This window comes from Xenopus laevis, chromosome 4L (genome assembly GCF_017654675.1).
Source record: "Xenopus laevis strain J_2021 chromosome 4L, Xenopus_laevis_v10.1, whole genome shotgun sequence".
NCBI lineage: Eukaryota > Metazoa > Chordata > Amphibia > Anura > Pipidae > Xenopus > Xenopus laevis.
Window position 1 is genome coordinate 89,479,990 of NC_054377.1, and position 288,358 is coordinate 89,768,347.

The 288,358-nt window shown below is 36.8% G+C and overlaps 1 protein-coding gene across 1 annotated transcript; it reads right to left on the bottom strand.

The window, feature by feature from the left end:
• Positions 1-15,991: 15,991 nt before the first annotated feature.
• Positions 15,992-186,838, bottom strand: trabd2b.L (Trab domain containing 2B L homeolog). Its single transcript, XM_018258396.2, has 7 exons — positions 186,156-186,838; positions 184,448-185,008; positions 102,492-102,638; positions 89,018-89,192; positions 52,522-52,612; positions 38,292-38,549; positions 15,992-18,047 (listed from the first exon to the last, which is right to left on the bottom strand). Exons 1-7 carry the CDS (start codon positions 186,282-186,284, stop codon positions 17,831-17,833), a joined length of 1,578 nt encoding a protein of 525 aa, XP_018113885.1. The 5' UTR covers positions 186,285-186,838; the 3' UTR covers positions 15,992-17,830.
• Positions 186,839-288,358: the final 101,520 nt, after the last annotated feature.

A 288,358-nucleotide genomic window follows, 5' to 3' on the forward strand; every position in this document is an offset into this window, starting at 1 on the left:
CCATTTTCTAGATGATGAAGCACTCTTTGGTAACTATGACCGGTCTTGAAAAGTCGCAACTTCCAATAGAGTTTGTGTTACATGGGACTTTCTCTATTAAGTGGTCCCTCACTGTAGGATGGAGGAAGGGATAACCACACATACGATCTTCATACAAACAGAACAGATCTCTTTTTAACCTTACGAGTAAATAGGTACAGTATATGGTGATAACTTCCTGTTTCCTGTTCTCTCAGCCAAAGAGAGAAAAACATAGCCTCAACCTGAATTTCCTATGAAACGCAAAGTAAAATAAATGGGTGTGCAGTATGGACACAGCTGAGAACTGTAACTTTCTAATCCTCCTGAATTAAAAGGGGGTGATCTGGATCCCTTTACTGCCACTCTTCTAAGAACTGTTCTCTATCATGATAATTTACTGGCAAAAAATGTTAAAAAGGGTTAAAACAAAGCTCAGGGTTTTGTGGCTTACTCTGGACATCTTTTACACACCGGATGTTTCCTGACGCCCATAAACTAAACATTTTAAGTAACCCAACTTCTCAAACCAGCTTCACACCTGCACAGACTTGTAAATGAGTTCACCATAAACCTGCTCGTAAAGAGGAAAACCAACACAAAGCTTACACAAATTTTTATTGAGGCATTTTTAAGAGGCATTTCGACATTGAACTATGAAACTAAACCTCTGCACTATTCAAATGATGTGGTGTTTCCAACACTATTCTACCTTATCAACTTTCCTGCATTATTTGTAGATTTATGAGACCTAGAGGGGTGAACGAAAATGCCCTTAATAATGCCCATATTAAATTTTGTAACATGAGGCAGACAACATATACCAACAAGAACTGTTTAAAAGAAGTATAGTAAAACTCAATGCACTCTGACTTCCACGGGCTGTAGAGGTTGTCGAAGTTCCTCAATAAAAGTATATTTTAACTAGTTTGATGACCTTGACTTAATGTCAAGTTTATCAACAGATTGTTTTAAATATAACATGTTGGTTATAGCTGATCATAAACTATTCATATGCAGTTTATCTTTCAATCTTTTATAGGTACAGTGATTATATTGTTTGGATAAAACTAAGTTTGAAGGGTCAGGAAGAGGAGATGGATAAACATTTTCATGATGTAGGCCAAAGAATCAGTAAAACCATTTTATAGCCCAGTAATTTTATTTTTAATCCTGGATATTTAACTGCCAAGGTTCACTGACCTGGTGTAGTCAGATATCTGAGGTTTAGGGCATCCACTGGCACCAGAAAACAACATTAACATAACATTTATTTACCATTTTTCTAACGAAGGTATTTGTTACCAAAGGTTAGATGTACTATGTATATAAAATACATATATTTATTCTCAAATACATTTAGAATGATAAAGACAGTGGCAAATGTGAGTATGTTATATCTGCCCCTCAGTCTTTCCAGTGGGTTTGGCATCAGTGTACTCACTACATGCTGCCTCCAGGAACTCCCTAAATAAACCTTAACCTTAACCAATTCTTATAACCTAGAGAAGGACCATTTGGTTTATGTGTCCATTTCTGATTGGACAGCAAATAGTAAATTAATCTGAGTAAGGTAGGCTTGTGAAGATTCTCATTCATCCAGGTCATGGTATATCTGTAGAAATAAGTCAAATCAACTGGACTTGCTGTGTTTTTCTTGAAGACGTTTGTAAGCTGCATTGGTGATTATTTGGAGCGATTCGATTTTATTAGCATTATGCATGATTATACATGACGTGACATGATAACAGAAGATAACTCTGATAATATCTAATGTACATGGCTCACTAATGGCATACAAAATATCTTGGTAATGTGCTAAAGAGATGTTTCTGTTTGTAAATAATTTACATAATTCAGAAAAAGAAATTCAAAAGTAGAAAATGTCCTAGTTACAGCAATGTGGACAAAGTACCACAGCCAGATGGAATACACTCTTGTGTACTTGCTTTGCTCTGGTATGGTCCTTTTGGTTTGGAGAAAAACTGATGTAATTCCAGTATTTAAAAGGGGATTGCAATCTCACCCTAGCATTTATAGGGCCTTTGATTTCTGGGGTGGGCAATTTATTTAAAGTTTGGGGAGTGATGACATTCAAGATTGTGTTATGGAGAATGGCATTATTAGCAGTAATTAGCATGACTTTATGAAGCATAGGTTCTGGAATTGCAGTAGACGTGATCTATATGGATTTTGACAAAGTGCTTCATACAGTGCATAAATGACTGCTTTCTAAACTAAGGTCTGTTGGTTATATTAACATTGTTTGTACATGGATAGGAAACTGGCTACTGGTACATTCACTACTTGGAGTAAGGTTCTTAATGGAGACCCACGAGGCTCTGTTTTGGGTCTACATGTATTTAATTTGATTATTAATGGCTTAGGGAAGGGTATTGCATATAATTTATCTGTTTCTGCAAACAGATTAAGCCCAATTAATCCATACAGAATGAAGAATTGTTGCAGCATTGTTGGATGTAGAAATATGCAAGCCACTTATACCCTTAACAGGACCACACTAGGCAAAGCCAAGATGTCCTCTGCACTCACCCATTACCATTATATATAAGACATTAAGATACAGTATTTTGTGCATTATGCTACTAAACAAATGGCCTCCCCTTGAAACAAAACAGGGATTGTTTGTCCATACAGTATATTTCAATATATTCAAGCTGGCCAACAACATCTACCAATAAAATGGCATACACTGTTACAAGTAGCTTTCAACTTACTTCTGCCTCATATCACCATGACAATATCCTCTTTAATGATGGTGATGACTGGAAATCTAGCACTGATGTACCCTTCGAAACTTTCAGAATTTACAGGTGGGATCATGGTCATTATTATTTATGGTACCATGGGTAGCAGCTGCTATACCTTCAAAGAATGACCCTGAAATCGTGTAAACAGACCTTGAGCACTTTTCAAACAATCCAAGAGGGTTTTGTGTTTGCAAGTGGAAAGAGCATGGGATGCAACATTTCCATATAACTGTGATTTATTTTTCCTGTTAAATGCATGGTTACTAGAATAACTACAATCTTTTAATGTGTATAACTCTGATTTATACATGAGTTACTTTGGAAACTGTTGGGGGGGGGTCTATATTTTCTTTTCTCCTACTTATTTGATTATTTGTAGGCTGCTGTCAACTGAACCTAGCTATTTTGGATCTGGATTCCAGGTCTAAATAGAAGAGATATATATAGACATATGATAGTAGAATGTATAACCTTGTTTTAATACACACACAATAGTGTTGAGAAGGAATTGGTAAATAATTTATTCTTAGATTAGACACTCATTTTCCTTATTTATGATCAGCACAACTTAATATCTGCAAGGGATTCTAGAAGATCTAGCTAAAAAAAACTAGGGGGCTCCAGGTTGTTAATGCCGGCCAAACAAGCAACTAAGCATTGATCACACTGGCAAATGTGACTTGTTTGCCCACATTATGACTGCCACTGTATAATCTTCTGTGATGCCTATAGTAACTGCTGTCTCAGAATAATGTGTGTCCTCTTTCTTACTGAATAATGTACTGGGTTTTAAATCCAGAAGGACATATTTTAGGGTTGCCACCCATCCTGTTTTTAACTGGCCAGCCAGGTTTTTTCAGTGGCTATGTAGTTCGTAACTTTCTGCATGGTTTTCTACTTTGAGAAAAACAGACAGAAATTCACCCAGTGATGCAATAATCCCACCCCTATGTCATAACTCCACCCCAACATCATCATATCTGTCCCAACATCATTGCCCCATCCCAATACATCAGGCCCACCCCCATGTTTATTCTCCAAGAAAGGTGGCAACCCATAGACATAAAAATATCAGTCTTTCCTGCGACAGACATTTAGAAACAGGTAGAAACAATAGAATTCTACCTGGCCGATGTGGCACCCAATCACAATTTTCCAACCTGCCCGATCGACCAAAATATCTTTTACACCATACACGTGCCGAATATGGCCGACTATGGCCATCTTTACATATCTGATTGTACAAACTGCAAGAAAGCCATGTGCTGTAGGGACCAGTTCCCTACCGCCTCAGGCTTGCAGAGTAATCAACCGTCCTATCTTGCTCCATTGTGAAGTGATGGATTCTGGAGCCTCTGCTTTCCAAAGAATCTGTTCACCACCCAGTACGAAAAGCAGAGGGATGCATTCAAATAACAGAATCCATCTTTTCACAGTAGAATAAGGTGAGGGAGGGGATTGTATTACACTGTGAACCTAAGGGGGATAGGCAATTGGTCTCTGGGTTTGATAGACTGTGATGATTTCCTTTCAGTGGAATAAGGTTTGTACGCGTAAAAAATAATAATACTATATATGTATATCTTTGCTTATCTAGAGTGTGAGCTTCTTGAAAAATTAATCGAAACTAATTTGCAAAAAATCATGTGGAAAATATGGTATATGAGAGAATATTCATTAAGAGAGTTATAAAGCATAGATGCAACAAGGTGCACTGACATTTGCAGAAACAATGATCAGTGAATGGATTTGCTTTGGCAAAGCACACAAATTTTGGAAGAAGAGCACAAGGGCACTGATGATCCCATAAAGGCCACCATTATTATATACACAGTGTTCTTTATATTCTGTATTAGGTATAAAATAACATACTTCAATAGTATGTAGTGTTTGCCTGTAATTTGCTGTCAGTAGTGTTTATCACTGGGTAGATCTGCCATTGTACTTTTATTGTTTGAAAGCAGAAATGTTAGTTCTTCCCAAATATAGTTCTTGTTTTACCTATGACTAGCTACCAGTGCAACCTTGTTGTTGTGTACGTTTGAAATTTGTCATCAATTCCTTAGCAATTCCTTAGCTCTCCCCACCTATCAAATCTTTTGGTTTGGTCATCGACAGAGGAGTGATTTGATTGACTGGTAGGATGATACAAGGGAACTTCTGGCCCTAATATGGAAGAAGCCTGAAGGGAATCCTTGATTTGGCTCCCAAGTTGGAGAGAGGGGAGGGCCATCAGAGGCTACAGAGTGAATGTATAGTAAAGCAGAAAGGCTGTGTCTGCTGAGCTTGATCAGCTCCAACTGCAGATCTGTTACTTGCGATGGTGCAAGACGTTTAAGAGGTGTGCCAGTTCCTTTGATCATTCATGTATCCCTGAGATCATTCAAGTAAGTAAACCACAAATGGGAGGATATTGGCAGAATAAGTGTGTGTAACGGTCAGCACTATATATTGGCGCTATATAAATACATGTTAATAATAATAATGTGAGGTGGGTCTTGTGTGTGTGCCTGCTATGTTGGAGAAACTGTCTTGACCAAGGAAAGGTACTTTGGAGGGATTTATGGGAGTAAATCTTGAAGGAAAGGTAACATTAAATGACTGATTAGTCAATCTGTATTTCAGGTTGTGTTGTTTTAGATGCCCATTACATTTTTCTTTCTCTGTTGTACCCCTCCCTCCAATGTGTGCCCACTAAGTGGAGGCATTACACAATTTTCCCAGTATCTACAGCCCATTTAGCAAGTTAAAGGAAAACTATACCCCCCAAACAATGTAGGTCTCTATAAAAATATATTGTATAAAACAGCTCATATGTAAAAATCCTGCTTTGTGTAAATAAACCATTTTCATTATAATATATGTTTTAGTAGTATGTACCATTGGGTAATCCAAAATAGAGAAAATGCCATTTTAAAAACTAAGGGCTGCCCCCTGAGATGCTACGATTTACAGTGAACACACAGAAAGCAAACAAACTATACATGTTAGATCACATGAGCCAATTAATGGACAAAGTTCTGTCTTTTACTCCCACACTTCTTCCTGTTACAGTTAGAGCTGCATTATTTCTGGTCAAGGGATCTCTGAGGCAGCACACAGACCATCACAGAATGGTGGCTCAAGGTAAGAGGTGTAAAATGGGCCACTTAATATATCTCCCTTTTATTGCACTACTTGCATGATAGCCTTTGAATTCTATAAGTACTGCAGATCTAGGATATAGTAAATAAGAATGTGGAGTTTAGCATTTTCTTGAAGAGATTTGGGGCAAGGGAATCCCTTATTTATTTTTTTACAGCCCAGAATTTAAGTGAAGGCTTTTATAAACAGTGAGTAGCAACAGTTACTTATAGCTGGTCAGTTATAGATTTCGTTGTTTCTACTGTATAGGACCAATTAAAGAAATGTATTAAAAGTTGCCAAGTTTTCTACAGGTGCAGTTACCTACAGCAACCATGTTATTGGTTGCTATGGGTTATTGCCCTGGACAAAAGATCTACTAGGCTTTGCAGTCCTCAATTGCAGGGGAAAATTAAACCTGCCTGATCAATATCTGGCAGATTTTTCCCAGATATGGGTCAGTAAAGCCCATAGGAAGGCCCCATACATGGTCAGATGAGCTGCTGAATTGGTCTAAAGGACCAAAATTGGCAGCTTCAATCTGCCTGTGTATGACCACCTTAACTGTTGAAATATAATTGCAGGTAGGTTGCTCTGGGCAACATCAACCATAATTCTTCACTCACATTTTTTACACAGCATGATGAATAGGCCCTGTTATGTAGGCAAAAACTACGTAGGTAGAATTGCATTTGGAGAATCAGTATAACATCATGTTTGTTTTGCTACATGCGACACTTTCGGTCCAGTTCAGAAGTTTTTCCAGAATATAATATTACTTATTACAGTCCCCATTAGATATTTCAAGGTGGATTTATTATTATTTCTTAGGCACAAAAGGAGTTCTTCTATAATGCTACAGATTTTTGTTCTCCAAACAATGTCCTTTTAAGGGTCAGGCCACACTGGGCGTTTTGGGGAGATTTGGTCGCCTGGCGCCTCGTTTTTGCCACGACCAAATCTTGAAATATCCACCTTGAAATATCTAATGGGGACTGTAATAAGTAAGTTTCTTCACAAATGAACCAAAAACAGAGTCAGGGAAGGCGTTTGGAGAGATTGGTCGCCGCAAAAACGAGGCGATTAGTCACCAGGCGACCAAATCTCCCCAAAACGCCCAGTGTGGACTTACCCTTAAAGTGTTTCATTCTTTTTGCATTTTTTAGAAGTGGCAATTAAAAAGGCCGGTGCGCAAACAAAGAGGTGAGAGGAGATTGATGTTTCCTAAGAGCTTCTATATCAAGCAAAAAGGGTGGCATTTTTAGGATATTGCTTTGAGTGTTTTTGGTTCATTTGTGAAGAGACCGGTCACAATGCAATTTTTATCCTCTGGAGGGAGAAGCCTCTTTTTTTTTTTACATTTTTTTCTAAAAGCAAATCGTTTGTGTGACATGTCCATGATAACATTACAATAACGTAATTTCTCTTATTGTCTTTACATGCAATTAACCACATATCTGGTAAATACTTGCTGTGAAATCGAATAGAATGTTGATTATGTTTTTCTTTAGAACCTCATGCAATACTGTTCTTTATGCAATGACTTCAGAAATAATTATGAACCCTTGGATCATTATAGTGCCATTAATATGTATTTCTACTGAGATCTCATACAAACCTTGAGCATGAGATCCAATATCGAAAACACCAATGGGAGCAGGCACTCAATGAAGGCAAACTTCCACCAGGCAAATAGTTCACAGAATCACAGCATGTGGACACAATAAACTCTCTTCACTTTGAACTATTTGCCTGGTGAAAGTTTGTCTTCATTGAGTGCCTGCTCCCATTGGTGTTTTCGGTTTGTCCGCTCCCCATGCTGAGGGCTCAGGGCGGTGCACCTGGGCCACTACCCTTTCGTGGTGAGTAATCGCTTTACTTTTGGAGACCCTATAATCACAGATGTATCATGAGATCCAATATGTTTATTTAAAGACATGTCAAGCAGTGGCATAACTATAGAGGAAACAGACCCTGCAAAAACAGGGGGACCCAGTCTGCTTCCTCCCCTTCCCCAGCAGCTTTCTTACTTGCGGAAGGGGTAAGCAAGTCGGCACAGAGCTGATAAGTGGGCGGAAAGTGGGTGGAGCAAGGGCAGGGAGTGGGAGGAGTCAGGATGGGGAGTGGACGGAGGCAGGACATGGGGGGAGGATGGGGATCAGTGTGCGCTGGGGCCCTCTGAAGATTGTTTTGCAGGGGGGCCCTGCACACTCTAGTTACACCACTGATGTCAAGGTTTATTGCCTTAGTACCTTATTACTTAGAATTAGCTTTTGTGGTGTTGCACAGTTAACACAGTACAACTCAGAGTTAGCTGTACCAATCCGATGTTATTTTAAGATAATACTACAGAAAAGCAAAACCAGTAGATGAATCTTAAAATAGTAGGTGATAGGACATATGAATAGTTGCTGTGCAAATACAGTAGAGTTTACAGTACAGCATAATTTGTTTTTTGCACAATGGTTTTATAGTCATTTCTTGTACATCGCTATGTATGTGTGACACTGTAGTTTGGTATGTATTCATACGTATCACAAGGATGGGGAATAAGGGTGTTGTTCAACTTTAACCACAGTGAAAGGGAAAGGTGGTCCTGTATACTTGCACATGCTCTGTATGGAAACATTAACTGATTATTAAATCAAGAATTATGAATTCATTGATACTTTTTAAAGTGACTATTGCTCAGTGACAGTGCTAAGTATTATTTCATGCAAATCTTTTAAACCATGAAATTCCTGGATTAAAAATAGAATAATAAGAATGGCAAAGGGTGAATTCATAGCAGTGAGGAGATATCCCAGAGATTATCTGCACTGATTCCTATTAATTGCTATGGGTACAGGTATGGGATCTGTTATCCAGAATGCTTGGCACGTAGGGTTTTCCTGATAATGGATCTTTCTGTAATTTGGATCTTTATACTTTGTCTTCTAGAAAATCACGTAAACATTGAATAAACTTCTTAGCCTGGTTTTGCTTCCAATAAGGATTAATTATATCTTAGTTGGGATCAAGTACAAGGTACTGTTTTATTATTACAGAGAAAAAGGGAATCGTTTTTAAAAATGTTGATTATTTGGATAAATTGGAGTCTATGGGAGACAGCCTTTCTGTAATTCAGTTCTGGATAATGAGTTTCTGGATAATGGATCCCATACCTGTACTACTGAGGCAGCAACCCTTTGGTCTTAAAAAAACTTTTATTATGTTATAATATATATTGGTTTTCATTATTTTTTTTTTTATATAGTTTTTTAGTTATTTGCCTTTTCCTTTTGACTCTTTGCAGCTTTCAAATGGGCGTCGCTGACTCCCTTCTAAGAAAAAACAAATGCTCTGTAAGGCTACTCCTATTCATTTTCCAGTCTCTTATTCAAATCAATGCATGGTTGCTAGGGTAATTTGGACCCAGGTTACCAGGTTGGTTAAGATGCAAATTGAAGAGCTGCTGAATAAAAAAGCTAAATAACTCAAACCTTCAATAATAAAAAATTAAAACAAATTTGCAGATTGGAGTCAGGAAGGAATTTTTTCCCCCTCTGAGACAAATTGAAGAGGCTTTTTTTGCCTCCCTCTGGATCAACTGGCAGTTAGGCAGGTTTTTTTTATAGACATAACCAAACTTACTATGTTACTATTTCAGAAAACTTAGCTGATTAAGCCAGTGTGTGCCTTTACCAACAGCCTCTTCTGGCTTTTCTAGTGACCAAATACACCTACAGCTGCATGTGGTTCAGTTCTATCAGGGCTCATATTAAAGGTTGCTATAGGAATCTAGCAACAGTAAAGTTATATGACTGTATATCACTTTTATACTGGAGGAAGGTTACAACTTACATGGGGTGATATTCTTGCTTCAAATGTATAGTTCAAGTTGATCTGGATAAATACATAAAGATATTTTGCAAAAGGCGAAAGAGATACATGATGAATTATACCTGTAATTTTTATGTATTCTATTTTCCTTTTATAGACACATAGTTATTTACCAACGAAATAACCAACAAAATAATTTAAAATGCGTCTCCAAACATGTTCATGTATTTATAGCATATGGAGAGAATGAACTGTATTTCTGTTTAAAGGAAAGTCCACCAGAGGGCAGACAAAGTACTCAGAATAAATGATGCATGCTTACTGGCTAATGAGAAACTACTCTGCAAATTGCTTTATTGCACATTAATGTGAATAAGTGAGATTAATCTTTGCGATTTAGAATATTGTTTGAGAGAGCTTTGTACAAAATGGTGTTTCTGACTAAAAAGAGTCAGTCCCTCAGCAGACCTTCACTGTGCCCATATCCCTCAGTCTTAGGGAAGATGGTCTATTTACTAACAGAATATAAACAAGTCTGAAAACCAGTGAAGAGCAGTACACAATCTTAAACTGTTCTGGTGACAAATGGACCACCATCATTCACACATGTGTGGGGCCCACACTAAGTTATTTTGTCTGCATAATTTATCATCTTTTTAGAAAATGAATCCACAGACATTATATGGTATCATTAGCCAGCCAAATATGTATGTATGTATGTATGTATGTATATTTTTAATTTGTATAGCGCTCCTGAGGGCAAAGCACTGTACAGCAAAACAATAAATTAGAAGTAACAAACAAGGGGTCATTGAAATAAAAAGTAACTAAGTGCATTATTAAAAATACAATTCACGTAAATATAAAATATAATTACAATACAGATTACGTGCTCAGGTAATCTTTGAGTTTCATTTTAAAAACATTAAAGGAGGATTCTCTCCTGAGAGATTCAGGAATGGCATTCCAAATATAGGGAGTCGCAAGAGAGAAGGGTTTGATACGGGAAACAGCAGTAGAAGTGGGGGGTACAACCAAGCGGTTGCTCTGAGAGGAGCGGAGGTTTCGGGCAGGAACATATAGAGAGACAAGAGATGAGATGTAGTTAGGCGCAGAGGAATGAAGGGCTTTGAAGGTTATGAAAAGGAGTTTATAAGTTATTCTTTGTTTTATAGGAAGCCATGATAAGGACTTCAGCAGGGGAGGGGCCTGTACCCTTTTGGATGAGAGGAGGATGATTCTGGCAGCAGGGTTTAATACAGACTGTAGAGGGGAGAGATATGTTCCTGGCTGAAACCTCCGCTCCTCTCAGAGCAACCGCTTGGTTGTACCCCCCACTACTACTTTCCCGTATAAAACCCTTCTCTCTTGTGGCTCCTTATATTTGGAATACCATTCCTGAATCTCTTAGGAGAGAATCTTCCTTCAATGTTTTCAAAACTAAACTCAAAGACTACCTTTGGGAGCACCTGGATAACACCTGAACTGGGAACTGGCACTTATATGGCAGTGTCACCCACTGTAACCTACAGCACTTTAATACCCCTCTGAATTGTGTCTGTAAGTTGACCTCCCATTTAGACTGTAAGCCCTACGGGCAGGGACCTCCATCCTTTTGTCTCCTTGACATTGAGCACTTTATTGTAACTATACTTTATATTTATGTGAATTGTATTTTAATAATGTACTTATTGGTATTTATTATTGTAACAACCTCTTGTTTGTTCTGCTGTACAGTGCTTTGCCCACAAGGAGTGCTAAACAAATAAAAATATATATACTTTACATACATACATGACACTATCATTTGTGCTTACAATCTTATTGCAGGTTGCAGATAAACCATAGCCCCCCCCCACCCCCCAAAAAAACATACTGATATAAAGGAAGGGAGATACAAATGCAACTTCCCGCCCCAACGTTTTTAATGAATGTACCGATTGTACAATCCTTAGACAAAAATTTGCCCATTCATAACTATACCTTTGCATTCGGCTTTTCCTTCCACGTCCCGTCCAGACGTTAACAGTGCAACTACACCATTCTTAAGGAAGGACCAAGCCCAAGCAGCAATTTACTGCAAAGTGCTTTTATTCAAATGACATGTTTCGGGTGTAGACCCTTTGTCAACACTTGAAAAAGGGTCTACCCCAGAAACATGTTGTGTGAATAAAAGCACTTTGCAGTAAATTGCTGCTTGGGCTTGGTCCTTCCTTAAGGACGTTGTAGTTTTAAATTAATGTGCATTGGAATGATACTAAACATACTTCCTTTCATTGGGTAAAATGTTATTTTAAGGGTAATATGCCCTTTATATATATTTATTGAAATATCTGGACCAACAATCACTCTTTGGTTTACAGGGGAGAACATCTTTCATATCTTTTTTGGACTGGTCTATTTGTTAGAATGAATTATACCCAGTTTGTTTAACCTCACACGACTCATTAAGACAAAGTGGCTAATTTACCAATGCAAGTGTCAAGCACTAAAATGGACACAAAACTGTGCACACTTGAATATTATTCACAAAGGTACTTCACTCCTATAGAAGCTCCTTACAATCGGATAATGTGCCCATTCAGCCTGATATAATGAAATGAGAGCTAATGAAAATTAAAGGGAAAACCCCAGAATTATCACTTGCCATAAGGAGTTATTACTTGCAAGGTTCCCTTAGTGGGTTGCACCTACACTTTTTAAAACGTTTTTTTTTTTCTTTTCATACATTTGTTTATGTTGGCCTTGAAAAATGCCTTATCCCCCCCCTTGTATGATGCAGTGTATAATGTCCTAGTATATAAGGCAATGTTATGGAACTTGACATAGGTATCACTAGATTTTATTTAAAATCATTATTATGTGACAAACAGCTACCCCTGATTATTGTATTTCAGGGAGTTGATAATCCCGCATTTACTGACTTTTGTAAATATTTTTCAGGTGGAATATAAATTCCGACAACAACATAGTTATTACACATGGTGGAAAATGAGTGGCTCGAAAGCTAGAGAAGGCATTAAGCTAAAATAAGCAAGCAGCCATCCAAGCATAATAGCTAAATGTTTCTTAATAAGTGCAACACATACCAATAGTAATGAAGCTGACGTAGCGAGAGCTAATGTTTCCCTAGACTTGTGTTTCACACTGAATATTATTGTAACCACATAAAGTACAAGACTCTGGTAGCTTATGAAAGGGCAGCACAGCTGCAAACTGCAAGTTATCCCCTCTAAATATCCAAAGCAGCACCGTGAGTCTTTAAACCCTAAAGTTCGTTCCAAGAAAAGCAGACCTGGAGTCATTTTGTTAGGTCCTCAGATTTTACACAATGGCTTTCAATTTGCCTCCTCTCGGTGACCGGCAGAATTGGAACAGTCCCTCAATAGTGCTACTTTTGCAAAATATTTTCATGCATCCTTTCATTTGCCTAATAGGACTAATAATGGGCTCAGTCACGATTATACTTGTCTTCTTTGGTGACTTCAAGATTTTCTGTCAATCTTATCCTGCCCACATCTGACCTGAAACAATTTTCTGATCTGATTTTTTTTTAACGCAAAGCAAATTTTCGAGAAAATGTAATAATAAATAAGCGTAAAAAACATGAGCGGATTTGTAGCAGAAAATATTGAGATAAATTATGGAAAGACCCACTATCCAGAAATCCACAGGTCCAAGAATTCTAAGTAACAAGTTCTATACATGTATTTGATATAATTTAGATACAGTATATATATATGTTAGATAATGAAACACTCCTCTTTCTAAAGAAATGTTTACCTATCCTGAAAATATGTGTTTATCATAAATAGCATTCCCTTCAACTTTGAAAGCATTTCGTGCTTTCAAGTTATTTTCCATGCTTGCCTCTCCTTCACCTCTATGTCATATCTATGCATTTGGTACATTCAGCCTCACTAGACAACAAAAATACTTTTATATACAACTCGTTTCACCTTGACTTTTTCAGTACCCTTCTAATTAAGTGTCCTTTTATCTAAACAGCTGATATACTTAGGGGCCGATGCATCAAGGGTTGAATATCGAGGGTTAATTAACCCTCAATATTCGACTGGGGAAAGAAATTTTGCGCAAAAAGTTCGATCGAATAATCCATCGATCGAACGTTTCGAAGGATTTTAATCCAACAATCGAAGGATTATCATTCGACCAAAAAAACTTAGCCAAGCCTATGGGGACCTTCCCCATAGGCTAACATTGGGTTCGGTAGCTTTTAGGTGGCGAAGTAGGTGGTCGAAGTTTTTTCTTAAAGAGACAGTACTTCGACTATCGAATGGTCGAATAGTCGAACGATTTTTAGTTTGAATCCTTCGATTCGAAGTCGAAGGTCGAAGTAGCCCATTCGATGGTCGAAGTAGCCCATTCGATGGTCGAAGTAGCCCATTCGATGGTCGAAGTAGCCCAAAAAACACTTCGAAATTCAAAGTTTTTTTAATTCGAATCCTTCACTTGAGCTTGATGAATTGGCCCATTAATGTTTCTTTGTTGACCATTTCCTTTAGAACACAATTTAAATTACTTGTTCATATAAAAAGCTGTAAACTGATTCTATGCTATCCTACAAACAGGAGCAATAACATAAATACACGGCTCCAGTGACTCGTGTAATGTTCCATACAGACTCTGTCTGTATACAGGGGGTTATTTACTAAACTCCGGTCGGGCTTTTTGGGGCAAAACTTACATTTTTCAGGGTTTTTTTTTAAAACTTGAATTTTTCAAAATGTTTTAAAGCCTGATGCAGCAGAAGCCTAAATCCAAAAATCTGCCATCTCAGACCTGCCAAGATTGTGTATAAGTCAATGGCAGAGGTCCCTATCCTATTTTGAAGTTTCTGCATGGCAATTAGCTCGAAAATCGGACTATTTCTGACTTTTCTGCCAAAATTAGAAAAATTCTAGATTTTCGGGTAAAAGCCTGATACTGAAAAAAACTGAGAAAAAACTTACTATTTGGGTTTTTGTTTGATTTAATCGAGTTTTTACCCGAACCGATTAAATCGAGCTTTTTTTAATAACAAATAATGTAAAATTGGTTATGGGAGTTTGGTTGTCGTTTTATTATTTAAATAATGAGATACATTTGGATTTAAGTAAATAACCCTCACAATGTCTCCTATTTTATAAACTGCCAATTTATTAACAAAATCAGATATGTTTCTATTTTTCACAGTTTGTGTATGTATTACCATATATACAGCACATCTCACACAGCCCATATAGTACTAATGAGCAGAATAAAAATGTCTACATTCAGGCATCATAGAAATGTAGCAAAGATTTTGTGATGGGTCCAAAGCACATATGGAAGTGCGTAATTCATTTAGGAGGATGAATGGTGCATATAAGTATACTGACATCAACTGGCAGCTACAGGATCTATCAGTTTCGGAATGAAAGCAAGATTCTGTAAGTAACTTTTTGAGCCTCAAACTACTTTTGCTTCGGAATTAAAAAACACAGAACAGCTTGATCAAATAGATTTTGTTTATTATTTACCTTGGTCATTTGTCTTGGTTGTGTTTTTATAAACTTGTGCAACAAAGTCATAAAATATTAATTTATCTAATTTAAGGCACTACCATTTTAATAAAATGTTATTGTACAATTCAAAAATAAGAATAAATACACTTTTTTTTTTGTATGAACATATAATATTTTACACAGCCCCATAGCACTATGGGAAATAAAGATTCCTTCTACAAAAAGAAGATGTTAAGACAATATCTGTGATTGCATTATGACATTTTATCCTTCCAGTACTGATGGAGGCTTAAATAATTATATAACACTATAGGTTGAAGCCAGTCCAGCAATATTGTAGAGAAAGACCTAAAACAGCTTGAAAAGTAAATGCACCTTTGAACTTCTGAATTTAAGGCAAGTACTGACTTTCCTTTCTCTTCTGTAAAACAGTAGGAAGTCCTGTTTATCATGATCATAATGAGGATTTTAAAGATCTTTTTGAAAAGTAAACATGATTTCAAACAACTTTGCAATATACATCAATTAAAAAATATGCATACTTTTAATGATTTTTAATGGTTTCTGACAGTTCCCTAAGCCTAGCCCCCTGCTCTTCTGCTGATCTCTCTGACTACTTTGCTGAGCTGGCTGACTACTGTTACTTTGTATCAACAGCCATCTGCCCTTAGCCTGCATCCTCCAAACGCCACAATCCCCTATACATGTGATTTCAATAAGGAAAGGAACATCGCAATGCAATGCATTGTGGGTTACGTAGTTCCTGCATGCTGTCTGTAAACTGTGGAGAAGTTGTTACAATTTGTAACATGTGTTTAGTCCCTCCTTCCCTGCCAGGGTTTCAAATGATGCAGAAAGTGAACTGTTAGTTAGATTTCAGAATAGAAAATGGCATTTATTCATACTTTTTGAAGAAACAGGTAACTGTGATGGGTATATTAGGGGTTTCTGTGTTATGTGGGCCTCATTATAAAATTTTGGTTTGAAAGCCGGAGTTCCCCTTTAATGATGTAAGCAGCATCTGTAATGAGCTCAAAGCAGGGACTGATCACTTGTCATTACAGGTGTTGCAGAAATCCAACTCTCAGCTCTTGAACTACATGTATGCTACTATTAGCATTGCATGGAGGGAGTTGTAGCTCTGTACTGGCTGAAGTACTATCCCAAATAAAACATCAGGTTTCTGTGCAATTAACTGAATATTTATGATTTTTCAGGATTGAACATTCGATTAGGAACCAAGAGAAAGTATGATGCAAAACAACAATAATCAGAGCATCTTTCTATGTCTTAATTGCGATGTATATAATTGGTTGTTATATCTGCACTAGGCACTTTGGTACTATATGAGGTCAGACTACATACTGTTAAATGAATCAGTTCAAGCACTTTCTGTGACTAAATAGAGGTGTGGAATGTGTTATAAGGCAATTTTCAATTTAACCAGTTTGAAGACAAGGCATCTGTATCCAGTTATCATCAATACAAAATATTTTACTGTAGTAATCCTGATGTACATTTCTGTATATGAGTATTCTATTCTAAACAGAGAGAACAAATCTCAAAAGATATCATTCTGCAGTGTTTAAAATATAAAAAATCAATTTGTATGGTTTACTCTCCTTCTACATTTGGCCCCTAATATTATACTCTCAGAGACCAGTGATCATAGGTAAATCCTAAAAACCAATTCCTTATGTTCACAGTCAGCTTCCAGCAGTCAGTGGCCACCAGTCCCCAGTGACAGGCCAATCCCCACCAGGCTTCTCCAAACCAGCTCCCTACACATTTCTGCACTCATGATATCAATGATTTTATATTTAAGAAGTAACACTGTGCAATGATATTCTCTTCTTACATCGAGGTTGCAATCTGTAGAAACATGAATGAACTAAACTAAGTCAAAGGCTGAAACACATGTAAATAACCTTCAGATGACACTGACTGATGAGTAACTATTTAAAAGGATGGAGGTTGATATATAAAAACTAATATCAGAGTCACTTCACTATGATATTTTGTATGTTTTGTTTGAGGCACGTCAAATAAAGTACTTATATTTGTAATTGAAGCATGAAAGTTTTGTGTTTTAAAAATGGTTTCTTGTAAACACCAATGTTTTGCATAATATTGCAAATGATATTAGGAAATACAGAAAAACATGGCACTTTGATAATCCTCTGAATCTGGTAACCATCTATGGAGAAGAAAACACAAACACCACAAATAGTTTTATTGTAAATTAAACATCTGAATACCTTCTTTGAAAGCAGCACTAGTTACTCCATGTTTCCTGCTTACATCTATCAGGTATATCACTGAAGCCCTCAGGTAGAGGCTAATGATACAAGGGATGAACAATAAACTGAAATAAACAAATCAACAGCATTGTTGTTATATAGAGTTGGAAGGTAGAACTAAATGGGTCTAAAATAAGTAATGCTTTTCTTCAATGGTGAATCCTCTTCTTCTGCTGGTGTTTGAATTGATGGCTAATACAGCACAAATATGTTTCCATCTATACCTCTTTGTTAAAGAAATATACTTGATAGCTTATAAGCTTTGTTGCCGCTCTTGCTAAGAACATTGTCACGATCTTGTTCTCATTGTTGTTATAATGCACAAAGTTACCAAAGTATAGAGGAAGGCAGGGGATGCTGACAGGCACTTGGGAGATGAATTGCTTTGGGAATGGGACAGTTTAACATCTAGGTAATTTTGATGATCCTGCTTAGGCAGCCAAACCAATGACTCCGCAGACTGTTCTCCGTTGGTGTTCCTAGTGTTTGAAGGCAATGTTGTTGTACTGAAAAACAAAAAGCAAGATGTTCTATTTAGCTGAAAATACAAGGTGCAACAACAACAGATAATTATCTGATGTAGGACTTTTCAATAATTACATACAGGGACAACATAAACTTTAATGTATACTTAACACCACAGGCAAATACAGGTTGGGTGTCCCATACAGAGATCCACAGGCCTTGCCTTTATAAGCAAGGTCCCATCAATTTCCTTCTCTAGTATGAAGTATCTGACAGCATGGTATAAACACTTGGCTGCTTTGCAATCCACACACACAGTCACTACTGTCGCTATGTTAGTGAAAAAGATTTTTTAAAATCTTTAATCTGTCTTCGTTAAATTTAGGCATGGTGCTCCAAACTCGTGGTCTTTATCTGCAATTCCCTTACTATCCATGCACTCCACCTCAAATTCCCCGTTTTTAGACTGTTTCTCTTCCAGACACCTTTTGAAATGTCATTGCCTGCTCCTGTATCACTGAGTCTCAGTGACGGCTAGTGACAATGTGCAATACAGCTTAAACAGATCCACAGTTGTCATGCCAATTTGCTAACAGCCAGATAACTTCTAATCAGGGATGATACTGCATTTTAAAAGCAAAACCATAGCTTCTCAGCAAAGTGTGGGAAGGATTTGTTATCTATTAAATAGTAGTGACTATCATGAGAGAATGATAACTTACTCCCCTCATCTTCTAACAAAAACACACATAAAAACACAACTGCCATATTTTTTTTATGTGGTTCCTTCCTAGGTGTTACTGTTATAAATACTTTATAGTGCTAAATATTATATATATATTATTATTTATGTTATATAATAAAGAACTGTCAGTCTGTCTGTTTCATTTAGATTTATCCTCACTGAAGTTCTAGTTTGACTGTGACCAGAGATAAATTTGTTGTCAAATAAAAAGAGTCACAAACCCCCCCCCCCCCACTGTAAAAAAGGAGATTTTGTGTTACTCGCCATTAAATCTCTTTCTCTTCAGTCGCTTGGGGGACACAGGAGACAGTGGGGTATAGCTGGTATAACTAGGAGGCAGGACACACCAAGAAGAATAACTCACTCCTCCTCCACCACCTATACAGCTCTAGTGGGCGGAGCCTAACCAGTTTGTACCAAAGGAGGTTAATATGAACTAATCAACAAGTTTAAACCAAAACTCTTGACAATTGCCAACATATCTGAAGAAGAAGCGAGGGCCTCCTTCTAGGGAGGGAAGTCCTGTGTCCCCCAAGCGACTGAAGAGAAAGATTTAATGGCGAGTAACACAAAATCTCCTTTTCTCCATTAAGTAGAAAGGTTGGCCCAGTGCGAAGTACAGCTCTATCATGGTGAAAGGTGTGGAAAGGTGACCTGCACGATAAGGCACTAAGTTCTGATACTCGTCTAGCTGAAATAATCACAAATAGAAAAACTGTTTTCCAAGTAACCCACTGTAAGGATACTGTCGCCATGGGCTCGAATGGTGGATGTTGAAGAGCCTTTAAGACTAATGTTAAGTCCCAGGTTGGGGCTCGGAAGGGAGGAGCCACGTGAGCCACCCCTTGTATAAATGTTTTAACGTCTGGTAAGATGGCTAAACGTTTTTGGTAAGCTGGCTAAATGTTTTTGGAAAAGAACTGACAAAGCAGATAGCTGTGATTTACGTGATCCAAGAGAGAGACCTTTGGAAAAACCATCCTGTAGAAAGTCTAGTATGTTAGGTATTGAGAGAACTTCAAAATTTCTTTCTCGATTCCTGCACCACTGATTGTAAGTAGCCCACACTGTGTGATATGTTTTTGCAGAAACTGATTTTCTTGCTGCCTTCATTGTGCTCACCACTGAGTCAGAAAAACCCTTCTTTTTTAGGATTTGGGTCTCAAGAGCCACGCAGTCAAGTTGAGTCTGGTTGGATTGGGATGTCAAATTGGCCCCTGGTGCAGAAGATCCGGACGTGCCGGGAGTGTCCATGGATCTGCTATTGACAGGTTGAGGAGATCTGAAATCCAAGTTCGTCTGGGCCACTTTGGAGCTATCAGAATAAGGGTGGTTTGTTCCCTCTGAAGCTTTTTGATTGTTCTGAGCACATGGGGTAGCGGAGGAAAGGCGTACGTTAGATGGAACTTACAGGGAGATGTCAGTGCTTCCGCGGCCTCTGCCAGAGGATCTCAGTAACGAGCGAAGAAAGACTGTACTTTTCGGTGGTGTCTCATTGCCATGAGGTCAACCTCTGGCATTCCCCACATTTGTGTTATCTGGTCGAAGACTTCCTCTACCAGTGACCATTCTCCTGTATCCAATGTTTGACGACTGAGAAAATCTGCTTCCCAGTATTGTAAGCCCGGAACGTAGATGGCAGATAGCTAGAGTGTGATTTGCTTCCGCCCATTTGAATATAAATTTTACCTCGTTCAGGGCCGCTCTGCTTCTTGTGCCGCCCTGATGATTGATTTACGCCACTGCTGTGGAATTGTCCAACTGAACCTTTACTGCTTGACCCGCAAGGTCTCTCTGCCAATGTTGAAGGCCCAATCGGATTGCTCGTATTTCGAGAAGATTGATCTGTAAAAGACGTTCCTCTTGATTCCACTGCCTTATGCTGTGTGACCTTCTAGTACTGCTCCCCAACCGAATAGACTCGCATCTGTCAACATGAGACGCCAGTGAGGTTCTTGGAGAGATGTTGGGTCTGTAACCACCACAGAAGGGAAGACCGGGTTTTTTGTGATAACCAAATCTTCTGGCAAAGTTATTTCCGTTTCCAGGTTGCTAGAATGTTCCATTGAAGCCCTCTGAGGCGGTGTTGTACAAATGGCACTGCTTCTATTGCTGACACCATGACCCCCAGAACCTTCATGCAAAACCTGGCTGAATGACTTGTTTTTGCTAGCAAGGCCTTGACTAATGATTGTATGTTGCGGATTTTTTCTTGAGGAAGAGATATTTTCTGAGTCAGAGTATTGAACTGCAGCCCTAGAAAGACCATGGATTGGCTGGGACATAGGTATGACTTCTCCAAATTGAGGCACCAAACTAGATCCTTTAGCTGGGACATGGTGATGTTGAGCGAATGTTGAGCTTCCACTAGAGATGGTGCCTTTACGAGCAGATCGTCAAGGTATGGGGTTATTGAAACCCCTGTATTCCTGATTAGTGCTGTTGCAACTGCCATTATCTTGGTAAAAACTCTTGGTGCTGACGTCAGACCGAAGGGAAGTGACGTGAATTGATAATGACGGTTTTAAAAAGGCAAAACGCAAGAACTTCTGATGGGGAGGGAAAATTGGAATGTGCAGGTAAGCGTCCTTGATGTGGAGGGAACTCAAGAATTGACCTTGACTCATTGCCGCTATGATAGATTTTAGTGACTCCATTTTGAATTTTCTTGGTCGAATGAATTTGTTGAGTTCCTTCAAATCCAGTATTGGACGGACTGACCCATCTTTTTTGGGCACCACAAAAAGATTTGAATAATATCCCTTGAAAATTTCAGTGGAAGGGACTGGAGTGATCAATTGCTGTTGAAGAAGAGATGCAACGACTTCTTGAAAAGTTTTGCGTTTTACTAGTTACTGAGGAATTCTTGACATGAAAAAACGTCTGGGAGGGATGGAGGAAAAGCTCCAGATGATAGCTGTATGTGATCACCTCGTGAACCCATGAATCTTGTGTGGTTGAAAGCCAGACCTCTGCAAAGTGTCACAGTCGTCCTCCCAGAGGCACCAGGCCTGGCAGCCCGCATGTCCCGTCATGCTGAAGCGGACTTATCAGTTAAAGGCTTACGGTTCTGCTAGGAAGCCTTGGGCTTGCTACCAAAACGTCCTCTGCTTGAGGAAGATTGTTTGGGTGGAGACCTGTTACCTTTGTTCTGTGAGGGATGAAAAAATTTTTCCCTGCAAAATGTTGTGTGAGCCTTTGGTTGTGGAAGCAAAGTACTCTTGCCCCCAGTAGCCTGACTAATGATTTTGTCTAAGTCTGGTCCAAAAAGTAACTTGACCTTAAATGGTAGTGATATCAGTGATTTCTTGGAAGAAAAGTCAGCCGACCACAGTTTCATCCAAAGAGACCTCCGGGCTGCTACAGCTAATGCCGATGATCTACTAATCACTTGAGTAGCGTCTAGAGAACCTTCACAGATATAGTCATTAGCCTCTTTAATTTGGGTTGCCAATTGTGACAGTTCATGGCGTGGAGCTCCTGACAGAATAGCCTGAAGGAGAGAATCAGACCACGATTGTACTGCTCGGCTTACCCAGGCAGTAGCTAAAATCCGGTGAAGAGCCGTCCCTGATGCCGAAAATGTGGAGCGGAGAAGTACCTCCATCTTTTTATCCATGTGATCCTTAAAAAAAGAGGCACCTGGAACTGGTAAAGCCATGTTCTTGGAAAGTCGAGAGACTGGGGCATCCACTGACGGTGGTGTTGACCATTTTTCAGTGAGATCAGCTGAGAAAGGATACAGCTTCAAAAATCTATGGTTAGCTTGAAAATGCCTCTCCGGCTTGTCCCATTCCTGTTGTATTATGAGAAGGAAACATTGGTGAAGACTTGTTGTTGCGCTTAAAAAGAACTTTTGACGCATCAGAGCTTCCTCCTGGCTCTTGTAAATTGAGTGTCTCTAATACAGATACAATTAGAGAATCCACTTTTTCTGAAGAGAATTTAGGAGTCTCCTCATTCTGCAAATCTGAACACAAAATCTCTCCCTCTGACAGATCAAGGTCTCCTTCCCAATTTGGAGGGAGAGGAGACTGGTTTCTAGAATTGGAATCACTCTCATCATCCGAGGGTGAAGGTGCCCTGCACTTGGAAGTCTTTCCCCTTGGATTATCCAAAAGATTAATCAGTTTATCCAGGGATACAGTTAGCAAGGGAATACCCGTGGCTAGTTTGGTTGCCCATTCAGGAATGACTTGAGGCCCCGAAATAGTTGGGTTTCCTTGTGCTACAGGCGTCTCCCCTTGTGAAGGCTTATCCACCTGGGGTTGAACAGGCCCTGGGAGTTCTGTATTTTGAACCAAAAGTTTGCATTGTAAACACATTGGCTCTTTATGGCCAGATTGTATTCTTTTCCGACACTTGGCACAAGCCAAAAATTTTACAGGTGCTGGCCCCCTAGGGAAAAGACTCTCACTGGTACCCTCAGACATGTTGCAAACATTTTGTTTGTTTTTTTTTAGTTTATTTATTTATTTATTGATCTGAAAATGTCTGACCTAAAATGTGTGGTGGAGAAGAAGTGGAGCTATGTTTCCTGCTGTATCTCACTACCCAATGTAGCCTGCCTGTAACCTCTTGACAGCTGTATCGATGAGGTAAACCATGCAGTTAAAATGGCCTCCGGAGAATTTGTGATGAAGTCTCGCGGGATTTTGAGCGTGTCGCAAGATGGCACCCACGAAAACATGCATTTGAGCCTTGACTAAGGAACCTCTGTGTGCAGTCAAGAAACTAATACTCCCGGTGCTCCTTCTCACCGACATCGTGAACAGTTATGTACGTACAATAAACGGCATTCCTCCCCAGACTGACATACAAGATTCTCCTGGTTACTTAGCAACTCGCCTTGTGCTCTCCAGTTAAGTTACTAGCTCTGTGGCAGAAAAAATTCACCTTGTGAGGGTTTTTTTTAAGGTGACAAATCCTTTAATGGAGATTCAGCTCATACTCACCAGTCGGAAGAGCTGTCTCCTTAGTGTCTCCTGGCCATGCCCCTCTCCTCCTGTCTGAGGGAGAAGAGGCTTAAGGCTGGATGGTCTATGCTATAAGCACTGAAGACCCCAGGGACAATCCCACTTTGGGAGATGCCAATAGATTACCTACTCAGTGTAGGAATCCTGACTTTCTCCTAAAACAAAAAAGGAAAAAATGTTTCAGATAGAAGAAAAATATACGTCCTACCTCCTGAGGACACTAGACGGGTATAGCCAGTGGAGGAGGAGCAAGTTATTCTTCTTGCTGTGTCCTGTATCCTAGTTATACCAGCTATACCCCACTGTCTCCTGTGTCCCCCAAGCTGACAATGGAGAAATGAATATCTTCTAAAGTTTTCTGTATATTGCAATTTAATCAGGTAAGATAATGGTAACCTAGGTTCCACACTAGCCTTCTGCAGGAACTGAAGCTGCATCTAAGGTTTATTGAAGCAAATAAACCTTTGATATATCTGATAACCAAAGCATGTTACACACATACTGTATAATATTGTGTGCAACTGGAACCTTCTTAATTTTAAAGCTATATAGTTTATACAGAATATACTTAATACAACCTTGGCTAATTTATCGAATAATATACATGTTTTCAGTTGTACATCACAGTTAATTTGGGTAAAAAAAAGACTAAAGTCTTCAATTTGGTATTGACGAATGGATTCCGAGCAACTTCAATAACAGAAAATAAATCTGTTCCAAGAATATAGGAAGTTACATAGATGAAATATGTGGGCATTTAATGTCCCAGATTGCCATGCACATTTTAGGTTGTTCTATTTATTTTGAGTAGCTGCCTATTTTAGGTTTACTTTACTGCACAGTCTGGCTTTAACATACAATTCCTGGCATGCAATGTTACCCTCATTTTTCCATAGAAAGGATTTAAGGCCACATTCCTACTAATAAAGACAAACTAAGAATCTCTTCTCATACTTTATAACAGCTTAATCATTTGTATGTCTGCATTTAAATCTTTATTCTCTTGGATACTGAGTTCTTTAAACCGCTGGCAGAAATCCTTTGGTTAAGGAAAAGGCCATTTTTAGATCATTTAACAATGGCAAAATAATGTTAACACCGCTAACATGGATTTATTGATGAACCTGTATTAAAAATATTTTCCCTATTTATCAACAATTTCCTGTCAATTTGTTTTCTCTGTCAATTTATCTGTCTTTGTTATCATTCTGCTCTAAGGGTTGTTAGAGCTCTTTGGCAGCGCCATGATCTAACAATCCTCTTAATGGATTCTAACAACTTGCTCCAATACAGAAAAACTGAATCTGCTGGAAGTTGCCAAGATTTTAAGGAGCCTCTAGATTGGTCTCTTTGTTTATCTTCTTCAATTATAGTTATGTGTTTCAGGCGAAGGGGTGCTATTGTTTTACTCACAAGAAAAACCATAAAAGTAATAGTGCCCCACTATTTAAGTAGTATACTGCTTTACTGTAGAATATCATAGACGAAATATAATCTGAATTTCTTTATTGAAGCACTACATGTTTCGGACCGCAAAGGTGCACCCGAGGAAGGACCTTTGCGGTCAGAAACATGTTGTGCTTCCATAAAGAAATTCAGATTACATTGAAAGGCTCTCCGGTCCCTAAATTTACAGTTTAGGGAGTTCAGACCCCTTTTGGTAGATATCATTTTTTTCCTCCAAAATATTTAACCAGAATCATCTTTTGCTGCACAGAAAGAGCAGGCCCACATTGTGTGCATACACATTATCCAGAAACCTGTTATCCAGAAAGCTCCAAATTATGGAAAGTCTATCTCCCATAGTCTCCATTTTTCTCCAAATAATCTAAATTTAAAAAAAGATTTCTGTGTAATAATAAAATTTATACTTGATCTAAATTAAGATATAATTAATCCTTAACAGAAGCAAAACCAGCCTATTGGTATTGTTTAATGTGTATATGATTTTCTAGTAGACTTAAGGTATGAAGATCCAAATTATGGAAAGATCTGTTATCTGGAATACCCCAGGTTCTGAGCCTTCTGGATAACAGGTCCCATAGCTTTAATAGGGGCACAAAAAACTCTATTTTCACAGAATCATTAAAAATATTGTCCAAGAATTATTTGTTACACTCTATCATAAATATGGTGAATGTAACATGTTTGCAACTATCCAGATTCAGTAAGGCACAACTATGTCTCTATTATTCTGCTTTACTGTAGTATATTGTACTTGTCAGTTCTGTATTTTGTATAGTTATCTAAATGCTATAATTGAAATATCAGTTTGGGTTCAGTAGAACAAATCATCAAACGAAATATCAAAAAAGTCATGAGATGGAGTAGTAAGTTAAGTTTAGACATAGCACCCAAGCCTAAAATAATTATCATATACAGTAAGCACCTTATGTACTTGAAGTCAGTGTATCAATCACTGGTAAGTCTCATCATCTCAAGCCAGTCTTTTGTGGGTCTATTAGTTTTGTCCTCTGTTGCCTTGGATAACATCTGATATTTTAGTGCTGTTTTTTTACTCTTGGCTGACTTTGCAGCCATTTGTGGATCTGCTTTCCTTTTTCATTTTACTCCAGTGCAAAAAGAAATATTCTACATTCTGCAATGTTCAAATGAACTTTGCATTACATCAGTTACTTATCAAAACAGACAGATGCTAGCTTAATGGTTTCCAGTTGTTTAACTCCTTTTAGCAGAATGTACATTTTAGATTTTATAGCAGGGGGAGAGTATTTGGTGAATTAGCTTCCTGGATTGTGAAGAAACACTGCAAAATATTTTCTGTTGTGTTTTTCCCCTGGACACCATTGTATTCCTCGTTAGGTTTCTCCTTAGGTCAAATCAATTCAAGTAACTGTAAGGAAAACCGTAAGTCCTTCCCAAGATGGCGTCCAAGATGGCAGCCCCCTGGATCCTGCTGGTCGCAGCACGATGACGTCAGCGTCTTCCCGTCCCCGGATTGGTCGCCGGCGTCGGAACGGACGCCGGCGTCAGAACGTGCGTCAACGTCAGGACGCTGGTGTCAGTGCGTCAGCGTCGGCGTCATGACGTCAGCGCGTCCAAAATTGGCGCCGAAACCTGGCCTATTTAAAGCAACTCCGGGATTCCCTCAATGCCCGATTATAGGTTTAGTTTACTACTCCTGGGTGTGATTCATTGCGAAACTTCTTGATATTTGTGTACCGACCTTTGCCTGAAAACTTCGACCTTGAACCTCTTCTGCCTGGACTGATCTTGTTGCCTGTTTGACCATTCTTCTGTTTCATCCTTATCTGTACTGCGAACTTGGACATTGTTATTTCCTCCCTTGGTCCTCACTACTCCTGAGGCCTTTGGCCTTACATTATAATCGGGCCATGGACCCTTCGGAGGAGAATCCAGCGCCGCCTGATGTCGGCGGAGCGCTTTGTGGTCTGGCTCCCCGGATGCAGTCCTATGAGGTACAGCAGTCTCACTTTGGCCAGGCTCTGGAGACCATTCTTGCTAAGCTGTCGGCTTTAACAACCGCCGATCCTATTCCTGCACCTGTACCTGCGGCCCCGCTTCACGTCTCCGAGCCCCGCATTCCGGCCCCTCCACTCTACAGTGGTGATCCTGCAGCCTGCCGTGGGTTTATCAACCAGTGCGAGGTCCACTTTGCACTCGCACCCAGCCAGTTCGTGTCTGAACGTGCCAAGGTGGGCTTCATATTCTCCCGTCTGCAAGGGAAGGCACTGGAATGGGCTTCGCCTCTATGGGAGAAGGAGGATCCCATTATCGATGATGCTAGAGCCTTCGTTCGAGAACTCCGAGTGGTCTTTGATGCTCCGGGTCGTGCCACTGCTTCCTCCGCACGCCTGTTCCATCTTCAACAGGGAATTCGCTCAGTCTCGGAGTACGCCATTGAATTCCGCACCCTGGTTGCAGAGACTTCGTGGAACAATGACGGGTATCACGCTGCCTTTTACAACGGCCTGGCGATACGTATAAAGACTGATCTGGTGTCCAGGGAAATTCCATCCCGTTGGGAAGATCTAGTCGCCCTGGCCATAAAGGTAGATACTCGGCAGAGGGAGTTTCAAGCTGAACTCGACAGAGAGCGCTCCCCAACCAAAAGATTCCACAGGTTCCAACCTACTCTGGCTCCTCGTTTTCAAAGACCCTTTCTTCTCAACCCGGCTTCCACCTTGTCTTCTCCAAATCCTGCGGCTCCTGCTTCTTCTTCCCTGCCTTCGGAAGAACCAATGCAGATCGGACGGGCTCGTCTGACCGAACAGGAAAAGCTTCGGAGAAGGGCTGCTGGACTTTGCCTCTATTGTGGTGGAAAATCCCACTTCGCCTATGAGTGCCCAGTGAAACCGGGAAACGCCAACACCTAGGTAAGACTGGGGAGACGTACCTGGGTGGAATTGGTCCCTCTCCCCATTCTTCTGCTCAACGCTTCCTCCTTCCTGTGCAGATTCGTTTTGGAACCCGGACGATTTCTTCCGAAGCTTTCCTTGACTCCGGCGCAGCTGGGAATTTCATGGATAAAGTCTTCACTGAAAGCCACTCTATTCCCCTGCGACCTCTGGCTGTTCCTCTTCGTGCATTGGCAATTGACGATCGTCCACTTTCCTCTGCTACAATTTCCCACTCCACCGATGAACTTTCCGTTATTGTGGGATCCATGCACCTTGAAAGATTGTCCTTCCTTTTAATTGATTGTCCTTCCACCCCCATTGTACTTGGTTTGCCCTGGTTGAATATTCATAACCCAGTAATCGATTGGGCTTCGTCTCAGATCTCCCGATGGAGTTCCTTCTGCCAACAAAATTGTTTACCCACCAAATCCATCATTAAAGCTTCATCTGTGTCTTCCAATTCTTCTTTGTCCTTTGTTTATCAAGCCTTCTCTGATGTCTTCAATAAAAAGTCTGCCGAAGTCCTGCCTCCCCATCGTCCCTATGATTGCCCCATCGAACTTCTTCCTGGAACCATGCCTCCCAGGGGTCGCACCTATCCGCTTTCTCCTTCCGAAACCTGTGCCATGAAGGAGTACATTCAAGAGAACCTGCAAAGAGGTTTTATTCGTCCTTCCTCTTCCCCGGCTGGAGCCGGCTTCTTCTTTGTTGAGAAGAAAGATGGAGGTTTGCGGCCCTGCATTGATTATAGAGGTTTAAATAAAATCACAATTAAAAACCGTTATCCCCTTCCTCTCATCTCCGAACTGTTCGACCAACTCAAAGGGGCTTGTCTTTTCACCAAGTTGGATCTTCGTGGGGCTTATAATTTAATCCGGGTCAGAGAGGGAGATGAATGGAAGACCGCTTTCAACACACGGGACGGGCATTATGAATACCTTGTCATGCCTTTCGGTCTCTGTAACGCCCCCGCGGTCTTCCAAGAATTTGTGAATGACATTTTCAGGGATTTACTGGGCCAGTATGTGGTGGTGTACTTGGACGATATCCTTATTTTTTCCAAGAATCTTGCTGAGCATCGTCTTCAAGTTCAAGAAGTACTTTCTCGTCTTCGAAAGAACAACCTGTTTGCCAAGTTGGAGAAATGTTCCTTTGAAGTATCATCCATCTCCTTCCTAGGATACATCATTTCCCAACAAGGCTTCAAGATGGACCCAGCCAAGGTTTCGGCAATTCAAGATTGGCCTCTCCCCACCAGTGTCAAGGCTGTTCAAAGATTCATCGGCTTTGCTAACTATTATAGACAGTTTATTAAAGGTTTTTCGTCAAAAATTGCTCCAATTCTTGCTCTTATACAAAAAGGGGGTAAACCACAGCATTGGCCTCCTCTAGCCTTGGAAGCCTTCAAGACTCTTAAAGAATCCTTTTCATCTGCCCCAATCCTCAGGCACCCTGAACCTCTCCAACCTTTCTTCATCGAAGTAGATGCCTCGGACATCGGAGCAGGAGCAATATTATCCCAAAGATCCTCTTCTGATGGTAAACTGCATCCGTGTGCCTTCTTTTCCAAAAAGTTTTCCTCCTCCGAAAGGAATTATGACGTTGGGAACCGTGAGTTACTGGCCGTCAAGCTTGCTCTAGACGAGTGGAGACACTTTCTTGAAGGGTCATTGGTCCCTGTGACCATCTTCACCGACCACAAAAACCTAGAATATATCCAGACCCTTAAGCGCCTCAATCCCCGACAAGCCAGATGGGCATTGTTCTTCTCACGTTTTAACTTCATCTTAACTTTTCGTCCTGGTTCAAGAAACAAGAAAGCGGATGCTCTTTCCAGAAGTTTTATCCCTGAAGATCCCATCTCCGAAGACCCAGAATCCATTTTGCCTCCTACAAAGATCATTGCTGCCCTGTTTCCTTCCCTTGCTTCGCATCTCTTGTCCATTCAATCTTCTGCTCCTGTGGAAACTCCTGTGGGCGTAGCCTTTGTTCCTCCTAAGCTTCGTCAGTCCATTTTGATCCAGTCTCACAGTTCTAAGCAGGCCGGTCATCCGGGAATTAAAAAGACGACTGAACTTTTATCTCGTCTTGTCTGGTGGCCTTCCTTAAGAAAGGATGTTAAAGATTTTGTTTCTTCCTGCTCCACTTGTGCTGTATCCAAATCAGGACATTCTCCTCCTAAAGGCCTACTTTTACCTTTGCCTGTTCCATCCCGCCCTTGGACCCATTTGGCAATGGATTTCATCGTGGATCTTCCTGCTTCCTCTGGCTACACCGTTATCTGGGTGGTGATTGACAGGTTTAGTAAGATGGCACACTTTATCCCTCTCCGGAAACTCCCTTCAGCTCCAGAACTTTCTTCGTTATTTATTAAACACATTTTCCGTCTCCATGGTTTTCCTGCTGAGATTGTCTCTGACCGGGGGTCCCAATTTGTTTCAAAGTTTTGGAGGTCCCTTTGTAAAGCCCTGGACATTTCTCTCCAATTTTCTTCTTCTTATCATCCCCAGTCTAATGGAGCGGCAGAAAGAGTTAACCAGGCTCTTGAACAGTTCCTTCGGTGTCATGTGTCCCTGTGTCAGGATGATTGGGCTGACCTCCTCCCTTGGGCCGAATTTGCACATAATAATGCCATACACTCTTCCTCTGAAAAGTCTCCTTTTTTTTTGTGTTTATGGTCTTAACCCCCTGGCCTTTCCTCAAGATCTACTGCTCACAAATGTCCCTGCCGCCAACGATCAGGCTGCCCACATGCTGGCCATCTGGCAGGCTACTACTGTCAACCTGGAGAAGAGCTCGCTTGCACAGAAGAAGTTCGCTGACAAGAGAAGGGTTTCTTCCCCTCTGTATGTTCCTGGTGACAAGGTCTGGCTGTCTACCCGCAATATCCGCCTCAAAGTTCCCTCACCTAAACTTGGTCCCAAGTTTATTGGTCCCTTCCCTATCACCGAGATCATCAACCCTGTGGCTGTGCGCCTGCAACTTCCTCCTGAGATGCGGATCCCCAATGCCTTCCATGTTTCTTTACTTAAACCTGCAGTTTCGTCTTCTTCTTCTGCTTCTTCCCCAGCTCCTGTCGTTGTGGATGGGCATCAAGAGTTCGAGGTAAAGAAGATTTTGGATTCTCGAATTTCTAGAGGCACCCTGCAGTATCTTATTGAATGGAAAGGATTCGGTCCTGAGGAGTGCTCCTGGGTAAAAAGCTCCGATGTCCATGCTCCTCTCTTGGTCCAAAAATTTCATCGGAGATTCCCGTCCAGCCCAGGTGGTCCTGAGGCCCCCCCTGAGGAGGGGGGTACTGTAAGGAAAACCGTAAGTCCTTCCCAAGATGGCGTCCAAGATGGCAGCCCCCTGGATCCTGCTGGTCGCAGCACGATGACGTCAGCGTCTTCCCGTCCCCGGATTGGTCGCCGGCGTCGGAACGGACGCCGGCGTCAGAACGTGCGTCAACGTCAGGACGCTGGCGTCAGTGCGTCAGCGTCGGCGTCATGACGTCAGCGCGTCCAAAATTGGCGCCGAAACCTGGCCTATTTAAAGCAACTCCGGGATTCCCTCAATGCCCGATTATAGGTTTAGTTTACTACTCCTGGGTGTGATTCATTGCGAAACTTCTTGATATTTGTGTACCGACCTTTGCCTGAAAACTTCGACCTTGAACCTCTTCTGCCTGGACTGATCTTGTTGCCTGTTTGACCATTCTTCTGTTTCATCCTTATCTGTACTGCGAACTTGGACATTGTTATTTCCTCCCTTGGTCCTCACTACTCCTGAGGCCTTTGGCCTTACAGTAACATAGAAAACACTACTATAAAGTAACAAAGTTTTCTGAGCCAAATTGAAAATTATTTCCAGGGTCACTAAACATATACAGTTTATTTGTATAATAGTTAATTGCTTTGAGTTTTATATTTATTTTCTGAATACATTTAATTCTTTTTTGACACTATAAAATATTTTATTTGAAGAACCAGCATTACCATTACCCTTGAAAGCCACAATTAAAGCATTCTGAAGGTCATATGGAATGGGAGACCATAATAAGTGGTGAAAGCACACTCAAGGCTACGCTGTAACTGGTAGCAATATTAAAAAAAAAAGCCTTAAACATGCATGCCTTATCAATATGACCGAGCTCAATCAGCAATTTGAAGCCTTCCATTTAAGATAAGGGTAATGTCCTGTGCATAAATTTGTCCACAAACTGTCTACATGCGATTTTGGAGAAAATACTACAATTTATGGAGGCCCATTTAACAACATTCTAATTTTAGTTAATTTAGACGTGCTTGAACCCCTATTTTTCTCTAAAACCATGAATTCCATGTAATTTATTAAAAGATCTGAATATAAAAAGTTGGAATGAAAAAAAACCCTCTAAACTATATGCTAAAAAAACAAAAACCTTGCTAGCCAAAAAAATATCAGAAAATTGTGATACTAAACTCTATAGTTAGTATAGATATAGGTATATATAATTTATGTGAAAGTACAGAGGGGTGTGTGTATGGATGCTGGGTTTTCATTTGCAGGGCTTGAACTTGATGGACTTTTTCCAACCTATGTAACTTCGGGCGACTTTGAAAATCCGAAACGATCCTGCCGGCGATTCGTATTCTTGCCAGTGGGAAGGCAGTGCGGGAGATTAGACGCCCATCGACTAATCTCCCCGTCTGCTACCACCTCAAAAGTCCAAATGGCTAAAGAAAAGTCCAATAGTATTAGAGCAGCTCTTATTGACTTCTATTGGACCTCAACTGCTTCTACTCAGCAAAGTTTTGTATTAGAGTTTTTTTCATAGAGTTTTCACACTTTATAAATCTTGAATTTTTTTTGGAGTTTTAGAGAAATTTAAAAACACATTTTTAGGGAAAAATTTGATTTGTTGGTAAATAAGCCACTTACTAGTGAAAAATAAAATATGAAAACCTCTATAAGCCTGAACGGCTTAAAAAAGGTCCGATTGGATCAGGACAGCTCCCATCGAATTCTATAGAACCTTGACTGCTTTTACTCGGAGAAGTTTTGTATTAGAGTTTTTCATGGTTTTTAGATTTTATAAATCTTGAGTTTTTATCATCTTAGAGAAATCTAAACAAAAAAATTTTTAAAGAGAAATTTGATTTGTTGGTAAATAGGACCCTTACTAGCAAAGATTGGAAAACCTTTAAACGTCTGAATGGCTAAAAAAAAAAAGGGTCAATTGGATCGACTCAGCTCCCATTGACTGCTGTAGAATTTTAACTGCTTTTACTTGCCAAAGTCTTGTATTCAAGTTTTTTGATAAATCTCAAATGTAGAGAAATTAGAAAAACGAAAAATTTTCTGAGAAATAAATGTGATTTGTGAAAAAAATAGAAATTCGAACATTAATAAATAGGCTCCTTTGTATCCCATTACAGCTGTAGATTGTTGAAAAGAAAGTACCAAACAAGCACTCTACAGCTGGAAGAAACAGACTGCAGCCCCTTGGTGTACATGACGAAATCTGGTTTATAAACTGGGAATACACATGCAGCCTCAATATTTAATCTATGCATTATATGAAGTAAATTATGCTTGGGCTTCATTTTCATAAGGCACTTTCTATGTGGAGTTTGTATGTTCTTCCTGTGTTTGTGTGGACTGATGGTTTGCGTGAAAACAATGGTGCTATATAAATAAAGGATGATAATAACCATTATAGTTTACTGATGGCTCCTAAGTGTGTTTGGAATGGTAGAAGGAAAAAAAAGGGGACAACACTAACATTAAATCTATCTTTGATAAATGAGACTGAATTGAATCATATACAGACAGGGGAGATGTTTTATTGTAATATTCATGTTTATACATTCATTACCAGTTTCTGGGTATGTAGCAATCCAGCTTATCCAAACACATATTAACATCAGCCACATAGGATACAGACTCCAAGAAAACATGCGATCCCAGGGGCCTCAACGCAAGAAGATCTTCCTCTTGGAACAGAGGGCAAACTACATGTGTAATTCATTTTGCTTTTCTATTTTGTGTCATAGCAGCTGTGTGATGACAAGTCTCATTAGGCTTCTCTGGGCCTGTCTGGTGCAATAAAAATAACGTCTGCCTGGGATTCCTCTTTATCATTCTGTGACTTTCCGATAATGTGCCTTACAACCTTTTAGCACTTTGCAACTGTCCTTAATTAACCTTTTGCTTCCGTACAGTTAGTTTATAGTTTACAGTTTATAGAAGAGTGTCTCCATAAAGGTATGCAATACAATGAATAATGTACTTTTTAAAGGATAAATAAAACTGCCTTTAAAAGTGGGGTTATCTCCCATTCAATTAACTTTAAGAATACATAAAAGTTAAATATAAGGACAGATTTTTCAAGCCATTACCTAGGATAACATCCAGTTAGCCAGAGGTGCTTCTGCTGTGATACAAGGTGAGAACTTGCCCCCTCATCAACAAACCTTACACTTTTTGCTGAATTCCCCTTTCTACTCTCTGTTTTTGGTGTCCACAGGGTCAGACTGGGGTGTCTAGATCCCACTGGGGTTGCCAACTCAGGGCCCCCAACCCCAATCACAAGCTCCTCTCTACTGCAAACCCAGTGCCACCCCCTGCACATTTTGCTTCCTATTTTTTGCTGAATTTGATATGGGGGGTGGAAGAAAACCAGAAGAGAGTAGCCCTGGGTCAGCAGCAGTGTCGGACTGGTCCACCGGGATACCAGCAAAACTTCAGGTGGGCCCAGGTGTCAGTGGACCCTCTTGCTTCTAACCTATTGACCTTTTTTATGGCCATTCCCTATTTCTATGAAAACTAAGAGGCTAAATAGATGGAATAACAGATTATAGTATATAAAGAAAAGAGACTAGTAGAATAGAGGTTGATTGAGGAGAGAAAGAATAACAGTACTGAGAGTGGGCCCCTGGTCTAAGGTTTGGTGGGCCCCTGGTGTCCCAGTCCGACACTGGTCAGCAGGTTTTTTCCCAGTGTCCCACGGTGTACTCCAACTCTGGGTGTCCATGAATTGGCAGTTCTGACTAGACAGATAAAAGAGACATGGGGATATATTTATAAAAGAGTGAATTTAGAGGTCGACACAGGCCTCTAGAGTGAAATTCTGACACTCTTCATTCATTTCTATAGAAGAATTTATCAAAGGGTGAACTTTCACTTTCACCCATTGATAAATACTCTTTTAAAAATCCCATAGATAAGAATGGAGAGTGGCAGAATTTTATTCTAGAGGCCTGTGGTGACCTCTAACTTCACTCTTTGATAAATATACCCCATGGTGTCGAGAACACCCTGTTGTGGCAGCATTAAAGCTGGTTCTACAGAGCAGAGGGTGACTGCACATTAACTGAATACTTGTTAAAACATGTCCACTTCTAGATACTGAAGTTTTAAAAACTGATTCAAACTTTTTTAGACTTAATATTATAACTGCCCAACCACTTTTTTTGACTGCCAAAATGCTAAACGGATTAGTCTAATGCTGACAAAAATGAAGGTGCTTAAAACCTTCCACTTGTGTTTTTTGCCTTAATTCCAATTTCGACAAAATAATTATTGCACAAATATACTTTTAACTGGATGACAGGCTCTTCGAAAGGCTGAGGTTAAATTAAAAAGGTCAGATCTGCCATATGGCAAAAAATGAGCTCACCGCAAGCTCCCTGTTCGAACTGAGCAGTCTGGCTTTAAAAGCAAATGATTTTCCTATGTTAATGAAAAGATATCACATTCCCCCTCACTGTTATGGAAAGGAAACAATTCTAATTCATGCAGAAAAAAAAAATCACCTTTCAGATGCAGTTGAGGAAATTAAAAAATTTGGTTGAAATGGCACCAAGCTATAAGGAATATATATATATATATATATATATATATATATATATATATATATATATATATATATATATATATATATATGAAAAGAAGTCCCATACTCGGGTCTTAAAGAACAAAAAATGTATTAAAGTTTATTACTGGGAGACTAAGGTTTGACTTACTCACTTTGAGAAAGGCTAGATTGCTGGCCGAAACGTTAGTCTCTGTGCCCAGGCAAGTAACTACATTATTTTGAGATGCAGTGCAAAAAGCAAAACTAAGTCTGTCAAATTCCCAGTCACTACTTGCTTCAACACACACAGACTAAAATGCTGTTTACATCCACTTTGCGGCATAAAGTACAAGATGCAACTGTACAATGTTCAAGGACAAGTTCTCTAAAAAATGAAGTTGATGACAGATGATTGTGCTTGTTATTGGTTGTGGCTGATTTGCTTTCCAGTTTTGTTTTTCTCTCTCTCTTTATTTTATGGGTCACTGGTTCTATCTTGCAGAACAGACCATTAGATTATCTGGACTGAAGTGTTATGTCATGTTATGTTATTCAAGCTCCTGACTGCCTGTGACCCCAGCAACTGGAGATTTATGCAAATGCAACTTTAATGCCAAAACATTAAGATAATTCACAAAGAACAAAACAATTACTCTGATAAAGTTTAAGACATTCCCTAGTAATACTCTGATGAAGAGATTAAAAGAGATGTTCACTTTAGTATGTTAGAAACAACTTTTTCATTATTTATTTTAATATTTTAATACATTTTCTTTGAACCAATACATTTCTTTTAATCATAAATAATGTTTTATTTTTATTTAGTCTTTACTTTAGTCTTACTTTCCCTTTTGTGTTATAGTTATACAGGAGCAGTGACCAGCTCCATGTTGTAGCCCCACCCTTCCCAGCTATATTCAGGTGATCCCACTGGTGGCTAATAAAAGGGCAACCATGTTTGGAAATTTTAACCTTGAAAGAAGCAAGTAAATTGCAGGTAAAACTTAGTCCCTGTGTAAAATGTATAATGAAGTAATAGAAATATTTTTCTTTTCCAATTATATTTATTGGAATTTTGAATAGACAATAGGCGCAAAAAGCAGTAAAGCAATAACTCACCTTAACATTTGTCAATTTCCATAATAACAGAAAATGATTATTACCTAGTAATTCAATAATAGTAAAACATCAAATATTGAATAATAGAATTCTTAATAATTCAGATGAAAGTGAGTGTAGGACTGGCCATACCAGGGATGCATGATTGCCCAGGAGCAGTAAACCATAGCAACTAGGGATGTAGCGAACTGTTCGCCGGCGAACTTGTTCGCGCGAACTTCGACCGTTCGCGTCCGCCTAATGTTCGCGAACTTTTGGGAACGTTCGCATTTTGAGTTCGACCATTCGACCGCTAAAATCGAACGATTTCCATTCGTTCGAACGATTTCCATTCGTTCGAACGATTTCCATTCGTTCGAACGATTTCCATTCGTTCGAACGATTTCCATTCGTTCGAACGATTTCCATTCGTTCGAACGATTTCCATTCGTTCGAACGATTTCCATTCGTTCGAACGATTTCCATTCGTTCGAACGATTTCCATTCGTTCGAACGATTAAAATCCTTCGAACATTCGATTCGAATGAAAATCCTTCGATCGAACGATTAAAATCCTTCGAACGTTCGATTCGAATGAAAAATCCTTCGAACGTTCGAATCGAACGATTTTAGCGGGTGTTCGAAGTTCGCGAACTGTTCGCGAACGTTCGCATTTTTTGCCGGTGTTCGCGAACGGCGTTCGCGAACACCAAATCGGCAGTTCGCTACATCCCTAATAGCAACCAATAAGATGTTTGCTTTTAAACAGGTGACTATTAAATTCTACCTGCTGATTGGTTTTTATGGGTTACTGCTCTTGGGCAAACTTAGCACCTTTTATCACATTACCCCCAAAATGTCTCAATGTTAGAGATGGGCGAATTTGTCCCGAATTCACGAAAATCAGATTTTCCGGTTTAAAATTGTCTCTGGCATCGATTCTGTCGCCAACAAATCTTTGACGCAGGAGTAGATTACGTCGTCAAAGCAAATCTGCTAATTTATTCGCCGGCATGGAAATGCGGAAAATCGTGGTGAAAAAATTCACCAATCACTACTCAATGTCCTTAATATATTGATAATGGATTGAGAGCAGAAGACCTCTTGTCTTTGTGAATAATTATTTCAGCAGGACTGTAAGCAATGATAACTACTGAGTACCATGGAAGTCAATATGAGACAATGAAGGCCTGTGCACCTTGATTTTTAAGAAACAGGCAGTTAAAGCATACTGTACATATGAATTTGTAGCAATTATTACATACCTATCTTCCAAACGAACCCAAAGGTCATTAAACTGTCTTGGTCTCTGATTCCTGTGATGCTTCCGATGCCAACTATTCTGCTTCCCAAACTCCTCAAGCTGACTAATACTGTCTGGCAACAGGAGGTGGGGGGGCAGCATCTCCTCATCTGACTCGCCAAGAAAGGAAGGCGTCACAGGGATGTGATCAAAATATTTCATTGCGGGGGAATCTGTTGCCATGGACTCATCTGAGGTTGGATTTGTTTTGGGTTTTGTTCTGGAAAACAAGGTCAGAAAATTATATCCATAATGTATTAAAGATTCATTTTTACTCAAGCAGTAAGTGATATTAAAGACATTTTTTTTTTGTGATAAGCAATTTTTACATCATAGAAGAGAATAAATGTTTGGTCTTTTTAAGAAGGAAAGAGACATCTATAAGCATAGTGAATAGTGCTAGGGAATGCTGTTACATATTCCTCAACAATATGGTGTGTTACAAGTGGTCTAACATCTGATTGTTGGAGCACAGCATGCACTTAGACAAAAACTGTTTTAAGAGGCTAAACACCTTCTGATTAACTGACATAATGGCAGTAGATGTGTTGATTAGAAAATGTTTCCTGATGGTCAGGAGAGTTTAATAACTGTAAAAATACAGTCTTCAAAATACAAACTTGATTCCCCAGTTCACTATTTAGTTAATCTAATAGGAAATTTACTTTGGTGCTCACTTTGCATTGATTTAAAAATCAAGCACAACCTACATTGCCCTTTTAAATAATGCACAAATTAGGGGAAGGGTGAGGGGGATACCTATGTGTCTCCCCCCCACTCCCCATCCATACAGTGCTGACAAATTGGGGCATTCATGGAAGTACATTCTGGAGAGCAAATGCCAGTGGATAGAGGTAATGATCATGGGTCATATCTCAGTGTCAGTAAATACCTCCCCCAGTCTCTTCTTTTAGCCAAAGTTATTCTTGTTATGAATATATATATTCATGAAAGGGAGTGAATAAAGCACGGTAATGCAAAGCATAAAAAATGATGATTGCCACTTCCTACTCATTACTGGGGAAAGAAATATGGCACTAGTGCTGAGTAAAAACATAAATATTAGAAAAGGCAACAGCATCATATAAAAGGATTCTCCATGCAACCCTGCTGAGTGGCCTGATTCCTGCAACACAGAGTAACAGCTGGACAGTTTTGACAGGTGCTATCATCCTAAGCAAAATGTGTCCTAAAAGCCAAGGCAAACTTGACCCCACGAAAATTTAGCTAACAGGGCACCCCCTCCTGTTGTCACCAACAGCTCCCTGACAAGCCGGTGAAAGAAAAGCCAAACATAGCCAAATTGAGACTCTGCCCTTGTAAACAAACACTTGTTTGATGAGGGAGGGAATTGTTCACCCAGTGATAGTTCATACACCATATATAAAAAAAATGAATAGTGCCTAAACTCAACAGCTACAAAATGACAAATTCTATAACAATCAGAGCTTTTCCAAGAATCAGTTGTTTTAAAGGACAAGGCAAGTGTAAATCAATGGGTGGTGCCAATAGGTTAAAATCCGCCAGTGATTAATCACTTACCTTAAAGCATACCTCCCAACATTTTGGAAATAAAAAAAAGAGACATAAAATTTGGCGTGCATTTTTTGACCACGCCCATTTTGCACAGTTTTGCTAATGAAGGTGAATTGTGTGAGACCAACTTTCCCCAAGGGACTTCCTTATCTAAATTGTTACAATTTTTTATTGGCTTATCTCAAAATTGTTACAAAGTATCTTATTTGCACCTGGTGGATGTTCTGGGCTCTCTGCCAAAAGCCAATTAAGTTAGAAACTTTGTTTCTTTTTCTGGCTCTTCAGTGCAGAGGAAGTGAGGCAACTTCGGGCGACTTTGGAAATCGAAGCACTGTGAGTGCATTGAATTTATAGCAGGTGGAAGGCAGGGGGAAGGCAGTTCGTGAAGATTAGTTGCCAGGCGACTAAATCTCCCTGAATCTGCCCGTGTGCTAGCTCCTTAAGGATTTACTGGTGTATTTATATATACACTTTCTGATAGCACTTACTTAATTTAAGCCTTTAAGGATAGAGATTGTAATCATTAAGCAAGGGGCTAACACATATACATTCTCATCCCCACCTCCAGAAAGTTTTGCTGCACTGCAAAGCATTGTTGTGGGCTGAGCAGAATCTCTAGCTCTCTACCACTAATAAAGCCCTAGGGTAATTAAATGTAAAACTGCAATCTTGTTGGTGCCAGTGAGGAGTGCAGAGCACTGCAGCATCTACATTAGATAGCCTTATAAGAGCACAGTGCTGGAAATCATCTAAAATTGCACGTTAGAATAGCTTCAACTGCATTCCTTCCTCCCATGTAACAGCTTTGCTATAGCCAAGAACATTCCTGTATGCAGTACATTAGTCTTCTTCCCCTTTATAATGTTACTGGAATCAGATGATGCCTCTGAGCTATTTACTTTATCAGACACTCATGCAGCAAAAGGATTTGTCACCTTTCACCACGATCATAATTGCACAAATTATCTTTCGGAAAATCCCCTCCCTATTCTGTTCCCCACCGCTGCTTGACCTGATGTCAGCACTAAGGAGAAAAAACAAAAATGTATACTATGGAGCAACATAATCATAATTGCACTAAATGGGTCAAAAAAACTTAACATTAACAGATACTCTGAAAACTAAAATAAACATTCGATCCTGTAAAAAAAAAAGTCCAAGGAGATTTTTCTTTAATTAAGAAAATTTCCTCTGGCTTAAAATTCTAATGATTGTGCCAGCTTTAATTCCGAGGTTTCATCTGAGCCAAGTTACACACCAATGAAAATGGGAAGTTGTAATTAAACTGTATACAATTTGTGGTTGTTCAGCAATGATTAGTGTTTTTATTTCACTGCTCTAGAAGTACAGACATTGGATAATGTTGGCCAAAATATACTGTTTCGCTCTTCCAATAAACACATTGTGACAATGGTGCCATTGTGAAAAATTCTGTAAAAATGACTGATGTACTTTTCACAAAGCTAGCTAGCAATTTCCCAATAACATATGAGGAGCACTGATGTGTGGCTAAATAGGAAAAGTTTTAATGTGCCGCTCTGTAGGAGATCTTGGTGTTCTTTTAGAACAAAATGGCATCTATTGGGAATCATTGTGGTTCAGTGGCATGTGACCACAACTACAGAACAAAAAAACAATCGAATACTCTAGTATGTTTAGTACCATTCAGTTTTTCTGCACTGAATTTTCCCTGGTGTAAAAAGTCAAGATATTAGCATTTTATACTGCTAAATGGTTTGTCTTAGAGCTGTTGTGCCTACAGCCCAATGGTTAACGGAATATGAAATTCACAATACTAAGGTTGATTAGTCATTCGTTCATTCAGATTCACATAACATGGAAGCATAAAATCAAGTCCTATTAGAATTACTTACAATAATCAGACTTGGAGCATCAGCTTCTATTAGAGATGTATGCAGTGAGATGTAACCTCACTAATGTTTGGATTATGTCTGACATTCCCCTAAGCTTAGCCTCTCAACAGCTGCAGTATTAATGACACTCAAAAGATGACCTAAGAAAATGAGAAATATGGAGCTGCTGTGGACAACTTGAAGGAATGGTTAATTACTGTTACATCTCTGCTGAACCTTTGGGTTGGTACAGTTAGTAAAAAAACTTCTTTGCATAAAATCAGGGCAAAAACTTGAATACCTCAAAATGAGTTCAAAAGATATTTTTAAAAAAACTTCAATTAAAAAAAATTACAGTTTGCCTAGGACAACTCCCAATGACTTACTTCTACATGGCCTGGGCAGCTTTTAGATTCAGAATTTGTGATTTCACGTTTGTCGTGCTTAATACATTCATTTTAGATGTCTAGAATCCAAGTTTTTGAATGAGTTTTAGCTCAGAACCTCGAATTGCTGCAAAAATGTATAAATCACCACCTTAGCTCTATTTAGTATTTAATGTAACTATAATTTGTATGTATTTGTTTTAATTACTGTAAAGGAAAGCCCTGGAGCCATAAGTGCAGGGGCTGCATGACAAGGGATCCGAATGACCAGCAGCCAAATTATACTGGTCTTGGTTGGAGATGGGCTGAAGAGAAGGAATAAATTAAAGGAGATGGCTGGGCCCAGAGGCGGAGACAGAAGAAGAAGAAGATCACTTCCTTATCATCTGAGCAGGTAGAAAGAGACCACCCAACCTCCCCTATTTTGCATATTTTGCGAAATGTCAGGCGTTTTCTTCTTTATGTTTTCCTGTTTGTTAACAACTAAATATGGACCTATTTCCTGAATGTGCTGCTACTTTGTGGTTTCTATATACGGTATAATTGTTAGAGTCTGCATTGTCTTAATTTATTTTAAATGAATGTCAAATGCTTGATCCAGGGAATGTTTCTGATTGGGGTCAGGAAGGAAGTTTTTCCCTCTTGAGGCATAATTGGTACTGGCTTCAGGCAGGGTTTTTTGCCTTCCTCTGGATCAAAACAGTGCACTTAGGATATTATATTTTAAGTTTTATTTGTCACAGTAGTGGTAGGACCTTGCACAGGTAAGTTTAGAAGAGGAAGAAGAAAGGACATTCTCTCCTGTGACTGAACAGTGGATTGATTGATACAGACGCTACTACTGCTTGTGCTAGGTGACAGCCTGCTTGGATTTCCTATTATCGACACACTGCAGATGCAGGTCCAGCATCAGGGCTGCTTTATTTGATAAAATGTGAATAGATGCTGTGGCCATTTTACACCCATCTCTGGGGCAAATTCACCAACCTCCGTAAATTAAGCCAGTGACGGCTTCGCTCACATCGCAACACTTCCCCAGGACACTGGTAATTGACTAAAATCTGAAGTTGCGTCCAGGGCACCAAACTCTGGCCAAGTTGCGCTAACATTACTGCACCAAGTGCAGCGAAGTTGCGCTAACGTTGGATAATTTGCATACGGCAGGAAGTTAAAGTTGAATGGACGTATATGTTGCAGCAAATACATTACACTACACAAGCCCGGGGAAACCTTCATCAAATGAAAAAGAGTTGTTATAATTCCCTACACATGTACCCAGTGTATAGTTAATGTGCCATATGGTAGGAAATGTATGGGGGAGCCCGGGTAACCAAAAAAAAATTACGGACTTTTGCAGCCTATCACCCTGAAAAAACTAAAAGATGGCATGAGTTTTTTGGGACTTAGAAAAATTTTCAACGAAAAATTGAAGAAGCCCTATACATTCCATTGCACTTCGCCTGGTCTGAGTTGGTGAAGCAAGTCTGGCGAAACAGGTAACGTTCAGTAAAATGCGCATCTTAGTGAATTTTTGAAGTAACGCTCTTTCACCAGAGTGAGAAGTAGCGCTAGAGTCTATCTCCATCGCTAGTGAAGTTACGCCAACACCCGTAAATCAGCGAAGTACCGAAATGACGTCACACTGGCGAATTTTCACTAACGTTAGTCACTTCACCCTTTAGTAAATTTGCCTCTCTGTTTCCTGGTTTCATTAAGGTATATAATTATGGGGTTCAATGGGATAGCTCAAGGGTCAAATTGAGGAGTCCCTTTGTCATGATCCCTGTTCCCTATGAATTTGCTATTCTGCTGTACAGTGTTGTGTGCACATAGAAATACACACATATATATATCTATATAATGTTTAAGATTTTAATTTGCCTTTAAAATGTTTTTACTAAAAAAATTAAAATGAGAGAAAACTATACCTCCTCAGCAAAAAGTCAATTCCCAGTATAATAGAAAGTCTCAGGGAATTCCTGAAGGCTAGAATGGTAAAAAAAAAATGCAGTCCTTTTTCCTGCTGTACTGCCTGGGGCTTAAATGAAACTTCTCCTTTTCAGCCATTCCAGTCACTTTAGACATCTTTGAATAACTAATCGCAAATAAATGGGTCTTTGTTCTAGTTTTTTTTCCTACCCCGTATTTTATTTGACACCACTGAACGATCGCTGTACAGAGAGAAAAGAAAAGCCTTGTATACAGTAGCAAAGGTTACATGTTAGATTGGCAGCTAAAACTCACTGTCTACCAGAATCACAGGCAAAAACATTTGCAGTACTTTGCATGCTGTGAAAATTGCTAAATACAGGGCAGTTTATTTCCAAAACAAAAACTAATACAGTTTTTATTTCCTTTTAACGCCTCACACTCAATATGCAGTAGAAGCTCTGTGTCTTGGGTATCTGGCCACGCAAATATTCCTAAAAGGGAAAGGTCTTTTTTTTTTATAAGGAATACCTTATTCCCAATTTAAGGCTGCCTTTTTATCCAGTGCTTGTTTTTCAGGTTTCTTCTCACTTCCTCTGTACAGACAAAAATTGAAGGGGATATATGGGAGCACTTTAGGGATAACTAACATCTAAGTAGCGTATGATAAAGGCTACTGATCTAGCCAAAGAGCTATTAGTACACAAAAAAGGCTTAATTACTACACATTCCCTTGCTCCATGTATACTGTTATTGTACAAAGAAGCAGAAGGGTCACTAGCCTTTAGGGCCCTCAATAGTGGCAATCAACTGTCTCAGTTATTTTAAATAGAATCTGGCACACTAAGGGAAAGTGGTACTCAAGCTCACAGCCCACCTGGTTTTACATCTGTATTTGGGACATGTATCGTTTTTCCAGATGCTTTGCACATGACAGCTGTTTATTACCTGCCCCAGGTAACAGCGGTGTAGGATTTTCACTAAGGTGGTGTCACCACTTTATATTTATTTTCTATTGAAGTCAAAGCTTCTACTAATACTATGCTTTCTCTTTCTAACTCACACAGCATTAATTCTATTATTTAGTAATATGATCAGATGCTGTTGGCTCAGCGGAAGCGTTAAAATGCAGTGCAAATTTTTAACCAGGGTCCATGTGACACAAGATACACTAGTGAATATTATTAATACTCTACAAATGAGCAAAGACGAGATGGGGCATGAGTCCCTCTTCCCTGCCTTCCCTTAGCCACCAACACACCATCCTTGAAATAACAATATCATGTTTCTTGGAATAAGGATATCTGTAAATGCACACATATACAGTATATTATATATAAATGAATTTGAGATTTTTTTTTCATTTGTTTATTTTATTATTACTGTTACTGCCCAGCTGGATACAACCATTGCTTACTGATTTAATTTCTGCCATGCGACTCACTTAAACTTGCGTACTATAAAAAATAAAGTACCCGCTATAATAATTATGAGGATATTACAAGTCACCTTGGAGTTCCAGGACCTCTATAAAAGAACCTTCGACCTTGCCTTTATATAGTCGTGGAACTCCTTGGTGACTTATAATATTATTATATATATAAAACAAGAGCCATGAATATACTGTAAATTATATCCTTATAAACAATGCTTAGCGACATGAATATCCTGTCAATTATATAGTGAATAAAGTATCCCCTCTTGTAAATTATAATGATATTATAAATTACCGAGGAGTTTCGGCCGAGTGTTTTTATACAGGTCATGGAACGCCGAGGTTACTTCTAATATCCTCATATTTTGCAACTGGGGGTACTTTATTTATTATAATACACAAGTTTCAGTGAGTCATGTGACAGAAATGACATCAGAACTCACCGTTTTGTAACTGATGACATCAGAACTCACTGTTTATAAGGATATAATTTACAAGATATATATAAAGTACCCCTATTGTAAAAAATAAGGATATTATAAGGAAGGAGTTCCATGACCATATAAAAGCACAAGGTCGAAGGGCGAGTGCTCCAACACAGGTCATGGAGCTCCAAGGTGACTTTAATATCCTCATATTTAGAAACAATAAAGTACCACTTGTTGGGGCTTTGGCCTCGTGTTTTTATATGGCCATCGAACTCCTCAGTAACTTATAATATCCTTATATTTTACAAGAGGGGGTACTTTATTCACCATATATTTTACAAAAGGGGTATGTTTTTTATTATATATAACACCTCCCCATCTATTAACACATTTATCTACATGCATACAAAAGTCCCTAAAAACAGATTTGTTAGTTAAGTGAATAGAAAACGATTTTTTAAGCACACACTTCCATGTGTTCCTGCTTATGCCAACCCTATGACGCTAATGATCTGTTAGATGTGAATTTTGTGTGCTGGAACCATCTTTTTCGGCATGTTCTTTCACTTATTTCAGACCCGGTAAAGTAAACTAATAAACAGAAATCTTACTACTGCAATAAAACCAAAAGGTTTTGGCTTTTGTTCGCCTTATTTGGCAACAGAGAGCATTCCTAAGCAAATCTCTTACTCTCTCTATCTGCTCCTTTCAAAGACTTTCAATCGCAGATACCAAAAGCTAGACTACATTACATAGAGCCCAGCTGCTGTTAATTTAATTTAGGGCAGTGATATGCATAAAAATATCGGAAGCACCTGCAAACAGTGTGTTCATGTTGTCCAAAAATTTGTTCTTTGCGAAACGTAACAAATAATGAGTAAACCAACAAGTCACAATATTTATTTCAATGTAAAACAATGAATACTTTGAAATCTTAAAATGGATTATAATTGTTTTAAGGTCAAACACATTAACTTCTGCACAATTTTAATTCAGACCCATGAAGGATCTTGTCACCTGCTGGTATGCAAGGAATGGGCATTAATTATCATCTAATAGCAAGTTTATAACAACAGGGAATTTATAAAACAGGTTTATATTTAATTATTTGGTGTTGCATCCATAACAACCAATGAGAAAGTTGCTTTTATTTACCTTCCCCAGCTATTTGGTCAACAATTCAGGGTTGTTCAAAATCTGCTATTGGTTACTACTCTGAAATAAATTGACAACAATTTTAAATGAAAAAAATATCCCCTCCTTTTTAACATGAGCTAATTTAGCTGGGATTATGTATTATTGACTTGATGTCCCTCTACTTTCCAGAGAATCTGTGTTCCACCCACTATTGATAGCAGGGGTACTTTAAGTCCCAGAATCCATTTCCTCACACTGGAACACTGGAAGTGAGGGATGGGGTTGAATTGAGCCTAAGGGGGAGGGGTAGTTAACTGGCTCCAGCAAGCACAAACAGACTATCATGACAAGCCCAGTTCATGTAAAAAAAAAATGGAGATTACTCCATATTTCAAATATCTGATCATAAAATGAAGGTCATATTCTCCAAAATCCAAAGAAATCCAAAATCCAAAGTTTTGTTCAGAAAAATGCACTTTCACGTATTACTTCAAATACTACCAAAGTCACATAATCCTTTATAAATGTTCAGAAAATGGTGTGGGGACCATTTTCAACTAGGAGTCACACTGACTCTCTTCTTTATTAACCCACCTGAGATTCATATGTGTATAAAATCTGGTATCTTACAGATCCAGTGGCTATTAGTTATCACCCTTTAGTTAATTATGAAAATAGAACTACAATACAGATGTGGTATTCAGCTAACTATGGGAACCTCTGGTTCAGCTTCTCCAAAATCAACTATTCTTGTTTTTTGTTCTTTTTAATTCCCAGAATTGTTTCCACTGTTTCTCTGTCATCTTTTTAGCAGTGGAAAACAACCAAGAATTTTATGTTTCAGATGAGCTTCACCTCTTTGTGACAGATTTACATAAGGACAAAATGTGCAGTTGCCTAGGGTACAAAGATAAAATGGGACCAGTTTCAGGTGAAAAGATGGGGCTTGGGTGGGCATGGGCGGGAACATGTTGGAACATTAAAGTGGTCTATAATATGTTAATTCACCCCTTAACAAAAGTAACATATATATATATATATATATATATATATATATATATATATATATGTATATATATATGATCCTCATTTCAAAAATACCAATAGATAAAGGTAATAAAACAAACTTCATTCAACTTTTAAATTCTGTAGTCCAATGTGTAATTTAAAAACATAAATGCTTGTAAAAAAAAGTAAGTATAACCCTACATTCATCACTAGTTTACATACCATCCCAGCAAGTTCAGTCTGACTACAGAATGTGAGATGTAACTATGTAAAATCATATAATACACAATGAATTCTCATTGTACCAGAGGATGCTTGAGGATAATGTGAGACCATCTGTCAGAAGATTGAAGCTCAACTGAAAGTGGACCTCCCTAAACATTCCAGAAAAATACACTGAAATAATAAAAATGAAGGGCTCTGAAATAACCAGATTTAAATCCCACCTAGAGGCTGTAAGGGGATTTGAAATGGGCTGTTCATACAAGAAACCCCTAAAAAATTGCACAGCTGAAGTAGTTCTGCATGGAGGAGTGGGAAACAATTCCTCCCATGCAATACCATTCCCTACCAACTTATGTTCTAAGGTAAAGGATTGCTTGTATCACTCAACCAATAATAATATTTCCTGGACTGAATGCATCTAAATTGCCAATTTTATTTATTTCTTAGTAAAACAGATGGAGGTCCCTATTTAGACTCATAAAACTGTTTTTATTGGGGTGAGATAAAGTGTATCATAATGTTAAGAAGCCTCAACAGTCCTATAAAATATTAGCACAAAGTTCAATCTATTGCATAAAGTCCCTATTCTTCATATCACAACATATGCAGCCGTAAATTCTGTTACATGAGTTGTTCTTTAGAGCAGGGTAAGTGCCTTATTAATCTGAATAATGTTTGAGTCAATCTAATATGCTTATGGTCACAGTGCATGTATAAATATATATGTACAGTGACAGGGAAGAATATTATTTAAAGTTAATATACATTATTCCCACAATTCAGAGGACAATTTGCAGTACTGTTACCTTTCATCCATAACAAATGCAAGGGAAAAGAGACCTCTAAAAAAGGGACATAATGCTGTAAGCTATCGGTCTTTAAAACCCTAACTCTTAACCTACCCAAATTTGAAAATCTTAACAGTGATTTTATAGTTGGTTTAAGGCAACCATATATTACCAACGCCATATGTATCAGCACTGCAAAGTCCAATTTACAAGCTGTGAAGGTTCATTCTCAGGCTGTCCAAGGGAAATTATGATGTTACAAAATGGCTCATATGTTTGGATAAATTTCTAATGAAGGATCTGTCCAACAACCCAAAGTAATCAAAAAAAAAAAAAGACAGCATTTGATGGCCAGCTGTGATTCGGTGATCAGAGCACATTTCAGTAATTTCAATACATTATACTATCATTATACAACACCATGTACATCTGCATATTTCTGGCCCACTGTCCATATATTGTTGGGTGTTGGCTGGATACATATGAGGTAACACTTGAGCAGATAGACAAGTCTGAACAGAATGCCCTTTTCTGGCACACAGTTCTTATAATGATTAATAGAGAACATGACAAAGACCGATTCCCACTCATGGCAACACACACAAACTACACATAAACAACCAATTATTTTGCTGGCCTGGAAATACTCCATAAACAAAACCAAGTGTTTATCAATAAAGATAAATAGCCTATTAAATATTACAGGTCCAGCAGATCCAAGAAAAAAAGAAAAAAATTGTATTGATATAATCAATGTTGCATGCCTCTAAAGGGATATCCTGGAAATACACTAAGGTTCCAGTTGCATAAGGACAATCTTTGAAAGCACAACTGAAACAATACTGCTTTAAGTTTAGATACATTATGATGCAATTACCCATCCTACTTTTTGAGACTAATAGCATACAGTACCAGAGGATGAATCAGATGTATGCTACAACTACTGGGCATTTTGCACTTAAGAAAAAAATGGGAAAAAAACCCTAAAAAAAATTTAAATTCATTTTTCGAATGTGGGTAACTATATTATATGGTGACTATGGGGTAAGCTAATTATCATTCATGGTTATTGAACATTTTAGAGAAAAAAAGAGCCAAATCCAAAAATCATGACTGGTTACAGCTTATCTGGAATAAGACAAACTGCCAGCTAATGGAATGGATGTGGTGATTTAGCGCAGCCAATATCTGAGCTATCAGTCTCAGAAACAATTTAAAAGGGAAGTAAATCTATACTGTATTTTGTATACTAAACATAAACATGAACTTACTGCACCACAAGTCTAATCAAACAAATGATTTATGTTTTCAAAGTTGGCCACAGGGGGTCACCATATTGTAACTTTGTTAAACATCTTTGCAAGACCAAGACTGTGCACATGCTCAGTGTGGTCTGGGCTGCTTAGGGATTGTTATGCATTTAAAAACAACACAAGTCAAATAATATCTGCCAGAAGCAGATACAGCAAGACTGGTTAATAATCATAAGCCTATGGATGACCTATCAGAAGTTTGAAGACAGCCTATGCCTTTGGATGCCATTAAATTAGCAGGTATATTCTAAAGGATTATCTGATGGCCCATCCACTAACCATTCCCAGTAACCCAACACATTTTGAAGTGTAGCTTACTCCTCACTGACATTGTACCATCAAACAGCATCACATCAGATGACTTAGTCATGTGTGTAACCCAATGGAAAAATACTTATGGAACCAATATGTTGGTATCCCATAGAAGACATTAATGTGTGGCTGCATTAAAACTAGGGATGTAGCGAACTGCCGATTTGGTGTTCGCGAACACCGGCAAAAAATGCGAACGTTCGCGGACAGTTCGCGAACTTCGAACACCCGCTAAAATCGTTCGATTCGAACAATCGAAGGATTTTCATTCGAATCGAACGATCGAAGCCATTCGATCGAATGCTTTTCATTCGATCGAATGCTTACAATCGTTCGAACGAATGGAAATCGTTCGATTTTTAGCGGTCGAAGGAATTCGAATGGTCGAACGACTTGTATTCGAATCAAACGCGAACTCAAAATGCAAACGTTCCCAAACGTTCGCGAACATACGGCGGACGCGAACGGTCGAAGTTCGCGCGAACTAGTTCGCAGCAGAACAGTTCGCTACATCCCTAATTAAAACACTGGTGGATTGGGGTGGTCCATGCAACTTTTCACATTTGAAGAGGATTAATCAAAAATGGTTTTCAAAGCACAGGAATCTCGCTGCGACCCTACAATTCACTGTAAATGACATTGGTTTTAACTGTATCCCTACATGTCAGAATAGTCCACTAACTTAACATGCATGTGGTTTGTGTGTAAGCTCTAAAACCATGATATTTTTAATAAAGGCAATTGTGGTCACACTACATATAATTATGGTCAAACCATTTCACGCTTAGCCTTTTATGTATTTGCTTATTACTTTCAGGAACCGACTGTATCTGATCCAGATAAAACTTGGCACATTCTTATGAATGTGGCTGTGGGATTTGTTCAGGCCTTGAAAAGATTCTAATCCAATAGATATTCTTTTGTGGAGAAATACTACATTTATAATTTTGTTGTTTTACATTTTTGGCATGATTGTTAATTAATATCAGAGGAAAACATGAAATGAAAAACAAAAACAAGAAAAAGAAAACATTCTTTTCATATGTCAGGGTTTTTTTTGTACAATTTCATTTGCAGAATACATGGTTATAATAAAATCTATTGTATTGGACTGCCCCATCTCTAGTGGAAATAAAAGTGGTTAGCAGCTGTGGTGTCTTCTCTATGTAGAGAAAAAATGAATACACAAGGTGACAAAAGACACTGGGTCAGAGCTGGGACTGGGGCAGCCCGGGCATCAAAGGCTAACAATGAATAGGTGAAAAAAATTTGTTGGATCTTTTAAAGGGAACCTAAAGTAAGATTTGCTAAAGGACCCATAAGCTTAGAGAGTTGATTTAGATCACCCTCTTAATGAGACACAGTTTATATAAATGGCTTTCTTTGCCTTTTAATCCTTTAAATGTATAAGCAGTGTGCAAGTGATGTATTTTGGCTGCAATAGGGTTCCATTTTAAAAATAAGTTATGCATTTATGTTCACAAATATGTTAATTTATATGCATTCTGAAAAAATATAATAATGGGACAGTGAAGGAACACCTGATAAAATTTCACAAAGGTTAGATGACAAAAGAAGATGTGCTGATCCTAAACTTGCAGCCTCATTCCTCTATGTGGACATGGGATTCTGTTGGGACTAATAAATCCTATAAAATGGGCAAAAGTACACATAAGGTACAAATATAATTTTATACCTAATTGGTTCTACCCATTGCACAAAGCATTTGTACAAAACAGATTTTTAACATGTGGCATGCTTTTTCACACTTTAAAGCTCAATCTCCTCCAATGTTAAGATAAAACACATGATCAAGATTATGAATTTGTCACATCAACTTACCCAGTAATTGTCTGTCCTGCAGGAGTGTGCTCAACCTCATATCCATTTTGTCTTAGAACATCAATGACTGTGTTATTTCCAAGGAAGTGACCTACAGAACAAAAAAACAATTACAAAATATCACTAGTAGTCTAAGGGGGTATTTACTAAAACTCAAATTTATCCAATTTTTTTATTTAAACAAGTCGACCTAACTTGCATCCACAAATCTAACCCATTTATTAAAAAATCATCTTAAAAAAGTTGGTGTGAGAAGAGTCTCTACAACATTGTGTGACAATTTGAATTGTACTACTATTGTTGAATATGACGCCCAATCTTTGTGGCCTGAAAAACCTGTACAGATCCAATGTCAAGAAACATCTTCAAATTGTAAAAGGGATTGTAAAAGGGACATCTGCCATTGACTTCTGCATGACCTCGACAGGTTTTAATGAAGTATTTTCAGATTCAAATTTTCAGCAGCTTTGGTTTATAATGAATTCCTAAAAAAAATGAGTTTTTTTCCCTCTAAAAATTTGAGTTTCCCCCTAAAAGCTCAGCTAGAAAAAATTGAGGCTTCATAAATAAGCCCCTAAGAGATGTATGACACAATCACAGTTGCCTTTTACTAAATGTACCTTTCTACTCTTCCTAATTTCTTATGTGAAGCATCTGGTTAAACACTACTATGCTACTATGCTTGAATACTATAATACAAGAAAACAGTGTATAACATTATTCAAATTATGTCATTACAAATTTATAGGACTTATTTGCATTCAGATGGTGCAGTTGCTGGTGCACAATTTTGCCCTTAGGACACTATTCACATAACATTTGCACCTGTCCAAAGTGCAGTGCCAAGTGTGTTCTGTACCATGCACCAGTCAGATCTGCCACAGAATAATAATAATAATTCGGCCAAATAATGAACCAAATCCAAATTTGAATATGCAAATTAGGGGTGGGAAGGGGGAAAACATTTTTTACTTCCTTGTTTAGTGACAAAAAGTCACACAATTTCCCTCCCTGCCCCTAATTTGCATATGCAAATTAGGATTCGGATTTACTTTGGCCAGGCAGAAGGATTCTTCCGAATCCGAATCCTGCTGAAAGAGGCCAAATCCTGGTCAAATCACAAACCGAATTCTGGATTCGGTGCATCCCTACTATTAACCCAATTAACCTAAATCACAAATGTATTCTTTAAAATATTTACACATGAAATAAGGCACATTTTTTTTCGTAAACTGAGGCTGCCCCCCTTCAATCAGACCCTTGCTGAATGTTAACTACTTCATTTGTCCCTCCATGAAATTTGAGTATGGCATGCCCACTATCATTTAACTCAGTTTTCTGCATCAATTATTATTCACAATTCACTTACTCAAAAAAAAATGGTGGGGGTGGAATTATACATATCGAATTATACTTGCTTTAATTCGAAGAAAAAAAAATTTCATCCCTGTTTTTTGTTTATAAACTGGAGCTCTAAATTTCTGTTCATATACACGGTAAGTTAAAAAATTAGGATGGGTTATAGGGCAGCCATTTAATTTTTTTTGCCTTAGCAGCAAAGGAGGCTGTGCTAAGATTACGATGAGAGTGGACAGACAAGAATTTATTGCCCAGAGCCATATTTACTTTCTACTTATGTATTTTCTGGCCACACTGGGTAACCTTTTCTATGAAGCTCCACACTGCCCCCATTGTAAGTTGTAACACCAATTTAAGAGCAGAGAGTCTGATATCCTTGCTCAACCAGACCTTGACCTGCTTACTGTATGTTGACAACTCACTTGTAATTGCCAGTCAAACGCTTGGCTACACATACCAGACAGTCCACCAGTTATCTTTACATCAGAAGAATGATCAAAAAAAATTGAATGCACATAAGCCACAATAGGTCCCTCTGGTCATATTATCACATAGCACAGATTTAACGTACAGCTTCCTCACCAAATGACTTGACTGCTGAGGTCTGTACAATGCCCAGACCTGTTATTCTAGATTCATTGTGCTTTCTCTTCCTTGTCCTTCATTGAATACAACTTAAAAGCCACAAAACTATTAGCCTAATTTATTGTGACAGATGGTGAAAACTCAGGCAAAGACAAGGTCACTAAGTCTTCTGTCATGGGAATGCACTGCAAACAGGGAAATATCTGCTCCTCAGACACATGCTTTGTGGTATCAGTCAGTGGGGAAGATCTTTGCTCATATGTACTAAATTCAGTATAGAAAAATACATTGAGGTGAACTGTTAATATGTCACTGAAAAAATTCTCTCCAGAATAAAACTGCATCAAGTGAGTTCCTGCTAAAATTTACTTAACATACTTTTACCAGTAACAATTTATATCTCTGTAGAGCACTGTATAACTGTGTGTTAAGCATGACAAAAGAAATGTTGTCAGGGAACTTTTTCTTTGTTGTGTCAAAGCCTGAAGCTTAATTATTGTTTTCATAATTTTGTTATAGTTAAAATGTATCATTTATAATTTTATAATTGTATGTTTGCTTTTTCCTCTTTTCACAGTAACATTCACTACCACTTCAGATAAGCTTTGCCTTAATTTGTCCCTTGTGAAACATCTATTAGATGGGTATCATTTGGGTTAAACATAGTGATAAGGATAAATCCTTTAGCTTTATACAATCAGTTGTGACTAAAAAAAATGACAAAAAAGTAATAACAACAACAAACAATAAATGCAGCTTTAAATGGTGATGTCACTGAGGAAGTCTGGACAGCTTGGTGGAATAGTTTGCACTGATACAGTTATGGTAACCATATTTGTTATTGCTTTGTATTTATTTTTTTACTTTTTAAGAAATTCACACAAAAAAAATAAATAAACTCAAACTCTACCCAGGACAGGGTAAAAAAATAATAGATAATAAACAGTGAATGGAATCTATACTCAGGGTTGATCAGCTCTATCATAAGGATGTAAGTTGTACAACACTTATTTCATACATTTAGGGGCAGATTTACTAAGGGTCGAAGTGAATTAGAGGGAATTTTCGAAGTTAAAAAATTCGAAATTCAAACTAATTTTTTGGATACTTCGACCATCGAATAGGATACTACGACTTCAAATTTACTTCGATTGGAACAAAAAATTGCTTCGAATATTCGACCATTCCATAATCTAAGTACTATCTCTTTAAAAAAACTTCGACTTCAATACTTCGCCAACTTAAACCTGCCGAAGTGCTATGTTAGCCTATGGGGACCTGCCAGAGCATATTTGATACCCAAGTTTTTGGGTATCAAAGAAAAATCGTACGATACGATCAGTCGAATCGTACGATAAGAAGTACGATCGGAGTACGATCGTACTATGATCTGAATACGATCGTACGATTAATAAAATCCTCCGACTTCGAATTCGAATGTCAGAGGATTCTATTCGATGGTCGAATTTCAAAGTATTTTACACTTCGGAATTCGACCCTTGATAAATCTGTCCCCTAGGCAAAACATATTTAAATGCTGTCTGCATAAATATATATATATATATATATATATTTTTTTTTTTTTTTTTTTCTATTGTTACCACCAGCTACATCAAACTTGATTATTTTCCTCTGGGACAAAAGGTGACATTTTGTACTGGATTTATAAAAAAAAATACATTTCTTAATATGGTGTAGAATATCTCTAATCTTACTACTTACTTGCCTAGCTTTAAACTTCACTGACCCTGCAGCCCTAATACCTAACAATGCTTGCATTCTCTAGCACCAAATCCCACATTCTTTTTTCACACGATAAACAGTTTCACTGGGGATACAATGTCAGTTCTATCAATGGTAAGGGATTCTTGCTGAACAGCAACAGTTCTGTAAATGTAGTATACATATTATCCACTGTGGATTTGAATAATTCCTTAATTGTTTTCTTTGTACACCATCTTATTTAAATTCATTCAGGCAGAAATACAATTTTATGAAAGTACAGAAGCATATTATACTATATACTGTTAGTCCTGCAGACAGAGGTACATTCAGTAGTGGCATAACCCTACATTTAATAGGGAGCTGGTAGGCAGGTTGAAACAAAATGTTGTGCAGTAATATGAAAATACCACCTAACATACCATCACCCAAGTACTTGTAGAGAGGAATGAAGCATGCAACATTAAGGGGGTTATTTACTATACCTGGATTTTTTCTGGTCGGGCTTTTTGGGGGAAAAACTTGATATTTTAGTGGAAAAAAACTCTAGTATTTATTTTCCCCCCTGATGCTGCAAAAAGCCTGAATCCAAAAGTCAATGGCAGATGTCCCCATCCCAATTTGAAGATATTGTGGTATGAGCTGGGTTTAGCCTGATAATTTTTGGATAACATTTGGGTATTTTCAGAACAAAGTTAATAAAATTCGTATGATTAGGGCAAATGCTAGCCAAAACAAATTTGAAAAGCTCTAAAAGTCTGAATGATTAAAAAAAAAGGATCAGCGCAGCTCTGATGAACTTCTATAGGACCTTGACTACTTTTACTTGCTGATGTTTTGAATTACAGTTTTTCATGGTTTGTACACTAAAGGGGTTATTTACTAAACTCTGAATGCAAAAATCACGAAAAATTTGTGATTTTTTTTAAAAAAGCATCTCAGACCTGTCGAGGTTGCATATAAGTCAATGGGATAAGTCCCGATGATTTTTTGATGTGCGCTGGGTTTCGTGAAAAATCCCGATGTTTTTTGGGTGAAAATTCTGAAAAAATCTTGAAAATCGTATGAAAAAATCCAAAATAATCGTGAAAATTGGATTTTTGGGAACATGTAATAATAAATAAGCATAAAAAACTCAAGCGGATTTGATCGGATTTTGTAGCAGAAAATATTGAGATAAATTCAACTTTGATAAATAATCCCCTAAATAAATCTCAAGTTTTTTTAAGTTTTAGAGAAATAAAAAACATATTGTGAATAAAATCGAAATACGATTGTGGGCAGAGTACATAGGAAAAAGAGAAGAAGGCAAGCTGTGACAGTTCTTACATATGCATAAGATTATATTGTTGAACAATGTAAATGTTTGTATGAACTATTATAGAACTGATTTAATAAAGAATATATTAAATTGAAACAAGAAAGAACTTAAGTGGGAACAATTTAGAAAACCTTATTTTAACTGAGCTGCAGCTTGTAGGCATATAGTCCCTACAGAAAGCTCCCTCTTGAACTAGACTCCCCAAAATAGCCCTTCTTTCCTGTATCTGACCAGATGAGCTGGCTTCATTACTTCTTGTTTCTGACCTGATGGTGGTTATTGCCAGAAGTACCCTCCAACCCTGCTACAAAGCTCTGCCTTTTCTGGTCAGATATGGTGGGGCAGGGCCATTGATGACCATCCTCTTGCAAGACATAATTCATGTCGTGCTAGCAAAAGTGCTAAGTAAGGCAAGACTCTCAAACCCTGTACATAACACCTACTCACTCACCACAATTATACTGTAGTTCCTAAGGCAAAAGGAAACAGCATCAGAGTCCAGGTTTAAATCAAAATGCATTTATTGTCTTTTGTAGGGAATTACAGCAATGTGTAAGGACAAATGTGGTCTTTTATCAAGATGTAAGGCCACGTTTGGCCTGAAACATTGCTGTGATGCACTATAAAATAAAAGAATTAACTTTTTCCAGCACTTACCAAACTTAGAGACTAATACAAAGCAGAACTGCCTACACTTGAAACTGAAAAGACACAAATTTGGTACATTGTACAAGTTGTCTCAGCTTGTATATTGTATAAATCTGATCTTCAGCCCAGTATACCATTTAATATTGTATATAAGCACAGCAAAAGATGTCATCTAAAATACAAACACAAAATTAAAATGTTTCGACATTCTGTGATAGCTTTTTAAAAAAGCTACAACTAAAATCATACAAGGAATAAAATCTGAATTAAAAAGTGAATATGTGATAACTTGTTTTTAGCTCTTTGTGTCTATTCCAAACCCAATATGCTAGACTAATCCACCATATTCTTATATAAATATTTGTGGAATGGAAAGTAAAGGAATTTAATCGTTGGCTTGCAGGGTACACATTATTTTTCTAAAACTGGTATTCTACATTTGAGTATCCTCAGCTATTAAAACATGCTTTTAAAAAAAAATAATAAAAAGTGGTTTATTTAAGGATTTGGTTTCTATACTTATAGAATTGCAGCTTTTACTAAATGTGAACTATTCATTTCACCTTGAAAAAACTCCATGTGGATTAGAAATTTACAGTAATTTCGTATGAAAAGTAAATTTAGCAGACACATAAATTGTTTCTGTGAGTCGAATACGACAGGATAGGTATAAATGAATATTGTGATTTCAAGATGATTATTTTATAAAGTGTTTAAAAAGTCGTCAGAAATCATAAAAGTTGAGCCGGCATTACAAGCAAACAAGGGGAACATGTTTTATCACCTCCTGTCCTGATTTGTGGAGACCATCATTTTGTTTGGAAATATGCAGTTTTTAAGGCAAAAACACAGATTTAAAATGTATGAAAAATTCTGGGGCCATCAGCAGTTTAGAAAATCCCTGTGTCGTGGTGAACAAAATATATTTTCCTATCAATGTTTACTTTAATACAACAATCCAGTTTGACCGGTCATTTTTAATCAACCTTGGCAGATATGCAATTAAACAAGCTTATGGTAACTACTTACCTTTCCAGTGCACCACCGTGATCTAAATTTCCTTTATATTTAGGATAAAATTCAATATAGCTCAAAATATTACGTTGTGATTGAGGGAAGGATGAATAATTGATTACCAGCATGTACAGTTAGGTCAATAAATCTTTGGACACAGGCAACTTTTTTCTAATTTTGGTTCTGTACATTACCACAATGACGTTTAAATGAAACAACTCAGATGCAGTTGAACTGCAGACTTTCAGCTTTAATTCAGTAGGTTGAACAAAAAGATTGCATAAAAATGTGAGGAACTAAAACCTTTTTTAACACAATCACTTCATTTCAGGGGCTCAAAAGCAATTGGACAATTGACTCAAATGCTATTTCATGGGCAGGTGTGGGCAATGCCTTCGTTATGTCATTATAAATGAAGCAGATAAAAGCCCTGGAGTTGATTTGAGGAAGGGGGCTTGTATGTGTTGTGCTTGTTTTGCTGTGAACAGACAACATGCGGTCAAAGGAGCTCTCCATGCAGGTGAAACAAGCCATCCTGAAGCTGCAAAAACAGAAAAAACCCATCCGAGAAATTGCTACAATATTAGGAGTGGCAAAATCTACAGTTTTTTACATCCTGAGAAAGAAAGAAAGCTGGATGAACCCAGCAACGCAAAATGACCTGGATATCCACGGAAGTCAACAGTGATGGATGATCTCAGAATCATTTCCATGGTGAAGAGAAACCCCTTCACAGCCAAACAAGTGAACAACACTCTCCAGGAGGTAGGCGTATCGATATCCATGTCTACCATAAAGAGAAGACTGCATGAAAGTAAATACAGAGGGTGCACTGCAAGGTACAAGCCAACCATAAGCATCAAGAATAGAAAGGCTAGATTGGACTTTGTTAAAACACATCTAAAAAAGCCAGCACAGTTCTGGAAGAACATTCTTTAAACAGATGAAACCAAGATTAATCTCTACCAGAATGATGGCAAGAAAAAAGTATGGAGAAGGCGTGGAATAGCTCATGATCCAAAACATACCACATCTCTATAAAACATGGCGGAGGCAGTGTGATGACTTGGGCGTGCATGGCTGCCAGTGGCACTGGGACACTAGTGTTTATCCATGATGTGACACAGGACAGAAGCAGCCGAATGAATTCTGAGGTGTTCAGAGACACTGTCTGCTCAAATCCAGCTAAATGCAGTCAAATTGATTGGGAGGCATTTCATAATACAGATGGACAATGACTCAAAACATACAGCCAAAGCAACCCAGGAGTTTATTAAAGCAAAGAAGTGGAGTATTCTTGAATGGCCAAGTCAGTCACCTGATCTGAACCCAATAGAGCATGCATTTCACTTGTTGAAGACTAAACTTTGGACAGAAAGGCCCACAAACAAACAGCAACTGAAAGCTGCTGCAGTAAAGGCCTGGCAGAGCATTAAAAGGAGGAAACCAAGAATCTGGGGATGTCCATGAGTTCAAGACTTCAGGCTGTCATTGCCAGAAAAGGGTTTTCAACCAAGTATTAGAAATGAACATTTTATTTTCAGTTTTTTCATTTGTCCAATTACTTTTGAGCCCCTGAAATGAAATGATTGTGTTAAAAAAAGCTTTAGTTCCTCACATTTTTATGCAATCTTTTTGTTCAACCCACTGAATTAAAGCTACAAGTCTGCAGTTCAACTGCATCTGAGTTGTTCCATTTAAGATTCATTGTGGTAATGTAAAGAACCAAAATTATAAAATAAAAGTTGTCCCTGATTTATGGGCCTAACTGTAACTAGTGTGCTAGTTAAGGTATCTTTCCTCAAATCTTATGACTATCACTCTATATACCCTAAAAGCAGAATATAGTCAAGCTAATTCATTCCAAGGCCTCTAAACTCTCAGTCAAACAAAAGGGACACGGAGGCTAAATTAGAAGATAATTCTTTAACATCACTTATCATAACATGCCATGCTAAATCCTCTCATGAATGTAAGCAAAGTTCCTATCCAAATCTAAATGTCTTGCCTACACATACATACGTTATAATGTTCACACTATGTAATATAATACCAGCCTTGCCTGAAACCTGTATAACCTTTGCTGAACACCCCCTTCCTTTTTCCAACCTAAATATTAGCATTGCCCAACATCTCAATGCAATAAAAAAGGGTTTCCTTTTTATAGAACAGTGATATTCACTTTTCCAAATAGTGGTCTGATTATCCAACTTACCACAAGTTAGCAGACTGAATTATATTAAAATGATGATGTCATAACATAGAAGTCTTTGGTCAGAGAATATAAAGCTCCTTTAGAAAGGTGGCTCCAATGTGAAAAAGAATGTTTTTAAAATTCAAATACCAAATGCAACCTCCATATAATAAGGCTGTTAAAACAACACGAGAATTAGTTGTACAGAAACTGCTGTAAAGATTTAGGCTGCACATCTCCACCATAAAATAACATACATTTAAGATGATTGTACTACTGTACAGTGAGGGCTAGATTTCTACTGAGGACACCTGGAGGGCAGTGTCCTTGCGCTCTCTTCCTCCCACTGGTTAGCGCACATATTGTTACTACATCCGGAGCACAGAGGACAGAGAGTGCATAGATTTAAATCCCAGGCAAAATATCCCATGTGCCTAGTCCCTAGTGCTCTGGAAATAGGCAAACTTCACCTGTACCTTTCAAGCAGCCATCTGCTAAAAGGGAGGGCTTAGAAACTGAACTCTGAACTGGATTAAAGGATGTAATCAAGTGACTGAAATCTTCAACCTATCTAGTCTTTCCCGATCATTCCCAATCATTCCCAATGATTCATGGAAGTAATTCAATGACTGTAAGTTAAGAAATAGTGTGCTAATTCATGACTGCTTACATCATTACAAGAAGTGCACAGGGATATTGGGGGTAACATATTGCAAAAAGGTTTTCCTAAAAAGTAAAGTTGTTTTTATTTTAAGAATCAATGGGTTCTCTGTATTCAGAAAGCAATAGGTGTAAGAATCGTGTGGTCAATGGCCACACAAGGCATGCCCATGGGCTGGATGCAGTCAGTGGGCCACCAGAGGGACAGTTCATATGAATGAATAGTTATTATTTTACTGTACAGTATATATTTCTTATCAGCCCTTTTTCCTTTTATCAATTTTATTTAGTAGTGTATACTCTAAAGAATTTAAGCCCAAGGTCATATGAGCAATTAAATAGGGAATTGATGTTATTTGAACTTGTCACTTCAACAGGCAGTGCTACCTATCCTGTCCATAGTTCTCATAGGCTAAAAAAGTACAGTTCCTGTATATATATCTATATATATTCATTTATGAACACATACATACATTCTTGTGCATTTGCTATATAACCAGATACATTATTTGGGCTTTTGTTTACTATTGGTTACTTCTACTTAGCAATGAAGGTAGCCCTAAAATACATAAAAGCATATTAATTCACCTTTCTGGCTTAAAAAAGCCTTTAGTTGCTACAATCTTTTAATGTTACATGCTCTGTTGTGTAGCAATTGTTTATACTTATTTTTTGTAAATGGCAGAAGAGTATACTGCTGTACCTATTTGTGATTGTGTTTTTATCTGTTGGAATATTTCACCATGACATGTAGCATTTGTTTTGAAAGCAGTAATTTAGATTGAGTCATTGTAATTTCTCTCTAATTTGTTGGGCTTGACTTGAAAAAAGACCCAAGGATTTTCAGTAGTAGCAGAAAAAAATAGCCCATGCATCATGTATTTTGGCTCTAATTTCTTCTCTGTTATATAAACCCTTTGGCATTCAAGCTGGAGATTGCTTCCAGCCTGTGAAACGTTTCTCACAGCCAAGTCTGGGCAGGAAACAAAACACTTTTCATTGAGGCCAATTAGCTCAAAAAACATCAAAAAGAGGGGAAAAATCATTAAAGTCCGGGACAGTCAAAAATTTAAAGACTTTGCCTTGGTGATGTGTTTCCTTAAAGATTTCCATTGAAGAAAAAGGTCCAAGCTTGGACAACTACAGCCAACAGACAGAACAGACAAAGAGTTTGGACAGCAATAAGCATTCCAGAAAATTACTGGGTGGGTTGAAAGGTGGGTTGAGGATGTCAGCAAGGATGTCTTATGGCTCACCAACTCTAAGTTCAGAGGTGAAAGCTACTTTACGAAAATCATGAAATGCATGAGTGCAGTTGTTTAAAGATCGGGCCTCATTTACTAGGCAAAATGTACACATAAGCATCTAAAATGATGCCCTTGCTACAGATCCTGTGAAGTTACTGCTGTTGATCACATACTCTCAAATGCCTTCTACCAATCTTATACCTTCTTGCTCACTCCTTAATTTATACTCTTCTTTCAGTATTAATGCAATGAAATTATGTTATGTGCATTTTGTTCTCCAGTGACATTGACCTAACATGGTATGGTATGGGTAAAACCCCTGATACACCAACAGTCTGATGAAACACCAAACCCAATAACATAAGCAAAACCTGCAACATTTACATCATCAATCAAACATGACTGTGTATCGATAACCGACTTTAACCTTTAAAAAATTGAGCGTCTCTAAAGTATGAAATCTATAGCATACAGAGATAATAACTAAGGTTCTGCACACATATTCTACATAAAATACAATATTAACAGGATTTGAATTTTATTGGAGGGAATTCATCATTTCTGCAGTGCATCTATGTATTTGCTTCACACACTCAGAGTGTACTCTGCATCTGTAAATGAATTATATATATTCCCTCTTTGTGCAGAGAAATCCCCTACACTCGAAGAGCGACAAAAAAAGCACAGAAAGGCTCAGCCTTGCCATGCAAAGGCCCACATAAGGGCATGTGACTGCTGTTGTTTTTGCAAAATGGCAGTGACCTAAAGGACCTTTGTGTCATCAGCCTAAAGCTGGGCATAGATGCAAAGATCTGATTGTACGAATCTCCGTTTCGTACGATTTTCGGGTCGTGTGTGGGGTGTCACGATATTTTTCGTGCCATGACAATTGGTCGTTCAGACGATCGGACAGGTTAGAACATTTCTGTCGGCTGCCGATAATATCTCTGCATGTATTGCCGATCTGACGATATTAGTGGGAGACTGTCACTAGCTTTTGCCGGACATAACTTTCATACGATTGCTGTCAGGGGCAGAACATTGTCTGATCTGTTCTTTTACTACTTGATCTGAATGGTTAATGGCAGGTCGGGAGATGGCATGATTATTCGTCCGCTATGAAGGTAAATCTGCACATCTATGGCCAGCATTAGAATGTCAATCCTTTGGAGCTTGTGAATACATTTTGTAAAGATGGAGCAGAAAATGTTTTCCCAAGTACTGGGTGAAACTGAGAAGAGATGCAATGTCACCTAAAGGTGAAGAAGACTTTCACTCTTAAATTACATAGCAAAGCCATGATAGTTTGTTTAAAAAATAAAAAACAGGTTTGTTCTTTCTGGCTGACAATGGCAAAACCAAAGCTTTCCAGTTGGTGAAATAAATGCAAGGAAAAAATTAAGATGAATGGATTATATTCATGTCTGCTTTTGCAATGGAAAATAATGCATCAATATAAGTTATCTCATAAGATAGGAAAATAAATGTACATACTTGTCCATTCAGGTAGTGTCTTTATAAAAAACAGTATCCTCACAGCTTTCAATTAAGAATTTAGAATGACCTGATCTTTACAACATATTCTGAGTTTTCAAAGGCTGGGGTTGTGTCAGGGAGTAAACTCCGGAAAAGATTAGGATGAAGGAGTACAATTCAACCAGTGTTGGCACATATTTAGTATGCACACTGTATACAATGAGCGCAATGCTAGAATACATAAACCTGAGGCATAAACCTGCCCCAGAGGAAAAAGGCATCATATAAGGCACTCTCAGCCCCAAAATAAATTCCCTTCACAACAAGAGCCAAAATGGATATATGTTAAAATATAATTTCAGGCTATATCAGATGCAGGTGGTAGATACCCCCGAAACGTGTTAATTTTGTTTAATATCCCTGTTATGGAGTTGATGTGGTTTCAGATCACATTTACCAGAGCACTAAGAGTGTATTCAGTGGGTGCATTAACCAAATGTATATCTTTCCAGATGGCAGAATGGAACTCTAAGGCTAAGGCCACACTAGGCGATAGCGCCGCGATTTGACTCGCCGCGACTTTTCGCCGCGACTTTTAAGCCGCAATCGCTGGGGAAACTTTTGCGCTGGCGTCTATGGGGAATCGCGAAAAATCGCCAGCGTAAAAACACACGCGGCGATCTTTTTTCTATTGTCGCTCGAAATCGCCTAGCGAGGCAATTTCGCGCGACAGTAGAGAAAAGATCGCCGCGTGTGTTTTTACGCTGGCGATTTTTCGCGATTCCCCATAGACGCCAGCGCAAAAGTTTCCCCAGCGATTGCGGCTTAAAAGTCGCGGCGAAAAGTCGCCGCGAGTCAAATCGCGGCGCTATCGCCTAGTGTGGCCTTGGCCTAAAGAGATTGATCGCTGACATCTTCACAAGAAATACAATTGAAAAAAAAGTCCTGCTGAAGAGACAGTTTAATTTAGCTGCTGTTGATCCATCAGTACATGGAAGTTATTTTCATCTGCCAATTTTTACTTTTGGAACATATGGCTGATTATGCATACACAAGAACATGGATATTTCCAATTGTTATATTATAAAGAGGGCATTTATTACATGCTCAATAACTCACGGAGTGTGTTTAATACATAGTACCCCATTTAAACTTTGTAACTTGAAGGCTATATCCAAAAAGGGCACTGCAGGCATCTTCATAGTTACTGATTCTACTTGTGACTACAAGAATCAAGATGCTTTGATGATTATCACAGCTAAAGGTCACAGTCGTAAATACGTTTTAACACTTATTAAGGCTAGTAGTGATGATGGCAGTTACTGGAAACATCAGACTAAACTGGGTAAAGTTTTCTACATGAATCCCAGTGAATTATAAAGTTTGCTTCAGCAAAGGGATTAAGGTTTCAAGCAAAAGGGTGCTTAATATTGACTTTTAAAGTGATCAGTATAATATACTGGCAGGTAAGTGCATACAAAGCATTAGTAACAATAAGTTTATTGCTGAATTGGAATTTGTAAATTTAAAACAAACTGCACAATTGCTTTTAATTGCTATCATTTATTGGTTTGATGTTTGAAAAAAACCCCAAAAAACATTTGATTGATTGTTTATGGGTTACTAAATGTGCAGAAAAGATTGCACTTTTTATTATATCAGCCCATTTATTCTCAATGCTATTTATTTTATTGCTGGGTGGTGAGTTTGTCTTTAATGAAAACTGTAATAAAGGTCACAAATTAAATCAATGACCCTAGTGTGATAGAGAATATAGATTTATAAACCCCACTAGGGCAGCGACTAATGTAATTGATCCATTAAACACTGCATATAACATGTTAGTGCTAAATAATAATAATAAATAATGATATGTAAGCAAGGTGCAATTTTATGAATTATTTTTCGGTCCTGCAGATGCAGTATATATTGCTGCTGTAAATTTGTACATGTGTGGGCAGCAAGTTTATCCAACATCCACTGGCTCTCTACTGACAAAACCAAAATGTTTTCCTTCTGGTTTCATTTCAGTTGCCATGGTCATGAATGAGGCAATACGAACAATTCCAACATTCCCTTTATACGTCCTCATTCAGACTCTTCTGATTCACTTCAAAGTAACTAAATTCCTGAGCACTTTCAGCTGCCAAGCACTTGTAGGAAAGGACATGAATCAGCCAGGACGTACGGCCCTCAGTTCCCACATCAAAGCCTTTCTAACTAGACACTCTCTCCTTGGAGTGTAATTAGCATGTTGTAATCTAAACAGACCATTTCTATTCAATTCATTTTAATTTCTCCCAAAGTGACAAAGGATATCATTATGGAAGTCTGGAGGAGGGTGATGAGTTTCAAAAAGCATGGCAGGCTGATTACCTAAAATCCATGACTGGAGCTTGGCTGCCAAAAAATATCTAAGATCTGGTTTCATAACACAGATAACAAGCTTTATCTGGGTTGTGTGAAGTCAGAGGGCACCGCACAGCAGATAATGCTGCACTAATGACTCCCACTAATACAAGGATTTGAAACTGTAGTTTAAAGTAACAGACACTCGTGCAAGTTTCCTCTACAGACATCCATTTCAAGTCTTCACCTGTTTAAGGCTTGGAAGTAAATGGTATGCTCTCATTTAAGATAAAATAACTGTGGCATTTAGATAAAACAGAGATGGTGTTTCTGTGAACAGATAAAGAAAGAAGAATGAAATTTGAGATGGTATAATTCTTTCCAGTGCAAAAACCATCCAAAAATATCCCTGCTTTAATGCCCAGTCTTGGAGTGGTAAGCTAATTCATAAGTAAAGCTCTCATTGCATAACTAGGAAAACATGAGTGTAGATACCTGGATTTGATTTGTATCAATGAGGGGGATGACCGAACAGCTGTTGCCGGAGGTTATTGCTAAAAACTGTAGTTATCTTGATGGGCCTGAATATTTTATCAATTATGTCATGGAACAGTATGACCTTTTGATATTTAGAAGATGAAACTAGCCAAGCAATAGTCCATAATAATGCAGGTATGGGTCCTGTTTTCCAGAATGCTTGGGACCTGGGGTTTTCTGGATAATGGATCTTTCTTGTTTGGATCTTCATACCTTAAGTCTACTAGAAAATCATTTAAACAATAAATTAACCCGGTAGACTGGTTTTGCTTCCAATAAGGTTGAATTATATCAAGTACAAGGTACTGTTTTACTATTACAGAGAAAAAGGAAATCATTTTAAAAAATTTGGATTATTTGGATAATGCGGAGTCTATGGGAGACGGCCATTTACTACTGCTCTCTGCACTTCATACTGTGTTTTTTTTTGTGACTGACGAGAGGTTCCCAAACAATCCTAACCCCAGATACGAGTGCTTTAAGGGGGTGTTCAGAGATTTCTTCTATTTGCACTTTTAATATTCAGCTCTTTTAATAAGTTTAATCTAATTCATGGTTTTAGAGAAAATTTTGTCTAAATAAGTTTAATCATTTCTGCCTCATTGTGTATGTATGTAGGTGATGAGGATGAATGATGAAGCAATACAATCTAGTGCACTATAAGAACTTCAGTAGAGACCATTTATATAAAGATACTCACAAGAGACCTTTAGCCTATGGCTGCTACAGTGCTGTCTCTCAGCACTGTTCAACCTATAAAATATGTATGCTTATTCCCAATTGCAAAGTAAAAAGTTCTTCTCATTGGTTCATGGTTGGTTTGTATCAGTTTAACTAATATTAACCTGAACTGCACTAGGTTAATAGAACTACATATCTTATAAATATAATTCATATTACTAATAACTATTTTTCATATTGTAAGCTCTTATATCAGTCTTCATTTTTTTTTACGGATAAGGGAGTCTTTCTGTAATTTGGATCTTCATACCTTAAGCCTACTAAAAAATATTTTCAACTTTAAATAAAGCCAATAGAATAGTTTTGCTTCCAATAAGGATTAATTATATACTAGTTGGGATGAAGTACAAGATACTATTTTATTATTACAAAAAAGGAATTTTTCTTTAATTTTAAATTGTTTAATTAAAATTGAGTCTATGGGAGATGGCCCTTCAGTAATTCAGAGCTTTCTGGATAACGGGTTTTCGTATAATGGATCCTATATCTATACACATCGATTTATTATACGGTGCTGTGAAATATGTTGGTATAAATATGTGATAATAGTAATCATAATAATAATTAATAACTGAAATATTTTCCAGTTTTCTAACTTCTATTTAAAGGAAATGTTTAAAGAGTTGCTAAGGGCATTAGTCACTAATGTCATGCTGATGCTAAAAAAGCGCCAAATCACAGCCTAGAATATGAGGGAACTGGTTCTGGCCAGAAACTACATTCCCCTGCTAGATAGTTGGGCTCTAAGGATAAATGCTTTTTAAATATCATCATATTTTTCAGAATGATCTGTGGTAAACTGGGCAGTAAAACAGCTAATGCTGTTGCATTCCCATTATTAACAAGTAAATGGAATGTAGCTGTTTAACCAAGATAATAAACAGATTCCATATTAAGAAATCATGTCACAAACTCACCCAGAGGTAGTGTTTTTATATTCCAAAGTATGCAGAGATGGCTCATTCCAAGTGTAGGGACTGTATTTACACTGAGTCTGAAATTAATGCAAAGAGGTCTTTTAAATGCTAATATTACAGTGAGGAAGCAACATGCGGTAGAAGGAAAAACCTTTTGTGTTTGTTTTGTTTCAGTGATTTGGTGCTGGGGAGGTTATTCTGACATAATGTGTTATCAATACCCTTTCTTTCCATTGAGACCATATAAAGCTCTCTGCAATATCAGAAAAAGCTTTGTGTCGCACAAACCAAATGCCCATAGCAAAATAGAGAGGGTTACAATTTATTAGGTAGCAATTTAACTGTAAGAATGTTATGAAAGAAGGAGCAGAGTGAACAATCACTGTAGGAATAGAACTCAGGGGATTGAGTCAATTACATCCATAAAAATAAGGACCCTCCATACTGTCTATGGAGCAGGCCCGGACTGGCAATCTGTGGGTTCTGGCAAATGCCAGAGGGGTTGCCATAAGGTCCCATAGTATTTAGTGGGCTGGTGGGGGACTGTTTGGGCCTCTATGTGGGCTGATTGGGCCTCTGTGTACCTGAAATGGCAGGGCCTATTTTAATTCTCAGCCCAGACCTGCTATGGAGTCCTGGTTTTAGCAACAAGACTCCAAGTTATGTATGTACACAATTTGGGCTCTCATGGTCAAACCCCAGGAGCTTTGAACTGCCTATAATATGGCAGATACCAGTTCAGAAACAAAGTCCAAGCATTTAGCCATACAACTGTATTGACATGTAAGTGGTACTCTATTTATTATCCTGTTGCTCACAGAGAAAATACAGTATATAACTCCAATAAACCATAATTCAAATGGCACTCATGTGAACAGCAACATACGGTCCTTTTGCTGCTTTTTATCGAGATCCCAGCAAACGTTTCTGGGGCAATAAAGAAGGAGGCAGCCCCCAAAACATTTGCTGAGATCTCAATAAAAAGCATCCAACGTTCTGCAAGTTGCTGTTCATGTAAGTACATTTTGGAATATGGTTTAATGGCAGATACCAAGCAGGTTTACATCAGATAAGCATATCCTTTTTGTAAATTATGGAAATATCAAGATTTAAGTTTTATTATTCACTAAACACAAAATGCCAATAGAGACACAGCTCTCCTTTACAAATATATGCAATGCGACATATGACATTGTTTAATTTTCATGGTTAACCTTTTCAACCTGCTTCAGAGGTCACAATATACCATCACTGTTAGGCAATAAGGGTGCACTTTTAGATGTAGCTCAATAATAAAATAAAAAAATAAAGTAATAAAAAAGTAATAAAAGGGCCAAAGACTTGAAATTCAGTTTGTGTGTTTAAAATACTAATATACACTTAGGGGCAGATTTATCAAGGGTCGAATTGAAAATTCTAATTAAAATTTTCACATTTTTTTATGGTCAAAACTGTCAAATTCGACTAGGGAGTTATCCAAATTAGATTTGAGGAGATTTATCATACTCTGGGCCTTTAAGAATTAGAATTCGACTATCCGCCACCTTAAACCTGCCGAATTAACATTTAAGTCAATGGGAAAGGTGCAGGGATCAATTTGGCAATGTTTGCAGCCTTCCTGGCCTTTTTTTGGGGAAAAAAACTTGAATTGAGTTTGACCGAATTCCATTCAAATTTTCGGGTCATTTAAACTCATCCGAGTACAAAAAAGTTTGATTCTATTAATACAATTCGACCAGTTGAATTTCGAATTAATGGGAGTTTTAAAAAACTCACATGAATTTGAAATTTTACTCTTGATAAATGTGCCTCCCCATCTGAAAAATTGTGATTGTGCATACTTGGTATAAAAGTAATAAATTGTGGTTTGAGGCCAGGAAGTGACAGTTCACAGTAAATACATATCCAATAGCAGGTGCATTAGTGCTCATAGATGTGCCATTAATCAGCACTGTTAGACGTGCACAGAGGCCAACCTTCACAGACACTTCGTAAGCTGGCAAGCAAATAGCAACTTCTAACATGGATTTCTTTTCTTCTGCTTCCAACTCATGTAAATGCATTTTATTAGAATACATTTTTCCCACCAGGGAACCTGTCTGTCTGTTTCACCAGGTCTTCTAGTCACCTAATACTTTTACCGTAAAGGAATGTAATTCTTTCCTATGTTATCAGTCAGTTTTTTCTTTGAAAAGAAAATGTAAATTGTTCATATATTATATAATTACATATATAATACTGTTTGGATAAATGAAAAGCAGCTAAGATATTAGATGAAACATCTGGGTTTTGCAATAATGACTTTCTTGAACTTGGTAAAATTTTTAAAGGAATAGTGAGTACACTTCTGGAGGAATCTGATCCTCTGTTTTCTGTTAGATGCAATAATGTCACTGCCTAACTTAAGTTCACATCTTTTAATCACCTTCTTATATTTGGGGTCTTCAACTTAAATTATGTGTACATGTAACTGACATTACTTTGTGTTAATACTCTGAAACAAGGGCACATGCACTAAGGTGCATAAACAAGTGCAAATTAGCGCTAATCATTGCACCCGATTTATAGCTTCAAAGCACATTGATAATGGTTGGATATCACTGCCTGTCATAAGAAGTGCTGTAAGAACAGGGCTCCATTCCAGCCTGCAGCTCATAAATACAGTACTGCTGAATTGCAGTATAGGGAACCAAGTGCAGAACGTTTAGGGGCAGATTTATCAAGGCTGGAAGTGGATTTGAGTGAATTTTCTAAGTTCAAAAAGTTTGAATTTCAAAGTAAATTTTTGGGTACTTCGACCATCAAATAGGCTACTACAACTTTGATTCTAAGTAAAATCGTTTGAATATTCGACCATTCGATAATCGAAGTACTGTCTCTTTAAAAAAAACTTCAACTTCAATAGTTCGCCAAATTAAACCTGCCGAAGTGCTATGTTAGCCTATGGGGACCTTCTAATGCATTTTTCTACATTTTTTGTAGTCGAAGTAAAATCGTTCGATCGATCGCTGAAATCCTTCGAATTGTTTGATTCGAACGATTTAATCGTAATTTTACTTTGAACGCAAAATGGTCAAATTTGGTAAAAAAATGTTGACTTCGATATTCGAAGTCGAAGTATAGCCATTCGATGGTCGAATTTCGAAGTATATTTCGTTTCGAATTTCGACCATTGATAAATCTGCCCCTTAGTGTATTGTTTGCACTTTGCATTCTAAGTAAACAAATAAGTAATAATTTAGTGAATATCTGCTCTTAAGGAAAAAGTATTTATATTAAGTTACAGAACATGTAAATATCCCCATATGGTTTCATAATCAAACCCCAGTTCCAGGCTTACCAAAACTGGATAAATTAAAAAACAATTCAAAGAGACCCATGGATAGTAAATACAGTAAAAATAATTATAAAAATGAAAGATATTTATTAGGACATGTTTAACGCATTTTGTGCCAACTGGGCACTTACTTATTTACTAAAGCATTAGGCTAAACATGCCCTAGTAATTATTTTTATAATTATTTTTGCTACTGTATTTACTATCCATGGGTCTCTGTCAATTATCTTTGAATTTACCCTATGTAAATGACCCCCGTTATGTTTTGGTTGTTTGTAAACAAATTTTACAAAGTAAATAAATATGGGGAAAACATCTATAGTTACATGATATTTATATGCCAAGAAAAACATACCTTGTTTAATCATTACAGCCCTCTCTGCTTTCCAATATGTTCCCATGTGTTTCCTAAGCCTCCATTGTTGAACTGCATATATGGACTAGTATGAATTATTGATTGCATAGGCTTGGTGTTCATTTTGATAATTAATCTAGTTATCTGCTACTTAATTACTAAGGCTAATGCCACACGGGAACTGATCTTGGCCTACGCAAAAAAAGCACAATAACATTTTTGCTTGGGTACCATCCTTTGGATCCAGTTACATGAACCACAAACAATTCCTTGCTTTAAAGTGACTACTACATGTAAATATATAGTGAATAATGTACCCCCTTTGGTAGAATATAAGAAATTTACAAGTCACCAAGGAATCCCATGACCATATAAAGGCACAAAACGCCCTGCCATTATTAGTTACTTTAATTCAGGCCATACCTCAAACCATTATCTTTTCTCAGTCGTATACACAATAAAACAGCTTAAAGAAGAGTTTTGGAAAGAGATAGTGTAAGCAAAAAAATTGAAGAGGTAAATGAAAGCCCTACGACTGAAGTTTTCTTAATATGTTAAAGCATAAGGAAGCAATGATTACACACGGCTAGTGTATTTATAAGTATAGCAATCTTTTATTTTAAAGCCGGCTAGCATGTACACTGCAAATCTACAAAAAATACAACAAAAAAAAATATACGAGCCCAACTGAGGCACCACTTACATCATTCATGCTAGGTGGCAAAATATCTTGCTTTAGGACACATCTCAGTATAACAAGATAATTCACCTTCAAAATGTCCCTTTGCTAACTAAACAGCAGAATATTGCTGGACATGTAAAGACAAAGCTATCCATCTGTACTACATCAGTTGCTCTGCAGGAGCAATGGAGGTGTTAAGGCTCTGACATTTACTTGAAAAAATGCACCTGAATTTATCTTCCAGTGATTCTGAAGTGTAAACAGTGTTCCTCTGGTACCATTTTGATTATATCTAACCCACTGTTAAAGCAAACCTCCCACATAGCTGTAAAGAGAAAAGCCCTAGTCTATCCTTATACAGAAGGTAAATGGAATAAGACCCATTAGCGTAAAATAAAGACAACTGTTCCCAAAATCTATAAATGTCAATAACGAAAAACCTTTTACCATGTGTTCCTTTTTTACTAGATTTGATGATATATCATTGTTCAATAGTGAGTAGTAGAACTACTGTCTCTTTCTTTAGCAGTTTTAATGGTTTCTCACATATTTAGCAAGGGAACACCATTGGTTTACCCATCAAATCACGTCAATAATACGTTAGTGATGTTACTGAGATCAGACTGGGGAGTGGGGTCAGGGTCATTGTGTACCTTCTTAACTTGTGGCTGCGATCGGGGCCAGGGGGAGGTCAATAGGCAGGAAGGTCTGGTTCACTAAGACCCACTGGGTTTTTTCCCGGTGTCGTGCAGGCCCAGTTTGATTATGAGCACCGGGGTTTGCCACTGGCAGTGTGCTTTCTATTCAAACAGCTACAAGCCAGCAAGGGTATATTGATCATTGTGGTTCTCCCTGAGAATACCATAGCAGTCAAAAATGTTTGCAGTGTATGTAATAACATTGGACAATCGCAAACCGTTTTTTGTGACAAAATATTTAACAAGACTCCAGAGCAGGTGTTAAAGGTTCGCAAAACATAGTAAAGATTCGCAATGCAATAACAGCCTAACGAAGAATATTATATTGCGACAAGCAAATTTTTATTTGCAAAGTTTTGCTCTTTGCAAATTTTATTACATGTCCCCCTTATTGTCATAGTATTGTCAAATATTTATTTAAATTAGAGTTTTAAGTAGTGTCCCACAAGGTTTTGCATGAGATTTACTTTTTATTCAATCTGACATCTAAGTGGCAGATGAAATGCAACAAAGATAAATGTAAGGTTAAGCACTTGGAATTTACAAATATATAGGCTTATACCTTTAGTAGTACTACGAAGGCCAATCTTAGATGAAGACGGACATAGGAGTGCTTGGAGTGGGTGTAATACATTTAACTGTAGTAAGCAATGCCAGTAAACAACAGTAAGGGCCAATGGGATACTGTCTGTGTTAAAAGAGGTATAAATTAAAGTGATGTGAGTGTAATTCTTCCCTTTTACAAATCACCATTAAAGTCCCATTTAGGATATTCAGTGCAGATTGGGTCCCTAGGATATTACTAAAAAAGTAATATCCTAGTTATCTAAGAGTTCAGAAAAGGGTGACTAAATTGACAGAGGCCATTGAAGATAAAGCTATTTAATTTAAGGGTAAGGACATACTGGACGATTTGTCGCCAACATTTAAAAAAGTAAATCGCGGCAACAAGACGATCGTCTTTTTTGAACAGACGATTCACAGCGACTATTGGCACAGAGCGATTTGTATCCCATTACTCTGTGCGGTACGTGCTCCACCCAAACCGGAAACGGTTTGTGCTTCCCGCTGTAACCTGGCGTCTTTACGTTTTTGCGTTCTTGCGTCATTGCGTTCGCATTGTAATTTGAATACAATTGCTGCTACTTATCTGTATGTGTGTGCGTGTCTTGGAGATTTCAGTGCTTTTCTAAGTACATGCTATTTTTGATAAATCGCTCGGAAAAGTGTCTCAGTGCGTTTTGGAGCTACAGGCGATTCACAAACGTGCTGTGGGCACAGGAGCTGGCATCTTTCATTTGGTTTTGTTCAGAGACAAAACGAGCGATATGTGGCCGCGATTTGCTTTTTAAAAACGTTGGCGACAAATCGTCCAGTGTGTCCTTACCCTTAAATACCTTTCTAACTCACTTATACAATAGAAAATAAACAACAAATACAAATCAACCTATATTTAAATATCACACCAGAAGTTTGCAAATTGTCATAATCTGAACATTACACAGCCAGCTGGAAACTTTCTCTTCATATCTATTCAGACAGGCTTTCTCACTAAATTTTCTTGCAGCAGTGACTATCCCTCATCCTGTGCCCTGATCTTTGCAGATTACTGACTGGATTTTGTGTGCTGCTAAATTTGGATGTTCAGATAATTATTTGGATTACGAGGCCGTACAGACAGACAGGCAGTCTGCTGAAATTCATTATGGATAGGCTTTGGGGGAGCCACAAAGTACCAAAGAAGAGATATAAGGAGCTGGGAAACAGAAAGGGAACTGGACATACTTCTACTAGAGTGAAAGAACAAAGTATTCCCATCATAGAAAAATAAAAGTAAAAAAAGAAAAGTATGTAAGGACCCAAAGCAGCGGTCCTTCTGGCTAGAATGAAGTTCCACAAGAGAATCAGGGAAATTAAAGCTGGCAAGTATACTTGATGGAAGAAGCAGGCTAAGGAATTCACCTTTCCTAAGTATAAGTCTTTGTGGTTTTAGAATATAAGATCTTCTTGAAATTAGTGCCACTGTGAAGAAGGGAATAAGTTATCAAATTAATGAAAATTGGCCAGAAAAAAAACAGAAAATGAAAAGACCTAATTTTAAGAAAGGACCAGAGACATTGAGGTGTCTCCACTAAGATTAGGCTACTAGCTATACAAGGCAATGCTCTGACAAACCTGAAAAGGCGGTGCCTAGATCTGGCAGTCAGTGCCTCACAATTTTGCATCTCAGGGCACACAAGATATATTCAAATATATCCTAAGTTAAAATAATTGTATAGAGAGTGATTTGAACTATTTTGCCTCATGGCACAAGGGCTTTGGGTCAAGACTCCAGTGCAAAATGGGTTTAGCTGGTATTTGCAGCAAGATATTCTGCATTTTCCTGATGCTACTTTTTGCACTTTGCACAAATGTTAAGTTTTGCACTTAACAGTCTTTCTTTATTTCACCCCAAAAGACAGACTTTTTTTTAAACCTTTTCTATGTGCAAAATAAAAACCAGATTTGTATTTGCTAAGGTGAACGTGTATTCCAGGTATACATTTCTTTCTCCTGGCCCATGTACTCCAGAATAAAGAAAACGGGCCTTCAGAAATAAAATAAATATTTGAAAGAAACATGGAGGTTTGATTTCTGCCAGAAATTCTGACTGATGTAAGGCCGAAAACTGTTGCTCTTGGCTGGGCTGGATACAGATTTAAACTAGCTTCTTTTTCCTCCCTTTACAGTAATCGTTAAAAATACTAATAAACTCTAAAATGTTATTCTGGAATGTAGAGGTTCATATCTTGCAAAGAGGAATTCTGAAAATGATCAGAAAGGTAGGCTTATAAAATGGCAGACATAACAAACTATATAAAAAAACTTAACTATTCAGCTTTAAAGGAAAACATAATTTAAAAGCACTACTACCACCTAGGTTAAGGTTACTGACAATGACCTTAGGGGGTTTTATTTACTAAAACGCTAATTTATCTCAGTTTTTCATGAAAACAAAATCGACCAAACTCCCTTCCACAAATAGAACTCATTTCATCAATAAAATGTCACAACGAAATCGAGCATCGATTCATATTGTGCGTTTGACACTCTGAAAACTCAACTTTTTTTGAATTATAGAACAAAATGCAGCTTTGGGGTATAATAAATCTCTAAAAATATGTATTCAAGTTTTTGCCTTAAAAACCTCAGCCAGATAAATTTGAGGTTTAAATGAGACATTTTGTGTAAAAAATAAGAATGTGCCAGTGCATTATACTCATTTATATATAGAAGAATTGTGCTTAAAAAAACAGCGTTTCAGGCTGATTTATTGAATATTTCTGCAAAAACCTTAAAAATCCCTCCCTTCTATTCCACTTCCTGCTCCCTGAATTCCCAGGTTGTACAGAGGAGCCGGCGGCTCTCAGCTCACTGCACTGTAGGACAGGAACCAATCAGCAGCTAGCAGGACCTGATAGGGAACTGAAGCCTCTCTTTGCTTGAGTGACTGAAGGGCTGTCCCCCTCCTACTGTGCTTCTTCTGTCCCTCTGTTAGGACACGCCCACCCCTCATTTGAAACACAGAAAGGGACTAGAGAACATCTATAGGGAGCTCCAATAAAGGGGCTATTTTTAAAGATAATATTAAGTTTAAGCACCATGTAAAAGCAACACCATATTTTATTCATAATTGTCTACAAAATTACATTTATAATTGTCTACAAAATTAGGGGTTTTTCATTTATTATTATTTATTATTTTTCATTTTATTTACTTATCTCCAAATGCAAGATTTTTTTTTTCATATAAAAACGGACTTTTAAAAAAATCATGAATTTTTCAGAATTCATTAAACCCCAAAGTCCGAATCTGAAAAATCCGGCATCTCAGACCTGTCGAGGTTGCATATGTCAGGAAAATCGAGAAAATCGGATGGAAAAATCTGAAAAACTCGTGAAAATCCGTTTTTTCGGGAAAATGTAATAATAAATAAGCATAAAAAACCCCAGTGGATTTGATCGGAGTTTGTAGCAGAAAATATTGAGATAAATTCGGACTTTGATAAATAACCCCCTAAATGTTGAAGTAGTTACAAAATGCTGTGTCCATTTTTACTTTCAGAAATATGCTGCCAACTCTTAGGCTTACTTTATGTCTCCCTGTTGGCAATTTTAAATAGGTTTTTTTAAAATTTCCCCCAAAAAATCCAATCCACATTATTGCACAAGAGTGTTTTGACTACAGTGCTTTTGGAAACTTTGGGAGCCAAAAATGCTCTTTTTCACCTTCTCATAGAAAAGCATGTAAAAAAAAAACTCTCACAGGAGGTGGCAGGATGGACACTTTTTAAGAACGTATATCTGGGAAGAGTCACAGGCAGAGCTCTTATCATGTTTTTCTATGGTGACATAGAAAACATGTTGTACTGTTTTATCCTATCTAGCTTGTACCAATCTACAATATTATAATTGCCCTTAATCGCTAAACTTCTAGGACATGCTTCTTTTGGACGTGGGCAGCAGTAATCATCACATTCAAAAACTACCAAAACAAGGAGTATGGAGAACAGCCAATAACCTTTCAGCTGGGCCAGGACCTGCTGAATGTAGTCCTCTGTTCTTTATAATGCAGATTAGACTGCTGAAAACAGATACTATATCAACTATTGATTATGCTTCACTTTGTCTACAAATGGGCACAAATAAATATGTTTTGAGTTAAAAAAGCTTTACCTTGTGCCCTGCTGTTCCTTCCAAGAGCCAAAAGAGGTAAATATATTCTGAGTAGTAAATTAAAATCAGCTACCACAACTTCATGGGACAAAAACTATAATTTTCGGTTTTCTGTTTTTTTTTATGTGTCAATATGATAGGGACCTTAGATTTGAAAGTCCACTAGGGCAGGAATTGATGTAAATGATGTATATTCACTGTAAAGAACTACAGAATATATTGCTGTATAAAGAATAGTAATATATATGTAAGTATAATTCATAAATGAATCACACTCAAGGAACTTTATGAATAATAAATAAGGGGCCATTTACTAAGGGTCAAAGTGAATTTTCGAATTCAAAAACTTCAAATTTCTAAGTAATTTTTGGGTACTTCGACCATGGAATAGGCCAAAATTCGATTTGAATTGAAAAAACTTCAACTTCGAAAATCTAAGTACTGTCTCTTTAAAAGACTTCAACTTCGACACTTCGCCACCTTAAACCTGTCGAGTTGCTGTTTAGCCTATGGGGGACCTCCTATAAACTTTGGCTAAGTTTTGAGTAGTCGAAGTATTTTTTTTGTAAAATTGTTCGAATTGTTCGATTTGAACAATTTAATCGATCAATCGAACAATTTTTACGGCCGTTTTCAAAAAAATACTTCAACTATCGAAATGTCAAATTCGATGGTCGAATTTCAGAGTTTTTTAACTTCGAAATTTGACCCGTAGTAAATGTGCACCTTAGTGTTTAATGCAATTCAAACATTTATTCTGTGTATATAAATATTTATTTACACTTACACTAATTTTTTACACTTACACTAATGTATCATACCTCCCAACTGTCCCCTTTTTCTCTGGACAGTCCCAGTTTTGACAGCTCTACCTGCAGTCCAGGATTGTTACTGAAATGTCCCAACTTTCTCTTTGATCTCCTGCACTGAACAGCCAAAAAAAGATACACAGTTTCTAAAATGGAATTGGCTTTTGGCAGAGAGCCCAGAATATGTGGCTGGTGCACTTAGATACTTTTGTAACAATTTAAGATAAGCAAAGTAGCAATTGTAACAATTTAAGATAAGCAGGTCTCTTGGGGAAACTGAGACTTTCAGCTTAAAGGGCAATTCACCTTCATTAGCAAAACTGTAATAACACATAAAAACCACAGAAATGTGTTCAAACTGTCATAACATGGAGGGGTGTGTGTATGGATGCTGGGTTTTTATTTGGAGGGATTGAACTTGATGGACTTTGTTTTTTTTTAACCCGATTTAACTATGTTACTATGTAATTTTAAGCTACCAATTTTTGTAAAATGAACAAATTTGCTCCACAATTTTTTTTATTTCCAAAATGTTGGGAGGCATGATATATTTGTAATTATAATTCATAAATGAGTCACAATTAAGGGACTTTATGAATAATAAGTGATTATTGCAATTCAAACACTTATACTGCATAAATATTAAGAGCAAGAGAGTTTGTGTGTGTGTATATACTGTATATATATATATATATATATATATATATATATATATATATATATATATATATATATATATATATATATATATATATATATATATATATATCATATATAGAGTTTTCTTTTGCTTGGTGTGTGATCTTACACTAATTGCTCAGTAATGCACTCAGTTCACACTTACATTAATAGCAATTTCAAAAGATTATGGTTGTTTTAATAACACCATGGCAGATATCCATGTTCACATACTTGAAAATTATGAAAAAAAATGCTTTAAAAATATCCAGCGATAAGGAATGCCAAATTATTTGATAATATCACAAATTCCTTTGTGCATTGCAACTCTAGTGTGTGTGTGTGTGTGGAGCAAGGGAGCAAGGAGCATTAGACAGCTGCAAGAATTTACACCAACACTAGAGAAAAGAAAATGTTTTAAAGATTAATAGACTGGATTGGAAAAAGGATTGACCCAAGAACACTTAACACTGTCCTCCTCCATCTCTCTGCACTAAACATGAAATAAACTCTTCACGTGTCCTTTGTATCAAGTCCCTCAGTTTACAATAAGTCATGGAACATGTCAGTAAAGACTGTACATTACTAGCACCACTTTTTATCATTAACTATTGTATAAAGTCTCTTGCTTGATGGCAGGGAAAAGGCTGGATCAGCAGAAAACTATTCCTCTTAAGTGCACAACTCCAAAGAAAGTACATGGCAAGTTGGGGAAAAGCCAAGTTGGCGAACAGCAAGGCAGGAAACTAAGAGCAAAGTATATGGAAAGGAGAAACGTGGGCATTTACAGTGCAACAAAAAAAGCATGCAAGGAAGCCTGGGAGCATTAAATGCCAGCACGCCTTCATACACCTAATTTTCAATGTATTTTGTTTGTTTTAAATGTTATTACAGCTGGGAAAATGAAACTGAAGCTTTTAGAATCTGTCCTTTACAATAAAAGTTCTACAGTTACGCTAGAAAAGTTAATTTTGTGAAAGGAAAGACATTTCAAGATAGTATTATAGTGGTTAACAGAAAATGAAACCTCATTAAAACACATACTGTAAGAATATCAGTGTCTAGTTGCTAAACAATTTTATATAGCCACTAATTATTTATTATTATTATAGGTTGGTTAAAGGCACAAACAGTTAAATGTATCTATCTACTCTTGGGTACAGAGCTTTATATAATGTGTCTGATTTTGTGACTTAAACTATATGTGATACACTGTTGCATTCAGCCTAGGTGCTTGTGGAAGGATTTGATGTTCTGCCATTATAGGCAGAATTATTTCTGACAGTATAGAATGTTTCCGATTTTGGCAATCCAAACTGCATATGATACACTGTAACGTTTAACAGGATGCCTGTGGAAAGAACTGATGATCTGTCATTACAGGCAGAACTGTCTCTGACAGTATCGGACAAACCCTCTGCCTATGACGCAAAATTCCCCTGCGACGCCTTGCAGGCTCACTCGCTGTTGAGACGTGACGCAAATTACGTCAATACGCTCTCTGATTGGCCCATTTGAATCTGTACCGGCTGTCTTGCGGTTACAAATAGAGGTGCAATGTCGGCTCTCCATATATGCCTTTGACAAAGCCCGTGACTGAACGGGCGAAACGCGCGTCAGGCGCAATTTTAGTTTTTGGTTAGGCAGGCGTCGGATAGGGACAACGCTTATAGCTTGGGAATAACGGATCGGGAGGGCACGTCTTGAGGGTGAAGGGGTTGGTCATCGGATGATCCGTGGGGCGAACAAACTTGCTAACTACAATTTATAACCGCTTGCCACTAAGGCTGCTTTTTAGGCCTCAATATATCAATCACCCTGCTGGGTGATTGTAGACCTGAAGGGAGGGATCCTAAGGTGGGAGAAGGGGTGGCATGTGGGGAATTGATACCTTTCCAATAGCATTAATCGTCAAGTAATCGCAAAGATTGAGTGATTTGCTCCAACCAACAGCCACTCTCAGGTGACCTTATCCCTCCTACCCCTGGCTTATCAGTCAATCAGCCCCCTGCCTAACCAACATTTTAATGTTGCTATCTAGACATAATTTTATTTGTTATATTAAAAGTTAAGTTTTAATTATTACTTCATTTGTTTGTTCACAACACATGGATGGGAAGGTGCAATGCAAAGGGTCATTTCTTTTTCTTTCTTTTTCATTAAAGGCACACTATCCTTAATTTTTTATTATTTTTTTGATGTAACTAGTACAGGTATATGCCAGACCTAAGAAGTATGGGGTTGTGCTAAGAGGTGCAAGAGTGCTCATATACTCAGCACTTGCTGCCCTTTGGGTTGCTGATCATTGCACGAAGCGCCGACCAAAAACGCAAAGAGGAGGGCCAGGGCATGCAGCTTAGCCCTATCCTTACAAGGACAGTACCCCGATGTGGGCTGCATATCCTGCCACTCCCACCTTATGTGTGATTCTTGAGGGCAGATAAGGGGACAGGGGGGCTGAAGAATGCACCTTTTGAATTTAGCTAGTCTGCACTAGATTCAAAGAGCAGTCTGCAGGTCTTTGCACTCTGAAACGGGTCACAGAGGCCTGCAGTTATTTGCACAATGCCCAATGCAGCAGGCAAAGTGCAACGAAATCTCTGATTACAGCATTTTCTTTTTTTTAACTTTGAACACTGTGTGAGACATAATTTATTCATACAGCATCAAGTAGCATTTTATAATAATTTAACAAATAAGGGGTTTGTAATAAAAACAGAATGGGGGGCTGCTCACAATCTCTGACCCATTTTACTGATTAGAGATCTAAAAAGGCAGAATCCCTTGAATTTATTTTAAACAAGACATGATCCACAGGTTTTAGTTTGATTTCAGTCCATTTTTAAGTTTCATGTTTAGTCTAATAATTGCTTTTATTTCTTCATTCTTCAATTTTTTTGCAAGTGGTGAACAGGTAGGATTTAGACATTTTGCCCACCATATTTCTACAGGCTAAAAATGCAGCATTCTAAAGTCCTCCCAGTTGCTGTCTACTGGAGCCATATGAAATCACCTGCCTGTATAATTTTCACAATTGGGTGAAATCCTCTGTACTGAATGGCCACCGACTGAAAGATGCCCAGATTTCCTTCTTCTAATGCTTAATAGCAACGTTTTTACTTCAAACACTCCTTCTCTGTATATTGCAGTTTGACAGAGGATTAACTTGTATAACCTTGCTACAGAATACACTGGCATAGCACATAGCGCAAACATGGAGTCTGTACTGCTAAAGGCTACTTAAAACACTGAAAAAATACCAATACCAGGTTTGTTTTGTCATTTAGATTGATGTATGCTGTTTAGTGACCATCACGTTCAAGATGCTGTCTGTTTGTTTGTTTCAATATGACTTAAGGGCAGAGACACACATGAAGATTAGGGGAGATTTAGTCGCCCGGCGACAAATCGCCTCTCCTTTTCATTTATATTCTAGCCAGTGGGAAGGCAGTTTGGGGAGATTAGTCACATGAAGAAGAGGCGATTTGTCGACGGGCGACTAATCTTCCTGAATCTTCGCATGTGTCTCTGCCCAAAGGGATATGGCCGTGGGTATTTTAGAGGATTTTGTATAATGTGTTTTCAGACATCATGTATGTTTTTGAGTGTTATAAAATGTTCCTTCCTATAAGACACACTTGCCTTTTATGTTAGTGTTCTGTTAGCTCTGTGTGGAAAAAGGGAGAGGGATTTTCAGCATTTACTCAAGAAAAGCTAAACTAAATAGTGGAACGGCATATTGCTTCTATCCTCACCTTTTTTCTACCCTGATGCCTTTTTTTTTTAACATTTTGATGTTCCTTTTAAATCCAAACAGAGTTGGTCCCTGTAGCCATAAGTATTCCTTTAACATTATTTGCACATAAAATTGACATGTACCAGGGGCAAGCTGTGTGTAGCATAGGTTTAAAGATCTAAGCACGCTGTACTGTGCCAGAAAATTAATTTCCTTTCTAATATTTAAGTGTTCTTGGCTACGATTCCAATTTACGAACATTAAAGATTGTTTTCTTTTAAAAGCTGAGTATATTGTAGTCAGCATTGTGAATAAAATATTACACATGACTCACGGCTGTGTGATAAAATAAAACAAGAACGATTCTCCCTTTCCAAAGCACAGCAACAGAAACTTTATTTAGGAATCACCCAGAGAAAGGTTACATTGATCGATGTGAGCCACCTTGTATTAAGTAGACACTTATGTCTGAACAAATTTTTGTCCATTTAGGATTCGAGGATCCACAACCTTGTAATATGACTTGCACTTCAAACTAGACTGCTGTTTAATACATAGGTACGGTTGGATCTCTTTATACAGGTATGAGAAATGTTCTTCTCCCTCACAAAAATCCAGACTTACATTTTGCTTATATACTGAACATTGTCAAATTTGTCATGACCCTTCTTTGCATCATGTTTCTACCTCATTATTACTGGTATAAAGAATATTTACAAAAAACATCTTATTTTCTTTCTTGAAACCCTTACTTCATTGCACAGCTTGTTTGGGTGGAATATGTTGGCCCAGACTCATAATACAGACTCATTCCATGTCTTTGCTCTAATTTAAAGTTAAATACACTTTTCTATGACAAGTCTTTTCTGGAAGAAAAATCTGATTCCTAAGTCATTACGAAGTGTCTTAAAATGTCCATGACTTGGGGGAGAAAAAAAACAAAAAAATGTTTATTCTCGCTGGAGCAACATCTCGCAGCTTAGTAGCTATCCTTTATGGAGTGTTAAAACTTTGCTTCCTTTTTAAACCTGTTCCTCTGGGGAATTGTAAAGCATACTATATTAATTGTCAGAATGAGAGGTGGAAAATTTACAGGCATAAAACAGTGCTCCGTGGAATTCCTACCACAAGTGGTTCCACTCTGTACTCGACATTAGCATGATGATATATTCTCTTTTAAGATTTTTTTACTTAAATGTGTAAAAAATAGAGACATAAATAATGTTTATCCCTTTCTTCAAGAGTTTATGTACCCAAAAGTTAAACTTACATCACAAAAGTGAAGCTAAACTCAGTCAAGCAAATTCTTCCCTGCACGCGTATGGTATCCATTTTTCAGAAACCTGTTATCCAGAAAGCTCCGAATTATGGAAGGGCCATCTCCCATTTTATACAAATAATCCCATATTTTTAAAAATGATTTCCTTTATCTCTGTAATAAAACAGTACCTTTTACTTAATACAAACTAAGATATAATTCATCCTTATTGGAAGCAAAACCAGCCTATTGGGGTTATTTAATGTTTACATGATTTTCTAGTAGATTTAAGGTATGAAGATCCAAATTACAGAAAGATCCATTATGCGGAAGTTGTTATAAAGTTGTGGGTGCACTTCCTAAGTGACTATGCTATATAGCAGGGATCCCCAACCTTTTGAACCCATGAGCAACATTCATAAGTAAAAGGAGTTGGGGAGCAACACTAACATGAAAAATGTTCTTGGGGTGCCAAATAAGTGCTGTGATTGGCCATTTGGCAGCCCCTATGTGGATTGCCAGCCTACATTGAGACTCTATTTGGCAGTACACTGGTTTTTATACAACCAAAACTTGCCTCCAAGCCAGGAATTTAAAAATAAGCACCTGCTTTGAGGCCACTCGGAGCAACATCAAAGGGGTTGGAGAGCAACATGTTGCTCACGAGCTACTGGTTGGGGATCACTGCTATATAGTATGTTTGGAGCTTTGATACATTTACCGTATATACTCGAGTATAAGCCGTCCCGAGTATAAGCCGAGGTACCTAATTTTACCTCCAAAAACTGGGAAAGCTTATTGACTCGAGTATAAGCCGAGGGTGAGAAATGCAGCAGCTTCTGGTAAGTTTCAATCAAAAAATTGAGGGTTTCTGCTCCCAATGGAGGTGCTGGCGTCTCGTTTTTGGATGCCGGCGACCATTCCTGGACGCCGGCGAATATTCTTGGAAACTATTCTTGGACGCCGGCGACTATTCTTAGATGACCGGCGACAGTTTTTGCACTTGACCCGAGTATAAGCCGAGGTAGAGTTTTTCAGCATATTTTGGGGGCTGGAAAACTCAGCTTACTAGAGTATATACGGTATATCGCTGCTGACATTACTATTTGCATTAGTACAAATAATAATAATGAGGCTTACCTAATTTTTAAACATCTGAGAGAAGCCTGACAGGTGGCTTAGGCATAATGCTTATTTAACACAGACATTGCCCATATTTAACACTAGGAACATTGGCTTGGGGCATGCTTGTAGAAGTACAATGCAGTATCTTCCCCCGAACAGACAGACAGGTGAAGCTAAGTATTGCAAGCAGCACACCCTCCCCTCCCAATTATAAAACCAGGGTGAGTGTAACTTTTAAGATGTTTAAATACATTGACAGACACTTATCATCCCAAAAGTATTAGCATGCCCATAGAGGGCAAAACTGCTGCAGCAAAAAACCCTTCTAGTCCATAGCTTTATGAATGCCAAACATGTGCCATCAGGAGGCCTTTGTTGTGATCCTGTTAGCAGCAGATTTAGTGCTGAAGACCTGAAATGAACCTATTTGCATCTGCCTGCCATGCTTTTCTCCCACAAAACCACCTTTAAGACAAAGTATCAGTGACAAAGAGGTGAAGATGGGTAGACACTAAAATAGTGGAAAACCTGATGTTGGCCTGGAGATCAATTGAAGATTAGTGACAGTGGCACATCTTACGTGAAAGGCCCAGTAAAATTACAGCTGATAAAAATATAAAGTATAAAATATACCTCAACATGCATTAGATTTCAGATTTAAATTAACTCCCTATAATGCCTGAGAACAAATACAAGATGTTTAAAGTAATGCATAAATGGGATTGGATCGCATTAAATGGAACTCTATCCTTACTTTGCACAACAAGGCTAGTTCTCTATTGGGTAGGAAGTGTCAGTCTGGCTTTTTTTTTCTTTATAAGCCAGCTCTCACTTCTGTTTGAATGAAAGCTCTTCTAAAAGTTCAATCGACACTGCAGGGATCACACATGGCCAGTCCGCTCTCCAAACTCTAAAAGGAAGCATTATGTGTGAACGTATCCTGAATGAATTATGTAATTAATATTAATGGATTTGCCTGTACGGCTTCCTTCTTTCTAACGGGGAACAGAAAAATCTTTGTCTGGGGGGATGGAGATGAAAGGGAAAGCGTTTTGTCAGGTCCTGTAATCCGGCAAATGTATAACATGAGCCACACCGTGCACTCCTATTTGCATATGACACCTCCAGCTGGGACAGTGGCCCAGTGATTAACGGCTGTTACCATCTCAAAGAGCTGGAGAATAATCTCCCTACAGTTAGCTCTGATTGTCTGATTAGTATTCAGAAGTTTTCAAGAACATTACTGCCTTTGAAGTGGGTAAGGGTTTAATCCCACTTTAAGTGGCTCATTGTTTAGCTGAGCAGGTCATCTCTATGAGCAGGTCCATAACAAACTTGTTTCGATGGGGCCCAAAAAGGTGCCGTCGTCGATCTACCTAATCCATATCAAGATGAAACAAAAAATGTTTATGAATATTGTTTATGAAAATATAGTCTTTTCATTATAAATCAAAGAAAACTGCATATTATACAATTTAAAGGCAAACTTTGGTCTTATTATTTTCCTATTTTCTTGCATAATATATAAATAGCTTTGGGTCATATGTAATGATTGTTCACATTACACATAGTAATACAGCACTGATGAAGAATGTATTGCATTTCTGATTTAGTGTCCATCACTGTTAATATAAGTTTGTGGTTTGCTATGTTCTATATTGAAGGCTTTCTTTCTTTCTTTCTACTGTAGTCTCAAGGAAGGCTAGGAGGGACAATAACCAAGAAAGGAGCTACATGAAACCAAAGTAAATTTACTCACCAAGTTGAAAAGGTGGTCCAGGTGTACCAACCCCCGACCATTAGTTCAGGGGGCAGATAACCAAATAGCAGCACATATTTGTAGGGCAAATGTGGCCCTTCTGGAATCATTGAGTGGCTGAATGACCCCTTTTTTGCTATTGTAGGAGGGATTATACCAACATTACTTCATTTACTTCTGCCGAAATCTTGCTTGCTATAAGAGCAAAAAGACTTTAGATAAGTCTCTTAGAAACCAGTGTTACCTGTAGACAAGACTAGGACCAAACAAGGGTCACCGATGCTTTGAATTTCACAGTATACAGACACATATCTCATATTTTTGTGGGCAATACCTGGTAGATCAAGTCATGGTGTAGACCAGAGTGGCCATAGCTAAGTGTTCACCCAATGGTTGCTATAACTTGTAATAACTATAAATAGTAATCAATAGTTAAATATTGATTTGAAGTAAAAAACATTTTTTTTTTGCTTTGGGGATATCAAGAAAAAAGCATTACCAATTTGAACACCATTGCAATTTTTCCATATTTATGTAACATGCCCTAGTATGCACACAAATCCAGTGATATTACCTGCCCCAAAAGCAAAGAAAAAACTTCTGTCATTGTTCTCCTTGAGAAGCGAAATCACTCTCCTTGCCATCCTCTCATTTCTCTTGTAGATCAGTTCTTGCCTGAAGTAGATATCAATCTCTTGTGCTGTTACTTGTTCATGTGGGGGAAGAGTGACGTTGATAAAATTTGGGAGCTGGAAGACAGAAAAAGGATACCTTTATGAAAAAACACATGTGCTTATCAAGCAAATCAAATCAAATCATCAAAACTGCCATTAAATTTTGTTAAATCTTATAAATCCCACACACACACACATGCACTGCTATTAGAAGATCTATAGCAATCACATCTAGGAATACAATTACTAAGGGGAACTGCACTTGTTTTCCGTATGATTTTCGTTTCTATCGTACAAAATAGTAAAATAATCATATATAAATAGCTCTGGAAAGATAGCCGTGTGGTGTCTATTTTGCATATAATTTTGAAAGTTATTTTTGATAGCGAAGCACGTGACCTAAATTTCTATTTACACAGTGGTACTTCACTTTTGCCCCTGTCAGTCCACTTTTTTTAACCACAAATGGCAGCAGGTGCTGAAATTTGCATATTTAAAAATATCCATACTGTTTAATTTAAAGGAGAACTAAAGCTTAAAAAAGACGTAGGGTTGAAATGCTGTACATTAGGGCACATTTACTATTGGTCGAATATCGAGGGTTAATTAACCCTCGATATTCGACCGTGGAAGTAAAATCCTTTGACTTCGAATATCGAAGACGAAGGATTTACCGAATTTCCTTCGATCGAACAATCGAAGGAAAAAACGTTCGATCGAACAATTAAATCTTTCGAATCAAGTGATTCAAAGGATTTTAATCCATCGATCGAACGATTTTCCTTCGATCAAAAAAAGCTAGGAAAGCCTATGGGGACCTTCCCCATAGGCTAACATTGGTGCTCGGTAGGTAGTCAAAGTTTTTTTTAAAGAGACAGTACTTCGACTATCGAATGGTCGAATAGTCGAACGATTTTTAGTTCGAATCGTTGGATTCAAAGTCGTAGTTGAAGGTCGAAGTAGCCAATTCGATGGTCGAAGTAGCCAAAAAAATACTTCTAAATTCGAAGTATTTTTTATTCTAATCCTTCACTCGAGCTAAGTAAATGTGCCCCTATGTTTTGGGCTTCTATACCAGTCCAAGGCAACCACAGCCCTTTAGCAGTGAAATCCTGTGCCTCCAAATGTTCTCCAAGTTGCTCCCCATTTTCTTTTCAACTGATTCAGTTACCTAAGCGTAGAGACCAAATATATATATATACTATAAAATTCACAATACAAGGCTGATAAGTAATTAATTCAGATTATCATTATATGGCAGTTCTAAAACCAGTACAATTAGCATCACAATGTAATAATTAGCCATGTAGCATCAGCTTCTTTGACAGATGCGCCTAATTTTCTGCTTCATAATTTGCATTGATCCCTCAGTTTAGCTTCTTAGCTTTCAACTAAAGCTAAATGTCACTGACACTCCTAACAAATCCAAAGATGGGAAGCTTCTGTGGCACCTTTGAGGGCCTGGATCATTACTATTACAGAGATGCTGAAATTTTAGGCTGGTGCAGTAGGTTCATGATATAAAATATAGCATTTCTAGCTGTATTCATTATTTGGGTTTAGTTCTCTTTTCATTCTATAAAAATTATAGCAGCAATAGTCTGGACATTTGTAACATTCTATAAATAGTGCAGCCTGTAGCTACAGCATCTGTCAATGTATGCCACATGTCTGTTCCTATTCCTGTTGGGAATTACAAGGACAATCAGTCCAACAAGTTTACAGAAAAGGTAGTGAGTCAAATTTGCTAACAATAAGGGGGTTATTTATCAATGGTCCAGTTGCGTCTTTGCGTTTTTCTAGGGTAGTTTTCAGTCAAAAAACTTGAATTTTCAGGTTAAAAAAAAACTAAAATTTACTAACATTTTTCACGTTTTTGTAAAATAAACTCAAAATTTTCAAGATTTATTATACCCTGAAGCTGGAAATATCTGGAATCTGAAAAATACTCCAGCGAAAACCTGTCATGGTCATGTAGAAGTCAATGACAGAGGTCCCTTAAACCATTTGAAGATGTGAATAGCTTTTATGATGTTTGTTTTTTTTTCGGTGGGTTTAGCTCGAATACTCTAATAATTCGATCAATTCCAGTTTTTTCTATGGAAAACTTAATTAACTCCTGCTAAAACCTGTCGAGGTAATGTAGAAGTCAATGGCAGAGGTCCCTCCAACCATTTGAAGATATTTGTAGCCTTCATGATGTTCAGGGTTTTTTTTTGTTAGGTTTTGCTTGAAAACCTAACAAAACTATTAATTCGAGCAATTTGAGTTTTGTTTTGCGGGGAAAAAAACTCAAACTACTTGAATTAATCAAGTTTGCAAATTAAACCCACCAAAACTCTAAACTGATTTGATGTATTGATGTATTATTATAAAGAGTGGTAACTGTACATTTTAGCTGCCCTGATCACTGTGTGCTACAGCCCTAATGGAAACTCTCTAACATGCTAGTACAGGTGCTTAATAAAATGCATTAACGGGGCTCAAACTTATTAGAAGGAAGGGCCCTGACTATGTGAGAAAGGGTAGGCAGGAAATAGGAAGGTGGCGTCAACAATGGATTAATTGCAAGTCAGCTTGAAAGGAAGGCATAAATAAGGAGGAGGGGATAGTAAGATAGAGGGAGAACAGGAAAGGACTACCTGCCTTTTCCAGTTACAGCACGACAACGAGCAACATCCCGCCTGCTCACCCTAGTTTTTGGGTTAAGTTATAGGGAGGATGGAGTTCAGCATAGATTGAGTCACAGCTGCAAAGGAATGCTTGCCAGGGCGGGGGGCTTATGCCCCTGGTTTTAGGCACAAGTGTGTCATGGTGGATTATGGTCTCCTCGGACAAGGGTACCAGTATGGTGGTTTATTGGTGGCCTGCTCCACTTACCCACCTATTGCTCTTGAGACAGGTGGCTGGCATGGCAGGTAGCCCCATTGGTAGTCTGTTTTTGGTGGGCAAACATGTTCATGTTATTCTAATAGCTATATAATAAAATATAATATTGAATAACAATTTTGTTAATAAAACTGTGGCCTGTTTATCACAACCTGGTTGCCCTCATTGTCTGTGGATGTTGTGGGGGTTGTGGGAGCACTCTAAAGGCTTTAAAGTATATATAAGTATAATAAATGCTTTTGCATATGTACCCAAAACAGGGGTTATTTTGTTACAAAGTTATGATCATAAAATTGATAAGCCACCATACCACGTCAAGGTAAACCCCGAATGGCGGTCCCTAACTTGTTTTATATTTTATGTGCATTTTAGCATTACCTGTAATCAATGTCCGTTGAACGCTGTTTTTTCACTAAGGGCTAAATAATAGGGCTAACAAGTTAGGGACCGCCATTCGGGGTTTACCTTGACGTGGTATGGTGGCTTATCAATTTTATGATCATAACTTTGTAACAAAATAACCCCTGTTTTGGGTACATATGCAATAGCATTTATTATACTTATATATATACTTTAAAGCCTTTAGAGTGCTCCCACAACCCCCCTGTTTTGATATTGTATATATATATATATATATATATATATATATATATATATATATATATATATATATATATATATATATATTAACAACAGTGACTCCCAAGAACAAAATCTCCCCATCCTAAATACATTGTACAGTGAGAGGCAGAGAACTCTGCATCATTAGAAAAGATACATCTTTTGCAACTGCAGTGCATTCACAGGCACAAAAAGTTGACACTCTCCCATTTCCTAACATGAGAGCACTTGCAGGAGATTGCCTTTCTAATGAATAGGGAGAGATTTTGTGCATTATTATTTGTGCATTATTCTTCCAGCCCGCTGAGCTAATAAATACCATGGCAACAAAATCTCCCAAATTACTACCTGTGCCAAGCAAGAGAATGGATCATAAAACTATATACACTATACAGGGGGATAACTCTTTTTTTCAACAGATGAAAACAAATAAAATGTAAGTCATAGGCCATTCATCATTAAAAGCTTACTAGTTGGAGAAGTTAAAGGTTCAATAATTCAACCTAAAGGTAATGGGTACAGTTCAAATTCCTATGCTTAAAAAAAACAACACAGTGCACTTGCATTTTTCCTAGTTGGTGCAAAAACCAGGCACAAGTCACATGACTGGGGGCAGCTGGGAAATTGACAAAATGTCTAGCCCCATGTTAGATTTCAAAATTGAATATAAAAAAATCTGTTTGCTCTTTTGAGAAATGGATTTCAGTGCAGAATTCTGCTGGAGTAGCACTATTAACTGATGCATTTTGAAAAAAACATGTTTTCCAATGACAGGATACCTTTAAATTCTTCTTCTTCCCACAGTTGTTAATCAATGATTGGTTTCTATGCGTTACTCCCCAATGTACATATTTTTATAACTTGTGGTTTAGTTTGTGAAAAAGCAAGTTTTGGGGGCACTTTAACATTATTGATTTACATACTTTCTGATTAATTAGCCATGCTTTTTATTGTTAATAATTATGGCACAACACATTTGTATTCTGTAGTCTGTACTAAAGACCTGAGAGCTATTTCACCACAACAGGATTACAATATGCCTACTGTACATTGTACACAACATTAAAGGGGGTATTTACTAAAACTCAAATTCATCTATTTTTTTTTTAATAAAACAAAGTTGACCTATCTCACATCCACTAATTTAACTCATTTATCATATAAGCAGCTCAAAAAAAGTCAGTGTAGGAAAAGTTTTGACAAAATAATGGGACAATTCTAATCATACAAATTTTTCGAGTTTGACGCCAGAATTTTACGATTTTTTTGATTATTGTACAAAAAACAGTGCCAATCACGTCATCTTCAAATTGTTAAAGGGACATCTGCCATTAACTTCTACATGACCTCCACAGGTCTTAGCTGGAGTATTTTCAGATTCTGATTCTTAGCAGCTTTGGGGTATAATAAATCTCTAAAAATTCTAGTTTTTTTCCCCTATAAAAAGTTGAGTTTTCCCCTTTAAAAACTTGACCAGAAAAAATCGAGGTTTAATAAATAGGCCCCTAAAAGTCTACACTCATCCATTAAAAAAGATGCATTATTCTGTCATGCGCTTCATTTTATCTGGCTCTCCAGTATAACATAGTACAATTATGATGCCAGCCCCTTAACGCCTGTTACATTAATCATCTTTACTTCTCCTTGACTCTTGGTCTCATACTTTTAATGTGATATTCGCCATGACTCACTTTAGTGCAGCAGCTGCTGTAACTGATTTATCTGTCCATTTTCCTTGTTAATGACCAGACACAGATCAGATGCTTCCAACTCAGTCCATGGGAATTTGGCTGCAATAACTTATGGGTGAATTCATTCTTAAGGTTTGCATGGGTGAAAAGCCAATTTACCTCATCTTATTCTATATGTACAAAGTCAGGCTTCTAATTTGGGAAAATAAATAAAGAAACAAAAAACGGGTGCTGGTTGGCATCTTTTTGACAGGTTTATAGAAACAGAATATTTCCTTTTTTGTCTGGCTAACAGCAGCCTTTATTTTAACTGTATATATACAAACCCATGTGCACTCTGCGAGAGAATGCCAGCAAGTTCTGCATTAGATATTGATTTAGATAATACAAGAAAATGACATTTGTTTTGTTTGCTACAATAAAAATATTCACTTTTATATTCACAATATACACAAGCTGAAGTAAGCCATGTTGCAAGGTGAAACTATAAGCCGTAAAGGCTTAAACCCCTCCAAGTTAACATAGTTTTAAAATGATTTCACCAATTATTTTGAAAGGCTTTACTCAGAAACTCAGAATTTTTTGGCTTATACTCAGAAAGGGTTATAAAAACACTCAATGGCCTTTTAGAGATATGATGGCTCCAATTAATTATTCAGATTAAAACATGATAAATACAAGCAATTTTAATGTTTTAAAGCTATAAATGTAACCCTATGTTTGACTTATTTTTTTTCCAGCAGAATAATGAGTTCCCAAGCAGTTCCTGACCACTGTGCATTGGCAATAAAGAAATCTGGACTCACAAGCTACAGTACTAACAGTTTGGAAGTTGGTAGCTGCTGTCAAATTGTTTTTGTATGTTTCTATTGTATCTCTCTGTACAGCCCATCCAAAAATCTAGGGGAATTTTTCCTGCAAAAAAATGTTCAAGTACAGGCCCTCCTGCCATCTAACCAACCATGCCCCCAATTACATCACACTATGACACTTTGGCTAAATCACACCCCAGATGGCTTCTGGTAATCATATTATAGCACAGTCCTGAGTCCCTAGCTAAAATGTGGACCAAATTAACCATCTCTCAAGCACTCTACAATATTTTCCTTGGAAATGGACATGATATTATTGCAGGCATTTGTTTATCCCAATATTTGATGTCGAGGTATGGGACATGTTAACCAGAATGCTCAGGGTGAGGGGTCTTTCAGTAATTTGGGTCACCATATTAGTACTAAAAAATCATTCAAACATTAAATAAATCCAATAGGATTACTTTGCTTCCAATAAGGATCAATTATATCTTAGCTTCCCATGAAGTTGCGTTTTGAGTAGGGTCGCCACCTTATCATCGGATGGGCAGTCTGGGCAGGGGGGCAGGCTGTGATGTCACAGGGGCATGAGCAGTGATGTCACGAGGAGGAATAGGTGGTATAGTCTTGTCCAGCTTTCCTTATTTGGAAAACCGGCCAGGAAGTTTTGATCCGGACAGCCCTTCCAAAGATCGGGCTATCCGGGTCAAAACCGGTCAGGTGGCAACCCTAGTTTTAAGACAAGACCAAGACCGGTGATTCTGAGCAGTAGTGTCTTCCAGGGAAGCAGAACTGATTGAGTGACAGAAGAGAAGGAACAATGACCTCCTGAATGTCTGCCCACAGCCTATAGCAACCTTCTCTGGTTGCCTAGGTGACACACTGTTCACATTACAGTTTACAAATTACATTGCCTGTTGGGTTATGTTGATGCATGAGCACAGACAGTGAATCCACCATCTTGTGCAAGTCAAGGCATAAATTGTCGCTGCAATTACGACTGTTAAACTAGCATGATGGTGAAGATGCTTTTCAGAAATATAAACTTAGCTACATCAAAGTGGTCTGTATCCAATGGGCAAAAGCATTAATAAGGGTTTTCTTTGTCCTTTAATATTACATACATAGTAACATAGTAAGTTAGGTTGAAAAAAGACACACGTCCATCGAGTTCAACCTACAGATAAAAAGGAAATAATTTGAAAAAGTTTCAATTGTTTCATTTATGACTTTCCAAGGTACTGTTTTATTATTTCAGAAAGGGAAAAGGGAAATCATTTTTAAAATGTTTTTAAAAGTAGAATTATTATCTTAAAATTAAGTCTATTGTAGATTAATTTATAATTAATGTAGAGCTTTCTGGATTATGGGTTTCCAGATAATGGATCCCTTACCTGTACCACTGTGGTGAAATAGAGTGGGTTCTTGGCAACATTAGGAGGGGTTTGGACAAAACGACAGGACAGGATAGGGCTTGTAATCTGCCTGATTTTGTTATCTTCGGAAAAGATAATAAACTAAAAGCAGCCATTTGACTCAAAACATAAAAAAATCTATTGATTCTCAATTACATTGCCTATTTACTGGGTAAAAATTGCTGGATGGAAAATAAGAATTAAAAATGCCACATGAGATTCAAAAAGTCGAATTATGATTCCTTCTTGTTCTGCACAAACAACCTTTTCAACATTCAAACATTAAAGGGGTTGTTCACTTTTGTGTTCACTTTTAGTATGATGTAGAGAGTGATATTCTGAGACAATTTGCAATTGGTTTTATTTTTTATAATTTGTGGTTTTTGAGATATGTGCTTTTTATTCAGCAGCTCTCCAGTTTGCAACTTCAGCAATCTGGTTGCTAGGCTCCAAATTACCCTAGCAACCATGCACGGATTTGAATAAGAGACTGCAATATGAATAGGAGTGGGTCTGAATGGAAAGATGAGTAAGAAAAAGTAAGAAAAAGTAGCAATAACAATAAATAGAGCATTTATTTCTAGACGGGGTCAGTGTCCCCCATTTGAAGGCCAGGAAGAGTCAGAAGAAGAAGGGAAATAATTTAAAAACTATAAAAATAAATAATGAAAACCAATTGAAAAGTTGCTTAGAATTATGCAGTCTATATCATACTATGGGGCAAATTCACTAACCGTCGGAAATTCGCCAGCGCTGGCTTCGCGCACATCGCAACACTTTACCAGGCGTAAATTTGCCAGGACAACACTAATTCTCGAAGACCCGAATTTTCGCCAGCGTTAGCCACTTCACTTCGCTGTTTAGTAAATTTCCCCTATAAGTTAAGTTAAAGGTGAACCACCCCTTTAAACACTCAAACATTTGTAGATGCCACATATGACCAAATTTTTTCTTCTTCTTTTTTTTTTGATGCTAAGACCTGTAAGCACTATATTTTGCTAATTTGTTAACAATTGTTAACCAGAGTCCATCAATTGACTTGTATGTCTTTGCTCTCAAGATAATAAAGATAATAAACTAAAAGCAGCCATTTGACTCAAAACATAAAAAAATCTATTGATTCTCAATTACATTGCCTATTTACTGGGTAAAAATTGCTGGATGGAAAATAAGAATTAAAAATGCCACATGAGATTCAAAAAGTCGAATTATGATTCCTTCTTGTTCTGCACAAACAACCTTTTCAACATTCAAACATTAAAGGGGTTGTTCACTTTTGTGTTCACTTTTAGTATGATGTAGAGAGTGATATTCTGAGACAATTTGCAATTGGTTTTATTTTTTATAATTTGTGGTTTTTGAGATATGTGCTTTTTATTCAGCAGCTCTCCAGTTTGCAACTTCAGCAATCTGGTTGCTAGGCTCCAAATTACCCTAGCAACCATGCACGGATTTGAATAAGAGACTGCAATATGAATAGGAGTGGGTCTGAATGGAAAGATGAGTAAGAAAAAGTAAGAAAAAGTAGCAATAACAATAAATAGAGCATTTATTTCTAGACGGGGTCAGTGTCCCCCATTTGAAGGCCAGGAAGAGTCAGAAGAAGAAGGGAAATAATTTAAAAACTATAAAAATAAATAATGAAAACCAATTGAAAAGTTGCTTAGAATTATGCAGTCTATATCATACTATGGGGCAAATTCACTAACCGTCGGAAATTCGCCAGCGCTGGCTTCGCGCACATCGCAACACTTTACCAGGCGTAAATTTGCCAGGACAACACTAATTCTCGAAGACCCGAATTTTCGCCAGCGTTAGCCACTTCACTTCGCTGTTTAGTAAATTTCCCCTATAAGTTAAGTTAAAGGTGAACCACCCCTTTAAACACTCAAACATTTGTAGATGCCACATATGACCAAATTTTTTCTTCTTCTTTTTTTTTTGATGCTAAGACCTGTAAGCACTATATTTTGCTAATTTGTTAACAATTGTTAACCAGAGTCCATCAATTGACTTGTATGTCTTTGCTCTCCTTTTTATATACACAGTACATACAGTACACAGGCATTTTTCTGTTTTCCCTTGGATTTGGGGCAGACTCAGAATACACTGAAATGATTTAAAATCAAATAAATCGTGTTTAATAAGTAACACAAGCAAGAGGTTGTATAAGTATTTGTGACTGTAGAAATCAACGTGAGTTCCTGTTTGCACTGGGGACTATGAAAATGCATGTCAAGTGTCTTTATAACATTTGTCATGTGGTTGGACCTGTATGTCAAATGACAGCTAGAATTACTTCCAAACGTAGGTCAAAATAATAGCCAAACAAATGTAACAAGCATATACAAACCCATGCATAGCTGAAAGTGAAACACATATGAACAAAATATGTAATCAGATCTGAACCACTGACATTCCATAACCATTGACGGACATATATTTTGAAGGAGAGCCAAACATCTGTGTTTTCATACCCCAAAGACTTCATTTTATTATTTTTATTTATTTATTTACTGCCCTAATCTTAACCCTCTCCTTTGGTAAAGTGTTAACATATTATTTATTTATTAAAACTAGGTTAGTAGTAAGTGAATGATCATAGCTTTCATTAACATACTTTAATATGTTTTATTGTAGATAAAAACCTCTATTCCAGGATTATAGTGAGGCATTACTAAATATCACACTTTAATAATGTAACTTAATTAATGTTCAAATTAAAGTTCAACTTCACTCTACTGTGCATACTGTACACACCTGGCTAGTGATGGGCGAATGTCTTACCAGACGCAAATTTGTGGCGAATTCTCACGATTCGCAGCCGGCGAATAAATTCACGAAACCGGCGCGAAAATTCATTGGTGTAAAAAAAATGGATGCCGGCGTCAAAAAAACGAGACGCCAGCGCAGTTTTTCAGAATTTTTCGTCGTTTTGCGAATTCCGCTGTTTTTTGGACGCTGGCGCATTTTTGCCGCCGAATGTGAGCCAGCATCCAAAAAACAGACGCTGGCGTCAAAAACCGAGACACCAGCAACATTTTTCAGAATTTTTCGCCGTTTCGCGAATTTCGCAGGAAATTCTAACATTTTTCGGCAAAACTAAACGCCCCAAATTCACCCATCACTACACCTGGCATGAAGAAGGAAGAAGCAGGGAGAGGATTGCATATATTGCGCGCACAGATCTTCCTGCTAACAGGAGCATCAGCCCGGGTATTAGGTAAGTCATTACAATCACTGGAGTGGCACCTCAGTGATTTACACTTTCCTTCTTCTGTAATATGTAATTTATCTATGCTCAAGGTATGAAGACAAATATCTAAGCAGTTTGGAGATTGCCTATTACATATACAGGTATGGGACCTGTCATCCAGAATACTCAGGAACTGGGGCTATCTGGATAATGGATCTTTCTGTAATTTGGATCTTCATACCTTAAACAGATACTGTCATGGGGAAAAAACGTGTTTTTCAAAATGGATCAGTTAATAGTGCTGCTCCAGCAGAATTCTGCACTGAAATCCATTTCTCAAAAGAGCAAACAGATTTTTCTTATATTTAATTTTGAAATCTGACATGGGGCTAGACATATTGTCAATTTCCCAGCTGCCCCAAGTCATGTGACTTGTGCTCTGATAAACTTCAATCATTCTTCGCTGCTGTACTGCAAGTTGGAGTGATATCACCCCCTCCCTTTCCCCCCCCGCAGCAGCCAAACAAAAGAACAATGGGAAGGTAACCAGATAACAGCTCCCTAACACAAGATAACAGCTGCCTGGTAGATCTAAGTACAACACTCAATTGAAATGGAAAAACAGCAGCCTGCCAGAAAGCATTTCTCTCCTAAAGTGCAGGTCTACTAGAAAATCATGTAATCATTAAAGAAACCCAATTGGTACAAGCAACTGACTACAGAGAAAAAGGAAATAATTTTTTAAAAATTTTGATTATTTGGATAAAATGGAGTCCATGGGAGATGGCCTTCCATAATTCGGAACTTTCTGGATAATGGGTTTCCGGATAACGGATCCCATACCTGTACAAGGTACTATTTTATTATTATTCTTTTTATGAGAAAAAGAAAATAAAAATGTAATTTAATGAATCAATATATTTTTTGTTACACTGACTTCAATAATTCCGTCTTTCTTATGATGATGATCTTAAAGTCTTGCAAAAAGCAAATCACTTGGTATAGTTGACAGTGCACTTCCCATCTGACTCTAATTTTCATTCCTTTTTTTAAAGCATAGTTCTGTCAACTCGCCTGGCCTAAACACAGCTGCTTGTCAGATCCTAGAATTCTGCATCCACTTGAGCTTCTTTAAAAGCCAGACTGCTGCTTAGACACACGACGTGACAGCTTTATTATGTGGGATTGCAAAATATTTACTGTGATATTGAACCGATATTATTGTAGTTTCTTTTAGTGTATATATGTATATATTCACATTAGTCATCACTTTCTGTTAACCGTTACAAAAATGATCACTGAGATGGTATGCTGTATGTGAAGCCTTAAATAATGTGCAACTAAAAATCAATGCTTTTTTCATGGAGCTAAGATTTATCCATAGACATATGTTAACATTTTCAGATTACAAATTCTGTAGTAATCCATACCGCATTGTGACTTCTACCGTGGAATGCTTTCCTAGCGCATGGAACTATTTACTAACTGTCGTGTTCACTAATGTAAACAGAACACATAAACATTTGTCTCCCATATGGATTTCCCTGTGAGCTCATAGAATCTTTTCTGTTGCCTGCCCAAGACACTTCCTACACTATGGATAAGATTGCTGGTACTTGTTGGTTAACCAACAGGGACGACCGTACATTGTAATGTCTTGTTTGCTCTCCTACATAGGACACAATTTTTGTTGTTGCTCAGAATGGATTGACGGATAGCTTTGTTTAAAGAAACCATATCATTAATAATATGATGCTAGTTATGTCTGATTCAACTGTGCGTCTTCTTAGTTTTATTATCATTTTTTTTGTTCACCCACATCTGCTAGGATTTTCTGTTAGAACTACAAATAAAGGATAACAGCTGAAAATATAACAGGGTCGCTGTTCTCACCATGTTTTTCTGTAATTTTGTTGTGACAAAAGAGCGCCTGATCAATTATTTGTCAGCAAAAAGGGGGGCCCAAGAACAAAGTCTGAAGAATACTGTCTTGGGGTATGTACCCTAGGTTGCTTTTCGGTGTCCGGTTGCCAACACTTCCCAAGCTACATGCCAAAACCGATAATATAAATTTTTTTCTTTTGGATAGCATACTGGATGTACCCTTTGTTGTGTTGATTACTATATAATACTAATGTCTCTTACCAGTTTGAATTGGTATGGAATGGGTATGTCCACCTGCATGATATTTATATTATTGCAGATACAACTTGCACTTTACTAACCACCACTAGTGATGAGCGAAATATTTTGCTAAACTTCACTTAAATAGTTGTGAATCCTCTTGCGTCCAAAAAAATTGTCGCCCATGCACTTCAATGCATTTGGCCAATTGAATTCACTCATCACTAACCACCACCAAATTTTCCTTCTGAATTATTATTAATTATGCACTGGCTTTATTCATATGCATTTATACTTCAACCCTGGGAAAATTAAGCATTGTGGACAGAGAATGGAGTCTTTTTTTTTATAACCGAGTCCATCTACTTTGAGCTAGCATCTATGTTTTCTGCTTTTTCGTGTTCTTTTTCCTCTGGGGCCCATTATAGAAACAACATTTTGGGCTCCCTGTGTCATACTGAACTATATTAATTATTGGTGTTCAAGGTCTCAGAAATTATAGTTTCCCCTGGTTATCGGGTTCTATTGGTTGGTTGAAAGATACAATATATAATATAATATTCAGGATGGAATAAAACACATTGTCTGAAAGTAACTGTCATATTTCTAACTGACAGATGACAAACCTGTGAAGAATCATGGCTAAATATCACAGCATTGAGGTCCCCACAGTTGTAATGTTTGATAAGATCCTCTGTGGTATATGGAGCTTGGAAACTTCCTGCCCGTAGACTTTCATGTTGCAACAATGTTTGATTTAGGGCAAATAAAACCTAAAAACAAAAATATAAAAGAGAATCAGAACCGCAATCCAAGTTTATAAAAAAGAAGTGCAACATAATAAAATACATAATAAAGTAGCAAACAAGCTTATGTTTTATAGGTAACAGAAATGTATATGACAGCAACAGTAAGTAAGTATTATGTTCACAACTTTTTGCTTGAAAATAAATCATAACAGAATCTGATGGTAATTTCTCATTACAAAAACATTATTTCAGCCTCTAATTATTAATCTTTTAATAAGCATTAAATTAAAATGTTTTAATTTTTTGTCCACACAAGGGGCTGATTTATGAATGTAGGTGCTAAATTGCACCAGTGGAATTACCAATAGCAACCTGTTGGGATTATGGTTTAAATTGGCTAATAATGGTTTTAGCACCCGTATTCATAAATTTGAGCATTTTCTAAAAGAGACAACAGTGTTCTATGTACTGTTTTTATTGTAGATTTGTAAATGGGAGAATTTAAATTGCACATTATCTTAAGCACTATATTGATGTTTCCACTGTGGTTTGATCAGGCCCAGAAGAACAAAAACTCTGCTCTGGCCAAGGGATGGTCAAGGCCTCTAATCCAAACATGCACCAAGGTCATCCTTTTTTCTTCAACACTGAATTGCTACCACAGTTGATGGCTAAACCACTTTTTGTCAACTTCTCGGAGTAAAAACCATGTGAAACCAGTTGAAGGCTAAACCACTTTTTGTCAACTTCTTGGTGTAAAAACCATGTATACAAAACTTCCTTCTTTGTAATCTAAAAGCATACCTTTGCGTCCTTTGGAAAGGTCTATAGATAAATAAGTACCAAAAGACTTTCTAGTAGTGTCTTTCTATAATATTTATACATAGGTCATATGAAAATTAAATACTGCGCCCACTTTTTTTTTTTACTTTCTGTACTCTCTATATTTTATTCCTGATTACATAACATATATGACAGCAGATTCAGTCTTGCTTAAGTTTCCGCTAACTCTTCCTGTCTGACTACATTCTCATTTGCTCAGTTGTAGTATTATAATTCCCTATAAGAAGCGATTGTTTAGCATGCCGCTATGCTGGCTTGATACGGCAGCATTAAGAACTTTAATTTTTAATGTTTGTGTTTTTTAAAGCAAAAATGGTTTGCTTAATTCACGCTAATGATGGATATACCGTTGTACCCTTTTCTTTTACGTCTGTATGCCAGTAATTAGAAGAGGGTGGGTGTTAGGTTATAACTTCATATATTTCCCCTTCTCAACATATTTGGCCCAAAGCCCAGGCTTAAGGCTCAGGTTCTGCAGTTCTGTGACTACACAAGTAGAATTAAGTAAACAAATAAGTGTTAAAATAAGTCCCACGAAAGTGTAATGTAGACTTCTTTAACCAAACCTTTCTCCAAGGTAATATGATAGATTTTAAAGTTTGACATCATCTGTAAAGCAAGATTTAAGCGTACTGAGCAGAATGCTGCTATTGTGCCTGAACCTTTCCATTACTGTAACTCCCAGGGTAGTGGTGTCGAGATATTTTTGTATGCTCCTGTTTATGGTGCATTATTTGATCAGGGGGCTTTCTTGCCTCAAAAACAATCTTACTAATCTTAACATCAGAGCATGCTTTAGGTTGGCAACTGTTTAGTATGTTACCAGCCAAATCAGTACAAATTATTCCTAATGCCAATGTTATGTACAGGGCAGAAAGATAAAAATATAAGGAAACCTGTATTTATTTTTGAAAAAAAAAATGGCAACTCAAGACACTTTTCTGGGGCTCCTGCTGCCTGAGGATGCAAACCTGATTCTGTCTCCCACCCCCATCTTCCATGTTTACTTTCTCTTGGCAAGGACGGTTGGTGGAATCCTGATGCAATTGTGCTCTCTCCACATAAAAGAAATTTTTTTTTTAGTTGTTACGAAATGGCACATGAGATAATGTTCTTTACTTGCTTCATTACAGAAGCAGGGGGCCTGGTATAATCCCGGTAGTATTTACTACAGCAAATAAGCCCTCCATCATTTCACTGGAGATACTTGATATATTTCCAAGAGCATGCAGGGATTCAAGCGAGACAAAGAAAATATTGATTCACTATTCCCAATGATTATAGTATGTTTGCTTTTATTTATTTTTTTCTTGTGTTACTCCATATTCAAGGAAATCCTTTATCCAAAGATAGCTGTCCCAAGGCTTTTGTTTTCATAAAAAATATTGTTTTATTAAATTAGCATTAAAAATCAATTACAAACAACCCCACCAGGCCCACCTTACGCGTTTCGCACCCTCCGGCGCTTAGTCATAGGTGTAATTCAAACCAAGTAACTTAATTTTACAGAGATGATGATTCCTAGATTGTTAGAACCGTTTAGGATGAACTGTTTATAGAACTTATAAAATGCAAATGTTTCAGCTTGGAGAACGATAGTTTTTACTGAGATTCTTACATGTAGGATTTGCAATCAACATTTAATCAGGTTTGTTATCTGCCAACCCTTTAGGGTAAACACACACAATATGGTATGATTGCCAAGCTCCTGTAAAAATGCCCTGAGCCACTTCTTATTGAGGTGAACAGAAAACATTGCCAATGGCAGTGTCGGACTGGCCCACCGGGATACCAGGAAAAGTCCTGGTGTCAGTGGGCCCTCATGTTGCTAAACATTTGGCCTATTTCATGGCCATTCCCTTTTTCTATGACAACAAAGTGGATAAATAGATGGAGAAATTGAGTATAGTATGTAAAGAAAAGAGACTAGGAGAATAGAGAGTGAGTGAGGAGAGGAAGAAAAATAGTACTAAGAGAGGGCCCCTGGTCTAAGATTAATTGGTGGGCCCCTGGTCAAAGGTTTTTTGGGTGGGCCCCTGGTGTCCCAGTCCGATACTGGCCAATGGGGAGCATTACTGGATAATGCTAAAGTCAATTCTCTCTTTTACTATGGTACCATATACAGCATGTCTCAGAAGTGACAGCCTATGGTTAAATGGGTTTTCAGCAAAATTCACATTCACAGGTCTAGGATCCATTATCTGGAAACTTGTTATGCAGAAAGCTCAGAATTACGATACGGTCATCTCCATTTTATTCGAATAATCCAAATTTTTCAAAATGATTTCTTTTTTTCTCTGTAACAATAAAACAGAACCTGGTGCTTGATCCAAACTAAGATATAATTAATCAATATTGGAAGCAAAATCAGCCTGCTGGATTTATTTAATGTTTACATGATTTTCTAGTAGACATAAGGAATGAAGATCCAAAAATATCCATTATCCGGAAAACCCCAGGTCCCGAGCATTCTGGATATGCAGACAAGCTACAAAGTAACACACCTAATATAATTCTGATGTATTATTCTGATGTAAAGTAACTAATACACACCCAACACTCTTTGATTTCAATACAAAAATAGATCTACTATTAGTTTAACAGAAAATTTGGTTAAGGGCATATTTTGGTTTCTCCAAAAGTTAAACAGACCAGATGTGGGAAAAAGGCAGATATCACTTTTTCCATTGATCAAGGGGTCTAAGTGTGCTCCTAACACCCTGCTTTTCTTCTTTATACCTAAACTTTAGCTACACCAAACTGCAATTCTACTGTAAATTCCAAAACACCGTTTTTGTTGAACATGGGTAAGAAATCCACTTCAATCCAGTTATAATTTTTGAAGCTTTGTTCTATTTAGCAAATAGACTTTTAAGTGCCTTCCAATTCCAATGCGTGCAGTGCCTTACATTCTTCCTTATAGGTCTGTTAATTATAGAACATGCAAAGCATTGTGGGAACTGTAGTCTTGGCAGGAGGAGAGATGGCTTTTGACAACTTATTTCAAGAGTTAGAACCAAACGTGCATGGAACAAAAAGTTGCTCAGGATAGATTATATTCTGTTCAATTCATTGTTTCATAAGGTGATTGTCCACCCCTCCACCCCACCCACTGGAGCTGTTCATCTTACTTTCATTTTGCACAAAAAAAGCTACTGGTCTGCAAGTAGTAGGGACAGGCACATACTACTTTAAAAACTTTAAAATTATTGAATATTATAATTAATTTATACTGGAAAGTTGCTGAGTTACATTTTCTCTCATTATGTTAAATTTCCTTTTCCAACACGCCACCTTGAAATATGCAAAGAAAAAACAGTTTGCGGGAAGGAAAAATTGTTAGCACTTTGCATATATTTTCAATTAACATCTTATATTGCATCATTTTATTTTCTGTTTCTGTTATTTTGTCTACCCTCCTTTTTCCCATGTTTACCAAATAATCATAAACTGTCTTTCCATTTTTATATATTTTGACCATTTGTGTTCTAAAATTGATAGTAAAATTGACTTTGTATCACGTTTCACAATAGAAGATATATGTTTACTAAAAAAAAAAAAACTATATATAATTCAAAATGTGAATTTCCCTTAAACATTACCCTTTTAAAATGTTATGGCACAGTTTTATGATCTTCTAACATTTCTTTTTGCAATCTTTATTTATTTATTATGTTTTATTTAAACCTAACAACCCATTACATTTTCTCTGGGTCACTTTATAAAAGCCAACTGTGATCCTAAAGAAAGTTGACAAAAACTACAAATCATCCTTGACCTTTTTTCACCTTAAACATGATGCTGCCTGTCTGGAAGGCTATGGGGTTACTATGTTTTAAATGTTTCAAATTCCAAAAGATTGTCTAAACACTATAGTTTTTCTTTTCATCATAAAGAGAATTCATATATTTTTTCTTTTTTTAAAAAATGTGTTTCAAATTTATATTTGTTGTTCCCACAAACATTCAAATTTTATATTATATTAAATACTTATTCAAGAATGATATATATATATATATAGTAAATATAGCATCCACATAGACAAATATGGGTAGTGTGGTAAATTGGAAATAGCACCCTGAAAGGTTGCTGGACTTATATTTCAGAGACACAATGTGTCTACTTTCATCCCGTGTCTTATTCCATTCAGTTCCAGGTCAAAGACATCTGAAACCACAGACATATTTATTATTACTACTGTGCTGAGAGCAGAAAGCAATGCCATTCTGTCAAAGACAGTGACCCTAGACCCTTCCTATCAAACTGAGTCTTAGTTATAATTTCCTTAAATACCATTGAGCCTCTGACTTCAAAATAAACACACTTAGTTGAGTGCCTGAAGAAAGTCCCACCTAATAAATAAAACACATGCTATTTATCCAAGGAAATGATGGAAAATTATTACTCGGTCTTTGGAAAATAACATTTTGATTCCTAAGATTTATGATCCTTTCATGGAAGACTTTCTGAAGCCATTTTCTGAAGTAGTGTACTGTATCCGTTGGTGTTATTGAAAGAGTTCTTTAAGAGAGGGGTTTCAACAAACATTAGCTGGTGGTTGGCATAATCCAAGCTACAAACAGATTCTGTCAAATGACCTCTTTAGTTTTCTTTAGCAGCCATAATTAACATGACCTCCCATTAATCAGGGTACAATAATGGCAATGTGTGCTTATGTGGGAGGAGAAAGGCCAGACCTCATTAGAGCTGGTTTGGATTCTGATCCCTGTGTAAGGATTACAGCATATGGGTAAAGTTTGGCTTCTTAGTAAATGTAATACATACTTAGGCCTGTGTCAGCTTTGGGAAGCACTTTCTTGCATCTCTAGTATAATGTGTCAAATTAGAATTGAGGGCCCCTGAAAACAATGTTCCATTCATATACACATGAAGGGCAGAACCAAATGTATTCACTCAAGGCATCGGGGGATTTGAATTTCCAAAAATCTGCTCAGGATAGATTATCTTCTATTCAATTCAGTGGTTCATGAGTTTAGGTGAAAATCAGACCAGGTGTTTGTCCCAACCCAAATACACCATGGACCACCCACTGGAGCTACTCATCTTACCTTTATTTTGCACAAAAAAGCTACTGGTCTGCAAATGAATAAAGGAACTCTTTTAAGGCTAGAGAACATATATATATGTATAAAAGGAATGTTAGCATTTCCTTTGACAACAACCTTACTGACATTACTGTATTACTACTAGATCTAGAAAATAAGAAATTATATCACATAAGGATAAGCTATTTAATCAAGCATCAAAGCAGATGATTGATTAAATTGCTTAAAAATAAATAATAGCAACACAACATTGACATCAAGAAAGAGCAGCATCTTGCCGCACCCTTACCTTATCTTACTGCACCTGACTTAATACAAGACTAGCTGCACGTCCTGACATTATGCTCATCATTGAACCCTGGATTTTTAATCTGGTGCTTAATGTTCTCTTGCACCCCTTCCTCTATTTCTCTCTGTCTCCCTCTTTCTTTCTCTCTGTAGTCCAGAGTAGCATACTCCTGAAACAATAAATAATTATGCCTGGGTGCTCACAATTAATTGGTTCAATAGTCCAGTTTGGCACATTGAAAATGTATTATGTATATAACATATAATAATATACTATAATATTATGTATATAACATACAATATGTACTGCAATTTACGTTAAAGGAAAAACATGTTTTTATTCGTAAGTTTAGCTTCCTTTAGTGTAAAAACATAAATATACACAGTAGGGGAAGTGCGCCACTTGCCATAGACTACTTTATATCAGATTTTGACCTGACAAAAGTCTATGGAAGCAATGTTTCAAGGTTATTGTAGGAAATCCTTCTCTGGGACTTTTATCTCAAAACCAATCCCCAATCCTAACAATTATCATAACTTAAGAAATCATTTCACATTGTAAATGGTGTTTTTAAAAACTGCCAAAATGTAATAAATTGAGTTGGAATATGATTGGGCTGTACCAGTCAGTTGCCGTCACTAACTAGAGATTCAAAGAAATAAACATGGCCACAGCAAGCTGGAAAATTTAGACAGCAAGTTTAAACTTTTCAAGATTGAGGTTTTATAAACATATTCTAAAGTATCACATTTCATAGAAAAATGTGTTTTCAAGTAGTTCTATTCTTGTAAAGATTAGCATTTTTATTTTTTTTCCTAGGAATTTCCTTGAAGTTTTCATGATGATATTGTGTGCATAATTATATCAAACATTTGGAACCATTTCCAGTGGTGTTTCTGAAGAGGAATGAACAAAATCTCAGGCTGCACATTTTTCCTACAGCCCCTTGATACATTTGGTTTGATATGCAGCCTAGTCCTCATGTCATGTCTAACAAGCTTTGAAATTTCACTCTCAAAATTTCTAAACAGTTTAGAATAACGTTCTATTAATATGTCATGCAAGGCTTGGTCCTATTTTAATCAAAGCATTGGCGTGAGCACAGATTGTTAGAATTAAATATTTGGTTTAACGGAAATAATTAACTTTTTTTAAAATAGAACGACGCATCAAATATATTATTTCAAAAAGGGACTCGAGAGGAGACTAAATAATGTCATTTTTTCCCTTAACATTACGTTTATTTAAGCTTTTAAGAATAATGAGGCGTTTTATTAGCACTCCTGGATTTCTGGGAAATCCTGGATCTCTTGCTTTTCCCTTTGATATCCTGCATCAAAAAACTGTTTCTCATGGATACCAAAATGACACTGGGCCAGAAGGGAAACATTGGAATCATGAAAGAGGCTTTAAAAGAGCCCTGACCTCAACAGAGCTCCTATTAGTGACAAAAGGAAATCTATCAAAACTTGACAAAAAGCCCTATATCCATACTGAAAACATTAAACCAAACACTCATTACAGTACATACATTGCAACTTCTAAAAATAATGGGCCAGATTCAATTAGATGAGAAACCCCTATCCCATAGTTTATCAGATGAAAATCTGGATTTGAACTAGGACGTGCAATTTTCTGTATGTAGTTTCACTTTGAGGATTAAAAATGATGGACCTCCCATTCACAATCCTTGTGAAGCAGGATGTGTCTTATACATAGAGGATGATTTACGATGGTAAGGCTAGGTACAAGGTGCAAAAACAGGCACCTATTGCACACAGTCAGCTTTAATAGACATATACTTAAATGTGAGAGAAGCATTTAGCAAACACAATAAAATGCTTACAGTGTACAAGGGACTCATGCCTCTAATTCTAATAGGGAAATGTAATAAAAGGTGCAATGTTACCTATAGCAACAAATCTTCAGGGAGCAAAACTGGTCACCTGTTTAAAAGCAAGCATCCTATTGGTTAATATGCGCAACTGCACCTGGGCAATTTTTTCCTTTTATTATATATGGGGGTTAGATTCCTGCACTTGCTTCTGCAGCTTATGCCTGAGCCATGTAGCAGTAATATATGACTTGGCATGCAGAGCTTGCAGAAAGTATTCTGTTTTTTCACAACTCCAATCTGTTCTAAACGCGGCCGCTAGACTCATTCATCTAGCTCGCCGCTCAACATCAGCTGCTCCCATATGTATGTCCCTTCACTGGCTCCCAATCTCTTCTAGAATCAAATTCAAATTACTTACTCTCACATTCAAGGCCCTTAATAATGAAACCCCTCCCTATATTTCATCTCTAATCTCCAAATACACTCCTTCACGAAACCTACGCTCTGCTTCTGATCTTCGCCTCACTTCTCCTCTGATCACTTCTGCCCATTCTCATCTACAAGACTTCTCTCGGGCTTCTGCTTTTCTCTGGAACTCTCTGCCACAAGCTGTCAGACTTTCTCCTTCAGCGCTATATAAATAAATGATGATGATGATGATTCTAGTACTGTATTGCCTTCCCAATCTTCTACAATTTGCAAATTGCAAGTAGTCCGAACAACTGCAATTGCATATAAAATGAAAATGTACATGAGACCTTAAGGAAAATATATTTAAGTGACACTGACATGTTCCAGGTTTCTACAGAAACATGTCAGTATACAGGAACATGTCAGTATACAGGAACATGTCAGTATAGGTTTCTGACACAAATTTAAGAGGTTATGGGCAGTGGCACACGGGGAGATTAGTCGCCTGCGATTTTTAAAAGAGAGAATTGGCGACTTAGTTTTGTCTTCCAAATGAGGATAATATAAATCGCCAGCGTCAAAACATATGATGCTACTTTTAATAACATGTCATTCCAAAACGCACAGAGACCCTTTTCTGAACGACTTCACTGAAATAGCAATTCCATTACCAAGTATTGAAATCTACCAAAGTAAAACACACTGGGAGATTAGTAGCCACGATTGTATGTAAATTTCACGCATTGATGCTATATGTCATTTCCTGGGTGGTTTGTTTTGTCCCAGCGTCACCATTCATAATAAAAACATGCCGAGGAAATCACGCCAGAGAAAATAAAATTTCTACTAAAATGCCATTTCTGAAGCCTTTTTTTTAATACCGATCGACTTATTGATCTTCTGGGAGGAGAAAAGAGTCATCATGGGTATTAAATCGCTTGGGAGCTGACATCTCGTGAAATCTTTGCTTCACTATAGACGCACGACTTGTCGTCGACATGCAGGAAAAAAAATACGGAAGACTAATCTCCCCGTGTGTCACTGCCCTAAAAGAACACCATGCCTGCTCCATTTCTTTTTTACTTACCAGTTACCAGTGATATCTGAAAAATCCGGAATCCTAAAATACTCCAGCTAGGACATGTAATGGCAGATGTTGTGATCTGCGCTGGTTCTCATACGATAACACAAATAAGTTGGGTTTTCAGACGAGAACTCAAAAAAATCATACAATTTGAGCGTCAAACTTAAAAAAAATCGTACAATTCGAATTGCCGTGTGATTTTCTAGAGATTTTTTAAACAGTTTTTATGATAATGAGATAAACTTGTAGATTGGAGTTAGGTTGACTTAGTTTTAATATAAAAAAAATTAGATACATTTGAGTAATTTGAGTTTTGGTAAATTACCCCCAGATCTTGGAACACTGTTGATGGGATTTGCTTCCACTAGAGCATAAGTTATGTTGGGCATGCATGATGGGGAATAAGGCATGGCTTGCAGTAAGCATTCAAGATCATCCCACATATGTCCATGAGACTTTTCCACTCCCATATCAGCAAACCAATTCTGTACACTTTTTTATGCATGGGCATTATCATGTTGAAACAAGAAAGGTCCTTCCCCAAACTGTTGCCACAAAGTAGGAAGCAGTGATTGTCAAAACATTGTAAGCTGCAGCATTAAGATTTGCATTCATTGAAACCAGGGATCCTAGCCAAACCTCTATAAACAACCTCAGATCATTATTTCTCCTCCATCAAAGCTAACAATCAGCTTTACGCACTTAGATTAGTAGCATTCTCCCTGCAAACCCATACTTGCCCGTTAACCAAATGATGAAAAGCAATTCATCACTTCAGTGGAAACCACTGTGTTGCCACAATTGAATACAGTAGCGGATTGCCATCCTTTACTTCACTCTAGAACTCACCCTTAAAAAAACCTGACAATTAGTTCTAGCGCAGACATGCCTTCAAAAGAATAACAGTGGCCACAAACGGACACTGTGTAGTGATCATATCAGCAAATTGAACATTTGCATTTGCCACAAATGTAAATGGCTATATTGCACTCATGTGACTAAAAGCCAAGAATATTATAAATGGGCCGGCTGCCACCATTTCTGGCATTCAAAATATGGTCAAAATATGGCTCAAATCTTCTCTACTGCAGGTTGCCTCACGAGGAAACTTCGGATATGCCATCCCGCCGGCAATTCGTATTCTTGCCTGCTGGAAGGCATTTTGGGGAAATTAGTCGCCCGCAGTAGAGAAGATTTGTCACTGGGCAACTAATCTCCATGTCTGCCACCACCATAAACCGCAAGTATTTCATATTAGTGTGTGTTTTAAAGTGCTTCATTTAGTGGAGTTATTCAGGCCTGGTAGAATTTCATATGCTTGGCCAAGATAAAAAAGAACAAATTAATCTAAGTGTATTTATTGTCAATGAATGCACTGAGGAAAGTGATCTGATGTTTAGCCAGATTTGTGTGCTTGGTTTCCGTGAAAATATTAGCTCAGAAGCAAGATACAATTACAGCAGTGTGAAGCATTTCAGATGAGTAAATAAACAGGATCCTAAGTATTCATCACTGATTGGCATGTAAACCCAGCAGAATGTTGTTTATTAGAATGACCTGTTCCTATATTTAGGTAACCAGCAAAGAACTCTGCTTGTACCACTGGTTGTATCATATTTTGAGCTCCTCTCATATAAACCACTTAATAAAATGTGATTTACCCATAGTTGGTTTATCAAAAAATGAATTGCTAAGTGTAATTTCTAAAAAATTAGTGTAGCCTGCCACTACAAATACTCTCATATGCATGTATGTAATTACGTATTGGGACATGCAGGAAAAAGGAATATACATGCAGTAGATAATGAAAAGCTCACACACACATATAGAAATGTGCTTGAAGCACATAGTGCCCTAATACTATCAAAAAGAATTAACAAATATACATAAAGAAATGGTCCCAGGGAGAAAGAAATGGAAAATTGCTTGGATTAATATATGATTGTAATTTAAATTCTCAATTTGCAAAACTCGTTTGCGAATAGTTTCGTCACCAAAGTCGTGGCATAACTTAGGGTGCATTAATATTTGCAATTTGCAATTTTTGCAATTAAAAAGCTCTTATGGACATTCGCAATGTGAAAAAAAATTGCAATTCTGTTTGCATATTAAATACACCACTCTTGCCCAGCTCTATAAATATAACCATGCACATGGCAAATATATTCACTATGCGAACCATTCTGCCCCGCGCAACGTATATAAATGAGCCCCGGTGTCTATATTGCACTTAAGGAATCCTTTTAAAAAGGCTAAAATTCCAGCTTGGAAAGCCTGCAGTCATAACTAAAATCCTCCATTTCAAGTATACTTTACTAGGGTTTTCTATATTCCCTCTAGTTCAATAATGTCTGTTCAATGATATCTGACCTGGAGCCCACTTCACAGAACAATCAAGGTTAAGTTTTTCAAGTGTTCAATTAAAGGCAGATCTATGTTTCTCCCATTTATATACATGGGGCTACAATTTTTTAGGCAAAGGATAATGTCTAGATGACGTAGAACTAGCATCGCACTCAACAACCTAAACTGACCCTAACCAGGCCAACTGTTTCATATAAATTGGTTATTTCTGACAAAATGACATTGGTCAAACGTGTTTGGGCACCTATAGTTGCCAATTCAGTAATTTAAATCCCTGTTTGAATACACCAATGTTCATCAGCCAAAATGTAAGACAGTGACCTCAATCAAAAGCATGTGCATATGTCTGAAAATAACTGTCTCACCATGTTGAGATCTTAAGTTTTTTTTTAATGTAAGGCTTTAATGTGCTTTCTGCCAGTCCACTGGCACTTTGCGGAAAGGAGACCAAAATCATAAATATATAAATAAATATCTGGTTAAATGTGAGCTAGTAATAGTAGTAGCAGTAGTATGTTAGGTTGAAAAAAAGACACATGTCCATCAAGTTCAACCTTTTAACTTGCCTAACTGCTAGTTGGATTTGTGGATGTATACTATCTTTTCCAGAAGGTTTGTTCAGTGTGCTTATTTATAGATTCCCTGGAACAATGTACTTTCCCATGTTACCTTCCAGAATTTCCAAAAAAAAAAAACATGTTTGGAATACCTCACATATTCCTGGGCCCTGTCCTGATACAATATTGTTTCAATTCACCCTAGACATGCATGTGGTAGGTCAAAGATGTTTTTTGGCATACAGAAAGCAAAGAAATGTAGGTTGTTAAATCTCACCTTTTAAGCAAGTTGATAAGTTAATAAGAAAAGATACATGCCCAACCTCAATGCTATGGTTAATAATGTACATGGAACATGATTACAATTACCTATATTGCAAACATTTAGGTTTAAAAAAATATCTGGTGAGTAAAGATGAGCGACTTGAAATTTGCAGTGTTTTTTTTTAATATCCATGCTAAAATTTCACAATTGGTCTGTTTCACCCAGGAAAGAAAATGCAGCCTACATTGAGATTGACTTTGGCTGACAGAAGCATCATCTGGAGTGGCCCAAAAAAAACTACAGCAATGCCATCCAGCCTTCCCATTGACTACAATGCATTTCAGGAAATTACACATATTTTTAAGTTATATCTCAAATTTTTCGGCAGTTTTATGAATTCTTCAGCAAACCGAAACGGGCTAGTTTCATTGATCGCTAGCAGTAAGAAAAAGTGCATTCCGGGCACACAGAATAAAATTTTAAGACTGATTTTATTGATTTAATAGATATATTTTCCCTTAAAGAAAACTCTCATAAGGGTACATTTAAGGTGGAATGTAATTAAAAAAAAATACCTGCTCTGGAGTTTCATTAAATATTTTGTTGCAAAACACGGTTTGCAATTGCTAAAGTTTATTACACACACAAGAATGTTCTCAAAATCATTTGGTGTCAAACTTTGCAAGAAAGTCGTTGAAATCTGTAATCTGTCAAAAAGGTAGCAAACATGGTTGATAATGTAACATTTTTTGCGCAAATGAAACCTACCACTTTTCCCCACTAGTGTTTTATGATAAGAAGTTTATTAATACTGGTTTACAACACTGTAAATAGTTAAACTTTACTTCTAGAACAGAGACTGTTTTCAGTGTCTTTTGATAAAAAAGGCTACTCCTTGTCCACAGGCAGAGCCTGATTAATACTAAGTTTGTATAAATATGCACATTTGGGGCACCAAATTGCCACATGCTGCCATTTCCGCGAACACTTCATAAATTCCTACCAGCTTCGCTGTTCCTAAAGCTGTATGGTGCAGGAAATTTGCAAGGCCATAGATAGATTTCAGTGTTTGAGAGTCGGCCTAAGAACAAGTAAAGGGAGCAGTGTAGGATGTTATTGAGAGGTATATGAAGAGAAATATAGCACACAATACATCAGATTTCATACTTGGGTTTTGGGAGTGTAAGGCCTGAATGGGATTCTATTTTAGTTACATGACATGTAGAATATAAGTTCAGAAATAAATTCATCACAGGAACAATAAATGTAAAAATGAATGAGATGTGCATATTTCACAATAATTAAACTGATGATCCTACAGTATAAAAGACAAATATAATTTAAAACACATTAAAACCTATAGGCCTCCCCTCATTGATTTATCTTCCCTATCTTGCCCTCTCTCACTTTTACCTTTATGTTTTGTCTACCCTTTTTTATTCTTGGACCCCAAACATAGCTGTGCCCAGCACTTGTTGAACCATTATGTTGAGTTCCCCACTGAATGATGTACCATCCTTTGATGTCAATCCAGCTTTGGCTCCCACTACAGACAAGATAGAGCCCAACTGGTGAATAATTTGGTTTCAATAGGATGTCAGGTACAGCTATAAGATGTGGCTGGGCCAAAGGGATCTCAAAAAAACAAAAGCATGAGAATTAAAAAGCTGCTCTTTTTATACGATTCTGAACTTTATAGCCTTACAACTTCTTTAAGTTCATTCTTATGCCTGAGAAACTTACATACATTTTTAAGTTTATAGAATGGAAAATGGTTAATCTTTCGTTCTTTCTTTCTTTCGTTTTGTATTGTTTTTTTTCTTTTTCTACACTGGGTATACTTAAAATGCCCATTTCTGAAAGTATAAAAAAAGATACAGGAATATCAAGAGAGAAAGAAGAGAGAATTTTCTCTGTATTATTTTTGCAATAAATTGCATGTCATCTTCTATTTCAAGTCATGGGAATAATGAACTATAACTGTAGATATTTTAGTCCAGAAATTTATATTTTTTCGATGTATCCATTTCCAGTAGTACCTACTACTGATAGCTGTGTGTCTTTAAGCTGAGACAATTTATTGCCATTTGTTAGTAAGTTAAGCAATTTGTGGGTTCTATAGAAAACATTTGTGCTGTATTTACTAAACTATTAGACACATACTAATTTGTGTAATTCTCACAAATCATGCTGCTTGGGATCTTCAAAGGCAAAGGCAATTTATTAATTATAATGTCTTAACTCATCTGAAACACCTCCAACTCCTTACAGTTTCCACACGTCTCCTCCTGAATGCTAAAGAATATAGCTCATTAGATCTAGTTACATGTGACTGCTGTGGCTTTGGGTATTTTAGTGGCAAGAGCCACCACTTACCAAACCGCCGGCATGTAAATTAAAGCTTATTCATCACATCCTCAAGTCCAGAATTAACCGTAAATGAATGCCAGCTACTTTATTCCAAAATATTTATTGCTTCTCGGATGTTGTACAAATAAACCACACACAGAAAGATCAGTCGGCTGAACAAGCCGTGTTTGTGGAGACTGAATAGCGTACGGTAGATTAAATAAGGTCATGGTGTGACATCAGCATACCTTGCAGATCAGCAACTTTTTCAAATGGCAGGTTGTGATTCCTGGTCATTACTAAAGTGATAGCCTGCTTCTGATGGCTACACCTACAATTGCCCTTGTTTTCTGAGCTTTAAATTATTTTTTATATTTTACTTGCAGCGTCTTGAGATCAGTGGTCAAATCACACAGGCAGTCGCTTATTATTCTGTTTAATGTGACAATGTTTACTATGCTATTAATCTGGCCTTGTCAAACTGGTATTTTGTTGGGTTGATGCAGCCCTCACAGAGAGTTGCCAGTCTTCAGCATAATTCAGAACACTACAGTTCCATTCACAGTGGTTTTATTTTCAAACTTTAAATCATTACCTATGCATTTTATTTGAAATGAAACTTCACGCATATCAATTATTCTATTTATTGGGGAAAAAGACAAAAACATCACTTACAGGGGTTACAGGGTTTTTTTTTTACATGTTACATTTGACTTTAACAAGACTTCAGTGCAAGTTCTGAAATTAGGTGTGTGCTCACCATCCAAGCTGCTCTGTTCTAAGCCATGTACCAGCACAATGTTAACAGCACCATAACAATCCAGAAAAATCATTATTTTGACCTCTGGGTTACCCCATCTATATGATTTTTTGAAAAAAACGATTAAAAAGTGATCTGCAGCAAATTAGTAACAACTGTCACAAGTATTGCTCTGTTTATAAAACATCCACTCTGTAACATTAGCTCAATGCCAAAAATCAAAAAGTATATTTTGAAATAGTATCACATTTTAGATTAGTTTATTCAGTTCAGTTTAGAAAAAGAAACATGTCCGCTTTTTATATATGCATGTTTTTGTTAGAGAACAAGAATTAAATTCAGGTAAAAGAAGCCTAAACACAAAAAATTAATTCATGCAAACTTACTCAAGAGTTATCCTCATACTCAGTTATGGTCACTAGACTCTGACCTTCAAAAAGTGCTGCTGAATTGAAAGGCTGGTATTAGCGGTCTAAAACTTTACCTCTATAGGCCACATAATTTCCTGAATGAACATGTCGGCTATGCTTGTAATTGCTGACTGATAAAACTGAAAATAGATTATGTTAAATGTGTTTATTCAAGGATCCTTAAAAAAAATCTTAATGGCGGGGGGTAATTGACTTCTGGGGACAAGCACCATGAAAAGTGATTTATAACTGTGGGAACATATAGAATATTTTCCACATCTTACAGCAAAAGGTTTATATACACAGTAGGCTGAAATAAAATAATTTTTTGATTCAGTGATAAAAATGTAAGTATGAACTATTCCATGAAGAAAAGTGTTTGTAAATAGTAAGCACAGGTCAAAAATTCAATGATATGAATAAGCATCTTGTTAGATAGGTAATATCCAACCACTGTGCATGAATAATGCAAAAAACAAATATATTTATTGTTTAAAAACTTTTAGGGGGTTATTTATCAAAGTTTTTTTCTCAGATTGTTTCAGTAAAAACTTGAATTTACTATGTCTCAAAGCTGGAAATAGCTTGAATCCGAAAATACTCCAGCTAAAACCTGCCGAGGTTATGAGGTATAAGTCAAAAATCGAGTTTTTCATAAATAAGATACTTACGAGTTGTGAGTTTATTTGAGGTATAAAAAAAAACCTCACAAACCTCAATCTTTGATAAATGACCCCCTAAATGCAGCATTTGAAAGACATCCCATGCATGCCACTGTCAGTTACTGACTGATTCACCATTGTTTGGTTTAAAAATATTACTGGAAATAAAAACTGGTTAAAACTGCCATATTTACTAATTCAGGTAGAAAACAAACGTTTGAACAATTACAAAGTATTAATTGTTAAAGTATTAATTGTTAACCCATTCTACAACTGTAATTTAGACTTCTTCTATAGAGAAGTATAGCATATTAAAATTGTTAATGAAGATGCCTTTAGTATGAAGCCACTTACAGGCTAAACTAAACCAATAGGCTCATTAGAGGATATTACAATTGTCTAGAGACAATGCATTCTTGTGTAAAGTGTCACACATGAAAAGTGATGAGATGCCTTGCATTTGGTTCACTGAAGTTAGCTGCTCCACCACCAAGCTCAAAATGATCAATAAAACCACCAGTTCAATAAGATCTCTTTAAAAACAATTACTTTTCTAGCTAATTTGTTCAGAAAGAATCATCCCTGGTAGATTATGGAAAGAATGTCCATGAATGTCCCACTGAGTTCAATTTAGCAAAGGTCTGGCTTTATGGACTGTTTATGAAGTGACACTGTGATAAGTGTTTTCTATGACTTTTAGCACAGGGTGCCCGAGCCCTCACTAACAATTCAACCATTGTTTTAAGTATATTAAAGTCAACTCTAATACACATGGCATCCTGATACTCTTTCACAGCCTGTCAGCGGCCCATAAAAATAAAAGTAAGGAATAAAAACAAACCGTCAAACCTGGCCGGAAACAGACATGTCTTCTGTGATTTATAGTTCGTTTTTTTAAATAAGATATGGTGGTTAAGAATTTCGGTCCTTTTTACTTATTTAAAAGTAATTTAAATAGAGGCCATGTATAAACATCCCCCTCCATCAATCTATTCAGGTCACGGGTCTAAATAGATGAAGACATGAAAAAGCCAAAACCAAAAACAATTTTCTTAGTAAATAATAACAAGGTAGGCACATACTTTATTTTTATTGTATCTACCATGAAAATGAACTGTAAAATATATTTGATGGAGAATCATGAATATCAGCAGATTCTATGCTTTGCATCTTTCGACATGTTGATTTGGTTACCCTTTTGCACAAATATATGTTGAACAAAACTGACACCAGATCAGGCAGTGACTAAACATGGCGCTGAATGTTCACATCTTGTTGGGGGTCCAATAAAAAAAAAAAACATTAAAAAATACAGATGCATATAATGCACTTACTTTTGTTTTTTAGCTGTGATATTTGTCAATTTTCACATCACAATCAACGCACATAATAAACATGGGGAAGTGTACTCAGACTCCCCATAAAAAAACAACATAAATCCAGCTAAACATTGGCTAATTCCTGCAGCCTCTGCACCTCCGGATAGGTGTGCTTCACTGTAGCCCAGCTTAATGCATCAATTGCTATTATTATTATTTTAATATAGGTATTTACAGAAACATATTTACTCTTTTTAATATTGCTCAGAGTAGTGGACTGTTGCATATACCAGATCTGGACATATGACATCAACATAAATTGAAAGCCTGCCAAATCAGAAGACCTTTTTAAGAGCTAATTACCCATATGTGTCTGATTTGATCTTAGCAATCTACAAGCTTATATTAAGTCAACTACATAGCTTAAAAATAGATGAAGGCCTGACCTTCTAGGGTTTGCAATAAGCTGCTTGTCGAAAATGTCCAAAAGTGACAACTATGGTATAAGGGTCTCCAGCTGTGCTATAGGCCTACCAGAATTATAGGATTTTTTCCACCTGACATTGGCTAAGGCGAATACAGTAAACTGTCAAAGACTTTCTTGCACAGCTTGGAAAATGTTTTATGCAAATCAGGCTTTAGAGAAACAATTCCTTGAGACACTGTGTGGTATGGGGCCAAAGGATAGTCTAGCTCTCTTTGAGTTAATACAACATGTGATTATGTGTTGAGTACGTTCATTCCAAGTTGCCTATAATTTAATATTTGAGTCATATAGTGATGATTACAAGGGAAGTTGGAAAAAAATGGATCATAACCATATGTTCAGCGATAAACTACTCTCTGTGTATGCAGTGAAATTGGTAAGATTAGGCACTATTTCATTTTCCTTTTCATCTCATAACATAAACATTAACCTTGTTGAGAAATAAAACAAACATGAACAAATGAGCTAATGGGGATTTGATTATGGATGCATGTGGAACCACTAGTCTGCATTTCTTTATTCTTTATCCAGCTTCCTAATGATTGCCCTGATTTGACTTATTTGATCAAGATGAATGTCATTTGCCTGTATAATTATAATTTACATTTTTCCCCCTTCTTTAGAGGCCTCTTGTATTCAGACTGATTTCACAGCTTTATTATCTTTGGCTGGTAAAAAAAATTATGCTGCATACGTTCTTGCTAAAAATATTGACTCCGATAAAGTACAGAACACAGATAGACAATCTGTGTTATATTCCCTTTCTATTCACACAGAGACCAAATCAGGGTGTATAGGCATAGTTTCTGAGGTCACTTGCAGATCATTAAAGGGAAGTTTTGCTGTTTATGGGTAGGATTATATTACATAAACAACACATTTACCCTAACCTGTGAAACACAGCAACCAGTCAGGAGTTAACTTTTTGATAACCTCTGACAATGATGAAAGGAAATATCTGGTTAGTTAAAATGGGCTACTGAGCTACTTTGCCATCATTCATCATTAATTCTGGCTTTTGTTGTACTAAGCAGTAGCCTTGGAACTAAATCACAACATATTCTTGTTTCACACAGCAAAAAACACATACACAGATAATATGCTCTTCTAAATACATAAATCTAACTCCATTGAACTATAACATCTAGAAAGATATGTTTAAGCTGTCCAGCAAACATTATCAAACAACAAAACGCAGAGTCACATGCTGTCACAAAACGAATACCCATTATCGAGATTAAGAATAGAAAATAGAATTTTGCACTTTCATTTTGTTTGTGCATGGCATTACATGGCTTGCAATGAAAATTCACAAAACAATAACTAAAAGCTGCTTCACAGGAACTATTGACTCAATACAAATTGCGTAACCCATTTTTTTAATGAATGACTTCTAATGAGATTTCCTGATTTTTTCCCTAATTTTACAAATTATTATTTTGCTTACCAATTTTCTTACATTCCCCAATGATCCTTTGTAATTTATCTATGTTCTTCCCCCAAGATGCCTTTCTGATGCTGGGGGCCTAATGGTAGTACAACATAAACAACATAAATCTCTGTGACATCAATCCTAGTCTAAAAGGACCATGTGCGTGTACAGTTAAGTTCCTGCAAGACATGGAACATGAGCAGACAAAGAGCCCATACTGTAACCACCAGTATTTCTTTTGAATGTGCTCATATTTACAGGAATGGCAGAACATTAACACAAATGAGGGGTAGCTAACCTTAAAAAGAAAAAAAAATGAATGTACCTTTTACAACAGTAAATGGAGGCCATGACAAGATGTGGCTGAAAATTCTTTGAATGCCATTATTTTTTTAGTACAGGAAGGGACTTCATTATGTGGAATGCTTGGGACCTGGGGTTTTCTGTAATTTGGATCTCCATACCTTAAAGCGATACTGACACGCTCCTATAAAAATCATAGGAACGTGTCAGTATCAAGTATGTGCTGCACCCGAAATATTTTCCCTGAAAGCCACCCCCTAGCGCACATTTGCGCAGCAGACCGCTCACACTACTAACTGATCTTCTGCCTTGCTTCCGTGACACTGGGCTGAAGCCCGTTTTGATTCATAATTAGCCTATGGAAGGATCGCGCCGCCCCCAGCCCAGCGTCACTGAAACAGCACAGAAGGTCATTCAACAGTGGCGGAGGGTCGGGTCAGTGCAGGTGTGCGGGGCTTGGGGCGGCTTTGAGGGAAAATATTCCGGTTGCAATACATACTTGATATTGACACTTTCCTATGATTTTTATAGGAACGTTTCAGTATCGCTTTAAGTCTGCTAAAAAAAACAAAATTTAAATTTAAACACTATGGGGCACATTTACTAAGGGTTGAAGTGAATTCGAAGTGAATATTCAAATTCAAAAACGTTGAATTTCCAAGTAATTTTTGGGTACTTCGACCATCGAATAGGCCAAATTCGACTTCGATTCGAAGTGAAAATGCTTTGACTATTCGACCATTCGATAATCAAAGTACTGTCTCTTTAAAAAACTTCAACTTCGCCACCTTAAACCTGCCAAATTGCTAAGTTAGCAATTTCAATTATGGATCCGCACACACCAATTTTCTGCAGTTTTCTTTAATTTTTATTCACCACCAATATCAACGTTTCGGGGGGTACAACCTCCCTTCGTCAGGAGGTTGTACCCCCCGAAACGTTGATATTGGTGGTGAATAAAAATTAAAGAAAACTGCAGAAAATTGGTGTGTGCGGATCCATAATTGAAATTGCTACTATTGGAGGGCCTCGTCAGGCCGGAGGATAACCAGCACCACTAAAGCAGAAAAAGTGAGTAAAGTTCCAGGTGTGCGGTGTAACCACTTCAATAAAATTGCTAAGTTAGCCTATGGGGACCTCCTAGAACCTATAGCCAGTATTTGGCTAAGTTTTGAGAAGGCAAAGGATTTTTTTGTAAAATCGTACGATCATACGATTAAATCATTCGATTCTAAGTATGATCGTAGTATGATTGTAGTACGATCGTACTATCTTAAAAATCCTATGAGTTCAACTTTGAATGTCGAACTAGCCTAGTTGATGGTCGAATTTCAAAGTTTTTTGCACTTCGAAATTCGACCCTTGATAAATCTGCCCCTAAATATACCCAAATAGGATTATTGTGCCACCAACATGGATTCATGGAGCTTAGTTAAAATCAAGTACAGCTATGGGACTTGTTATCTACCCCTCCAAATAAACCCCAGTGAGTGTGTATATATATATATATATATATATATATATATATATATATATATATATATATATATATATATAGTCAACTACAAGAGGTCCTCTGCACTCAACCCATTATCAATATATTTAAGACAGAGACATTTTGTGCATACTGCTACTAAAAAATGCCTTACCCTTTAAACAACACAGGGATTGTTTGTCCATATATTGCAATATATTTAAGCTGGCCAACTACGTCAAAGTCATCCCATATCTGGCCAGTCCTACGCTTAATTTTCATCTGATTCATTAAGAATTCAATTGCTTAATTATACATTTTACAAAGGGACTAAGTTTTACCTGCAACTTACTAGCTGCTTTCAAAGTAAAACTCCCAAACTTGGCTGCCCTTTTATTGGGTTGAGTGCAGAGGACCTCTTGTAGTTGACTATATGTATTTTGTGGTCACACCCTCATTGCACCCCCGCCTAATGGTTTTAAAAAATAGTTATGAGCACAACTTTCCCTTGTTTGTTATATATATATATATATATATATATATATATATATATATATATATATATATATATATATATATACACTTTTACCAACCTATCTATACAATCACATATATAAACTACGTATACCAATATCTATACTAATTGCAGATTTCCAGATATGGGATCCTATATTATCATTTGGTTTCATTATATCACATTGTCCGCCCGCACTTATGTCCCAACACTTTGTGCTGCAATGAGCACAAAACAGCACAAGATAAATAGACACAGTCCATAGACTTTCTATTAAACTTTGATGTGTTGCATAATATGATAATATGTTAGGCCAGAGTCTTATGCCTGTTTCAATATAGTCAGACCAGTCAGTAACATGAATTATTTGGTTTCCTATCAATGAGCAATACACGAGTATGTGGTTTCATGGAGTGGAAAAAAGTCAATGAATAGGTCTATTTCTGAGAGTGTGAGGATTTTATGACTATTTCCTCACAATTGTATACAGAATATCTGTTCTGATTAAGTTAAGGGTTTATTGGGGAAGTAATTAAGAGCTTTCAGAGAAATGAAATGAACTACTTGAAATGAGGCCAGGCCTCTAAAAAAGTTATATATTAAAGGATCAATGTACCATTCTCTGCAAGTCACACAAAAGATTTGATTTGGAAGTTTGGGGACTCATACTGTGTCCTGATAATTTCCCATTGTGTTCAATGTGGATAATGATTATAATATCAGGTCAGTGCTAGATTGCTGGCATTACCTTGTACTAGAGTCCAGTTGGGAATCCTGCTAATCCTCAACCTCCCATTTTGTCAGGGGAACTGGGGGGGGGGGATTGCTGTGTGCACTTTACCCAGGATGAGTACCCACTCTGCCTGCATGGTCAGGGAATCAGGGACATTCCATCTTGAAACCTAACTGCTGTGTACATATTCCATGAGTACCCAAAAGCTGCAGGTTTCTACCTGTTTGCAAGTAAAAACCACAAGAGGAAGAAGGTGAGGCATATAATAGCACGTGCACCCATTTGGATCAAAAAGGTTGTGCTGAGGTGGATGAACCATGTCAATGGAAAAATGTGCATTTTTGTTGATGAGTTGGGGGATTGCAGCTTCAACATCACCCAGGTACATTGGCAGGGAATCTGGGACTTAAATACGTGAAACCTGACATCTTAGTGCATATCCCAGTCCATGAGTTGTAAGTAACACCAAGGGACAGATTCACTAAGCTCGAGTGAAGGATTCGAATGAAAAATACTTCGAATTTCGAAGTATTTTTTTGGTACTTCGACCATCGAATTGGTTAAATTCGTTCGAATTCGAACGAAATCGAACAAATCGAACGAAAAATCGTTCGACTATTCGACCATTCGATAGTCGAAGTACTTGCCCTTTAAAAAAAACTTCGACCCCCTACTTCGGCAGGTAAAACCTACCGAAGTCAATGTTAGCCTATGGGGAAGGTCCCCATAGGCTTGCTAACCTTTTTTTGATCGAAGGATTTTCGTTCGATCGTTGGATTCAAATCCTTCGAATCGTTCGATTCGAAGGATTTAATCGTTCGATCGAACGAAAAATCCTTCGATCGATCGATCGAAGGATTAGCGCTAAATCCTTCGACTTCGATATTCGAAGTCGAAGGATTTCAATCCGAGGGTCGAATTTCGAAGTATTTTTAACTTCGAAATTCGACCCTTAGTGAATCGGCCCCTAAGAGTAATCAAGACATTTATTGATGAAAGAAGGGGTCCGTATTAACTGTTTTTTTGGTATATCATTACAAGTATTATTATTGAGTAAATGTGTTGCAGTTAAGTGATTGATAGCTTTTTTAACCTAACAAAGTTAGAATTCAACCTATACCTACTAATACCAAGTACATGCATTATCTACAAAGCCCTGTCTGTGATATATCACACTGCCAAATAGAATATCCATATGAAATAAGTACAACAGTTAATACTACACACTGAACTCTGTATTCCCTCTGGCATAGTTTCCTGTAAAAATGTCTCCATTTGAGCACAATTAGGTCATGTAAACTGACTGTACAACTGATTAACTGGCCTGTCCTTGAAGACCAATAACACTCAAAAATGAAAATGTTTTCATGTGAATCGATCCATTTTTACTTTTTAAGAAATGTTTTCTTTACAGGCAAGGTCCTGACTTTTATTGCAGTATGTTTGCTTATCTGATCTGTAGCTGGTGACATGCTTGGTCTGTGTTCTGTACAATTTTCCATTTAGCCTCAAAGTCATTGTGCTTCAGACATGGATGTTAAACGTTAGAGAATGCAGGCTAAAGTTTGCCATACATGGGATACTTCGTTCTGCATAATTCTTAGCTTATCCCTTTATAAGTTGCCCAAAGCAACTGTTCAGAAAAATCGGTCTGATATGATTTGATGATCATTTCAATCTGCATAAGGAACAAACAAAGGCATATCTAATTGATCTCAAAGTCTGCCGGGGTCTAGAAACTCGATGAAACAAATCAGCTTTTACTGGTTGCTAAAAATTCCCACATTAGCTATGCTATTAAAATTACCTTTAGGTCCTTCTGTCTTTTAGTGAGCTCAGTGACAAAACGGTAGCAGGTAGCAAAGGTCTTATAAAAGCTATTGCTTATTGTTTCTGTAGTAGGCACTGCCAATGGAAACAGACAAATTGAGATAAGAAAACAAATATTTTATCAAGTTAAAACACAGCAAACAAATCACCAGTAAGAATGAGCCCTAGATGTGATATACTATACCATGCCCAGAGGTAATTTATTTACTTTATCAACCAGATAAAAATTAATTTACAGTAACTGGAAGCATGGCTAGCATTCACCAGTTAGTGGGACTCTGATGAAAGTCATCATGGCTGCAATCATGGGTAGACACTTACAAATTAACATCACATAGACATTACCAGTCCAACAAAAGAATTGTTTGTGTAATCCTTTTATCAGTTACACGAGAAAAAAACAGAACGTGTGCATGTATCAGATGCAACATAAGTGCCCTGTTATCAGGAGACTTGGTATTGCTCAGTTTTAACAGTCATAACATTCTATATAGGCTGACAAATCCTTTCAGTCCCACGGCAAGTTGTTAACTTGATATCTGATTTGTTTTTACATTAACAGATCCTAGATTAGAATATTCTGTTGCCAAACAGTTAAGAAACCCAGAGTTGCCCTGCAGGCAAAACTCAATTACCTGGTCTACATATTTCAAATAATATTTTTTCAACCTACATAATTGATCCTTAATGAGGCTATTTAGAAAAGGAAATTGAATTAAACAGGAATGTGGATCAGCCTGTTTGTGAATGACGAAAGGTTTCCTAGTGAAATTCTGTCTTAAAATATTACCTTTCTCTCCATTGCTCATATTTCTCCAACATACAGAAAAAGATGATTTCACACAGAGTTATGTAAGTGAGGGTAAGTGAGGCTCGTGTATAGGGAACAGCATACATCTAGCTGTAAGAAACACAGTGGGGAACTGTTAAATATTCAAGCATTGCTTAGCAAACACTGTCTCATTTATACCCACATCAAACCCCTCTGAAGGCCCCCACGAAAGGGAGAGGAATTTGGGGTGATGTAAAGTGAGGGACTTTGTCTGTAGTATGGCCCACCACCTGCCAGAATTCACACTGTTACCTCAGGGAGACTTGCTTGTGTTATATCTTTATTATATGCAATATGTGTATATTGTATATATATATACATTGTGATTTGTATCTAAGAATGTTTTGTAATTACATATTAGATAGTATCAGGACATAACAAAGACAAGCTTCAAAGACACCCAATGTACCATACAGTTGTTAAATCCCCTCCCCTTTGACCAGGGGCAGTTGGAAAAGCAAACCTTCCTGTCTACACACTGCCTTTCCCCATTCCAATGTCCTGATTCTGGAATGAACTGCCTCAGTAAACCATGCCCTACCCCCCAAGATTAATGTATTGGTCACTGACCAATCAGAACCTGACATGTACTTATGGTCAGTCTATAGGTTAATACAATAGGCTAAGTTAGGCAGAGAGTCCAGAGAGTTCCTGCAGTGAGGACATAGATGACAGACCTAATGGAAGGATGAGTATCCGAGAGGCAGTGGATTTAGATCCAGCATATACATATTTCTAATTGTCTTTGTAACTATTTGTTATACATTCTATGTAATGTAACTTGTTTTATGTGCATTATTTCTGTAGATATGTGTCAATAGTTTTGTAAATAAATATATATATTTTGATTGAACTATCTCTTTCGTTAAAGAACCCTTATAACCAGGAATACTTATGTACATGTGTATATAAGAATAAATATACATATTTACATAAATATATCCTTGGTCAACACACACCAGTGGTTGGAGTTTTCAAACCAAACTCAATTACAACCAGAATCTATCCACCCAACACTAGTTACTGGAAACTGGGATTGTGTAACGATAACTGGGGTTGCCAAGGAGAAAAAACATTTCAACTTTAATTGAAAAACAGAGGAACTGTCTCTGAACCCACAGCATCCAGATAATATTGCAATGCTAAGTATTAAAAAGGAAAAGAGAAGGAAAGTGAAAAATACAAGTAGAAAAAAAACAAAAAGAAGGAAAGCGAATACAAATTACCAGAAAACAGGGATACAGAGAACAAATTATACCAAACTATACCTTTTATAAATCATAATGTCCTTTATTTTTCAATGTTCTACAAGAGGCAATAAACTGTTCAACATCTACACAAGAAACGATTAGTAATGGTTTCTTGCTATGCATGGCATCTGATATAACCATATATTATAAGTGATTATTTTTTGGCTGTCCTGATCTTCTGGGTATCTCAATTTATACACTTTTTGCCCATAGTGTTTGCCGAAGCGGAACTACAGGTAATTTTCTTGAATCCACTTGACCAATGGTTAACCTTTTATCTACCCAAGAATTCCAAAGATGAAAAGTCTTGCTGCACCAAAGCGATAAGTAATGAGAAAGAAGGTATCCATGCCTCCATCTCGGTCAGTTTTCGTAACAGCCTTACCAAATTCTTTAAACAGAATTAGTAGATTTCAAATAATGACATGCTTGGGGACTCTACAATCAGACTACTTTAGAAATGCAACAGGGCAGGGTGACTCATGTTCCCTTTGAGCTCCGTGCAAAGACTTACCATTCCTGGTCCCAGACTAGAAGCTCACAAACTTCAATTTTAGTCTTGACAAAGGAGTCATGTTTTTAATTTTAGGGGTTAAAGTAATAAACATATCACATGTGTGTGTGTATGTGGGGGGGTTCAAATTGTGTTGTTTACCCAAAAGACAGTATACACAGGCAAATATGATCATCTGCTGGACAGCAGACATCTAAATATCTTATATCAGCGCACTTTTTTGTTTTTATACCATGTAATACCCTGTAGCACCACTGCAGCAACGTAACTAGTGGGGGCGGGCCCTGGTGCAGGATGTGCAACTGGGCCCCCTGCCCCCCTCAGTATGCCCGGAACTGGCCGGAATAAGTGGGGCGCGAGCTGCCGGGGGGCCCTGAGGGGGTGTGGGCCCTGGCCCAATCGCACCCCCTGCTCCCCCGGTAGTTACTGCCCTAATGTACCCCACACCTAACAGAGGTGTGGCAAAAAGCACACAGAGAAGTTAATAGCGCTGCTCCAGCAGACTTCTGCACAGAAATCCAGTTCTCAAAAGAGCAAACTTATTTTTTATATTCAATTTTGAAATCTGACATGGGGCTAGACATATTGTGAGTTTCCGAGCTGCCCCCAGTCATGTGACTTGTGCCTGCACTTTAGGATGGAACTACTTTCTGGCAGGCTGTTATTTCTCCTACTTAATGTAACTGAATCAGTCTCAATGGAACTTGGCTTTTACTATTGAGTGTTGTTCCTAGATCTACCAGGCAGCTGTTATCTTGTGTTAGGGAGCTGCTATTTGGCTACCTTCCCATTGTTCTGTTGTTAGGCTGCTGGGGGGGAAAGGGAGGGGGTGATATCACTCCAACTTGCAGTACAACAGTAAAGAGTTACTGAAGTTTATCAGAGCACAAGTCACATAACTGGGGGCAGCTGGGAAACTCACAATATGTCTAGCCCCATGTCAGATTTCAAAATTGAATATAAAAAAATCAGTTTGCTCTTTTGAAAAATGGATTTCAGTTCAGAATTCTGCTGGTGCAGCACTATTAACTGATGCATTTTGAAAAAACATGTTTTCCCATGACAGTATCCCACGGACTGTGTACAACAGTGCAATTATGAAAATGAACATTATAGCAAAATATTTGCAATATTTGAAATCCCTGATCAGATGCAGTTTAGATAAAGCAAAATCAGTTAAAGCAAACATTTTAAAGTAAGCTAAATGATACAAATGTTCCTTTGGAAAGGATACTTTAAATAAATGGTACTAAAATCAATTTACTTCTCATAGATTTTCTTTATTTTAATAGCTGTTCATACTTAACCCACATCTCCATAATGATCAGCCATCACCATACTGTCCCTCGGCCACTTTTTGGGCAGGAAGATTAAACAGCACAAGTTATTTTGACCTGTCAGGTGAAAGACAGATCTGATGAAAGTCTGTACTGAGTTGTCCCAGTAGCTGAGCAAACACAGATGCTGCCAGTGTCAAGGAGTCCTTTGCTAGGAACACATTGGCAAATATTGATCATCCATTGAGTAAGGGGAGCTGCTCCTGAGTAGCAAAGAAAATAAGAAACCGCATAGAAAAGCAGATAGAGACGAATGAAGGAATTTGGGATACTAAAGACATTTTATTTGCTGACCACAGGAAAGAAGAAAATTGCTTTTAATCCTTCAGGCAGTCCTGTCATGCTGGTTTTGCTTTCACAGATTTCTAATTAAGTCTGTTTACAGTTAAGTACACCGTTTACACCACATTCGTTAGTACCGGCTTTGCTCTGACCAATATCCTGCATTTTAATATTTCTCTCAGTATAGCGTAAAAAAATGATTTCATATAAGTGTTATGAATTGTATGCGTTTTTAAAGTTATATAATTGCCAACGTAGCGAAAGTAATTCAGTTTGAATGTCTTACAACACACTAAATATTATGACTTAGCTCAACTAACACTGTCATTGTAAATTAAACAGATATTCCAAATGAAAAAGCTGAACCCTAAAGTACATTTGATGTCTTTGTGGAAAAGCAGTGTTGTCAAAACAATTAGGTTTCCATGCACTAGTTCTGAGATGTGCAAGAACTCCGGTTTCCCCTGCTGTTATTTCTTTACAGAGACTTTACAAATGTTTAAATTATGTCTTTGTGTGCACTTAATTGGGTCCTGAGTTGAGACTATGCTAGAACAGTTAGAATAGGCCAAATTCGAATTTGATTCGAATTGAAAGTACTTTGAATATTCGACCATTCGAAAATCGAAGTACTGTCTCTTTAAAAAACTTCGACTTCAACACTTTAAACCTGCCGAATTGCTATGTTAGCCTATGGGGACCTCCTAGAACCTAGAGGCAAAATTTGGCTAAGTTTTAAAAAGTCGAAGGGTTTTTTTTTGAAAATCGTTTGATCGATCGATTAAAAGTTCGAATCAATCGATTCGAACGATTGCTACGATCGAACCAATGTTTTTACTTCGACCGAAAACGGACAAAAAATTCAAAAAGAAAAGTTCAACTATCAAATTTGCCCAATTAGATGGTCGAATTTCAACGTTTTTTAACTTTGAAATTCGACCCAGTAGAGGAGGGTGCCAGAAAACTGCAGAGAAACAGATAATCTCATCAACTATGTATTCCCGAGATTACAGTATCAGTAACATTGATATTCCCTCTATGAAGTCCAATAATTTAGGTTGGTTTCCCATGTTTCTGTAAATAAAATCCCAAGCAAGTACCAACATGCAAACAGTGGCAGGGGCAATAGCAGGCAGAATTTAAAAAAAACAAAGGTAAAAAAAGGTAAAAAAAAACCTCTTTTCTCTCTCTCTCTTACAATTACTCAGTGAAGTCTCTCCGTGTGGCTATTTTATTCCCTTTTGTCAGTTCAGGGAGACATGCATAAAATGTTGGAGACATGAGGATAAATATCTGGGGGGGGGGGGTCATTTATGGTTTTCCAGTTAGAATTGCAAGAGTATTAAGGGATGCAGGTGTGTGTACCTTAGTGCTCATTCAGGCTGCACTTTTGCCCAGGAGAACAGCTGCACTGTGCACACTGCTCTAGATAAAAAGTCTGGTGTAAGGTGCACTGTGCATAATAAGATGAAGCAGGCCAGCTCTATCCTTACTGCCTACTATATTTTTTGGGGAGGCTGCAGGTCCCTATGTTCCAAAATGGAGTGCAGAGACCTACAGCAAGGCAGGAATTGTGCAAAGTGCAAGAAGGTTGTAAATAACCCTTGAAAGTAGGTCTTGTATTGCAGTCAGAGTTTACAATTGACAGGAACAGGCCAGGACAGAGTGAAAATGGGTGGGCCAAGTTGGCTTTTGTAAAGGCAGCATACCATTTCAAGGTAGAATGGCCATTACTCATCAAAATGTGTGGAGAGTCCTGCACTCCAATCTATTGACCTGGGTGAAAGGCTAGCTAGTACAGCTCATGATGACTTCCAGGCCTGGGCAGGGAATCTGTGGATTCTGGCAAATGCCAGAGGTTCTGCTGTATGATACCATTGACTGTGCCTATTTATTGATGCTCTTTTATTCTCTAATGATGGTCCCAACCTCCGCAATTCCCTATTGTTCTTAGAGAGGCATGAACAAACATACTGGAACCTTTGACAGAAGATTATCCTCTTTGATGGTCCTGCCCCTCATCAGGTCCTTATTATTTTTAGTAAATATCTGATCTTTGTTGTTTTGTGTTGTCTGGACATGTCCTTTGCTAAAGGGATTTCTATGGCTAGTACAGGAATTGTTCAGCTGTAATGTGCATTTTTGGGCTGAGAATCGCCTGTACCAGTGGTGTCAAGCAATGCTCACTGAAGTTAACTGCCATGTGTGGTTTCAGGCCCCTGAGTTTAGGTACTAACTTGCTCAAGTACAATGGCCAATGGCAGTCAATAAGGGGTTTTACATTACAACTTGTAGTATATTGTTCAAAACAAATTGTTTATAAGCTACCTTTCTAATCAGCACCTATATTAATTAATGATTCCCCAGCCCCCTGGATGTGTGCCTTTAGCTTAACACTTTGAAGGCATGCCTTGAGTTGGAATGAGCAAACGTAAAGGATTTTATTACAGGCATTGCTAGGCATGCAAAATGGTAATTTCATCCCACAGATGTATAGGAATATGGCTTCTTTCCACTAGATATGTTGCTATACATGTTAAGTCCAACATCACAGGGTCAAATACATCCACTCAGATTAGATATAAAAACCCACATGGGTATACCTGTTACATGCAGGGCATGAAGCTATAGGTGGACCTGTGGGGTGGGACTGAGAACTTGTGGTCATTTGGGGGATATGTGCTTATAGGAATAAGGCAATTACCCTGCATCATATTTTACAACACTGGCCACTAGCAACGGCCCTGGATGTATTTTTAAGGGCCTCCTCATGGGTCCAAAATTACAGTTTACAGATTTCTATGCTGCCTGTAATCACTCCTGTAATTGGAGCAGTATCAGGAAAGCTCCAAATCACTTGAGTCCATTTTAAGCAAATAATTCTAATTTTTTTTTTAAATATTTCCTTTTTCTCTGTAATAATAAAACAGTAGCTTGATCATAAGCTGGGTTTATTTAATGCTTATGTGACTTTTAACATGCTTGATCCAAATTACTGCCCATATCAGGAAACCCCAGGACCCAAGCATTTCATATAATAGATCCTTTACTTGTACTTGTACAATGCGTTAGCAATATCATAGAGTCATATTCCAAAGTCATGTGCCACATTAAAAAGTATGGTCATAAGATGCAATAACTTTTTAGGGTACATAATGATAGCCCATTGGCTCTGTTTGAAGCTACTGAGACCATAAGCTTCTGATTGTCTGTGATTTTCCCTCCCATTCTACTGCAAAGCTTGATAGCGGATTCCTGAATGAGCAAGAATGTATACATAAAGAGCAAAGCAGATAGCAAGAATGCACTGGTTTCCTGTGTGTATAAGAATGGCTGGCAAAGTATAACAAGTTAAAAGAGTGCATGTAGTCAGACTTAAAAATCAAGAAAAATATTTTACTGTATTGGTCCCATGGCATTGTGGCTACTGGGGTATGTCCAGTCCTGCTGCTACACTTTATAGATGACTCAAGAGATTTTCCTTGGGTATAAAACCTGATAGGACCATAAATATATATATAATTTTACTTGTCAGGGAAGTACATCCTTAATTAAACATAAATAGCACATGATTCAATATTTTCACAGCATGGTTCCCCCTTCATGTTTATTATTTTTTAATATGTAGGACTTTCAGTTCCTGCACCTGGCCCAGTTAGATATAGATTCCTTTTGGGTCAAAGGAAAGTGATTGTTTTCTGACTGAGATACTTTTGGTGTAAATGAAGCCTGAGAAAACAAAGCAAAATATGCAGTGTGCTTCTCTGATCTACTCCTGGGCAGTCACAAAATCTCTCTTGCACTCGGAGATGAGCAATCATTTTATTTACTCTAACATATTAATGTGGTCTACTTACTAAGCAATAGAGAAAATAACAGATAAAAGGAAAGAAACATTCTAAAACATAGATTAATCTCATATATGCACATAAGTACATACTACAGTATGGCTTTGAAGGCTCTTTTTGTGTGTCTATCCAGATTCATGCTTATAGTCAGATGAAGGCACCTAAAATGACCTAAAAACCGTGACCAAAAAATGAAGTCACATTATATGCTACATTATAACTAGAATAAACCAGTGACACAGAAACCAAACATTAAAGTGTTGCCACAGTTTAAAGAAATCAACTCCCAAAGTTATAACACCATGCAAGCAGTGGTATCTAGATATTACTGGTCCCACAGTAAATTATTTTTCAGACCCCTAAAATGTCTAGAGGTGGATTAATATTCATTGAAATTGTATATTATTTAAGCCCTTGTGGGGCCCCTATTCCTCATGGACCCCCTGCAGCCACATGGTCTGCTTCCTCTGTGGTTAAGCCCCTGTATGCAACAATAGTAACTTTCTGTTGCCCTGCAAACACCCATGTGATTAAGGCCCACATTTCAATGGCTTTTCAAGTTGTACTTGAAGTAACTGTTGTTACTGAAGAGGAATATTGGAAGGAGCAATGTGACAGCAAAGTGACAGCCATACAAGTGGGTTTCTGCTGAGAATTCTGCAGGGAGCCTGTTCTCCAACAAAACTTGCCTTATTCTCAGCAAACTCTACACCCCTCTGTCTGGATTACCAGCACTGGGTTTAGGGACACAAGTGTGATGGACTGCAGGATTCTGTGCGCAACAGGGTTAATTAGCAGAAATTTTGAGATAAAAATGCTTAGAGAGGCAAAGAACTTTTAATTTTAAAATTATGTAAAAATAAAAATGGATTTATTTGGTAACAGAAAGCTTCTTGGCTCTACCAATATGCACACATATTATATATTGAAAGGGAAAATGTGGGCATTAAAGCATATCTTATACTGTATATCAATTGTTTCGCTTAGTTTATTGATTTATATCCATTCATGTCTACTCATGTCATCTCTACACTAGAGGGTAGATTTATTAAGGGTTTGAAATGAAAATCATAAGCTTTGGATTGCGCTTGAATCTTTAGACTTCATGTAGAAGGCCATTTACTTCTTTGACTGCTAGGATTTGTCATGTTTGCATTGGTTTAAGAACTCTCTGTGTAGCTACTGCATTGTTAAACTTTAAGCATCTTCAGCACTTTCTGGATTAAAGTTCTCAGCTATAAGAAATGTATCTGGGCAACAGGAGATGATGAGCCTCAATACCCTGACATAAGCTAAGCAAACAGTTATATTTGTGTAAGGCCTCCTTGTGTATACAGGAACAGATGCCAAAGGTACCAGCTGCCCAGTGTTTTGTCCTCATCTTCACTGCAGGAGCCCACAATGTAAAATGGGAAAACACTCCAAGATCTAAAGCAAATACGCAGAAAATCAGTTCCTGCTATCATAATAATGTGAGTGCCCTATAGTTTGCTGACATGGGAGTTTTGCTCTACCTTTGAGAACTTTCAATAGAAAGTAAACTATGCACAGATAATCTTACTCTTTTTAATTCTGACATTTTTTTTACCCATGTATGTTAGGCCTTTCAAATGGCCAGCACTAATCAGAAAATGATCCAACAGCTTAGCAAGCTGAAAGACAAAGTTTATATTTATCTTCATTTTCGCAGACTTTTATGAAGTCCTGCATAGTACAGCGAGTCCCATATGTGGATTGAAGGGCATATTTAGTCCCAATGGCTCAATACTGTGAAATATTCCCACTGTTTCTGCAATATTTTTCTCTGATGCTGCATTCTTTGGTAATTGTGGTGAGAAGCCAGATGTTTCTTTTACAAGATCAGAACCTGTAGGTCAGGAGAGGTGAGCTGGAAAATGACATGCATGTGTTGAGATTTAAGGGAAATGATGTCTTATTATATTGTACGATGCATAAGCTGGAGAGAGTGTTAAACTGATTTGTACACTCACCACCCCAGCAAAGACCTTCTTGACCTGGAGATTACACAAGTAAACACATATTTTACTTTCCTTTCATGTGAAGTATTATTATTAGGTTTGTGGCTTCTGAAAATGTTAAACTTTCAAGAAATCCTTTTTCAAATAGGATTTGTACCAAATTTGTACCAAAGATATATATATATATATATATATATATATATATATATATATATATATATATATATATATATATATATATATATATATATACACTATATATATACTAACTACTACAGGGTGCGATTATAATTAAGAACTGGATGCTCTGCTTTTAACAAGATATATTGACTGTATCAGTGGTTGCATTGACCCATGATAAATTAATACAATATTCATACATGAACATATAGATTTATAAATTGTACTTCATTCACTCTATATTTTTCTCAAGAAAAAGTTCCTGTGTAACAAGGGGCAGATTTATCAAGGGTCGAATTTCGAAATACTTCGAAATTCTACCATCAAATTCGAAGTTTTTCAGCGAATTTGGACATCCTACGATCAAAGTAAAATCGTTCGATTCGAACGTACAATTGAACAATTTTACTTCGATGTGTAAAGACTTAGAAAATGGTTTTAGAAGGTTCCCATAGGCTAACATAGCACTTCGGCAGGTTTAATTTGGCAAAGTATTGAAGTCAAAGTTTTTTAAAGAGACAGTACTTTAGATTATCGAATGGTCGAATATTCTAACTATTTTTACTCCGAATCTAATTCGAAGTCGTAGTATCCTATTTGATGGTCGAGGTATCCAAAAAATTACTTTGAATTTCGAATTTTTTAACTTCGATAATTCCCTTGAATTCACTTCGACCCTTGATAAAACTGCCTCTAAATATTCATGTCTCTTTTACGTGGATTTTATTTTTCTGCTAACTAAATATTTTCATGATTCCTGTTTATTATATTACATTAAACAGTGGATTATTTTATTTATGATGTATGAGTTTCATACAGAAATATTTTTTTAAAAACAGCCAGAACCAGTACACTATAGGAGTCCCCTTCTCCTATACAGGAATAGCATATGCGGGATACAGCAACTGTATTACACATGCTCCAAGTCTGTAGCAAATATGTTCTGTAAGACTTCCCCCCTCCCCTAATCTCCACCAACAAATTTTACTGCAATTTAGGGATAAGGATTTGGGTGAATTAAAAAATATCATATGTTATCCAGAAAGCTCCAAATTACACAAAGGTCATCTCCCATAGACTCCATTTTATTCAAATAATTCCAATTTAAAAAGATTTTATTTTCCTCTGTAATAATTAAACAGTACCTTGTACTTGATCCCAACTAGGATATAACTAATTCTTATTGATGGCAAAACAATCCTGTTGGGTTTAATTAACATTTAAAGTTTTTTTTAGTACACACTAGATGGGTTATTTACTAAAACTCAAATTTATCTCATATTTTTATTAAACCATGCTCAATCAAATTCCCATCCATGATTTTATCTTATTAATCAATAAAATAACTTGAAAAAGTCAGGTCAGGAAAAAACTCAATAAAATCTAGCGAACACCCGAATCGTACACATTTTTCACTATATGTTCAAGGGACATCTCCCATTGACTTGTACATGACCTCATGATTAGGTGCCCTGGGAGGTATGAAATGCGTAGAGCCAATGGATATACTGTTAATTTTTTTTATGAATCTACAATAAATATTATATTTTTTAACTTAAATTTTGACAGTGCCCGATACCCCTCTTTTTTGTATGCTGCTGGTTTACTGCTCCCTAAGCTGAGGGTCTGGGGATGGTGCACCTGGACCACCTGTTCTACGTGTTGAGTGATCAACATATTCTGTGTCCTGTGCCCCTCTTTTTTCGGTGGTTTAATGTTATTATACATGACCTCAACAGGTTTCAGATGGCAGCTTTTCAGATTTGGACTTTTTGCAGCTTTGGGGTATAATAAATCTCAATAAATTCAATGAATTCAATAAATTCAAGATTTTTTCCTCTAAAAATTGTAGTTTTTTCCCAAAAAACCTTGACCAGAAAAAAATCAAGATTAGTAAATAACCTCATAGGTATGAATATTCAAAAAACTGAAATACCCCTTATCCAGAAAACTTCAGATCGCAAGCACACTGTATAACAGGTCCCATACCTGTATAAGGGTCTGATGCTTTATGTACTGTATATACATTTTCCTTTACATGTCAACTGAGTGCTACAAATCAAATTCTGGTAGATTTTCTAATCAATTATGTGCCATTCACACTTTTTTATAGTAGCTGTGTTTTTCGCGAAAATTTTCAGTTTTCAAGGTTATTTTTGAGTCAAAAATCTATTTTTCAGGTTGAAATTTTTTTTAAAAAATGTTTTTCGAAATTTTGGAAAAAAAACTCGAATTTCTCTAAATTTATTATACTTTGACTCTGGAAATAGCATGAATCCAAAATTACACCATCTAAAACCTGCCGAGGTCATGTAGAAGTCAATGACAGAGGTCCCTTGAACCATTTGAAGATGTTAATAGCCTTCGTGATGTTTGAGTTTTTTAGAGGGTTTCACTTGAAAACTCGATTGATTTGAGGGTTTTTTTTCAGTGAAAACTTGATTAAATAGAGTTTCTGTGTTGTTAAACCCGAACTCGCTTAATCTGTTTTTTTCCATTCAAGTTTTTTTTTTAATTAGAAACCATTCGAGCTGTGAGTTAATTTGAGTTCATTCAAGGTCTGAAAAAGCTGACATAACTCTGAATTTCAACCTTTGATAAATAACCCCCTTAATGTCACAATATCCCATCTATTAATTATCTTTATTGATACAGCAAATTACAAATACCCACACATTGCTAAACTGAAGACCACAAAGTAGATGACTGAATCTTTTATGGTTTTAACTAACATAAAATATAAGATTACAAGTTTACGGAATTCCACAAATGACCTAAAATGTACCAAAATGACGAAACCTCTTTTTTCAAGTGTGGTTTTATTTCGGAATTTCAGTCTGGAAATACTTGGCAGGGACATAAAACAGTAGTAATAAAGTTAGTAGTAATTAGCTGATTGCACTCAACAAAAACACAATCAGCCAGGATAATTGTAGTGCTTACAATGTGTTAAGATGCCAAAATGCGGATTAACCACATTATATTAACCAATTTACTTGCAAATTAAAGCCCTTGTGTAAAAAGCAAGATAATAAGGAAGCAACCTATAAACTTGCATCCATGCTGCAAAGCTACTTTCTAGTATTAGTCAATTCTTATTGATTTCACTGCTTTCATTACTCAACAGCAAACAACTATTATTAAATATTTATTTGGGAAAATTAAAGGTTTTCAATTTTAAAAAGTCACAGAAAGCAGTAATAGACTTTTATTGTGTGTTAACATGGACCAATGTTCTATTTTCTGTTGAGCAGATCCACATAAAAGTACAATTCTCATGATTAACAGGTATTAAGACACCTGTATTTTTTTATTATAGTTAAGGCCCTTGCATAATATTATGCACCACATGAAATCACTATTGCAGGTATTTTGTGAGAAGTCATTTCATTAAATCTATGTTCCTTTATATGTAATGGATTACAAATACAGACATACAGTAAGGCTAATTTATCAATAAACATAGTTATTTTTTTTGTTGTACAGGTATAGGATCCCTTATCCAGAATCCTGATATCCAGAAAGCTCCGAATTACGGAATGGCTGTCTCTCATAGACTCCATTTTATCCAAATAATCCAAATTTTTAAAAATGATTTCCTTTTTCTCTGTAATAATAAAACAGTCCCTTGTACTTGATCCCAACTAAAATATAATTAATCCTTATTGAAAGCAAAACTAGCCTATTGGGTATATTTAATGTTTAAATGAATTTCTAGTAGACTTAAGGCATGAAGACCCAAATTACGTAAAGATCCGTTATCCGGACAACCCCAGGTCCCGAGCATTCTGGATAACAGGTCCCATACCTGTAAAAGCTCAGAGATGCTCCAGTGCACCTCTTTTCAGGAGGCAAAAAGTAATTTAGGAGAGGATCTGAAAAGAAAGATAAAATATAAAAATAAACCCTCACTGCGATTGTATTTATGGTTCCCGGGGTCAGTGACCCCGACAACCTGTCAGCTTTTCTACTTGAAGGTTGGAAAAGGCAGAATAGGAACATAAAAAAACAAGCTGTAATTTGTTTGTTATGTACTGTATTTACTTTATAAAACACTGCTAAATGGATATTGCTGTTTCTCATAAATGTTGAACAGGAAACTGTTTTGTTATAACAACAATGGTTTTGGACACAAATCGTTTATGACCATAGATGCCTAGATGAAAATGCACAAGGAAACGTTTGGAAATACAATTTACTAGTGTATTTAATGGCTATCGGCATTTGTATCTTTGCACACAACACATAGTAAAGTTATCCCAGTTGAAAAGTACATTTTGTTTCGTGCCAATTAATAAAACAGACTTTATACACACAGCAGCCTAAAAGAGGAAAGCAAGTAAAATAATTATTTTTCCATGGCTGAATTTTATTCCCCTTTACAGACTTGGAAGTTGCTCCCTGGAATGCATTAACATCTTCTCGTTAGTATCACAATTTATGCCTTTTTCCAGTAAAAATAATAATTAACCCCATAAGCACTAATATAAAAGAAAAAGAACAGCCTATCAATGCCAACAACCTTTACTCTATTGTGATGTATTGGATACCTGTGGGTTAATATAAAAGGGAATTTCCACATTTACACCTCAAGTTTCCAGCAAATCTGTGACCACGTTAAGTGAATATATACAGTACCAGCAGGCAAAAGCTATTTTTCTCATGACAATGGAAAGAATGCCTCACAAACCTAAGACGTTTGGCTGTGACAATTGGCTCTGATGCAAAGAGTTTGTTTCCATTTAATCTTTTTGCTTTTTGGGGCTTTAGAGAGGTTACTTTATTATCCAATGTTCCAAGGATCCAGTTATTCATTTTGACCTTTTATTAGAGATCACACTAGATAGAATCACTCAAAATAGAAAATGACATGTTGGGTGATAAAATTGCATGGGAATGGCACTTTATCCATGTAGAGGCCATTAGAGAGAAGGGATCTGGGCACAAACTCTGCAACTGCTTGGAGCCTAAAAAGGTTTAAGAGTCTAGTGTGGCAATGAGCTTAACAGATTGTGTGATATCTGTTTTAGCAAATCAAACAAACATGTAACTTTGATTGTGTTTTTATCATAACGTTGATGCTGTAATAAACCAATAACAGCATCTCAGACCATTCAACTAAACGATTGGTCTTCCATTCTTCACTGTAACTATATATTAATTTAGACTACTAAATATGGACATGAAAAGAGTAGTTTTATATTCTGACTGTAAATCGTCCAATAGACCTAAAATGTAATTTCCTTTATATAAAGTATATGCTTTCTCCCTGAACAGATATATATGGAAATATTTCAGGAACTTGCAAGCACAACATATATTAGAGAGTTCAATGACAGAAGTAGTTGACCACAAAGAATTATTCAATTTGCTTTCATTAAGTAAAAAGTATAACATATGACATAAACATGTATAAAATATGACATATATTGGGTTCTCTCAGGGTATGGGAATTTTAATATAAACAACTGTGTATCATGCAAGAAGCTTTTTCATGAAAGATCAACTTATATTTTAAATGTAAAGCTTTTTCAGAAATACAGTGTTTACTGGGTACTCAAAAGTCCACTTACAAAGCATAAAGGTCAAACTTGTTATGCAAAGAAACTTAAATCTGGCCAGATACATAACGATTTTTCATACAGTACAATGTCTAGAGGCCTAATTATCAAAATTCAGCTTTGTGTAACTGTAGAGGTTTTTTTTACTTAGACTAAACCCAGAATTTAAAAAAAACTTGAATGTCACTGAATTTATTTAAAAAATCTGAATATAAAAATCACAATCAAATAAAACAGTTATAAAAATACTAATGCCTCAAATTTGTTTTCAACACTTTAAATAGGTTGACATGCTTAAAAACAATTCAAATAACTCAGATTGAATAGATGGCTTACATTTTGCCTATGGCGATTTTTGCCCATTGACTTCTACATGATATTACAAGCTTTTAGAAGCAAAAGTTTTTTAGTTTTTGCTAAACAAATATAAAAAACGTGTGGTTTCTAGTGCAAAGAAATATGAATGTTGATAAACCCCCTAGAAAAAAAACTCCATAGTCAACAGAGAAAAAAACAACTGATGTACAGTATGAAGTCATTCAATGGTCTGCAGCTAAACAGGTTGATACTTCCACCTAATGATGTAACCAACCACTGTCCAATCTCTTATATCGGTGGATTTGGTCATTCATATTTATGACCAAATTTTATTCATTTCCAGACAATTGAAGTGATGTGGCTCTATTGGTCAGATATCCAGAAATTTGACCAATAAATGTCCAGCATAACAGAATTAAATAGAGGAATTATATACTTAGTAGGTGAACAGAAATAACTGGTGGCTTTGCTATTAAAATTAACCTCAAAAACAAATACACCTTACCTGCTTAAAGGGGAAAATACATTGGGTGCCATCCTTTACAATTTTGTATTTATTAAATTTAGATGACATTTCAAAAGATTTACAAGGTGAAATATTTCAGGTTTTCTGCCTTCAGGCATCAAAAGAATCTGCAGCATTTTCTAATATCAAGATGAAGATGATTTCTGGTGGGAGACAAATGAGTCATATCACGGATGCCCTTTATTTTTTATACATCTGTTTAGTATTGAGCAGAGACTTTCATGTTTGCAATGATAAATTGTCTTCTACTGAAAATTTTCCCCCTGGCGGTTGGTTGTGCTGCTGAGTTTTAAAAGCATCTGCTTTTGATCTGAGGTCGGAAAGGGGCTGAAAAGCTTTTGATATGATCTCTATGCACAGTAACCTGGAAACCTATTTGAAACTGTGGAAGTGTTAATGTCATTCTAATGCAAAGCATAGATCATTTGCTTGTGGTTAGACCCTGCAGTGGACTGTACTAAAATGCTGGAAATAATAGAACTAGTAGTTACATTTGGATAACCATACAGGAAATTTGCTTGCTCTTGTCTAATATAATTCACTTTAAGAATACCTAATATCCTGTACACAATGAAATAATCTGGATGGTATCCATTATTTTCGCTCATATTGAACTCACAGTAAGGAATTATGCTAATTCTAATATATTCATGTGTAGCGGGAACGTAAAACACACATTGCAGTTCAAAAGCAGAACAAAACAGATATGGTAACTAGTGATGGGCGAATTTATTCGTCAGGCGCAAATTCGCTGCGAAATCCCAAGATTCGCCACCGACGAATACATTTGCAAAACAGCCGTGAAAATTCGCCATCGTCAAAAAAAAAATTTGAAAATTGCATGGCGACTTTTCGCTAATTTTTCACCGTTTCGCCGAAACGCCCCAAATTCGCCCATCACTAATGGTAACAATAAAATAAATCCAAAAATAACCAAATCATAATAAAATCCATTATGAGAAAAAATAGTTTAGAATGTCACCCTTTTCCAAAACTCATATTTTGCTGATCCAGAAAAGTGAAGACCCCCCCCCCAAAAAAAGAGTATACTGTAAGCTCACAGGTTTAGGACATTAAGTCCTAAAAAGGTTATTAAAATTCCATAAATCAATAACTGATTTATAATAATCATTATATAAATGAGAAAAAGCATATTTGTCAAGTCAATGATCAGCTCCATCTGTAAGTTGTGTGGCACCCTGGCCTTATAAATGTTTAAGTATGGCACATTGCGCTAGATCATTCCCGTTGAATTCATGTATTAATAATGGTCACTAAGTATTTGCAAGGTCGATTTTTTTAAAATGATGCGCCATATATGCTTGAACAAAAAAGGAATACTTAACCTTATTAAGACAGCAAAGAGAGCTCTGGCAGTAGTTATGTATTTAAGAATTCTATCTCACTGACTGCATTACTAGCATTAGATTACAGTGGGGATAGGCCTTCACTGATAATATGCGGCTCAGTGCAGCATTTCCATAAGAACACAAAGGTAAAGGGTGAATTTCTAGTAGACTTAAAGCATGAAGACCCAAATTACGGAAAGATCCATTATCCGGAAAACCCCAGGTCCCGAGTATTCTGGATAACAGGTTCCATACCTGTAGTAATATGATAATGTAAGAAATATATTCACATACAACATTGTGTGCTAAAATAATCTTGATTATTATTTAATGGACAGTAAATAAAGCAGAAACATTGCTTGTGTGTCCATATGCCGTATGTGAAGTAGCATTACAAGTTGATGATCTAAAACAAGACTTCACAGCCTACGCCTGCTTGTTGCACTTATAATAAAAACAGAATATGATAATCCTATAGACAGTTTTATAGGGAGCTAAAACAAGCTGTCAGCAAGAACTTAAAAGGCTAAAAAACAGAACTGAGGCCAACTAAAGGAACTGTCAAAGTTATACAGTTTCAGGAAAAGCAATTAATAAAAAGAAAAACAACAAATAAGACCCCCTACAATCTGTCTCTAGAGTCTAGAATGTTGCCCCTGGCAGGGTTAACAAGATGAGTTTGAGCTGCAATATTTCAGGTATCAGGCAAAGATTTAACATCACATCAGTTCTCCAGTAACAGCTCACTCTTTGCCTTGTGGCTTTTAAATGTTGTTCCATCAGCCCAAAATAGTCTGTAGATGTGCAGGTAAGGTAGCAGTTGCACTATACTGAAAGTGAGATGGGGAACTGACTGAAATAGACTATCACCATTTGCTTTCAATCTGCAGAATCAGGTATGTCTGTGTAAAAAGAATGCATTTTTATATTTATTATAATACACAAAAGCCATGAATATCCTGTAAATTATATCCTTATAAACGGTGAGTTCTGATGTCATCAGTTATAAACGGTGAGTTCTGATGTCATTTCTGTCACATGACACACTGAAATTCGTGTATTATAATAAATAAAGTACCCCCAGTTGCAAAATATTAGGGTATTAGAAGTTACCTCAGAGTTCCATGACCTGTATAAAAACACTCGGCCTTCGGCCTCGTGTTTTTATATGGTCATGAAACTCCTCGGTAACTTATAATATCCTTATATTTTACAAGAGGGGGTACTTTATTCACTATATATTCTACCGGTATGGGACCTGTTATCCAGAATATTTCTAGGGCTTTCTAGATAATGGATCTTTCAATAAATTTGGATCTTTATACCTTAAGTCTACTGAAAAATCATTTACACATTAAATAAACCAAATAGATTGGTTTTGCTTTCAATAAGGATAAATTATATATTAGTTGGGATCAAGTATAGGGTATTATTTTATAATTACAGTGAAAAAGAAAATTATTTTAAAAAAATTTGGATTATTTGGATAAAATGGAGTCTATGGGAGATGGGTATCCAGTGATTTGGAGCTTTCTGGATAAAGGGTTTCCGGATAAGTGATCCCATACCTGTATTATTATTTCTCCCTTTAAGTTAGCTATATTTATTGTTTTATAAAGCAAACACAAAAGCATGCCACAGGGCAATACTGATGTTGCCTGGTATAATACATAAAACTGCATTCATCATTCCTTAATTGATTGTTTCATAACTTTTTATATTCAGTAGCTTTTCTAAAATACAATTTTTTTTTGTATATCTATAACCTATTTAGGTAAACCCTTTAGTGCCATTTTGCAATGATACAGTTCATTCCCTAGTAGCCGATTCAGCCCCCTTTGGTTTTCCTGTGATTGAAATGGGTCATTTATATTTCTGTGTTTGGTATGTGTATATGTGGGTTTGGCTGCTTTTCACTCCATGTTTATGTGTTCAGCTCAGCAAGCCACTTGTTCTCCAAAGGAAAGAATTCTACCCTTGGGGATTTCTATAGGCTCAAGATGTTCTACTGTCTTGTTCTGATAATTATGGCACCAGAGATCTAGCCAACAGTAGACAGACACAGTAGCATCTGAAAGATATTACCACCGTCTGTAGTCTAAATCTGTTCTCAATCCTCAGCACAAAGGCTGAACTGAAAATGATTACCCTATTGAACAAGTGATGGATTCTTAAGGTATTCCAAGCAAATGGTGCTAAGATATTGCAAGGCCTGGCTTTATGTAACGTTTCTACGAGGTTATGTCTGTTGTGGATGTCATGCTACTGGTTTTATGTGCTTAGTTTTTTAGCAAACGACCATGCAGTTCTTATTTGTTCCTGAGAAATGCTGCAATTTATCATCAGTCACAAGCTTTGCTTTGTTTGGTTTGAAACACATAAAAATATTGATGGTACGAAAAACATAACTCATGAATTTGCAACTGGGAATTTGATGAAAACAGTTAGAAGGGTGGGAAAAGTTTATTCTTTCTTTAATGTTCACATTCCCCTGTTATTGCTCAGTGGGTGAAATGTTCATGAAATGTGCAAGAAATGCTCTTCAGTTTGACTATATCTTCTTTAAAAACCATGAATGTTTCAATTGATTAGTGTGACCAAAGAAACTTGTAAAATCTTTACCAGTTATGTATACCAGTTAAACAAATGTTTAGCACTAAAACGTGATCTTCACAATCAAATGTCCAATACCCAATTAGTGAACTCGATTCTTGTTGTATTTGGAACATTAGAGATCATAGGCAAGAGCTTTACAGGAAGTAAAGTGTAATATAAATACATCTATATCATTAGCCATTCAAAAAGTAGTGTGCTCGGCAGTGAAGAGCGAATTATTTTCACAAAGTTTTGCTGCAAAAGTGACACCCATATACTCCAATGAGTGAAAAAAAAATGTGTCCCTGTAGACTTCAATGTATTCCAGCAAATTTACACCTTTTGCGGATTTTCATTAAAGCAAAATGGGTCAGATTTGCCCATCACTTGGCTCACTTGAGTAAGTAACTCAAACCAGGTACAGATTAAACAAAACTAAAATTATCTAAAAGAGGAATTCTGAATGGGGACAAATAACTCAGTTGCTTAAATAACTCAGAAATCTTATATCAGATTTCAGATTTTGTTTTATTGGTATCACAACTATATGCAGATACATAGCAATAGGTTTGGGGCAAAATCAAAAACCTAGTGATTAAAGGTGTCACAGTCTCTTCATGGCAAGATAGATGATAGATAGATAGATAGATAGATAGATAGATAGATAGATAGATAGATAGATAGATAGATAGATAGATAATAGATAGATGATATATAGACAGATAGATAATAGATAAATAGAAAGATAAATAGATAGAAAGATAGATAGATAGATAGATAGATAGATAGATAGATAGATAGATAGATAGATAGATAATTACTAATAGATAGATACATAGATAGATAGATGATATATAGACAGAATAACAGATAGATAGATAGATAGATAGATAATACATAGATGATAGATAGATGATAGATGATAGATAGATAGACAGACAGACAGATAGATAGATAATACATAGATAATAGATAGATAGATAGATAGATAGATAGATAGATAGATAGATAGATAGATAGATAGATAGATAGATAATAGATAGATAGATAGATAGATAGATAATACATATATGATAGATAGATGATAGATAGATAGATAGATAGATAGATAGATAGATAGATAGATAGATAGATAGATGATAGATAGATAGATAATACATAGATAATAGATAGATAGATAGATAGATAGATAGATAGATAGATAGATGATAGATAGATAATACATAGATAATAGATAGATAGATAGATAGATAGATAGATAGATAGATAGATAGATAGATAGATAGATAAATAGATAGATGATAGATAGATAGATAGATAGATAGATAGATAGATAATAGATAGATAATACATAGATAGATAGATAGATAGATAGATAGATAGATAATAGATAGATAGATAGATAGATAGATAGATAGATAGATGATAGATAGATAATACATAGATAGATAGATAGATAGATAGATAGATAGATAGATGATAGATAGATAGATAGATAGATAGATAGATAGATAGATAGATGATAGATAGATAGATGATAGATAGATAATACATAGATAATACATAGATAATAGATAGATAGATAGATAGATAGATAGATACATAGATAGATAGATAAATCATAAGTCAAAAAAAAAAAGAAAATACGTTTTAGGAAAGTCATTTTTACATCATACCAGACTTAATTTCTTATAAAAATATATGAGCTGTGGTGTGGCGGCAATTATTTAAACCTGTCTCTACCATAACCCAAATGTATAAGAAAATAAAACACAAGTAGAGCAAACATACTGCATGCATGTTGGGGCAACTGGATTCATTCACAGACTTTTCCAGATTCCAGGAAGCACTTGCTCCAAGAGTTGCATATATATTGTGTCTCATTTCTCAGTGACCTTGTGCTCAGGGTTTTCATCTGCGAGCCTGGTTGCACCTAGAAAAACTTGGTCTGCATTCTATCACATTTTCTACTCTCAAGCGGCCATGCTACCAACAATATAATTACAGGTGCATTTACCTCTCCCTAAACAATGTTTACAGAGTCAAAACTGACAGTTTTCTGCACTTTTCTGATAAAATAAAATCTGGTATGCCTCACAAATGTAGAGCAGAAACTCAAGTCAAGAGAAACACATTTGATATTGCAACGGGCAACAGGTTAAAAGTAAGGTGATGCTACATTCAGTTAAACCATTTAAGAGCAGACTTGAAAACTTAAAGTGTGATCTACATGTAGTAATTGTAGCATATACAAAAAAAAATTAAAGCAATACGTGGTAAACATCGTTGGGTTTAACAGTAGCCAGAAAACATTTGAAGGTGAAACTGTGTTATGCATACAGCTTCATTTTTGGTTCTTCCATGGCAATGTGTGTACTGTAAATACTGATTTAAACACAAAAAGGAACATTCTGTGCAAATGTTAATCATGCCTTTATGCTTTACTCAAACTATTTTATAGGGGCACTACCATTAAAATGATATGAGAATCATTGGGTCATGGGGGCATAAAATGACCTCAGATACAGGTGCCGAAACATCTAAAATATCTTTGTAATGAAAAGAATAGAATTTGTCTTACCCTAGCCTGTTAAATCAGATATGAGAAACTATTTTGGCATTTTGGCACGATTAAATACACTAACTAATGCCAACATTTCCCCATTTGCCATTGTCCCAATATTTAAAGGGGTGGTTCACCTTTCAGTTAAAGTTTAGTATGTTACAGAATAAGCAACTTTTCAATTGGTTTTCATTATTTATTTTTTATGATTTTGTGATTATTTGACTCTTTCCAGCTTTCAAATGGGGGTCACTAACCCCATCTAAAAAACAAATGCTCTGCAAGGCTACAAATGTATTGTTAATGCTACTTTGTATTGCTCATCTTTCTATCCAGGTCATCTTCTATTCATGTTCCAGTTCTTATTCAAATCAATACTTGGTTGCTAGGGTAATTTGGACCCTAGCAACCAGATTATGGAAATAGCAAACAGGAGAGCTGCTGATTAAAAACCTAAATAACTTAGAAATCACAAATAATAAAACATGAAACCCAATTGCATATTGCCTCAGAATATCACTCTCTACATCAAACTGAAAGTTAACTTTTTAAGTTAGACACTTTCATACTGGGTAATATTTCTTGTTATTCATATACCTATATTCCCTCCTACTTCAGCAGAGATAGATTGTTTATCAAGAGGAGCCCGTCCAACCTAGTAGCAGAATATGTAATGATAAAAAGTAATAAAACAGTAAGGGGCAAATTTATCAAGGTCGAATATCGAGGGTTAATTAACCCTCGATATTCGACTGGGGAATGAAAATCCTTCCACTTCGAATATCGAAGTATTTTGCGCAACAATCGAAGGAATAATCGTTTGATCGAACGATTAAATTCTTCGAATCGAACGATTCAAAGGATTTTGATCCAACGATCGAAGGATTATCCTTCGGCCAAAAAAGGTTAGGCAAGCCTATGGGGACCTTCCCCATAGGCTAACATTGGGTTCGGTAGCTTTTAGGTGGCGAACTAGGGGGTCGAAGTTTTTTCTTAAGGAGACAGTACTTCGACTATAGAATGGTCGACTAGTCGAACGATTTTTAGTTCGAATCCTTCGATTCGAAGTCGAAGTCGTAGTCGAAGGTCGAAGTAGCCCATTCGATGGTCAAAGTAGCCAAAAAAACACTTCGAAATTCGAAGTTTTTTTACTTCGAATCCTTCACTCGAAGTTAATGAATTGGCCCCTAAATGTATAAAAATGTATATCCTGTCAAATTCATCCAATGTGATATTAAACACACCATATAAAGGTGAGCAACCACAGGGCAGTCCACCTTCACAGTATAAGTGTGCACTTGTGAGTGAGATGTACTGATAATTTGCTAGTGAATGAACCTGCTAATTAGCCATGTTATGGACAACAAAAGGAGAAGCCTATTCAGTTCCATTATGTGTCCAGGAAAGCATTTCAACCTTGCAAACTGGGACCATGGAGTAGTAATGGCTGTAATATACTATACACATCTCAGGCATTTTCCTATTAACAAAGAATCTTTAACCTTTTAATAGTACTGTTAAAGTTTATTGGCATTTTCACCAGCAGTGCATGGAAGTAAATAGTTTCATGAGTTTCCATTCACAGGATTACATAGCAGTCCTTACAGCTTAAACATGTTTCCTAGTACAAATGCCCCAGTGTCCTTATGAGAAAATCCTTTTGAGCACAGGGGGGTATAATAGTAAACAGCACTTCCCCGCACCGCAGTTGATTGGGTTTATATACCCACTGCACACAATGTTACTTTTGTACCTGATATACTGTGTAGAAATTGAGGCTGATATAGTCTGATTGATATAGCCTATGTTGTCATTTAACAGGGGTAAATATCTTATTGAAATGAAAACTTTAGCAATTGGTTAAAGGGATACTGTCATGGGAAAACATGTTTTTTCCAAACGCATCAGTTAATAGTGCTGCTCCAGCTGACTTCTGCACTGAAATTCAATTCTCAAAAGAGCAAATAGATTTTTTTATATTCAATTTTGAAATCTGACATGGGGCTAGACATTTTGTCAGTTTCTTAGCTGCCCCAGTCACGTGACTTGTGCCCGCACTTTAGGATGGAACTACTTTCTGGCAGGCTGTTATTTCTACTACTTAATGTAACTGAATCAGTCTCAGTGAGACTTGGCTTTTTACTATTGAGTGTTGTTTTTAGATCCAAGTGTCAAGAGTAAAGTGACGGAAACAGGTGTCTACAGATGTACCCGATTTACAGAAACGCTAAAGGTTAGTGAGTGATTTGAGACCTATGTTCTTATTGTAAAACTTGTTATCTGCAGGTTTATTGTAAAACTTCAATAAAATGTTGAATACTAAAAAGTTAGTGAGTATTTCATGCATTGCATGCAATTGCATCAGATTCAACTTTGTAACGGTGGCCATAGACGTTACAATTACGATCTTTCCAGGAAATATTGTCTGTTTCAATACACACGTGTAGAGCTGAATCGTCAGATATACAGGTAGAAATAATAGAATTCTACTTGTATCTGAGGATTCAGCACTAACAATGGGCGATGTTCAGGTGACTTCAAAGGCGCCTGATCAAAATTATCCCGCCAGCCCGATGTCCAAGTCTTCTGCCGATATTGGTCAGCTCGTATCCCACCACACACCGAATATCGTACGAAAATTTGTTTCATAGGATATTATCAACAGGGCCGGATTTCATAGTTCATGTGTACACGCCCCCCCTCGCCTGGCATGGCGCCCCCAAAATTTTGCTGCCATAGGCCCGGACCTTTGTGCCCTTGCCACAAATCCGGGCCTGCTTATCAATGTGTCTGTGGCCACCTAAGCAAACACAATTGACACTAAAATTCTGGGGAAAAGATGCTGTATGTGTGGGAAAAATGGTTGAATGGCAATTTTATATAATGCTAAAGTTACTCCGGAAGACTAGCAGATGTTAATCTTATCAAATAAGTTAAAATGTCTGTATGGGAACTTTCATGAAACTGCACTTGGTTTATTAACTGTGATATGATGCAGCACAGAATTTTTAATCATTAGTTATACTGCATATCCTTGTCAGATCACAGGTGTATAATTTGCTGTTGACATGTATACTCCAGACAGTAATGTCTATGTATAGTTGAAGACAGAGGTTAAAAACCTTGCAACTGCTGTTCTTGCTATGCTCACTCTGAAAATCAACAAATTATTCGACCCAATTTTGGTTTGTTTTATAAAAGAGCATGTTCATTGTGACCTCACAAAAGGCAGATAAGGGAGAGGTAAAGAACTGGTCATACCTGTCTGTTATTAGAGAACCCAAGGGGTTCCTCCTTATGCCAATTTTAATTATCTGCTTCTCCTGTTTCTGACACTCATAGTTCCACTTCCATCTTAGAACTTCAGAGAGAATGCTGAAGTTCTTAAAAAAAACAACTGACTCTTTAAATTTCATATGATCTGAGGAAGCTGCCTACCACCCTGTAGAAATGCCACTCATGGCACACCTCATGACAGAAGTGCCCTGCTACTGTAAAAGGAACAGACACAAGTGTACTTAATTGGATTTGGATATGATACATTTACACAGTATATTCCTGCAACATAGGTACTATGGATGAGATTAGTACTATTAGTAATATACTATTGTAATATAGTATAGGTATGGGACCTGTCATCCAGAATGCTCAGGACCTGAGGTTTTCTGGATAATGGATGTTTCCATAAAATGGATCTTCATAGCTTACGTCTACTAGAAAATCCTGTCAACATTAAATAAACCAAATAGGCTGGTTTTGCTTCCAATAAGTATTAATTATATCTTATTTTGGCATAAGTACAAGCTACTGTTTTATTATTACAGAGAAAAAGGAAAACATTTTTACAAATTTGCATTATTTGATTATAATGGAGTCTATGGGAGGCGGCCCTTTCTGTAATTCCGAGCTTTCTGGATAATGGGTTTCTGGATAGCAGATCCCGTACCTGTACATGAAAGGACCTTATGGACCTAAAAGGAGAAAAAAGGGTCCAATCAATGAGAGTGCCAAATGTTAGGGTAACCCCAAGGATTGTAATGACTTACCTGCCCTGAAATCAAAAGAAGGATTGCACACTCTGTAGCAAAAATAAAGTGTAATAAAACGTTGTTTTTGCAACAGAATGTGCATTCCTTCCTGATTTTTGAGCTTTACAACTTGGGAGCCTCCTTTGGATTAGCACCTCACATTTTGCATTTGAGTGTGCGCCTTCTAACCTCATACTTTTACCTGATACCCTGTGCTGGTGTTCCAGTTAGCCAAAAATTGTCCAGCCCATGGTATATCTTCTTCCTGCTTCTGGTTTCACACAGCTTGAGTGTGCGCAGTAGAGTGAAAAAACCAAACAAACAAAAAAGCCAGCCTTTTCACTCTATTGCGCATGTGTCGGCTGTGGGATTTGGACAAAAGAATACAGGATCACTAGAGCAGTTTTCTTCCCAGGGTATCAGGTAAGTGATCGCAATCCTTGGGGTACCCTAACATTTTCTTCTCCGTTAATGACATACGTTAGGGATCTGCTGTCCAACAGATCATTTAAAATCATACAAATCTTGTTCCACATTTATCCATGAATTGAGATTTATAACTTTTATCTGTGCTCAGGACAAATGAGGCTTTCCACTGTCCTCCAAATGCTGTCAAGCTATAAATGCAGTTTGGAAATACAATGGGAAAGCAGTTTGAAAAAAAACACATACGATCAGTTCAATAGAATCTGAACAGGGGACCTCAAAAGAAGAATGCTACTAGTTAAAAATCAATTGAATGCTAATTTGCAGTATTTAAGTTTTCAACAAGCCACAAACCATAAGAGAACGTGAGCCAAGAAATGGCAAATATTTCCATCTGTGCTCGCCTACCCTGAAGGAAGAGTAATTATTGTGTCTTCTAAGAAACCTCTTGTGCTTATAGGAGCGTTGCCACTTTCCCAACGTCCTATACATTTCAACGTTAAAGCCATTCCTTTATCTTAAGAGAAATAAATGAGATATAATGATGCAGGCGTACCCAACCCAGAATCCTACTGTTTTATTTCTAAATTATACAGTCCATTTTTCCCCCCAAAAAAATACTTTTTGTTTTAAACTGAAGTCTTGATCTCTTTTTATAAATATTACTTGAGCCTATTATAGTATCAACAACAGATTTGTCTCTATGTGGACTGTAGAGTTTAGCATTTTTGGGTTGGGGGGTTAATAATCTGTGAAGAAAAATAAGACATGCAAAAGAATTGCCCTTTGACAATGAATTATTTGTTTTAACCAAGTGGCTTCTATGAATCCATATTAAATAGCATACTGTATTTTGCCCCAGTAAGTAAAGTTTGAAAAAAACAAATTGGGCCCTATGGTTTTTTTGTACCATCATATTTCTACAGACAGGAAACAATGGTGCTTAGCTTTTAGTATGATGTAGAGCGTGATATTCTGAGACAATTTGCAATTATTTAAGGTTTGTGAGTTATTTGGCTTTTTATTCGGCAACTCTTCAATTAGCATTTTAAGCAATCTGGTAGTTAGGGTCCCAATTAACCTAGCAACCATGCAGTGATTTGAATAAGAGACTGGAATATGTATAGGAGAAGCCTGAATTTTAAGGTGAGTAATAAAATGAAGCAATAACAATTAATGTGTAGCCTTACAGAGCAGTTGCTTTTAAGAAGGTGTCAGCAACACCCATTTGAAAACTACAAAGAGTCAGAAAAAAAAGGCAAATAACTATGAAACTATAAAAAAATAAATAATGAAAACCAATTGACAAGTTGCTTTGAATTGGCCGTTCTATAACATACTAAAAAGTTACCAACCCTTTAACATGTCTAATCAGTTTTCCTCTAGTCACTTGAAGCACAGAAGCCCTATAAATTATTTCTGTAATACTGCTAGACCAATGAGTTGTGACAGACCTGAAATCATGAAAACCGAGTTTCATGGCTTCCCCAGCCATAACTAAGCTAATGGAAGAACATAGAATAGAGAGGGTTAAGTACAGTTCCATCTCCTATAATGATACATGGTTTTTTTTTTTAATTGAAAATAGTATTGAAAATAGCCCAGCTTTCCAGCAGAAGCCATTGAAGTGTAACCCACCTCTGCATTAATAAAGAAATGAATAATCTTCCATTATTAAATGAAGCTGCTGTATATGCCTGACTAAAGCTTCTTTTTGTTACAGGCATAATATTTGCATAAAATTAAATCAGACATTAAAGACAAACTTCTCAGCCTTTCTAAGCTCCCACACTAAATTTGCTGCCAGTTGGCTCAACGGGAAAGCTGATAAGGTAAGAGTGTCTAGCGGTGGGAGCTTGCCATCTCGAAGTTCAGCCAAATGAGATCAAACCTAAATCCACTACTTTTGTACAAACTCATTCCTTGGCATTTATAAATTAGGTGTCTTGTTGATGATGAAATCCTGACTTTTATCCCAGCCAACAAACTCTGCAAAGTATAATATGTTTATAATGTATTTATATGTTCATTTGGGTGCTGCCACTTGTATAGGTGGTGTTATACATTAAATGTATTAATAGAACTTACAGATAACATCATTTAAAATTGAACTAAAAGGCAAACAAAATCCTATGTAAATGTCCCTTCAACGTTATCCCATGTCATATGGTAGCTGTACATACAGCAATCCAAGAAAGAAAAGCTACCCCATCCATCATTCTGACCCATAGCTTTTCTTCTGACAGGTTCTTTGGCAAAGATAACACTCATTCTGTGACTGGATTTAGCTCATTTCAATGGTTGGATTCAATGTCATGTGAATGCACTCACAGGATGAGCAAGTGTCTCTAAAACTCAAGATTTATTAGGTGTACAAACCACAAAATACAAAACTTCTCCAAGTAAAAGCAGTTGAGGTCCTATAGATGTCAATGGGAGTTGCGCTGATCCTATTGGACTTTTTTAGCCATTCAGACTTTGAGTTTTTAATTTTTTTTCTATAGTAAATTATCCAATAAAACCTTGAATTTTTAGGGGTTTTAGAGATATTCATATTTTCATGGCGTTTGTTATTTTAGCGAAATAGAGTTTAATTGTGGTTTTTGAAAAACTCTAATATGACTAAAATTTGACCTTTAATAAATGGGCCTCTCGTGTCATGGAATTGCTGTACTGAATATATATATATATATATATATATATATAATATATATATATATATATATATATATATATATATATATATATGACATATAACTTACTATCAGCTCAGTAATGTGCTTTGCCTATCATTTTAATTTTCCTTTGGTTCCTTTGGTTCTTGTAAATTTGTTGTATCATAATAACAATAATAAGAAGGTGTACTGACCACCATAAGCTATTTGTAGACAATTACAGGTGTGGGACCTGTTATTCAGAATTCTCAGGACCTAGATTTTTTCAGATAAGAGGTAGAAGGGGAGTATACACACCAGCAGAATCCTACTTCCTACGAATTTATATATTTATATGTGACTGACCCCAAGAAAATAATTGTGGGTGCAAACAGTTTTTAACAAAATTCTATACATATCAAATGGTATTATACTGTTTGGATTTTTTGCATATCTTTTTGTGTTGGAGTCTGAAGGATGCACTACAAGTAAACCCACCTAATTGAGTACTACAGGCATTACCTTTACTATTGGTTTGTAAGTAGGCACTTCTGCTGAATGGTGAGGACTTTGAATTGCTCTGTAAGGCTACAAATGTATTGTTATTGCTACTATTTTTTACTCATCTTTTTCTTCAGGTCCTCTACTATTCATATTCCAGTATCTTATTCAAATTAGCGCATGGTTGGTAGCATAATTTGGACCCTAGCAACCAGATGACTGAAACTGCAAACTGTGGAACGGCTGAATAAACACCATAAATAATAAAAAATGAAATCAAATTGCAAATTGTCTCAGAATATTACTCTCTACACCATACCAAAAGTTAATTTAAAGGTGAACAACACCTTTAAGGGTATATGTCTTTCTGTATGTATTCTCTTTGTTTACACATTACATGTTTTTTTAAAAAAAACATAGTATGTTTTTGTATATCAGATATTAATATATCTTTAGATATTTTATAAGTATTTTATGTATTTTAAGCGTATGATTTAAATGGGGCTACATTTTGCATGTTTTTGAAGATCTGCTACAGGACCATATGCATCTTTATTCCTTTTGTTAAGATATATATTAATGTGTGTGCTCTCATACAGATCCCATAGTTATCCGATACAGATACAGTGTCATATAACATGATCTCTGTCTGCTAATGCAGAATTGTTAATAAAGTTGTGTATTCTTAAAGCAAGAGAAGCATGGTGTCTGTGTGCAATTTCTCCTTTGTCTAAAAGAAAGCTGCAGGTTCATGTGAGATTGAGCTACCGTTTATTCCATCTCTTAAGCAGAATGACAACACCTTTCCATTCGGCTTAATACCGGTCTATATCTGGTGAGTAGGCTGACTCACTGGGTGTGTGGTAAAGGAGAGATTACACAAGTGCATTAGATATTTTAAGTGGATTTAATTGGTTATTTCTTCACACATCTTTTTGTATATACACAAATTGTATTAACTTAGTACATTATATAGTTTTATCTAATACGTGCTTCTTTGTAGTTCTAGTACATTTATATCATATACAGCCAGGAGACTGTGAGAAGATCGGCAGGAAAAGAATAACTCTGTTATCCTACTGGGTTTAATGAATGTTTCAGTGGTTTTTCATATGTAGGGACCCGTTGAGGTGTTGCGACCACATCCTGGTATAGTGAGGGAGAAGGGGTGATTATTTCTCTTTGGCTTCTGGTTGCTGATCCAGCTGGATGTTTCCAGGGAGTCTGAGTACACCAAGGCCAGTAAAGCCAGTTTGCCCTAAAGGGACCAGTACCTCTAGAGAAAAAGTCTGTGAGCAGGGACCATGTGAATGAGGCCAGCTAGAGATAGGATACTACCTGTAATAGTACTCTCTAGGAGAGTAACATAGGCAGGTTAAGTAGCAGCTTGGCTCCAACTAGGTGTGATAGCAAGAAGGATGCTCTCCCCTCAGGCAAGACTGGCCTGTAGTATAGGGACACAACCTAATAGGGAATTAGGGCTAATGAGTTCCCTGATCCAACATGTGACGATCCAGGTCACGGTGCTGAGATCCTGAGGGTGTATCTATCCAGGTGTTAAGCTATCAACCTCAGGGAGTTCCACTGTGCTGTCTCTGATGGACATGTTGTAGTCATGTCATGATTATCTGCTGGGACCACTGTGGCTTGTAAGTACAAAACCTGTGGATCATTTGTCTCTGACAAACAAAAGTTTGTTCTGTTTGACTGCAAGAACCTCCTGGCACCCATTTCTTTATTGGTTTATGCACAGTAGCCTGTGGGATTTGTAGTTTCATTACACCGCACCTTCACTTCTTCCAATTTGCGAAGGCCCTACCTTAGGTGTTAGAGTCAAGTGTAACCCATGCTCTAGTTTACTAGCTGGTTGTAAAGCCCATAGGCCTTGATAGTCCAAAAAGGTGTTACAAGTAGATTGTAAAAAGACAGTGTGTGCCTTCCCCGCAGAGGGGCTTGGCATCCAGCGTATACAATAACTCCAGCGTGCATGTGCATAAAGGACCACCTCCCTGCTTGCCGATGCCCATGAGCATGCATGTGTGCACCGCTGCAAAAAGTTTGCAGCAGGCACTTGATTTTACAGGGAGCAGAGCGGCTTTAGAGGAAGCAGACCCCCATGTCTGGGACCTCCTGTTCCCTCTATAGTTAGACCAGTGACCCCATATTTGTGCAAGGTAGTTTCATTATTATTAGGGGGAAAAATTAAATCATTTTAAAAAGTTAAAATTATTTGATCAAAATCAAGTCTATGGGAGATGGCCTTCCCATAATTCAGAGCAATCTTGATAAGGGATTTCGGTTAACAGATGCCATGGTGAACTTCATTCAGGAGCATGACAAAAAAATGAAATTCTTAAGGTAGTATATAACATGGGTTAGATACTACAGTTGGTGTTGATTCTTGGAGAAATGAACTTGACACTTGCTGACAGGTTACCCTTCATCTTGCTCAGCAGAGCCTGCCTTCTGCCAAAGTGGGCAGACTGTACAATGGTGACAAGCGTGTTTTGGCAGGGGGTTAAAAAACATAGCTGCTGCATAAGTGAGGTGAAAAACCACAATGAAAAGTTACCTGACAGCATAAAATCTCTCCAAAGTGACTGGCAGGATCTTACCCCAGGCACCAGAACTCTATTAAAGTTATATTCAAGCAGAGGTGCTTCCAGCAAATGTACATTTTATAACCAAAACTGGCCTGTTTCAAATTCAAATCTCACATACGCTAATCCACTGCAGTAGAAAGACCTAGATTAAATACATATGTGACCAAAAGTAAAATATGAATGGATTCATCTAGACACTTACCAGTTTCAAAAGAAATAAGTGATGGTTTAAAAAAATTGATTCATTAGAAAATTATATACAGTTATATATAGTTGTAAGCAGCACATTTTGCACTGGGGCCCTAAGTTCGATTCCAGCCAGGACACTATCTGCATGGAATTTGTATGTTCCCTTGTTTGTGTGGGTTTCCTTCAGGTGATTTGGGCTCCACTCAAAACTGTAGATATTTCTCGTAATAAAAATAGCCTGGGACAAATATTTAAAACATGAGTAAACTCTGAGGCTAAATCAATTATAGGGGATTAATTCAAATTCATGGACATTTCAGGAATCAATGCCTTGTGGAAAATAGCTATCTGTATTTGTAAAAAAAGCATCAAACTTTTAAACTTTAACTGCACTGATTGCAATGCACTGTACATTATGTATGCCATATAAAATAGTATCCACCAGAGTTTGTTTAAATTCTGTGTAATGGAAGAGTATCTTCTTCCTTGTCATTACCTTCCTTCCTGGTCGAATTTATGCTGTCACTTTGCATAAAATATTCTCAATAATAAATAACAGCTTTACCCTTTTATTTTAAGAGGTTGGTGAGCCCTGATCCCAGATATCCTGGAGGAAGCAATTTTCAGCCTCTAGGAAAACATTAGCTCAGATTTTAGAACCGCAAGCACTTATAGGAAATGTTTGTCGCTCTGTGTTTCATTTTTTTTCTTGCCGGCCCCTTATTTTAATTAGTTTTTCCAGGCTCTATCTTTGTGTGTGAGGTCACTTGAATACACAAGATGATTGCTCCTACAATCTCTACAGGCAGAAATATGTATAGGGATAGAACATCTTTTTCCCTGAATTTAATACAGGTACAGTAGCTGCATTAGAAGAGGCACTTTATAAACACTTTACTTGTAAAACAGATAAGATGCAAAACAGGAGGTGAAATGCAACTTGCAAACCATTCAATACAAAAAAGTAAGCAGACAGATCAATAGATATATATAGATATTGATTAATAGATATAGATAGATAGATAGATAGATAGATAGATAGATAGATAGATAGATAGAATCTTTAAACTTAAACTGTAGGTCTAGTTTGTGGATACAGCCTATGTATTTGCCCTGGGGCTAAGATAAGAGGGCCCCTTCGTGGACATATGCCACTAATAGTGTAAATTAAAAATGTTACATATTATATATCAGTGAGTAGAAATTTTGAGCACTTGTAAATTAACATAGTTCTCCTCCACCTCCCCAGACAGGGGCCCCAGACTTCCTAAATTGCCTTGGCTCCCCTTTTCTCTGGCTCAAGCCCTTTATACATTTGTATACATATTGCTTCATATATAACTTGGCCACCTTCTCAACAGGGAAAGGGTAAAACAAATAAAGAAAATGAGATGGAATTCTCTGGACTATTTGCAAGATAATGATCTAAATGTCCTTTCTCATGTTCACTGCCAACACAAAAATTGCTCCGCTCTCGTTTCATAGGGTAACGTTTCAGAATGCTCCAGAAACTACAAACACCCCTGATTGAGTTTCACAGCATGCTTGTCAAAACATGATTTCTTCAGTAACTGATTACGGCTGTGGTGCCATGAGCAGCGTTTTCTGTTCGATACCCCTATAAAATTTCAATCTGAATTCATGCAATTTTGATTTTTTTAAATGATCAAATAAACATTATGCGAACTAGGAATAATGAAGCCCCAAGGGCTCTGCTACATGGGCTGGTTTGATCACAGTTACAAAATATGGCAATGCAAACATCTCATGTGAGTGACATTGTCCTCAAAAGTGGAAGACTCTTATTATGTACTGAGCAACTCAATGTGTACCACCTTTCTAAACAACAGACAGAAACAGTGAGTTTACAATGTTCAGGTTTCTGCTACAGCAATATTTGGCTGCTATCTATTGCCCCCCCCCCCCAGTGTGAATTCAGACAGTGTGCGAGCGGGAGGGCAGGCCGAAAATTGCAACTGTCACTCTAAGGGGCAGATTTATTAAGGGTCGAATTGAAAATTCTGATTTTTCAAAAAAAGTTTTATAGTCAAAACTCTCAAATTCGAATTGTGAATAATCGATTTGAATTCTAATTCAGATTAGATTTTCGAGATTTATCAAACCTTTAAAAATTCAAATTTGACTATTCGCCACCTAAAATCTGCCAAGTTCATGTACTGTATAATTCAATAGGAGAGGTCCAGTGACCATTTTGAAGCTGTTACTGGCCTTCCTGACATTTGAGTTTGATTCAAGTTTAGTCGAATTTGATTTCAATTCTATTTGGTTTTCGGGTTGGTAATACTCGTTCGACTTTTAGATATTCGACTTTTTAAATAACCCTCCATTCGAATTTTGAGTATATTCAAATTTATTAGAGTTACAAAAACTCAAATGAATTTAGAAATCCGACCTTTGATAAATGTGCCTCCCCATGTATGACCATTGACAGAATATAAAGCATTCACCTTTAATGTTGGATTACTCCATGTTGACTATATCAGTAATTACATTCATAATTGTTTTTTTTTCTGCTCTGCATAGATGTAAACGCATTTTACATCAAATTCAATATGGAAAACAGTTTTATTCTTCATAATGAGCCTTTCACTGAGTTATATATTGCCATATTAAAATCAAAATACAAATATTTAAAAGGTGCAAGATTAAATTTCAGCAGAAGTCACCAATATCCATCTTGAATCTGATATTTATTTTGGCTAAATGGCTACAAAATAGTTTTTGACATGAAGCATTTTCTGTTTTCTTTTTAATCCTAAATATGAAAGGGTTATCACATTTCTAAAACCTGAAATAGATCTTCAGTGTTAAGAATAGCCACCTTTGACCACAGTGCTTTGCTAAATCCATAATACATACATTAAAACGTTCTGGGCAATTGTATTTACCTTTTAAGATATGACAGCCTTTTAATGTTCTGAAATGCCAATTTAACCACAAGAAATATCATAATAAAAAAGTAAAACAAGATATTTTCTTGCAAATACAATGCATATGCATCTAATTTAAGTCATAATCCAAGAGAAAGAAGTTGTAATGACATTTCTAGGACAATTTGACAGGGATGCAATCAAGAAAGAACCTAGTGAATAGGTGATAGAAAGATTATATGGATCCTATCTGAGTAAAACCATGTGTTCTACCTAGAAAAATTCTCCTGTGGATTCATTCATGATAAGAATCCCAAGCAAGATTCTAAACTAGGAATCTAATCTTCAGTTAAAAGTAAGTCTTACAAACCTGTATTTCATATCAACCAACCATATTTAGTGGATTGTCACAATTTTAACAGCTAAAGGGAGCAGGATTTCCCTGAAAATGGTTTAAGCCAATTCAGACAGTAGATCTGGGTATGGCCTAGATCAGTGATCCCCAACCAGTAGCTCGTGAGTAACATGTTGCTCTCCAACCCCGTGGATGTTGCTCTCAGTGGCCTCAAAGCAGGAGCTTATTTTTGAATTCCAGGCTTGGAGGCAAGTTTTGGCTGCATAAAAACCAGTTGTACTGTCAAACAGAGCCTCAATATAGGTTGACAATTCACATAGGGGCTACTAAATGGCCAATCACATCCCTAATTTGGCACCCCAATAAAATTTTTAATGCTAGTGTTGCTCTCCAACTCCTTTCACTACTGAATGTTGCTCACAGGTTCTAAAGGTTGGGGATCTCTGGCCTAGATATACAATGCTTGGGTGTGGCAAATACACTCCTGATTGCAGTGGGCTTATTATCTTCCATTCTATGTGTTTGGGTTTACGTTATAGTAACATATAATAATACAGGAAATCAATATCCCCCTGAGATTTGTTTTTTGGGTAAAAGCTTGTGGTTTGGGTCCATCCCATGTGCAGTTCCAAAAATGTGTCTGCAGTCTAGCCAAATGCTAATGTGTAAGGAGGGCACAATACCATATTGAGCGGCCATTGACTGATTGAAATGCTGTTGTCAGATTATTCAAAAACTGCACAACAGTTTCCAAATACAGATTCAGTAACTATTATTAAATTATAAAACAGGGATCTGGAAATGATACGGTCTTCTGCCCACACAGCAGAAGCACGTGAAGTCAGGTCAAGTGACACTAATGACCATCACTGGACATGGCTGCTAAGGGCTGGTGCATGTTGGTATAAGAAAACAGCAATTTCATCCTAGTTTATATTTCTAACCCCCCCCCCCCCCCACAATTTTAATGTCCTGTGGTCACAGTGACCTACATGCATGGTACTTCTCACATAAAAGTGTAAGATAACTAAATATGTGTTGTGGAGTACAATTATGTATTAGAAATGGTTTGGAGTCTCAACCTGACAAAACTTGTGTTCCACATACATGCAGAAGAACAAAGAAACTCTTTAGTGCCCTGTGGTCCTACTCTTTAGTTAACAGTCAAAGTTTCTGCAAATGATGAAGAAAGCACTACTGAAAAAAACGAGAAGCATTACAAAATGAAGAAGAAGAAAAAATAAGCATTTTCTCTATAATGAGGGACTGACCTAAGTCTCATGTGGCATTCTGTTAGTGGTCCTTCTCTGCAGGGTGTAAATGCATCTACATGATACCACTTCAAAGCTATACTCATTTAAGCTCTCTGTTGATTTATCTGGAAGTGTTCTCTTTAACATTTGAATTATATCTTGAACATATTTTTACAGTCTCTTTAGAGGTAAATAAATCTAACTATATGCGTCTACATTTTCAGCCTGCTGCATTCCTGCATAAACCTTCTAAAGTCCATGGATATTTTCAAGAATTTGGAATGTACATTAGGACAGAGCACCATGGATGAAAGAAGGAATCTCATGATTCTAAAATTCCTGTCTGGCTTAGAAGGGAAGAGAGTCAATACTACCTCCCTGAACATGAGACCAGTGATTCCTTATTAAACATTACAACAAATAAAATAAAGACATTGCACAAAAATAGTTCACCTTATAACTGGACAGAATTTAACATGGTAGTGAGTTTTTAATGAAGCTAACTTTCATGAACCCTTCAATTTTCCAGAGGCTTCAATTCTTTATGAAGAAGACAAACATATGGCCTATTTATAAAGCTGTGTAACATTTATTAAAAAGTGGTGTCAGATTAACAGTTTATTTATAAAGCTGTGCATTTCTTCTTGCAAGTTTACCCCATTTCATTGGTATAGAGAATAACTGGGCATGCATTGGTAAGAGCGGTAATGGATTATTTGTGGATGTTTTTTGTCTAAGAGCTGCTAATACAAGTCCCTACTATTTGCATGATGAGATACAAGATATATTAAGCTAAGTCATTGACATACAGTGCAATAGAAAAGGTCATGTATTTGACACCCAGTGAAATAAATACTACTTGGCTGTTAGTGAATCATTAAATTAAATAAGGATTGAGTTTTAGACTCGCTTTTCCTAGGTTCCAGACAGGAACCCAAGCAGAGATTGGGAAGGGTTTGTGCCATATGGAATTATGGTGACAAAAAGTTTGTTTGAAATCTAGTTGCCATTTTGGTAACTGAACTTTCTTAAAGCTAAAGATATTTATTAACTCATTGTTGCTGGGTTTATATATATTTATATATATTATTGCATATATTATTGCTAGTTTTGTTTTATTTGAATTTAAGTTCTAACTTCATAGAGATGTTCCCCTTTAAATGTACTTTTAGTATGTAGTGAGCAACCTGTTCTTACCATTTTTCCAGCTGCTTTTCATTTTTATTTTTATGTGTTAAGAATTAGCACTTGCCTTCCTCCTCTGGTTTGCTCCAGCTTGCAATATAAAATGTTATCTGTGCACTGGGATCAGTGTTCCTCTTATCCAAGAACGCATAAGGCGTCATTTATTACCTGCAGGACAGGGAGCAAAGTGCAAATTGCACCCTGCCCTGCACATAAAAGTATTGATGTTGGTCTTTAGGCTCCATATCTGAGAGTAGATACTTGTTGTACCGATACAGCACCGCTTTGTACTGTATGGGTCTTTTTCAAGCTGACAAAGTCCTTTAAAGGGATACTGTCATGGGAAAAAACATTTTTTTCAAAATGAATCAGTTAATAGTGCTGTTCCAGCAGAATTCTGCACTGAAATCCATTTCTCAAAAGAGCAAAGCGATTTTTTTATATTCAATTTTGAAATCTGACATGGGGCTGGACATATTGTCGATTTCCCAGCTGCCCCAAGTCATGTGTCCCCATTCGTCTCACTGGTCAATTGGATACATTTATGTCTTCCTTGATTTATAAAATAAGGTTGACATATCATATGACAAACCCAACTAAAAGGGCTGCATTTCTTTAACATAAATGTTTTTTTTTTTTAGTAAGTGCTGTTCAGCTTACATATATTAAAAGTGCATAATTATTCTGTGATCTAGAACTTTACTACAGAATGCTCAGGAGCTCCCTGTAAAATCCATATAGTTATTAGACTTGACTCCCCCCCCCCGAAAGGAAAAAATTAACGTAGTAAAGCATGTAGTAATGTAGGTGCATGGTGCTGGTTCAGAAACAGTCTACAGGATACAAATTCTACATGTTCTGGCAGTTATCATCTCCAGTACTTCAGAATATCATATGCCACATAAACAAATAAAATTCTACATGAATCCAAGCTACTATTAATAACCTTTAATAGTGCCCGATGCCTATGAGTAGACATTTAGGCTGTTTATACCAGCAATCAGAGGGAAGGTTTCTAAAAAAGAGTTGGTAAGTACTTTAGCTGACACACTGTCTACTGCACCTTTTTTATTCACCATTTCTGACAGTTTGTTTTCATGAATATTTCTGGCATTGGATACTTAAATAAATATAAAGCCGTGTAACATAAGGACTGAATCGCAAAGCTGCTGGAAATGCTCGATCTATCCTAAAACCCCGTTGAAGTTCTGTGCACGAGAAGACATATACATGTCGACATTGATTGTGCTCAGTTACAACAGTATAGATTTCAAAGTCAAATTCTTGTTTCATTTATATCAATGGGTTAATTTCCCTTTGGAGGGTTATTATCTTTTAAAATGGAACAGATCTTGAAAGTACATTTAAAAATTTTGTTAAAAATGTACTGTATTTTCCGGTATGTTCTAAACATAAATAAAATGGCTTAATCTTTTTTAAGGTATTAATTATTGACTCACACCTCCCCAGATTCACACCTCTTCTATTTATGAATGCACCAAATCAACTATTTTTGGATTCTCATCCTTACGCTTTTTACTCACTACTGCTGGGAGTTAGTTGGGTTTTCTTGCCTTGCTTCCTATCCTACTCCAGAGCAGTAGCTCTTGAAGTACTTGTTATAACAACTGGGCCAACATCTAAGTTCATCTCAGTGCAGAGCAAACTAAGGAATGCTGCAGGACCACTGGTCCAAAAATAATTTCCATATGCAAGTAGAATTTTCAGACAGAATTATGGGCTTTGGGTTGAGGGACATTTCCTCCATAACCCAGTGCTGAGTGGGCAGGTTTCCTATGCAGAAGGCTTGTGACTGGTGAATAATTACACCCTGACTCACCCTCTCTCATATAAGATATCTTATATAGGATAGCCTAGCTAAATTATTTTGTGGCGCAGTCTCACCCCATAAAAAAGTTTTTTTAAAAAGTGATTAGCTTGCAATGCCACATCTAATAATGTCAGGAAATGTGGTTGCTTTCAAACAAATCAGCCTGGCATCAAAGTAAACAAATTAATTTGATTTCAAAATCTAATTAACAGATAATCACATCAGTTGGTTCCTCTGCCTTGGGCTCTGTGTGGGACTGTATTTTTCACCTTGGCCACTCATAGATCGGGTTAGTAAATCCATCTGTAAGTGTGATGTTACAAATGAAGTGGCCCCTATCAATGGGCCTTATTAACTTTTGATTTAACAACAGGGTATAGCTATAACCATGTCTCTTGTCCCCGTGTATACAAAGTGAAGAAACAAACAATGCAGAGCTAAGAAACTAGTGTTAGAATTCCATGTAGTGGTTGAGAGTTATGAATGGACAATGGACAATAAGGGGTCCAGTCCACACTCTACACCTGGCCAAATGAGCATCAAGTGCCCCCACTTACCTACAGAGCAGGGTTGTCAAAATAATGGGATGTAATACCTATTTCCAATATCCCAGTGTTCATTTATAATACACATCTCTACAGGTTATAACCATATTTGGCTATTCCTCGAAACCCCTAATGGCTTGTAACATGTTATAATGCAACATGAAAGCTATGGGTTGTGATAAGGAAGGCTTTGAATTGCTAACCTGAAACTATTTCTGTACTATAGCTGAACCAGTAACAGGTTCATAGAAGCTAAGGAAAGTAAAATAAATTTTAAAAAATAATTAACGGTGCAGCTCAGAGTATTACCAGAAAATAATTTTTTTTTTTAATTAATCCCTTTGGGTTGAATTCATGGTTTTAACCTCGGCCTGTTAAATTTGCGTTTCCTACCGTCGCTTTCTTCCTTATGATATAGTTTTTCAATCAGCCAAGTTTTCAGACGTCCAGGCCTGGACTGGCATTATATACTATTACTATTTATTGGTGCTGTTTGGCAGAGGCGGGCCACGCTGGCCAGGTGCCCTAGGCAAGCCTTGCAGTAGCGGCGCCTGCGCTCGCGTGCGCATGTGCGAAACCTGCGCTTGCGTGCGCATGTGCGAACTTGCGCTCGCGTGCGCATGCGAGAACCTGCGCTCGCGCGCGCATAAGCGAAAAAGACGCATTAACAACCAGACAGTCGGGAACCGGACTTGGGGTAGGCGACAGAGGAGGTACGTGCCTGGCGCCCCCCCAGCTTTGCGCCCTAGGCACGTGCCTACTCTGCCTACCCCTAGTTCCGGCCCTGCTGTTTGGACCCCTGAGTGTCATTGAAATGTCAGGGCCTATTTTAAATATCATTCCTGACCTGTAGGTTTAGCAATAGTGATGTCGGGCCTGCCCATAACCAGCAGGACCCGTAGGGCAGGCGGGTTTGGGCCTGCTCCTGCACAAAATCTTCGCCCGTGATCTAGCACTGCTGGCTTCTGGCCCATAAACTTAAAATAGAGTTTTGCCCATGAAAATCATGAAGACTAAAAACATCTTCAAGGGACATCTGTCATTGAATTCTCCATGACCTCAACAGGTTTTAGCTGGAGTAGTTTCAGATTCAAGCTGTTTGCAGCTCCTTGGTATAATAAATCTCGAAAAATTCAGGGTTTTTTATATCCTGAAAAAATCATGTTTTTACTGAAACTACCCTCGAAAACTTTTTTTCAGGAAAAACACAACTTGACATTTGATAAATAAACCCGTGAGTTTGGTTGTGGTTTCAAAAACCACTAAAACCATAATAAATAGGCCCCCACGTGTTGTTGAAGTAGTATAAAAAGGTTGTTTACTCTATAGTATGATTAGTTTGTCTGACTGATATTCTCTGGGATGAAAGTTGCTTCATATAAAACCTACCCAGCATTTCTTCACTTACAGACATGCTGTTTTTACCACGTTAAATTCTTTAAAGAATCAGAACGACCTAAAATAGGGTTAACAGATGTTCCTATTCTTGCCTTGAAAACTAAATGCAGGTTAGCACTCCTTCCTTCCCCCTAACATTCAAGTACTCATGCATTGATGTGTGTGATGTATAGTCCATTTCAACTTTTATTATATTTTGCTTGCTGTTTTATGACTTAATTTTAAAACCAAATGTGAAATATAAACAGATTGCAAAAAACACCAAATCATCTTAACGATCCTCAGACTTCAAATGCATTTAGCCTTTTAGGGGTATCAGTTCAATAAATGTTTTTATAGCTTTAGACCTTTGTGCTGATCATATTTGCATTTTAAACAGCCGTTTAGACATATTTTAAAATATATACCATGAATTCTATTGAATATCAGGATATTTTTAAAGAGAACAAATAAACGAAAATACATTCTGGTTTATTTTGAAAGGAAGGAAGTGACTGTCTTAGACATCTGCTTTCACTTCTTGATAGATATAATGTACATCAGATTAAAGAGGTTGTTCCCTTTTAAATGATGTAAGGAGTGACATTCTGAGACAATTTCAACTGGTTTTCTTTTTGTATTATTTGTAGTTTTTGTATTATTTTAATTTTTATTCAGCAGCCCTACTGTTTGCAATTTCATCAATCTGGTTGCTAGCAACCATACAACGATATGAATAAGAGATTGGAATACGAATGGAAGAGGGCCTGAGTAGAAAGGTGAACGATAAACAGTAGTGTTACGTTTTGTGTAGCCGAGGATGAGTAGAGTATAACAGTGCTTTATTAGCAGAGTCATGCAGGCATTACACAACAGTAAGTTTTACTTTCACTTTCAAGCTGTACAGAAAGTCCTGTGCACAGTGACACCAGCAGGCTATTTGTATAAACACCACATATTCCCCCTATAGTAGGAAAGCATTTGGGCAAATGTAATAAACAACAACAATGCATCTTAAAGCAATAATATACATTATTCACATCACATAGTCCTGGGTCCATGCAGGTAGTTTTCTGATTCTCTCAGTACGCCTTATTCACATTGTAAAAGTCAGATTTTGCAGTATTTGATTCAAATTGTACAGTCACTGGCAAGCAACCAAGCACAGGGATTGGATGCTTTAAGAAACTTACCAGTTTCAGGGCAGGTGCAACAAGCGGATCTTTTGCAAAGTATTTCAAGAAAATATCCTTTGGCAGTATAGAAACAGCTGAAGCTGTATCAAGCATCAGGTTAATGGAGTGCCCCTTGTCAGCAGAAGCAGTACTAACATTGACAGTGCATATAAACTTGTCTGGAATAAATATACCAGCTTTATCCACACTTAATACTGTGACATTTGTAGTAGTGACTTCATGAACATCTTTAGCAGAACTACGGCAGATCTTAGCAAAATGTCCTACTTTTGTGCAGTTGCGACACCGTAAAGCTTTTGCAGGACATGTAACATGATTTGCAGTGTGTTGTGTTAAACCACAGCGAAAGCAGTATTTTTTATTTGTATTTGCTGCATGGTTTTGCAGTGAATCCCTTTCCTTAGCACTGTATTTTGCCCGTGACTGTGCATTATTAGGCCACAGTGTTGAATTCACAATCTGTACATTCCCAGCAGTTCCCTGACTGAGAGTTTTAGCCTCTGCCACTGCTGTTTCAATTTGGCTAGCAACTGTAATAGCCTTTGCAAGGGTTAAATCCTGCTCTAGGAGCAGTCTCTCTCTAATGCGAGGTGAGTTTGTTTTTCCCACTATTTGGTCTCTTAGCATTTCATCTGTTAGATTCCCAAACTCACAGGTAACAACCAGCTCTTGCAAAGCTGCTACAAATTGTTCTGTGTATTCGCCATTACGTTGTCCACGTTGGCGGAATTTATATCTTTCAGCAACCACATTTACTCTTGGCACAAAAACGTTCTTTATAGCAGTAAGAGCAGTTTCATAAGTATCATCAGGTAATGGTGATGTATAGAATATACGCTGTCCCTCTGCTCCCAGGCAGTGAATAAGTAAAGCATGCTTTCTAGCAGTAGAAATCTCCCCTTGGTCAGCAGCAATAATGTAATTTTCAAACATACGGATCCAAGCAGTAAAAGGTATGGTAGGCTCACCAGTGTTTGGAAGAAAAAGTGCACGTTGCTGCAGAGGTAGAAGAGCCATCCTCGTCGCCATTTGTTATGTTTTGGGTAGCCGCGGATGAGTAGAGTATAACAGGGCTTTATTAGCAGAGTCATGCAGGCATTACACAGCAGTAAGATTTTACTTTCACTTTCAAGCTGGACAGAAAGTCCTGTGCACAGTGACACCCGCAGGCCATTTGTATAAACACCACAAGTAGCACTAATGTAAATATAAAAAAGGGGGGTTGTGGGTGCACACCTAAGGCAAATTTCAAAATATTGAAATAATAAATATGCAAGTGTATATAATTTTAAAAAACAGGGGTTTTTTTGTTACAAAGTTATGATCATAAAATTGATAAGCCACCATACCACGTCAAGGTAAACCCCACACCAACGCCCATTTTATCAACGCCCATTTCTGAAAATACACGCATACACACATATCATTCTACTTTGTTACCTATTACACCTCACTACAACATTTTTTTTTTTTTAATATGGGCGTTGGTTTGGGCAGTCTCTCCCTCTTAAAAGCCGCATCAGCAGTCGGCGGGGAGGATTTAGCTCACAGTTTGAAACCAAGGCACAGGAGACGTTCATACAAAGTAATGCTATTAAGCAAAGAGGTAAAATATCTTTTATACTATGATAAGAGGTGAACAAGTTAGGGACCACCTTGTGGGGTTTACCTTGACGTAGTATGGTGGCTTATCAATTTTATGATAATAACTTTTTAACAAAAAAACCCTGTTTTTAAAATTACATGCAATTGCATATTTACTTGAATTACTTAGACAGGGCTTTAAATATTTTGAAATTTGCCTTAGGTGTGCACCCACAACCCCCCTATTTTGTATTAGCACTAATGTAACCCTAATGTGGTTACTGTCTCTTTAAATTGCAATTAACCCTTGGCAATCCAGGGGCACTCACCGGGGTGCTCTCAGAGGCAGTCACACTGGAGATTACAGGCAGCTCTGCAGCAGGATCAATTTCACCTCCAGAGTATCTAGCAGCTTGGCAGGTAACAGGATGGACTCTCTCCGTACTTCTACAGATGCTTGGACAGTCTCACTGAACTGATTCTGGCTGGATGTTTTAGCATACAACCCCTTTTAAGCTCTATTGGAGACCCTGTACAAATGGCTCCAAAGGTAGGCACTCCCTCTCTCCCAAGGATGCACTGGGGCGCCCAGCCAATGGGATGGCCCTCCCCCCTGTAACTGGGCTGGATGATGTCACAGAAAGAAAAACAGGAGAAGGATTTGTCTGATCCCCTACACTAACAATAAATTTGTACAGAGCATTTGTTTTTTTAGATGAGGTCATTGACCCCCATTTGAAAGAGTCAGACGAAGAAGGCAAATAATTAAAAAAACAATTAGCTATTCTATAACATACTAAAGGTTAACTTAAATGTGAGCAACCCCTTGAAATAACAATGATAAGGATTCCTGCCAAACAATACTTGCTTCGCAACACCTTTTCACTTGTCTACTGCTTAACGTTTTTTCAGGCAAGTAGAATTAAGATTATTATACTTGTAGGTTGGCTGTATGTGGCTTGGGTTATATATTAAAATGTTGAGGTCATACAAAGCTGTCTTTGAAGCCCTTTGGTGTGCTAGGGTCATAAAATTTCCCCAGAGGGTTTGCTTTGGCTTGTGGGCCAGATGTTAATAATAATGACAATAGTAGCCCTCTAATCCATAACAACAAATTGACAGTTACCTTTCACTGACCTAGTGCTGAAAGAATAATGAAAGCAAACTTCTATTTAGCTGCTAGAATTTACAGGGCTAAAGGATAGTCAATACAGGTAAAGCTTTGGCTACGCACAAGGGTAGCCAAATTAACTAGTAGAGGAGGTTTGCTCAGTTTGCAGTTGAACTAGAATATGATCACATTGGAGAGTCATTCAGCTGTTTGCCATTGATTGTATATAGTTGCTGATACAATCCTTCATCAAATGCATTAGCTGATGCATACTTTGTACAAATAAGGTAATCAAATATGTCTTTTTCTTACTAAACGATTAATCAAATTGTATTTACCCGCTGGTGCTGCTACCTTTCGATCTTTAACTGTGTCTCAAAGGGGTGGTTCACCTTTAAGTAAACTTTAAGTATGTTATAGAATGGCCAATTCTAAGCAACTTTTTAATTGGCCTTAAATGGATTCTGTCATGATTTTTATGGTGTAGTTTTTATTTCTAAATTACACTGTTTACATTGCAAATAATTCACTCTACCATATACGTGTATAACATATATATTTCATTCTTGAATCAGCAAGTGTATTCTTTTAGTTGATGGCAGCCATCTCAGGTCATTTTGCCTGGTCATGTGCTTTTCAGAAAGAGCCAGCACTTTAGGATGGAACTGCTTTCTGGCAGGCTGTTGTTTCTCCTTCTCAATGTAACTGAATGTCCCCATAGACGCGACGATTCTTCTTGCCGAACGACCGATTTTAGGGAAGCCCGACCAATCCTTCGAAATTATCGTGCGGTTAGTGGTATTCGAACGATCGTACATCTTACGATTTTTCGGCCAACATCTGTCGGGAAATTGATCGGCCAGGTCAAAAAATCTTTGTCGGTCCCAGTGCAATCTCTCTATGTTTGCAGGGCCAAGCAGGCAGCTCCCCTTTGTTTTCCTGGTAAATTGGTCTTTTTAGTTGATGGTAGATTCGTACGATCGTACGATCGTTCTGAGAAGATCGTGGTCTCACGATCAGGATCTGATCTTTTAAAAATCTCAACATCTATGGCCAGCTTTACAGTGGGACCGGGGTTTTACTATTAAGTGCTGTTCTTAGATCTACCAGGCAGCTGTTATCTTATGCTAGGGAGTTGCTATCTGGTTACCTTCCCATTGTTCTGCTGATAGGCTGCGGGGGGAAAGGGAAGGGGGTGATATCACTCCAACTTGCAGTACAGCAGTAAAGAGTAACTGAAGTTTATCAGAGCACAATTCACATGACTAGGGGCAGCTGAGAAACTGACAATATGTCTAGCCCCATGTCAGATTTCAAAAGTAAATGTAAAAAAATCTAATGATAAACAGATTTCAATGCAGAATTCTGCTGGAGCAGTGCTTTTAACTGATGCATTTTTTTAAAAAAAACAAAAACATTTTTTACCATCACAGTATCCCTTTAATTCTTTTCTTTTTTATGTTTTTTTAATTACTAACCTTCTTCTTCTGATCCTTTCAAGCTTTCAAATGGGACCACATCACTGACCACATCTAAAAACAAAAGGTCTGTAAAGCTGCACATTTATAGCCATGTTATTTCCCACAAAGTCCCATAATTCAAGCAAAACTATGGGCACGAAGGGGAAATGATCCTGATTTGTATTTGATGTGCCAAAATGTGCACAATTTGCATTTACACTTTTATTTGCAATAGCATCATTTCTGCAACTCATCAAAATGATATCTGCTCAAGAATCTTTAGGTGCAAGTATGTCTTCTAGGTGGCAGTAGCTCCAGGGTTCACCAGCATCAATTCAGGGAGGGTGAAAGCATAATCACATAATAATTATAGTAGTTCAGCAATCATATAGTTTTCAGTTATAGTTAAGTGTCCAGAAAACATAATGTGGGTTTAGTTCTATTTGCCTGGTTCAACAAATCCAAATCATGCAAAAGAAGGCTAGTATGAAGCTGAACTGTGATTAAAAACATTTAGGCACCCCCGACCCTCTACAACATGTTTCCTTAATTATTCATCTCTAGTGGTGAGGGGCCAGACAAAATTCCTTCTCTGCCCTGCCTGGCTTACCATTAGTGAAGGGCCTGTCAATTAAACTACATAAATCATGCAGCAAATACTGCATTGCTATGAAACCAGTGTATCCACAAGATATGTTGTGTGCAGGCTATAATTTGTTTTAATAATGTACATACGAATACCACTATAACAGATAATATTTAACTCCACGGATCATTACATTAAGTCTATCTTTGCTACACTTTCAAACTGTCACTCCATCGTCTTATACATGTGCCAGGCAGTAACAATTCTGTGAATAAGGGAAAACCTATTGGGCAAGCAAATTCCTAAGGTCCCAAACACGAATTCTGAGTTTATTTCTTGGCATGTCTAAAATAGCAGATCAGCTGGTCTTAGTTATATATACTGCCAAAGAGATCTGCATCATATTTAACATCAAATGTCATTGCCTGGTGCCTAATTTCACTAACTGAATGGAAAATGCCTTCTAAAACCAACAAGTAGTTGTGACATGCACTTTGTGAGGCCAACTCATTTTTCTTTTAGACTTCTGCCAGCAAGAGAGTAAGCATTTTATTTAGTTTTTTTCTAATTCCATTTAAAGGTGTTTTTAGGAGAATATAAGACTAGCAAAGTTATCAACACAATGGTAAATGCCACATAAATCCGCATTAAATTGGAGAGAATACCAAGGATTATTACACATGGCTGCAAATGCCTCCTTCATTTAGTTGATAATTTGCCCTTGTTCTGTTAAGACACACAGTCCTAGGAGAATAAGTGGAAGAAAATTGCAGCAATTCTACTTCTAAACAAAAGCCTTCTTTGGGGGGGGGCGGGTGCTGTGAGCTTGACTGTTTTGCAGTGTTTCCTATGGTTTCTTGTTTTATAAGCCTCTAGCTAGACAACAAGAATAGTTCTCAAAGCATTGTGTCTTAAGCTGGCCATAGACATAAAGATACTATCGTACAAAATTAAGTTTCGTACGATTTTCTGCCGTGTGTGGAGTGGCCAAACATTTTCCATACCACGGTCATTCAGTCGATCAGACAGGTTAAAAGATTTATTTTGGCTACCAATAAGATCTCTGCATGTATCGCCTATCTGATTATATCAATGGGAGATTGTCACTACTTTCGTACTATTGCTGTCACTTAATTGCCTGAGCATTGTGTGATTTGTTCTCTTTACTACTTTATATTAATCTGAATGGTGAGTTGCAGGTTGGAAGATTGGCACGGACGATCATTCATCTCTTTTGGGCCACCCTCACATAAAAGTCAATATTATGCAAAGCTCTCTTGATATGGCCGACAAACATCTTTAGGCTAAGGCCACACTAGGCGATAGCGCCGCGATTTGACTCGCGGCGACTTTTCGCCGCGACTTTTAAGCCGCAATCGCTGGGGAAACTTTTGCGCTGGCGTCTATGGGGAATCGCGAAAAATCGCCAGCGTAAAAACACACGCGGCGATCTTTTTTCTATTGTCGCTCGAAATCGCCTAGCGAGGCAATTTCGAGCGACAGTAGAGAAAAGATCGCCGCGTGTGTTTTTACGCTGGCGATTTTTCGCGGCGATCTTTTTTCTATTGTCGCTCAAAATCGCCTAGCGAGGCAATTTCGAGCGACAGTAGAGAAAAGATCGCCGCGTGTGTTTTTACGCTGGCGATTTTTCGCGATTCCCCATAGACGCCAGCGCAAAAGTTTCCCCAGCGATTGCGGCTTAAAAGTCGCGGCGAAAAGTCGCCGCGAGTCAAATCGCGGCGCTATCGCCTAGTGTGGCCTTAGCCTTAGAGGAGTATGCTGGTTGTAGCAACACGGTGTGGGGCATACATGGAGACAACATGTTTCAGTATGCTAAAGCACTGAAGCCTGAATGAAAGTTTATCTTTCAGCAGGACAAACACAAAGCTAAAGTGGCTCAAGGACAAAAAGATAAATGCTCACAATGGCCCTGTTAAAGCCCTGAAAATAAAGGTGTGATGCATAAGGGTCATCCCTCTAACCTGAACAACACGGAGCATATCTGCCTGGAAAAAACTCCAAGATCACTCCTAACCAGTGTACATACCTGCAAAAAATACTGCTCGGAATATTTGAGGATCCCCAAGATGGAAAGAATAGTATATCAGCCGCTAATATTTTACATGTATTATACTATCAATTAATCCATCATTATTCGATGATATATATTATATAAATATACTATAATAATAGTATAGCATAATAATATAATATAATTATATTTCTGTAATTTGGATCTCCATGTTGTACATTATGTCTACTGTATATTTAAACATTAAATAAACTCAATAGAATTTATTTATAAGGATTAATTATATCTTGCTTTGGATCAAGTACAGGCATGGCACCTATTATCCAGAATGCTCAGGACCTGGGGTTTTCAGATAAGGGTTCTTTCTGAATTTTGGATCTCAATACATTAAGGGGCTTTCATTTTTATTTTAGTGTAATTCAAATAGGGAATAATCCAAATTCGATTAAAATTTAAAAAAAATAAAAATTTCGAAATTTATCATGTACTGTCCCTTTAAGAATTCGATTTCGACTATTCGCCATCTAAAACCGGCCGAATAGGTGTTTTTAGCCTATGGGGGACATCCTACAATCAATTTGGAGTCATTTGAAAAAAAGTCGAATTGAATTCGATTGATCGATTGATTGAGATTGCGGGTCGATCCTATTCACCTGAATTTAAAAAATTCTATTTTTTTAATATATTTTGATACATTTTGGTCAAAATGAAAGTCACATTTAAAAAAAAAAAAAAAAAAGGTGAATTGAAATTGATTGAATTCAATTCGAGTTTGCGGGTCGATCCTATTCACCCGAATTTTAAAAATTCTAATTTTTTAATATATTTTGATAAATTTTTGGTCAATTTATTTAGCATTTCGAGTTTATGGGAGTTTTTATAAACTCCCATAAACTGTAAATTCGACCCTTGATAAATCTGCCCCTAAGTCTAAGTAAAATTAATTTTAACACTAAATAAATGAAATAGGATGTTTTGCCTCAAATAAAAATTAATTATACAGGTATGGGACCTGTTATCCAGAATGCTTGGGACCTGGGGTTTTCCAGATAATGGATCTTTCTATAATTTCCTCCATAGTATTATTAAGATATTATTAATCCTTAATGGATGCAAAGCTAGCCTATTGGGCTTATTTAATGTTTACATGATTTTTTAGTAGGCTTAAGGTATGAAGATCGAATTACAGAAAGATCTGTTATCCAGAAAACCCCAGGTCCCGAGCATTCTTGATAACGGGTCCCATATCTGTATATGATTTTCTTTTTCTCTCTAAAAATTAGTGTGCCTTGTTGTTGATAGCTAAGTTAGCATCAATACAGATTTGTGGAAAAAACATTCTAGTTTTTATATAATATATTTAAATGTTTTTCAAAAGGCCCAGTGCTTCAAATTACAAATAAGTACAGTATTTAGAAACCCAAGGTCCTAAGCACTCCAGATAGCAGTTCCCATATCATTATGAATGACGTATTCTTCTGAAGTCATTAATTCAGTCATTACCAAACTATTGATTCTGGTATTGCATTACAACACTGAGATGTATTTTAATCCTCCTATTTTAAAATATTCATAATGATTTTAGCTTCGATTGGAAACAATGGAATAGAAACATGCAGCTCAGAAAAAAATCATACTGATAAAGCTGCTGTCCTCATTTGACTTTTAAGATGGCCATAGACGTGCAGATTTTGTTCCCATGAATGAAGGACGATCATTCGTTCCAACGGATCGACCTGCTACTAAACATTCAGATTAAATAACGTAGTAAAAATGACAAAGCAATTGTAGGAAATAGTAGTGATAGTCACCCATTGATATTGCCAGCTAGGCAATACATGCAGAGATCTTATTGGCAGCCGACAGAAATCTTTTAACCTGTCTGATCACGACTGATCACCATCACTAAAAATGTTAGGATGATCCCCACATGGTCTGAAAATTGTACGAATCTTCTTTTCGTATGACTATATCTTTGCGTCTATGGCCAGCTTAAGACTTTCAAAGATCTAATAATAAAAAGAGAGATTTATATAGCTCTGACTTATTCCACAGCACTTTACTGAAATTGTTCATCATACACATTGGTGCCTGCCCCAGTGAGCTGTAATCTAAGGTCCGAATCACATTTATGCACAGAGGTCAATACCTGCCTGTTTCTGGAGACTGAGAGTAAACCAATGTACTAGAGGAAACCCACACAAGCATGGGGGTATATTTTGTTTTTTCCTTTAATTAGATAATAATAAAATAATGAGATACTTCTTATACAGGTTTATGTAGGAAGGACACTTATTAAAAACCTTCTTCTTCTTGTACAGTACACTGAATTGAGTAAAGCAGGCAGATTGAGTTGGCTACAAAATCCCAGCTTGCAAGGATCACATTGTGCTACGAGCTACGTGATCCGATCACTGTCTGTAACAATCGGATAAGCCCAATTGATGACCTAGTTGGTCACCAAATGAGCAAATCTGCTCCTCTTAACGGATCCTCAGTTAAGGTGAAAGGATGTGAAAAAGGCTTTTTCTTTGGATGCTTATGGGAAATTTGAGAAATCTGAGAAGTGTTTTTGTGGGCATATTTTTGTTCAAGAAAAGATGTTGTAGCAATTGTAAATTCCCACAAAACGAAAAATTCTACACGTTAAAGAATCTGTACCCCAACGTTCCCTTGTTATTTTATCTTCAGCAAAGTGTTAAAAAAAACGTGGGGGCCAAAAATTGCATACTTTATACAGTTTTTACTAAGTTGGTTTCTGTGTGAGTTTTGTACATGCAGCTCTTTGCTCAAACTGATTTCATTGGGCTTTAAAATGCCCATTTTGTGTAATATAGTTGCACTCATTCTTGTGTAAGCATTATTTCCAGTTTAATATACTCCCTGTGTGATCAAAGGGATTCATGATGAAACGGATTTTGGTCACCTCTGGTGTTCTAAGTTGTTACTTACTGAAGAAATGTTTTGGCGATAGTGACACTATGTTCAGCCTGCTTCCCTACATGTCAGTTGTAGTTCAGCTAAAGCTGTAGGGGTCGGGTTGGACGTGACTGTTCTATAACCAGAATTTATGAGTTCAGTCTAAGGTAACTACAGCAGAACCGGCATGCTTTTTCCAGAATTCAGACAGTATTTTGCATTCTTTCATAGAACATAGCCTACTATAACTCTTGCTGCTAGATTGCTCTCCTGTGCATTGCTGGCCAGAAAGCCAAATGCCTTTGGCTCTAATGTTGTTGAAATGAACATTTGCCAGATAAGGGGTTACAAAGTTGCATTTCATTATGACTAGAGAACCAAGCAAGTACTGTTCAACTTCAAAATATTTTCAAGAAATCTTCTGGCTGTGAAACCAACCAACACAGGATGGCACACACACATTTATACAACTATGCAAACAGTTTTTCTCCTTTAAAGTGGTCTGTATATACATATATATGTATACATATATATGTATATCTATAGTGAAGAGAGGATTGAGTAAGGGCCCCATGTGGGTCCGAAAGGTCGGATTGAGATGTAAACCTGTTTTAAAAATAAAAGCGACTTTTTTCACTTCAACCACAGTGAGTGCTGATCCTTTCTTCACTATACAAGCCATTTGATCGTGCGCCACTGGAATCGTTAAGTTTTGAGTGCGGGTACTGTGGGACTATATATATATATATATATATATATATATATATATATATATATATATTAAAAAAAATCTGCAGTTCTTAAGGAGAATCAATACAGTCAATACAGTAACCTGTCCGTTCAAATGACAATGATAACGAGATATGAATGTACCAATATAGAATATCCCCTTGATAATTACAGTGTACTTTAGAGCAAATTAAATTTATTTTTTTACATTTGTAGACACGAGTAGAAGCTGCCATATTTCCTGATTCTTTTTAAGCATTCTGCATAGAACTATCTCTCTTTTTCTGATGACTCGCTCCATTCTTGACAAAATCATACGCTGAAATGTACATGAAATTATTTAACTCTCATTATCTGTGGTCTGCTCAAGAGGATAATAATCGTGATAGTGATTCTTGACCAATTATTTCATTGAACTAGGCAGTAATGCATAAAGTCACAGCTTACTGTTTGCACAGGACACCTGGTCTCTGAATATTCCCATTAATGCATATGTTTTGTGTCAGACTGAAAATGCTACTACAGTACATCAGCACCATTTATGTTTTGGCCACTGTAAGGTGCTGTTCTGCCTATGGTGCTTGTATCAGAATGGCAACTACCAATATATCTATACAAAAAGTTCTGTGCAAACAAGGAACCTAAGTAAATAATTACCTTGATGTAGAAACTTTTTTTTTAAGAATCGTCCCAACCACTGTCACCAGCAAGCAAAACAAAACATTTATTTTTGTACTTGCTATGTTTTTATATCTTGAGTAGGTGGCCACATAATATAAATGCTGATTAAAAAAAACAACTGTTTATGTATCACTATATGCAGCTACTTTTCGACAGCTTTTTTCAGAAGAAATATATGAGCACCCATTAAGACAGCATACATATCAATATCAATACAGTCTGGATAAAGTATGTTACTGTTCAATGTGATTGGTTGCTATGGGTTATGTGTTACTTGACCTGGTGCAAATTTTGCAGAATATATTACCCTGCTTGTCTCTTTAAAAAAAGATTGTGCTGAAAGAGTTAACTGCGAAGCTTTAGTAACCAATTACAAAGCAATAAAAAATTCTCAAACTTTTAGCAAGGATTTCGTTCTTTTTGTTTTTAAACTTAGCTCGCTCTCTCTCTCTCTCTCTCTCTCTCTCTCTCTCTCTCTCTCTCTCTATATATATATATATAGGTATGGGACCCATTATCCAGAATTCTCGGGACCTGGGGTTTGTCGGAAAAGGGATCTTTCCGTAATTTAGATCTCTGTGTCTTAAATCTACTAAAAATCATTTAAACATTAAATAAACCCAATAGGCTGGTTTTGGCTTCAATAAGGATTAATTATATCTTAGTTGGGATCAAGTACAAGATACTGTTTTATTATTAGAGAGAAAAAGGAAATCACTTTTTAAATTTAAAATGATTTCATTATAATGGAGCCTATGGGAGACAGCCATCCCGTAATTCGGAACTTTCTGGATAACGGGTTTCCTGATAACGGGTTTCCGGAAAACGGATCCCATACCTGTATATATATAAACTGTATATATAAATATATATTACTGTTACTGCAAGAAAAACACAAAGAACATAATCAACATGTAACAAAACTTTTTATCTTTTTTATCATGGATTCAGCTTTTTAGCCAAACTGTTTACCTTCCTAGCAAAGGTATAGTCTTAAACTTTAAATCCAGAATGAAAAAGGCTATAAAATTTTTACAGCGTGAAATGAACAGAATATGAGCATACCCAGCATACCAAAGACAATCTTTGGAATTACTAGCACAATGTATTTAGCATTCCCACAGTGAATTGCTTAGCCTGGAAATTTCCCGTATCTAAGAAGCATGGTATATCTTTGGCTATTGCTTTGATCCATACAACAGACTAGCAGTGTATTTGGAATGATAAATCTATTCTTTTATACATAATCTAACCATAACTGGATGTTGCTCTGGCAGCATTGGTGATGTCTATTGAGCTACAAGTCATTTTACCTGGGATGCTGGTAGCTGTAGTTCAAAAACATCTGGAGCACTACTGGTAACAACATATTGCCAAAAGTTTACTATCAAATGTATAGTGGGCGAGCGTGTTTATGAGCCTACATGCAAGCATGTGTGTCACTACATGTGTGTGAGTGCAAGCATGTGCCAAAAAGGGTGAATGTGTATGTACAGGAGTCGTATAGGGTACACTAGTTGGTGAGGATGTATTCGTTAAAAACCTACCAATGAACTAGTTATAAATGGGCTTACCTGGGAAAGGTTTAACCTGTTAAGAGGATGGCACTGTTCTTCTACCCTCTCAACAGCTCCAGTTTTCTTCTTCATCCGATCAGCTTCCTGTGCTAAATACAGATCCAAGACAGGGACCCCTCTTGACCTGATATCAGCTTCTGTTAATGAATTTACCATCAGCATCACCCACACAGGTCTCTTTCTCTCCCAGTTGCCAGCAATGGCATTAAAGAGGTAATCGGCATAGAGACCCTTTCCCCTCTGGTCTGGGGTCATCCAGTGAGGCATCATGTGCTTGACATACTCCAAGTGCCTCTTTAGTCTCCTGTACAGATCCCTGGGTAGCACATCCTGCAGGTTTTCCCCCTGTGGAAGCATCTGACAGTGTGCCAGAGCTGAAATAGTGTATGGGTCAGTGAGGTCCAGCTCGAAATATACACTGTTGCTGTCATGAAAAGCCTTTTTGGAGTTTTGGGGTATGAAGTCCCATACTCTTGTATATGGCACATGTATGGTTCCAAAGAGATAGGCAGGTGGATGCCTCCTTATTGTCCACAGAAAAGAATTCAGCTCTTCTTGCTATAAGGAAAAAAACACATTTTAAGTCATCTGAGGCACATACAGAGTTGTTGTTACATCTGGAAAAAATCTTATTAAGGTAGGGGGACCATTTATGGATAGAATGTCTACCTCTCTGCTAGTTATTTGCACAGTAAACTGTTCATAAGTTACAATCATGTGATAGGGACTTTGTAGGGCAGGGACTGGTGTGAAAGATGTTTAATCTCAATAAAGCATTATAGACCACCTTCTCATGTCATATATCACCAATGTATAGTATTAATGAGAACAAGCAAGTGACTAATTATTTACAAGCTGAGTAGGTGGGCTGATAAAGTGCAACCTAACTTTAGTCAGTCAGCAAACAGAAGCCCATCCAGTCATTAGGTACCATTATTAGCAGGAACAGTGGGGTGCACAGATACTGAACCGTAACCCTTTCAACTGGGATCTTTCTGTATAAATAGGATTTCAATCAAAAGATGCCGCCCTCACCCAAAACCAGATGGATTAACATTATCACAAACACCAGGAGACACTGATTTGCCCAGTGATAACATGGAGCAGGGGGGTTAATTCCAGCAATGAACTTGCTATAGATATGGGACACAGCCTCCAGTATATATAGTGAATAAAGTGCCCCCTTTTGTAAAATATAAGGATATTATAAGTTACAGAGGAGTTTCATGACCATATAAAACACGAGGCTGAAGGTAACTTCTAATATCCTCATACTTTGCAACTGGCGGTACTTTATTTATTATAATACACAAGTTCCAGTGAGTCATGTGACAGAAATTACATCAGAAAAGGATATTGAAGGTCCCGGTGGCCCGTTTTCTCTGGTGGTCCACAAAATTGTCTGTTCTCCCTCAGACTCGCAGTGAAATTCAAATCGTATTGTGGGGAGGACCAGCGCTCATTCTCGTGCTAATGAGCGCTGGTCCTCCCCACAATACGATTAGAAATGACATCAGAACTCATTGTTTATAACTGATGACATCAGAACTCACCATTTATAAGGATATCATGTACAAGATATTCATGGCTTTTGTGTATTATATATGTATCTATATATCTAGAGAAGAGCCGAGGCAGCCTGTGTTTCTATATATATCAATAGTGCACATCAGCAAGTGGCCTCACAGGGAAGCAATGCACTCACCGATTTGGGCAGCCCACACTGCCCCGTGTCCACCGGGATTCTTCTAGTCAGGACCTCCTGCCACAGCAGCAATGTGGCCAGCGCCAAGCACAGGAACACTTCCCTAGCCCCCCACATCGTGCTGCCCATAAAGTGACTCGGCTTCAGCGCTTCCACATTGAGCAAGTGCAAAGGAGTTGTTGGGCTGCCGGCACCACTGGCGCGTCTGTGCGACTGACTGTGCGACTGACCGTGCGACTGCTTTCTCACAAGTGATGATCCCGCAGCGCTTCCCCCATTCCCCCTACAATAAAGCGGATCCGAGGGTCACAAGGTGCTGAGTGCAGGAGGGACCCGGGGGGTTGCGGGGCGCTGATGGGTCGGCGATGCGCTGGGTGCTTCTATTTGAAGAGGCAGAGAAAGGCGGGTACAGCTCTGCATGTCAATATCGCACTCTGCTCTGCAACAGCTGGGAACAGAGCAACTTCCACTGACTTTGGTGTCCCATGTAAACTCCTTGTCAGAGCTCTCCTCCCACTAGAGGGGGCAGCCACCCAGCTCTCCTGCCGCTAGATCCACCCACATAGAGCCGGCCTTTCCTCCCGCTGCGGCTGCTTGTCGCTTCTATCTCTGTGCTGCTGCCAATCACTGTCGCACTATCTACTCAGTCGCTCAGTCCATGGGAGGTCTCCCCCCACCCCCAACAAACTCACGCTCTTATTATTGTTTTCCCCCTTCCCTTGTGTATTGGAAAGGTCACAGCGTTGGTGAACTGCAACTCCAGAAGTTTTTTTTGCGGAGGCAGTGGTTAATACTGTCCCTGTATCTTTCTCTTTATTGAATCCATAACTTTTCTCTGTGAAACATCTTATTGTTCCAAGTTTATTATGTGTTTTGAGATGAGTTAAGTTATTCCCACCTGTATTGGGCAGGGCAGTGTTGAATTGCTTTATAAAAGAATTAAGGTGGATTAAATCGATTTGAGGTAAATTTAGTCTGTGACCTAAACTCTCCTTTTACTATAGAGCTGCCCAATTGGCACAGATTTTAACTCTACATTCTACTGACGATAGTCCACACTGGGTCTCTATAGAGGCCTCCTTTACACAACCATATTCACCCACTGCTTTAATTTGGTGTTCCCCGGTGAAAAGACCCAAGATACTTAGTAGGTGCTTTCGACACACTCTGAAACTTTGGGATACTCACCAGAAGAAACTACATTTATGGTCTCCCTTCAGGCGTGTAACTCCCATCTTTAGGAATCCACAATTTAACCCGGGACTTCAGACTGCTCAATTTGTGTGGTGGACCGAACGCAATATATATACGGTGGGTCAGTTGTGTTCGCCCTCTGGTCCTCTTTCCCTGCACCAATTGATTGATAAATATTCTATCCCCTTGGGCAGTGTCGGACTGGCCCGGCGGGAAACCGGGAAAAAACCCGGTGGGCCCCGACCCTCGTGGGCCCCCGCCGGGCCAGAACCCTTCTCTAGATATTTCTAGCTAAAAAAAAAAATTTCCGACGATGCGCAGCGCCGCCAGCGCATGCACGCAGAACGGCGCTCTTGCGCATGCGCGCCGAACGGCGCTCTTGCGCATGCTCGCCGAACGGCGCTGTTGCGCATGCGCGCCGAACGGCGCTCTTGCGCATTCGCGCCAAGCGGCGGTGTTTGCTGGGCGGACGCATTTTAGTAGGGGTGCAGGGGGCCGGAGGGGGGCCCCCTGGACAGCAGTCCCGGTGGGCCCCAGGCCCCCCAGTCCGACCCTGCCCTTGGGTGAAAGGTTTAGGTTACAACAAATCCTTCCCTTTGTACATTCCCAATGGTCTAGAGTTGAGCCTAAGGATGTTCCATCAACAGCCTTCGAAACCTGGTGCATTCGCTCCCCTAGATTACGGAAGGCGGTTTCGTATATTTATGACTTCTTTTTTGATTCCCCACAGCCTTTGATGTTACCGTATATGTTGGCTTGGCATAAGGATCTTTCACGGGACCTAGATCCTAAAGATTGGGACCGAGCATGGACTACGGCTAGGAAATCATCCAATAATGTGTCTTTGCAGGAGTCCAATTATAAAGTGCTTTTTCGCTGGTATCTCGTCCCAGCCCGTATAGCAAAATTTTCTCCTTCAGCTGACCCTGGTTGCTTCAGAGGTTGCGGTGGAATAGGCTCGATGTATCATACTTGGTGGTCTTGCCCTATGGCACGTAGATATGGATCAGAGTGTTTAATATGGTTTATTCTATCTTTGACATTTCCCTACCTAGGGATCCTGCATTAGCGTTATTAGGGGTTAAGCCTGAGGGTTTGAACCATGCCCAATTCTGACTGTTTACCTTTTATTTACCTTTATTATGTCTGCGGCCAAAAAGACCCTAGCTCATGCCTGGAAACAGAGGTGCATCCCATTTGACCCTGTAAAAGTTAGAGTCGATTGGATTATGTCACAGGAGAAGATGACTAGCATTCTACTAGACACACATCAGAAATTTTAGTGATCTGGAGTCCCTGGATTGAGTATAGATTTGGGCCTGGTGTTCCTAGCATCCTTTTTTCTCTATAGTAACAAGAGTTTTATTTTGATGTTAGTTTAGAAATGGTTTCATTTCCTTTTTCCATAATTTCTTTTATTTGATTTTATTTTCTTATTGTTTTAACGGATATTCACTATTGTGTATTTTATGGTACATTTAATTGTAGTTGTTCTACTGTTAATATCTCAATACCAACTGTGATTTTCTGTGTCACCTTTGATATGCTCTGTTTACCAATGTGTATTAGAGATGCTTCTGTGGTAATAATGTTATGTACAACTCTTTTGCTATATTCAATAAAAATATATTGAAATAAATTTAGTCTGTGATGTGGAGCCGGAAGCAAAATGCTTTACTTTTGCTGTTCATAGGTAACATAGTAACATACAGTAGTTAGTAACATAGCTAAATCTGCTTGAAAAAAGACTAAAGTCCATCAAATTCAACCAGCGGGCGCCAGGTCCGGACTGAGAATTAAAATAGGTCCTGGCATTTCAGGTACACAGAGGCCCAATCAGTCCACATAGAGGCCCAAACAGCCCCCACCAGCCCTCTAAATACTGACTTTCTATAGCACCTTATAGCAGCCCAGCTGACATTTGCCAGAATCCACAGATTGCCAGTCCGGGCCTGGCGGGCGCCCAGAGGCCACACCTCATACGCGTCTGCACCGGAGCGCTGGGAAGCTGTGCTCCTTGGGAGGCGGCTGGGCGGCATGCCACCCCTAATATTCTGCCACCTTAGACCCAGGCCTTTGTGGCCTCTCCACAAATCCTGGATTCAGTTCAAGTCCTCCAAATGAATCCCAGCACAAATACCTACACACACCCACTGAAACAGGTACATTTCTGCCGTGAGCACCTTGCATCAGGTGGCTGTTCCCAAGAAGTTACCACAGTGGCAAAAAGCTGCCCCTGGTAACTTTAAGACCTAGACTGGAAATTTGGCTTTTCTATCACAGAGAGTACAAATTCTCTCTCTGCGCTAGCAATGCGCCCCCACCCCACCAGGTCCGGACTGAGAATTAAAATAGGCCCTGGCATTTCAGGTACACAGAGGCCCATTCAGCCCACACAGAGGCCCAAACAGCCCCCACCAGCCCACTAAATACTGACTTTCTATGGCACCTTATAGCAGCCCCTCTGGCATTTGCCAGAACCCACAGATTGCCAGTCCTGGCCTGCCCCCCACCCCCCGAACTCCTCCATCCATTTTAATGTAAGTGCGAGGGGCAGGGGGGCAGCATTGCGAATGCCGCTTCAGGAGGCATTAATGCCTGAAACACCACTGCACTGAAACTATGTATACCAACAGGCCAGGACTGGCAATCTGTGGGTTCTGGCAAATGCCAGAGGGAATGCCAGAGTCATTATTTAGTGGGCTGGTGGGAGGCTGTTTGGGCCTCTATGCACTTAAAATGCCAGGGCCTGTTTTGAAACCCAGTCCACACCTGTATACCAATATCTATATTAATTGTAGATTTTAGTATCACTGTAACCTTGGATAAGGTCTGAGAAATCATCCAAGCCCTCTTAAAGGCATTAACAGAATCAGCCATCACAACATCATCTGGCAGTGCATTCCACAACCTCACTGTCCTGACTGTGAAGAACCACCTACACTGCTTCTGCTAAACTAGATTGGAGCTAGTAATATAGGAAATATACTGATACATTGTATCTCTGTTATTGTCTAATAGATAACAACTGTGCAAGTAGAGTGCCATGAATTATACAAGGTATCTGCAGCATGGCTCCCTGCATATCTGTGCCTGCAATGCAATTAGGGTTGCCACCTTTTTTGAAAAAAAAATACCGGGCTTCCTGTATATTTGGTTGTTTTCCCTATTAATAACATTGGGGTCAAGTATCATTTTTACTGGTCTGGCTGGTAAAATACTGGCCAGGTGGCAACCCTAAGTGCAATTCAGATGTGAATGGGCTCAGTTGGTAGAACGAGTTTTATCATTATACCACAGTGCACAGGATGGTAGTTTCAATGAATCATGTGATGTGTGCACGCTGCAATCCAAACTGCGGAGAAAAATCTGCTGCGACAAAAAGAAATTGTCATGCGTCAGAATGGTCGTGCACATAAAATTGTCAGGCCTCAAAATTATTTGCATTTGGACAAAGTAGTCACAAGTATAAAAATTGTCACTTGCGTTGTAATTGGCGCACGTCAAAATTATTTTGACGCCCATTGACTTCAATGCATTTTGCAAATTTTTCACCACAGATTCACCCATCACTAACAACTACATAGAAATTGCACAAGATTCAATTTCCACGTGAGTAGTCTGAAGTAGTTTAACATTTTGAAAGCATTTCTCATTAACCTGATCCTATTGCGGTCTTTCCAAATCATAAGAAATAGGATAAGATCTTTCACCGCAGGAAAAAAGGAACTAATGCGAACTGCCTGTATTATTATTGTTATTATTAAGAGTATGGGACCTGTTATGCAGAATGCTCAGGACCAGGTTTTCCACACTTTGTCTACTAAAAAATTATTTAAACATTATATAACCCAATAGGATTGTCTTCAATATAATAAAGATTACTTATAATTTATCTAGGATCAAGTAAAATGTACTGTTTTAGTATTATAGAGAAAAAAAATCTATTTTAAAAATGTAAATTATTTAATTATAATGTAATATACAGGATGTGAGATGGCCTTTCTGTAATTAGGAGCATTCTGGATAAAAGGTTTCCAATTTTCTGGATTATTTACATATGACTACCTTAAAGGACCAGTAACATCAAAAAAACTTAATTTTTTAAAACAAATTCTTTAGTATACCATGAAAAAAAAACCCACCAAGACAAATTAAACGTTTAAATCGCACAGCAATAACTTACCGAAACTCCCCTTCAGAAATGGCGATCGGATGATCCATCGTGCGGCGCTCGATCTCTCCTCCCTGCCTTACTTATAGGAGATAGCCAGGGAGGAGAAATCGAGAGCAAGCAGAGTTTCTATAAGTTATTTCTTAATAAAGGCTGTGCGATTTTAAAGTTTAATTTGTCTTGGTGTTTTTTTTTTCGTGGTATACTAACTAATATTTTAAAAATATTTTTTGATGTTATTGGTCCTTTAACAGGGTCCGACTGGACCTACTAGAGCCCTCCAGAGAACATGTCATCCAGGGCCCAATCACACAACAGTAAGATGCAGACAGTGCCAATTGGTATAGGTGTTATATATGCCTATGCTGGAAATAAAAAAGGGCTGATGTGGGAACGTGACCTAGACTGGGGCCCACTCAGAAATTTATTGGTGCTCTGACTTGCCAGTTTGACCATACATCTTAAAGGGTTGGTTTACCTTTAAATAACTTTTATTATGTTATAGAATGGCTAATTGTAAGCAACTTTTCAATTGGTCTTCTTATTTATTTATTATAGTTGTTTCATTATTTGTTTTCTTCGTCTGATTCTTTCCAGCTTTCAAAAGTGGGTCACTGACCCCATCTAAAAACAAATGCTCTGTAAGGCTACACATTTATTGTTATTACTGCTTTTTATAACTTTTCTCTCTGTTCAGGTCCTCTCATATTCATACTCCAGTCTCGTATTCAGATTGGTACATGGTTGCTAGGGTAATTTGGACCCTAGCAACCAGATGCCTGAAATTGCAAATGGGAGAGAAAACAAAATAACTCATAGACCACAAATAATAAAAAATGAAAACAATTGCAAACTGTCTCTCTACATCATACTAAAGGTTGATTTAAAGGTGAACAACCCCTTTGATACTACTCAGTGCTCTCTGAAGGAAACCAGAGAACCCAGAGGAAACCCATGTAGGCAGGGGAAAATTTACAATATCAGTGTGTTGCTGGAATTGAACCCATGACAACAGGCTATGCGAATGGTTGCTAGGTATGAAAACCAAATTGTTTATTCAGAAAATTCAGACAGAAGTTTGTGTTGTGAGCAGTCCATTGCTGGCCAATACGATTGGTTGAGGAGCCCAGATGGGACCTTTGTTTATCCTTGCCAATCATTATGTCCCCAGGCTTAGCACAACACTCAGTTGGCCAAACAAATAAATCTTTAACTGTGGAATTAGGTCATCTACATGTGTGGCCAAAAGGCTCCCAATAAGCCAGGTCAGCTTCAAAGTAACTGTAAGTAACAACCTTTGTAGAGATAAAAATAATCTGTGCACAGCACATTAAATAGACCTGTGTCTCAGCTGCCCTTTTGGCTTTCTATAGGTGAAGGCCTCCATCTCAGTTCAGCATGTAAGGTGCCATATTATTATTATTATAAGAAGGGTAGATCCACTTTAGATCCTTGGAAATTTTTAGTACATTCATGTATGCCTTTCTCAAGGAGATTTATTATTGTTTTGACACAAAGTGCAGTAACTTTACATATTATACATAGAGTCTTCTTACTCAACGCATTCCTTGCAACGATTACAGAAAGGGCAGCTGTGCCTTTAATAGGTCTGGATGTTTTGACTCTTTTAGCAGTTCTGGGGATGTATTCAGTTAGCTTTTCAGCCGTGAAATCTTAATAAATAGACCTGTGTCTCAGCCTGCATTTTTCTATCAATTGCATTTACAGTAGGTTAATATCAACCCAAATACTGTTTGTGAAGGAACATAAGTTCAGTGTATCAGTATCTCAGCCATGCTAGCTATTAGATAATTTCTTTAGTTTTCCCAGAATAAATTAGAAACAGTTATGAATGGGCTCCTTATTAGTCACTTACCTGCACACATGCCAATTCTATCTGTCAAGAAAGGACATTCCTTATTTTGGGGTCAGTATGCTGCCTCATGCCTTTCCCACTAAATCTACTTTTTTCCCTTAAAAAAGACAGAAAGTAAAATAAGCCTGTTCATGCATCCTATCCTGGCAGAAAATGAAATGTGTGTCACTGTAAGTCATATAGACTGTATTGATGTAGTGCACTGTGCAACCTGTATGTAAAGTTAGAAACCTGCATGTTCCATGCATTAGGTTCCGGACCTGAAGCTACCCCAGGGCACCCAAAGGGATCTTGTGCAAAAATCCAAGCAGATTTTCTTTCATGACATCATCATTTTATCATATTTCTTTAAACTCATATAAAATAGTAAGCATATAAGCAATAAACATAGAGAAGTTGTACTGATCTCGATAAACAAAATGCTTCCAAATCCAATTATTTTACATACATCATTATTGAACATAATAAAAGTAATCACTTATCCCCACAATGTGGTCTACCACAGCCGTTGCATCTACTGTATGTTTTAGGATTTTTAGGGTTCCAAATGAAACCCCACTATGGTCCTGGAATATATGGGCTTTTTGCTTTCATCAAATGAATAGCTTTAGTTAGAAATGTTTTGTTTGTCATTTTTACCCTTATACAGTTCCTCATTTTTGAATTCCTACTGAAAGTTTAGAGAATTCAAAAGAACATATTGTATTTAAGGCAACAAATGTTTTGCAGATATATTATAGTTGTTATTTTGAACTGCAGTTCACCAGCCCTACTTCCTCTCCTGCCGACTCAGCCTATTTCACATGCAAACTTAATCCCCCATGTTGTGTTTTCTCTAAGTGCTCTGAGGACTTGCTCTTAACTGTACAGAGTAAAAACGGAGATGGAACTTACTCTTCAGCTTCAAATCATTATTTATTCCTGCAATTCCTGCAAATCAAAGTTTGATTAAAGGATCCAATATGCATATCAGATAAGTGGAGTATGTATTGAGAATCTCAGTCATTTGTAAGGAAGCTTGCAATAGACTGTTGATCTTTGCTTGGGCTAGCAATGGCAGCAGAAAATTTTGAAGAAAAGAAGCTGAGGGCAGCCGTACATCTCTTCAGTCATATCTTCAAAATGTGAACATCTAAGTTGGAGAGACTTAATTCCCTACCAATTCAAGCTATCCTTATAGACTTCCTGAGATTAAATAGAAAATATTTTTTTAGGATTTTATGCCATAAGCCTTGGGGCAATGACAAAAGCTGTTTGTCACCCACAGGCAACAGCTACATTTGTCATTACCCTTAGCGTCATGGAATGCAACATGTTTGGATTGTTGCTTTGGAGCAAAGTCCATGGATGTTTGCTGTGTGACTTCCAAATGAAAACTGGGAGTGATGTTAACAGGGTTCATTAAGGAGTTTTGTTGTAATCCTTGTAGTTTTGCTTCTCAATAGTTACTTCTCAAAAGTCTTCTTTAACTTCTTGAAGTATCTTGTGCAAGCAAATCCCCAGCATGAATTTGAGGCTGGAGCTATATGGACAAAGTAGCACCCTAGCTAATGTAGTCTGGTACCTCCAGTGAGAAAAACACTCTGGATCACCATTATTTTTCCCCAGGGATAATGGTGACGATTAAAGCTTCTTTGCAATTTCTTTTTCATATTTGTCTTCCGATTATACAAAATTAATAATTAAAATTACTGTTATGGGAAAGTACAGAGTAAGCAGCAGTTATTGAGTTTGTGCCAAACTTGAACTGATTTTCTCAACTCGGCACATATAATGCTCAATTGTTGCATGAATAGACAGGGAGGCCTATTTATCACAATTTGTATTTGTGTAATTTTAGAGGTATTTTTCTACTTTGAATAAACTCAGGTTAACTTATTTAATAAAAAATCTGAATACAAAAAATGATAAAATAAAACTGTACAAAAAAAATACAAACACCTTGAATTCATATTTTATTCATTTAATGCACAAAAAAAAAACCGAATTGAATAAATATTTCCATTTTGCCTTGGACAACTCCCATTGACTTCTACATGACCTTGAAAGCTTTCAGATGTCGAAGTTTTTTCTTGCTTAATAAATATCGAAAATTTGTGTTTTTGAAACCATTATTTAAATTCATGATAGATATATAGAAAGAAAAAATGTGAATATTGATGAATAACCCACACTGTATGTAATGGTCTTTATGCTATATTGCTTCTAAAATAAGATACTAAAATGTATGTATAATGTATAACATGGTAGAATAGAGAACAAATACCTAAGAGGTAGAAAGGTAGAATGAAAAGAGGTATTGGTTTCTACTGTTAATGTAACTCAAAAGAGAAAACAGATGATCTGTAGAGAATTTATTTTTGGAACTAAAATGTTAAACTTTTTTCCCACAATACAAAAGTGTGTAGGTGCTCTGCAGGGAAAAGTGAGGCTTGAAATCTTTCATTAAGATACATTTCCATGTTGTGTTTGTAATACTCACTCTTAGGGGGTTATATACTAAACTCCAAATGCAAAAATCCCCAAAAATGTTTTTTTAATATAAAATCTGACTTTTAAAAAATCACAAATTTTTCAGAATTTATTAAACCCCGAGGATGAAAAAGTCCAAATCAGAAAATCCAGCATCTCAGACATGTTGAGGGTGCATATAAGTCAATGGGAGGAGTTTGTAGCAGAAAATGTTGAGATAAAATCGGAGATTGAGATAACCCCCTTATTGTATCACACAATCAGATATCAGTGCCTCATGGTTAAAAATCTAAATTTTGAGAAACACAGTTTTCAATTATCAAAACAAGGAACATGCAGCAGTATATACCAATGTAGTAGTGTTTTTTCCTCAGCAGAATTATAAGACAGAGGAAAGAGGAGAACGGTTCTTCCTATGAAATTCCTTTAAAGCCAAATAATTAATAAATTGCATATAGCGTTCCTTTGCTAAACTGTTCCCTTTTTCACACTTCTCCATTCCCATGCAACTATTCAAAAATGTAATTAGATACGGAAATCAATGGTACCTAATCCTCTGTTAGCTCTGTCTGGGGGATAAAGTAACAGACCAATTAATAGCAGTTTATTTACAGGTCATCTAACATGTATCATCGGCCCTCTCTCAGCAATCAGCAACCACTAGACACTATCAACACGGATCGACTGTCAACTTAGTAAAGAGAAGGAATAAGTATCAAGTGATAGTATTGCTTTCATTTCAACTAATTTTAACCTGTATAAGTCACTGCCGGGAATTTTTTACTGACTATAATTATAATTGTGGAGGATCTGGCATTAAGAATATGCAAAACAGTACAACATCCCACAGTGAATTAAAAAACAACAGATATTAAAGAACACTACGCTTTTCACTCTCGTTGTACTTGTCCTACCCAAAGCTGAACTAACACAAACAGAAATGTGCTGGTCTTCATAAATGCATATCGACTTTGTCTAGTTAAAGGAGCAGTATACTCGATCAATGTATAAGGTTTGTGTTGAACATGCTTACTATTACTTTGCCTACTATGTTAATCAGGAAAAATCTATATTTTTGGTTATTTTTTGAACTAAATAGGGCACTTGAAGCCTCTCCCTCCTCGCTTGGTTGTGACTGGTTAGTCAATTATGGAGGGGAGTTATCTAATTTTTTCCCCCGTTCTTTTTAACCCTTCCTTATTATAATCGGCATATACAAATTAGGGCTTTGGACTTGGCGGTATGCTTCATGAAAGATTGTGGATAGTAGTGCATCCCTTGCATAATTAAACATCCTCTGACCCTCAAGATATACTGTACACATACTATAAGTAAGATACTGTATATATTGCCTCCTTTGATTTACTGGTATGAGGCCCAGTATACTTTGTGTCTTTGTAGGAACCTTACACAGACAGTCTCTCTATTTAAAAATGTAATGTATTCACAGACTCAGCCAGGTTTTTAACAGCTCCTTGCCAACAAAATTAATAAAAGGTGCATATTAGTACAAATAATATTATTTCTTGTCTAAAGGACACTTACATTTTAACTATGGATGCACCGATTCCACTATTGTGGATTCAGCCGAACCCCTGAATCCTTTACTAAAGATTTGGCCAAATACTGAACCGAATCCTAATGTGCATATGCAAATTAGGGATAGGAAGTGGAAACATTTTTTACTTCCTTGTTTTGTGACAAAAAGTCATGCAATTTCCTTCCTGCCCATAATTTGCATATGCAAATTAGGATTCATAAACGCTTCGGCTAGGCAGAAGGATTTGGCAGATTTCAATTACTGCTGAAAAAGACCGAATCCTGGCCAAATTCTGAACCGAATCCTAGATTCGGCGCATCCCTAATTTTAAGACATGTTGGGGTTGCAGCTTGATGTCAAGATATCCAAGTTAGAGCTTTCCTCCTATAGCTTCATGGAAATTAAAAAAGGGCTAGCCTTATAATAGATAAATACTTCCCATAACCCTTCCATAACCCTTTAACTGACAGCAGCTACAGTGGTGGGAAAACATTACATACAGTACAGGGCTGAATTTGTATTTCTGGCACCCCTAGGCCATGTCTGCCCGATCCCCCACATCCCCTTAGCGCACATGCACACACACACTCTCCACTCCATTGGCACTGGGACTTTGTGTGTGGGAGAATCAAAATATCCTGTGTGCAGTCCTCAGTATTTGCAGTAATGAGGGAGTAGCCAGGCTGCATGCCACCCCTAAAATTGGGCTTCACTAGGCCCGGGCCTTTGTTGCTGTCACATAAATCGAGGCCAGATTACATAGTGCCAGTAACATACTAGACTCTGCAACATATGGTAACATCTTAATGGATTAACGCAGTGCTAGAGAAGTGCGGATGTCTGGCAGTCAAAGGGTTAAAGATGGAGCATTAATCTGAACACTACAAAACTGCACTATGTGGTTTTCATTTGCATTTCCTGTTAAAATGCCTGATTTTGGTTACCTTTCATATAAGAAATACAGAACTCAAAAGTTCATTCATCGAGCATGCAGCTTAAATTTCTTGGTCTTCACAGGAGATCCAAGAATTCACTCTTAATTAATGGCATTCCGGTGACAAGGTCCATTTCTTTGGCACTAGAGCTTCCCTTTCTATCCCACTCATGTTCCATTCATTAGATTTCCTGTAGACCATATCCAGGCAGTTTTTATCACACAGAGCTCAATCCCTGTGTACTGTATAGGCAACCATCAGGCCATGTGCCTCTTCCTTTATCATGAGGGACTCACACTTACTTGAAATACTCACAGTACAGCAGAAGTACTACATGCATTGCAAAAGTCAAACACTGTAAATAACACAGTATAAGTAAATACAACAAAATATTAGAGGCAAATTACACCCGTCATATTGGGTTTTGCTAGGAAAAACTACATCCTGGGGGTTACAAATGTTTTGTAATTACTCCTGAGAAAAGTTAATTCATAAATTGTGTTTAGTTGAAAATAAACAAATCTGTGCATATTCACGATTTATTTCACTTACAATAATGTTTTAGTAGAAAGAACACTGGTCCCACATAAGCCATTTTAGCCATTGATTGTAGTACACAAGTAGACAAACTTACTTCTTCATGTGATCCAAGTACAACAATGTTTATTTCATTGCCCCATGAATGCTTTTTTCAGCAGTCAATAAAAATGAAATGAGATAATTTGCATGGCAGTGTTTAGCTGTGCACAATAAAAATGTCATAAATGTTTAACGAACAACGTTTGAATTTTTATAGTTACATAGTTTCTTACTTAGTAAGGTTGTATATAAATATATAATACACAAAAGCCATGAATATCTTGTAAATTATATCCTTATAAACGGTGAGTTCTGATGTCATCAGTTATAAACGGTGAGTTCTGATGTCATTTCTGTCACATGACTCACTGAAATTTGTGAATTATAATAAATAAAGTACCCCCAGTTGCAAAACATGAGGATATTAGAAGTTACCTCTGAGTTCCATGACCTGTATAAAAACACTCAGCCTTCGGCCTCGTGTTTTTATATGGTCATGAAACTCCTCGGTAACTTATAATATCCTTATATTTTACAAGAGGGGGTACTTTATTCACTATATAAATCTGTCAAGGTCAGCCTTAGAAAAACCTGTACATGACAATGACAAAAAGGCAAGGACCCCCCCCCAGCAGACCAGTAACTAATTCAACTTCACATAAGGAAAAAATCCTATTGTAACCCCAAATGGCAATAGATAGCAATCTGGTTCAATTAATGCCAAATTTGTAATCATTGTAATTCTAACTGCTAACTGTGTTGGTTTCTGTGCTGCCATGTAATAATTATCTGTATTATTTACTAATCAGCCTTATATTGTGACACTTATATTCTAAGTGTACTGTATATTGTGGGTTGGTCCCTAAGCTCAGTAAGTGACAGCAGCACAGAGCATGTGCAGTGAATCAGCAAAAAAGAAGATGGGGAGCTACAGGGGTCTCTTTGGAGACACAGATCTTTACTGCTTAAGGGCTGTGGTCAGGGCCGGAACTAGGGGTAAGCAGAAGAGGCACATGCCTATGGTGCAAAGCTGGAGGGGCGCCAGGCACGGTACCTCTTCTGCCGGATTTCCCCTAGTTCAGACCCGTGTGCCCCCACCTGCGGCAGCAATTCCAGCAGCTAGCGCTCCTCCATGCGTGCGAACACAATCACATACGCATCTCAAGGTCGTGCGCTGGTCCGCGCATGCGCAATTGATCATTGTGAGCACGGATGTGGAAGGAGCAACATAGTCGGCTGCGTTGCCTAGGGCGCCCAGCCGACTTGGCCCGTCACTGGCTGTGATTGCCTTGGGCTGGTACAGAAGCCCAAAACACAATGTACAGCATTTCTAGCATACTTCTTTAGTAGCCAAAAACAGCCCCCATATATCCTTCAGTGTAAATAGCCTGACAAACACTTGTGTCACTCTTGTCGGGCACTAGTAGCCAGGAAACATGTCACTATGTGTAACTATCCTTAGACATTCTTTGCTCTTGTGTAGTTTAAATAGTTTAGCCCTGATCCACTTGGCACAAGGAAACCTTCATAAAACCAAACCTCTGTTATCAATTCATTGTCTATAAAGTTTTTCTGTAAAAAAAACATATATGCTTACATTTGCTTCATTGTGCTATAAGGCAGTGCTATTTCCATTTAAAAGGGCATTTCCATTGCAATTTTCCCTGAGAGCCATACAGAAAAATTGGTGTTTGCTTTAAAGTTAGACTTTACACTTACATTCTAAAACTCTACATGAGAAGTAACTACACTGACTTGGTAGCTTACCTATTCTATAGCTTATTCTTCTTCAGCCTGTTGTTCAGACACAAAGCCTCATTTATGAAATGTGTGGCAGGGTGCAAAGTACAAAATGGGGGCAAACTACAGGTATGGATCAATGCAGTTATGGGAGCTGTTATCCAGAATGCTCGGGACCAAGGTTTTCCAGAAAACAGATCTTTCTGTAATTTGGCTCTTCATTCCTTAAGTTTACTAGAAAATCATGTAGACATTAAACAAACCCAGTAGGCTGGTTTTGCTTCCAATAAGGATTAATAATATCTTAGTTGGGATCAAGTACAAGCTACTGTTTTATTATTACAGAGAAAGAAAAAAAATGTATTATTTGGATAAAATGAAGTCTATCGGAGACAGCCTTTCTGTAATTCAGAGCTTTCTGGATAACAGGTTTCTGGATAATGGATCCCATACATATACCATTTTTTATACTTTTAACCCTGTCCCAAACTAAGGTTCCTGCATTTTCTAATCTTATTTTTTTTCTGTGAAAATAGTTGATTTGTTTTGATTTTATGAAATCTACCCTAGTTGTCAGGATTCCAACCTTAGAATCTGTGATAATGTGATGGTACATTAATTTTTGAGATACTGGAGACTTTTTCAGTCTGACCTTACAAGTAATGCTAATAATCATTCTTTTCTTTCTTAATCAAGTTTGTTCTTTCATCTGAAACTCCAATGTCTCTGTGCCTGGTTCCTGAGCGATGCCTTGTATCTAAGTCCCTGCTTGGTTTCTGAGCTCTGCATATTTCCTCAACCCCTGCCTGGTTCCTGAGCCTTGCCTTGTTCCTAAGCCCCTATCTGCTTTCTTTCTTGGTCATAGCTTGTCCACGACTCCATGCCTGGTTCCTGAGCATTGCCTTGTTCCTGAGTCCCTGTCTACATGTTTTCTACCTTGTTCCTGTGTTCTTTTCCCAGTTACTGTGGGTTTCCTGGTTTTGACCTCCAGTCTATAAATGTTTTGCTTCTACCCACCCTGACTTCTGACTGTAATTGGACTCAATTAGAGTCTGCTACCTTTTCACTATGAGGCTATGTTCTTTGCCACTTCAGCAGACTGTTCAGGGTAATATTTACTAGGGTACCTAGGATTTGGGTTCCAACTTAGTTTTAAAAGGATCACCAAGGCCCCATTTGGCATTTGAATATCCAGATTTCCAGTCCAGGGCTTTTGGGTGAAGAATGTGATTTTTAGTCCTAGAATTTCCTTAAGTATACATTTATATTTATAGTAGCATAAATAGTTAAGGACAGCTTAAAAACAATCCACATGTTATCATCAGGATCACTTTTAAGAGAGATAGTAACCTCTCCAACAATGTGATTCAAACAAAACCCCACTTGGCAAATACTTGTTGAAAACTCTAATTATATAGAGTCTAGTGAAAAGTATTGTAAGGAATAGCTGAGAGGCATAGGCAAAAGTTGAACAAGATTTCTCTATGAGTGAAGACACACAGAGCTACTAATAGCATTGAGTGCCTGCTTCAAAGAATTTTGGGTTTTGTCCGCTCCCCGTGCTGAGGGCTCAGAGCGGTGCACCTGGGCCTCTTCCCTTATGTGGCGAGTAATCACTTTCTACTTGGAGACCATAAAAACCCTCAGATTTATTATTGGCAAAAATGAACAAGATTTCTCTATGAGTGAAGACATACAGAGCTACTAATAGCAGCTGCAACAAGCCACTACTAGTAGCAGTAGCAGCTACTTGTAGTACATAATTCCCTGCCATAGACAATACTGAGAATTGCCTCTGCTAAAACACATTTAGTGTTTTAGCAAAGCCAGTTATCACTATTGTCTATTTTGTAACCATAAGTAGCTGCTACTAGTGTGTGTCTTCACCCAAGGCTAGGGCCACACGGGGGCCAAAAAATGATAGCTGAAATCCGATTGCTCGATTTCTGCTCTACCACATGCAGTAGCCTCCTCTCTCTTTTGCATTGACTTGGCTCGAGGTGAACAGACTCGGCGGGATTTGGTAAAGAACAAGAGAGAGTCCCTGCATTTTGAGCCAAAATCCACCAAAGTTTGTTGTCTGTTCAGATGGATGCATTTGTCCAGCATATAAAAAAATCTGTATTTAAATTATGATTTAAGGTTTAATTGTGCCAGTGTGGTTATTGAAATCCTAATATAGGTTAGTAAACTAAATACAAAATATATAATAAAATGGGTATGTAATCAGAAAGTAAATCCAATCAATTGTCAACCCTGACAACCCCTGAAGCACTAAACACTGTGAAAATTTTTCCAAACATGTCCAGCATCAATTTTTGGATCCATTCTACCACTTTCCATTTTGCACTTGTGCTCTTAAATAAACCCTAGTATATGTTAATACATAATAAAGAAAGACCATTTGATTTCCATCTATCTGGTATTTTACTTTCTAAATCCTGGAGATGGCACTGTAAGATAAAAGTCATAGGAACTCATTGTACAAAGTTACTAAACAAAAACATCAGTCTGGGTCATCAAACTACAAATTACCTCTATTTCAATTAATGTGTTACGTTCCCATATCCACTGTTGCTAGTGTGAGCCATTGTACCTTACATTATTTCATAACATCTGCATTACAAAATAAATCCCAAACTTTTTAACTTTAGGGGCCAAAAAATCCAAATTAACTCTCCAATATACATCCCTCTATAAAAGCTTATATCTGTATTACCTCTTTATGTTCTATCTATTATCCATTATGGTAATCCATTTTAAAAATGTCTAAAACACACCATATCTGATGGTCCTGCCCCAGAGTCATTCGATTCTGAATCCAAATACATAATATGCTTGATTAAGTCTTCATACAATATACTTCCCAGGAGGAGTACACAAAAGGTCCTTCAAAACAAAAAAAAACACAGGGTTTTAAACTATTAAGATGGGTTGTGCTATCTTTTTAGCAGCAAACAAACCTTAGATATTGTATGACTCTCCAGTAATCTTAATATTACTATAGTCAAGAGTAGTGATGAGCAAAATTGTGGTGTTACATTTCATGCAAAACTTCACAAAACTTTAAAATTTTGTGGAAGGCCATATTACATTGCAGTTTTTTTTTATCTCTTCAGAGGCATATACTATATGTTCTCCTTCTGTGTTGAGAAGCTCCTTTCCACTATGATACAACATTTTTAATTGAAAAAAGGCTCTCATGCTGACAGTTTCTTCCAAATACGGTGCTAGGAGAGCAATATGGATTGACAGATGGACTGGATCTTAATTAATGAAAAGCTGACAAGCTGACCATCATTTAATGGTTTTTACTCTATTGTTCATAATTCATATTCTCTAATAGGAATAATCATCCTAAAACTGTTGGCTCAGATAGATCTCACAGCTTAAATAAAACAAAAGGGGGACTCTGCTGGGTCAAGGAATGAGCGAGAAGTGACAGGAGAAGGGAAGGCATTATACATGGTTTAAATGGGAACTCACAGGAACCCATAAAAGATAGTGATGGAGACATTCTTGTTTTCTTTACAAAGTTTCCTATTATTTAGGTTAAGACCTTCAAAACAACGAAACATGATTAAATATGTAAAATAATTACAAATGACTAGCATTTATTCCTTTTTTTTACCATATACTGTTTCTCTCTGAAATATTAATTTTGTTTTCCACAATCCTGATAACCTCACGTACAGGATAACTCACATACATTTTTCCAAAATATAAATTTCCCCCAATAATTTGCACATGGCATAATCATGTAATCTAATAGTCTGTCCTCTTAAATGATGTGTGACTTATTTACCCACAATGATAGCTGTACAAACATTACATATATGACAGGGAATTTTTGCACTCACCCAAAATGTTGGGTTGTCTATCATAAGAGTACAACAAATATGTGGACCAAGTTATGCCCCATGTTTCTACCTCTCCTAAATAAGAATAACGGTTGATTGTAAAATACAGGTACGGGATCTGTTATCTGGAAAACCCATTATACAGAAAGCTTAGCATTATAGAAAGACCATCTCCCTTATACTCGTTTTATCCAAATAATCTAAATTTTTAAAAATGATTTCCTTTTTCTCTGTAATAATAAAACAGTACCTTGTACTGCATCCAAAGTAAGAAATAATTAAGCCTTATTGCAGGCAAAACCACCTATTGGGTTTAGTTAATGTTTAAGTGATTTTCTTGTAGAGGTAAGGTATGAAGATCCAAATTAGGAAAAGATCAGTTATCTGGAAAACTCCAGGTCTTGAGCATTCTGGATAACAGCTCCCATACCTGCATTGATCCATACATTTTATCTTCTCTAAAAAGACCCAGTGTTTCAACACAGTTTTTAAACCTGGTGGTAAATGTATATGCAGATTAGTGTGTGAAGTGGTTCAAAAATACACATAAACATCTATGGAATGATCTGCAAATATAGCGCTTCTGCCTCCACTCCCCATATGTAATAGAAGGTACTGAGTTTGCCCAGTAGAAGTTACCCTTAGAAACCAATAATATGTTTGCTTTCAAGGTGACTGGTAAATACTACATACTTATTTGTTGCTATGGGTTACTTCTCGTGGGCAAACACAGGGGAGAATGTAATTAAAAATTGTAAGCGTTGTCTAAAATGGCGTTTTTGCGAAGGTTTAGTGCTGCTCACGATATAAAATCATTCACTGTCGAATATTACATCCCTCATTATCGGTAAGCAAAGGATAGCGTTAACAGCTGCTCTGGAGTTTTGTTTAAACTGTTGTTTATAAATATATCAAAAAAAGCCTTGCTGGTACAAAATTTTATAACATACATTGTGCATGTTCGCAAAAGCCATTTTTCCCACAAACATTGCGAGGAAGTCGTTGAGGTCTGTAATTGGTCAAAAAGAATGCAAACATGGTCGCTAACTAAACATATTACTTTCAACCCTTGATAAATATCCATTTGGAATGAGGTTTATTTATTAAAATCTAAACCCACATTTCGATAAAGCTGCCCCTAATGTTACACTTTGATGAATCTGCCCCTAAATGTATGTTATCTATGAATTTCAATAGTTCATTTTCTGCCCCAAACCATAGAAGGAAGATGTCACCCACAAATCATCTGTATAAATCAATTTTTCACTCCATTAATCCTTACTTAAAATGTCCTTACGTTCAGCACTGAGCTTTATAATTCCTGCAATGCCTTTATTTGCATCACAATAGCACAGATCACAAATCACACTGACAGAAAAGCAAACTACCTACAGCAATGAAACACTATCATAAATTCTCCAACAATGTTGGGTAGACTTTAACTATACTGCAAACAAATGAGTGTGTTAGCTAAAATACTTGCTCATGAATGGTGCAAGCAGCGTTCTCATGGCGAATCTTGGCTCAGGTTCCAGTCTTCATTTTCCAACCTATGGATGTTCATTAAATGTATCACAGTCAGTGGAAATGTCTCTATTCTGCATGCAGATTGCATTTGTGTGTGAGGGATGGCCATTGTAATAATTCTGTTCCAAAGGGAAAGTAAAATTCCATAAATATCCAATAAATCGTCATACAAAGATCACACAGTGAGTTGTCAGACAGACTTGGAATAAAATCAACATCTTTATGTTTATAAATACAGCGCCTAAACCACCGTACCACATCCGGCTCTATAAAGACATTCACAAATATTCTCCTTTTCCTAATTAACATCTTTTGCCCACTTGCAAAACGGTTCAAAATTGTCTAATTTCCTTTGTTTTTGTTTCAAATGTCTGATGTTTATTGTTTTTACAATATCTGGTGGTTTTGCCTTTGTTGTCATTTCTCCCCCCCCCCATATTTCTGCATGGAAAGCATTAAATAAAGTTATTTGTGGTAATTAGAATCCCTTATAGCCGCAAACTGCTCAGATCATTGCTCCAAAAAATCCAAACCAGAAAACCACAGCCAGTCTGTGACTTAGTACATACGGTGTAACCCTTTCGAGTCAGTTGCACAGTTACTATATCGATGTTGGTCCTAGAAGACTTTTTGGCTTCTAATTTCAAATGGATTATATTTGGATTAATTAGAATGTAGGGGTCCACACATATACAAATGTATGCAACTAAACTGATCAACATATCTGTTTGCTTTAATACCACTTCTTGAATTTTCTGCTTCCCAGGCATTTGACTTTCTAACAAGAAGGAAGTGAATGACTTTTGAGTTCTGGTTACACTAACCCTTCTATTTTCTGTTTCTTTTTAATTCCAGACCATCACTAGGAAAATGTAATGCAGCTACAACTAGAAAAGGGAATAAAAAGATGATGAAGACTAAGGGGGTTATTACTAAACTTTGGTCAGGCTTTTTGGTGCAAAACTCAAATTTTTCTATTTTTTTTTTTTTTAAAAGACTCAAATTGTTAACCATTTATTAAAGCCCAATGCAGCAAAAAGCCTGAATACGAAAATCCGCCATTTCAAACCTGCGAGATACTGTAAAAGTCAATGGCCTATCTTATTTTGAAGTTTATGTGGTCTGCCCTAGAATTAGCCCTAAAATCTGAAAATAATCGAGCGATTCAGGAAAAAAATCATATGATTCGGGTTTTTGCTTGGTTTTGTTGAGTTTTTACAAGAATCGATTAAATCAAGCTTTTTTTAATAATAAATAAGCTCAAATAGTGGATTCTAGTTTGGTGTGACTTTTTTATTTAAATACTCTAATTTACTTAAATACACTAATTGTCATTTATCATTCCCAACAACATGCTAAAAGTTAATCCTTATGACATTTCCCCTTTAATAACTGACACATTAAAGGCTGTCCTTAGCTTACCAAAGTAGCCTGTTCATACTCTGTTTTGAGAATTCTGAAAAACAGTACAGTAAAGGAGTTCAAGAACCATAAGGATAAACTTTAGCTTATCCATGCATGAAATAAAGTCACGCTTGAAAGCAGTCAAAGCTATTTCTGAGCAGTAAAGGGTTACATATAAAAGCACACAGGCTCTCATTCGCTCTCAGTGCCTTTGCTTCAATGTCTTTGAACAAAAATCTGTACTGTGGTAGTGCGGGAAGAGAGGGAAGTTTTACAAGTGATGTTAAAATGTTAAAATGTGTAGGCAAATTGTTCATTTGCCAGCAAGTTATAACGTTTTCTTTAAAATACAGTATATACTGGAACCCAATGTTGTATTGTCAGTAAGATCAATTATGAGTTGAATTCATAAAGGGGAACTATTGCGTAAAAATTAAAATGTAATATTAGCTTAACATTTTGAAATAAGAAACTTTGTAAATACAATTAATTAGATATTCTGCATCATTTCTCTCTCAGCATCTGTTTCTCTTCATTCTGTCTTCATGCAGCAGTTGGGTGTCAGTCACTGAAATTTAGATCCAATATATCTTATAAGGGGGCTTCCTTTCCTAGCAGATGAATTAGAGTGAATTCAAATAACCAAACCCAGTACAAACTAAATCTAACAAAATAACTGCCTTTTGCATAAATTCTGCATATAGAGAGACAGCATTTCTGGTGATTTTAACAGAGTGAGCTCTAATACATCTTCTAGGCAAAAGGAGCCACCCTATAAGATATATTGGATCTACTGTCAATGAATTTCTGACACCCAACTGCTGCATGAAGAGAGAATGAATTTAAACAGATGCTGAGAGAAGGATAATGAAGATAAACTTGATTATTTCAGGAACGATACAGAATTTTTGATCAAGTGTATTTAGAAGGTTTCTCATTTCATTTTTGCAAAAGTTCCCCTTTAAATATGTATGTGTGTGTGTGTATATATATATATATATATATATATATATATATATATATATATATATATATATATATACAGTATATACAAAGTTTTATCACCATTTGTGGAGTCATGCATGAGTCTCATACATTCTAACAGTGATAAGTAAAAGAAGGAAATATGGCCTGAATGGGGTTTATTCATAATATACAAATTGGAAAAAAAAGGCATAAAGGAGGGGAATGTAATATTGGTTGGTAATGCAAAAATGGTTTGCTATTTGTTCGCAATGCGAAAAAATGTTCACGAAGTGAATGATTTTGCCCTTGTGAACACTTTGCCCCTCACATGACAGCAAGATATTGATTGTAAATTTTATAGTTTGCAATAGTGTACAATGTATGTAATAAAATGTCTATACACTTGCTCCAAAAATGTAAACTTCAAGCTGGTGTTAAAGGTTTGCATTGCGCAATTAAGATTCACAATGTAATAAAAGCCAAAAGAAAAATATAACACTTTACCCCAAAATGCCATGTATCTAACGCTTTGCACCTCAATTAAATCTGCCCTAAAGTGAGGTTCAGGAAAACTCAACCCGCTCCCAACCCTAACCTGTAAACTTTAGCCTGCACCTCACCCATCTCCACAAATGGTTTTCATTGTAGGACCCTTGCCCAACCTGCACCTGGGTTTTCACACTCTGAATGGTGTGTGCTTCTGGTTAAAAGACAGGTGGGGGAATGCAATATTGCTCACTAACTCAATTTTTTCGCAATGCAAATAAATGTTCGTAAAGTGAACAATTTTGCCTTTTGCAAACACTTTACTCGTTACAGGACAGTAGTATAGTTATTGCGAATTTTGGAGACTGGGATAGTGTGCAGTGTATGTAATGAAACTTCTAAAATAGAATAATGCTAGAAATGCTGTATTTTGTATATGAAACATAAACATAAACTTACTGCACCAGAAGCCTAATAAAAACAAATGATTTATGCTTTTAAAGTTGGCCACAAGGGGCCCCCATCTTGTAACTTGTTAAAAATCTTTGCAAGACCAAGACCATGCACATGCTCAATGTGGTCTGGGCTGCTGTTTAGGGATTGGTCGAACTCAAATTTTACAGAATAAAAAACCTCCGAATTATTAGAGATGTAAAAATCCAAATCAGATAATACTCCATCTCAAACCTGTCAAGGTTACGTAGAAATCAATGGCAGATGTTAAATTAAGGGGGTTCAGGTTTGGGAGTTTGGTTAAAAATGTCAAGTTTAGTCTGCTTTTTGGATTATATTGGGAATATAAATCTTTTTTTAGATTTAGGGTACATTTGTTTCCTATGAACAAATGTTTTAGCCATGGCTGACATAGTAGATTGACTATTTATTCTGTGCCTGAAATTTCTCTGGAGGAGATAAGTTATTTTTTTTTCATTTGGTCCCCACCCTGCTAGAAGCAGCTTTGAGATTCAATTACACAATACAAAGAGGTTTTTCCTTTGGCAATAGTCAGCTTGTCTCTCCTCTCATTTTGCAGTTTTTTACATTAAATTTATAGTATTATTTTGGTTCCTCTTAATTATCATTCTGGCAATAAAAGAGCAGTGATGTATTCAGTTAGTTCAAGTAAAGGATATTGGAAATCCTTAAGGAGTTCTTGGATTGCCATCTCAGTACTTTCTTAGCAAGTGAGTCCTCAGAATTTAGCTTTCCCTGAAACTATGAGAAATACAACACTTATTATCTGGCATCTTAATTGCATCTTGGCCTGAATTTGTGTAGAATATGCACAACATACTTAAATACAGCAACTTAATGGGTTTATGGGATATGGTGAAGCAAAAAGACAAAACTGCTCATTTATGGACACAGGATAAAGTTAAACAAACAGTTTTTGGTTGTCTATCAACCTTCCAACAATGCAGCATGTTTCCAGAATTCCGGTGCCATTGTGTGCCCTTTAAGTAGTGTCTGCAGCAATTTGAGCATGATGCACCAGTACAGCAAGTTGTAGAAAATATCTAATTACTGTAAAAACGCTTTACCCTTCTTGCATTTGTGTAAGAATGGCATCACTTCCAGCATAATGGCCTCAGTCCATACAAGTCAGAAATCCTGTAATTACCGGAACAGGCTAATGCACAAGTGCAAGCACAACTGCAAATGAACTTATGCCAGTTGTGTGTAAGGGAAACCTGGCATTACTAATAGCCTGTACATTCTGCTAATTCCATGCGTCCTTTAATTGCTTGCATACAAAACCACAATTGACTTTCCACAAGCTACTTGGCTACTAATGCTATTTATGGTAAGATTAGTTTTTAAAATGGTAGGCATGTTGCTTTCTTATGTAGAGAGACAGGGACATAGAAATGGCAAAAGCTAGGACTTGCTTTTACTCAGTCAGGCAACACAGCCTATGTCCAGATCAGCTTTACTGACAGCCTTTCTCCAGGCACTTCTTCTAGGTCTTCTATCAGGCCCTCTGGAACCCTCTCTCAATCCCAGGATCCACAGGTCCCTTGGCTCTGTATCCCTTGGCTCAGGTTTCCTACACACACAAGTATTTGCCAGACCCTCTCACCATCAATACCAACTATCATTTTCACGTTTAACTCTTTAAAGGGTATTAGTCCTTTACACATCTGCCACTTAATTATCTGGCTTGGAGTCAACTTTAACCCCTTACCTGGCTGAGAGGAAGATTTAACCATTCTAACTAAGGTTTATTTCAGTAGTTGAATATGGGCCAAGTAAAGGGGCAAATTCACTTAGATCCGAAGTTGAGCCGGCGACAGCTTTGCCACACTCCGCTGCACTTCGCCAGGCGTAGTTTCGCCAGCGCTACACAAATTCACTAAAATGCGAAGTTGCACTCATGGAGGCGAACGGTAGCGAAGTTGCGCTAGCGTTAATTCATCAAGCAAAGCGAAGTTACGCTAGCGATGCCTAATTTGCATACGGCGCCAAGTTAAAGTACAATGGACGTATGTGTAGCACCAAATACATTACACTACACAAGCTGGGTAAGCTTCATAAAATAATATAGAGTTGTTATTTTGCCCTATACATGTGCCCACTGTATAGTTTAGGTGCCATATGTTAGGAAATGTAGGGGGGAAGGAGGGTACCCCCAAAAAAATGTACGATCTTTTTCAGCCTATTACCCTTAAAAAAAGGAAAAGACGCCAGCGGTTTTTGGGACTTCGAAAAAATTTCAACTTTTTTTGAAGCAAGCTCTATCTACTCTATTGCACTTCGCCTTGTCTCAGGCGGCGAAGGCAAGTCTGAGGTAACGTTCAGTAAAATGTGCAAGTTAGTGAATTAGCGTAGTTACGTCCAATTCGCCATAGCGCAACTTCGCCTGGCGTAAGGTCCACTTCGCTAGCGAATTTAAGCCAGCGCCCGTTAGTAAATCGGCAAAGTAACGAAATGACGTCACACTGGCGAATTTGTGCTAACGTTAGCCACTTCGCGCTTTAGTGAATTTGCCCCAAAGTGAGGGATTTGAGGTGTTGACAGGAGGAATAGGGGGAACATAGAACTTTCCAATAATAATGAAAACTATGTATTCATTCAACAGTCTATTTAAAGTATGGACGATTGATACATTGTGATAAATTCTTTCTCAAGTTATAGATACATTTGTAACATTAATAACATTATTGGCCTAGGCCACATGAATGTTTGAGTAATTAGACATAGAAAACAAAGTTACTATGTGTCTTGTTTTTAACTTGTGTTTTTGTAGAATGAATTGTTATTAGATTGATATATGAACTATGGGGTATAGCATGTCTAGTTTTTAACTTGGGTTTGTATGATGAGTTGTTGGCAATGAATGTATTCATTATGAGATGTTTAACTAGTGATTGTTTGTAATGCTGATCATGTGACATTGCTCCAGCTGCTGTTTCCCACCTGTGTGTATATTTAAGGCGGTTCTGTGATCAGTGGCACTTAGAGAAAGGCCTTGGGGTAGGCCGAAATGTTAGTTTGTTGCAATAAAAATTATTTTTAATAATTCTAAGACCTGTAAGTGAGGATCTTTTTGCGGTGAATATATATATATATATATATATATATATATATATATAAATAGCATTATATATATAAATAGCATTATATATATATATATATATATATATATATATATATATATATATATATATATATATATATATATATATATATATATATAAATAGCATTATATATATATATAGCATTATATATATATATATATATATATATATATATATATATATATATATATATATATATATATATATATATATATATATATATATATATATATAAAGTTACAGTTCAGTTGTGCAAGAATATTTTTTCACGGGGTTATATATTGAGAGTGCTGTGGCTAACTTATTTAGTATGTTTAGTATGTTAATTAAGCCTTGCCCACGTGCACCCAATAAGAAAGGTGAGGAGCGGGATTTCAGCTTGTTTCGTTTTAAAAAACTTTATATTTTGGGGAGGTGGCTTTCTCCTTAAATGCTCGCTCTCCCAACCCCCGCCCAATGGTGTCTTTGAAAGAGATCATGCTAAATAAAGAGAAAAAGAGAAAATCAGGTATGGTCTTTCTCCCCCCAAAGATAACACTTTAGTTTTTCACTTAGGATAGGACTGACGCGTGGACATTGCCTTGACGGGGCGCGTCAGGTTGTGCATACTTTGTACAAACTTTGTAACTAAAAGTGTCTTTTCTAAGAAAGTTACAGTTCAGTTGTGAAGAATATTTTTTCAGGGGGTTATATATTAAGAGTGCTGGGGCTAGCTTGTTTAGTATATATATATATATATATATATATATATATATATATATATATATATATATATATATATATATATATATATATATATATATATATATATGCTATTTTACACAGGAGCAGAAGATACTTTAGCTATAGTACCAAAAGCCAGACCTGTTTACTGTTTATGGTATAGTACTGCTGGAACTTCAAGTAATTTTTGCTGATAAATACGTAATTTATAAACAGCTTTAGTTAATAACTGTTATCACATTCCCAACATTGTTGACAGTCTTGCCAGGTATATCCATTAGAACTAATTAAGTGATAGGTGTAACCACTGTGACCTTTCACAATTACCTGGCACTTTTCTTTCTCTAAAAGAAGAGTTTTATCTAAAAGGCTAATGTCTGGGACAGACTCAGCCTGATGGATTTTTTCTCCCAGTTTCTGAACTACAGTCAAACCTTTTTACAAGAATTGCAAAACATACAGGTGTGGCTTTCATGGGCTTATCTGTGATTGTCACATAGCTCGGTTTTGCTTGATTAGATACAAATTGATTTTATTTGTCTTTTTGAAAAGGCTCAATAGTGAAATCAGAACTCTTTTTGGCATATCTGAAAGCTGAGCAATGATTACATTCTTATGGGGAAGATAACTAAACAGAAACTGGAGATTAATAAAACTACTCACCTTATTAGTGATGGTGGGGTGAAACTTTCTCTAAGTAAAAACTATAAATTCGATATATTAATTTCAAAAAGAAATCCATTGGCATATGCCTACTTAATTTTATTACAGCTCTTTTGTATATATATTTTTTACAAATACCAAAATTGAAACAAAGCTGGATGAGATGTACTAAACACACATCCTAATCCTGTTGTTTCCCGCAAACCAGTTCAGCCTGTGGTTAATTTCTCCTTTTGGACACCCCAATTCATGAAAGCTTTCTCTCCTCTGGGAACCTCTATAATATTGCGAACATTCCTTTCTATATTTAAATACAGATTTTTGAGCATGTGAAATTAGATTTCTGCACATTTATTCTTGGAATTGTTCCGTAGGAGTTGTATTTAAACAAAGGTAAAGTCCAATAATCAATTTCTAGGACTGCTCTGAAAGGAGGACTCTATTTTTAGCTTTATATTTGAAATGATAATAAGGGTGCTGAATTGGTGCTTTGAAAGTACATTTTAGACCACCTAGATAGATTTGCATTACAAGGAAATATAGCTTTAATAGCTTCCTGTAAACAAATTATTCCACTGAATTTGCAAAAACCCATCACGAAGTTGCGCAAGAACAACTTGATTGGTTTTTCATCAAAGGAACATTATATAAACATTACACTAAATAATCGGTGCAGCCTTGCATTCTTATCTATGACATCCTTACACTTCCATGATGGTGTCTTTGTCAGTGCAATAAAGTGTTTAAGGACAATGAGGTATTTTGATGACTGCAGTCATCTTAAAGAAATACTCTCTCTTCAACAGCTGATTTGCATTTAATTAAAGGAGAAATGCATTACTGCTGCATACACTTTTTGAGGGCCTTTTGAACTCGGTGCTTTTAACTTGAAGGATTACTGAGAAATAATTTGTTTGGAAAAAAAGATAATTCAATTTTATTTGTGTATCTTAATTTAGCTAACACATTAAAAAAGTTAACTTTTCAAATATTTTAGTAATTATACTTGAACACATTTTATTAATGCACAGTATTATAAATACGAAACACATTACAAAGTTATAGAAAGTTATATTAATTATTAATGATCGATGTGTTATAGATTTTCTTTCTTCCAGATTAAGAGCAGCTTGCCAGGTGCACTTCATATGTAATTATTTAACATTCCTTTTTTCTAAATTAATCTTGCACAGACTGATAAATTGCTGGGAATATAATACTGAGCTCATTGTACTTAACTGACAACTAAAACTATTGATTCATTTTTGCAGTAACATGTCTAAACACAATACAGCTGCTCTTTAGTATTATTCTCTATGTTAGACCATTGGATCCTACTTTAAGATTATTGGCTTCTTTGAAATCACCATCCTAAAGGGGTTATAAACCCCAAAATATGAAATGGTGTAAACTTATTCAGAATTTTAATTCATTTTGTGTTTTAAGTGCTTTCTGAGATATTCACGGTTTTATACTGCTAGACAGGCTTGGTTCAAGGCCCAGAGTGTCAGTGACTCCTGATTCCTGACTTTGATTATTCATAGTCAAAGTGGCAAGTTTTGGAAAGTATGGTCCCCTTGGATAAACTATGTCAAATCCCTATGAACAATATTACAAAAATTAAGATTGTTGCTTCACTTAAGGTTTTACGTCTTTCCTTTTCAATTTAGTCCCCAACACTTGGGGGCACATTAACTAAGGGTCGAATTTTGAAGTGAAAAAAACTTCGAAATTCGACCATCAAATTGCAATAGTTCGATATAAGTCAAAGTTTTTTTTGAACGAATATGGTCATATTCGATCGAAATAAAATCTATTAAATCCTTTGATTCAAACGGTTCTAAACTTTGAATTCTAAAAAACGTAGCCAAATGTTGGCTATAGGTTCTAGGAGGTCCCCATAGGCTAACCTAGCAATTTGGCAGGTTTAAGGTGGTGAAGTGTCGAAGTCGAAGTTTTTTAAAGAGACAGTACTTCGATTTTCGAATGGTCGAATATTCAAAGTTTTTTCCATTCAAATTGAAGTCGAAGTCGAATTTGGCCTATTCGATGGTCGAAGTACCCAAAAAATTACTTCGAAATTCAAAGTTTTTGAATTCAAAAATTCACTTTGAATTCACTTCGACCCTTAGTAAATGTGCCCCCTAGAGTCGGCATATGAGATTAAAAATCAATCTAGATAAATTGATTAATCTAGGTACTACTTGTTGTCAGTAATACCATTTTTATGATTATGTGTTTATTGCGTTGAAAAAGTATTTGCTACCCCTTACCCTTCCTTCTTCCTTTCTGTACCCTGCTCCTTTACCTCCACTGATTGAAAATGTTCAAAAATAAAGAATTTACAAAGAAACTGTGTAAAATAGAAAATGAATGTTCATTGAAAAAATGCTCAGTAATGCACCCTGATTAGGTTTACATTAATTCGTTCTTTGGGCTTGGTTGCCTTTAATAATCCCCCCCCTTGTGATGTCACCCCGTCCCCACTTTAGCATGCCTGCATGTGATTTGGTCCCACTTACAACAGAATGCAAATTCATATGTGCCATATCAGTCTTTGCAAAGAAGAAAAAGAAGAAAAATTCTATCAGCTTTTTGGGGAAGGGACATCTAGTGTGGATTTCACTCTAGAAGGAAAGAAAACTGTATTTACCTTAGAGGTTCCAGCAAGCAGTAATCTCTTACAAACCCTGTGGAAATTGCAATTTTTAAAATAGCTGGTTTCCTGGGGAAAGGTTGATGGGATGGTTTATTTTCCCTTTCACATAAAAATAAAGTTAAGGTACTTAATAATACTCTCCTATGAATAACTATTGCTCAGGTTTTCTTTACCTTATTTCATCTGACAAGGCCAGCTTAATGTCAATCTTTTGGCTTACTTTCATAATAATGCTAGAATTATGCAGTCATAAAAGATCACTTGTTTGGGGGACACTATGTAATATAACACTCATGGTATCACCAGAATATTATTTGAGTAAACTGAAAAGCGATTGTGCCACCTATAACTCAATGAGAAACTACAATTAAGTCATGTCTGCTTTCTACATTATTCCACAATGCTAAGATCTATCCTGTGCTTCAGATTTGGTAGAAGATTTTCCCAGCACATTTGTATGCCAGTTACTAACCTTATACATTTACAGGAGATATCACACTCAGCTATTATGGCAAAATGTATGTATGTCTGCAAGTCCTTCATCCACCATGTCTGGGACAAGTAGCCAACTAAGGACTTTATCACTATTATATGTTCTTTAAATCAGTGGTAAGCAATGTGGTAGATTCAGGGGTGCTTTGCCAATGAGGCGAGTTGAGGCTGTCGCCTCAGGCAGCAGCACCCCACTAGGTACCAGGGGCAGCAAAAATGCGGCTCCTGTTACTTTAAGAGCGAATTTCCGGGGGAGGGGGGGCAGCAGCAACTGATGCTGCTTCAGGCGGCAGAGGGACCAGGATCGCCCCTGGGTAGATTTTAAGGGCCTTATATGTGGGTCGTGACAAGGGTAGGATATTATACTTTATGGCAGCTATACAATACAATAATCTAAAGCGTATAGAACTATAGAATATATATTATTTACTGATAAACTTTTTAGCAACCACTTCCTGTATTATAATACTGGGTGGCAGAACTACTATTCATTTCAATGTGATAACCTATCACAGTCTCCTGTAGTGTTAAAATCCCCTTGTAAATAGGGAAACAACAAAAATCGGTCTTACTCTGGTGCAACAACTGAACAATAAGGGAGGTGCAGCAGGAACATGTTTGTTAAGAATTATAACCAAAAACTATATCGGCATATGTATCTTCCTAAACCAAGCAGATATTGTTGAGCATATTTTGCATAGTCTTTAATTCTCTGTCTCAAAAATGAAATGAGGTGTCCATTTTCAAGTAAAAAAAGTTAAACATTAGTTGTCCATGGAGATTTGTTTGCATAATTCCCCACAAAGTTTCTCAGGAAAACAACGCACTTATATATAGTATTTAAGAACCTATAGGTCATTTAATAGAGAATCAACTTTAGCGTGACCCTTAACCAGCTGTTTAAAATATTCTGCTGTCACTGGCTGTAATCATCAATGTGTTGACAAGGCTTTGCCAGGTTACTTCTAGCAAACTCTCAGCTTTTTGTTCCTTCTCCAATATCCAAACATTTTGTGGCTACAACAGTTTAAACAAAGGACTTGATTCTTGACCAAATTGGGGTGGAAATGACAAATCTCAGATGCTGCCTAGCATGATATTGGCTTCTTTTGTAATCAAGTAAATAATATAAATCACTCTGTATATGAATTTAGAAATTTTCAGTAGAGTGTTTAAATTGTAAATACATTGCACTGATTCTGGAATCTCAACTTTCTCCAAGAAGTGAAGATACTGTAATGGTAATTTGATTTATTTATTGCCACATTCTATGTATTACCTATCAACTAGAAATAATGTATAAAAATACAATATCATTATAATTTAATCCAGTGGTATAGGGCAAGTAAAATTTAGATGATTTAAAGATAATTCAAAGAAAAGTTAAAAAATTCAAATTTAAGCTATTTTTGTGTATTTCGACTATCAAATAGGCCAAAATTCAATTCAAATTTGAAATAAATGTCACTATTCGAATAACGAGATGTATCATGTACTGTCTCTTTAAAACTTTGACCATTCGCCATCTAAAGCCTGCCGAATTGCAAGGACCTCCTAGAACCTATTTGGAGTAATTTGGTGGACTTTAAAACTTTGAATCAAAGTAGATTGAATACGATCTTACTTCGATTGGAACGATTCAAATATAGCCTAGTCACCCACAGAAAATAACTTCGACTTTTTTAATAAATTTTGGCTGGTCCTAGAAGATAAACACATTGAGGCTCATTTATTAACGCAGCGCAGCGCTAAAAAGAGCGCAGAGGTCTGATATTTGCCCAGAGCATGCTAGTATTTATTAATGTTACGCACAACCCTGCAAGATACCTTAAAAAGTGCAATTGTGCGCGGTTGGAGACGCAGGCAGTTGAGACCGCGCAGTACTGCGTCTCAGTTGTCGCAATGCTTATAATAAATTGTGCGCTCTGGAAGTCCGCAAAGGTAAGGCTTAGTTGTGCGCATGTATGAACGCACATCTTATTTTAGTTGCGCTACCTATCGCGCATATTGCGTTCAATGTGCCCCACCTGCGTTTATTTTTACGCAAATATTTCTTTGCTTCCAAAGGTTTTTTCGGCATCCTGGAACTCTTAAAGGAACCTTGGTCTCTTTTAAAATGTTGGGGGCGAGACCTGGTTGCTTGTTCTCCTTTGAGTTATCTTTTAGTTTAACATTTGGTTAGTGGTTATCATTTTCCATTAGTTGTAGAGTTTGTTTTAATTAGCTTTTTATTTAGCAGTTCTCTTGTTTGCAGTTTTAGCAATGTGTTTGCTAGGGTCCAAATTACCCTAGCAAACATGCATTGATTTCAGTAATAGATTCAGATATGAAAAGGTTAGGCTTTCAATAGAAACTGGAGTAATAGACACAGCATTTGTCATCTGAAAAACAAACATCCCCACCACCAGCAGACACTAATTGCCAGAACCCAATTTAGCAGTATTGCCCTGCACACATAAGTAAAATTGACATTCAATCAACATGAATCGCAAAAATGCGAACAAACTAGCGCAGCTATTTTGAAGAGCATTACTATTACGCCACCAAGAGGCTGTCGTAAAAAAATGTGGTGCTGTTGTGTGGGCGCAAATGTGCGAATATATAGACGCAACTCTGTGACGGCCACAGTACAAGCGCATTGTAGCCACGCCCCCAGACACGCCCCTCTCAAACACGGCATAGTTTCCGACATAAATGCCCAATCTTTTGCGCAAAGCGCATAAAAAAAGCCATCGCAAAAGCTAAGTGATAAGCGCAATAACACGCAAATATATTTGCGGTGTCGCTTGTGATGGCGCAGTCAAATTTTGCGTCCAATTATGCGCTGTGCTGCGTTAATAAATGAGCCTCATTGTATTTTAAACAAGTCTTTTTGACTTTATAATATTAAATTGCAATAGTTATAAATGAATCAAAATTCACCAGTCAATAATGATTGTTCATGAACAGATTAAAATTTGTTGCCGTTGCATGTATTTTTCCATCAAAAACTTTTATTACATTCTCCTATTATTCTCGTCTGTTTCTGACCCCACAACATCTTCTAAAATGCAAAAACACCAAATTCACCAAAAATAAGGTGTGGTTCAGGTGCATCAGACCCTCAGCAAAGGGAGTGGAAATGGGTAAATGAAACCTGTTAAGTGCTCCTGGAGCATGGAACTCACAAGGCTGTGGCAAGGTTTTCTTTAATTTATTTTTTGCTGTTGAACCGTTCGTATCCTTGAGTGCTCAGCTCACATTTTGCATGTCTACCAAAAACATCTTCCCTTGTCCCTCAGTACAATGATGACATATCCAACGGAAGCAAAACAGTGTTGAATCATTCTGAGGAACATTTTGCAATATGTCTGCATGTTAACAACTTGTTTTACCAATGGCAAACCAACTAAATGCATAGATTTCTTTCCAAATCTCTCACCTCTTTCCATCATTGGTAAATATAAAATTTAAACTTCTAATATATTCCAGTACTGGAAATAGTGTGAGGATTTACTGTTACCATGACATAAAGAAATCAAATCCATTAGTCAGGGCTGAAATATGCTCTGGTTCCAGAACAGCAATGAGTTCCAGTCACCTCTGCCTGTTAAGTGACTGAGAGATATTTTGCTACACAAAATTCTAAAAAATCAAATAACTTTCCCCAGAGGAACAAACTTGTCTCCAGAATACAAATGATCATTGTTAAAGGACATTCCTGATGAAGAATTCATTTTTCTTACAGTCATTAGCGGCACACACACACAATCAGCAGGAAACAAACTTCAAGTCTAATTAGTAACAAAATGTTCAAATATTGAAGTAGAATGGAACTTCAAAGTTAAACTTGTCTTCTGTTTCACAATAATGAACTATTAATGAGGCGGCTAAGTACAGTACTTAAAGACACAAGGGCTTATTTTAAATCATGCAAACATATTTCATTTTTGTTTGTGAGCTGCAAGTGGAACCATCTTACTCACTTTTTGTTCTCTTTTTACTGATAAAAAAGAACATTTGTAGTAAATTCAGACAAGTATGTGCTGCTATTTTTCTGCAAGTTATTTTATTTTATGCATTCCTAAAAGTGTTGATTTATTTTAAGATTTATCAAAACTTTCCTGCCTGCCTATTTTAGCATATCGGTGATTTCAATTATTTACTAGGCAGCTAGGTAGATATTGAAGTAGGACACATTCAGGACTTGGTTTTGAGCCCTTTAATATTATTGATAAATACACACATATACAGAGTAAAATATCACACCCTTTTTCACAGTATACAGGTATAGGAACCATTATCTGGAAACCCATTATCCAAAAATTAACAAATTACTGGAAGACCATCTCCCATAGACTCCATTTTAACCAAATAATTAAAATTGTTTTTAAATGATTCCCTTTTTCTCTATAATAATAATAAACAGTACCTTTTACTTGATCCAACTAAAATAAAATGAATCCTTATTGTAGGAAAAACAAGCCTATTGGGTTTACGTTTTATATTTAAATTATTTTTCAATAGACTTAGGTATAGAAATATACAAATTACGGAAATACCCCAGATTCCAAGCATTCTGGATAAAAGGTCCCATATCTGTATTAATAACAGGAAGAGAAAATACTACTAACTGAAAACATCAACTTGGCTTCTTTTTCATACAGAAAAAGAAGCCAAGTCAAATTGGAAATAAAATATAGATAATTAAATTAGCATTTTTAGCAGTAATTCAAAAACCATTGTGCCATCAACAGGGGCTAAAAGCAGTGGACGGTGGGCCCATCCTAAAGCCAAATAAGGTAATATTTACGGTTGAATGGCATGATGGGGCTTGGGCCCAAAAAGTGTGAATATGATAGAATTTTGTGCCTTGAGACTGAAGCTCTTGAGAACACTTGATCAAAGAAACCCAGCCATTAACACCCTTTTCTTTTATCATGTTTCTTGCAATAGCTCAGTAGCAAAACAATAAACAACTGATGTTGATTGATGTCTGCTAATCTTTCCTTCTCAACTGCATTATATTTTGGAAACCACTTAAAAAGCACAGTAGTAAATGTACATAAAAAGAAACCCTTTTCAACAAGTTCCTGATCACAATCACAAACACTTCACTTGAGGAAACACATTTAGCTACAATAGTGCAAAAGGATGGTTTCTGTAGAGTAACTTATATTGGCAGGTTGATGTGGATAGATGAATTGATGGACGGATTGCAGTTTAATTAGGTTATGTGTTTTATAAATCAACTTTTAAAATATCATTAAAATTAAGTTTACCAATACAAGTAAGCATCCTGTCTACAATGATTTTTAAAATAAGTTAGCCCACACAGATATATGGTATACAAACATCATATCCTATATGCCGGAAATTCATTGAAGTTGTAAAAAAACACTGGCGACTTTTACTTTTTTAAAGCGGGATTGCCTTCAAAAGTCCAAACAATTAAAGATGTTTGTGTTAAGATGTTTTTCCAGACATTTGAGGGGCATGGCACATTTTTTTAGTGGTAATGAATTTGTGCCTTATGAAGTGGCACAAAGTGTGGCGAATCGGTTGCTGGCGAAAACTTGCCCTTTAGGGAATTTGCCCCTACGAGAGATGGCTTCCCATAATTTGGAGCTTTCTGGATAACGGGTTTCCAGATAATGGATCCCATACCTGTACCTGCAAATTAGATTTACTCCATTCAGAATTTGACTGTTACTTTTCATTAGATGCAGTTAAAGGCAGGACATTTCCATTGATAAAGTGCTTAAAACAATACGCTCAGCATTTTTCAGTTACATGGACAAAAAAAAGCTTTTCATGTCTTCATTTTACATTTTTTTTTAATACTGCCCGGGGAAAATTCTAGGGTGAACTGAAATATGGGACGTCTTTGTTTTCAGACAGAATGGCATGATTTAAAGCTTGGGAAAATAACGAATGAAAGGAATTCACATGCATATTATACTCTTATCAACAGTCAGGACACTTACATACAAGCTTGAATGAAAGATCACAACGAAATATATTTTGTCAAGCTGCTTATGCTGCTATAAGTCCATGTGGCAGAAATACATTTTTGTCTTCCTACAATAACTTACTATAATACAATATTTTATGATACAGTAGAAATACAATAGTTTGCATTGGAAAGATTCAGCATTTCAGTTTAAAAACTACTGATATAATACTAAGGAAAAAAAAAATTGAAATTTTGCACTGTGATAGAACTGTCTTTACTCGGATAGTTCTCGATTTCCATGTACTCCAAAACACTGACAATTATTGAAGGGGTGGCTACCCCAATACACAGCAAGTGCCTTCATTTCAAATTCACATTTTTCAAGAGTTACTTTTGCTGAACCAAACCTATTACGTTTATATCAGTTCAATGGCAGAGCAAATAGAAACAAGTCCAAATGCTAGCAAAGACATGAGTGCTAATAAAATCATTACTTTTCTTCTGTTTAAGGAAAAGCCACTTGTTCACATGCAAAGTTTTCTTCCGTTGGAACATTGCTGAAGCAGCCTCCTAGAAACATGTGTTGAACAATAGTGAATTTTTGAACAATCTTTACATGATGTTTTAAGCGATTGTGAAATCTGAGCTAAATATGTGATTTGTTTAGTCTGTAGAACAAGAATTTGCTCTGCAAGAATGAATAAAGACTGAATGCTACAAGCACATTTTATATGCAAGGCCAATTTGGGAGACGTGTGCTAACATTTGCACAGGATGAAAACCATGGTTTTTCTCAGGTTAGTAAATATCACCCTACAGCAATTGAAAACATACATTTTTTAAGTGTATTCACTTGTGCTTTTAAATTCATTGCAAGTAACATAGCTAAAAATTAATGTTATAGCTAAAATTATGTTCTACATTGACTTTATGGGACCCATTTACTAACAATCAAACTTCTATTTTTTCCATGAATCTCAAAAAATGTGTGGTTTTCCTATTTTTTTTTTTTAAAAAAAACACGAAAACCTCTAATTCAAAACCAGGTAAAAGTTGTTGAGGTCTTACAAAAGTCAGTGGGAGCTGCACTGACCCTCTTGGGCTGTTTAAAATCAATTTGAACTTTGAAAGGTTTTTGGATCTGAAAAACATATATTTTTTGAGGTTTTAGAGGTATTCGTATTTTTTTTCAGCTCGGTCACCATTATGTTTCGGCCATACTTTTTTTTATACAGAAATTTCATGACATACGCAGTTTTAGAGAAAGTAAGTTCAGTCGTGATTTCAAAAACCTCTTAAATGACTAAAATCAGAGCCGGGCCACACTGCGCAGGCGCCCTAGGCAACCTAGGCCGACGCTGCGCCTGATGAATGTGCGCATGCGCAAGTTGACGCTGGCGCGCATGGGCAGAAGTGGTAATCGGCGTGCGCACATGCGCAGAAGCATCAATCGCGTGCAAGAAGACGGGGAATGAGAGGACCGGACATGGGGTAGGCGACAGAGCAGGTACGTGCCTGGCGCCCCCCCAGCTTTGCGCCCTAGGCACGTGCCTACTCTGCCTACCCCTAGTTCCGGCCCTGACTAAAATTCAACTTTTAATAGATAGACCTCCACATCCCTGCAGGATTTTGAATTCATTAGCTCAAATATTTACTTTAGAAATCTTAGAAAGACACTCCACTTCAGTGATTTTATGAAAACTGGATGTATTTAGATAAAAATAACTGTCTAAGAGCTAATAAGCAGTGTGTATATAAATAACAGCAATTTACAGTTTTACAAGTTTTACATCTTTTGCATCTGTTATGCAGAATGGTTGGAACTGGTGTGCTGAGGACATATACATAGTGTAGACTTAAGGTGGCCATAGACATAACAATTACGATCTTTCTTGTAAAAGATCCTTCCAAGAAAGATTGTGGGTTTCAATACACATATGTAGAGCTGAATCGCCAGATATACAGGTAGAAACAATAGAATTCTACTGTTATCTGACAATTCAGCACTAACAATGGCGATGTTTGGGTGCCTTCAAAGGCACCCGATCAAAATTTTCCATCCAGCCCAATCGACAAGTGGACCGATATGCAAGTTGATATCGGTCGGCACTTTTCCCACCATACACGCACCGAATATCGTACAAAAATTTGTTTCGTACCATATTATCTGTGCGTCTATGGCCACCTTTAGACCTGTTCAGATAAGATGACAGTGCTGCAATTTGATTTATATTGTACATTTTATCATTACTTTATCATGAAAATCAACATATTGGCAGCCCCTAGTGATTTTTGGTTTCACTGTCCTTAAATATAAATTACTGTTTTATTATTACAGAGAACAAGCAAATGAAATGAAGTATTGCTTGTTTAAATGGGATGTTATTGGGATTCATTTGAGCTTAATGAAGCACCCTTAAGAGGTTTAATTTTAGGATAAAATAACGAATAAAAAAACAAACAAATACAAAAAGTATTATAAAAGTGATACCTATATTGGCTATGCCTAAAAGGCCCCTTCGTCAGGCAAAATACAAATGATGACGGGGCCTTGGTGACCCGAAAGCTTGCAATGTATTTTTATTGTTAGCCAATATAGGTATCGCTTCTACAATACTTTTTGTATTTGTTTGTTTTTTTATTTTTTATTGTTAGCCAATATAGGTATCGCTTCTACAATACTTTTTGTATTTGTTTGTTTTTTTATTTGTTATTTTTGCTACTGGCTAGCACGGTACCACCGTTTTTGTTTTGATTTTAGGATAGAAACTCATATGTCTATCACCACCTCTTTAGTTGTTTAAATGCATTTGTTTACTTTAAACATGTGAAGCTAAAATATTTTCTCCAACTAAGATGTAAACTCCTTATTAATCATAGTCTGGTTGAACCCCTCTAATACATGCAAATTGGTGGATTGACAGTTGGTAGTGCCTCCAATCTGGTAAAATTAAACCACTTTACATCTTCTATAAATGTAACTTAAGTATTAACTGATCCATGAGCCTCATCATCTACAGAGGGTTTATCTTTAGCAAATAAAATCAATAAAATCAAATTTAAATGCTTATAACACTGATAGCTCCTGTGTCTGCCACAGGCAGTTTGGTAGCCAATTTAAAAGGAGGCAATGCCAGAATTGAAAGAGCATTTAGCCACTGTGGTTCTTTATCAGAGACCAGCACAGTGGAAAAGCTAATGTACTTTTGAAAAAGCTTCTGTCATCTATTCTGGCACCTTGTAAGCTAATCACTCTATGGGTCATGAGTAGTTTGTACTTTGACTGCCCCAAATTACAGTCAAGAAGACTATAGTTTAGATGACCTAATTTCCAAAATCCAAATCAGACTTGACCTTGCTGTAATCAGAGGCTGTTGATCTATGTAAAACTTTGGGGTGGTTTTGTCATGTGGACAAAGCCTCCCTAGGGTTCTAAGCTGTGATTACATATCAATTTATCTTGGTAGGTTTTAATTTAAAGCCAGATTTTTACAGACTTTATATCTGAGAGAGGATTAGCACAGTGATTCATTACATTCATTCTGTTTGGTGGGTTAAGTTGCTGCATGAGTGAAAGGAGCTATCAGCATGCAAAACAAATGTGATAAATGCTGGAAGAATGAAAGGTCATGTGAATCAGCATTAATAAGACAGTTTGTGGTTGCTAATTATTTTTATGCAGGATTTAATATCAACCATAAAACTCATTTTGCTGTTCAACACATCCAGCAAATGTCACAGTCCCCAGTTTTAGTAAAGGTCTTGCTTCCATAATCCTGGGGTCACTGCAAATCAGACTGTCAAATTGATGTGTGATAAAGTACACCAATAATGTTTTAAAGAGTTAACAAAACAGCTTTTAACAAGTTGTGCTATATTCACTAGCTGAAGAATTTGCATTGAGACCTTAAAACACTTAAGACTTTTGTATTCTATTTCATAGTCAGACACAGGGAGAAAGTGTATTGAGAAAGTGTAAAGCAACACTTGTGTCAGGCCTTAACCTGGGGTCACTTGCACACATTAGAGAGGCATTCCCTGTGCCATCTATTTGTGTATCTCAGCTTTGACACAACCAGTATGTCCTGCTTAAACCTGCATTTTTCCCAGTAGTGCAAACAAGCATGACCAATGCCAGTGATGTGAAAAATGCAATTGATCTACTGTAAACACAAGAAACCCGACAGATAGATTTTTTTTTTTTTACTTTCAAAGCTCTAGCATCCAACGCAATCAGTTTTAAAAAGCCAGAATCTGTAGCCAAACTGTAAGGCATTCATTTATTATGGCTCTGATAAAAAGTACATTTCAAAATGTTATCTAAGCCATTTAGTTAAAGGGGAAGCAATATTATCTGTTGCCCTTATTTGTGTTCCTTTCTTCTAACATTACTCTCAGCAGAATTTTGTGACAGGCAATAAAGCAATGAATGACACTGAAAACTGAACTGCTAAGCCAGCTCCATATAACACACCGCTAAAGTGCAGGAACCAGATTATTATTATTTACAGAGAATAATTGCAGAGACAAAGGGGTTATTTACGAAACCTCGATTTTTTCTGGTCAAGGTTTTTTAAGGGAAAAAAACTCACATTTTTCATGGAAATAAAAAATTCAATTTTTTTGAGATTTTATAACCCTGGAACTGCTAAAAGTCTGAATTCAAAAATCTTCCATCTCAAACCTGCCAAAGTTATGTAGAAGTCAATGGCAGATGTCCCTTTTACAATTTGAAGATATCATGATCTGCGCTGGTTTTGTCTGAAAATGTTGAAGTTTCGGGCGATAACCAGAAAAAATCTAGCAAATTAGGCATCAAATTGAGTTATTTTATTGATAAATAGTTAAAATCATGGATGGGCGTTTGGTCAAGCTTGGTTTAATAAAAAGATGTGATAAATTCAAGTTATAGTAAATAACCCCCTTATAGTCTGCAGTTTCGAAAGATACAGTTATTAATCATGGACTAAGTACTATAGGGGCAAATTCACTAAGATGCGAAGTTGCGCCAGGCGCAACTTCGCCGCACTTTGCCGCACTTCGCCAGGCGTAGTTTCGCCAGCGCTTTGCAAATTCACTAAAATCCGAAGTTGCGCACAGGGGTAGCGTAAGGTTGCGGAGTTGCGCTAGCGTTGATTCGCTATATAAAGCGAAGTTGCGCTAGCGAAGGCTAATTTGCATACGGCGCGAAATTCAAATTTCAATGGAGGAACACATATCAGCACTACAAATGCCTAGAAAACCTTCAAATCTGCAAATAAAAATTTTATTTTGCCCTACACATGTGCCCACTGTCTAGGTAAGTTGCCATGAGTCAGGAAATGTAGGGGGGAGGAAGGGGAGCCCCAAAAATTTTTCGATCTTTTTCAGCCTATCAGCCATCATGTAGAAAACACGCCAGCGTTTTTTGGGACTTAGAAAAAAAATTGACTTTTTTTGAAACAATCCCTATCTACTCTATTGCGCTTCGCCAGGTCTGAGGTGGCGAAGGAAGTCTAGCGTAAAAGGTAGCGTTCAGTACACTGCGCAAGTTAGTGAATTTGCGTAGTTTTGTCGCTAGCGAAGATTCGCCTGGCGTAAGGTTGCGAAGTAACACTAGCGAAACTACGCCAGCGTTCGTTAGTGAATTTGCGCAGTAACGAAAATGCCAAACACTAGCGAATTAACGCTAGCATTCGGCGCTTCGCGCCTTAGTGAATTTGCCCCTATGACTTAAAAACACATCAAGCTGCACTTTTCTGTGATGCTCCTTTTGTTGATCTTTCAATTAATCCTATTTTTCCTCTTAGAATTTCCTTCATTTTTGACTCTCTCCCTTCGTTGCTAAATAAATTAGCTTAGCTTAGTTAGTACTGGTTTATTGCAGAATAGTTACATACTGTATATAAATCCATATATGAAATATATAAATATATGATTGTTGAAAACGATTGACTTTTTCTCTGTAGTATTAAAAAAGTAGCTTGTACTTTATGGTAACTAAGTTGCATAAATCCATATTGGTGGTAAAAACAATCCTATGAGTTTATTAAATGTTAACATGATTATAGCAGAATTATGGTAAGGTATTGAGTCTTTTAGAACATTTTATAAATTCAGAGCTTTTTGTGTCTAGACTGGTGCTAGACGGTTGAACACACACAGGCTCAAGTCTCTACTGTCGCTCTTATGAACATGGTGTGTTTTTCTACTCCTAAATTTTGGTGTGATCTGTTGCACAATCGTGTTGATGCAGACAGACTACTACCTGCCCCATGAACAGTGTGTTTGTCTTCTGAATTTGATGCTTGCTACTTTAATTATACATCCATCAGTTATGAATATGAATTACCTGTCCCTTTCCGTGACCTATCACTAAAATGGCACCTATTTTGCTGTTCCCACGCTTTTTAAGGAGCAATTGCAGTTAAAAAATAATTAAGATATAGGTCAGTGTTGTCTAAATGGAACGTCTCTCATTTCAGCTTCACAAATGTCTATGGCATCAAGTTTTCCTAGTGACTGGATCGTTGCTTAATTAGGTCACCAACGCTTGTGGTCAAACCAGGCCAATTAGATTAACAATCAGATCATAATGAAATAAATGATGATGATGATAATGAAAGCCTGTGCTAACCTGTTGGGAGGGTGTAGCATCAGTGGGAATATGTGGTCCACTTCCTCTCTCAATGGGATTTTCCAACTTGTCCAATAGATGTATGGCTGAGATTTGTTCAGATATTGGTCAGACAGGTTAGTGGACAGACCCCCCCCCCATCCACATAAGTCAAATAAGCTGTATTCACAGCTTTAAATTAGACAGTAATAACATAAAGTATGCAGCTCTACCTTCTTCTTGGATGGCTAATGAATTCACACACACTAACAGAGGTCATAAGGTGCTCAACAAGAATCAGTCTTATTGAATTGGCTTCTGATTATCTAAATGGTTTTACATGGTTTTTGCAGTGGAAATATACTAATGTGAGGACAACATGTATGGCCAGCTGAAACTGCTGTAGGGGTCATAATGATATTATGCATCAGGAGGATTAGGCAGTTTTTTAAAAATGTTATTTAGCTGGAGTTACACAGACTCTCCCACTCATGGGAAAGCAAGGCAATATTTGTTCTCATTGATGCTTACAAAGGGCCTGCTATGATGGTTATGACCAACCATTTAGTTATATGTTGCTCTCAAATATTTCTGAGGAGGAATGATTTGCTACAATAACTGGTGGAAGTGAACACAGTAAATTCAAGGTGACGTGTTAAAACAAAGTCATATTAGGCATTTATAACTAGAAAACAAAGTGTTCAGTAATTCACTATCATTGTCTATGTCCACGTATCTGCTATTATTAATATTTTAATTATTTAATTCTGAAAAGTAAGACAAATTGCTGGTCCCACCGTATAAATTCAAAAAGTGTATCGCTGTCAATTCCTAGGAGCCTGTGTATCTTATTTAATACTGATTTAACGTTGAAATTCTTATGGACTTGAGTATTAGAATGGACTTGAGAATAAGATGTAAAAAAGCAAAATGTGTCTGAAACAAATTGGCACTACAGCACGTTTGTCGAAAAGAGCCTATTAACCCTATCCTTGCTCTCTCTCTCTCTCTCTCTCTCTCTCTCTCTCTCTCTCTCTCTATATATATATGTATATTAATATATAGTCCAGGTGTGTATCCGTACTCTTACTCAAACAAATGGGTGCTATATTATAATGTGATGAATAGCGATGAAGAAGATAATTATTTAATCCACTGTGCATGCCAATGTTTCGGTAAAGGTCCAAATTTGATAAAGGTCCAAATGTGGACCGAAACGTTGGTATGCACAGTGGAATAAATAATTATTAACTAGAAATACTGGAGTGCTTATCTTCTTCATCACTATATTAATATATATATATATATATATGTTTAAAGTTCTGGAATAGGCCCTCTAGCCTAGGCCCTCTTGTTTAAAAACAACATCATTCTCTGTCCATGACCACAGTTTAAAGATGATAAATCATGTTTTTGTACTTTTGAGACATAGAAGTAAAAAAAAAACAAGGTTTTCAGACAACTGTTTTTCTGTAATGGCTTGGCAGTCTGTCCTGCAGCAAGCAAGGTGTTATTCTTACAAGGCTTCTCAATTCTCTGTAGATATATAGCCAGAGAAAAGCAGGCGGCAGACTTTAAGCATTAAGGCCAAGCTCTTGGGTCTAGAGCCAGATATTCACCTGAACTGTCAGGAAAGGAAAGGATGCAGTTCTTAGTAAGTGCTCAGAAGGGATGTATTCCCTAGCTCAAACAAAGTCTAATCCTGGCTGAAATGTGATTTGGAGTTAGGCCTGGAGTTGTGTTTGCTTCCTTCCTTTGAATGTTTTTTTGAGCTGTGTTTTACTAAAATATATTTCACAGATTCTATATATTGTTTGTCCTGTTGCTCTCAATACGTAGCTGCAGCTCTATGCCTCTATTAAAGGCTCAGATAATCAAATAATATATTACTTAAACATTTTTACAAATAATCTAAAGGGCATTTATAATGATCTATAGAGAGGGATATGCTAGGATAACTCTGTTATACACTAATGATGCTGAACAACATATGTTTAAATACTATCAGGTAAATTTCCATTGGTTCCTAAATAAGAGAACAGGTGATTGCATTGTCAGGGATGTATCTTAAATAGCCTGCTGTCTAAGAGTGCACACAGCCATATAGCAACAATGGTTGCCGAACCATGCATGATTATATTTGCATGTGGAAGAATTAAAAGTATATTCTAAAAGAAAATACACAACCAGTGTAGACTACATATGTCTAGTCTGCAAGGTGGACTGTTTGAATGGGCTAATAATGGGGTGAGTTTCTCTCATAGATGGTTTAAATTACTGAGAAGCTACTAACGTTTTCTTTGGCTCTAGTAAATTCTTATTTCTTATTCTTAATTCCACTTCCTGTATAGTAGTGGGACAGGGCTCCTAAAAAATAACAGATGTGCACATATCTGTACGACTTAGGACTGCACATGCATTTTGCTTCTTTGCTATCAGTTCCATGAAATGGCACTAAGCTTGGGGTTCTTGTGCTGATTCTGCAGAACTTCAATTTCCAGAGAGCCCTGTGCAACGATAGAACAAGCAATGGACAACAGTCAAATCTGACTCAGACCTCTCACTGCCTCTAGGCTACAGAAAAAATAAACAAAGTTGTTCTGTTTATTGCTGCATAGTACACAAGTACTTCTCTGTTACCCTTGTATATTAATGGACTGTGGACATGTAAAATGCGTCAAAATGGTGATTCTTTTGCATAGATTGATTGCCTAGATGAAGTTTGCTGATATTGAAATTGATTTTATTTATTTAAAGTTTTAGGCCTTGTATAAATATTCTTTTTTTGAGTGAAAGGTGCTGTGTAGCAATCTAAGGTCTAACATTGTTATTATTATTAATATTTGTTTTTAATATCTCCATTTCTAATGCCTCCAAGTGCTTGCCTTTGGACTCCATTAGGTGGAGGCACTGGTATGTGTAGCATTTTCCCAGTCTCTCCCATTACTGTCACAAAGGGCTCCCAAGTTTACTTATCCATCAAAAGATTAGCTTTCACGTGATAAACCTTTTTCTAACTGAGTTGAATTAATGAAGTGATGTAGCAAAAAGACTTGTTTAGGAGCCAAAACACCACTTACTACATTCTCCCATAAGTGTGCAATGCATATAAATAAGACCCTTAAACTTGAATTTAAATAAAAATGTTGCCCTAAACGCATACCAGAATAGAAAAACAAATATTTAGTAAAGTTTTTTTTTTCTGACTGGAGACATTTGACTTAACTGATATGGGCTACCACTTTTATCTTTTGGCTTTGAAACACTGCCAGACAGACTAAAGCAAATATGTGAAAATGTTGAGAAGTAAATCAGACATAGAAGTGCAATTTAACATGAGTGTTTGCAGAGACTACCATTCCATCATTGGGCTGAGAATCTAGTCTCTAGTCTCTTTGCATACATCACCCTCACTCTGATCACACTTCTTGATTACATGTCAACTGAAACTTAAAGCAGGGACAAGTGAAGGAAAGTGCTGAAGTTGACATTCCAGATAAGACTCTGATGAGCTGGTTGGATTTGCTTTGGCCTCCTATTCATCACTCTTGGCTTATGCAGTGATGACAGCTTATTGGCTGATGATAAAAAAAAACCCTTCTTTGCAAACCAGGGCTAGTGCTTGGTAAATGCTAAAATATAAGTATGGGGCATGGAACATAATCTTAGCCATTAATGCTTGGAATCAAGAAGTGACCACATGTCATATGTTAATAATACTGGTATAGCTTGCATGTATATTTTAGAGACTAGCCAAGAGAGTTTTTGTGGTTGTAAATAGTTTGAGAGGAAGAGGCAGAGGGGGTTGCCTCTCTGAACCCTAGTCAATAAGTTTGCTATTAACTGTTCTATGAAACATTTCAGATGCATGATATGAGACATTACGGGGCCCATTTATTACACCTACATTTTTTCTGGTTGAGAGTTTTAGTGGGAAAACTTGAATTGTTCGAGGAAAAATCTGATTTTTAGAGATTTGTCATAGCCCAAAGTTGCTTAAAATCTGAATCCGAAAATACACAATCTCAAACCTGTTGAGGTTATATAGACGTCAATGGCAGATGTCCCTGAAGTTGTTTCTTGACATAATGATCTGTCCTGATTAACCCAAAAAATTAGGGGTTTTCGGATGATAATCCAAAAAAGTTGAGTTTTCGCAGCAGTGTCATATTAAAATGTATATGTCGTATGAAAGGAATTGCAGTATAGTATCTACAGTAGTTCCTGCAATACAGCATTTAATGCAACTACCATTTAACTCAACTATTACATAGTAACATAGTAGGTTAGGTTGAAAAAAGACACACGTTCATCAAATTCAAACTTTTAGTTTTTTTTTTATCTGCCTAACTGCTAGTTGATCCAGAGGAAGGCAAAAAAAACCATCTAAAGCCTCTCTAATTTGCCTCAGAGGGGAAAAAATGCCTTCCTGACTCCAAAATCGGACTAGTCCCTGGATCAACTTGTACTATGAGCTATTTCCCATAACCCTGTATTCCCTCATTTGCTAAAAAGCCATCCAACCCCTTCTTAAATCTAGCTAATGTATCAGCCTGTACAACTGATTCAGGGAGAGAATTCTACATCTTCACAGATCTCACTGTAAAAAAACCCTTCCGAATATTTAGGCGGAACCTCTTTTCTTCTAATCGGAATGGGTGACCTTGTGTCAGCTGTAAAGATCTACTGGTAAATAAAGCATTAGAGAGATTATTATATAATCCCTTTATATATTTATACATAGTTATTATATCACCCCGTAAGCACCTCTTCTCCAGCATGAACATCACCAATTTGGCCAGTCTTTCCTCATAGCTAAGATTTTCCATATCTTTTACCAGCTTAGTTGCCCTTCTCTGTACCCTCTCTAATACAATAATGTCCTGTTTGAGTGATGGAGACCAAACTGTACGGCATATTCTAGATGGGGCCTTACAAGTGCTCTATACAGTGCAAGAATGACCCCCTCCTCCCTTGACTCTATGCCCCTTTTAATACAGCTCAATATTGATGAAGGGTGTACCTTCTAACACACTGCAGTGGAAGAAATAATGTTTGTATGAAGTATATTAGATGCTAGTCAGTTGCATGTCTAGGCTCAACAATCAAAGGAAACATTGGAAGTAACTTCTTGAAAAAACCATGAGAAAGTGAGTTTTGCTGTATTAAAAACAAGGCAAGATTTGGAAAATAATGGCCATATAATTACAGCATAATCTATATAAGACTGGTTATTACTCTATGCCTTGATCCTCATTTTCTTTGGACAATACTAGTGAACAGTATTTGTATAAAAAAAATAAAAGTTGTCAGTACATAGTAAAATTATTTCTGAAGTTATCCCACAGTTCCTATACAGTCTCTTTATATATCATTTGGCACCAAAATTAAGATGAGTGTATCAAATAATAATAATTAGATAATTTGTCTGTTTTTGATTGATTCTCATTTTAAGTGGACAAAAGCCTCTTTCAACTTTATGGGGCCCATTTACTAACAATCAAATCTAAATTTTCACGAATTTCTTAAAATTAGTTGTTTTTCTTTTTTTAAAAAAAGCTCTAAAAATTCTCGATTTTGCGTAAAAAAACAACAACTTCAACAAGTAAAAATTGTCAAGTCTTATAGAAGTCAATGGGAGCTGCGCTGATCGTATTAGACCGTTTTCAATTCATACAAGTTTTTCCTCTACGAATTGTCTGAAAAACTCGAAATTGTCAGAGCTTCTCGAGGTATTAATTTTTTAGCTCACCGTTCAGCATAATTTCCTGTTAGTACTTTTTTAAATTCAGATCTTTTCATAAATGTCACGTTTTAGAGTTTGTGAGTTTAGTTGTGGTTTCAAAAACCTCTAAAACCACTTAAATCCAACCTTCATTAAATAAGCCTCCTCCATTCATATTGCAAATCAAATCATGATGATATTGTCCTTGCAACAAAAGAATTACATATGTGCAGACTTTCACCTTTTGCTGTGAAGTTTGGTGCAGTAACTTCTAATTAGAAAATGGTACCTATATTTGAAAAGCTATAATCTGTTGTCTGTATTCTGAACAGAGAGTCACAAAATTCAGTAGCTAATGTGCAATCTCTCTGCCCTAACAGCTCACTTAGTATCCCCAGCCCCTTCAATACATGAGCCCTGCATGGCTACCTGCTTCCTTTTGACTTTTTTATGATTCCTTATTCTTTAGAACCAAGCTTTAGAGTCATGGCTGCTTTTTGCAGGAGTTTAGTTGCCTTCTCCCAGACAGCCCTCTTCTAGGGTGTTCTGACTTTTTTACAGGAAGTGATTGTGTGCCTTAGGGAACGGATACATTATCAGTCTCTGGGTACTAGTTTAACCAACATTTTATATTTTATAAAGTTTTTTATTAAAACAGCCTGGATTTTAACAGGAAAAGAGGTATATCTTTTGGTATTTTATTTTTTGATTATTTTGGAAATAATTTTAATCTTGCCCTCTATTTGTTACTGTTAGAGTTTCAGCAGTTTCAGCATTTATGTTATGCGAATGAATGTGGAGTTGAAGTGTTAAGGTAAAAAAAGGTGTCCCAAAAAATCGCAAAATCTAAATGTGTTTCTTGTAATATTATGTATATACAGTAGATAAATATAGATATACAGAGAGATACTGTATGTTCTGCATTAGTTTTTATTCTTTCCTAGTCAAAACCTGTTATCTCTCAGCAGGAAATAAATTCTTTCAGTTTATTCTTATTGGAAACAAGTGATAACCTCCCGACAGTTTCTGAACATCATGGCCAATAATATATTAAGTAACTGAGGTGGTTTGCTGTAAATGATAACACATTTGAAGAGTTTTAAATAAATACATTCTGAAGACCTGTTATTTTTGCATGTTCTTTCTAAAGCGAGCACCAGTTTTGCCATGTATCACTGATCATAGTAAGTTAGTCCTATGTTCAAACAGCTACCTACAAAACCGGCTTCTTATTATAAATAGAATTTATCAAAGCAGATTAAAGCATCAGATGTGACAGCTGAGATTAGGCAGGGGTTGTTAACTCACTGCGCAAATGAGCATTCTAAATCACCTCTGTAATGAAGTCTCACATGGCGGAACTTGGATTAGTCCAGTGAAATTCATGCTCTAAAACACTGAGGAATATTAACCTCTTCACTTCACTTCATGGAATCTTTAGAGATAATAGTAATTGAGAAGTTAAGTAAAGTGTGTGTGTAATTTTAGGTGATGTTTATTCATCTTGCTTTTATCAGTTTTCCCTATTTTCTATGCCCCCAAATGCTGTACTCCTCCTAAGTCTCCCCCTAAATATAGGTTATTTAAAGGGATACTGTCATGGGAAAAATGTTTTTTTAAAAACGCATCAGTTAATAGTGCTGCTCCAGCAGAATTCTGCACTGAAATCCATTTTTCAAAATAGCAGATAAACTGATTTTTTTATATTTATTTTTGACATGGGGCTAGACATATTGTCAGTTTCCCAGCTGCCCCAAGTCATTTGACTTGTGCTGTGATACTCTTTACTGCAGTACTGCAAGTTGGAGTGATATCACCCCCTCCCTTCCCCCCAAGCAGCCTAACAACAGAACAATGGGAAGGTAATGAGATAGCAGCTCCCTAACACAAGATAATAGCTGCCTGGTAGATCTAAGAACAGCACTCATTAGAAAAAGCCAGGTCCCACGGCATCACATTCAAAGTTACATTGAGTAGGAGAAACAACAGCCTGCCAGAAAGAAGTCCCATCCTAAAGTGCTGGCTCTTTCTGAAAGCACACGACCAGGCAAAATGACCTGAGATGGCTGCCTACACACCAATATTACAAGTTAAAAAAAATACACTTGCTGGATCAGGAATTAAATTTTATATTGTAGAGTGAATTATTTGCAGTGTAAACAGTGTAATTTAGAAATAAAAAATACATCATAAAAATCATGACAGAATCCCTTTACCTAGAAAGACTGCCAGAAAACATTGCTGCTTTCAGTTGAGTCACAGACACAGACCATGTTATTGAGCTGCAGCATTCTTGGGCTTGGTGGATTCCTTCCTACTGAAAGGGATAAATTGTAATCAAGCTCACTAAAATGATGGTGACTGGTTCTTACCTATATAGCACTTTTATGGGGGCACTTGCTGTCAAATTCAATGCCTGAATAAGTCCAAGTCGTTGTACACCGCAGAAGTGAAGGTACCTATCAGTTTTTAATAAACTGGAAGGTTCATTGCCCAGTATTTGCTATCTCTAGATGGTCTTTGAGATTTTATTAGGCATGTCATCCTGTTATGTATTCCGGTATGGAACCTGTTATCCAGGAGGCTCAGGACATGGGGTTTTCTGGATAATGAATCTTTATGTCATTTGCATCTACATACCGTAAGTCTACTAGAAAATCATTTAAACATTAAATATACCCAATGGTCTGGTTTTGCTTCTAATAAGGATTAATTATATCTTAGTTTGGATCAAGTACAATGTACTGTTTTATTATTACAGAGAAAAAGGAAATCATCATTATCATCATCATCATCATCATAACACCATGAAATCTCTCTACATATTTATATACCTGATATTGAATACAGTTGGATAATAATTGGCCATTACCTTTGGAATAATGTAGACTTAGGGGCCTTTTTACTACCATTCAAATTTCTGTTTTTTTTCAAATATAGAATTATTTCTCTAAAATTATTTGTGTTTATTTCTTTCTTTAAAACTGTAAAAATGCAAAAAAAAAGTAGTCAAGGTCCCAGAAAAGTCAATGGGAGCTGAGCTGATCCTGTTGGACCTTTTTTTAGCCTCTCGGACTTTTAGAGGTTTTTGGATTTTAGTTTCACTAGTAATTGTCCGAAATTCTTTGTAGAGTTTTTCAAATTTTTTAGTGCATTGCTCAGTTTTTTTTAATTCATACTTTTTATATTCGGATCTTTTAATAAATGATATGGTATCGGTAGTTTTAGCAAAAAAAGTTTATTTGTGGTTTCAAAACTTTAATCAAAACATCGATAAATGGACCTCCCCATGTAGATCATCTTTTAAAAAGTTTTTAAAAACATTTTTAGATAGATATCTCTACATTTTGAAATTATCAGAAAAAGAGAAATGGTGATTTAGTAAATAACAAACCAAAAACCAAAACCTCAATTTTTTCTATTCAAGGTTTTTTAGGCAATTTTTCATGAAAACAAAACTCAAATTTTTCAAGATTTATTATACCCCGAAGCTGCTGAAAGTCTGAATTCCGTCATGTAAAAGTCAATGACAGATGTCCCTTTTACAATTTGAAGATATTGTGATCTGTGTTGGGTTTCGTCAGATAATCCAACAAGTTTGAGGTTTTCAGAAGATAACCATTGCACAATTTGAGTTTTTGCTCCATTTTATCGAGTTTTTTCCCGACACAATTTTTTTGAGCTATTTTATTGATAAAATCATGGCTGGGAGTTTGGTCAGATTTCAAGTTTTAGTGAATAATCCCCTAAAAGTTTCCCAGTGATGTTATTAACTAGATGAGCATTTGTATAGCATATCATATATGTAATACTTAGATTTACTAAATAATTTGTTCTTATTTTAATTATTTGGTATGCTGGCCCTTGTGTTGTTTACAGGAAATACAAGATTTACAGCCTGGGAATGCAAAAATGAACTCTGAATGATGCACCACTGAGATATGTTTATCTTATCAAGTATATAACATCATTAATTAAACTCTACAGCACTGAAAGGTACAAACAAAAAGTTAAACAAATACACTGGATAAAAGATCCCCTCCTGTAATGAATGAATTAGTATTTTATTTGAAAATTGTATGCCAGTATACAGTATATACTTATATCAATACTGCAAATGTTTTATTGCAAGGACTAATTTCCCAGTATTTCGATTTAAAGGTAAAAATGACACAAACCAAGAAGCAGCGATTGCCTACGAATGCAGACATGCATGTACAGTGTTTATTTTGTTCCGGACAGTAATGTGGGTTATAGAGTTCATTAGTGATGGGCGAATTTGCGAAATTCGGGAAACGGCAAAAAATTTGCGAATTTATTCGCTGGTGGTGAATCACGCAAATTCACCCCGAATTCGCGCCTGGCGAATAAATTTGCCCATCACTACAGTTCATGCCAAGAATGGGTTTCAATATATTTTGGTCAGACAAGGTTATGGTAAAAGCATATTACATTCAGTACAGGCTCCCTAATGCTGATAGTTTATTAAATTAGGTTACAGACAAGAGAAATTACTTACAATTGCTTTTGATTCTGTCAGTGACCAACACAACACTTTGCTGATACTCCAGACATAACCCAAAAAATACTACATCTCTATGACGACTATAGTGATGCGTGAAATTTTTCACCATGTTTCATCATGAAAAAACACCCATATGGCTGTTAAAAAAAGTTGCGCTGTAGAAAGTCCAAAGACTCCAGTGGCTGCTTTAAAAAAGTTCCTGTGAAAAAAACGCCTGTTGACTTCAATGCATTTTGTAATGTTTTGCCTTTTCACTAATGTTTCTGCAAACCAAAATGGGACAGATTTGCTCATCAATAAACTAGATTTAAAAAAACATAACAAAAAGGGATGGCTGATATTACAGGTATTCTCAGAGAATGTTATGGAGCATTGTGTCTTCAGCCTTAGATCAATATGTTCTTTAAAATACAATCGATGTGTAAAGGCCTCATTCTTTTTTCATTCAAAATTTGATTTTTTTTCCCTCTTTTTTCAAAACAATACCATATTAACACTCCAGACCTTATTTGGCATCTAATCTAGAAAATTTTGAAACAAACATTTCAATAATATAATTTCCTCTTTTGAAGCAATATGTTGTTGATAGACAATATTACACTATTTAATCATCTAGTGACATCCAAGTAAGAAAACAGATCAAGCTGAAATTTGGTTACAAATGAATGGCGTAATGCCCAGGAACATTCAGTTTTATAAACTTTTAACAGCAGGAAATTGACATTAAGCCAGGAGCTGATATGTACAAGACAGAAATGTGAAGAGAGAAAAGATTAAGCCCAGAATATATGATTTCTTTTGAACAGAAATCTGGCAAGATATTTTATTTGTCCGGTAACCTGAATCACTTTAATTTAGTGTGTTACTGCCGTAATACTCTCTTGTGTCCTTTCCTTTGCTGAATCACTTGCTGATGGAGTCAGAGTAGGTATAAAAAAAAAGTATTGCTTCTCTTTATTGTAAAACCATACAGATGTATTTGTGGATACTACAATAAAAAGAATTTGATGTTTGGAAAAGTTATTGAGTTCCAGGGTTTATCCCCATCAGGATTAGCTCTTGGGTCTTTTAAGGGTAATGGCACACAAGACAATTTCAAGAATTTTGTCACCCAAGCACTTTGTAGCTCTTTGGTAGGCTCAAAATCACCTCTTATTTGAATGGGAATTGCCTGTAAATGCTGAGTGCCAGCTGAGTTGCATTTTCAATTGATATCAGCAATTGGTGCTTGCAGATGACTCTTGATCAAACTGAATGGGAGGCAATTTTGAATGCTTTGTCTCATTCCCAACATAATATCAAAATCACCCTGTGTTTTGTTACCATTAAGAAATTATTCAGTATGTGCCAATTTAAGTAAATTTGTAGCAATTAATTCTCCCATGCTATCTGTGTTCATTTTCCAAATGGGATGACAAGCCCGTTCATCATCATTATAACATCAGCTAAATGCAATCCTGCCAATTTCAACAACTTCATTGAAAGGGTTCATATTTTTATCACAATCATTCCAGACTGTCACAGAAAATAAGAGAATTAATACTTTCTATTCTTTTTTTACAGGATCTTTTTCACCAATTAATGAGCCATGGATAAACATTTTTATGTTATTTCATTTTATTTTGTTGCTGCTGTTTTGAGTTGGCGTTGACAGCATTTTTCAGCCAAATCAATGCTAAAGCTTCCAAAATCCATTATTCAGCAATACAATTCATAAATAAGAATATGTAGCTATGTCTGTAGTTCATATCCCTCCAAAATGGAATAACAAAGGACAATGTGCAAATATGCCCTGATGCTATGGCATTAAGAACAATAACCTGTACAACAGTTGGTAAATTGCTCAATAGTGAGCATGTGAATGGATAGCTCAGACTGCCTTAACACTGACTTTGCCAGCTGAACTGCATGGGTAATGAAGAGTCATATAGACTCAGCATATGTTGGCTTATTGTCGAAAGAGCAAACAAACAGTGTCTGTACACATAGCTAAGAGCAGATGAGGTGGCCCCTCCATTGTTGCTGTTACAGTTACATCCATTAATAATGTGGTTGGGTAACTTAGCTTTACTTTTATAAGTAAAAAGGCACTTTGTTTATGAATAGATTATTGTTTGCCCTTTGGTCAGGTTATAGTGTAAACAGTCACTTTATGTTTTTGACATGTAGCATTCCCTACCCTATCTTTTTGTTACTGTATGTAACCCATATTTAATGCTGTTTTTACACCCTTACCTTTATCACAGTCCACTTTCCTTTACCACTTCCCTGCAGTAAAAGTTTGCTCTTGAGCTTCTCTTTTATTACTAACCCCCATATATAACGAAAATGCACTAAGTTCGTCCAGGAGCAGTAACCTATAGCAACCAATAAGATGTTTACTTTTAAACAGGTGACCAGTAAATACTACCTGCTGATTGGTTGCTATGGTTCACTGCCCCCAGACAAACGTAGTGCCTTTTAATACATTACCCCAATAGAGTATTATGTTATGTTGTTCCTTTGTATAAGTATTGTGCATTTCCATCTCTTTTCATATGGCAGACAACCATTAGCTGTGCAGATTTATGTATAAGATACAGAACCCTACAAAACATGATCATGCAACAAATAGGCTGTGTTATACTATACAAACCCTATGTAGAAGTTAAAGGAGAAAGAAATTATGTTATTGTGTTAAATCATGGGGAAATGCAAAATGTAAGGCACCCCTCAGGCATTATAATCACTTACCTACTAGGCCTGGGGTACTTCTGGGCAAGCATCACCGAGCAATCATTTTCTTCTTCCGCTTCTACAATGGCCCCAGGCCAACACATACTGCACTTATGCACCTTGTATTAGGTGATGAAAATCACTGGAACCTTTAGGTATAAATGATTGGTTGCTCCATGCTAGTTTCGTTCCTAGGTGGGTTGTTCACAGGATTTCTCCATCAAGGCAAAATATATATAGTTACATAGTTAAATCGGGTTGAAAAAAGACAAAGTCCATCTCCAAGTTCAACCCCTCCAAATGAAAACCCAGCATCCATACACACACCCCTCCCTACTTTCACATAAATGCTATATACCCATATATATACTAACTATAGAGTTTAGTATCACAATAGCTTTTGATATTATGTCTGTCCAAAAAAATCAAAAAATCATGAACTGAGAATGGGAACTCACAGGATGTGTGAGTAGGAATAATATTCAACTGACTTTCATTAAAATAATATTTATCTGTTTCGATAAAATAGATATCCACTGCTTAGTCTTAGACAATGACTAGGTTCGCTGACTGAAACAAGGGTCCTGTCGACCTTCAAATAGGCCTTCATGGCATTTTTGCATTTTTGTGAATTAAAGATACTTCTCGATTCAGGTGGAGCAGTACGGTACTCGTTTACTGTCTTCATATAAACATATACCTGACCAATACAAGATACAAGTCAAATAACCACCTGCTCCTTACATACTTTTATAAGTTTATATTTCCTATCCACAACCATGCTAATGTCTATTTAATAAAGTTTATGTTCATTTTCTACATGGAAAATGCAAACTGTCACCTTTAAAATTGGGCTATTATCTCTCCTCATCAGCAGCCAGCAAGGCGCTGCACCCAGTCTTTGGGGAAGTAAGATGAATAAAACTCAAAACCGTGCCAGGACAGAACACACGAACCCTGTCTGTAAATCCTTTCCCTGCTTGCCAATAAAATGTAAGCTGGGACATAACCGCAGTGAAAAGCATGCTCTATGATTAATTGGAAATTAGAAACAACTTTCATTTGGGAATGACTAATTTGTTCTGTTTTTATTTGCTATGTTCCATAAAAATCAATTTCACGTTTATACGTTTTTTTTTTGCGTGCCTGCTTTCTTTTTCTTTTTCTTTGTGTTTCCTAAAATAGAGGAAAATCATCTGGATTGTATTAGAAAAGAACATAGTAAAACAGAGGGTGAAAATATTTGACAGTTTTTGCTAGACCATTCAGTCTTGAATATCTAAGGTTCACTGTTTTAGATAGCAGTGCTTTGTGTTATATCACGTACTTGATATGCTTTTGTTATAATTGTCCATATTTGATTGGTTGATTTAAAAATGATCAGATTGTTATGTATGTTAAGGCATTCCCTGGTAGTTATTTATTGGCCAGGGATGTCAGTTGTCCTTAGTTTTTTAAATAGATGCAACCATGGAGTTCCATCTGTATGGACCCTACTTTCTTGAGGGGATGGCTAGTGCTAAAGACCCAAACGTAGGAGGCTTCAGTAGGAGAGGTTAAAACTAGCGAGACTGAGGTTAGTTCCTGTTATAGACCATTCTAAGAGTAAGGCTGAGGGGAGGTAGCAGAGCAGCCAGAGCCCCCAGTAAAGAGAATAGAAGGCTAGTACATTTGGTCTCACCTGCCACCATAGAAACAGTAGCAGATTCAGGGATAAAGAGATCCCAAGAAGAGTGAGTCACTGTGAGTACTTTGTGAAATGAACACTTGCTAGTATGTAGTACCTATGGCTGGTATGAATTCCCATGGGGAACAAGCAACTATTTATTATTATATTATATTTCTGAAGTTACTGTAGTCTGTACCATCTTGAATATCGAGTACTGTAAATTCTAACAAACAGTTAGTTGTGCTTACAAAAACTGGCACTGAAGCTGTCAAACTTGTGTTATGAAGTCAGTGTGGAAAACCCTTCCTTAATGAAGAGTGAATTAAAATGTTAATCTTTGGGTTAATCTGGAAGTCAGTTTCTCTAAATGCGTCGCAAACAATGGGCAGATTTGCTTTTGAGAATGGCCTCATGTAAATTCCAAGTCTCATAAGTGGATATAGTCTCCCAGTTTACCCCATAACTCTGAGGTTGCACATGAATACATTTGCCCTAACTATCCAGCATCTCTGGGGCTGCATACATAGCAAGCTTGTACAGTCGCATTTTCTAGGCCTTTAATAAAAAACACTTAAGAACTAAATGCATTACAGAAGCCAACCAGTACAATTAATCGTTATTTACTTAATTAATTCTTACTCTATTTAATTGCTTAATTAACTCCTTTAACTTCCTTTTGATTTTATTGACTGACATCTTCATTGATTACAAGGTCTAAATGTTAGGACCTCTTTCCTGTTTTAAATACTGATACTTGGCACATTTGACTCTACGTATCTCAATTCTGCTTTTGGCACCAAATATGTTGTAATAATAATTCCTTCTCCAAAAGAAAAGTAGACGTGATTTTCCTGCATTCAAAGGTAATGAAGGTAATGAGTTGTATCCTCTTAGGAGGTAATTAGTAATGGTGTTTGGAACTAGGGACCAGTGTACTTTATCCATGCGTAGCAGCCAAAGAACCTTTGAAATGAGATGTGACCCTCTGCTTAACACACTTTGAAAACTTTTAGACTTGTAATTAATTAGAAGCATTTGATTTTAGTCACCCCCTTGCAATTTTTAAAGCAACTTATATTCTTTGGTCAATTGCAACATCAGCTGCAACAATACAACTGAAATAAGTTGTTTTACGTGGCTACATACCTATGCACTGATCTGTGGTTTAGGTTTAGAGAAACTTTGTAAAACCAAGATCTTTTAAGTCAATGGCTTTGCAGTTAGGCTAATTAAGATTTAATTTATTTTACATAGGAATGGTACTGAAACCAAATGTACCACTTGATAAATATGAAAGCTAGAGGATTTAGGTGTAAGTGGAATGAGATTTTTTATAAAAAAGGAAGGAAATTTTGTTAAAATATGTTGTTTTATTTTCTTTCAGCCTTAATCTATTAGAGCTTAATAACTCAAAAACTGTAGCGACCGGCAGTGCAAATTCTTCAGGGGGATGCCTTTGTCACCTATTTCTAAATTCTGAAATGTAAAAGTTTGAGGGTATTGTTGGTCACAAAACAGAAATTTTTTTTCACCATCATTTCTGCAAAATAACAGAACAACCCTACAAACAGAAAGTCTTATTGGGGGGATTTCCCCAAGGTGTCACAAGGTTAGTGACACACTGTTACAGTATTTCATAGATATGCAAAATATTGTAGATTTACCAGAAGGTTCCATCTGACAGTTAGAGACCCATTTATCAAAGTTTGAATTTTAGTAGTATTAGTGCTTTTTGATTAAACTCTATTTTTCTAAAATCATGAATGCCATGAATGTTATTAAAAGATAATATAAGAAGCATGAATGTGAAAAAATGATGAAATGATGGGCATAAAATGGTTTGTATCCCTTCAGTTCAGAGGCGATATTAAAGTGAAATAAGCATACCTTCATACCTATATGTAACCCACCATCTACATCTGCTGGCCAGGTGGCGAAATTACATCAGTCTGGACACCTGGACATTGCCATAAAGGCCTATTCTGTTTGATGGTCTGATCCCACAATCTGCATAACCCAAACACTAAGACATTATATAAGATATTAATACCAATTTTTACAGAAACACTGATAAATATTGTCTAATTTTTAAGACAGTTGATTATTATTCATATTCACATTCAGGTAAATATTACTTTATTCTAAACAGCTGATTATTATTCGTACTCACATATCCTGTGTGTTCCCATTTTCAGTCCATATTTGTCTTGATGGCAAAACCCTGTGCACAAAAGTTTAATTAAGAAAGAATATGGTCACTTTTAAAAACCAACCATTTATGCCTAAACATTATGCAGTGGTTCATTTAATTTAACAGTGCATTAATAGTTTCTTGCTATTACCCTTATTTTTGGTAATGGACAAAAAAAGGCATATTCCCACTTGCAATTAATAAAGCGTTCTGTTTATTCCATATAGTTTGTAATGACACCAAATTTACACCATTCATAACATTTCGGGGAGGTGTGTACCTTGTCCCGTCAACATATGTTCCTCTTTTTGGCATTCATTGTAATATTTGCCATCTCAAAGTGGATATATAAATTTTTTGAGGATAAAAAGAGCTTTCCTATCAGCAGCAGTGGCATACCTAGATGTTACTAGGCCCACAACAAATACAATTTCATTAGTATGTTGACATATTCTACCAAAATATATTTGAAACATTCACTGATTATGGTCACACTCTGCCCTCTACCTTCCTGGCCCCCTTGCAACCACAAAGTCTGCTTCCCTGTAGTTACGTCCCTGATTAGCGGTAAATGTATTAATCAATCTTTTGTGTTTTGCTAGCAAGTTTGATGTCAAGTTTGACCTCATAGACACTTCTGTTAAAAAAATGACACTCAAAAATATTTTATCAATATCTTTGTCCCCTTCACGATGGAATTGCAGCATACATACACAAAGTAACAAAAAGTGCATTTTTAGTAGGAACAAAACATGCATTGGAATGCTACTTATCCTCACACATTTCTGAGCAATTAACCACACTGAGGTCTTACTGTACAGGTATGGGACCTGTTATCCAAAATGCTTGGGAACTGGATATTTCTAAATAACAGACCTTTTCATAATTTGGGTCTTCATACCTTAAGGGGCAGATTTATCAAGGGTCAAATCGAAAATTCATTTTAGAGTAATTCGACTAGGGAATAGTCCAATTTGAATTTGAGTTTAAAAAAAATTCGAAATTTATCATGTACTGTCTGTTTAAGAATTCAAATTCGACTATTCGCCATCTAAAACCAGCCGAACTGGTGTTTTAGCCTTTGGGGGACATCCAACAACCAATTTTGAGTCGTTTGGCAGACTTTTGAAAATCAAGGTTTTTTTTGAAAATACTCGAATCAAATTCGATCAAATTTGCTTCAATTCAAGTTTGCAGGTCGATCCTATTCATCCGAATTTAAAAAATTAGATTATATTAAATTTAGATTGTTTTTTTTTATTTGAGTTTATGGGAGTTGATGGGAGTTTTTAGAAACTCCCAAAAATGCGAAATTCGACCCTTGATAAATATGCCCCTAAGTCTACTAAAAAATAATTTTAAATGTTAAAAGAATGTTAAAAAAAAAAATTACGATTTTTTTGCCTCCAACAAGGATTAATTATATCTTCGTTTGGATCAAGTACATGGTTCTGTTTTATTATTACAGAGAAAAAGGAAATCATTTTTAAAAATTTTAATTATTTGGATAAAATGGAGTCTTGGAAATGACTCCCATAATTTGAAGCTTCTTGGATAATGGGTTTCCAGATAACAGATCCCATACCCGTAGTACCTAAAATTACTGACAAACTGTTTTCCACCTTCTTATTTCCAGGAAAGGAGATGAGAACTATTTCAACTTTGTTCCCATTTAGACATTATCTACCCCAGTTTTATTTTGTATGCCTAACTGCTTAACAAAGCTCCTCTTAATTACCAGTATGTTTATTTGAAGCAACTTGCTTAATATGTAGAAACTGCCCTTTTGATATGCTCCTGATTATAATAATGAGGTATGGCAACTACCGTTTGTGTTAGACTTTGTTTATCGGCATGTTGGAAATCATCATATGCCTTTTCAAAAAGGTCAGGAACTTAATTTTCAAGTCAAAATTCCCTGTGATAATAATGTATAGCCACTGTCTCACGTGGAGGCTGATGTATCAATATTCTAGCTCAAGTTTTTTTCAAAACATGTTCACAAAGTAATTTTAATTTTATCGTGATCTCTAGCATATTTACTAAAAAAAAACTGCAATTGCATTAAGTTGTAGAGAATAACTTGTCTGCAAATAAAAATCCCATTGTCCTATTCATTGTCAATGAGCCTGTAAAAATGTGACTTTTAAAAATCTCAAAAAATAAAATTGCTTGAATGTTACAAATACACCTCCCATTGACTTCTATATTTTGTCAGACACATTTTTGCATTGAAATGTTTAAGATTTTTCAATCAAAATATCTGAAATTTTAGTTAAAGACTCAAATTAGATATTACTTTTTTGTTTGATGTTCACTGAAAAAATGTGAACTCGGATGTTAATTGATTTGACCAAAAGTGTCTGATTTCGCTTCCAAAGAATGCTGCACATCTCTGCTTAAACCCTCGATTTTGAAAGAGTTCTTGCAGGTCACAGTGACACAAGAAATTAATCAAATTCTGGAAAATAACCAGAAATTCTCATTTAAAACAGAAATCATATTTAGTTCACTGCTAGGAAAACTATTTTGCCTTGTTGTAAACCTCTGCCAAGGCACATGGTGTTTTTTAAATGGAACTAGATGTGAGCACAGAGTTATCTGCACCTTAGTTCCTTCCACCTTTATTATTGCTCTCTAATAGCTCTTGAGATTTCAGCATCTCAACCTCTTTTTCTAAGACACTTTATTTACTCGGAGCAATCTTCTCACGTTTACTAAGCAATGTGATCATGCATTTGAAGCTTTTGCCGTTCACATAACTGTTTGAATTTAAAAAAATGGTGTGGAATACTGTACAGCATTAAAAATGTTCAATAAAAACAATTCATCTTTCCCTGAATAAAATATATAGCTGGGTAATTGTATGGATAGACTTACCAAATCATTCTGCCAAAACTCTGGTAAAACAGGAAGCAAATATTGAACAGCCACATTAATCCGCTTAGCAATTAAAGTTTTTTATACCCCAAAGCTGCTAAAAATCCAAGTCTGAAAATACTCCATCCCAAACCTGTCGAGGTCATGTAAAACTAATATTATGTTGGTAAATAATTAAAAACTTAAATCACTCTGAAATGGAAACAATAAATAATTAGTTCAAATTATAAAAGTGCTTAGAAAAGCACTCTGATTCTGTGTGGAATTTTGATTTTTTTCCTAATGGGCAAGTTAATAGATCAATGTTTAACAAAATTTCTGGTTCAAGTTAGGTTGAGTATGGTTAGTCCTTAGTTTTACATTTATCACAAATCTCTGGTATAGCTGAAGCCTTAACTAATATTAAAACAGCACAAAGTTTCAGGTATCTTAAAATCTACTTTTATATTGGATGAGTAGTGCATAACATTCAACATATGTGACAGATACATTAAACTGTCATATTTATCATATTCCTTAGGCATTTTTTTCTATTTGCTAAGTGTTTGTCCTACCCATGGTTTGGATTTATTTAAACTTGATGTAAATTGATATGCATTCTTTCATTACAAAAGTAGAGCTGTGTGCCATGTTATGCCAAAAGAGTGACCACTTTATACATTTATGGGTTATTTACTAAACCACATTTTTTTCTCGTCTGGGTTTTATGCTCAAAAAATTAAATTTTTCATGGAAAAAAGAAACTAGAATTTTTTGAGATTTTATAATCCAAAACTGTAAAAAGTCAGAATCCACCATTCAGAGTTTTTCCCTGGATGGGAGTATGGTCGAGGTTGGTTTAATACAAATATGAGATAAATTTGAGTTTTAGTAAATTCAACCCCCTCAATTATGCTCTATGTTGGCACAATTCTGGTTGTAGTTCACCTATCACAACTATACTGGCACAGCCAGAAGAAGAACCCAGCACTCTCAAAAATTACATGCCTTTGAATAGTAAAGGTGCAGTAAAGAGTTACTTTCGTTTAATATCTTTGTTACAGCATAAGGAAAATAATTTCAGTATATTTATTAAACATTACAGAGCACACTAATGCTTACTGGGATGACATTTCAAAGAACATTTAAAAAAGTGAAATTCATAAAGGTCACAGTAAGGCCAGAAATCTCTTTGAGGGGCAAATTCACTAACATTCGTAGTTGCGCCAGGCGCAACTTCGCCGCGCTTCGCAGCACTTCGCCGCACTTCGCCACACTTTGCCAGGCATAGTTTCGCCAGAGCTCCGCAAATTCACTAAAATCCGAAGTTGCGCACAGGGGTAGCGTAAGATTGCGAAGTTGCGCTAGCGTTGATTCGCTAAGTGAAGCGAAGTTACGCTAGCGAAGGCTAATTTGCATACGGCGCCAAATTCAAATTTCAATGGAGGAATACGTATCAGCACTACAAATGGCTAGAAAACCTTCAAAACATCAAATAAAAATTGTATTTTGCCCTACACATGTGCCCACTGTCTAGGTAAGTTGCCATGAGTCAGGAAATGTAGGGGGGAAGGAGGGGAGCCACAAAAATTTTTTCGATCTTTTTCAGGCTATCACCCATAATGTAGAAAACACGCCAGCATTTTTTGGGACTTAGAAAAAAATTTGACTTTTTTTGAAGCAATCCCTATCTACTCAATTGCGCTTCGCCTGGTCTGAAGGAAGTCTAGCGTAAAAGGTAGCGTTCAGTACACTGCGCGCGTTAGTGGATTTGCGTAGTTATGTCGCTAGCGAAAATTCGCCAGGCGTAAGGGTGCGAAGTAACACTAGCGAAACTACGCCAGCGTTCGTTAGTGAATTTGCGCAGTAACGAAAATGCCAAACTCTAGCGAATTAACGCTAGCGTTCGGCGCTTCGGCGCTCAGTGAATTTGCCCCTTAGAGTGTCTATGACTGTACAGTTAGAGACCAGCAGGTGGTGCTGTTGTTGGGAAATTTATTATGTTGGTAAATAATTAAAAACTTAAATCACTCTGAAATGGAAACAATAAATAATTAATTCAAATTATAAAAGTGCTTAGAAAAGATTCTGTGTGGAATTTTGATTTTTTTCCTAATGGGCAAGTTAATAGATCAATGTTTAACAAAATTTCTGGTTCAAGTTAGGTTGAGTATGGTTAGTCCTTAGTTTTACATTTATCACTTTGACAAATCTCTGGTATAGCTGAAGCCTTAACTAATATTAAAACAGCACAAAGTTTCAGGTATCTTAAAATCTACTTTTATATTGGATGAGTAGTGCAAAACATTCAACATATGTGACAGATACATTAAACTGTCATATTTATCATATTCCTTAGGCATTTTTTTCTATTTGCTAAGTGTTTGTCCTACCCATGGTTTGGATTTATTTAAACTTGATGTAAATTGATATGCATTCTTTCATTACAAAAGTAGAGCTGTATACCATAGTTATGCCAAAAGAGTGACCACTTTATACATTTATGGATTATTTACTAAACCACATTTTTTTCTCGTCTGGGTTTTATGCTCAAACTATTAAATTTTTCATGGAAAAAAGAAACAAATTTTTTGAGATTTTATAATCCAAAACTGTAAAAAGTCAGAGTCCCAAAATTCACCATTCAGAGTTTTTCCCTGGATGGGAGTAAGGTCGAGGTTGGTTTGATAAAAATGTGAGATAAATTTGAGTTTTAGTAAACTCAAACCCCTCAATTATGCTCTATGTTGGCACAATTCTGGTTGTAGTTCACCTATCACAACTATTCTGGCACTGTCAGAAGAAGAACCCAGCACTCTCAAAAATTACATGCCTTTGTATAGTAAAGGTACAGTAAAGAGTTATTAATATATTTGTTACAGCATAAGGAAAATTATTTCAGTATATTTATTAAACATTACAGAGCACACTAATGCTTACTGGGATGACATTTCAAAGAACATTTAAAAAAGTGAAATTCATAAAGGTCACAGTAAGGCCAGAAATCAAGCCATGAATTATGCCATTACATTACTATTTGTCACTGCATAACATTTATTCAGGTTGGTAGTGATTTTTTGTTCAAAATAAAAAAATAAATGATTCAAAAAATGAAATTGAAAGGATGTTTTCAAGCAGTGATCATGGAAGTTAGCCACTCCTCAAGAGGTAAGTATTTCTAAGCTGACATAAACTCTGAGACAACATGGGTGGTCTTTTAGAATTATCATTCTTCATCAGCAGTGGACAAATTAAGGAAATATGAAAACCAGATTAAAAAATAATCACTATTTTGGACTTCATATGACCTTGGAATCGTTTTGGTTTATGTGTGAAATAAGTCAGCAGTCTGTGATTTTAATTTGAAATATAACTGCATTACAGCCAAGGATATGAAAATCATCCTTCTTTTCAAAAATAACAAATAAAATATGCATGAATTAACTTGAAAAACTTTCAACATACATGCCAAAAACAATCTCGGGCTTTTACACTCTTGACAACGATTAGATGCTGTACCTAAGGGATTATTTGGTTTTGGAAAAATATATATAATGCTGGGAGTTCACAGCTGGGTGCATCAGAAAAACAAGAGGGTTGGCAACCTTTTTCAACCAGATTTACTCCAAACAGCAAGAGGCTCTCGTATCATGTCACAGAGGCAGTCATGCCATAGTTATCCTACAGAGTTAGTTAGTGGCAAGAATACATGTCCATTAATTCCCCTGTTATGAAACTGCATGTGAGAGCATGTGAGTGATCTATTAAAATAAGTGACTGTAAAGCTAAAGGCATGAATGGGGAGCAAGAACTTGTGAATCCCACAAGTAAGACTACCCTCAGCATCTGGGAATCTCTGGTCTTACAAAATACTGTTTCATCTTAAAAATATTAATCAAATTCTAAAATAAAATATATTTTTTTGTTATATCTAACGTCCCTTTTATTCCCTTTATTATTGGTGGTGTCAAACAGGGTAGATCATTTCTACAAATAGAATAGATATACACAACTTTTCTTAAATAGCTGGCAAAATGAGTTGCATTTTAATTACCTCTAGACACAGTTTATTTGTGGAGCATATTTTGCTTTAATGATGATTTGGTCCATTAACATGATTTAAATTTTGCAACGATTGCTTAAAAAGACAAACACACAACAGATGTGCTAAATGTACTGCACTGAGTTTTCTAGAAGTGCAGCTTGTTGAGCTTGAGTTAATTTAGTCACAATGGAACTTGAGATTAGATTTTTTTTTTGAATGTTCATGCAGCTGTTTCAAAATAAGTTATTTTTACCTTGATAACAAGAAAATCCCACATTTTGCACAGATGTTTTGAATAGCTGGCTTCTCCTACAGAACTAAATCTGAAGATGACATCTAATTAAATTAGTATGGCTTTATATGGTACATTTTTGGCATGAAACTCCATGACGAAAGATCTGATTTGAGGGAAATCAAGCAAATTGCACACACTCTTTGACCAGGTCATTGGCTTCAGCTCTGCCTGATTCCTTCTGAATTCAGGACTTCAAGTTTGGAGACTCTCCCTGGGCTATCAGGGTACATAATAAACCTCATTTGTTCCAAGACAGCCTATGGTCCTTTGAAGGTGCCATTAACAATAAGGTTCATGGAAGAGCTTTGCACCCAACTCATTATTTTACCTAAATCCTTTCTGTGTGTGCATCTGCTGCTCTTGTAGGAATAATAATAACAATATTATAGCATATACCCTTTAAGTTTCTCTCACTGATTTCATCTTTCAGAAATGAGCACTCACAGCTGCATGTTACGTGCATAGGTCAGGCAATGAAACAAACTAACCAAACATATAATTCAATACCTAGGGGAAGCAAATGGATATAAGAAGCCTTTTCATTTGGAAACATTTCGGTTCTGAGCAGAAATCCATGATTCCTGGGATTATCTTGCACCTTCAAAGTTCAAATTTTCCATGGAATATCCTATACATATGGCTGAGTGAATTTTTTCACCAGGATTTGCAGAAAAAGTCTGTGTTCCACAATTGACACCTTTATTTGCAAAACCTTGGCAAATTTTAGCCATGAGAAAAATGCACACAAAAAAAACCAACTGACTTTTTGATGCATTTTGCATGAAAACAAAAAATGCAGAGAAAAAAAACATTGACTTGCTCTGAAAATAACAAGTAAGCAAGATATGCTCAGAACGTTGGACCACAGTGTGTATACAATAACGTATCCATCTGGCAGCACATAAATATGCTGGCAGTGAATTGCAAGTTAATAGGTTTGTCTTTCGAAAGTGGACACCCCAAGTGCTCTGTTCAATACATACCCTATAAAAGGTCATGTCACTCAATGTAACCCTTTAGTGGATCCTGACAATGGCGCCACAAAAAGGATGACATAAGGAATACAGATTTGTTGCATCCCTGTCCCGTGGTATGTGTATTACAGGTTCCATCAGATCCGAATGCACATACTGTATGAAACTCTTAGGAGAACCAAAACTAGTAATGAAAATAATTTTAGCAGGCATGGATTTGTGGCGAAATTCCACGGTTCGACATTAGCAAATTTTTCACCCACTGCAAAGTTTTGCTACAAAAAATGTGAGAAAAAAAAACACAGAGTAAAACCACACTCAACTCCTTTATCAACACTGGGAAAATTTGCCTGTGGGCAGTAACGCAAAGCAACCAATAAGGTGAAACACTAACTTGAGGTCACTGTCAGGAGCTGGGGAACACTTTATTTATCAAATGCTTGAGGCAGTCAGTAATTGCAGGGGGCCCTGTGATGTGATGAGAAAGGTTTGAGGAAAGGTAACAGGTTTTCACTTGCAATACATACAGTATTTCATCAATATAGATTGCAGTTGACAATGACTATTTCTCAAAACATTCTGATGACTTAAACAGCTGCGTTAGCAAGATAAACAGCAATTAACATCATCTTCAAAGGAAATAAAATACTTTTACAAAAATACAGGTCATTTGGTGTGTAGGTAAATCAAAGGATTTTGCTTAATGGAATTCTACTAGTCACTTGTTTTTGAAGGACACAACTTTCTTTCTTTCTTACTCTCTCTTTCTTTCCTTTTTCATTCATGCTAATATGCTTAATCTACAGAGAGATGTAATAATAGATTTACATTTCACTGCCTCTGTTGTTAACATAGGAAACACTGCAACAATGTCACAATGAAGTGATCATCTCTTGTGCTCACTTCCTTTAATTTCCCCTTCTTTTTGTGACTTAAGTCATTCCCTGCCTAGCATCTCTCCACAAAAGGGCATGTTACTCTTGAATAGACCAAGTCACAGTAAAATGACTCACTAAAGATACCATATGCAAACAGATCATTAGGTTTTATGTCATCGGATGAAGATGCAACATACAGCTCCTTTGTAACAGGCATATTGCGTCAGATGGCAAATCTTCCAAGCAGCTTACACATGAGATTCTGGTATCAGTCCCATTATATTTTGGCTCATGAAACTACATCAGACTTGTAGCTGTTATCCTACAAAATCTCTTGTGCAGTTTAGCCCTAAAACACGCAATGTATTATACTTGGGAACAATCTTGTCTTATAAGAACAAAAAGACATTATTGGGGGTATTTATTAAAACTTTTTTTAAAAATAAAAATTCAACCTAACTTCCAACCACGATTTGGCTTATGATTAAGCCTATGTTTACATGTCTGTGGAGATAGAAAAGATACAAAAGGTTAACATGTCTGTGGAGATACAAAGTGCAAGCATAATTGCATGCACTTTAATGCAAGACAATGGTATTGGAGACAACACCATCTCCTGTCCAATATTACAATGGAATTACTGTAGTGCAATTGTTTTGTTTTAAACCTTTATTACTGTTTCAGACATTTTGCTATATTTGGCAACTTATGTGCTGCCCTGCCCTCCCGTTGACATAAATATGCCATAGATACCATAATAAATATCATAAGTATACCTAATACATTTCCACTACATTTGGATGTGTGCTGCATTTTTACTCCATTCATTCTGTGCCGAATACTTGGAAAGCCCTAAAAGATAAATGTTTTAAAGCTTTGTGGTTGGAAACTATATAGCACTTTGCAATTATGAAAAGAATGTAAAAAATGTCATTCTTACCAATCTCGGCTACTAAAGACAATGCATTTCAGAAGTAATCTTGAGAATGGATATGGAAAAGTTTCCTGTTTCTCAGAAACAAATCCTGTGCGAGATAAAGGCATACAGACAAGACACACGGCATACCGACATAGTATGTTTGTTGTCAGTAACATTTAGAGGTCAAACAGCTTTTACAACTGACTGCATTTAGTTGGGCAAAAAAAACGAGACAGGAGTGGAGTCAGGTGAACATTCTGAATGTGTCTTATAGTTCCATTCATTGAACTGTATTGCATCAGAGCCTTCTTAAGGGCAGAGACACACATGGAGATTCAGGGAGATTCATTCACTTGGTGACAAATCGCTTCTTCTTCGGGCGACTAATCTCCCCAAACTGACTTCCCGCTGGCAATGTTTTGCAATGTTTTTCGACGTTGCCCGAAATTGCCTCACGAGGAAACTTCGGACGACTTCGAAAAATGAAGCTCTTCGAGTGCCATCCCGTCAGGGATTTACATTTTAGCTGGCGGGTAGGCAGTTCGAGAGATTAGTCATCTGAAGATGAGGCGACTAATCTCCCCGAATCTCCACGTGTGCCCTTAGTGTTGTTCACCGCCTGTATATTTGACTTGGTTATTCATGTAGAAACACAGCTTTTAATATATTTATAGAAGATTCCTGTAGCAAAGAGTAATTTCCGTAAAAAAGTTTTAAACACTCCTGCAACCTATTGGTATTTTGGCCAGATCTCCCATTCACCCAGGTCCCGTCCCCTTATCTCCTATTTCTCAGAGCCCTTTTACCTTGGGAATTGGAACTGTATTGCCAAATGAATTGAAAGGTATACTATAACAATGGTAGTTTAGTCCTAGAATCACTGCACCACAAATAATGTACTGTGCAGGGAATTATCCCTGTGCAGGCATGGGCTGGTTGAGGTCTGTGTGGGTTAACCTCACCTGCTGAGCGTTTCCTGGATTGAATGTACAGGCCCGGCAGGTGAGGTAGATTTTTCACTGATCCGATTGGTCTAGAGAGGTCAGGTGACCATTCAGGTAAGTATAAAATACCTGCGCCGACATCGGAGCAGGTTCTTCGGCGAAAGGCAGCAGAGGAGAAGGACTGCGCCCACCCACCCATCCATTGTTTATGATTGTTATGTTAAAAAAAAAAAAAAAATCTGTCGCAGCATTAGAATGTATTTTTGGATTTACAAGACTGGCGGCCATAACAAATAAATATGGCATGTATATTATAATTTGATACATTTTGGATATTCTCATGGCGGCCTGCTGGGCAAGAGCAGAGGCTGCCCGGTCTTTCTTCTGATATCAATAAATGATAACTTTTGTTTTAAACTACACTGTAGTGTCAAAAAATGCTAATAAAACAGTGCTGCGGCCTACCCTCCAACCAAAAAGATGTGTTACTGGTTTTGTGTGTGCAATTATTTCTACACTATATATTTGTTAGATTATAAGTACATCATACCTAGCCCATGTGTTTTCTCAAGCAGTTTTGATATCACTGCAGCAGAGGCATAATTCTATAGAGATAGTGTAGAATGAATGTTACACTGTAATAGACTTCAATAATAAACATACGCTTTGGGATTTCCACATTGTGAATAATTAAAACAGGTGTCTATGGCAACACAATTTCAAGAGAATATCAGTGTTCAAGAGGAGGAACCATATTAACTTTTATTCTGCTACCATTTAGGGTAGTTGGAAAAGAAAATGGCAGTGAATAATGAGCATTTTGTATTTGCATTCATCAACTATTTGATTTGGAATCATAATTTTAAGTGAAATAGTTGCCTTTATTTTGTAATAAAGTTATTATTGATAATTTTATTGAAAGCAGACATGTCAGATTGAGAGCTAATACACTCTCTTTGAGCATAACAATTCTGTTGAATTTTTAACATTAGCGTAGTTGAAACAGTTGGCCATCAAACATATATCTAATTTTATTTGTAGCCTTCGTCCCTAGGCTTAGATGAGTGAGAATCCAATGTGCCTGCAAAACAATGAATGAGTTAAAAGTAAAATAGCTCCCAGTCTATTCTTGTGTGCTGATGAATGAACAATAATTCTGGAGGTAAGCCAGGTTCAGTCTCTAAAGTTTGCCTTGCTGACAGATGCAATGCAATCATCAGTTTGAAATCAAGCCACAAGCTATTACATAAAGCATACATGTGTGACAGACGGAAAAGTGGAACAACTTCTTCATCACAATGTAACTGGAACTGAAGGAAAGTGTTTAAATGCAATCAGCAGTACCATTCTCTGCTCATCACACTATAGTGTCCTGCCACATGACATTGGATAGACAGTGTATACTACAACGTCAGAAATTCAATTTGTTTAGAAATTTGGAAAATTGGGTCTGCAGTGATCATTGACTGATTTAAATGTTAATGTTAATCCTGGCTATAAGTTGATCCGTTTTGAATTAGACTTGAGACACCTGACACATATCACTGTAAAGCTGCTAAAATTCTGGTTAGTTAGTTAATGGACCCAATAATTACCACTGGTCCAAGTAAATTCTGCATGCACTCCCAGGCCCTCCTATATATAGATATCTGTTGCTCAGTCCTCTAGAGAGGGTGAAGGTGCCAGCCCCCAAATGTTGTTTATTGTGTGACACATTAAACACGTAGGGGTCAATCCCCTTTTATAATTATCTCTGTGTGCCGGTTCCTCATTTGTTTGTTTCCCATTCACTATCACACCATAGCTTTTTAAACAGAAGCTTTTTTTATAAATATAGTTTATAAAAAGGTTAGCTGGGACCATAACTTTGAACAATTTTAGAACACAGAGTCTAATGAGACAGTTCAATGTTTTATTACGAAAAAGAAACAGGTTCAGTACACTTGCTTCAACAAAGGAATAGCATTCCTGCTTCAACATACTGATATATGTACAGAAATGAAAAATAGCCAACATTTACAACATTAAGCACATAAAGTCCCATAAGCCTCTGACAGAATTTTCAGCATACACTTTGTTAGGAAACATTTTCTCTTCCTGTCATAAAAGACTGGCCTGGAACCATCTGCCCCAGGACATATGTAAGCTACAAAAACTTGGAGGCCTATTTATTAAAGGTTCAATTTTAGGTTTTTGAAACCACGACTAAACTCACTTTCTATAAATCCCAAATTGTCACAAAATTTATAAAAAAAAATTGAAAAATTCAGATCTGAAAGAACGGTAAAAAGTCGCAGAGAAGTTGCAAAACAACGGCAACATCAAAAATACCCGAAAACCTCTAAAACCACGAATCAAAGAAGGATCTTTCAGTTGTAAAAGGGACATCTGCCTTTGACTTTTACCTGATGTTGACAGTTTTTTGCTGGAGTATTTTCGTATTTATAGTTGTTGCAGTTTTGTTCCATAAATCCCAAAAAAGGCTTTTTTTCAAGCAACATTTTTGGCTTGAAAATGCCCGACCAAAAAAGTCACAGCTTTATAAATTAGCCCCATAGTCTAACAAAGCTCTTTATAATACATTAGACATTCAGCTATCAGCATATAGTCTGATGGAAATACTGCCTTTGCTGCCATCTGCTTTGAATAAAGGACTACAGGGAAACTGAAGATATGTACAGAACACAAAAAATTTATAGCAATGGCCAAAACCACCCGTAATCTTGTGTTTTTTTAACATTTGTTTTGGGAGTGTCTCTCCTTAAACTTGCATTATAGGTTCCACACTGTCTATGACCAACAAAAGGTACATACAGTATAAAAGAAATGATGGAAACAAATCACATTCTTGTGGCTATTTGGAGAGACAAAGCTCTGAAGGAAAATGTCTACAAAGTCTTTTCAAAAATATACTGTATATTATAAAGAACTCATGACTAAAATGAATAAAATGTTTGCAAAACCACTATAATGTTTAAAAACCTTTGGCACCAATAGAAAAAATATACAGGGCAAGCTTATTAAATGCAGTTAAGTTGTACTTGGCACAGTTCTAAAAATTGTGGCTGAATTATAAAGTATTTGGAAAAACACATAAAAGAAAAGTTCTAGTTTTTTTTAGGTTTTTATGTGGAGCAAAAATAGGATTTGCCAATTGGCTAGTGATAGAAATGGACAAACAGCATATTCTGCAAATAAGGTTTGCTTATGTCATATTCAGTTTGATCACTTATTGCCATTTTAAATAGTATGTGTATGGTGCATTTAAATGCTGAGCAACTTTAGTAGGTTTTCATTTCAGTTCTTGACGCAACATTTCAATCAGTTTTGGTGAGGACTTTGAGTTGGTAACTCTATAAATTTAATTAGAGCATGTTGTCAGACATTTTGTTGCAGCTTTGCTTGTATTTTTGGGGTCCTTATCTTGATGTGCTTCTGATATCACTTACCGATCAACAATCTCCTTTAGACTTTTTCTTTAATACAATTCCTATGTGAGCGAAAAATTACCAGCACTGGTAGATTTATTTTTTACTGTAAAATGCTATATTTGGTTTTCAATAATTTAAAAGGGCACATGATCAAAAACTTCTACTTTGGAGTCATCCGCACACAGATCATTCAAAAAGTCTTAAGACACCCGGCAGTTTTTCTTATTATTGAATTCTGGACACTAACTGAGCTAAGGTTGTGTAGGCCTTCAATTCCCTGATGATGTTCTAGGGCTCTCGCTGAGATTTTGAATGATTTTTCAACTTACTCGTGGAGGAATTCCGGAAGAACAATCCTTCCTAGATATATTCGATTATTCCAGTCTTTGTCCACTTGATTATTATTGTTCTGATAATGGTTTGATTGAGGTTTAGAGCCTTGTTGTGCAAGCTAGCACAGAATTATAGGCTCTATCAAAGGAGCAGATTTATCAATGATCATTCATTAAGGGGCAAATGGCAAATTTGAATTTTCAAAAAAAAATTGGTGTCAAAACTCACAAATTAGAATTTAAAAGCACCAACTCGAATGTAATTTGAATGTGAGATTTATCACACCTTGCCCATGGAAATAGTTCTAATTCGAATATTTACCACCTAAAACCTGCCGAGTTCATTTACAAGTCAATGGCAGAGGTCCATTGAACCATTTGAATATATTAATTGCCTTCCTGACATTCAAGGTTATTTTCAGAGGAAAACTCGTTTTGAATTAGATTAGAATTTTCAGGTCAGGACTATTCAATCAAATATTAAGTACATTTGAATTTATTAGAGTAAAAATATTCACATAAATTTGAAATTCAACCTTTTATAAAAAAAAAAAACCCTAAGGGGCAGATTTAGCAAAGGTCGAGGTGAATTTTCGAATTGAAAAAATTCAAATTTTGAGCTATTTTTGTGTACTTCGACTAGGGAATAGTCCAAATTCGATTTGAATTTGCAAAAAATGAGAATATCTCAATTTATTATGTACTGTCTCTTTAAAAATTCGACCATTCACCATCTAAAACCTGCCAAATTGCTGTTTTAGCCTATGAGGGACCTCCTAGAACCAATTTGGAGTCAATTGATGGACTTTGAAAAATAAAAGTTTTTTGGGGAAAAACTTTGAATCAAATTAGATCAAATGCACTATATATCGATTCGTATGATTTAAAATTGATCAAATACAGACCTATTAGATAGGAAAAGGACCTATTTGGCCAAAAAAAACTTTGACTTAATTTCAGTTGGTCTTTCTGAATTCGAATTTTGAAGTTTTTCAAATTCGAAATTCGACCCTTGATAAATATGCCCCTAAGTGTTGCTACTTTTCAACATTTTCCCATTTGTCAAAGGCTGATCATGTTTCTAATAAGAATTAAATGAAAAGGTTAATCATTGGTGGGTAATTATTTAGGCAACCACACTTTAATAGAAAATGGTTTGATTATAATTAAAATAAAACTGACAAAGGTTTATGGGCATTATACTGGAGTTGAATGAAAAGCTGGATGGGCACCATTTAGAGCTCTCTGTGTTATGATGCCATAGCTCTGAAAACACAAAATCAAAATCAAGATTTATTGGGAATTAGATCTAAAAAAAGTAGATTGTGATCTTCCATCAAACTTTAGTCATCTTGTCCATCTGAAGCCGCCTACTTAACAGCCAGCAGCACACTGAACTTTAGTAGCTGCACTTGTGGGAGTGCATACTCTACATTTCACAACTCCTGTCTTGTTCCAGTGACTGGTAATGGCACTCAGTGGGGTTCATGATTAATAGTAATATCAGAGTAGTAAAGGGAAAAAAATCCCTTAGTGTTTCAGAGCTCATTCGTGCTAACTGGCAACAAACCAAAGCATAACTTAAAGTTTGAGAGTAATTTAGTTAACCGTGATGTCTCAGTATGGAGTATGTGTACAGACAGCGGGATACAGAATCTTATGGAAAAAGAGTCATTGTTTTTCTTTTGTTACAAAGTGAAATGAGGCAGAAAGTGTTGGCAACCAACACTGCACTTTTATGTACTAAATCCAAAACACACACATATCCTTCTCAATAGATATTTACTCTTAGCATCCAGCTCACATACATCATTGTTTAATAAATCAACCCTCTGTTTCAGATACTGTTCCCTACATTACCCTATGTTTGCTTAAGGGCAAATAAAATTTTATGCTGGTTAATTACTTCAAGAAATGGTATGATACAATATACATAACAGAATAGGGCACAAATTCTAGTAGTTTCCTGAATGAGGTAGAGGTGTGTGCTATTCATTAATAATGTGCAAAATGATTCAGCAAATTCTAAATTCTATACATTTTGCAGATCTCATGCTGCAATTAACAGATAAATGACAAAAACAAATTAAATTGTATATCATAAATATCAGAAAGTTTGATATAGTCATCTTGCTCTTAGATAGTCCATTCACTCTCCTCCACTCTCCATCATATTCTAGTGACAAGAGAAGCTAGGACATGTCCTTTATATGAAGATATATAGTAATATTGTTTTCTATTGAGTTTAGAATTAATTAGAAGGCACTAGTGATAGGTGAATAAATTCGATAGGCATAGATTCATGGCAAATTTTCACGTTTCGCTGTCCACTAATGTTTTTGCGAAACTGCGTCGTAAATTCATCAGCGAAAAATCTGCTGTGTCAAAAAAAAATTGTTGCTCATCAAAATTGGTGTGCACATAAAAATTTCATTGTGTCAAAATTATTCAGACAGCCATTGACTTCAATGTGTTTTACAAATTTTATCGTTTCGCAAATTACTGCAAAGCGAAACGCCTCAGATTCGCCCATCACTAGAAAGAACTATTGTGACTGCATAACAGTCACTATGTAGTTTTTACTTGGAACAAGAACAATACAGGGACAGGGGGTTAATTTGAGAAACAACTGGCATAGAGGCATTTAAAATATTTTCAGCAGAAATTTTACTGAGCCTTACGGCTTTTAATTCATTAAGCTATGTAAATATATTTACACTGAAAATCTGAGCAAGAGTAGGCATAACATATATGGTGTATTTATAAGATTCCACACCAGATCTTTTGCATGAATGAACTTAATGCTTTGTGGTTGTATATGTTGGGCCCCTTAGATGTCACTGCTAATATAATGTCAAGACTAACATTGACTTGCACACACTGAAAAAAGAATTTGAATTTTTTGAGATTTATTATACCCCAAGGATGGAAAAAGTCAGAATCCGAAAATCCGACATCTCAGACCTGCCGAGGTTGTTCTATATATAAGTCAATGGAGAGGTCCCTATTGTATATGGAAGTTTCTGTGGTCTGCAATGAAATTAGCCCAGAAATCTGACTATTTTGGACTTTTCAGGCAAAATTGTCACTCGATTTTATCGAGTTTGTCCCCGATCCGACTAAACTGTGATTTTTTCTTATTAAATAAGGTCACATTGTGGATTCTACTTTGGTCGGACTTAGTTAAAAAAAATTGAAAAAAATTTGATTTTGATAAATAACCCCCTAAACGTTTTGCATTACTTATGTTACTATTCATGTGGAAGAAATGGACAATGCAGCAAAAATTATGAAGAGCATGCCTTCTATTGTTATAAAGTTGTATAAATAAAATATAAGCAGTTATAATACATACATGCTCTTAAAAACTGATTATGTGTATATTGCCATAAAGCTAAAATAACGTTCTGCTTGCTAATTAGATTTGAGCAGAAAGGAAGCAGATCTTCTGGATCCTTATATAGGGACTGTTTTGCAGCCTGGAAATGTGATACAATATTGTTTGAATAATTTACTCTACCTTTGACCTTTATAGTTAAATTGTGTATTTCATGCAAAACACAACTTTTTCCATAGAACCTTAAGACCTCTCTCCCTTCTAATTTGATTCCCAGGAATTCTTTCAGCATACATTATTGCTAGGCTGCCCAAGGGTAAAATTCAAACTATACAATACAAATCATTTCCAGTTGATTACAGTGCTGAAACATAGATGTTTTAGGCTATAAATATACAGGATTATGTTTCAGTATCTTATTTTAAATTACTTTGGAAAATGCCAACCCTGTTTTCTTCCACTACCTTTTTACCTCCAATAGTTCCTTGCAATCTATACCATATTCCGGTAGCTGGTACATATTTTATTTACCAAATACAAAAACAGACACAGAATATTGACAAAAAAGGGAAAACATACTTTGCTTTTGTTTTGAAAAATTCTTAGGGGCAGATTCACTAAGGGTCGAATTTCGAAGTAAAAAATACTTCGAAATTCGACCCTCGAATTGAAATCCTTCGACTTCGAATATCGAAGTCGAAGGATTTAGCGCTAAACGTTCGTTCGATCGATCGAAGGATTTTTCGTTCACGATTCGAACGATTCGAAGGATTTTAATCCAACGATCGAAGGAACATCCTTCGATCAAAAAAAGTTTAGCAAGCCTATGGGGACCTTCCCCATAGGCTAACATTGACTTCGGTAGGTTTTATCTGTCGAAGTAGGGGGTCGAAGTTTTTTTTAAAGGGAAAGTACTTCGACTATCGAATGGTCGAATAGTCGAACGATTTTTCGTTCGAATCGTTCGAATCGAAGTCGAAGATCGTAGTCGAAGGTCGAAGTAGCCCATTCGATGGTCGAAGTACCCAAAAAATACTTTGAAATTCGAAGTATTTTTCATTCGAATCCTTCACTCGAGCTTAGTGAATCGGCTTAATATCTGCAATGTATATTTTTTATTTACTTGCTCTTCAAAAACATTTGTACAGCATATGCTTCTTTGCAATAAAAATCTTACTACACACATGTTGACATGCAGTATATATTGCGGGCATCCAAGTTTAGTTCTTTAATTATAAAAATATGAAAATAAAATACATTTTGTTTGTTTAGTCATAGAAAGTTTTTTTTCAAAATAATCTGCATATTAATAATGCACTTCTATACTACCTCTGTTTTAGAGAAAATTAAAAATTAAAGTGGTTTGGGGAGAATCATTACCTAGGAAGAATCGGCAAAGACCATTGAGGTCAATGGGAACCCTGCAGCGACTTGGCTAGTGTACAACAGATGATTTATATTACTGTAAAAATGTCATTGCTTTAAAACAAGGACGCATTTAACCCTTTTTGTTTCAAAAGGAGAATCTAATGTTCAGACCAAAAAGAATGTTTGTGTGAGCTCCTTAGGTATTAAATGTCGGGGTTTCTCATTTATGCTGCATTGTATGTTTATTGGCAGCACCACAGTAGAATTCCACCACTCAACATTGATTTCTATGAGATTTTTAGGGGCATATTTATCAAATGGTGAACCCTGCTCATTTATCAACATTCTCATTTTAGTGGTTTTAGAGGATTTTGAAACCACAAATAAACTCATTTTCTCTAAAACCACGAACCACAAAGGTAATTTATTAAAAGACCTGAATATAGAAAGCACAAATGAAAAAAAATGCTTAACGATCAGGATAAAAATACAAAAACCTTGAAAACCTCTATTTATTCAAGCTTTATCAGCAATTACTATTGGAAAATCTCTAAAACTCCAAATTGATTAAAAATTTACAAAGAGGATCAGCAGAACTCCCATTTACTTGGATAGGACCTCAACAGCTTTTACATGATGACGTTTTTTCATGGTTTTTACACTTTATACATCTTGAAATTTTAGAGTTTTAGGGGGTTATTTATCAAGGTCCAAAATTATCTTAATATTGGCTGCTACGAACTCCGATCTAAGCCGCTCGGGTTTTTGACGCTTATTTATTATCACATTTTCCCGAAAATCTGCTTTGCGGCAAACACTCCGATTTTCACGGAGTGTACACCCGAATCCTCAGATTTTTGTCCGAAACCTCAGAAAACTTCGGGGTTTGGCACGAGACCCAGCGCAAATCAATAAAATCATTGGGACTTCTCCCATTGACTTATATGCAACCTAGACAGGTCTGAGATGCCGGGATTTCAGATTCAGAGCCTCGGGGTTTAAAAAATTTTGATTTGTGAATTTTTTTTATGTAAATAGTAATTAAAGTAAGTAAAATAATTAATAATAATTAAAGTAAATAATAAAAGTAAATAGCAGAAGTAAAGCAAATAGGCCCCTAACTTTCACCCATTGATAAATACACTTCTAAAAATCCCATAGCAATGAATAGAGAGTGGTATAATTTTTTTGTGGTATGCTCTAAATACACACTTAATAAATCTGCACCTAAACTGCATTATATAAGGAATGATCCTTTATATCTACTTAAAGAGACATCAGCTAGACCTCTTTACTTTGCCATTTATACCTAAGACTTTATTATATATATATTGTTCTAGTTTAGATACTCTAATGCTCCAGGCAGTTACTTCCGAGGATGGCTACACTGAAGCCATTAGTTCATCTAATGAATGACATATTGTTTGATGAAAAATCTAACTTAAAGGAGCAGTATACCACCTTATTTAACGTGCGTTAAATCAATAGGGCTTATGCTAAACACATTTTGTAATTTTAATATTAAAATCTATGTTTTTGTTATTACTTGAGCAAACCTGACATATAATTATATAATCATGTATATAATAATACGTTCTTTGCTTATTGTTAATCCAAATCTGTCACAGCAATGTGTTTAGGGAGGGGGTTGTTTATACAAAGCTTATTATCTCTAGTTAACCTAATAAATGATAAATGGCAAGATAATAAAGGCGTATTTATTTTTTGATATGATGTTTGTCTTTCCTTAGTACTGTACAGCACTTGCATATCCTAGTAGCAAGTTTTAATTTACAGTATATGTTATACATACATACATAAATACATGCATGCATACATACCTAAATACATATAGGCTCTAATAAAACAATTGCTAAGCACTAGCATAAAATATAATTCACTCAGACTTTTATTTCTATTTCGAAGCATGTTTCACTTTAATTTAGTCCTTTAGGTTTTTCCTCTTGGGGCGTGTTTTTATAAACACTGACATTCTTTCACATGTTTTATTTTTTAACCTGTAGGATGTTTGTTGAAAAATGTATTACAGTTTGTTTCAATGTTCTGTTCTAAAGTGTTAAGTTCTCCAGAATGTGTTTTTTTCTTTCTGGTGAGTACAGATGTCCTTACAGAGTGATCTGTTAAAACTGCACATGGGACATTTGTTGTTATAGTTACAAATGAGGACAGAATCTTTAGATGTTTACAAGATGTTGTATATTGGATATGTTTCCTGGCCTTTCTCTAGAAGAGAAAGAAAACAACCGATTCACACATTTTTTCTATGAACTTTTTCCAACACTTCTGTGCTGCACCTGTTTTAGAACACATATTTATGATGATGACTTTTTCTTGAATTCTGCATAGTCCAGGTTCATCTTGTATACACGGGTTGTATTATCAAAACAGACTATTAAAACACATCTATTTTTTACACAGAAAGTGCTTTTTTACTTGTTCTCTATTTAATGAATTTGAAGTTAGTAAGTGAAGTGAGCTTGGCGCCACAGTGTTCGGTAATAATGAATAATATGATATCCAGTCAAATGTAAGAAAGGGGACAAAGTAAAGAAGAGTGAAATAATTCAGCAGTTTCCTATCTATAGTCTAGTCTATACATTTCTATACTGTGTTGCTGCTATGATGAAGCAATTAGTAAAATTGCAACCAAAACACATTTTTTGATATCTGACTTTCTGTGAAAAAAAGAAAATGTAAAAAATGAAAGGGTCATCAATGTTCAAATAACCAAAGTGTCTTTAAGAGTTGATGAAACACCACACTTCAAACGATAATGCACAAACATACCTCTGACCTAGACCTAAAAAATAAAATTTTCCCACAGACAAACATATCTCACTGAAGACCTAATAGCTAAATGTCTATGGTTAGATGGTAATATACTGAGCAAAAGCACATTTTCCCCAAAATATGTACAGTAAAATATGCAATATGCGCAGTAAAAGACAACCACCACCCCCATCATATAATATATATATATATATATATAGCTAAGCCATTGTAATTTGACTTTTGTCTATAGGGCATTTTGGTTGTAGCTTCTTGTTTTTGGGTAACACTTTGTGGGTAATAATCACCTGTACAAATATAACCACCAGTACAAAGTGAGACATGACAACCGGAAGTGATCCATGGTGGGTAGATGGTATTATGATCATCACTCCAAGTAATGGAAAATTGTACATTTCGAGGCACATTTATGAAAGGTTAAATTTCAAATTCATGTGAGTTTTTAAAAGCTCCCATAAACTATCATGAACTGGACATACAAAAAAAATGTAATTTCTAAAACTCTGGTAAATAGGATCGACCTGAAAACACGAGTCGAATTCGAATCGAATTCGATTCGAGTTTTAAAAACTCGATTTAAGTTTTTCTCCAAAAAAAGTTTCAATGTCAGAAAGGGTGCAAACAACTACAAATTGATTCCCAGGATGTCCCCTATTGACTAAAACAGCAATTCACAAGGTTTTAGGTGGAAAATAGTCAAATGTGAGTATGATAAATCTCGAAAATTGAATTCAAATTTTAAAATTTTTTTTAGAATTTTAACAATTACCTAGTCAAATTTGACAGTTTTGGCCATAAAAAAACCCTTGATATATCTGCCCCTTTATGTGCCATAGACCATACCTTAAGGGTGATGTTGGTACCTTTGGCTAGAAGACCTGTCAACAGGATGTTTCTAAAGGGAAAGGGGTCAGTTATAGGCAGAAAAATGCACCAGACCTGGTTTCTTGTGTTTAACGATTCGAAGGATTTAAATCCAACGATCGAAGGAATTCGATCAAAAAAACTTAGGAAAGCCTATGGGGACCTTCCCCATAGGCTAACATTGACTTCAGTAGCTTTTAGATGGCGAACTAGGGGGTCGAAGTTTTTTCTTAAAGAGACAGTACTTCGACTATCGAATAGTCGAATAGTCGAACGATTTTTAGTTCGAATACTTCGATTCAAAGTCATAGTCATAGTCGAAGGTCGTAGTAGCCCATTCGATGGTCGAAGTAGCCCAAAAAACACTTCGAAATTCGAATTTTTTTTTAATTCGAATCCTTCACTCGAAGTTAGTAAATCAGCCCCTTGATGTCTATTCTTTTGTGCACATACAGTGCAGCCTATTCCTCTACTCTCTTCCACTCTCGCGGGCTGATTTATTAAAGTTCATATTTATTTTATCTCCGCTGACGGAATTCTAAATTTGCTAATAATTAAGCATAAAAATCATGAAAAATCTTTGCTAGGCTGGCGAGGTCATGTAGAAGTCAATGAAAGCTGTACTTCTCAAATTGTAAAATCTTTCTCTACTTCTAGGTTTTAGGGGTTTTTCATTTGAAATCACAGGATTTCATGTTTTTCATACGCTTATTTGGATTTGTTATGTATTTTTATTCATTTGTGCTTTTTATATTCAGGTCTTTTAATAAATAATAATAATCTGTGTTGTTTTTTTAAATGTGAGTTTAGTTGAGGTTGAAAAAAAACCTCTAAAACGACGAAAATATATTTTTTGATAAATACTGTAGAATGCTCAGTGCGTACTCTTTTCTTTCTTGTTGTAGTCATCTGGCCCCAACATGATGAATAGTAGCAGCTCTATATCCTGAATGCTATGACCTGTGATCTGGGGGAAAGAACAGTTTGTACCTTTATTCCTAGTAATACTTACATGTTTGTATTGATTTTATAGGAATGAGTCATTCCTAGAAGTACTGACGTGCCCTTTTTTATCTTAAATAAAAACAAAAACAATTTGATTTATAGTAGCAAGCTGAATGCAGAATCCTGTAGGAATGTATGACTTTCAGATGAGATATTTATAATGAAATGTTTTAGGAATAGGTAGTAATTAAAAAGTTTCATATTTATAAAATAGTGCTCTACAATTGTCAACAAGCCCATTGAAAAAAAGCTTTTCCTTCGATTTTCATGGTTTTTAGCCATTTTTGCCAAGTGAAATATATTGCAAAAAATGTCATAAGTCTGAACAAGTTGTAATGAATTGGGCAAAAAAAAACTTTATTTAAAAAAAAAATTCACTAAGAGCAAAGAATATGTTTGATAAATCTGCTTAATATTCCGTGTTTAGCAAAAAATACAAGAATATTTATTTAGGGCATTTCTGTTCTGCAATCAGTAAATACTCATTGGTGTGCATTAGGGAAAAACAAAGATGTAATAACATTTACTGACATATTATTTTATATTTGTATAAGTTAATTCCTTATAATAATAAATAGGTTAAACTGTTGTTTACACTATAAGAGTATTGCATGTAATACATAAATGAACATTTCATAAGCATTTTTTTAGCACAAGGTAAGTTTTACTTGCTCATCCTTAAGATGTCCTTTTGCTTGTTTCCTGTTTTAAAGTGCAATTTGCATTATGGAATTAAAAAATTGTGCAAATTGCTGCCTCGATGAAAATAAGACAATAAATCTGCTAGCTTTCTCAAACTGGTTGGGTCTTTAATAGGATTTGTTATCTCAGTTTGAGTCATGTCATAAAAAACTAGACTGTAGCTCCTGTGAATTCCAACCATGCATTGAATATTAAATTATGAAAGAAATCCTGGGAAGTCACCTACAAAATAAGGTTTTAGTGATTTGTTTGCAGTCTTATGAATGATAGATCTTGGGTAATGTCTTTTTTTTCTATGAGGAGATTTCAAGAAACAAAATGACATCAACAATGCTCAGTGGTGTAATGGAATTTCTGTTTTTAGTCATTATAATTTATAATTCATATTGTTTTTTCATGGAACAGTGCACTAATGAGATATAAATTAAGTTTTCTGCTGTCAGATAGGATTTTAGCACATATGGTAAAAAGGGGTGAGATAGAGTAGCTAAATGCATTTTTCTTAAAGTAATATGCAATGTGAAAATGTATTTTAAGCTATAGAATTTTTTTCAGAAAGAGAATGAACACGGGCTGAAACACAAAATTTAATTTAGCAATTTTTCACAATGAGAAATGATTATGTGGTACATAATATTAACTAGAACCTCAGAGCTACTCCAGGCTAGTTACAGTCACCAGGGAAATTTGACTGTGCAATTGTGGCCAATGCATTAAAATTGACACAATTTTGCTCACACTTTGACATGAATTGAAACGAATATCGCTGGCAATTTTGTTTCTGAAAAAGTCCTGAGTTCCCAATTCTTTTGGTGCATTTGCACTGCCTATTGACACAGGGTGCTTTAGGAACCCTAGGGCTACACACTGATTCAGAGGAGCTCCGGTGGCATACTGCAAGTTGTTAAAACAGAAAAAACATGACTCTCCTGAACAGGTATAGGAAAACTATTCCCACTCTTTTTCTAAGGCTTTTCAATTTTTTTCCTCCTCAGAAGAGCACCTTCTTACTCAGGTCATCATCCAACTCTATATGACAGTTTGCTAACACTCAGCATCTTCTACTGTTTCACAATAAATAATATCTGTTATGTTATGACTCCTCAGGTGCCAAAGTATGTATGACAATATGAGATTATAAAAGTTCTACATTAGACTGGGAGCATTATTTCTATTGGTCCTGGACTAGGTTCTGTAATAAGCTATATAAGATCGAAACCTTCCTGGCAGAGAATAAATTTAATTTTGTCTGTTTAATCTGCACTTCTGGTATTGCTTTGGGACCAAATAAAAGAAAATTATCACTAGATTTCAACCTTTCCTGATGAAGTGATGGGTATATTATGTTATCCTGTGGGAAAAAGTAAGGAATGTGAATATGCTGGGAAAAGGTTATGACACCAGTAAAATTTGTAAGAAACTTACTTCGCTTTTCAATGTGAAATGTCATTCAGCCATGAAGCAAACTGCTTGGTACAGCCTCAATGTTTTCAAAACAAAACTTTTTTTGGATATAAATCACACAATCTAAAATGATGTGCCTGTATAATTCTGCAATTAGCTACATATAAGACCAAACTTGGTCCTGGATTCTTCAGGAAATCACTGAGGCAGACCTTCCTTTTTATCATCAGTGCAATATTTCAAAACATGCAATGGGGCACAAAAGCAGTAATACTATATTGTATTGTTTACAGAGGTATGTCCATGCATACAAGAGGAAGGCTTGGGTTAAAATGGTTCAGCATAGATAATAAGGTTATAGAAGAAGCACTAAGAACATTTTTTATTACAGATTCAATAAAAATGAGTATGGGGACATTTATCAAAAATCATGTTTTGCCTGCAATTTTTTTGCAAAATTACAAATATAAGAATACAAAAACCCGTTCCCATTGCAAAGAAATATGTTAATTAGACAGTTAAGTGCACTGTGAACTTTTCACATTGCACATTTCTCAGGACAGCTTGAATTTTCAACAAAGTCAAAATTTGCATTTTTGTAATGCATCAATAAGATAATATTTGCCTTTTCAGGAATAGAACAGTTAGAACACATCTGAAACCTAACATGACCCATTCAAACCCCCTTCCCACAGTCAATACTAATTTTGAAAAGCAACACCATAACATTTTCAACAAGTAAATTTCTGTGCTAATGCTTTGATCATAAGTAAAGAACAACTATAAGACAAGTTTTGGTTTTCCTTTGCATCCTGCACTGCCTCACCAATGAGCTATAGAGCAAGGATAAGAATAATCAAACACTATGAAGACATATTGCAGTACTTTTCTTGTTCCACCACCTTGAGTTAGAACTTTCATTCTGTTAATGTTCTGTTAATGGTTCAACAAATCATTATTCTACATGTCTCATCTGAATTAATTGTCAAAAAAAATCCTTTTGGGTCATAAAGGTCATAAGGAATTGCTATGAAATTCCCCTGATCCTCCTAAATGTTTTTGAGGAACCAGTTTACCTTGGGAAAGGTGAAAACACATATGATTGAAGTCCCAAACTACTGACATGACATTCAGAGTTTCCAGAAGATCTTGTTTTAAAAGTGAATAAAACTTAGCATTCTTGCTCGTCTCAATACTTTTCCATAATTTGCCAAAACACTTGACCTTTCAATGATCGTTCTCAAAGTGATCAAATCCCTACTCAGACAGTCTGCCCAAACATTGATCTCTTATGTAGACTGCTGAAATCTAGTGCAGGTTGAACTCTGGTCACTGTAGGACTTTAATGGCTTCACTCCTAAGCAGGTTCCTTACAAATTGTAGAACTTGTGCAAGGCTAAAAAAGAACTTGGTTCTTTCAGTCATATACAACAATCTGACTGGTTGCCAAAGTAAGCAAACACACCTTTGCTGGATGTATCTATGGTTAGCAAACACCACTCTTCCTGTAGGAGAGATCTGCCTGAATTCAAGCTGACCTGTTGAATCCACCACCTGAGCTGTGATCTGATCTTCTGGAGAGGCTCCAAAGGTGCTCAAGGTCCAACACCTACACTGAAAAATCTCCTGCTGCAGGGTTCTTATATGAAGCTGAGCCTTTGGAAGACATAATTATTTTTTTTCAAATACCATTTTAAATTTGCATGATTTAACCACCCATCATTTACATATCACTCCATTTAATTTAGCATCATTTTAACAGTCTTTACCTGATTCTAGTTCCAAAGTCCACTATAAAAAAACCTAAACCTAAAACTAAACAAACAAAAAATGGAAGAGGAAGATATAATTCCTAACTCCATAGAAATAGATATAGACATAGTTTCTAAACTCTTTGTCATGATTGGCACGCTATATCCAGAACCCAAGCTAAGCTCCCTGGTCTCGGCTCTCAATTCTTCCTTTAACTACCGCCTTTCACGTCGGGAGGAGCCCTCGGCTAATTGGATGCCACCAGGTCTTAACAGAAAGAGGAGCAAAGCTAATGGTTATGGACTAGAAAAGGGGCACGATTGTCTCACCAGGATACTGGAAGGAAGAACACCACCTGGAACCAGCAGGCCGGGCCAGCACAAGCAGTTAGAATAGTCAGACAGGCCAGAATCAGGATTAGAGATCGTAGAATAGTGGGAGGACAGGCAAAGGTTCAGGATTGGAAAGATCAACGTAGTCACAGACAGGCAAGGTCAGGATTGGAGAGGTCAGAGTAGTAAGCAGGCAGGCAAGAGTCAAACACAGTAGAATCAGTCAGGAATCACTCAGGATAACACCCAGGAACTTGCTAATAGAACCTAACAACGGGCAATTTGCTGAAGACTGAATTCCCCTTTTAAACTGTTTGAATTTCGCCAATGTGCGCTGGCGTCATCACGCCAGCACGCCTGCGCCTTTAAGAAACGGACGCATGCGGCACGCGCGCCATAGGGGAGCCATGAACCAGGAATGGAGCAGCACTGCGCACTAGACCACCAGGTAACTTCCTTACACTCTTTTACTTTGTTTTGCCAAAGGTAAAAATCCATCCTGGAATTTATAGACTATTTATGTGCTTAACCACTCATAAGACAGTAGAGTTCTCCTAATGGAACTATGTCCAAAAACTTGTACAGGTATGGGACCTGTTATCCAGAATGCACGGGACCTGGGGTTTTCCAGATAACGGATCTTTCCATAAACAAATAAGTCTGCTAGGAGATCATGTACAATGTACTGTTTTATTACTACAGAGAAAAAGGAAACGATTTTTAAAAATTTGTATTATTTGGATAAAATAGAGTCTTGGGGGGAAATTTACTAAAGGGCGAAGTGGCTAACTTCATTTCAGCACTTCACCGATTTACTAACAGTCGCTGGTGTAATTGCGCTGGCGTAATTTCGCCAAGGAGATAGACTATGGCGCAACTTTGCACTCTAATGCCAGGCAAATTTTCGCTCTGGCAAAAGAGCGTTATTACACAAATTCACTAAGTTTTTGATTTTACTGACCATTACCTCTATCGCCAGACTTGCCTTCGCCACCTCAGACCAGGCGAAGTGCAATAGAGTAGAAAGGAGTCCCTCAAAAAAAAGTTGAAAACTTTTCTTAGTCCCAAAAAACGCTGGCGTCTTTTCCTTTTTACAGGGTGATAGGCTGAAAAAGATCGAAAAAATGTTTTGGGGTACCCTCCTTCCTCACTACATTTGCTAACATATGGCACCTAAACTAAATTGTGGGCACATGTATAGGGCAATATAACACCTCTATATAATTTTATGAAGGTTCCCTGGCCTTGTGTAGTGTAATGTATTTACTGCAGCATATACGGCCATTGTACTTTAACTGCACGCCGTATGCTAATTAGCCAACGCTAGCATAACTTCGAACTGCTGAGCATATTTTCGCTAGCGCAACTTCGCCAGCGTTCGTTACCCTGTGCGCAACTTCGTATCTTCGTGAATTAGTGTTGTCCAGCGAATTTACGCCTGGCGAAGTGTTGCGATGTAAACATTGTTGTACATAATGTACAAGTATAGGATGTAAACATTAATAAGACTAAGACTAATATCTCACTGAAGGATCCATTATAAGACCTGGCATAGGTGTTAATTACACTATTTCATAACATAATACGTTATTTAACAGATTCCTTATTGTATTAATTTAGAAAAGGTATGCAGTTGTCTCTTCCAACCATTATATAATATGAAAATGAACAAAAAAATGATTTACATTTTACTTACCTAATGATGTCTTTACTTGTGGCATTGTTTTGTGTGTGTAATTACACAGTGATTGGTTGCCTAGCAAACATTTTAGAGCCACTCTGTTTGTTACTTGTTTATATTTTTGTGCTATTTTTTAAATCCTGAGAGTGCAGCAGCTTTACTTGTTTTTTTTTATGTTCTTGTTGCTGCACCCAGGTATAAATGTGGTATATGATGTGCATCAAGTGGACTGTGTATTTATATAATATGAGGTAGTCATGTTTTATGTGGAAGTTTAATGGTTATATATGTAGTGTAGGTCTGGAGAGGCCTGTTGGAAGAGGGAGGCTTCAGAGAGCAATGCATGCATATATATTTTTATTTGTGCAGTGTTACATTTGTAACGAATAGGGGTCAGTATAATAATTAATACAGATTGTCAAAAAAATAATAAGAAAGAGGTCCCTTCTCTGTAGAGCTTTCAATCTAAATAATGTACAGTGAACACGTGTGTGCCATTTCCAAAAGGATAACACAAAGATAACTGCAGACCAATTTGTACAGTTATAGAAAAAAACACTTTATGGGTGATGTCACTAGAGCAGACAATTTCAGTCTCTACATATGATACAGTCTTACAACTCACAGCATTTCTTGCATTTCTCCCTGCATGAATGCTATTTAGAACATTTATATAAACATTTATATAAACAACATTATTATATTATTTGGAACAATCCAAAATATAATCCTAATAGCATTTACATTCTCTGTTCTCATTGTCAATGATGTCAGAAAGCATGATTCGTGCTTTAAATAAAACAAGCATTCTACTTTTGGAATAAAATTCCATTTTAGATCTTCCTTTCGTTCCCTTTTTTAATGGTTACTGCAAGTTTCCTGTAACTTGTATCTTAATTGCTCACCACTGTAACTGGGTGATTAATGGCAAACATATTTTCTATCTCACTGTTACTAATGTACATGTTATTGTGTCACATGGTAATTAAAGCAAGATGTTTAAACTGCTCTCTTCGTGGCAGATTAAATCAGACATGATATTCATGAACTTGAAATAAGAATCAATTTGTTTAGTATGTTAGATTTAATGGACAAAGTGGATGCTTGCCATACAGGATATGTAAAGTTTATTATAAGTTCGATCCGTGTCCCGGTGCTCTGCCTCATTAGGGATGCTGCATCAACCCCATACAAACAGTCAATGTAAATGAAGAAGCGGCACTCGAGATCCAGTTACAAAAAAGTTTATTAGAAAATTCACATCACAATTGCGGCGTTCAAATTATCACCTCTTATTTCTTATCGTAGGGGTAGAACAATAGGAACCTTGTGACCTCCTCTAATCTTAGGAGTAATAAAAAAGTCAATGAGACCTTTTTGGGAGTTAGATCAAAAGGCATGTATCCCTGTTTGAACTGCGCCCAATGTCCATATGTGCACAAGGGAAAACAATTTGTTCATCCCGAATGCTATGTTTAGCATGGCTGTGCAGTTATGGAATCATTACATTTGTATCTCTAAATTTGTGATATGTGCTGATTTGTCCCAGTGGTCTCATCTATATAAGTGAGACCACACAGAGTCACATATATCACAGCACAGGTCAGCCATTTATTTGGGCAATACTATATTAGCTGTTCTTAGCACTTTGTTGAAAAGGGCCATACCTCAGATCAACTAAAATTCATGGTACTGGAGAGTGTGCACCCCCTTAAGAGGGTGGTGATTGGGAATTGAAATTAAAAAGAAGGGAGGTATGGTGGATTAATAAATTGAAATCTCTTCGTCCAGTAGATCTCAATAGAGACTAAGATTTGTTTCTGTTTTTATGAGAATAAGACACACTCATGGGATTCTGATGTTATATATTACTTCTAGGGTTAATTAATGATGAATACATTTGATGATGTCATTTCCTGTAATTCCCTTTAAATGCAGCCATGAAGGGGCTCTGTATTTAATATAGCTTGATAAAGGGCAGTCATTGTGCCCGAAATGTCGCAATTGATGTGAATTTTCTAATACACTTTTTTGCAATTGGATTATGAAAGAAACATGCACATTTTAGGGCACATAATTTCCAGGAAAAATGACACATTTCAGATAAATGGTGTTGACAATACCTAAACTGTTTCTAAGGCTAAGGTAAGAGCATAGGTTTACCAACGTATCTGGCATACAGAGACCCCCAAATGAAAATATGCATATTCATTTTCATGGTTGACGGATGCAATATAAGCACCCAGTGTGTATTATAAGACCCCCTAACAGTATGGAGACCCTAGAAAACAATATTATTTTGAAAATTTCACATTCTAACTAATCCAAAATGAGTAAATATGTCTTTCTATTGCAAACTACCAGTGCAAAATGCAACAAAATCACTAAAATCCAATGAAACTACTAAAATCAATGCTTTTTTTTCGCCTAGTGTTATCAGCAATAAGAAGTACAGTTTGAGCATTTTAACTTGGCCAAAAAGATTTTTACGGACAGAAACAAGCAAACAACATCTATGCAGAGCTGAAATTGCAAAAAAAAAAAATAGCTAAAAATGCACCAAAATCACCAAAACGGTAAAATAATCACCAAAATAACATTCAAAAACATATTGCGCACAGGGGTTACTGAACATGCTATTCGCAATGATAATAAAATAGGGGTTTTTTTCAGGCAAAAAAACAGGAGATGTAATAAAAAAAAGCTACACAATTGTGTAAGTGTGAATATGTGAATAAGTGTGTACACTTGGCAAATTGCATTTCATGTGTGCGTGCGTATGTATGTGTGTGTGCTGTGAATGTGTGAAACCACCCTAATGTGGTGTGTGAGTGTGTGCGTAAGTGTAAATAGAAATGTGCATTAGTGTAAAATGTATATGTTTATGTTTTTGAGTGTATGTGTGTAACAATAACCTGGGGTAGGAGGTGTAGATCATTCTGGAGGCACTGGATATGTGTCACAGGAAGAGAGCCAGGATCCCATGGGGCCGGCACAGGGGAGTCCTGCAAGTGTACGCAGCAGCAGGACACTTAGTCCATGGAGAATCCGCTGCCCTGCTGCACCCCTAGCCTTTGAACTGCAGGTGGATTTCGGAGCTGAAGTCTGCCTGCACCCAAGAGGAGAAATGCAGGCGGAGATCTGCCATTGGCCCTGGCCTTAAGTCCCTTTATCTATAGATCTGTGGCACTTAAAGTGTCAATGACTTCTTTATGAGTGCCTTGACGGTACTAAAAATTCTTAAAAAGGAAATAAAGTTTACTTAACCATCTCCATCTCCTTCTAAAATAACTTTTAGGCCAAAGTTCAACCATTGGGTAACTTCTGATTAGATAAGACTGGATTTACAGACTGAATTTTTCCTTATTGGAGTCCCATAGCATAGTTAAGGAAGTGGTCCACATGAACAGCGCAGTTGAAGTAAAGACACCCACCCCTCACACATATACAAAAAATGGACATGCACAGGATGCATCCAGTTAAAAAGCAAAAAGGGAAGGGTATCCACCAATTTTTGCACAAACAATCCAGGTCAAAGGAGAGTGATATTTGAATCTAGCTCCAAATATGATAGAGTTTCCTTGAATGATATACTGTACACAGCTACCAATTTTAATAACAAACTTATTGGAGTACTATTGGAGTAATAAGTCCATAGAGGTCATATTAACATCTCAAGAGACATTCAGAACATTTATTGTAAATTCTTTGGATTTAAAGACCCAATCAATGATATCCTGGTGGACTGAATGAAGGTGAGTGTGCTTGACAAAATCCCTTCCTCTACTGTAGCCATAGATGGTCTCAGACTGTCTGCTCAGGAAAGAGAATCAGGCCGTTGGGGAAATGTCAGACAATTTATCATGTAGATGTTAGCCTAAAATTATTAGCTTGAGGAAGCAGTCTAACCCAGAACATGATGCATGTTCCAACCACAAACTACCCAAAATAGCTGCCGATAATGCAATTGTAATGAAAGCATTCCCATTTCAGTAAATAACTTAAGAAGCCTAGGTTGAGTAACAGATGCATAACCAATACACCTTAGACTAGGTCTTAATTGTGAGTCTGGCTTCACATTTCATTCTAATAAGAATAAGAAGAGGTAATCTGACTACAGTAAATAGTTTGTAAATTCACTATGTTTGCAGCTTCAGTATTCAAAATAGTACTGCAACCAATGTAAGGATTCATTTACAAGAACAAGAACACTGAGAGGGACAATATTTAATTCCTAAGGATTTATGCACTTAGCAGGTGCACCTGGGGCAAGAGTAGGGGAGGTTCTCCTTTGCACCAGATTAAGAATCTAGAGTATTCTTCATCAAGCACAGGGAAGCTCTGTACATAACATCTATCCTAGGTAGGTGAAAAGTATAGGGTCCTCCTGCACTTTGTGCCCCAGACAATTCCTACTCTGCATGTCTAAATGGCACACAAGATAATGGTGTTTCATGGAATGCCCATATGCCACCAGTCCCTTTCTATTAGTGCAGAGCATAATCATCACCACAATGAGAGAGAGATACAGCCCTTTGCACTCCATTCTAGAAGAACACAGTGCTCTACCTCAGGGTTCAGCAGGGGCAACATGCTTTGTGGCCATTTTTTTGCAGAAGGAGAACAGATATATATATACAGGACTTGAGCAAAGTGTAAAAAATAATATACGTTTATTTCAACGTTTCGGCTCAAAACTCAAGCCATCCTCAGGAACCCCTTTTAAGTGTTCGATCTGGTGCCAAATCTCCCTTATGACGTCACCATATGGTGTGTGTACTCTTATAGACATGTCAGTGACGTGTCCTGCTGCCAGGACGTGCGGATGTAAACTTGTGTACATACCAATACATAATAGAGTAGCCACATCATTTAAGCTAACATATGTGATCTTTGGGGCAACCATTGCACCCTGTGTAAAGCAACAACGTGAGCACCCAGTGTACTGTGTTATAAAATAGGCATTAGGCATAATCGCGGTGTCATCACACATCATAATTCAGCATTCCGGTACCCATAGAGCTACAAACCCCACTAGAGCATACATCTAGGTAAAAATGCCAAACGCTTACTTGTTTTGTCGCCCTTAGCAGCATCGCACAGCCCCACACTGAGAGCAGTCACACACTCACTGGATCGCTGCCATGCTCATCAACGCTCGGAGCCTCAGTAAGTAGCTCCCTGTAACCAGTCATGCTCCGTACTGGGCACGCCTCCTTTTCCACCTTTACACGATGCGCTCAATGAGCCAGCTGACACTGGCTCATTGTGTGCGTCGGCTGGCTCATTGAGCGCATCGTGTAAAGGTGGGAAAGGAGGCGTGGCCAGTACGGAGGATGACCGGTTACAGGGAGCTACTTACTGAGGTTCTGATCGTTGATGGGCATGGCAGCGATCCAGGTGGACTTGTCCAAGTGGGTGCTATATCAAAATATGATAAATAGCGGTGAAGAAGATAAGCACTCCAATATTACTGATCAACAATTATTTATTCCACTGTGCACAGTGGAATAAATAATTGTTGATCAGTAATATACACAGTACGGACACCTGACTTGTTTGCGGGATTGCATTCAGTATATATTTTTATGTTTTAGGCTTTATGTATCTATAGTTATTGCATTTGGGGGATTTCGAAAACCAGACCTTTCATCTACACTCAGATTATTATACTATGTAACATTAACAATACAGCCAGTTTGTCTGTGCATTGTAAAACAAGAAGTTGCAACTATGATTGATATATTGTTACATAGTATGCTTTTATTTCCTTATTCAGTTGAATTGGGGTTTTAACATAAAAGTGTTCCGAATTTTAATGTGTTTTATATGTGAAACTTAAAAACGTCAGTAATTGATGCATAGTGATGATGATGATTATGTCAGCCAATTAACCTTTCCCGCTATCTAGGGTATTTATTGCTTTCATTGTGTACCTATCTGCACTTTGAGAAAGGCCTCGGAGAGGCCGAAACGTTAGTCCTCTTTTTAATAAACCATATTTGATTTTTAAGACCTGAGAGTGCGGACCTTCTTTGTTGGATTGTAATTCTAAATATGGACACTGCACCCAGGCACGTTTATACCATGTTACGTGAGTGCTGACTTCTCCACAGATCGTTATTTTATATATATATATATATATATATATATATATATATATATATATATATATATATATATATATATATATATATATATATACTTTGTGGTTTTTGTACATGATGACTGAAGATAGAACTCCAAAACCCCAACATAGATGATCATTTTGGCATCTTTTGTTCTGCTGGACTTAACCTGTTTCACTAAAAAAAACATAAATTAAATCAGATGGGAGGCAGGATGTGGCATTAATTGAATTATGCCTGAACTAAAGTTTGTCCCTCAAGCAAATCTCTTGTTTTTCCTTGGCTTGGAGGGATTTTTCACTCAGCAAACAATTAAAGCATAATGTATGGGGTTGGCATGCTGTGATTACCACCAGGGGCTCTGTAATCCTGTTTGATTTGAATGTGGTTTGTACGAAGCAGTCCCCACTTGAACATGAAAGGCGAAGCTCCTGCAAGGAAGTTCTTGTCGGTTGTATTTCACTGCTCTGCATAGCATAAACTAAACTCCTGTTCTGCTTCTTGTCACATGCAAATAAACACTGGCAGCATTCCATATGATCATAACCACTGGATAGGATGCATGCTGTCTGCATCTTCCTATGAGTCTCATTCAGTGATTAAACTTATTCCATTTCATTCACGGTCAGTGGAGCTAGTAATGACTTGAACAACAATGCTTTGCAGACACCTGCCATTAAATGGTTAGGCTTTTGGTACCAAATTCCATGTGTTTAGATTTGCTTTTTTTGTTACACCATTTGAGTTTCATGTTACTGTCTGACAACAATACAGATTCGTTTTTAACTATGAATGTTGAGAGCTATGGTAGGATTGGCCCTACCTGAATTCAAACAGGCATTGACTAAATGTTCAAGCTACATTATGCCTGGTTGGAAGTTTGGACTTTCATTTCCTGTAAAAGTGTTGTCTTTGGCATATGTCCTTGGAAAATATTTTAAGGTGTTCCAGGAAAATAACATTAATATTTGTTAGATTTAGTATAAAAAGCCCCTGTTCTGATTTAGGAATTACTGTAACAGATTGTGCCAAATAGAATTACCAAAAGTGACTAAGATATTTTAAGAGCTGTGATTGTGGTTTGTTTTTCTAGCACCAGGGAGTGTATTGTACAGAAATGACATGTTCCCTAACATCTATGGCATTGCCTTATTTTCTACTTCTTGTACATAGCTTCCTCAAAATTATTTGCTGTTTTAGGGATGTGACAGTGAATCGTTTCTGAAAAGTATGTAAAATATAGTCTACATTGGTATATAGGTAGGTTTCCAAAGCAAGCATTAGAGAACCCACTTGCTGGATTATTTGCACAAAAAAAAAGAATTAAAAGGTTATAGGATCTCTATAATAAATGCCCTGCCATATTGTGCTTAGCAGACAAATGCCTATAGCTAGCACATTGTCCCTCATTTTTGTTGTAATTCTGTGTAATCTACAATACAAACTCCTGTGTACACTTCTTTTGTAAAAGTGAAACTACAAAGACACAAGGAGATACATATTTCTACATTATGCTTACATGGGGTTATGTAATAAACTGTGCAAAGGTGCTACAGGTCTAGTGACCTATTGGGACAGATTCAATTCAGTAAGAAATGATCTTATGATTTATCACAAGAAAATTCATGGACGAAATTCAATGCGATGAGGAAAAACTTTTCTCCAAATTCAGTTCAAGTCCCCTTCCCATAGACTTCCCATAGAATTTTTTTTTTTTTGGCACATGATAAGCGGTTCTGTCATGATTTTTATGATGTATTGTTTTATTTCTAAATTACACTGTTTACAAATAATTCACTCTACAATATAACATTGAATTCCTGAACCAGCAAGTGTATTTTTTTTAAGTTGTGATATTATTGTGAAGGCAGCCATTAAAGGGATATTTTGCCTGGCCATGTGCTTTCAGAGCCAGCACTTTAGGATGAAACTGCTTTCTGGCAGGCTGTTGTTTCTCCTACTCAATGTAACTGAATTTGATGCATTGGGACCTGGATTTTACTATTGAGTGGTATTCTTAGATCTACCAGGCAGCTGTTATCTTGTGTTAAGGAGCTGCTATCTGGTTACCTTCCCATTGTTCTGTTGTTAGGCTACTGGGGGGGGAAAGGAAGGGGGATTATATCATTCCAACTTGCAGTGAAGCGTGACTGAAGTTTATCAGAGCACAAGTCACATGACTTAGGGCAGCTGGGAAACTGACAATATGTCTAGCCCCATGTCAGATTTCAAAATTAAATATGAAAAAATCTGTTTGCTCATTTGACAGAAAATGATTAAACAGATTTTAGCACAGAATTCTACTGGAGCAGCACTATTACCTGATGTAAAAAACATTTTTCACATGACAGTATCCCTATAAACAGTGAGATACTGTAAATTATTCTGAACCGAATTGCCTCTCAAATTGAATCTTGTCCATGAGTTTTCTTGTGATAAACCTTTTTCTCCTTGAATTGAATCTGGCCCATAGTTACCAATAAGCATAAGTATCTTTGAAAGCATCTACAGTATATGGTACTTTTGGAATTTGCACCAGGGCAAACCTTGTGTGTTTTACTACATATGGGGGTTTAATTTGATAATTTTGAAGAGAAAGCAGCATAACCCAGTAACCATATAGGAACCATTTGAGTAACTGGAACCTTTTGTCAGTTAGTCGTAGATACCAGAAGCTGTTGGTAAGCTTGATTTGAATGCAGAGCTGACTAGCTTTATTTCCTCCTCTCTTGATGGCTGCCAACCATAGAACTATTGACTGTCGCTCTCATATTCCTTTTAAAACACAACCCAAACTTTTTTGGTATTCTCTTTAGGCTTCTCTGCTGTACCCTTCATGTTTGCTCCTCTATGCCCCTGTGTCTCCCGAGGCTGCAAGCTACTCTTATATTCTTGAATCTCATGTACATTATTGCAGTAGACTAAAGAGATAACCAACTTTGGATAAAGAAATGGTCAGATTACACTGTTTAAATATGTTTGAGGACACATTTTTAGCTTCATGATGAAGATTTTCTTTTTCATACAAAAGGTATCAAACTCTTGAAAGGGTAAAGACAAGCAAAAATGAAGATACATTTACAAAAAATGTTCAAAGCACTTTATGGTATGTAATAGAAACACTAAGGGGGTTATTTACTAAGCTCCGAATACACCGAAATCTGAAAAAAATTGTGATTTTTTTTCGTGTTATAATAGGCTTAAAAAAAATAATGAATTTTTGGGAATTTATTAAACTCCCGTCGAGGTTGCATAAAAGTCAATGGGAAGAGTCCCATTGATTTGTGGTTGTGTCGGGGGTTTCGGGCAATTTCACAATGTTTTAGGAGCTTTCGGGTGAAAAATTCTGAGCATTCAGGGAAAATTCACGTGAAAATCTGAGCTTTTCCAGCTAAGGTATTTTTTGGGAAAATGTAATAATAAATAAGCATTAAAAACCAGAGCTGGTTAGAGCGGAGTTTGTAGCAGCCGATATTGAGATAAATTCGGACCTTGATAAATAACTCCCTAAATTTTTATTCATATTTCAGTAAAAGCATGGTTAGGATTGTGGGCTAGTTTCCAGGAACAGAGATGGACTGCCTGGGATGATTTTTTTCTGCAATGTCATTGGGGTGGTTTCCAAGGACAGCCATCAAATAAATGATTTCTTCAAACAATTCCTTCAAAAACTTTGATATTGGACATTTGATTGGATTCAGTGATTTAAATACAATTTTTCATGTTGTTTTTGCCGAGCACAATTTAATATCCGGATATAATATTATATTTATAAAATTATTTGTAATTTTTAACTAATTCCAAAAGATTTAATATGTCTAATATGACGTCTAATATCACATTAGCTATATTAGCTAATAATTGTAAATAAATCTTCCATTAAAGTCAAATTTTGTTTTTAAGTCTCTACACAAATATTCCATAGCTGCAATTACCAGAAACACTGCCAAGTACAAATTTCGATATTTATCTGGATAAGAGCCACTGACTTCCTCTAATCTTGATGAATAGTTGTCTTGTGGGGCAAGTAAGGAATCTTTACCTTTCCCCCACATAAAATAAAAAGGGTGATAATTTTATTAAATAATGACCAGCAACAGTAACAGTATATGGTTTATAAAGGTTCATAAATCAGAAACTATGTTGTTTGTAAGACTATTGAATATTATATCAATAGTGATGGGCTTTACCAAACATGGATTTGAGTTGAATTGACGAACTTTGCTGACTGCAAATGTTTATGGGACACATTTACTAATGGTCGAATATCGAGGGTTAATTAACCCTCGATATTCGACCCTAAAAGTTAAATCCTTCGACTTCGAATATCGAAGGATTTCGCGCTATTCGTTCGATCAAACAATTAAATCCTTCGAATCGAACGATTCAAAGGATTTTAATCCATCGATCGAACGATTTTCCTTCAATCAAAAAAAGATAGGAAAGCCTATGGGGACCTAACATTGATGCTCGGTAGGTTTTAGATGGCGAAGTAGGGGGTCACAGTTTTTATTAAAGAGACAGTACTTCTACTATCGAATGGCCGAATAGTCGATTCGAAGTCGTACTCGAAGGTCAAAGTAGCCAATTTGATGGTCGAAGTAGCCAAAAAAATACTTCGAAATTCAAAGTATTTTTTATTCTATTCCTTCACTCCAGCTAAGTAAAAGTGCCCCTATGTGTCAAGAAAATCGTTGCACATCAAAATTGTCGCTCGTCATAATTATTTTTGACGCCCATTGACCAATTTGTTTTGCAAATTTTTCGATGTTTCCCGCATATTTGGTGAATAAGGAAAGATTATAGTAAGTCTTCAATGGAGCAACATAAAATGAATCCATACTCGTATTCAACTTGGAACTTTCCAACTTACTTAAGCATACCCCCCAACTGTCCCTTTTTCGGAGGGGCAGTCCCTCTTTTGACAGCTCAACCCGCAGTCCCTCATTTGTACTGGAAAGTCCCTCTTTTCTCTGCACTGAACAGCCAGAAAAAGAAACAAAGTTTCTCACTTAATTGGCTTTTAGCAGAGAGCCCAGAACAGCTAACAGGTGCAAATAAGATACTTTGTAACAATTTTGAGACACAAAAACACAGTTTAGATGAGGAGAAATATTTTCAAACTTTCATAACCTGCCAAATTTTGTAAAACAAACATGGTAATTAGGGGTGTGGCCACAGAAAGGGGTGTGGTCAAAAAAATTGCTGTGCTACGTGCGGGAAAATTTTTTTTGTCCCTCTTTTTACTTCCAAAATGTTGGGAGGTATGACTTAAGTACAAAAATAAATACAAAATTCTTAAGAAGAATATAGGGTATTGTATGTTTTTATTATAATTCTTGTATTGTAATTATTTTTCATAGATTATCTTATTGTTATGCATCGATAAAAATAACTTCTCATTACACTGATGTTAGTTTACACCTATGTTAATTTATTATTTTATATGTATTATTTTATGCATTTCACAATATCATACATTGACATTAATAACACCATTAAGCCCTTCCTTTTGGTGGAATAGGCTATTTCTAACTATATAATGATTATTGTACCACACTGAACAATAGAAGGATATTTCTGGTTTCAGAAATATTACATTATATAAATATAATACAGTATATATATATATATATATATATATATATATATATATATATATATATATATATTTTATATATATATATATATATTTTATATAAACAATGTTTTCTGCTTGTTGTGTAAACAATTCACTTTTTGTTCTTTATATTATATATTATTATAATTAATATTATTATTATAACTATACACATAGATAATTAATTTTACATGAACTATCTATCAATAATTCAAAATCTAAAGAGCTGCTGTGTATATGAAGGAAAATACTTATGTTTCACTCATTCCCCCATTCCAAGAAGGGACAATATCCCAGT

Excerpts from the sequence above, each read along its gene's own strand:
- trabd2b.L (XM_018258396.2), bottom strand. The coding sequence starts at position 186,284 with ATGGGCAGCACGATGTGGGGGGCTAGGGAAGTGTTCCTGTGCTTGGCG. Across the intron at positions 89,193-102,491 it reads TTAGCCATGATTCTTCACAG|CTCCCAAATTTTATCAACGT; the intron begins GTTTGTCATCTG and ends TCTGTCTTCCAG. Across the intron at positions 52,613-89,017 it reads TTTCTTTGCTTTTGGGGCAG|GTCACTTCCTTGGAAATAAC; the intron begins GTAATATCACTG and ends TTTGTTCTGTAG.